The 286686-nt window shown below is 50.0% G+C and overlaps 2 protein-coding genes across 20 annotated transcripts in view; one reads left to right on the top strand and one right to left on the bottom strand.

Moving 5' to 3' along the window:
• Window positions 1–137836, top strand: part of ARHGAP22 (Rho GTPase activating protein 22) — a 191336-nt gene extending 53500 nt beyond the window's left edge. For 5 of the 16 annotated variants that reach the window (XM_051837514.2, XM_051837512.2, XM_051837515.2 and 2 more), the window contains 9 exons: window positions 23037–23236; window positions 42030–42117; window positions 110298–110474; window positions 128875–129082; window positions 131833–131965; window positions 132840–132913; window positions 133289–133410; window positions 134597–135431; window positions 137423–137836. In XM_051837514.2, the coding sequence (XP_051693474.1) occupies window positions 23037–23236; window positions 42030–42117; window positions 110298–110474; window positions 128875–129082; window positions 131833–131965; window positions 132840–132913; window positions 133289–133410; window positions 134597–135431; window positions 137423–137645 (2060 nt within the window). In that variant the 3' untranslated portion in view covers window positions 137646–137836. The other 11 variants (XR_011382574.1, XR_007916083.2, XM_051837519.2 and 8 more) reach the window with 11 other exon arrangements.
• A 5742-nt stretch (window positions 137837–143578) lies between these two features.
• Window positions 143579–271003, bottom strand: MAPK8 (mitogen-activated protein kinase 8). Of its 4 annotated transcripts, none has more exons than XM_051837528.2 (12): window positions 270803–271003; window positions 200351–200521; window positions 193708–193837; window positions 187653–187711; window positions 187423–187561; window positions 166167–166332; window positions 162713–162784; window positions 161225–161407; window positions 160807–160931; window positions 160218–160281; window positions 157464–157541; window positions 143579–147962 (listed from the first exon to the last, which is right to left on the bottom strand). In XM_051837528.2, exons 2-12 carry the CDS (start codon window positions 200470–200472, stop codon window positions 147817–147819), a joined length of 1284 nt encoding a protein of 427 aa, XP_051693488.1. In that variant the 5' UTR covers window positions 200473–200521; window positions 270803–271003; the 3' UTR covers window positions 143579–147816. The 4 variants fall into 4 exon arrangements, with proteins under 4 accessions (XP_051693488.1, XP_051693489.1, XP_069914205.1 ...); XM_051837529.2 differs by lacking the exon at window positions 162713–162784 and adding an exon at window positions 163138–163209 and having other exon boundaries at window positions 270803–270968; XM_070058104.1 differs by lacking the exon at window positions 162713–162784 and adding an exon at window positions 163138–163209 and having other exon boundaries at window positions 143579–147967; window positions 270803–270967.
• Between the last annotated feature and the right edge of the window lie 15683 nt (window positions 271004–286686).

Below are 286686 nucleotides of genomic sequence, written 5' to 3'. Positions count from 1 at the left end.
AGGAAATGGGTCTTATTGAAAAAAATGCAGGAATTTCAAAAGTTTTGCACCAAAATAAGCATCTTTAAAAAAAAGATTTATTTATTTATTTGAAGACAGAGTTACAGACAGGCAGAGACAGAGAAAGAGAGAGAGAGGTCTTCCATCCGCTGGTTCTCTCCCCAGATGGCTGCAACAGCTGGAGCTGGGCCAATCTGAAGCCAGGAGCCAGGAGCTTCTTCTGGGTCTCTCATGCCACTGCAGGGACTCAAGGACTTGGGCCATCTTCCACTGCTTTCCCAGGCCATAGCAGAGAGCTGGATTGGAAGAGGAGCAGCCAAGACTCAAACTGGCACCTGTATGGGATGCCACCACTGCAGGCAGCTGCTTTACCCACTATGCCACAGCACTGGCCCCCAAAATCAGCATCTTATAATTACATTTTTACACAAATTTTTGGAAGTACTTTCATATTATTAGTTTAAACCAGCTCTCTCCTTTTTTTAAATATTTATTTATTTATTTGAGTGGCAATTATAGATGGAGAGAGGAAGAGACAGAGAAAAGTCTTCCATCCACTGGTTCACTCCCCAAATGGCCGCAAGGGCCGGAGGTGGGCCAATCCGAAGTCAGGAGCCAGGAGCTTCTTCTGGGTCTCCCAGGTGGGTGCAGGGGCCCAAACACTTGGGCCATCTTCTCCTGCTTTCCTAGGCCATTAGCAGAGAGCTGGATGGGAAGTGGAGCAGCCAGGACACAAACCTGTGCCTATATGGCATGTTGGTGTAGCAGGTGGAGGCTTATCCTGCCATGTCACAGCACCAGCTCCTCGAACCCGTCTCTTAACTGCACGTGGTTCCAGTTTGCCTTTCAGGCTCCTCAGGCACTCCTCAGTGGGATCATTTGGTGACTGTCACGTGCCCTGGACTGTGAGCGCCCAGGAGGGCAGGGGCCATTTCGATTTTTCCACGTCCTCAGAGTATTTCAAAAAATTTCTGGGGAAATGAAATTGAAAAACCCATTTGTTTTTGTGCAAAAATATCTTTAAATCCATATGCAGTTTTTTCAAAATATGTGTTTCCATGAACTTTTGAAGACCCCTCATTTGCACCAAAATAACCCCGTCTATTAATTCAATTTTTCATGAACTTTTTGACAGGCCCTCGTATATCCCCAGTGCTAGGCACTCACCACACGTTTTTTGAATGAATGAGTGAATGAATGAATCAGTGAAATAGTTGAATAGTGGAAACAGCAGTAGCCTGGGAGGCTGTGATGTTGTCTCTGCCCTCACCGGCTGCGTTCTTAGGAAAGGCAGCCACTCCCTTAACCAGCTTACTTGGTCCCCAATATTTTGCTTTCCCTTTATGCTCATATTGGAGGGATTTTTTTCCTCCAAATACATCTACATTTTTCATTTTTAGGTCACCAGTATCTCAACATTTTCTTTCAGAGTTTCTGCCTTTGTTTGGAATATTTCGAAGTGAAATTGATTTTTCTGTTAAGGAGGCTCCTTCTAGAGGCAATCATAGACTGACAGGCAGAGCTACGGCAGGAGTGTGAGGGACCAGGAGGGTGAGGGACCCGCCGCCCCCCGCCAGTACTGTGTTGGGGGGAGGGGGAGAAAGTGCACACTTGTGGCGAAGCACAGTTGCCCCTCAGTGTCTGTGGGAGACTGGTCCGAGCTCCCTGCGGAAGCCACCCTGCACTTGTTCGAGTCCCATCTATAACCTATACAACATCGTCCCACATGCTTTAAATCATCTCTAGATCACCTACAATATATCATACAGTGGGAATGCCATATAAATGGTTGTCAAGCTGTGTTGTTTAGGGAATAAGGATGAGGAAAAAGCCTCATACATGTTCCATACAAGTGCAACTTTTTCTGAAATTTTTTTCTTGATATTTACTTTTTTATTTGGAAGGCAGAGTGACAGAGAGAGAGGAGAGACAGACAGAGAAAGAGATTTTCCATCCACTGGTTTACTGCCTGAATGGCTTCAACAGCCAGGGCTGGGCTAGGTGGAAGCCAGGAGCCTGGAACTCCATCCAGGTCTCCCATGTGAGTGCAGGGACCCCAGCACTGGGGCCATCTTTTGCTGCTTTCCCAGGTGCATCCCCAGGGATCTGGGTCAGAAGCAGAGAAGCCGGACTCAAACCAGGGCTCCAACACAGGTTCCTGCATCACAGGCAGCGGCTTAACCCATGTGCCACAATGCCGGCCCTTAGATTCTTTGAGAAATAAAGTGGAATGATAATTTTAAGAAGGGGCCCACTGCATCTGAACACCTGGATCTTAAATTTAGATGGCTAGTGGAATGTTTAAGGTTGAATGATGATACCTAATAGAAAACTAAGCAAATGAAAACACAAAGCTTTCATGAACTCCAGGAAAACAAAAACTGATGCATGAAAGGAAAAATTATTTGGCTGAAATGGGATTAGCACTTAACACAGTACTGACAGTGGAAATTCTGTGTATGGATCTAACCAAAATTACAATATGACCCCATATAAGGATGGAGTGGAGGCAGGGCAGTGAAAGAAGTAAAATCTCCCTTTATCATGAGAAGTCAATAGATGACTCTTCAAAGAATCAGGAAGTGAGATAAATGAATACTGCTGAGGTCCGCACAGAAGGAGGACTACAAAGGCCAATGTGGTTGCCTCCAGGGAATGGCTGATGAAAGCTAAAGGAGAGGAGACTGCTGGGCTCTGCCCCAGGCCTTGCAGCCTTACTTGAGCTGTGTGTGGGAAATGCTAGCCCAGAAGTCACCTGACCTCAGACCAGCTCAGACTCAGGGAATTGTTCTGCTCCTAAGGGGAGGTCATGGCATTCACAGGTCTCCTCTGATTGCTTACTTCTGAATCTTGTAGCTTCCCCAGCTATGCCCAGGGTGACCTCATGTTGCCTCCTGCCCAGGCTTAGGGTGGAGATCCCTGAGAGCCCCCTAAAGAGATCACTCATGGAGTGGAGCTGGGAAGGGGTAGTAACTGAACTAAGTGACACGGCGTCTGGGTTTTCCTGAGAGTCAGAATGAGCACCTAGGACTAGCAGAGGGGTCAGGAAGTTATGCCAAGGAGCAGGTATATGAGAACTGGTCATGGAGGCACAGAACCAGGGTTCCGGCCAGAGCTCAGCCCGGACGCAGAGGTCTCGTGGACAGGAGAGAGAGGGCTGCAGCCCCTTCACTTCCAGATCAGGCCCTAGCACCACTGAGCTTCTGCCCGCCCCGGTGGCTGAGATGCCCAAGCCTGGATGCTCTCCACTTGGCCAGGTCCTAGATGCAGACTTCAAACTCCCACCTGCCTTCCCCCACCTTCCAAGAGTTTGCTCAGAACTGAAAGAACATTGCAGAGACCCTCGGATCAGCAAGGGCCAAGACAGGTCCCAGGAACCCGATAGGAGAACATTAAAATTCCTGATTTGGGGATCTTTGAACAATAGCAGCCTCAAAGCACATTGTGGCTTGATTTTTTTTTTTTTTTGAACACTGTTTGTTCTAGGATTTTTTAAAGATTCTTTTGATCTGTGTCTATTGACTCATAATTTCCATATAGTGGTCTCGCCCTATTCACAGTTTGGATTTCCATAGTTTTGCTTACCCCCACAGTCAACAGCAGTCCAAAATTATTCAATGGAAAATTCCAGAAAGAAACAGTTCACAAATTAGTTTTTAAAGATTTATTTATTTATTTGAAAGGCAGAGTTACAGAGAGAGAGGGAAAGATACACACACACACACAGAAATTTCTTTCCTCTTCTGAATCACTCCCCAAATGTCCACAACAGCCAGGGCTGGGCCAGGCCTAAGCTAGCAGCCAGGAGCTCCATCCGGGTCTCCCATGCGGATGCAGGAGCCCAAAAGCTTGGGCCATCCTCTGCTGCCTTCCCAGGCACATTAGCAGGGAGCTGGATTGGAAGCAGAGCATCCAGGACACAAACCAGTGCCCACGTGGGAAGTATCACACTAACTGCCACAGGACCACAGTGCGTGCAGTCCATGACCCCTTATTTTACTTAATAATGGCCCCAAAGTGCAAGAGAGTTGATGCTGGCAACTCAGATTCACCAAAGAGAAGCTGAAAAGCACTTCCTTGAAGTGAAAAGGTGAGTGTTTCTTGCTTTATGAGAGCTGTGTGTGTAGGAAAATGCCTACTTCTGCAGGGTTGTTACTCTCTGTGATCTCCGGCATCCACTGGGGAATCTTAGAACGTATTCTCTGTGGGGGAAGGAGCACTGTTGCACAGTAAAATGCATGAATCTGAAGTGCCGATCGTTTCCCTTAACCCCAGAAAGCTCCCACCCGTGTCTGCGCAGGGTGACACTCTTCTGGTCTCTCTCACCATAGAAAGGTTTGCCCTGTTCTTCACTTCATCTAAGTGGCATCACAGACATCAGTCTCTCCCTATCTCTTTTCATTCAGTTGAGAGGCAAAGAGGCAGATACAGACAGACAGACAGATATCCACTAATTCGCTTCTCCAAATGACTGCAACAGCCAGGGCTGGGCCAGGCTGAAGCCAGGAGGCAGGAGCTCCATCCAGGTCTCCCATGTGGGTAGTAGAGACCCACTGTTTGAACCATGGCTACCTGTGTTCCAGTGTGCCCTTTAGCAAGAAGCAAGGATTGGGACCCAGAGCCAGGAACTGGTGTGGGATGTGGGTGTCTCAGCAAGCATCGTAAGCACTGTGCCAATGCCCCCTCTTCTCTCACTGTGCGTGCATCACGTCATGCACTGGGTCAGGATGTAGCAACAGCGACACCCACCGCCGATGTCCCCCAGACTTGGATAACCATGAGCTGTGGAGCGAGCACAGCTCATGCAGTGACGTCACTGTGCCCTCTACCACCCCGGAATCCAGGCCTCCCCCCGTCCCTGCCTGGCAGGCCCCATGTCAGTACTGCACACTCTTGCAAATGAAGTGGCTTAGAAGACCCGGCCAGCATTCCCACGTCCATCCCGGGACTGCCTAGCTGACCTTGACCTACGTCTCCAGGAGCATGCTCCTTGGTGTGGCCCTCACTGGCAGATGTCACGTCTTGTGTCTCGTGGTGCTGTGTTGGAACTTCCATCCTGAAGTCCTGTTACACCTGCCATGTGCGGGCACTGTACATAACCACTTTCCATCCTCAGAGACCCCTACTGAGAAAAAGGGCACCACGGCCCCATTTTTCAGATGAGAAAACTGAGTCCCAGCAAGGATACTGGACATGCCAGATGGGAAAGCCTTCCAGTCTGGAAGCGGGAATGCCGGGATTCAACCCCTGGGCGCATGAATGTCATGTGTGGGCTCACATCCTTACACACTGGTCCCAGATCCAGGCATCACGAAAGGAAAGCTGTCCCTGGCAGAGAAAATCTCACGTGCTGAGGCCCAGAGGCCTGGGTCCGGCTCAAGCTGTGGGCGGCTGCCTTGCAGGAGGGCAGTAGGGGCAAGGTGATGCCACCGGGCACTGGACCCATCCCACATTTAAACAGGTGAGGGATGTGGCAGGCTGCAGTGTAAACAGGGGTCTACAGGGGGTGGCCCAGAGGACAGGGAGAGGGGACATCCAGCTGTGGGAGCAGTGGTGTTTCCATGGGCCACCTGCAGTGGCTGTTGGAGCAGAGGGACTGAGAGTCTCCTCTGCTTCCTGACACTCTCCCCCAGGTAGCAGGGGCAGGGCTGAGTGGTGGAGGCACCACCTGCCATCCCCCAGTAATTTGTAAGAACCAGGAGTATGGGGCCGGCACTGTGGTGTAGCAGGTAAAGCCGCCACCTGCATTGCTGGCATCTAGTATGGACACCAGTTCAAGTCCCAGCTATTCTACTTCCAATCCTGCTCTCTGCCATGGCCTGGGAAAGCAGTAGAAGATGACCCAAGTGCTTGGGCCCCTGCACCCACGTGGGAGACCCGGAAGAAGCTCCTGGCTCCTGGCTTCAGATTGGCACAGCTCTGGCCGTTGCAGCCATCTGGGGATTGAACCAGTGAATGGAAGATCTTTTCTCTATCTCTTCCTCTCTCTGTCTATAACTCTGCCTCTCAAATAAATAACTCTTTTTAAAAAAGAAGAAGAAGTACCAGGGAGTCAAGAATTCACGCTGAGAACAGATGCTCCCAGCCACTACCCCCACCCCGCCCAGCCACCCAAAGCCCACATGCCCAGAGATGAAGGCGGCTTTGGCGCCCAGGGGAGCGGACATCTCAAGCTGCAGCCTCCTTCCTACTCCTGCCTTTTCTTCCCAGAGACCTCCTGCTAGCTGACAGGGAAACCCAGCTCCTCTGTCCCCAGAGAAGCCCCACTAAGGGAGCCACCCCAGCAGTGTTCTTATATGCTCAGGACAGGAGGTGCCGCCAGGGGCCGGGCTGGAGGAGCTCAGGCTGGCCTTGCCGCCCCCGACAGCTGAAACCTTGGCCGTGACCTTGCTGTCTGAAGATGGCCTGAGCTGGGTTAGACCTTAGCTGGGAGGCCACCTTGAACTCCCCAACCTGCCCTGGGACCCTGCCCTGGCCCTGCTGGAATCCCGGCAGCCTCCGTGATGACTTAGCTCAGAGTGGGGATGCGACGCTCTAAGCAGACAGCTCCTAGGTGGGCACAGAGCGAGATTTATAATTGAGTGAATGACATGGGCTCACCCACCCCAGGCTCCTGGTGAATGCCTGTCTAGTCTGAACAGGAGAGGAAGCAGCAAAGACTGGGAGGTCCCAGGCCAGTGGCTCCCAGATGGGGTCCAGAAGAAGGGGAGAGAGGCGCCGAGAGGCTTGGACTGTGTTCGCAAGAAGCAGTGCCAACCCCCATTCACAAAGCACTTCCACAGGGTTCACCCGGCTCATCCCCACCACAGTCCAGGAAGTGTGTCTGTCCTCATTTTCTAAGTGGACACCTGGGGGCTCCGAGAGGACCCCAGGCCTCAGGACTCCAAACCCTGTGCCCCTTCTCCATGCTTACATGGCCTCTCCACACCCATCACCCCGAGGGGAGATGGAGGAAAAGTGCAGCTCCCCGTTGCAGTGTCTTGTTTGCCACACTGAGTGGAAACAGGCCATGGGCGGGGAAACCAATCCCAGACTAGATACAGGAACATGAGGTCTCTGGGATTTTATTTCTTTTTTACTTATTTATTTATTTTATTTGAAAGGCAGAGTAACAGAGAGGGAGAGATGGAGATCTTTCATCTGTGGGTTCACTCCCCAAAATCCCCCCTGCCAACAGCCAGGGCTATGCCAGGCTGAAGCCAGGAACTCCATCCAGGTCTCCCATGTGGGTGGCAGGGGCCCAAGTATTTGGGCGGCTGCTGCTTTCCCAGGCACAATTAAACAGGAAACCGGATTGGAAGTGGAGGAGCAGGGACTCGAACAGGCAGTCTGATAGGTAGGGATGTGGGCGTCCCAAGCTTAATCTGCTGCACCACAATGTCCACTCCTCTGGGGTTTCATCTCTTTCTCCTCTTCTTGAGAGGTTTTCCTGTCATGGGGAGCAACTGCCCTGATGCCTCAAGAGTGAGTCAGGGAGCAGGCTGGTTAGCCTAGTGGTTAAGACCCCCTAGCCTGACATCAGGGTATCCAGGTTTGAGTCCAGGCTCCAGTTCCCTGCTGATGCAGACCATGGGAGGCAGTGATGATGGCTCAAATAACTGAGTCCCTGCCACCGTTGTGGGAGACCTGGATGGAGTTCCTGGCTCCTGGCTGTGACTCCGCCCAGTGCTAGCTCTTGTGGGCATTTGGGGAGTGAACCAGAGGACAGGAGCTCTGTCTATCTATGCCCATCTCTCTCCATCTCTGTGCCTCTCAAATAAATTGGTTAATTTAAAAAACAACGAAGAGTGAGTGAGGGTTCATCAGGCCATCAAGCAGAGTGAGGCAGGCCAGGTGCAGACACAGTTGTATGAATGAAGTGGCCCACGTGGGACTGCTGGTTGGTTTGGAGAGGCTGAGCGGAGCACCACCGGGGGCCTTGAACGCCCTACCAACGTCATACCCATGTCATTGGTGGCCGAGGAGGTGGTGAAGCTGTCCCCCTCCCGAGAAAGGGATATAGCCACAGCGAGGGGGCCCCAGAGGCTGCCCGCTGTGTCTCGAGGAGGGGCTGTCGGGAGTCTGCCGGGTCTCAGGCTGTGAGGATGTAGGTCCTGAGAGACCTGGAGCCAAGCCAGACTTCCTGAGTAGGACCCCACACCCTCTGTGTCTTCCTGTTCCCCTGCTGTATGCACACCCTTGCCCCCCAGCACCCCAGCCTTCCATACGAGGCTCACCCTTTCATCTGCCCAGCGTCAGCCTCACCTCCTCCCACACCTTCCTCCCCGCCTGACCTCCTCGCCACGTCTTCACGTCCCCTCCCTGCTTTAGACTCCTGTGTGCCGTGATGACAGTGAGACCTGGAGTTTGGGTGTCTGTTCCCCCTTTAGCTCTGCCAAGGCGGGCGTGCGTCCTTTCACTTCCGTGCCCCAGGAGCTCCCGCAGCAGGCGGACAGGCGGGAGGCCCCGTAAACTCAAGGGACAGGTGAAAGAGTGCTGGATCCAGCTGAACTTGGGGGTGAGCCCTGAGTGCAAGTGAAGAACAGGCAGTCCAGGTGTCCCAGCCCTCCCCACTGTGTTGTCAAAAAGCAGCCCAGCCAGGTCAGAGGAACAGCCAATAAGAATAACGTTCAAGGGCATCCCACATGAGCGCCGGCTGGGGTCCTGGCAGCTCCCTTTCCGATCCGGTTTCCTGTTAATGCACCTGGGAAAGCACTGGAAGATGGGTCAAGGACTTGGGCCCCTGCCACCCATGTGGGAGACCTGGAGGAAGTTCCTGACTGCTGGCTTTGGCCTGGCCTAGATCTGGCTATTGTGGCCATTTGAGGAGTGAATCAGTGGTTGGAAAAGATCTCTGTCCCTCTCTCCTCTCTCTGTAACTCTGCCTTTCAGATAAACAAGTAAATCCTAAAAATAAAATGAAAGAAAAACCTTTAAGGGGGTAAGTGTTGTGGTACAGAGGGTTAAGCCACCACTTGCAACACCATCATCCCATATCAGAGAGTATGTTCAAATCCTGACTGCTCTGCTTCTGAGTCAGATCCCTACAAATGCATCCTGGGAGGCAGCAAATGATGGCTCAAGTGCTTGGGTCCCTGCTACCCAGGTGGGAGGTCCAGATGGAGTTCTGAGCTCCTGGCTTCGGCCCGACCGTGCCCTGGCTACTGTGGGTATTTGGGAAGTGAGCTAGCAGATGGAAGATTCATTCTCTCTCTCTCTCTCTCTCTCTACCTCCCTTCCTCCCTCCCTCCCCCTCATTGCTCTGGCTTTCAAGTTCATGAATAAACATTTTTTTTTAAAAAAGAGTGACTTTGAAGAGTGTGATCTTGTATATTGATTTTTTGAAATCATTAAAATGCTCATTATGAACAATTTGCAAACTTCCTCAGCCACCTCACAGCTCTTTTAAAAAATCAGTGCTTTCGTTCATGGAAGTGGTGGCTGGGGAGGGGTGGGAGGAGTGAGGTCTGTGCCCCCTCCCTGTCTGTAGTCCTACAGGCTCTGAAGCAAGGCCCATTAGGAGAACCCCTCAGGCTCTCTGGAGCCCTCAGTGGGGGCACCTAGGGAGGAGCAGATGGCCATACAGAGCCCAGGAAGAAAGCTAAGTAAACAAGTTAAAAAAAAAAAAAAAAAAAAAAAGTAGGGCACTCAGGAGCCACAGGGTAATAAATCATCAGAAGCCGGTGCTGTATTCCCAGGGCAGCATGGGACCCCCACGGAGGCCCTCGCCCCTGGCTGCAGATTGCATTAACTTTGCGAGGCTATCTCATCTGGGCCCTTCCAGAGGGGCCCGTCCATTACCTCACTCCCCTCTCCTCCATCAATCTCTCAGCCTCGATACTCTCCCTGGCCATCAATTCAGCTGAGATCCATCTCGCTGTGTGCTAGCTCGGCTTTCAGATCCCATCGACATGTGTAAATCAATTGTGCTTCAGCTCCTGCAGCCGCTTCTCACTGCTCCACGTGCAGAGCTATAGGCACAGGAACACCCCTGCGGGCCCCCATGCAAGTCGCCTCCCACGCCTCTCTGCGGGCCCTCCAGGGCCAAGAGGTCCCAGCAGCTGCCCAAGGCCAAGGCTGCCATAAACCTCCCCCAAAAGGTCCTGAAAATCAGTCGGGTCTCCAAAGTAGACCCTAAGAGGAGGAATCACCCGCGGTAATTTATGAACGAGGTGCCCTCTTGGAGCTGGGGGGCCACTGAGAGGTAGGGAGCAGGACAGGGAAAAGGAGGGGCACCGCTCCACACAGGGAGGTCTGAGCAGAGCCCCAGGGGCGCTCCGAGGGTGAAGTGCACCAAAAGGCAGAGTGATGGAGGTGAGGGGAGAGAGAGAGATCTCTCATCTGCTGGTTCACTCCCCAAATGGTCACAGCAGGCAGGGCTGGGCCAGACTGAAGCCAGGAGCCAGGAACTCCATCCTGGTCTCTTATGTGGATGGCAGGGGCCCAAGTACTTGAGCCATCTTCTGCTGCCTCCTTAGGTGCATTTGTAGGGAGCCGGATTGGAAGCCGAGTGCCTGGGACTCTAGCCACTTTTCCTGATGTGGGATGCTGGTTGCGTTGCGAGCAGCGGCGTAACCTGCTGTGCCACAGTGCCTGCCCTGTAATGCACCTCTTTACCCAGCAAGAAACAGGTTTCCAGCGCTTTCAGATTCACGCACTGAGAAGTCCTCGGCCAACAGCTGTCCTTGGAAGATGAGAGCTTCCTAGGTTCTCAGTTCCCAGTTCTCTCGGGGCTGGACAAACAGGCTCCAGTAGCCCAGGGGCAATCTTCCCGAGCAAGCCACATCCTGAGAAACCGGCTCCCCAGGGCAGTCCACTAGAAAGGATGCATGAGGCTGGGGAGGGGCTTAAGCATAGGGAAAAGGATCGAAGAGGGTTTGGGCCAAACTCTGATGTGAGCCACTGTGAAGGTATGCTGGATGCGCTCTCAGAACAATGTCTACCCACCAGCTCTTGTTGCTGCAGTGCTGGGGGTGTGAGTGAGCTGCTGGGGGTCCGAGAGATCCAGTGAGGGGGTGTGAGTGATCCAGGGGGAGAGGGAGAGATCCACTAGGGGGTGTGTGATCTGCTGGGGGGTTATCTGAGAGATCCAGTGGGGTATGGGAGATCCAGTGGGGGTGTGAGTGAGCTTCTGGAGGTCCTAGAGTCCCCTTGGGGGTGTGAGTGATCCAATGAGGGTGTGAGTACCCTGCTGAGGGTCTGAGAGACCCAGTGGGGTGTGAGTAATCCACTGGATTACTTAGAGCATGTGAGATCCACTTGGGGTAGGAGAGATCTGGGGGTGTGACTGATCCAGTGGGGATCTGAGAGATCCACTGAAGGTGTGAGAGATCCACTGGTAGTCTGAGCAGTGCTCACCTTCACTGAGCCCTGATTACTTAGTGTGAGAGGAGATGGAGGAAGCAGAGTGGAGCTGGCCCAGGTGCGCCAGAGCAGTGCCCCTGCGGAGTGGAACAGGTGTGCCCACCTGCAGCCACCCCCACCCCCTAACTGTGGACCCGCTGAAGGGCTTCCTCCCGAGCATTGTCCATCCCTTCTGTCCTGGTTCGTTGGGTCCCTCACCTGGGAACCCCACAGGCAGAGGCTTGTTGTGGTGGTCAAGATCCTGGTGTGATTCTGGTCGCAGCTAATAATCACGAACACTGGTCGTATTGATGATCATTTTCATAGCCAGTTTGGGTGGACCAAGGGGATCCAGCTCCATTGCAAAAGAGCTCTTTCATTTAACAGTGTTCATGGTCATTTACGTGAGCCACACACAAATGCATTCCCTGTATGAAATGTGCAGCGTTACAGCTCTGTGCTGTCTTTCAGTCGGCTGAGGCTCCTTCCCAAGACCCTACACTGTGTAGATACCTGCACCCGACCGAAACACGTCGCCATGTCTTTGGCTTGGAGTCAGGGTTTTTCTCCCCTTTTTATCGAGCATTATGTACCATGCATTGCCCTACAACTTGGCTTTCCTCCAGGTCTGTAACAGCATTGACGTCCCTGTTAAGGCAGAAGAAGGGAGCTGGAAGGAGAGGGGGATCCATTTTTTAAAGGGTGGTCAGGAAAGGCAGTATTGGGGAAATGGTGTTAGGACAGAGAGGAGGCGCTACAGGGATCGGGTACAGAGCCAGAGGCTGGGCACGTGTCTGGCCAGGAGCAGCAGGGGCCAGTGTGGCCATGGCAGGAGAGGCCAGGGTGGGGCTGAGAGGTTACGTGACTGAGTCCCCAGGTCTCTTGTGGGAGACAGTGGTGGCTGTTAATTTTTACTCTGTGTGATCTTGAGGATCCTTCAGGGTCTTCATAGGCAGCCACTTGATTTGCTGCTGTCTGCAAACCCTCTCAGGAGGACGGTGGAGCAGAGAGGCTGTGGCAGTAACTCCGGAGACTGGGGACAAGGCAGGCCCAGGGATGGGGACACTGTGGGAGGGGCAGGTTCCAGGGCAGGGGAAGACCGGAAGTTCAGCTTTGGGCTTGCAAAGTGGGAGGCGTCAGAAAGGCAGTGTGACTCATGGTCTCGAGTCCAGGGCGGGGCCGCCCAGAGGGCTTCTGCACGTTTAAATCCATGAGACTGTGCCTGCGGATGGACATGGGGCCCAAGGCCTAGCCGCTGGGCACTCAAACTGAGAGGTGGGGGAGGTGAGACAGTGTCGTAGCCACTGCAGTAGGGAAAAGGCGGGAGAGTGTGATGCTGGAATCCAATGGCAGGACGTGGCTGGAAAGGGGGTGGGGGGTGTCAGTGGGGCCAGGGGCTGTGTGCAGCCCAGGAGTGAGAGGACTGGGCAATGAGAGGGTCCTTGGTGACCTTGATGAGCGTGGTCTGGGTGGCACAGAGGTAGGGGAAACCCAGCTACAGTGAGTTCAAAAGGGAACAGGGCAGGTATTGGAGACAGGAGAGAAGTCACTTCTAAGGAGTTGATTAAAAGGGGAAGCTAACCGTGTTCACTTACAAAGCTGACCATTGCTAAACAGGAAATCTGAAAGGCTCCAAAGTCAGAAACTTTTTGAGTGCTGGCCAAGGTGATAGCACAAGTGTAAAATCCCATGCCGTGAAACTTCATTGCATGATCAGCCTTATTTTTAAAATGCCATATAACATTGCATTCAGACCAGGTACATAAGGTCTGTGTGAAACATACACCTGAATTTCAAGTTTAGACTTGGGTCTCACCCCCACGATACCTCATTTCGTGTGTACCAATATTCCATGATCTAAAAAAGGAAAAATTCTAAATCTAAAACGCTGGTCACAAGCATTTTGGATAAGGGTTATTCAACCTTCATAACCTGCATACTTCATCTCATTCTCGTAAACGTCTGTAGAACCTTCTGTAACGGGAATTTAGTGCAATTTATCTGGCTATTTTCCTACCGGTGGACATTCACATTTTGGCATGCTTATTATTTTTTGGTTATTTAGTTACTTATGAGAGAGAGAGAGCTCACTACTGATTGATTCCCCAAATGCCCTCAGTGTCCAGGAATGGGGGGAAGCTAGGAGCTGAGAGCTCACTCTGGATCTCTGTGTGGTGGCGGGGTTGGTTACTTGAGCTGTCCATTCCCAGCATCCGCATTAGCAGGAAGCTGGAGTCAGGAGCTGGAGCCAGGAATCAAACACAGAGCCTGGGATGTGGGAGTTTCCTAAACAGCAACTTAACCATTAGGCCAAACATCCATGCTCCCCCCACCCACACACACTTTAAAAAAATATATTTATTTATTTATTTGAAAGGCAAAATTACAAAGAGGTAGAGGCAGAGAGAGAGAGGTCTTCCATCCACTGTTCACTCCACAAATGGCCGCAACAGCCAGGGCTGTGCTGATCTGAAGCCAGGAGCCAGGAGCTTCTTCCAGGTCTCCCATGCAGGTGCAGGGGCCCAAGGACTTGGGCCATCTTCTACTGCTTTCTCAGGCCACAGCAGAGAGATGGATTGGAAGTGGAGCAGCCGGGACTCAAACCAGCGCCCATATGGGTTGCCAGTGCTGGAGGTGGCGCTTTACCCACTGTAACACAGCACTGGTCCCACAGACTTTTTATTTTTTTATTTGACAGCAGGAGTGGGGGTTGCATTTCTAGATCAACCCCTGGATTTCTAGATCATCCTTGGATGATCCTGGGATGTTGACCACCTGTGCCTCTGTGCTTCTGTCTGGAGGACAGAGGTGAGAAGCAGAATTGCCGGGTCACAGAATATAGATCTTTAATGCTAATGAATACAGCCCAATTGCCCCCATGCAGTGACGTGCAGATTACTCCTAACCTCCCCAGCGTGTTGTCACCAAGCCTGTACTACTGCCCCTTGCTGCAGCACTCACAGGAGCTGCAGTCTGCGTTTCCCCATCACTCCTAAGGCTCACACCCTTACACACCTCTCTTGGGCACTCAGCCTTCCTCTTCTGCGCCCGCCTTGTCTCTTCCTTTCTTTCTTCTACGCTGGTGGGCGACAGAGCCCCCACTGCCTTGGTAGGACAGGGCAGGAGACTGTACCTGAGCTGCTGGCCCTGCCCCTGGTGTTGCCATAGCAACGCCCTGGCCGCCCAGCCCTTGTGCCCTCCTCTCCTAATGGACCCACCCCTGGTACTTGAATTCCATTTGCCTACACCCCAGGTTTTGACCCCTTGAGTTTGAGTGACGTGTGGTCTCATCCGGCGCAGTCCTTGGCCGAGGGGACACAGCCGTCCTGTCCCTGTTGCGACTCTTAAGACCTTGCCTTTCAGACTCCCTTTTCCCCCTCTTTTCCTCGGATCTGGAGCACACAGGGGCTGCTCTGGCTCCGTCCTACTTGGGAAGAATCGCAGCATCCCTGGAGACCAGGCCCCAGCTTGGACTCCTGGCTCAGCCACAGCAGAACAGCGTTGTCAGCCATTCCTCTCCTCTGAGTCCCAGAGCAATCAGTGACCCTGGAATGAGTGAAATGACTCACGTCAGCCACCACCAGCCCCAGCCCTGTCCATTCATTCCAGGCCCAGGGAGGAAACCCTACTCGCTCTGTCCAGCTTTTCCAGGAAGGCCAGGCCAGAGCTACTGCAGTGAGAGCTGACCTGCTAACAGCCCGTGACTGGGAAAGCTCATGGCCCGTGCCCTTGCTGATCAGCACATTCTGAGCCGGGTGCAGCTCCAGGCGGCCGCAATATAGAGGGGCTGGGGAGTGGGTGTGGAGGGCTGCCGTCAGCTCTAGCGCAGACAGCGCCGTGGAACACGGGGGGCTTGCCCAGGTGGGCCCTCCCATCCATCTCGCTGCTGTGGGACCCCTGCCCCCATCTGCGCATGTCTCCCAGCCTCCTGCCATGGCCCACGATGGCATCTTGCTGTCCCGGGCTGCTCCCTCCGTCTGACTCCAGGCTGCACGTCCCGGTGTCTCCCGGGAAGCTCCCTCCCTGACTTGTCTTCATAAAATGGCTCTTGCAGGGCCATAGCCTTCACTCCATCCCTTCCTCTGGCATGCAGTATCCCCTGTTGATGGCCCTCTTGGGGTCTTCTATGGTGGTCTCACCCTGGCGGTCCTCCTGAGCCTCTGGCTACTCCTCTTCCAAGCTGCTCATCCTATCCTCTGTGCCAAGTGCTTCAGGGTTCTCCTCCCAGTCCCCCTCTTTGCAGGCCTCCTGGGTGCCTGTGGCAGTTCCATAATGAAGCTAAGTGTGCAAACCCTGAAGTCAGCTAAACTCAACCCCACACACAAGTAGTGCCCCCTGCCAGCGGCCTGGCCTTGAGAACTGTCCCCAGCTCTGCAAATCTCAGCTTGCACGTCTGTAAAATGGAAGTAGTACCACTTGTCAGGAGCAGGTGAAATCATTCCCATAGAGCACTTGGGCCCGTGCATCGAGTGTGTGTCTGAGCACTCAGGGATAGCAGCTGTTGTCACCATGGTAATTATCATTCAGCACACGTTAGCTGAGTGCCTCCTGCCTTTACACCCTGGCCTGCAGCTGCCACCCTTGAGCCCCACTCCCTGGCACACTCAAGGTCACCTCTGACTTCCTACTGGACACATCTTGGAAAATGAATGCCTAATTGTTCCAGTGGAAGTCATTACTGCCCTGCCCTCTACCTTCTCTGTCCCAGCCCCTCATCCTGTGCATACCACGGTCACCAGCCCCTCCACAGGTGTCAGGGCTGTCACCTGGGGGTTCCCTCCTTGGGAACTGACCACCTGGATGGAGACCCCAGACGTCCAACCAGGTGCACACACACGCACATACATACTCATATATCCATGCATGCACACACATTCACCCAAGGCATGCGTGAACGTGCATGGTTACGTTGCCTGGTGCTGTGCTAGCAAAGGGTGCTGCCAGCCTGGGGGTGGGGTTTGCTGCGTGCATAGGAAATACTATTTTCACCTTTCAGAAAATGGGCAAGATGCTTAAACCTGTTTTTGGAAACCAAGGCAATTCCATAAAGAGGTTAAATGAGCAGGCTCTGAAAGTTAGGCAGACTCGGGTTCCAAAAACAGGTGGTGCCACCTGCTACATGGTATGGTCTCAGGCAACTGTGTCAACCTCCAAAAGCCTCCACTTGCACATCTGGAAGGCAGAGGTAACAGCACCTGTTGTCCTGATAGACAAGGGTCTCACATAGAGCCCTTCCTTGGCAGGTGCACTGGCAGGTGCATATGTGCTTTGGAGACTCCTGTGGAGGGCATGAGGAGGTAGACCAACAAGGGACGGTTGTGTTTGCACTGACACAGTAAGAGGAGTGGAAACAGAGGAGAGAGCAGAGAAGGTGACTTCTGACTTGGAGACAGATTGACAGCAGGGCTGGAAGGGAGGGGTTTGCTGTCAGGGCTGGTTGGTGGTGGGGCCCTGGATAAGAAGGGGAGGAGGAGCAGGTCTGGGAGAGACAGGCACCTGTTGAGTTAGCATGCGGTCCCTGCAGAGCCTCCCACACGTGGTGAGTCTGAGGTTCCCACGTGAGCTCCCAGGGATGCATGATGGAACAGTGGGCAGCTGGGACAGCTCTGGGCATGGGTGGGACTTTCAGGGAGAACCAAGGTGCATGCAGTCGGGGACTTGGGCATAGATGTGCGTGGTTAGGACCTGCAGGACTGGAGGAAGGAAGAGCTTCCTGCTTCCAGCAGCATCTGAGCCATGAAGGGGTCTGGAGTCTGCGGACAGGAACGGGCTGTTGGATTTGGCCTGAGCAGTGCCAGAGAGAGCCCAGTCTCCAGATGCAAGGGGATGATAGGAGAGACGCAGGTGTGGGCCGCCTCCCACAGCATGCCTGTCGGAGAGAGGAGGGAAGGACAGCCTCCAGCCACTCGCGGGGGTGAGGCACAGGGGTAGGTAGTGCCACGTTAGTGCTCAGCCCCACCTCTCCCGAGGTCAGCCCACATCCGGTCCTCCTCCACTGCCCAGCCAGGTGCTCCCACCTCCTGGGGCTCTGCAGGGCTCTGGGTTTGGAAAGTCCACAGCTTCGTCTCAGCAGCTGCTGCCTTTGCCATCCCACAGGTACCCTGTGACTCTCATCCCCGGGGTGGTGCTGTTTGCCACAGACTTGGCATGAATGAATGAATGAATGAATGAACGAACGAATGACCATGCTGGTGACCATGCTGGTGAGATCCAGTGTTGAGGAGGGCAAAGGTCACCCTCCTGCCCTCCAGGTCACAGCCCACCTGGGGCCTTTGAATGTCCGCGATGTTCAACTTGAAATCTGGCTCAAGTATTTACAGAACCAAATCAGTGGATTCAAAGAAGTGCTGGAGACAGGAACAGTGGTGATGAATAAATCATAATCCTTGTTTTCCTTTGCAGAAGCTCAATCAGCCTTATCAGTAATAACGGCGTTGAGGGATCAGCTGGGCGGGTTTGGCAGCTTAGGATGCATCTGCAGGAAGTGGCTCCCTGATGAACCTGGGACTTGGCCAGCCTTTCCAGCAGACCTGGGGACAGCGGGGGTGGGGTGGACAGGGCATAGAGCAGGTGCAGCCCTCAGCATCTGCAGAAATGGAGACAAGGAGGTCAGCTCCAGCCTCCTGCCTGCAGGCGCGTGGGCCCCCTTGCCCAGGTGACTGCAGCTCCCTGTGCCTGTTCTCTCTGTCTACCTAAGTCCTCAGGAGAGCAGGTGCCCAGGGCGTGGGGTTCGTGGCACAGACCACTCCCCCTCTTTCTGTGTCTTGTCATATTGCAGAAACCGTGGGCCAGCCCTGGGGTCAGCCACACAGTCAGGTTTTGCACAACTTGCTGGACTCTTGATCCACAGTGCCCAGAAAGCTCAGCCCTGGATCGAGGACGCCCCCCTCAGACACTGCTCACTCAGCTTGGGCAGAGGCTCAGCACAGCTCCAGGGAGTGGAGCGCTACTGTCACCAAGATTATTGAGCTCCTGCTACGTGCTGGCCCTGCACAAGGTGCCGCGGGGATGTGGAAGGAAGGGCAGGTGCACTCAGGGTTGTAACAGCGTGTGGTCTCGTGGCACGAGCCCTGTTGTAATAGAAGATGAGATACAGAACCAGGGAGGAGGCCCTAAAATATTCTGAGGATTTCAGTCTCCATTGAAGACCCCAGAGAGCACTCTGAAGAAACCTGGAGGCGGACGGAGGGCACCAAGCGGCCCTGCAGGCTCCCCCAAGAAGGGGGAAAGGAGAAAGGGAGAGCAGAGCGCTGCACCCACATTTCGGCTCCAGAAAATCCACACCCAGAGGCAGCACGGTCTGCCAGGTGTCCAGTTAGAAATCCCTGGCCATTAAAAGACAAAAGGCTGGGTGCTGGCGACTTGATCTCACCAGTGATTCTTGACCTATTGGAGGAACTCGAGACCCAGAGAAGAAAACTCATAACCAGAGGTGCACACCTGTCCATGCTCCCTCTGTGGTCCGCTGTGAGACCCGCCGGGACACTGGGGCCATGGTAACCCTTGCCCCGCACATGCATCCTTTGCACATGCCCCTGGTCTTGGAGAAGGATCTGCAAGTGTCTGCCAAATCCCGCCTGCTCCAGCCCCTTGCAGCCTTGTGATGGGAGGAGGCACAGAGAGGCAGGTGAGGTGCAGCCTAGGAAGCAGGAAGGCCCCACAGCTGCCAGCTGCCTGTCCGTGGCTCAGCCCAGCCTCACAGGCCAGGGTGTTTCCTCTGAGTCTGGCTGCCCCACGGCCTGGCTGCTGGGCTTGCAGAGCCGCCAGGGCTGTGCATCGCACACACTGGGCTGGGCAAAGTGTTGTGGATGCCTAGAAGCAGAAGTCCAGCCTTCCCAGGGCTGCTGAAGACTTGTGGGCGAGGGCGGAGGCTCATGCGGCGAGCAGCAGAGGGCCCAGTGAGTGTGGACCTTGGGGAGCCCAGCAGCTCCTCCTCCGGGGGCCACTGGCTAAGTGAGCAAAGGGGTGGGCACAGGTTTCTTGTGGTGAGTAGCGGGCTGCGCCAAGGGGTCTCACTTGACAATTCAAACAGAGTGGGCCGGGACAATAACCATGTGTCATCTGATACCTGCTAAGTTATACAGAGCAGAACTCCTTTTTTTTTTTTTTTTAAGATTCATTTATTTATTTGAAAGTCTGAGTTACAGAGAGACGGATAGAGATAGGTCTTCCACCTACTGCTTTGCTTCCCAGATGACCACAATGGCCAGTGCTGACCCAGTCTGAAGCCAGGAGCCAGGAGCTTCTTCCAGGTCTCCCATGTGGGTACAGGGGCCCAAGTACTTGGGCCATCTTCCACTGCTTTTCTAGGCCATAGCAGAGAGCTGGATCGGAAGTGGGGCAGCCGGGACTCAAACCAGCACTCATATGGGATGCGGGTGTTGCAGGTGGTGGCTTTGCCCACTCTGTCCCTGGAGCAGAACTCTTTAAATTAGGCTTACTCTGGGTGGTTATGGAGAAAGTGCTCCACTGTCTATCTGTGTGGTGCGTTATAAAGTCTTCCAAAAGTTCACAGAAAATGTGTGGTATCAAAAAGCTATGCATGGACTTCAAAATTTTTGTACCAAAATAAACTTATCTTTTAATTCCACTTTTCCATAAACTCATTGACATTCCCTCATATATCCACACACCATTTTTAGAAGGCAGTGGGTCACAGCACCTAAACAGCCAGAAGCCAGGGGCTGGCGCTGTGGTGCAAAAGGTTAACTCACCACTTATGACGCCAGCATCCCATATTTGAGCCATGGCTGCCCTGCTTCTGATCCAAGTCCCTGCTGATGCTCCTGGGAAGGCAGTGGAAGATAACCCAAGTGCTTCGATCCCTGCCTCCCTTTTGGGAGACCTGCATGGAGCTCCTGGCTCCTGGCTTCAGCCTGGCCCAGCCCTAGCTGTTGCAGGCATCTGGGGAATGAACCAACAGATCGAAGATCTCCTTCTCTGTCTCTCTCTGTCTCTGTCTCTCTGTGTCTGTCACCCTGCTTTTCAAATAAATAAATCTTGTCTTTAAAAAAGATCCACAATCTTCTGCTCAGGAGCCCACTGCTATAAGCCCAGCTTCAGGAAAGCCAGTTCTGCATGAATCCATCCACTGCACCGTTTCCATCAGCATCATTGTTGCCATGGTAACCAGTTACTGGGCCCTTTACTCTCCCCTCCTCCAACTCCAACCCTGGCCATCCCACCATGGGCCCAGTTTGCCAATCAGCAGACAGAGGCACAGAGAGCTCACAGAACCGACCTCTGCCCAGAGCCTGTGTTTCTTCTGCTGAGCCTCACTGTCTCCTTAATTAAGAAACCAGTTTTGGAGAGAATGCCAGCGCTGGGCGACGTGGGAATCTGTAGGTAACATATGATGGTACAGCTGTGCCCGTGCATGGACAGGACACAGCTGCCAGAACTGAAGGGGGCACCACACGCGAGTTCACCATCTGCAGGCCAGCAGAGAGCTGGAGCCCCGGTGCACATCCCATCACTCCAAATGCACACAGCGAAGCTCAACCACAGGTGCAGGGTGCCGCCTGGCTTGAGAGCTGGGGGCTGTTTCCCCAGGAGGAGCTGGGCCAAGCAGTCCACCCTTGAGCCCCCTGCTTTCTCTTCCCTGTCATCTCTGGACAAAACCCACCGCCCGCCAGAAATCACCCATCCCCTCCAGCATGGAAACAGCTCCCTTTTCTCTGGGGGCTAAAATGCAGCCAAAGCAATGCTGGCACATTCAACAGCACCCTCAGCAACAGCCGAGGGATGGCAGTGGGGAGTCCCGGCGGGGTGGGCCAGGGCCTGAGCGGCCCGCCCTGCAGATCTGTGCGTCTCAGAGCTGAGTTGCTCCTGCTGCGCTCAGTGAGCCGGCCCCGCGGGGAGCAGGTGCCCACTGCGCTTTGCTTATATTCAAGTAATAGATTCAGGATTCTCTGTGTGACTCAGGACAAGGCTGGGACCACCAGGCTGCATGTTGTCTCCAGACACCAGCTCTCACGTTGCGTTGACTGGTTTCGTTAAAATGCAGACCTAGCAATAGGAAACTCTGAGTGTCCTGAGATGTTTGACCACCGTGACTCGCGTCCAGGCCCTGCCCTGCACAATGATGGGGGCCACAGGTGCAGAACTGGGGAAGGCTTCAGGGCCTCCCCCTCCACCACCCAGTCTAGAGGGGCAGAAAGGCAACTACACGCGTGATTACCAGCCACGGAGCGCGTGCCCCGGCCGGGGAGACAAGGACTGTCTGGAGGAGATTTGGAAGGAAGATTCCTTGGAGGAGGAATCGCCTGAACGGATCTTGAAGAATGAGAAAGAACAGTCAGCTTAGGGAATCGCAGTCACTCATGTGGCAGAAGGAGCTTAGATGTGTGCTCACACACACACACACACACACACACACACACACACACACGGAGGTACAGTGCGAGAACAGGGAGCCACAGGGGTTGTGTGTTGGTCTAGTCAGTGGTGAGGATCCCTGGGCTCACACTCGCAAGTGCAATTACACGCAGACTCGGAATTGTGCCTCCGAAGTCCAGGACAGCTCCTGCACTGACCACTGCAGCAGTATCCCCGATCCTGGCCACAGAGAGGAGCTTCCCCTGCAGACAGAGGCAAGAGCAGGAGCGAGAGCTGACAGGGTGGGGATGGAGGGGATGAGAACTCAGTCAGCACTGTGAAGGGGGCACTGACCCTGGCAGAGCACTGGCCACTGATGTCACCTGCAGGGCTCCAGGCATGCAGAAGCCCCTGAGTTAGGCATGATGGCCCCTTTGTCCAGCTGGGAGGCCCCCAGTGAGTCACACAAACAGCTAAAGCAAGGAACCTCACCGTGCAGGCCCACCCGGCAGGATTACCAGCCATGGACCCACCCAGGAAGCAGCAGGGTCGCTGTGGGAGGTTCTGGGTGCTGGGGCTCAGGCATGACTCTCCCAGAGGCAGGCAGCCAGGCAGAAAGCAGAGGCAGGTGCAAGTGGGGCCAGATCTCTCCAGGCCTCGGTAACAAGAGCCCGACTAAAATGTGATCTGCTTTATCACCAGTAATTGCAACAGTTCCTGGCACATAGTAGGCATTCAATAAATAGTGACTGGATGCATACGTGAATGCATTGTTGGATGAATCGGTGGGAGATTGAGTACATGGATGGATGGATGGATGGATGGTGTGTGGATAGATGCGTGGGTGAAGGAATGCAAGTAGGATGGATGGATGCATGCATGGATGGATGGATGCGTAGATGGATGGATGCGTGGATGGACGGACAGATGCATGGATGGGTGGATGCGTGGGTGGACGGACAGATGCATGAATGGATGCATGCATGCATGGGTGGACGGACAGATGCATGGATGGATGGATGTGTGGATGGATGGATGTGTGGATGGGTAGATGCAAACACAGATGGATGGATGGATGGATGGATGGATGGATGGATGGATGGATGGGTGGATGAGCAAACCTGGAGAAATAGAGAAGCTAGGAACCCAGTGGGGAAGAGAAACTGATTAGGCAGGCTGGCTACACCTGCCACAGGGGAGAACCTTGGGCAGCTGCTGCTGAGTTGCTCCAGCACATGTGCTATGGAACCCAATGGGAAGTAGGGCCCAGCAAGCTCAGGCCTGCTGGCCTTGGCTCCCATGCCAGGGGACAGGGCAGCTGGGGTGCTGGGGTAGGGCAGGGACTGACCTTAGGTGTGCCAGTCCTCATGCTCCCTGTGTGTGTTCTCGGCTTGCAGCCCGCTCCAAAAGCCTGGTGATGGGGGAGCAGAGCCGGAGCCCCGGGCGCCCGCCGTGCCCCCACAAGTCGGGCCCTGTGCTGAAGGCGGGCTGGCTGAAGAAGCAGAGGAGCATCATGAAGAACTGGCAGCAGCGCTGGTTTGTGCTGCGCGGGGACCAGCTTTTCTACTACAAGGACAAAGATGAGACCAAGCCCCAGGTGAGAAGCACGTGTCCCCTGTCCTGGGGGTGTCATGGCACGGTGAACTGCACCCAGGACGGGGAGGGTCAGAGACCCTCCCTCCGGACCACTGCCCACCAGCACTGAGCCGCTCATGGTGATGTCTGGCCCCACCCCTGTTCCTGGCCTCATAGCCTGCTTTGCACACCCACAGCTTCTGTAACAAAAACGATTCCTTCAGGTGCTGGTGGAGAGCCCACCTTAGTCGCTTAGATGCAACTAACCTCAGATGCAATTTATTCTTAAAAAAAAAAAAAAGGAAGAAGAAGAGCATCAATATTGAACAAACACTTTTCCCTTTGTAAACCACTGCTTAGTCCCTAAACGGATGCAGCGTAACAACTATTTGCCTGACACCTACACTGCATCACATGGTATAAGTTGTCTAGCGATGGTTTAAATCATACTGGGGGATGTGCACGGGTTATATGCCAGCGCTACGCTGTTCTGCTGTTCCGTGAAGGGATTTGCTCGGCCGTGGTTTCTGCTGTCTGTGGGACTCCTAGAACTAAATCTAGGACGCTGGGGGAGGACAGGGTCTCCTTGGGGAAACCGTGGATGGGATCTGGGAAGGTTTGTCCCAAAGGATGCTCCTCGTTGGGAGTCACAGAGCCTCAGCATGGGGGGGGGGGTCTGCAGCCCCCGTGATGTGGGGGCAGAGAGGGGGCCTCCGTGGCAGGAAGACGTGGGGAGGCGCCTGTTCTGCCTCCCTCAGGCCCTCTAAGTAGGTCGAGGTGCAGTATCGGGGCAGCGTGCGTCTGGGCTGAGCGCTTCTCCCCCACTTGCTTTCCTCCCTCTGTGGGGATGGGGGAGGGGTGGAGAGGGGTGGACAGCCGACTGCCTCGCCAGCTGCTGCTCCCACAGGAGCTGGCTGCCAGTGTTGTGTTTATCCTAAAGGTCACCTCTGTTTACACAAAGTACGTCTGTTCCGTTCCTGACGGTGACGTCAAGCTCGCCTTTACAGGATGGATCCAGGAGGCCGACGCTTGGCCTAGCAGTTAAGAGTCCAGTTCAGACAAACGTCCCGTATCAGAAAGCTGGAGTTCCAGTCCTGGCTGGCTCCTGACTCCAGCTCCCGACCAGTGCAGACCCCGGGAGGCAGTGGTCATAGCTCAAGGGTACGCAGGTCCCTGCCACCCACAGGAGAGACCTAGATTGAGCGCCCGGCTCTTGGCTTCAGACCAGCCCAGCCCCAGTCATTGCAGGCATTTGGGGAATGAACCAGCAGATGGACACCTCTCTCTCTCTCTGCTTCTCAAATACGATTTTTAAATAATAATAAAATAAGCTGGCGCCGCGGCTCACTAGGCTAATCCTCCGCCTAGCAGCGCTGGCACACCGGGTTCTAGTCCCGGTCGGGGCGCCGGATTCTGTCCCGGTGGCCCCTCTTCCAGGCCAGCTCTCTGCTGTGGCCAGGGAGTGCAGTGGAGGATGGCCCAAGTGCTTGGGCCCTGCACCCCATGGGAGACCAGGATAAGTACCTGGCTCCTGCCATCGGATCAGTGCAGTGTGCCGGCCGCAGCGCGCCGGCCGCGGCGGCCATTGGAGGGTGAACCAACGGCAAAGGAAGACCTTTCTCTCTGTTTCTCTCTCTCACTGTCCACTCTGCCTGTCAAAAATAATAATAATAATAATAATAAATAAGACATATCCAAGTGAAAACCAAAAAGCGCTTCACAGCAATGGGAGCTAACTGAACTTAAATATGCCGAAAACTGGTGAAAATGGTGAACTCTATGCTCCGTAGAATTTGCCACAATAAAAAATAGAGAAGCGAGAAGGGAAAGTGCTGCAGGGAAACCTTCGCAAGCGAAGGCGGGCAGGGCAGACACCGTGAGGGCGGCCCTGATCTGAGATCCAGAGCCAGGGAGGACGGATCCGCAGCACGGGGCCCTGAGGAAGGAAAGGGCACCCAGAGCAGCTCCGAGAGCAGAGCAGACAGGGACTTGGGGGTCAGCCACGGCCGCCTTCACGCCCGCACGCAGCGGCCTGAGTCCCTGCACCCACTGAACCGCTTTTCACTTCAAATTTTGTCATTTTTAAGATGAGACAGAATCGGTCTTGGAAAATACGCATGACCTTTCACCCCAGTTTCGACGAACTTCTTTTATTTTATTTTATTTTATTTTATTTTATTTGACAGGCAGAGTTAAGAGAGAAAGGTCTTCCTTCCGTTGGTTCACCCCCCAAATGGCCACTATGGCCGGCGCGCTGCGCTGATCCGAAGCCAGGAGCCAGGTGCTTCTCCTGGTCTCCCATGGGGTGCAGGGCCCAAGCACTTGGGCCATCCTCCACTGCACTCCCTGGCCACAGCAGAGAGCTGGCCTGGAAGAGGGGCAACCGGGACAGAATCCGGCGCCCCAACCGGGACTAGAACCCGGTGTGCCGGTGCCGCAGGCGGAGGATTAGCCTAGTGAGCGGCGGCGCCAGCTTCGACAAGTTTCTTAAAAGTCCCCCTTTCTGACCACTCCTTACAAGGGTGTACCAGGGACTGAACCGGGTATCGTTTGTGTAACTGAGGGCAAATCCTAGTACCTGGGCACTTAGATCTGAGCCCGTGTGTTCCCCCCAGCCCTGCCCCTCCCTTTGATGCCTCTCCCCCTCGGCCCTACCTCTGAGCCCAGCTCCCCAGGCCAGGCACCACCAATTTCCTTCCGGCCTCTGTGTGCTGTGTTAAAGACCAGCCTCGACCCCTCCATGGTGTGTTGGCTTTCCTGGCTGACCAGCTGGTGGCCAGTCACTCTGATGACTGTGACCAAAGGTGCCAGGGAGCCCTGCTGTAGTCCCCACTCCTGGCCCAGCCCACAGCATCATCACGCTGTGTGAGACCAGGAGCTAATGACCCTGAGGGTACGCAGGCTGCATCCCCATCAGCTGGCGCCATAAGGATCTTCCGTCCCCCTGAATTCCTGACCTGGACACTCGTCTCCCTCCCTTGTTGCTTTTCCTAGACCTCAACAGCTTCTTCTGGAAGCAGCCAATAGAGTAGAGGCATTGGCACTCACCAGAACATTCCCCACGATGGGCACATTGGATCTGTGCAAGAAGCCAGCTGACGCCAGCTTCTGCCCAGGGCTCCTGTGGCCTCCTGTGCTGGCTGGCACTCCCAAAGCCTCATGGGATGTTACTACTGTCCCCATTCCCCTCCCCAACAAAGCCTGCCTCCTGTATGCAGCCCCACTGCACGGGTGCCTGTGGATCCAGTGACTCAGTTGGCCCATGCTGTGCGGTAGCAAAGGGGCTCCATGCGCTTGTGTTTAATTGCATGAACTGCGGGTAATGGGCTAATTCTCAGGATCTGGTTCCTGGAAAAGCACGCCCTGCTCGCTGTCTGCCGTGATGGGCGCCCTTCCCGTCAGTGATGTAACCGTCAGGAAGAGGGCTGTCCGCCGTCCCCGGACTGCCCAGAGCTCACAACGCAGGCCAAGCCTCGCCCTGGGTCACCTCCTTGTGCCCTCACCTCTTCCCTGCTCCCCTCCCCACAGGCAGGAGGGTTGCGAGCAGAGAGAACACGGTGCTGAGGAGGGCTCAAGTTGGAGAGGGAGGGAGTGGCTTGCACGAGCTCAGCTGGAAAGACAGGGCACAGGCACTTGGCGCCGGGACTTGAGAGTGCGCCCAAGCTTCCCCTTAGTGTTGCTTGAGCCATGGGAACTCTGCCAGGTGCTTTGCTGACCAGCCTGTCCATCTCCGCAGTCTGAGGACTCACAGAGGTCTGGTTTTCCTCCATCCCTTACCTGTGAGTTTCTCAGCTTTCAGTGCAAGTGGAATGGGATGGAAATGCAAAGAATAATTTCCAAAATGCCATGGCCACATAAGAAAATGTAACAGATTAAATGTGACCAATCAACAAACGGGGAGAAGATGAGGGTAAAAGAACAGAAGGAGGTGGCTCACCATGGCTCACTAGGCTAATCCTCCACCTACGGCACCGGTACCCCGGGTTCTAGTCCCGGTTGGGGTGCCAGGTTCTAGTCCCTGTTGCTCCTCTTCCAGTCCAGCTCTCTGCTGTGGCCAGGGAGTGCAGTAGAGGATGGCCCAAGTACTTGGGCCCTGCACCCACATGGGAGACCAGGAGAAGCACCTGGCTCCTGCCATCGGATCAGCGCGGTGCACCGGCCACAGCGGCCATTGGAGGGTGAACCAACGGCAAAGGAAGACCCTTCTCTCTGTCTCTCTCTCTCACTGTCCACTCTGCCTGTCAAAAAAAAAAAATAAATAAAGCAGGTGGGCGAGAGGCAGCTGATTCGTGGAGCCGACCCACGGGCTAACCTCTGGACCAGCGTGAAGGAAGCCACAGAGTCTGTCCCCTTTGCAAGGCAGAACTTCCCGAAGGCTCTAGGGCTGGGAGGCCCGGACGTCTCTGGAAATGAGGGCAAAAGAAGAGCCCAAAGTAGAAGCACTGATTGCAGAGGGGTGGAGAGTCGACGCTGTGGTGTATGGGCTAAGCCTCCACCTGAGGCGCCGGCATCCCACACTGAGCACCAGTCCACTGTGGGGGCCATCTGGGGAGTGAACCAGCAGGTGGATCTCTGTCTCCCTCTCTCTGTCTGTAACTCTGCCTCTCAAATCAATCAATAAGTAAAATCTCTCTAAAAAAAAAAAAGCATTTGGAGGGCAGACATTTGGCCTGATGGTTAAGACGCTGGTTAAGGCCTGGCATTGTGGCATAGAGCTTAAGCCCCTGCTTGCAATGTCAGCATCCCGCTATTGGAGCGCCCGGTCCAGTCCCAGCTGCTCTGCTTCCCCCAATGCACTGGGAAAGCAGCAGAAGATGGCCCAGTACTTGGGCCCCTGCACCCACGTGGGAGACCAGGATGGAGTCCTGGGCCTGGCCCAGCCCCTGTTGCAGCCATTGGGAATGTAATCCAGTGGCTCTCTCTCTCTCTCTCTCTCTCTCTCTCTCTCTGTGTGTGTGTGTGTGTGTGTGTCCACACCTCTGTCTGTCTCTCTCTCTTTTACCCACATACATAAATCTTCAGAAGGATGCTGGTTAAGATGCTCATATCCGTCTCCGAGTGCCTGTTTCTGATGCCTGAGTGGCTCCTGACTACAGCTTCCTACTAATGCAGACCCCTGGGCGGTGCCGATGATGGTTCAAGTAGTTGGGTTCCTGCCTTCCATGGGAGATATATGTGTGAAAAGGGAAAGGGAGAGAGAGAGAGAGAGAGAGAGAGAGAGAGAGAGAGAGAGAAAGTGCTCCCAACCTCTGACTAACTCCCCAGTTGTCTTCACTGGCTGGGGAGGCAGGAACTCAATCCTGCCTCCCCAGCCAGTGAAGACAACTGGGGAGTTAGTCAGAGGTTGGGAGCACTTTCTCTCTCTCTCTCTCTCTCTCTCTCTCTCTCTCTCTCCCTTTCCCTTTTCACATATATAAACAGTTCTTTTTTTAACAAAAGATTTATCTATTTATGTATTTATTTACTTGAGAGGCAGTTATAGAGAGAGAGAAAGAGAAAGAGAGAGGTCTTTCATCCTCTGGTTCACTCCCCAAATGGCTGCAATGACCAGAGCTGGGCCAATCTGAAACAAGGAGCCAGGAGCTTCTTCCAGATCTCCCATGTGGGTGTAGGGGCCCAAGGACTTGGGCCATCCTCTGTTGCACATCAGCAGAGAGCTGGATCAGAAGAGGAGCAGCCAAGACATGCACTGGTGCCCATATAGGATGCCGGCGCCACAGGTGGAGGCTTAGCCTACTATGCCACAGCACCGGCCCCCTAAATAGTTATTTCTCTAAAGGCAGTTAGATCTCAGATCTCCTGAGCAGCCCACGCCGACAGGCAGCTGCCGTCCCTGCTCAGACGTGAACAGTGGAGTCTTGTGCTCTAGGAAGGAGCACAGAGAGGCGTTTCACACCAGGGAGCCTGGCCCGGGTCTTGGTGGGAGACCCCCACTGCAAACAGGAAGGTGAGGTCTAAGTTGGTGTGTGGACCATTTACGTAGCCTCCTCGGTCTGTGTCCACGTTTGCTCCCTGGCCCTAGCAGTCCAGCGTAGACTCTGGGGGGGGGGCAGGGAGGCACTCAATGTACACCTCGAAAGAAGATGGACAAGCTGATACTTCCGGGAGGAGAAAAACAGCCCAGAGTGAAACAACCCAGTGTCTGAATAGCAGGAGTTCTAGAAAGAGGAAACAGAGAAATGAAGGGGAAGGGGTCCTTAGAGAAATCCTCCGACTGCATTTCCCAGAATGGGTACTGACTGATATAACCACAGTTACCAGGGAGGTTCAGGAAGGCGTCTGTATTCATTTAAGTGCATATTTCAGATTAGTTTTGAAGTTTCAACAGCAAAGGAAAAGCTAAAATCACAAACAGAATATGACCGAGCCACACCATAAAGCCTTCTTCCAAGAACCAGAAAAGGGATGGAATGGACTCTAATGAAAGCTCCCTCTTCTGAGCAGGGCTGCTGGGCCTCTGCAGGGCAGACCTTGGCATGGTGGACGTGCTTAGGAAATGGGTTTGAGAGGAACCCAGGGATGCAGCGGGACGTCCATAGAGAGTGTCTGGCAGCCGACAAGGAGGAGCCCGTGTCTCTGAAGTATAGGGCGAGGCTCATCCGTAGGCAGTAGTGGACGTGGAGGATCTTGGGTCCTTATTCAAATGGCAGTGTTGGGGCAGTGGGGCGTCTGTGAAGGTTGGGGTGCTGAAGACTTGGCCATCAGAGCTCTGAGAGGGAAGTCACTGCAATAGCACAGGCGGGAGTGGGAGACAGAAAGAGTGTTTGGATGGGCTCTTGTCCTGACATCAGATGAGGCCAAGAGAATGCCTGCCGAGCTGGGGCAAGGGGGTGGAGACCTTGGAGAGCGCCTGGGGGGTGGAGTCTTGCGATCGGACTCCCTGCCCCGCTGGCTGGTGCAGCCGCAGGTGATAGCAGAGGGCATTGGAACATCACGTTGAGAGCAGGCTGGGCTTCTGTTGTTTATCATTTTTGCCTCCCGAGATAATGAGTGATGGGAAGCCCGGCTCTGAGAAGCAATGGGGAATTGATTTAAAGTTTGATTTAATTTAGAGTAAAAGCTTGGGACTGGGAGGAGGGGATGAGATGGATGGGAAAGCAGATGCACTTCTGGGAGGGAACATGAATGCTGGGCAACCAGAAATCAGAGATCTTGAAAAAGAGCTCAGCCCAGGGAGAGAAGGGAGGCCGTTTGACCCCACAGCGTGAAGGTCCCAGAGAATGTTCCAGATCAACCAATTCTGTTTTCCTGGGCCTGGTGTTCATCAGACCAGCATGCCCACAAAGGCCCTGTGGTGCTATCCCTTGGGTCCTTGCTATGGTGGAGACGCCTGGATTGTCCCCTGTTTTCGGATGAGGGAACTAGGTAAGGGGCTACCTGCTGTCAGGCCGCAGCTAATGGGTTCCCTCTGATAGCACAGACGCCGAGTCCAGTGGGCCTGCCAGGAAGCAGCTGTGTGCCGGGACGCGGCCTGTCCTGGCGTTCGCCGTGCTGGGCTCTATCCCCCACGGCCCTCGCTGCGCTCGCTAGCGTGCAGTTCTGACACTGTCATCCCGGGCTCACAGCTCCCATTCAGGCTCACAGCTTCATTCAGGCGGGGCTGCTGTCTATCTCCTCACTGCTCTTCTCCCTTCTCCCTTCTGCCCGACACAGGCAGATGCCCAGTGGTGTCTGATGCTTACATGAATAACTGAATGAGTGAAGAAGTCATTGAACAGGATGAATGAGTGGGTGCCCTGAGCCAGCCTTGTGCTGGATCCTTGGGAGAAAAGCATTTGACTGTGTGTGTTAGGTGCCTGAGGGCTCCTTCCTCATCACAGTGTAAGCGCATCAAGGTCAGGATTTTGTCTGTCTGGTTTATCTCTGTGTCTCGGTGTCCGGGACAGCGCCTGACTTGTCACAGATGCTCAACAAACACTTGTTGAATGAACATGTGCGATCACCTTTGAGCCTCATAGCTCCCCCACAAAGGCAGGTGCAATGAATTCCCATTGTACAGGTGGGGAAAATGAGGCCCAGAAAGGTGTACAGACAGACTGCAGGCTGCCGTGGGGAGAATCGGAGCGCCTGGGCTGAGTCCTGTCTGTCCCCGTTTGGATCTACAGGCTGTAGACGCGGGCAGTGAGCTCTGTGATGCTCTGGCGCTCCAGCCACGCTAAGCATCAGACTCATGGGAGTTGCTGTGGTCGGTGGTGTTGTCAGCGCCACCTAAGCACTCAGAGACAAGATTCCTGCGACCCTGAGGACAGGCTTTGAAATGAAGACCTCCAAGAAGCAAGAGAAAGCTTCTGCCACGAAACCTGCGAAGCCCTGAGGCCAGCCCCGCAGAGCGTCCCCCATTGCTTTTTCTCATTAGAACCCCAGACCTAGGCCGGTGCCACGGCTCAATAAGCTAATCCTCCACCTGCGGTGCCGGCACACCGGGTTCCAGTCCCGGTCGGGGCGCCGGATTCTGTCCCGGTTGTCCCTCTTCCAGGCCAGCTCTCTGCTGTGGCCAGGGAGTGCAGTGGAGGATGGCCCAAGTGCTTGGGCCCTGCACCCACATGGGAGACCAGGAGAAGCACCTGGCTCCTGGCTTCAGATCAGCGTGGTGCGCTGGCTGCAGTGCGCTGGCCACAGCAGCCATTGGAGGGTGAACCAACGGTAAAGGAAGACCTTTCCCTCTGTCTCTGTCTCTCTCACTGTCTACTCTGCCTGTCAACAACAACAACAAAAAAAGACCTAATCAAATCCGGGGGGCCAGCCTGGTGCCTGAACCTCCACAAGACGTTTTGCAGAGTCCTGCATGATGTGAAAAACCTGGCAGATTTCTGGACTCTGGCCTCTGCCTGCTTGCTAGCTAACCGTCAGAGAAGGTGTTTCACGCTCTGAGCCACATTCCCTTCTTGCAAGATGAGAACTGCGCCCAGTGAATACTGAGCAAGTGCATCTGAGAAGTCTAGTGCAGGCAGCGTGGCTCTGACCTTGCCTTCGTGGGTTTGATTGACAGCTTGAATAAACTTGAAAGTTACCCACTGTGCGTTAGGAGGCAGGCTCTGTTCTAAGTGCTTTGCACGCATTAATTTGTTTTCATTCTCGCAGCAGTACGTGGTAGATGGTCTCCAAAGAGGAGCGCCACCCAGTCCTCCCTCTCGGCGCACGCAGTCCTTCTCCCGACAAGTGGAGTCTGTTTTCCCTCCTCTTGAGTCTGAGCCGCGCTTCTGAGTGCTAGAATGAGACAGCAGTTGTACAAGTTCCATCAGCTCCTGAGAGATGGAGCAGCAGCTCTGGACAGCTACTGCTGGGCTACCAGGATGCTTGCACGAGCCACAGAGTGATAAGGAAGCATGCAAAGGTGGGGGTAGGGAAGCAGAAAGACCACGTGTCCCAGACACACGACTTAGGCCTTCTTGGACCTCCCAGCCCAGCCCAGCCCAGCCGCCGACTGAATGCAGCTGTGTGAGTGACAGCTGTGTGGAGCGGACCTGCCCGCTGAGCCCTGCTGCAGAATCCCTGAGAGCTAACAGCTCACTGCTTTGCAAGCGCTGAGTCCTGGGCCTCGTCATGCAGTGGTGGCTGACAGAGACAGTTCAGCAGTACGTGTGATCACCACCTTCCAGTTAGGAGACCGAGGCACAGAGAGGGCAAGTGACTTGCCTGAGATCACCAGGAGCTGATAAGTGCGAGGGCCAGAATCCAAAAAGGCAGAGTGACAGAGCGGGAGCAAGAGAGAGAGATTCCACCCGTGGTTCACTCCCCAAATGGCTGCATCAGCCAGAGCTGGGCCAGGCCAAGGCCAGGAGCCACCAACTCCATCCTTGGTCTCCCACGTAGGTGGCAGGGGCCAAGCATGTTGAGCCATCCTCCACTGCTTTCCCAGGTGCATTAGCAGGGGGCTGGATCGGAAGTGGAACAGCCAGGATTTGATCCGGGGCTCAGATACCAGATGCCTGCGTTGCAGATGTTGGCTTTAACCTGCAGCACCACAATGCTGACCCCGCCGCCTGAATTCTCTTGCACTCACCCAGAGCGTACTGCCACCAAGTAGTTCACGGCTACCTTCTAAAAACGACTTCTGAGCTTCCTGCATTGTCTCCGGTTGTTTGTGCAAATGTCATGAGCTTCTCTCTGGGTCTGCTCATTTAAGTCAGATCTGATATTAGCTTACAGGACTTAAGTGCCTCCCACTTACTATCAATCAACCCTGCAGCTTTCAGTCAAGCCCAGTTAATATTCAGTGCTAGCTGGTGGACTGACTGGTAAATTACGAGTTTTGTCTATTACTAGGCAGAAAAATGAATCAGATGACATGAAGGCAGCATAGGAAACATATTTTATTCATTGTTGAGAAGAGCATAGCTTACTTTTCATTATGTTCTGGGCATGCATTTTGGATCCTTAATGCACTGGTAGAATATGAGTGACAGTTGATCAGCATAATGAAACTCACTCGGATGGCCTGCTGCAGGACTGCTGCCTGGCCAGGGCCCCCAGGGCGATGGGGACATTTCCTGAATGGACGGCAGCCTTTGGAAAAGACGGGGACGGAGATGTGCATCCTCGGCAAATGTAGCAGGTGCACGGCGGGTCAGCCTGGCGCAGCCATTTTTGCAAAAGCATCTGTTTCATGTCTCCCAGCCTTGCCCTTTCTCAACTCAAATAGCACAACAGCCTTCCCCAGAGGCACCATGAACCCCTGGGCGTTGCAGGGTCTCACAGAAATGACAGAACCAGGCTGCTTTCAGCCAAGGGAAGCCTTCTCCAAAGGTACAAGGGTATTACAAAAAGTTTGTGAGAAAATGGCGTGCAAAGTATGAGTTTTCGTTTTTCATGCAAAAAATTTTTTCAGAATACATGGAAAATGCTTATAAAAATAATGCATGGATTTCAGATTTTTTAAACTATTTATTTATTTATTTATTTAAGATGGGGAGAGAGAGAGAGAGAGAGAGCGAGCTCCCATTCACTGCTTCACAACCCAAATGCCTGCAATGGCCGGGGATGGGCCAGGGCTGAAGCTGGAAGCCAAAAACTCAATCCAGGTCCCCTACCAGGGTGGCAGGAAGCAGTCACTTGAGCCGTCACCGCTGCCTCCCAGGGTCTGCATTAACAGGAAGCTGGAATCAGGAATGAGAGCTGGAGGTCAAACCCAGGCAGTTCGATGTGGGATGCAGGCGTCTTGCACCAAAATAAGCTCATTCGTTTCATTCCATGGTCATGGAGTTTTCCAAGTGTCTTGCTCTATGCTGAGCAAAAAGAAACCTTCTGGGTCGGCACAGGCTGCTCTGCCCCCAGGCCAGAACATTCTCAGCTGGAGGCGGGTGGCTGGAAACACTGGCAGCCCAGAAAACATGGCAGGGACCACAACACGGAAGAGCAGGCCCGGTGCTCTAGCCCAGGGCAGTGGAGAGACCTTGTGTCCCCGCTGACATCTCATGGTGTGGGGCTGGATCCGAGCAGCCCCTGCCAAGGGCTCCCAGTTCTGAAGGAGCTGCAGATGGTTCCAAACCCGTCAGGCAGGCTCTGAAGCGCCGAGGGCAGGGTGAGCACCGAGGCGGGGCAGAAATCCACACCAACGTCCATTCAAGTCCTGGATCAGAGAAAATGCCAGAAGGGGCCATTTCTTTCCAGGGAAGCTTGGGGCAGCCCTCTAATGGCTACTTCCCTCCTGGTTCCCACATCAGCCTCAACTGCAGGGTTGGCTGCAGCCACCGAATATCAGAGGGGTTAGGTTCATCTGTGTCTCCCCTTTAACCCCTCCACATGGAACACCAGGCAATTGGCTCACCCCCTGGACCAGGGAGCCACGGAGGCAGGGGTAACTTTCACTCTCCCAAGACCTCACACTGCACAGGGCAGGTCCTTTGCAGTAAAGGCCAGAACCAGTCCCCCGGCCAGGCTACTTGGTACCTCTGCCCCTCAGAGCCAGACAGCATCCCTCCCGTCAGCCCAGGTCCCCACGTGCTTGTGGTAGGTAGGTGGCTGACCCCTGGTGGCCGTTGCTTCCTAGCGTCCAGTCAGAGGAACAGGGGAATGATCATGACTGAACTTTCCCTTCGTCTACATTGGCAAGACCCCCACTGGACGCCTGAAGCCACAGACTGCATTTCACTCCTATGCACACATACTGATGATAAAGTTTAATTTACAAATTAGGCACCACAAGAATTTAACAACAGCTAATGATCAAATAGAACAAGTATAACTGAAAGTTAGCAGTTTGGGACCATTACCTCTAAAATAAGGGTTTCTTGGATATAAGCCTCATGATTTGGTGACAGCCAGTGTGATAAGTGAGATGGCTCCCGAGTGACTAATGGGCTGGTAGTGTATACAGCGTGGATACACTGCATACAGAGATGACTGACATCCTAGGTAGCACAGAGCGGGATGGCATGAGATCTCATCATGCTACCCACACAGTGGTATACAATTTAAAACATATGGATTGTTATTTCTGGAATTTTCCATTTCATATTTTCAGGGTATACTTGAATTCTGGTGGCTGAAGCTACAAAAAGCTAAACTTCGGACAAGAGAAGATGGATGTATTATTAAATGGCTTTGCCAATATAATAACATGTAATAGTTATATGATTTTAAAACTTAAAAAAATTATGTTATTTATTTGAAAGGCAGAGTGGCAGAGAGAGAGAGAGATAGAGAGAGAGAGAGAGCTTCCAACTGCTGGGTCACTCCCCAAATGGCCACAACAGCCAAGACGGGGCCAGGCCAAGGCCAGGAGCCAGGACTCCATCCAGGTCTCCCACATGGGCGGTAGCGACTCAAGCACTTGAGCCATCATCCGCTGCCTCCAGGCGCCTTCGCAGAGAGCTGGCCCAGAAGCACAGAGCAGCCAGGGCGCCAGCCAGCACTCTGAACCGGGGTGTGGACATTGCAAGAGGCAGCCTAACCTGCTGGCCACATGCCTGCCCTGCCACGTGGTGTTGATGTGGTGAAGTTTACACATCACCATCTTCCTACTCGTTTTCCATTTTCCCCACATGTTACCTTTCTCCTCTTATTTTTTTGCCTTATTTTGGATCAGTTGAAAACTTTTATGATTCAATTTTATCACATTTGCTTTACCTTCAGGTTTGGTATTTTGTTATTTTAGTGGTTGTTTTATAGTATACAACTTTAATTTCTTATGGTCTATCATCAAATGATATTATGCTAGCTCCTGTATGGCGTAAGGAACTTATAACAATTTTCTTTTCATTTTAGTGTTCCTTTGTGCTATTGTTATCAAATATATTGCTTTTATCTGCACTTTAGGCCTCACTCTAGCCTCCTGTCCTTTTCAATTAGTTATTTTTGAAGACTTAAATAACTTAAAAACCTTATATTATATTCATATAGTTACCATTTCCTATAACCTTTATTCCTTTGGATAGACCCTCAATTTCATCCAACATCATCTTTCCTTTTTTTAAAGATTTATTATATTTATTTGAAAGGCAGAGTTACAGAGAGGCAGAGGCAGAGAGAGAGAGAGGTCTTCCATCTGCTGGTTCACTCCCCAAGTTGGCTGCAATGGCCAGAGCTTCTGCCCGTCTGAAGCCAGATGCCAGGAGCTTCTTCTGCATCTCCCACGCAGGTGCAGGGGCCAAAGGACTTGGGCCATCTTCTACTGCTTTCCTAGGCCATAGTAGAGAGCTGGATTAGAAGTGGAGCAGCCTGCACTGGAACCAGCACCCATATGGGATGCCGGCACTGCAGGCGGTGGCTTTACGCGCTACGCCACAGCGTCAGCCCCCTCATCTTTCCTTCGGACTGGTTATCTCTCTCTTTTTTTTTTTTTTTTTTTTTTTTTGACAGGCAGAGTGGACAGTGAGAGAGAGAGAGACAGAGAGAAAGGGCTTCCTTTGCCGTTGGTTCACCCTCCAATGGCCGCTGTGGCCGGTGCACCGCGCTGACCTAATGGCAGGAGCCAGGTGCTTCTCCTGGTCTCCCATGGGGTGCAGGGCCCAAGCACTTGGGCCATCCTCCACTGCACTCCCTGGCCACAGCAGAGAGCTGGCCTGGAAGAGGGGCAACCAGGACAGAATCCGGCGCCCTGACCGGGACTAGAACCCGGTGTGCCGGCGCCACAAGGCGGAGGATTAGCCTAGTGAGCTGCGGCGCCGGCCTCACTACTAATATATATATGACACACTGTTCCTGCAGCTCCTCTTCGGGGTATTCCTGCTACGGCTTGGATATGGCTGGGTACGATTTGACCCCAAAGGGTCACGTACTGGAAGCCGGGTCCCTGGTGTGATGATGCTGGGGTGGTGGGAGTTTCAGAGGTGCAGCCTCCCAGGAGCTTAGTGCATCACTGGACGCTGCTCTAGGAGGCGTTGATGCTGCGCTTGCGGAGTTCGTTCGCGTGAAAGCCAGTGGTTACAGAGTGTGACCACCCCCGAGTGCCCCGGCTTCCTACCCCTACCTGCGATCTCTCCTTCTTGTCTGTGTTCCCGCTGTGGTGCCATCTGCCACGCTGTGATGTAACCAAGGGCAGGAAGGTCTCTTAACAGAGCAGGTGGATGCTGGGGCCGTGAACTTGAATCTGCAGAACTGCAGGCTACGTAGACCTCTTTTCTTGATAAAGTGCCCAGCCTCAGGCATTTTGTTATAGCAACAGAAAGTCGACCCAGGCAGTGTCCCACCTATTCCCAGGAGATTGGTTCTCTGAGCAAAGGATTTTATGGAGCTTGTGGCCCAGGGTTCTACCTACTGCCCACAGGTCTCCTTGGGGAGCTCAGATGGGCACGTTCACAAAAATTGGGCAGAGAGTTATGGTGGAGACTGCAGCATCCCAGAGAGTGAGCCCTGCTGGGCACAGACAGGCACGTGCTCTGCCTATTAGTCACTGACACCGATGAGTTGCATCGGTTCAGAGCCGGAGATGAATTAAGTCAGCTACAGCCATTTCCGAAAAGCTTAGCTATGCAGCACTGAGCAAATCCCCAACCAGGGCAAATGTGCAGGAACTCAGTTGCATGAGGCGGGGGAAGGGACCTGGCCTCTGTGAGAACCTGTGGGGGCCTGAAGTCTACAGACCCTTTCTGTTCACGGGTACCTGTTGGCCAGCTGTGTGCCTGGTCCCTTCCCAGGTTGCAGACCCTCGAGCCCTGGACTGGCACCACAGTGAGAAGGCCGGCCCCCTCCAAGGTGCAGACACTCAGTTTGGTATCGCCAGGGAAATCCCAGGATCCCTATGGCCAAGGCACTGGCATTTTTTTTAATAAAAATTATCTATTTATTTATTTGGAAGGTAGAGTTACAAAGAGAGAGAGAGAGAGAGAGAGAGCGCTTAGGAGAGATAGAGATCTAGCCTCAATGGCTGGGGCTGGGCCAGACTAAAGCCAGAAGCCAAGAACTTCTTCCGGGTCTCCTACGTGGGTGACTTGGGCCATCATCTGCTGCTTTCCCAGGTGCATTAGCAGGGCGCCGGATCAGAAGTAGAGCGGCGGGGGCTCGAACCGCTGCTCATGTGGAATGCCAGCTTTGTCACAATGCTGGCCCCCCGCCAAGGCACCATTTGAGGAGCTAGAAGCAGGCACTCAATGCCCTGTGACCTGCCTTTGTCCAAAACACAGAATCTCAGCCAAGACCCCGAGGCCACTGGGGCAGATGTCAACTGATTTCACACTCATGGTTGGCTCGTGGAGTAGCTCCCCCATTTTACAGATGAGAAAACTGAGGTTGTAGGTTCATGAAAAAGGTACCTCCCTGGGCTGCCTCCTCTCAGTGCCCCCAGACCAGTGTCTTCCTTTGGGCCTGCAGCATCAGGAAACTGGCTAGAAATCTGATACTCCAGGACAAGGCTCGGCAGGAGCCTCTGGGATCAAAGCCATACCCTTGACCTGTGAGGGGGGAGGGGACCCAGGCAGCTGAGGACCAGTACCAGAAACCCCTTGGCAGTGGTGGGGAGCCACATGGGATTCACCCGAGAGGTGGGCAGAGGCTGCAAAGCCACAGCCTGACTCTGGACTGGAGCTCTTTGCAAACACTGTTAGCTGGTGGCTGCCGTCACCGATGTGGGGACACACAGGGGCAGCAGAGGGCTCCAGCATCAGATTCCTGGGCCCACACCCCAGCCAGCCCTCGCCAGCCATGCGGCCCAGGAGCCACTCGTCTCCATCAGCTGTTCCAGGAAGATGGGAGTAGCAGTGCTCGCCCTGGGTGACCTCTGGATTGATTCCAGACGAGGCTAAGAGCCAGGAATACAGTACCAGGTCGGCAAGCAGGAACTTTCCCGGGTAGCTGGAGTAGAAAGCAATGTCCATGCCAATGCTATTACTCCCACTGTATGGAAGACAGACCTTGAGGCCCAGGAGGAAGCAAAGTGGCCACAATTAAAGAGACTCGGCTCCTGAGACAGCAAGCCCCTGCAACTATCCCCGTAGCCAGGGATGGACCCCACCCACATGCTCCCACCTCCGAGGGCTGCAGGCCTAATTCATGCCTGGGAACTGCAGGTTCCCTAGCAAGAAAGTGCCCGCTAATCCAGTACGACAGTTAGCAGCTGGCTGTCTGCTTTGTGGATGTCGTTTCTCGTAAAGCCGGCATCGGAGGGTAAGCATGCTCTCCGGCCTTCACGTTGCTCCAGTGGACAAAGGCATCTTGGCGTGGCTCTGGTGGCAGCCCCCGTGGAGTGTGAGGAGAGGAGCACGGCTGTGAGTGCACACAGGAGGGGGCTGGAGGCAACCTGGCTGGAGCAGGTGCCTGGGCCCTCACCTGGGTAAATGCAGACACAGATGTGCGCCTCCCTGGGTGGAGCCCTGACACAGTCATCGCAGAGGGGTGCTTAGCACACATAGTTCTCTCTTTGTCCCAAGCCCTGCTCTCGCTGTTTCTCAAGCACTAATTCTTTTTCCTTTTTTTTTTTAAAGAGGTATTTATTTGAAAGTCAGAGTTACAGAGAGAGAGAAAGAGACCAATAGGGAGAGAGAGAGAGAGAGATCTTCCAGGCCTCCCACCTTCCACTGTTTTTTTTTTTTTTTTTTTTTTTTTTTTTTTGGTCAGGCACATTAGCAGGGAGAGCAGGGAGCTGGATTGGAAATGGAGCAGCGGGGACTTGAACTGGCACACACATGGGCTGCTAGCAATTCAGGCAGCAGCTTTATCCACTTTGCCACAGTGCCAGCCCCCCAAGTACCAATTTTTATAGTGCTTGTAAAAGCCCCACGGAGGGCTGGCGCTGTGGCTCACTTGGCTAATCCTCTGCCTGTGGCGCCGGCACCCCGGGGTTCTAGTCCCGGTTGCGGTTGCTCCTCTTCCAGTCCAGATCTTTGCTGTGGCCCCGGAAGGGCAGTGGAGGATGGCCCAGGTGCTTGGGTCCCTGCACCCACATGGGAGGAAGCACCCAACTCCTGGCTTCGGATCAGCGAAGCGCTGGCCGTAGCAGCTATTAGGAGAGTGAACCAATGGAAGGAAGACCTTTGTCTCTGTCTCTCTCTCACTGTCTATAACTCTACCTATCAAATAAAAAAAAAAGCCCCACAGAATACTATTATTCTTTCTGTTTCACAGATAAGGAAATGGAATATTGAAAATTAAGTGATTTATCTATAGCTGAACCGGAATTTGAACGCAGGCCGTTGGCTGCTGGGATGGAGTTGATGACAGGCTTCCTAGGGTAGGCACTGCGGTGCAGTGGGTTAAGCTGCTCATGATGGAGCACTGGTTCTGGTCCTAGCTGCTCCACTTCCAATTCAGTTCCCTGCTAATGAGCCTGGGAGGCAGCAGATGATGGCTCAAGGGTGGGTCCCTGGCACCCATGTGGGCGACTCGAATAGAGCTCCTGGCTCCTGGCTTCAGCCTGGCCCAGCCCCCACTGTTGCAGCCATTTGTGGAGTGAACCAGAGGATAGAAGATCTCTCTCTCTCCTGCTCTCTCTCTCTCTCTCTTTCCTGCTCTCTCTCACTCTCTGTCACTCTGGTCTTCAAATAAATAAACCTTTTTAAAAAATAACGGGCTTCCTTTGGCGGGAACCGAAATGAGTAGTCAAGCCATCCGCAGTTTGAGTTGAGTAAAGCTGAGCCTGAAGGGATTGGAGCAAGGCCAAGCAGAGGTCAGAGTCAGGACTGCAGACGGAGGAGGGGACAGAGGAAGTCCTGCCTGGCCTATGGGTCAGCAAGGCAGTCGTGAGTAACACCGGCTGGGAGCCAGGCTCGTGGCCCTCCCGGGAAGCGAGAGTTACTGTCCCCTTGTACGGCCATAGCAACTGGGGTCCCCAAAGTGCAGGCTGGGGACTCAGGCCCATCCACACCCCCACACTCTTCATTGCACAGACCTGGGCGGACATTTTTCTTGTCATTACTCCCTAAACAACATGGTTAACTGTTCGCATTGTATCAAGTATTGCAAGTAGCCTGGAGGTGATTTAAAGCCTACGGGAGATGTGCTTAGGTTACCTGCAAATACCCCAGCAGTTTGTAGAAGAGAATGGAGCACCCTTGGATTTTGTATCCTCGGGGCCTGGGGTGTGGGGCTGGGGTCCTGGGATCCACCCCTGAGTGGTGACTGTCCCCGTGTGTATCGCTGTCTAGGCTGGCACCTCATGCATGGCAGCTGACTCCATCTAGAAGAGCTAGACTCACATGTCTGTGACACACAGGGCCCCATGTCACCCCTCTGTCCCCCTGACACTCGAAAGCCCACCTGGCCAGAGGGAAGGCAGGTGGACACCCCAGACCGGGCAGGACTTGCCTTCCGTGCCTTATGCCAGACAGTCCTGGCCTGCTGTATGCCTACCCCACTGCACCTGGGAGCCTGCCCCTCTGCCGTGCAGGGGTCCTTCCCCAGCCGTCTCATGCCCTCTGTGTTTATGTCTACTTCCATTTCAGGGATTTATTTCCCTACAAGGGACCCAGGTGACGGAACTTCTTCCTGGCCCCGAGGACCCAGGAAAACACCTCTTCGAGATCAGCCCAGGTAGGAGTGAGCACCTTTGAGCTCTGTGCTGGGGGGTGGAGGTTGGAGGGGGGGGGCCGGTGGGCGGGTCACTGTCTTCCATCCTGCAGGAGTGCCAGTGCTGGCTCCAAGCACAACCCAGAAACGGGGGCCAAGCTTGGCGGATACGAAAAATTGGGAGATGGGGGTGCTTTTAAAAACTGGTCACCTGGATAATTCACTTGTGTTTGCAAGGAAAATCTGGATTTTCTAAAATCACAGTAAGCACAGGAGGAAAGCAGTCACCGCAGACATCATAACCAAACAGCACCTGGATGCACTCCCAAGTCCCGAGAAAAACGCCAGTGCCGATGCAGAACGCTGAAGCGGGCGGACGGCGAGTCCCAGACAGAGTTAGGATGTAGGGGAAGGAAGGGAAGTCATTTAGCCCAGAGAAGTGCGACCCTGTTGGCAGCTCGGAAGCACTTCTTTAAAGTTCCGAGCTCCCCCGTGGTGGCTGCTGAACTGGAGTTAAAGTGCCCGGCGGGTGAGCCCACCCACCTACAGCACAGCAGGGCCCCACCCCGCAGCCAGACAGGTGTCATTTAGCTTGGTGGCCCCAGAAGCGGAGCCTGAGGCAGGCATCTAGGCTGCTTAGTGGGAGATCTGGAAACCATGGGGAAGGGCACAGGGTGGGGGCCCGCCAGCAGCGGGTGCTAGCGAGCAGACGGCAGCGTGGATGCCCAGGTTCAGGTTCAAGGGGTGCTGCTGAGGCAGTGCAGGCCTCCGTGGTCTCAGCCGAGGAGTTGGGGGGCCTGGGAATAGACTCCTCAACCGCCCACCAGCCAGCCACTGAAAGCCACTCCCTGGAGAAGTAACTCTGGCATGTCTGGCCTGCCTGGCACACGGACCAAACTCCCCGAGGGCAGAGAAGGCCTTCAGGGACGGCTGAAGATGCCAGAGAGGAGGTTTGGCAGCCAGTGGCCAGAGCGTCCGGGCAGGGTGGGTGCAGCGGCTGGGAACCACGTGTGCTAGGTAGGGCCTTCCCGGACAGAGCAGTGTGGCCACTACAACCGTGCTGACCACCAAAGCATGGGGCAGCCCAGGCTCAGGCCAGCAAGCCAGGCTGTTGGGAGCAGCAGCGAGAGAATCCAGGCCTGGGGCGGGGCCTCGCCCGCCTTGCCCTGTCTGTGCCCTGTCTGTGATGGACATTGCAGAAGGCACAGGCTGAAGGGGACGCAGGAGCACACTGCCCAGCTGCGTGTCTCTGGGATTCCACTCTGGTCTTCCTTTATATCTGTTGCATGCTGAAAGTGCATATTTGACTGTGGAAACAGAGGGATGTGGAGAGGACAGTCTGCAGTGTCAGCATCCCATATGGGCATGGGTTCAAGACCAGACTGCTCCACTTCTTTTATTTTTTTGGTTAAGATTTATTACTTATTTGAAGAGTTACAGAGAGAGAGAGAGATCTTCCATTTGTTTGTTTACTCCCCAGATAGGCCAGGCCAAAGCCAGGAGCCAGGAGCTTCATCCAGGTCTCCCATGTGGTTGCAGGGGCCCAAGGACTTGGGCCATCTTCTGCTGCTTTCCCAGGATGTTAGCAGGGAGCTGGATTGGAAGTGGAGCAGCCGGGACTCGAACCAATGCCCACGTGGGATGCTGGCGTTGCAGGCAGCACCTTTACCCGCTACGCCACAGCACTGGCCCTGGGCTGGCTCCACTTTCAATCTAGTTCCCTGTTAATGTGTCTCAAAAGGCAGCAGAAGATGGCCCAAGTGCCTGGGCCTGTGCCACCCGTGTAGGAGACACAGCTGGAGTTCCAGGTGCCTGGTTCCAGCCTGGCCCAGCCCTGGCTATTGCAGCTATTTGGGGAGTGAACCAGATGGACGATTCTCTCTCTCTCTCTCTTTCTCATCCTCTCTCTTTGTCACTCTGCCTTTCAAATAAATAAATTTCGGATGTGAGGGCGATCTGGCTGCGACATCTGTCACCCCATTGATCGCCAGGGTTGATTCGGCTGATCTGGCTGGCTAGGCGGGTGTCCCCTTCCTCCCTCACCGCTCCATGTGCGTCCCTCCCGAAGCTGCGCGCTCGGTCGAAGAGGACGACCATCCCCGCTAGAGGAGGACCGGTCTTCGGTCAAGGGTATACGAGTAGCTGCGCTCCCCTGCTAGAACCTCCAAACAAGCTCTCAAATAAATAAATTTCTATGAAACAAAAAGAAATGAAGGGCAGCAGGGTGGGCAGGGCCCTTGTGGTCTGCAGGAGGAGGGGGCGGGGCATGTGGGGAGGGGATGGTGAGGCCAGGTTGGAACCGGAAGATGGAGGCCACCAGGCACCCAGCCATAGGTACCGCAGCGTAGTGAGCCTGTGCCCCAAGGACAGGACCGTCACCCTGCACATGCTCAGTACCTGGAGCAGCACCTTCTACAGGCGTTGTCTCTGACTCTGGGGCCGGGGAAGGGGAGACGTAGCCGTAACATGTTCATAGGTTCCCGGATGCTGTTGGGGACACCCTTGTGGCCACCACGTGCCTGCCCCGTGCTCCAACATCCCTCTAAGGTAGGCTGTATGTTCTCACCCGTTTTACAAGCACAGACACTGGGGATTCAGAATAAGCTCCTTGCCCGGGAACAAACAGCTGCATGGGGATGGCGCTCCCTCCTTGTCTTAGTCCGCCTTCCGTCGCGGTCACCGAATCCCACTGTTGGACGTTTTATTCGGCTGGCCAAATCGGAGGCTCGGAAGGCCAAGGCTGGGGGACTGCGTCCGGGGAGGGCCTTCTTGCAGGCGGGGACTCTGTCCTGCAGGGCGCCACACAGTGAGAGGGGCACAGCCAGGAGACAGCCGGCCTTGCTTTGGGAACAGACCCACCACCCTTGGGATGACCCATGAACCCAAAAGGCTCCAAAAGCGGAGCCTTCAAGGCCCGCTCACCTCCGAGTACCTCGCCATGAGGGTGGCGTTTCACGCTGAGTCTTGACGGGGACCACAGCAGGTGCAACCCAGCAGCCCCCAGGCCTGAGCCCATTCTAGCATCTTTCCCACCCTGCTGGGGTGGTCCCCGGGCTTGGCTCCTGGAAGGAAAGCTCTCAAGGCCCCGCCTCGCCCCAAACACAGCACCCGTGGCCTGGCGAAGTGCCAGGTTCCTGCAAAGCCCCGGGGCTGCCCACCTCTGCCCTCCTGCTTCCCATACGAAGCCGCCCCTGAGGGTCATGGGCAGGGCCTGCAGCTGCCCAGGGAGAGCAGGCCGGCGGTGGTCAGGGAGGAGTCTGGCCGCCTCCGAGGAGCGCAGGGCCAACTCTATCCCCTCCCTCCAGGGGCTCCAGATTCTAGATGCTTCCTATCAGCCCAGTCAAGGGCACCTGAGGCTAATGTCTGGTTCTGGCTGCAGCTGGTGCAGCTGCCCTCCCCTTCTGGCCCAGGAGGCAGTGGCCGGCCCAGAGAGGTCAAGGTGACTCTCCCAAAGTCAGGACAGTGGCTTTCGGTTAGAGCAGTTTGTGACAAACCCCAGCCGTGGGCCTCACTGAGGCTGAGGTGGGTCCCACCGTAAATCCCAGCAACATTCAATCGTAGGAAGTCAAGGGAGCCTTCTCACCAGCAACGCAGTAAACCGCAAGCACGTCACGGCGAGCTGCCTTGAGGGACCCTGAGGCCAGCAGGGCAGGGCTCTGCCCGTAAGGAGTCAGGGAACGTTTGCCTTGCTCCAGACGAGGCCAAAAGCTGGGTCCTAGCTTGAGGACAACGACCTGGGGTGTGGGGCCGGGCCTTGTGGCACAGCAGAATAAGCTGTCCCTTGGGACACTCACATCCCATACGGAGGCACTGGCCTGAGTCCCGGCTGTTCTACTTCTATCCAGCTCCCTGCTCATGCTCCAGGGAAGGCAGCAGACGGTGGCCCAAGTGCCTGGGTCCCTGCCACCCATGTGGGAGACCCCGACAGAGTTCCTGGCTCTTGGCTTCAGCCTGGCACAGACCCAGGTGTTGTGGCCATCTGGGGGGAGTGAACCAGCAGATGGAAGATTCTCTCTCTCTCTCTCTCTCTGCCTTTCAAATAAATCTCTTTTTAAATGACCCAGGACAGGAGTAAGAAAGACACCGAGGGGCCATGTGGGTATCTCCCTGCACCGGGCAAGGCCCGCCCCTGGGGAGATGTGCACAGGCCAAGCTGATCCAGGAGCTGGGTGGGGGAGAGGTGTGCCATGCAGCCGGGGGACCTGAGGGGCTCCTCCTCCAGTCCCAAGGCTCCTTGAGTGAGAGGCACCAGGAGCAGGGAGCTAAAGGAACAGAAGGAAACCTGACAGCCGAAGCCCAGGGTGCAGGCCTGGGGCCCCGGGAGTCAGCAGGAGGACAGGAGGGAGGGGGAGGTCTTACCGCCTCGGTGGGATGCAGGGTTCAGGCCTGCGGGGAGGCCAGGCGGGGCACACCCCACCACTGCAGCAGGTCCCTCTCTCCCCCTACCCAGCACGACCCCCAAGGGGGAGGCAACTTGGCAGCTCCTACAAATGCCACAGGACTCAGGTAGGACCTTCGTACACTTGACATCGCGGTGTGAAAAGTGGCAAGCTTTCAAGACGGAAAAACGATGCCGTGGGTGCCACCTAGTGGAGAGAGCTGCGCATTCCACCCTTTCCATGACAGACCAGGCCAGGTGGACCCTGGGACCACCCCCACCCTTCCAGCCAGGCATCTGAGCTGTGTTACATTGGGCATTAGTGCGGTGGTCTTCCCCCTGTGTCCTGAGGCTGTGGCCGGTGGCTCCCCTACCTCACACAGTCAATACATGGAGAGTGGGGGATGGGGGGGAGTAACTGCTTTGTGTTCCTGCAAACAACACGCATTGCTTGCTGAGCAGCTGGTTGGGGTAGAGGTGCCTTTTGTGTAGAGATGAGCAGGGTGCTTGGAACACTCAAGGGGGGAGGAAGAGGGGTTCGTGGGGGAGGGGGTGGGGAGGTCTGGGTGAAGCAGGGGCAGGCAAGGCCATGGCCAGTGTTTGGATAACAACACTGATTATCAGAGGAGAAGGGCAGGACAGCTCCTCTGCTGGCTTGTGCTGTGTCCCAGGGTAACACACGGAGAGGCTGGCTTGTGCTCCGTGTCACAGCCCTGTCTCACCTCAATGCTGGAAGCCGGCAGCCAAGCCCCTCCCTCGGCTCAGTGATGGCCCAGGTGCAGAAGCCGAAATAACCTCGCTGCCGCCCCATCCCCCAGTGCCCCAGGAAGGACAAAGCCCAGGACTCCAGCCATGTGCCGTGGGAAGCTGGCCCAGGGCAGCAGGGTCCGTGACCCTGCAGACACTCCGTGGAGAGACCAAGACCCCAGCCCCCAGTGACTGAGGTGGAGGGACAGCGAGTGGCCGTGAGGGACCAAGAATATCCCACTGTCCTCAGACCACAGAAAAGGGGAGCCCTTCCTTGTCCCCTCCCAGTAGTGCTTGGGACTAGACTCATGCCAGCCTGGGAGCTGAGGGCACAGAGATCTCTTGACACGAAAGGGGACATTTGTCGACTTCCCTTGGAGGTAAACCAGCAGGTGCGTGGGTGTCAGGGCTGAGCGTTTGTTGAGTGACCTCCAAGGACCCAGGCTGTGCCGCCACATCCCCCTCACTGGGCTCCTCCCCATTTCACGGATGGGCACCTCACCAAGAGGGGCAGAGCTGCCCTTCAGCCAGCAGTCACCGCAGGGCTGTTCCTCCTTGGTGCTCTGAGGCTGGGCCCCTGGTCAGGCCCCAGGCTGCACCCTCGCCGAGGTGCTGGTTTGGCAAACCCTGCTCCTCCCGGCCCTTTGAAAGCTGTCTTACCCCGGGTGAGCTTGAACCTGTGGGCCTCTCAGGCCCGTGCACTTCCTGGCAGTGTGGACATCCCACCGCTGGCCAGTTTTAGGCCTCCTTTCAAATCGGGGGCACGGAGTGGGGACACCGGCTTTGGCCTCCTGCTGAGAATGCAGACCAGACCAGTCCCCACGAGACTCCCACACCCCCCATCAGAGGGCCTGGGTTTGAGTCCCAGCCCCACCTCCTGACTCCAGCTTCCTGCGAATGTAGACCCTCAGAGGCAGTGGTGATGGTCTTCTTGGGTGGCTGCCACCCGGGTGGGAGACCTGGATTGAATTCCTGGCTCCTGGCTGCAGGCTGGCCCAGCCCTGATTGTGGCAGGCATTGGGGGGTGAACCGGCAGATAGGAGCTCCCTCTCAATCATTCTCTCACTCTTGCTCTCTCTGTCGTTGAAGTGAATAACCTTTTAAAAATAAAGCACCTTGGGGCCGGCACTGTGGCATAGTAGACTAAGCTTCCGCCTGCAGTGCTGCCATCCCATATGGGCGCTGGTTCGAGTCCTGGCTGCTGCACTTCTGATCCAGCTCTCTGCTATGGCCTGGGAAAGCAGAAGATGGCCCAGGTCCTTGGGCCCCTGCACCCACGTGGGAGACCCGGAAGAAGCTCCTGGTTTCAGACTGGCCCAGCTCCAGTCATTGCACCCATTTGGGGAGTGAACCAGTGGTTGGAAGACTTCTCTCTCTTTCTGTCTCTCCCTCCCTCTGTCTGTAACTCTCCCTCTCAAATAAGTAAATAAATAAAATCTTTTAAAAAGCACCCAAACTGCTAGCCAGTGTCCCTCTTGCAGCGTCAGCTCAATGCCTCCAAAGGGAGGCAGGTGGGTTGATGGCACGACTCAGACCAGAGCTCCAAGTCTTTCTAATTCTGGGCAGTCGCGTCTGCTCCCTGCTGGTCATGCCTCACAAGGGCCCCCCATGGCAGGTAGCAGAATCCAGCTCTGGTGTGCTCCAGCCAAGAGGGCATTGAACTGAAGGCCACAGGGCTGCACGGGATAAACAGGAAGCCGGGAGCTGCGTGGGGAAGGGACAGGCTCAGGGCTGCTCAGAGCCATGCTCAGCTGGGAGCTGTGTGCTGGGGAGTTGGAATCTGCAGACTCTCAGCCCTCCCCTTGGAGCTCTGAGCTTGCAGCTGCCTGTCCTTATCCAGCCTGCAGCCCGAGCAGATAAGAGGACATCGGCTGGCTGCCGGCTCTCCCTAAGGCGTGACCTTGAAAGCGAGCCGGTGAAGTAGACAGATGCTGTGTGCCTGATGTGCCCAGAGCATCCCTGATCATGGTAGCCGCAGCCCGAAGGGAGAGATGCCGATACGGGCCTAACTCAGCACCTGGTACCAGCCAGCCTGCGTCTCGGCGCCCCCAGAGTCTTCTGCCGGGTGCCAGGCGCCAGGTAATGACCTAGAGCGAAACGAGCAGGGGCCTTCCCAAACAACCCCCACTCCTGAGACAGGGAGGATCAGCGGATCTCAGAGTGGCTGCGTCCGCTCCCCAGGCTGGCCGTGCGCGCCCCTCCTCTAAACACAGGACCAGGTGTGGGCAACTCCCAGTCCTTGGAAAAGACGTCCTTGGGAAGGAGCCTGCAGCCAACGCCTTTGGCCAGTCATGTTCTAGAGCGGCTCTCGAGGGACTCCGAGTGCAAGCTGCACGTGTACTTGCAAAGGGCCAGGGAAGTAGTCACGGTGAAAGGGGGCTGAAGACCAGGAGCACTGGGCGTGGCAGTGAGGACGGCGGGGAGACGCCCGCGCCACGGAGCAGGGTGCCCGGCTCCCAGTCCCAGCTCCAGTTCCCACTCCAGCTTCCTGCTACTGCTCACCTTGGGAGGCAGCCACCAGGGTTCAGGTAGCTGGGTTTCTGCCCCCACGTGGGAGACCTGAATCTAATTCTCAGCTCTGGTTGTTGTGGGCATTCGGAGAGTGAACCAGCAGATGGGAGCTCGATCAATTTCTCTCTCTCTCTCTCTCTCTCTCTCTCTCCCCAGCCTCCCCCTCCCTTTCAAATAAAATTATTTTTAAAAGAAAACAGGCCAGGTGGGGGAGTAATGGTGTTGTGACAAAAGTAGCCTACAACACCAGCATCCCATATCCAGGTTCTAGTTCAAGTCCCAGGTGCTCCACTTCCAACCCTGCTGTCTGCTAATGAGCCTAGGAAAGCAGTAGAAGATGGCCCAAGGACCTGGTTCCCTGCAGGCCAGATGGAGTCCCTGGCTCCTAGCTCCTGGCTCCAGCCCTGGTGCTGCCCACCCTCTCTGTCACTCTGCCTTTCAAATAAACAAATCAAATCTTAAAAAAAAGAAAGAAAGAAAGAAAGAAAGAAAGAAAGAAAGAAAGAGGTGAAATTAATTAATCTTTAATTACTAGATACAATATATATCATTTGAACATGAAATGATGATAAACATTAGTGAAATATTTTGCATTCATTTTCTGCTTCCAATCCCTGATGAATCTTCTACACTTAGAGGATGCTTTGTCTCAGACACTCAGTTTCCAATGGAATAATGTAGTCTGTATTAGATGAGAAAAGTGTGTATCGGTTTCAAACTTTTTTTTAAGATTTTATTTATTAAGCCGGCGCCGCAGCTCACTAGGCTAATCCTCCACCTTGCGGCGCCAGCACACTGGGTTCTAGTCCCGGTTGGGGCGCCAGATTCTGTCCCGGTGGCCCCTCTTCCAGGCCAGCTCTCTGCTGTGGCCAGGGAGTGCAGTGGAGGATGGCCCAAGTGCTTGGGCCCTGCACCCCATGGGAGACCAGGATAAGTACCTGGCTCCTACCATCGGATCAGCGCAGGGCGCCGGCCGCAGCACGCTGGCCGCGGCGGCCATTGGAGGGTGAACTAACGGCAAAAGGAAGACCTTTCTCTCTGTCTCTCTCTCGCCTCTCACTGTCCACTCTGCCTGTCCAAAAAAAATTTTTTTTATTTATTTATCTGAGAGGTAGAGTTACAGACAGAGGGAGAAACAGAGAGAAAGGTCTTCCATCTGCTGGTTCACTCCCCAAATGGCCACAACAGCCAGAGCTGAGCTGATCTAAAGCCAGGAGCCTCCTCTGGGTCTCCCACGTGGGTGCAGGGACCCAAGGACTTGGGCCATCTTCTGCTGCTTTCCCAGATCATAGCAAAGAGCGGGATTGGAAGTGGAGCAGCCGGGACTTGAACTGGTGCCCATAAGTGATTAAACTGCTGTGCCAGGATGCTGACCCTGACCATCATGTCTTAACCACTGGGTCAAATGCCTGCCCCCAAGTTGTTGACTTATTTTATTTGCTAGTTGCAGACTTTGGGGTCCTCGTGGGCAGAGTCCACATCTGATTCATATCTGGGACTTCAGCCCGAAGCTTATTGGCTGGCCAGAATAAGGAACACAGGAAGAGATGCCCAGGGATGTGCAAATATCCTGGGGCATGAACCCAGAACCTTCTGGTGTGGTGCTGGACTTGAAGTGTCAGGTGGAAGGTGAATATGTCTGGGGTGGCTGGAAGGGTCAGCCAGGGTCAGATCCCCACGGGCCTTATGTCAGACTCAGGCATTGGTTGTCAGAGACAGTGAGGAACCCTTGAGACTCCTGTACTGGGGAAAGGCATGAGCAGGTTGAGCAAGAAGGAGAAGGCAGGATTGGATGTGGGGCCATGAGGGGCCCCCAGGAACCACGTGGAGGCCCACACTAACAGAGAGCCAGCCACAGGGTGGTGACAGGGACGGGAGGTCGGATCTGGGGAGGTGAGCTCCAGGGTGACTGCCAGGTTGCTGGACAAAACGCAGAGCAAGGCCACCTGGAGATAAAGACAGCAGGATTGCCGTGAGGTCACGGAAGCCAGGTGGCAGCTGGGGTGGTCTGGACTCACTTCTGTGGGGCAACCCTCTTTCCTGCCCCAGGCCAAGGTCCCTTCAAGGCCAAGTTCAATGATCAGTTACTCCAGGAGGCTTTCTGGACTTGACCCCCACCTTCTTACTTATCTATTTATTTGCTTATTTGAAAGGCGGAGTGAATGAGAGACAGAGAAAGATCTTCCTTCCACTGGTTCACTCCCCAAGTGGGCACTGCCACTGGAATGGTCCAGGAGTGGCAGGGGCTCAAGCACTTGGGCCACCCTCTGCAGCCTTCCCAGGCCCATTAGCAGGGAGCTGGATCAGAAGTGGAAGTGGAGCAGCCAGGACTCGAACCGGCACTCCCAACATGGGATGCTGGCGCTGCAGACGGCGGCTTAGCTCACTGGGCCACAGTGCCGGCCCCTAAACTTGCTCTTAAAGAATATGCTCAGTGTGCGTCTCTTCAAGCACTGACCACCTTCTCAGATGCAACGCCTCTGCCTTCTAAGCGAGGGATCCAGTTGTTTAGCATGATATCCTGCTTGCGAATTTCGTGACTTTTTAGAAAACTCTTCCGTGCATTTCTCCATTGACGCCTGGGGTCTGTTGTTTCTTAGAGGAGCTCACCTGAAAACACAGGGAGCTAGCGTTGGAGAATTTGGCAGGTGCGCTGTGTTTATTTTACATAAGCTGACTCTGCAGACACCACCTGTTTGTCTGGCCCCCCGCCATGCACCCACCAGGACGGGATCTGGCCGTATGCTCACAGATGACAAAGTGAAAGGCGGCCTGCTAGCCAGCACAGCTGGTGCTGCCACTGGGGGCAGTGAGTTCCCTGGATTGCAGTCTTAAAGTACCCCATCTCTGGCCAGGGAGAAGGGAGTGCCCTGTGGCGTGTGGGGTACCACACCCCTGCCTGTTCTGTGAATGTGGAAACTGGGGCACGCAGACGTCACGTGCCCAAAGACACCCAAGCAGCCTGAGGTAGGGTCCTCGTGTGACCCCAAGAGTGTCACTGCAGAAGCTCACCTCTTAGCAAGCAGCCAACAGAAGCCTGGGCTGGCACTGGGCACGGTGACTCTGAGACCTGGGAAGGAGGGGGCGGAGCTACAGACAGAAAGCCCTGGCAGTGAGAGTGCCAGACGGCACAGAGGGGTGTGCGGGAGGAGGCAAAGCTGGGGCCCAGCTCAGAACAAAGATGCAGATAAAATTCTTTACGTGTGATCTCAGCGAGACCAAATCCCGAGATAAATTAGGATGCGGGGAGGAATGTGGCAGGGGATTAGTAGGTGGGGGTGGAATGACCAAGCGCACGTCTGGGAAACCCAGCCCAAGTCCAGAGGCCCCTGCATCAGAGAACCTGAACTCCCTTAGTCACAGGGATCTTTCTATGCCCTGGTGTGGTCCCCGGGGCGGCCGCATCAGCATCCCCTGTGGCGGTGGCGGCGGTGGCAGTGGGGGTTGTTGGGGATGCCAGCCCCAGGGTACCCCCTCCCCCAGAGCACCTGAGACAGAATCTGGGCTGCAGCCATGATGTGTGTGCACAGGAGACCTTGAGAAGCAATGCCTCCCTGGGAGCAGAGCGACATCCAGGCGCCCCATGCCTGGACGCGGGGCTCCCGAAAGGGGGAACGGCGTTTGTGTACTCGCAGCCTGGTGCCTGGCCCTCCCAGTGGGCTTGGCAGGTGCAGCCAGCCAGGAGTGCTGAGAGTGAGTGTGGTGGCAAGGAGAGGCGTCTACTGCTCAGGCTGCAAGCTGGGCGGCAAACCCGGGCCGACCGTCCCTGGGGGGTTCCGGCCCACAAATATATTTTGTTTGGCTGTGATCTATTTTTAAAAGCAAAAGATTTTACACACACACACCCAGAAAAAGGGCAGATTTCTGGATGGTAAATTTGGGCCTGCTTTCTCCATACAATTAATCGGCAGGAGCTAAATTACCGCTGCCCTCTGCAAACAGAACTTGAGAGCTCTCCAGTTGGTCAGCATCCCTGTCACTCCTGATTGCCCTCCCCTCTCCTCCTGCTCTCTCTCTTCCTCTTAGCCACCTGCTCTCTATAGGGTCCTCATATGAGTCGTTTTTAAAACCCCTCAAAGACCAAGGTGCCCAGGAAAGGATGGCCGCTGTGTGTTTGCCACATCTTGTCATACACACACACACACACACACACACCCTGTCATCTGACACGCAGGGTCACGGTCAAGGGTGAGGCGCTTGGCTCTGGCCCAGCCTCTTCCCAGGTGCGGGGTCCAGAGTGATCACACAGCCCCTTAAACCTCAGCCTCCTCCTCTGTAAAAGGGGCACAGCGCAGCCGGTTCAGCACAGTACCTGGCTCTGTGAGCATTCCCTCTAGTGACAGTGTGGCATCCGCAGATGCAGCACACCCAAGCACAATACCGTGTAAGAGGGCGGGTGTTGGGGCTGGCGCTGTGGCACAGCGGGTAGAGCTGCCGCCTGCAGTGCCGGCATCTCATGTGGGTTCAAGTCCTGGCTGCTCCACTTCCGACCCAGCTCTCTGCTATGGCCTGGGAAAGCAGTAGAAAATGGCCCAAGTCCTTGAGCCCCTGCACTGGATGGGAGGCCCAGAAGAGGCTCCTGGCTTCCGGCTTCAGATCAGCCCAGCTCTGGCCATTGTAGCCATTTGAGGAGTGAACCAGCTGGTGGGAAATCTCTCCCTCTCTCTCTCTCTCTCTCTCTCTCTCTGCTTCTGCGTCTCTGTAACTCTGTCTTTCAAATAAATAAATAATCTTAAAAAAAAAAACAAAAATAGAGCAGGTATTTATTCCCTACATTTCTATTTTTTAAAAAACATTTATTGATTTATCTGAAACACAGAGTTACAGAAAGAGGGAGAGATGGAGAGAGACATTCCATCCATTTGTTCACTCCCCAGGTGGCTGCAATGGTCAGGGCTGGGCCAGTCCAAAGCCAGGAGCCAGGAGCTTCACCCAGGTCTCTCACGTGGGTGCACAGGCCCAACCACCTGGGCCTTCTTCTGTTGCTCTCCTGGGTGCGTTGGCAGGGCGCCAGCAGCACAGGCAGTAGCTTAACCCGCTGCGCCACATCGCCGGCCAGGTGACTGTCCCAGCTGCTCCACTTCTGATCCAGCTTGAGGGTCTGGCCTTGGACTCCAAGGTCAGGTCAGTGCGAGTGGGGCCACCAGTGATACCAGAGTCTGAACTCCGGGACGGGTGTGGGTTTGCCAGAGCTGCCGGCACAAACTCCCACCCACCGAGTGGCTTCCTACCAAGGAAGCTGTTGCTTCTCCCGGATTTGGGGGATTTGGGCGAGCTGCTCTGCTCAGTCTCCTGGGGAGCTCGGCCTTTCCCGCCGGGCTTGGGGCGGAGCAGAAATGTGGGGAACAGGGGAAACTTCCTCACGTGGGAACGACCAGCCCTCTGCACGCGCTCACAGCTCTGTGCAGGGCAGGGGGCTGCCGGGCAGGGGGCTCTTGCCCATTTCCCATGCCACGCATGGGGAGGGAAAGTGCACAGGTGATTGTTGAAGGCATCACAATGCCCCGGGGGGGGGGGGAGGGGCAGAGAAAGCCCCGCCCACTGTGTGCCAGGGCTGTGAGACCAGCCCCCACCACAGCCGCCAGCAAGCCTGGCGCTGAAGGAATGCGGAGACCAGAGTTCTCCAGGGACAGAAGCTGATCTTTGTCCCGTGAAGGGCCACTTAAGTGGCTGTCTTGGATATGCAAATGCATGCCTGGGGAGCAGCCGGAGGCCTGGGGTTAGTGCAGAACAGGGCCTTTTGTGGCCCGGGGGTGGTGGGCTTTATTTCTGTGTTTTTGAGTGGTTTGGCTAAGATTGCACGCTCTTGGGGCTTACTGAAGAGAGGCGATGGGCTGGGAAGTTGGGGGAGGAGGAGAGGGTGGATTTAGGAGGGAGACTCAAGTGTTGCAGAGGAGGTGAGAGGGCTCCATGGATGCAGTGTGATAAGAAATTAACATTGTGCTGCGTGGGGGGCCCAGGCGCAAGCTGTAGCAAGGCTTCCCTGAAACAGTGCTGTCCCTTCTGGCGTGTTCATGCGGTTCCACCCCTGCCTTTACCATACGGCCGAGGCCCACAGAACTGATTTCCAGGGCCCTCCCTGGGTTGCGAGAGTCCACAGCCTTGGGACTTTGAGCTCAGCAGTCTGTTGGCCTGACCACGCCTGGCTGCAGGAAGCACAGCGGCCTCAGGGGGCTGAGGGAGTGCCCGTGGCAGCGGGAGGGGGCCCTGGCAGTCTCAGAAGCTATGCAGCATTAGAACTGCACCTGACCCGGCCATCTGCGGCCAACTCAGCCCTGGAGATGGGGGTGTGGGAGGCTTAGGAGCTGGCAGACTTGCCCCCCAGCACAAGGGATCTTGTGGCTGAGGACCTGGGGAGCCGTGGCAGCCCTCTCCCTCCCCGGGGAGGCGCTCTGCTTGTGGTGCGGCAGGTTAAGCTGCCACTTGCAAAGCCAGCATCCCATACTGGAGTGCCAGGTCAGATCCCAGCTACGATGACCCAGGTTCCTGCTGATGTGCCTGGCTGCTGGCCTCGGCACACCTGGCTGTTGCAAGGTACTGTGGCGTGAACCTGCAGATGGGCTCTCTCTCTCTCTCCATTAAAATTAAAAAGAAATTTAAAAGTCTTTATAAAAAGCTGGCTTGTTGGGGGGAGCCATCCCATGCCCGCCATCCTTACAGATAAGGACATCGGGAGGGAATGGCTTTCACCGGGACACCTGCACCGGGCTGTCGTGCGTCTTTCTCCCTGCGCCGCTAGGTGGCAGCAGCGAGCGCAGGCGCGCCGGTCCCTCCCGCAGTGGACCCCTCCAGCCCCCGACATGCCTGGCTGTGGCTCTGCTAAGAAAGGCGAAGGCATCACATCCCCTGCTCCTTCCTCCTGCATCTCAGCCGATGCCGAGGAGCCAGAGGAGCACGCCGAGGTGCTAGGAGGAGCCCGGGCCCGGAGGGACCGCACGAGCAGCCCCCCCACCCCCCCTTCCATGCTGGCCTGTACTGGACGGCCGCCTAAGGAAGCATCCCTACAGGGCACAGCCACTGAGATCCGAGGCGGGGGGCGGGGGGGAGGTGGTTTGTTAGAGCAGCAGGCGTCAGTTTGCTAACTCTCACGTGCCGTCTCACCAGTCTCAGGGTTGTCCCTGTCAGCAACGCGTCCTGTGGGTCACACACCACCACTCGGGGCCTGGCACACTGCAAAGGCTGGCTGGGCGGCTGGCAGTGCGGGCAGCTCCTGGGGCAGCTCCTGGAGCGCCAGTGGGCCCCCAGTTCGCAGGGCCGCGTCCTCAGCTCAGCAGACAAAGCAGCAGGTGGGCCTGGCTGGAGGGAAACGGGCTCCTCTCCTGCGGTGATGGGCTCACTGGGAGCTGTCACAGGTGCGCAGAGCGAAATTTGCTGTAACCACAGAGCAATGGCACCACGGCAAATCTCCCCGAACAAGATGCTGAGCCGACAGGAGCACATGGACTGAAGATGAGAGGCACCCTGGACCAATCCCGTCCAAGCCTGTGGCTGCCACTTCCCCATGATGGCTCACCAGCAATGTCACCGAACCACTCAGCGCCTTAGTCTTCCCGATCTGTACAATGGGATTATGTTAGGGTTCTTGGAGGGATTCTGAGCTTGTATATGTAGAATGCTCAGCACATAGTAGGTGCTCAGTGTGTGTTACTGTCTTCACCAGGTGACTCCCTCAGGCAGCCAGGACCCCGCCCACTCCTCACCCCTGTAGCAAGTGCCCTGCCTCCTCGTGGAGCTGGTCCTCCTGTTCCTTCCCAGGCTGCACTTCTCCTGGGGGTGGGGAGGAAAGAGAAAGAAAGAAAGAGAGAGAGAGAGAGAGAGAGAGAGAGAGAGAGAGAGAAAGGAAGCAAGGAAGGAAGGAAGGAAGGAGAGAAAGAAAGAGAGAAAGAAAGAGAGAAAGAAAGAAAGGCAGAGAGAGCAGGTGGGGGTAGGGATGGGGCGGCCTGGGGGGGGTAGACAATGGACTCTGTAAAGTCCTCCCCCGGCAGTCTGGCCAAGTTCAATGGCTTCAGGCCACATGAACGGTCAGAAAAATGTGGCCCAGGAATTTCTCTGCAACGATTCCCCTTGTCTCCCTCTGTGGGAATTTGGAGCTACAGACACATTCCTGCCCTGACCAGCATCCACTGAAGCTGAGGGGCCCTGGGCCCAGGCCGGGCAGCCCTGGGGCCCTGCCCCCCGCCCCTCCCTGAGGAGTGGGCACTGCCCTCCCAGCCTGCTCCCACGGGAGGGTCACACTGCCCAGCTCACACAGCTGCTGGCCGCCCAGGCTGTCACCCAGACATCTCGCACAGAATTCCCACCTCCTGTTTCTCTGAGCCAAGTGCTTCTCCACTGCCGAGGAAACAATTTGCCAGACGCTCTGGGGTTCTTGGGAGACACTGCACGTGTGGTCTGTAGGCCACGTCTGCTTGTGCACAGAAGGTTTTGTTGGGCCGGCGCCGCGGCTCACTAGGCTAATCCTCCGCCTAGCGGCGCCGGCACACCGGGTTCTAGTCCCGGTCAGGGCGCCGGATTCTGTCCCGGTTGCCCCTCTTCCAGGCCAGCTCTCTGCTGTGGCCTGGGAGTGCAGTGGAGGATGGCCCAAGTGCTTGGGCCCTGCACCCCCTGGGAGACCAGGAGAAGTACCTGGCTCCTGCCTTCGGATCAGCGCAGTGTGCCGGCTGCGGCGGCCATTGGAGGGTGAACCAATGGCAAAGGAAGACCTTTCTCTCTGTCTCTCTCTCTCACTGTCCACTCTGCCTGTCAAAAAAAAAAAAAAAAAAAAAAAAACCAAAAACAAAAACAAGAAGGTTTTGTTGGAACAGAACCACGCCCAGTCGTTTGTGCCTTGGTGGACTGGGCTCAGCAGGGGCAGCTCCTCTCCGCTCCATGTCATCACATCACCTTCCTCCATGCACTTGCTGACCTGGCCCTCTGTCTCCCCGTGGCTCCTGCAGGGTGGTTACACCATTCACAAGGGAGTGGCTTCCGCCGAAGGCAGACACAGAAGCTGCCTGCCTTTCTGGGCCTCAGAGCTGGCCCAGGGTCACTCCTGCCACTTGATGTGGGGGAAGCATGTCACAGGGCAGCCAGCTTCATAGCCCCTTGGGCGCTCTCATCTCAAAGTCCCGACATCCACAGAGCTCTCCTTTTCACTCTCAACAGACTGGGTCTCCGTCTGCCCTCAGCTCCCAGGGCACCCTCCCAGTCTCCCCAGAGCTCGGCCCCTGGACCGTGGGTGTTTGGTTGTGTTCCGTCATTGTCTGTACACGATGAGTAGATAAATGAAGGCAGGCATGACTAGCTCGCCGAGGCTACACCTGTGGCTAAGGTGGGAAGGCCCATTTTCTGAGCTACCCAGGGCTGAGTTCACGCCTTGAGATCACAATCCAGACTCCTGCGGAGGGGCTCTGTAGATCAGACCCGGAGTCTCCTACGAAAATCCGGCCATCCCTCTACCTACCCAACTGTTCAACCACCTACCCTGCGGTCCTGTATTCACCTATCCACACGTCCATCCATCCATCCATCCATCCATCCACACATCCATCCATCCATTCATTCATCCATCCATCCATCCACTTCTCCATATGTCCACCCACCCATCCATTTGTCCAACTACCTCAGTTCACTTCTCCATACACCGGCCCATCTATCCATCCTTCAATCCATTTGTTCGTCCATCTGTCTAGCCAATTGTTATAGGAATATGCTTCCTGGATTTTATTCCAAGTTCTTGCCCTCAAGTGAGGTAAGAATTCAAAGCAGAGACAGGAGTAAGGTGCATGCGTAAGAGCAGTATTTATTTAAAGAGACAGAGCGACATTTAAGTGTGAGTGCAGGTAACCCCACCTGGAGAAAAGCTCCCTGTGAGAGGGCCAGAAAGTTGCCCACAAGGAGATGGAGCCTGGGAGAAAGCAAGATAAGAGGCCAAATGGGGCAATAAAAGGCTATTCCCACATGCAGCGATCCCGGATCGGGCATGGGGTCGGGATACTATCCTAACTGAATATACAGAGGGGTGGAATTCGCGAGGGTCTAGTGTGCCTGCGGTTTCATGGGAGGTTGATGGCATCTCCATGTGGATGGAGTTTAGTTTCCATGCGTCCATCATGGTGTCTCCTCCTTCCCAGTCCTGGGAGAGATGCAGGTGCATCATGGGAATGTGGGAGCACTAGATTGACATGCAAGGGGGTGGAGTTGAGACAGAAATTTTGGGGAAATCTCTGAGCTCACTTAGTCCTACTGAACTCCCCACCTAGGTCCCCTGTATCACAGCTACTTATGCACCCATGCGCCCATCCTCCCACCTGTCTGTCCATCCACCCACCCACCCCTCTTGGGCTCTGCTTTCGCCTCATTGGTGTTGGGCAAGTCTCTCTACATCCCTGAACTGGATTCTCCCTCTGTGGATGAAGTCCAATGGCATCTCTCCCCAGGCTTGCCCTGTGAGTAACTGGGGTAATACCCAGTGAGTAGCCCAGCTGCTGGTGGGAAGCACCTAGCCAGTGTCATCTTCCTCCCTCTCTGAGGACGAAACCCACCGCTGGAACCCTCCAAGAGGACAGCGTGTCATCAGGAATTAAAAGTGTGCAGAGCCCAAGGCGACTGCACCAGCAGCTCTTGCCTTCCCATTTGTCTGCTGAGCTGCCCCGGGAGTTGACATTTACAGCGACTTTGAAAAGTCGAGTATCCCAAAAATATGTTTGAACGGTTCAATGGGGACACTGACCCTCTATAATAGGCTCGTTTGAAACCGTCCTGCCTTGCTACTTCCTCTTAGCAAGATAAACAAGCGCCCACAATGGCCGCTGCGCTGCTTTCTTTTAAATCTTGCTTTCCAAATGTAGGACTTGGCTGTTGGACAATCCCCCGGGGGCTCGCTCCCCGCTCCCCGGCCGGCCGATGCTCTCCCTGAATGCAGCTGAGCTCCAGCCTGGAATTCCTGGGGCCTCATTAAGCCTGCTGTGACGGAGTGGCCTTGCCTGGTGCTAACGCTGTTTACAATGACTTGGCAGCAGGCAGAAGTCAGGTCTCCCTGGCTCCTCTCTCTCCGTGTCTCTCTCTCTCTCTCTCTCTCATCAGAAAGTGAAAACATCTTTTACCCGTCGGCAGTGGCTGCTGGACAGCCCGTCTCTCCCGGAGGAGGAGCCTCACTCTGGTCTGTCTGGGGAGTTAAAGGAGAGAGAGGCAAAAAAAAAAAAAAAAAAAAAAAAAAAAAGCTGCCCGGCTGTTGTTAATCTCTTCTTTGAACGAAGACTTAACTCCTGGGAAAACCTCTTCCCGGCTCTGAGCCATTCTTTCCTAACCCCTCTCCCTGCGCCCCCCCCCCCCCCACCCCGGGTTTAGCTCCTCTCTGGAGCTCAGCCCCAAGGAGCCTGGGGCAGCCTCTGCCTTCCCGCCTTGGCCCCTCTGTTCCCCAACAGTGGTGAGGGGTGGTGCTGGGGACTGGGACAAGGGGAGAAAAACCCAGCCAAGCCAAGGCAGTCAGAGGTTGCCCACCGTCCTGCTTGGGAGCCGGAACAGATCCTAGGAACCGCAGGGAAGGGAAAGAACCTTGCATTAAGAACCCTACTGTGTGCCAGACGCTTCCGAATCCAATTGCTCTCATTTGATTGCTCCCTTCAGTTACACAATAGTAACTCCCATATGCCTTCCTATGTGCCAAGAGACTCGACTCCATTCTTCACACATGCACATGCGTGTGCACACACACGAACATGCCTACGTGAACCTATCCTCCCCAGAGGCGATCACAGATCACACCTGGTTTCCTAGCTCCCGCCTTTTCTGTCTCCCTTCTTTGGAGGGCACAGAGGTCCGATATTTGGTGAGCATTCCGGGGTGGGGGGTGGGAGGCGGGTTCCAGCGGTTGGCAGATGCAAGCTGGGAAACGGATTGGGGTGCACACCCCAACAGGGAATCCCCAGGGTTTAGCAGTTCTAGTTTGCATCAGGCAGCTCTCCTGGGACCTTCCAAAGCCAGAGTGCTCCATACACCCTCAGGCTGAGAGCGCGCTTCACCCCGATCGCCCCAGCACCTGACACAGGTGATGCTGATGGTAACGATACCCACCTGCAGAACCCTTAGCAACACACACCAGCTGCTTTTCGCTGCCTTCCACTCACAAGGAGCCAATTAAGCGGATTCTATCACTCTGTAGCGTGCATGGGGAAACTGAGGCAGGAGGTCCCCATAACTTCACAGCCCCAAAACCGTCCATGTGTACTGGGTGTCATCAGACATGGCGCCACTGCCCTCACTTCTGGAGAGTTCAAACAGCTCCCCTGAGGGGGATAAGCGATTCCCCGCCAAAGTCCCAGCCAGGTTTGGGGGGCCTCCCAGTAAGCACCCTCTTTTCCTGCTCCTGTATGGCTCAGAGCCGCGCCGGCTGGGCAGCCAGGAGGGGACGGCTTCTGCGGTGCCCCGGCGGCGGGAGCGCAGCGCTCTCTCCGCAAGGCCGGGGGGGCCCCCTCGGCTTCCCTGCGCGCACCCGCACCCCGCGGCGGGCCCCCGGGGCGAGGAGCCGGCAGCTCCGGTCCGCGCAGCGCCCCCTGGCGGGCACCCGGGCAAGCGCGCGCCTCGGCGCCCCGAGGCTAACGGGCCGCGGGGAGGGCGCCCGTGAGGGCAGGGAGCCGGCGCGGGGCCGCCCCGGCGCGCCGAGATAAAAGCGGGCAGGCGGCGCGGCCGGCGCGATCTGCGCGTTCTCCTATTGATTAGCAGGGTCTGCCCGGAGGCCGCGATGTCCGCGGCGCGGGGCGGCGGCGGCTGCGGAGCGTGAGTGCCGGGGAGCGCGGCGGTCCCGCGCCCGGCCGGGCATTGCCCGCGGGCGGGACCCCGGGTGCGGAGCCGCGCGCGGCTGCCATGGGGCTGTGCTGCTGCAAGGGCTGGAGGGGACACCTGCGAGCGCCCAAAGGTAACTCGGACGCGCACGTGCGCCGCGGCTCGGGAGCGCTCGCCGGGCTCCGCGGGCTGCCCGCCAGCCCCGCCGCACCTGCGTCCGCGTGGGCAGCGCTCAGGTGTGGCTGCGGCTCCCGGGAGTCCCCCACCTCCCAACTTTGGAGGGGTGGCGTTTCCCGGGCGCTGGGCGCGGGGGCTAGCTGGCCTTGGGGCGGCAGGGACGGAGGCGCGAGGGCAGCACCCGCCCTATGGGGCCGGGAGTGGATGTGGGGGCGGCGTGGGGGGAGACGCGGCTGCAGGTCCGCCAGGTCCACGGCTGGGGCGGGGGAGCCCCGCGCCGGCGCCCGCGGGTCCCGTGCCGCCTCTGCGGCTTAACCGTTCGGAGAGAGGCCGTTCATTCACCTCTGCCGCCTCTGGCACGGGCTTGGACGGAGGGGCCCTGACTCAAGAGTTTTCCAAAACTCCGCGCGCGGAGCTGCTGTGGAATGCAGTAGGCTTGGAGAGGGCCCAAAGCCCGGCAGCACGCTCTGGACGTGGGCGGCCGCCTGCGGTCCGGCCTCCCTCCGGGCTGGGGCCGGCCCCACTTAACCCCTGACGCACCGTGCGGAGCCTTGCGGAGCGCCAGCAGCTTGCAGCGCGCTCCCAATGCTCTGCTGCCCGCCAGGCTTGGGGCTGCGCGCCGACCTGCTCCGGCGTCGGTCCGTCTTCCCAGAATCTATTCTGGAATGTGCCGAGAGGCTGGGCGGAGTCTTGTGCAGGTGTGAGTGATGGGCAGGTTCATTTCACATAGGGTTCCAGGTAGCGTTCCACCTGCGGAATAATTAAATGGCGCTAACCAGGAGCCTGGGGAGCTGAGACAAAAGATGCCCGGTTCATCTGTTCATCTGTGGTCCAGCCGCTTTGCAGCCAAAACCCAGAGTGGGGTGCGAAGGGTTGCAGGGTTCTTAGTTGCTTCATTTTAAAGAGGGGGGAAAAATTAACCCTCCACGTGGAGGTTCAGGCTTGGAGGGGCAGGGCTGGGAGCCAGCCTGTGGCTGCAGCAGCCAGGGCTACAGTGCAAGCTTGCTCCCCCGCCCCCACCAGGCAGCTAGAGCCCACAGCTGGAGGGATGTCACCGGAGGCTTTGGTCTTTCCTGACCCCTGGGCAGTAAACAAGGCAGGGAGTGTAACCTTTGTCCCAGAAGCAAAAGCCTATGAGACCTTGACTAGGGAAGTTAAGCAGCTCCCAGGAGGGAGCCAGAGACATCTTCCCCCAGGGGGAGGGCTGTCGCCTGGGGCCCACTGCTGGCTACACCCAGCAGGTGAGCAACAGGCCTGGTCTGGGGCGGGTGTCCCCCAGGGGACAGCGGGCCACCCCGCCTGGAAGCCGGGTCCAGTCTGATGTGCCAATAGGATTCCTCAAGCCCTTGGAAATGAGGGAAGCTGGCCAGGTCTGGGGCAGAGGGAGGGGCGGACCCAGCAGGCCGTAGAGTCTCCCTTCCAAGGAAGGCAGGTGTATACAAGCTGAGATTGCAGGCTCGATCCCGGGAGCTGTCGGGCTGGGTGGCAGACGCTCGGGGACCTCTGCCCACCGCAAGCCCTGTGATGCTTTGGTTGTCAAACTTAGAGAGCGGTCACTGCAGGGCTTTTCATGCGGGGGCAGTTCTGGAATCTTGTCCAGCAACCGGCTTCACAGAGCATCCGCAGCACGCGTCACACAAGGGCGCTTTGAAAAGCTCCTGGAAAGCAGAATCGGAGGACAAGTTCATGTTGACACAAAAAGTTTGAAATCTGTGTCTAGGAGGAGGTTTCCAAGAGTTCACGGAAAATGCCTCTCATGAAAGAGCCAGGCATGGGGGCTCCTGCCAGGACACTGGTATCCCATATCGGCGCACCAGTTCGAGTCCCCGCTGTCCCATTCTGCTTCCAGTCCAGCTCCCTGCTAATGCTCCTGGGAAAGCAGCAGATGGCCCAAGAACTAGGGCCCCTGCCATCTACGGGGGAGACCTGGGTGGAGTTCTGGGCTCCTGGCTTCAGCCTGGCCCAGCCCTGGCTGTTACAGCCACTGGGGGAGTGAACTCGCAGATGGAAGATCTCTTTCTCCATATCTGTGCCACTCTGCCTTATTAATAAATAAAGATCAACTCTGGGCATTTGCAGCAAGATAAACTTAGCTTTTAATTCCGCATTTCCAGGAGCTTTTGGAAGTACTTGTATAGGTTTAGACACCGCTTGCGACTTGCTGTTTTACACAGGAGGTGATTCAGGCGTCACAGCTACAGTGACGTTGTGGTGTGGCTGTTCCCAGGGGTTCTGTGTGTCACGCATTGAGCCGAGGCTCGCCTGACTCTCCAAACCAGAAGAGGGTCCTTGGTCACGGATGTCATTTGGGTTAAAGGCCACAGCCATTCTCGTTGGTTTCATTCTTGGGTGTTTCCTAATCCAAAGTGTGATGACACCATACTTTGGCATGTTGTCCTTGGTGAGGCGGAAAAGCTCCAATCACGTGTGGGCTCACGAAGGCGGCACCGGAATCGCGTTCGTGCGTGTCCTCACCCTGCCTGTGAAATGCAGGGCCTGGCTCTTCATCCAGGTGCCACCTGCTTTCCTGCCGGCTGGGAAGCTGCAACCAGGTGTGGGCGTGGCGAGCCTGGGAGCAGGGCTGGGGCCCTTGGTGAGGGTGTGCTTGATGGTGAGCCACGCGCAGCGTTCTGTGCAGGGCGGAGCTTTGCGAGTAGCACATTCGTGGGTTCCAGGAACTCCCTGAGAAGCCGGAAGGCTGATGAGCAGCAAGGGGTTTGGAGAACAGAGTCCAGCTCCCCTAAAAGCAGAGGGCCCCATCCTCACTGGGTAGCGTGTTTCATTGCCTCCACGTTGTTGTCCAGGGTCGGGCTGTGGTGCTGGAGCCCAGCACGGAGACAGCTGTGGTTCCAGGCCAAGGAGGGGGCGAGGGCAGCCTGGGGGCCCCCCAGACCCTGAGGCACGCTCATCCCACGATGCCACTTGCTCTTGTGCCTCTGGGTCTCTCGGCTCCGCACCCTAACTGCGGGATAAGGACCCATCCTGCCCCGCGTCATGTCCCCTTCTCCCCCCATGCTCACACCCTCCTTTCTGCTCCCTGGGGCACCTCCTGCTGGCCTAGACACCTGTGGGAATCACTCCTTAGACTTTGTATTTTTTTTTCCCTCCCTCCCTCCTAGACTTTGTATTTTAAAAACCAAATGGCCAGCTTGTGGTGGAGCAGGTTAAGTTGCCACTTGCAACACTGGCCTCCCATATTGGAGTGCCAGTTCAAGCCCCGGCTGCTCCGCTTCCGATCCAGCTCCCTGCTAATGCACCTGGGGAGGCAGCAGAAAATGGCCCAGGTACTTGGGCCCCTGCCACCCACATAAGAGACCTGGGTGGAGTTCCTGGCTCCTGCTTTGGCCTGGCCCTTATCTGCTCTTGCTGCCATTTGGGGAGTGAACCAGCAGATGGAAGCACTCAATCGCTCGCTTGCTCCCTCTCTCTGTCTCTTCACCTTTTAAACAAACAAATCTTTCCCTGTGTGCTCCACAAGCCCTGCCCCTCGAGTTCCCCCACCCCAGCACCCCAGGAGCCATCCATCTGGTCCTTCCCCACTCAGCCCTAGCACCCTCTTCAGCTTCGGCTGTGCAGAGGCCGCCTGTGCTGGGGCAGGTGCGCAGTCCTGGCACTCTGAGCTCCGCCTCCTGGGCTGACCCTGCGCAGCCTGGGTCTGCTGGACCTGCTCTTCTTCCCTTTATGCTGTGAAATCGGCTTTGCTCTGCCCCAGGGGTCTGATGGCTAAGTTTTGAGTCCTGGCTCCCACGGTCCTGCCCTGCCCTGCCCCACTCCCAGGCCATTGTCCCCTACTACCACACCGCGCCCTCTGGCATCATGCTGTCATCTCTGCTGGTTTCCCAGCTGGTCAGTGCAGGTTCACCCTGGCCCCTTCTCAGTCTGCTGCACACTCCGCCTCCAGGCCTCTCCCCGGGTCAGGCCTCCCTCTGGCCCACTGGATGGCTCTGAGAGTGGCCTGGGCTTCACACTGACCCAGGCTAAGTCCCAGCTCTCGCTCTTTCCCTCCCATTTGCCATCACCAGGTCCTGCCAGTTCGGTTTCCTGGATACCCATGAGTCCCTCTGCTCCGTGCCAACACTCTGGTCTCAGCCCCGCCGCGCCCTGTCCCTGCTCACCGCAGCGGCCTCCTGGGAGGTCCTCCCACAGGGACCCCTCCTGCTGGGTCGGTCCTCCAGCAGCCAGAGCAGTGTGTTTGCGTCACCCGCTCCCCTGCGTCCTCCTGCGACCTTGACAGTGAACCCCTGGTGCTGTCCGCAGGTGGCTGTGTGTGGTCTCCAGCTTCCCCTCACTCCTCATCTTCACGCCGGCATGGGCTGGTTTTATTTCCTTTCATCCTCCTGGGTTCCCTCCACCTTGAAGTCGCCTTGCCCCTTCTCTGGCCCTGGCGCCCCAGGCTGGGAAGCCCCAGACCAGGGTGTGAGAACATTGGGCGTCTGGCGAGTGCCTGTTCTCATGGCCAGTGCCTCCTGTGTGTCCTTGCATGGTGGCCAGGCAGCCCAGCTGCCTTCAGCCTCCCTCCGAGGGCACTGAGATCCATGTGGGGGCACAAGGCCAGAAGATTAGGTAGGAGAAGGGGGGCTGCCAGCCCTGCATTGCAGCTCCAGCCCCTCACCTGTCAATCCAGTACACCCACTTTCCCAGGAGGCACCTGGGCCTCGTCTGGGACCAGGAAGGAGGGGACGTCGTGGTGGCCATGTGGAAGTTAAACCCCATGTGGAGGCGCAGCCATGAAGCTCCCACAAAGCCCCAGGCATATCTAATTAGGACACCACCCCTAGCTCCTAAAAGACTGGTAAGGGGGGGGTCCTTCTTCTGCCCTTGGCTTCTTCAAGCACCTCCCCCGCCTCCCTCCTTAAAGGCAACTCTGTCGCCCACACAGGTACCTCGCTGTCTCTCTCTCTCTCTCTCTCAAATCTGCTCTCATGCACTGTGTGTGTATGCCTCTGCTTTGCACTCTTATCTCCATGAGGGCAAGAACCTGGGATAAAGACTAAACTGTTAGTGAAATGGGCAGTCTTACCTATGGTGATCTACACCCTGGACACCGTCCTAGGCTCTAGCACCCGCCGCCATTGCTGGAAGCCAGGTGGCCCCAAGGCCCAACCGCCCATGTCAGCTCCGCCCCTATCCTAATGGGATTCGCTGCTCCTACTTCCCTGCCCCCACCCCACAAAGGTCTAACAGGACCTGCTCCTGAACATGAACACGTGGCTCGCTCACTCACTCGCTCTCTTGATCGCTCTCTTACACTCTCTTCTCCCTCTTTTTCCTTCTTTGCCCCTTCTCTCCAGTCTGTCGGGTTTCCCCCGATAAACCCTTCCTCTGGTGTTTGGTGTGTTTTGTGGCGGCCTTACATAAGCGACACAGGCCCATAGCGCAGCCATCGGTGGGGCCAGAACCCCAGAGACGTCATCACCCGCTCACGGCATCACCCTAGAGAGGAAGTTCAGTGTAGGAATTTGGAGGGGGAGACCGGCATTCAGACCACAGCCCGCCCCGCTGGGTCCCCAGCCTGCGTTTTTCCTGTGAATACTTCCTGCCGTGGGTCAGCGCGCAGGCGCATCGTTTTTGCAGACTCCGAGCCCTCACCGGCTGAGCCGGGAGCTCCCTGAAGGCAGTGATGGGCTCAGTGTTCTGCTGGCTGTGAAGCTGGTGCCGGCCCGGCAATGTGGCAGCACTTGTCTGACCTGGCCCTGAAGGCCGTGGACTGTGGTGGACAGGCGTGAGTGTGGGTGTGGGAATGTCAGGGCCGTGGAGCCCCAAGGCTGCCTGCTGGTGGCTCGGTGTTGGCCCGAGTCCCCCTGCACTTCTGAGAAGTGTCCCTCTTTGTCACCTCTTCCCCATTCAAGTGTCCTGGGAAGCAGTCCTGTGGGTTCTTCTAAAAGGGAACCGGGGCTTTGTGGCGCAGGAGGTTAAGCCACCGCTTGGATGCCCTCATCCCATGTTGGAACGCCAGTTCGAGTCCCGGTTCCTCTGCTTCCGATACAGCTACAGCTCACATGCCTGGGAAGGCAGCAGATGATGGCCCAGGAGTTTGAGTCCCTGACATCCACGTGGGAGACCCGGATGGAGTTCCAGGCTCTTGGCTTTAGTTCTGACCCAGCTTTGGCTGTTGCAGGCATTTTAGGAACAGACCACTGGATGGAAGACCCCTCTCTCTGTCTCTCTGTGCCACTCTGCCTTTTAAATGATTTTTTTTTTTTTTCCTAAAAAAGGGACCCGGCCTCAGAGGATTTGGTCCCATCTCCGAGCCAGGCTGCGTTGTCACCTGTCCAAGCCTCTGCATTCTTGCCTGTAATTAGGGGCGGGCATGCCATCCCCAAGCATTCTCAGAAAGCCCAGGGTGGCCTTAGCTCCTCTCCTTACTGTCTGCTGGAACATCAGTGACTTCCAGGGAGGAGGAAATGGGTGAGACTGCATGGTGTTTAGGGTCCCTGGCAGCTTGGGCCTCACATCGCTCTCTGAGGAAGCTCAGAACCGCTCAGCGCTCCAGCAAGGGGTGTTAGAAGACCTCAGCGCCTTCTCCCACCTGCGTGGAGACATGCAGCGGGGGTGGGGAGTTGCCAGGGGAGCTGAGAGCGGGGCTTGGAGCACAAGGAGAGGTCAGCACACAGCCAAGGTTAACACCACTGGCCCAGGAATGGGGGTTGGGGGTAGGGCAGGCTCTTAAGGCCCGGAGCACCAGTCCTGGGGAAGCCCAGCGTCCCTGACCTTGGCCCTGAAGGCAGTGAGACTGAGTTTCAGAGGGAAGGGGGAAAGAAGAGACCTGTGGTGTATTTTCTCTTGTTTGTGGGTCCTTGCAACTGTAGGGGACCTGGGTGGGGGGGCTTCAGGGAGCCTGGGACCAAAATAGGGAGCATCCAAGCCCGGGGACCCCAGCTGTGCAGGTGGCTCAGGCACACCTGCTGGGCCCTTCTCCCAGACAGCCCCGGTGAGGTGGCGCCCGGCCATTTGGGGCATTCGTGTCCCTACCCTCCTTGTCCTGCAGGCCCAGGCAGCCCCTGGGTGCTGCTGTCTTCCCAGTGTGGCCTTCTGTGAGTGACTCAGCGGTGTTGGGAGGTCCGCCCCACATCCTGGTTGGTCCTTTTATGACAGCACCGCTCCATCATTTGCTTATACGTTGTGTTTATCTGTTTGTCAGGTGAGGAGTATGTGGCTTTTTGTGCATTTTTGTAGGGATGTCCGCCAGCTGCATACAGGGGCTCAGAACTTTCTCATCGCTAGCTTTTACTTTTTTGGGAATAGTTTAAGAACACTAGGCATTGATTCTTTCAGTGTCTTGTAAGAGTTCACCAATGAAGCCTCTGGCCCTGTATTTCCCATTTTGAGACTGTCGAAGTTGATAATTTTTGTTTTGATTTTCCATTTCTTCCTGAGGCAGCTGTGGTAGTTTTGTGTCTTTGCAGGAATTTGTTTCATACAGACGTACAGTTGTTCACATTATTCCCATGTAATTCTTTTCATTTTGGTAGGTTCTAGAAAGTTCTCCCGATGTTAGTCATTTGAGTCTTTTTCCTTTTCTTTCTTGGTCTAGCTAAAGTTTGTCGAATGTGAACTTTATAAAGAACCCACGTTTGTTGTTGATTTCCGCTGCTTTTCTCATCTTTACTTGCACGCTAGTTGTAGTAACCTTTTTTCTGTTTGCTTAGATCTGGTTTCCTCCTTGCCTGGTTTCTCAAGTGTCAGGTTATGGATCTGAGATCTTTCCTCTTTGACGGCTACAAGCTTCCGTCCGAGTGAGCTGTCACTCCATCCCAGAAGTTTCAACATGTTGTCATTTTGTTCCGTAGTCTCTCCAATTATTTTTGTTAATTTTTTTTTTTGACAGGCAGAGTGGACAGTGAGAAACAGAGAAAGGTCTTCCTTTTGCATTGGTTCACCCCCCAATGGCCGCCGTGGCCGGCGCGCTGTGGCCAGCACACCGCGCTGATCCGAAGCCAGGAGTCAGGTGCTTCTCCTGGTCTCCCATGGGGTGCAGGGCCCAAGCACTTGGGCCATCCTCCACTGCACTCCCTGGCCACAGCAGAGAGCTGGACTGGAAGAGGGGCAACCGGGACTAGAACCCGGGGTGCTGGCACCGCAGGCGGAGGATTAGCCTATTGAGCTGCGGCACTGGCCTATTTTTGTTAATTTTTGCTGTGACTTCTTCTTTGGCCATTTAGCAGTAAGCTAACTTCCACATGCTTGTGACTGTCCCAAATTTCTTTTTTCTTTTTTTTTAAATTGATTGCGGTCTTATTGCTCCTAGTTGGCTAACATACCTGCATAGCCTGTTTCAGCCTCCCTTTCTCATTTTGAAAGCTTGCTTTGGGCCCAGCCAGGAGCCGTCCTGTAACGTGGTCCATGTGCACTGGAGGAAAAGTGTGCCCTGCACAAGAGTGTGCGTGGTTACTTGTGTGTGCGAGTTTTGTTTCCGTGTTGAGTCCCTGCCTAGTTCTGTTGCTGAAGTCTCAGTATTGGAGTCTCCAGTGATGATTGCTGAGTCTTCCTGCAGTTCTGTCCATGTTTACTTCATGAGTTATGGTGCTGTGTTGTTAAGGGCACACACACACACATACATATAATTGTATAATACATATATATCTACATATACGTATATGACACATACGATTGTTATCTCTCCCTCCTGACTTGATGCTTTGTGACTACAGTTCTTCCTCTGGGCCTCAAGGATCCTTGTCTTACAGTCTCTTCCATCTGACATTCTTGTTTCTGGTCTAGCTCTCTCTTTTGGATATTGTTTGCATGGTATATCTTTTTCCATCATTTCAATCATTTCACATTCCACCTACTTCTGTTTTTTTTTTTTTTAATTTTTTTTATTTAAATGTGTCTCTTTTGTCTGGGTAGCTTCCGCATTTTAAAAATCCCTTCGCCAATCTTTGTCTTTCTGTTGAGGTTTTTGAATCATTTATACTTAATGTAATTGCTGATAAGGGACGTGATTTTGCCCTCCTCTTTCTGTACACCTTGCAGTTTGTGTCTGCCATTGCCGCCTCCTTTTCGTGATGACCCGTCTTTCCTAGCACACCACTTACGTTTCCTTGTTATTTCTTCCCATTTTTCCTGGGGCATTGTCATTTTCTCAGTGGTTCTTCTGGGGGTTACAATTAGCCTCTTGATGGCAACCAGCGTAGCTCAGAGCAATACTACCGTCACGTCACTGGTGTGCAGAACTTCTCTCCAGTGTAGCTCCTCCTTGTGCTGTTACCATGCTGGCCACCTCCTTAGCACCATCCTGCTGTAAGAGTATTGCTTTATGCCCTTAGCTTTGAAATAGAAAAAACTGTGAAACGCATGTGTATGTACCCTCGGTCGAGTCTCGCTGTACGGTGCTCATTATTTCTCCCGGTGGATCCGAGTGCCACCTACTGCTGTTGGCTCCTCCCAGGGGACGCCCTTGGGATCTTTGTAGGATAACGACTGTTTTGCTTATTGGCGAATGTCTTCATTTATTCTTGATTGTTGAAGGCTGGATTTTCTGGTTCTGTAGTCTTTATTTAATAGTCTTCCCCACCACGTTCAGTATTTTAAAATTGTCATCTTACTGCCCTCCTGCTTCCATGGCTTTTTGACTACAAATCAACCGTTAGCTTTACTGAGACGTCCTTGTATGTGATGATTTTTTTTTTTTTTTTTGCATCTCCAGATTCTTTGTCTTTTGCTGTGTGTAGGTGTGACTGTCTTTAAGGGTGTGCTCATTGAGATTCTTTCATGTTTTTGAACAGATTTGGGAAGTTTTCAGGCATCATTCCCTTATATAACTGTCCCACCCCTTCTGCCTGTCCTCTTCTTTTGGGACTCCTGTTATGTGTGTATTGGCCTTGGATAGAACCCGCCAGTCTCTGAGGCTGTGTTTACTCCCCTCCTCCATCCTGATCCTTAGACTGGGTAGCCTGCCTTCCCTTCCACCAGCTCAAGTTGCCATTGAGCCTGTAGAGTGAATCATTCATTTCAGTTATCATACTTTCAAAGTCTAGAAGTTCTGTTTGGTTCTTCTTATAATTTCTGTCTTTCTGATATTCTCCAATTGGTACAATGTCATTGTCATACTTTAATTCTTTTTTTACATGATAAATATATTCAATTTTATTTGTCATCTTAAGATATACAAGTTATGTATGATGTAAGTAAGATAACAGGAAAGCACAGATGAATTATGAAGGTATGCAGAGATACGTCATCGTGATGATGTGGGTGAGGGTTTTTTAAAAAATATTTATTTATTTGAAAGTCAGTTACACATAGAAGGAGAGGCAGAGAGAGAGAGAGAGAGGGGTCTTCCATCCGCTGGCTCACTCCCTAGTTGGCCACAACGGACAGAGCTACACTGATTCAAAGCCAGGAACTTCTTCCAGGTCTCTCATGTGGGTGCAGGGCCCCCAAGGACTTGGGCCATCTTCTACTGCTTTCCCAGGCCATTGCAGAGAACTGAATCGGAAGTGGAGCAGCCAGGACACGAACTGGCACCCATAGGGGATGCCGGCGCTACAGGTGGAGGCTTTACCTGCTACGCCACAGCGCTGGCCCCAGAGGGGGATATTAATTTTCACTCCAGGCTCTTGTCATGCACAGATAAGCACCCTCAGTGCTGACATATGTCAAGTAAATTCCATCCAAAAGTTGAGGAAGTGAACACGCACACCTGAGCGTGGGTTCCCCACACAGAGAAATGGCTGTCATGTGTGGGCAGTGGGTTGAAAGGTTGGCCCAGAAGGGAAAGGAGGTGTGAGAGGGGAAGCAGAGAGGGCCCCTGACATCCCTTTGCACCTGCGTTTCCGAGGAAGAGCGGCTCTCCCCCTGGTTGGCCTCTTTTTTTTTCTTTTTAAGATTTATTTATTTGAAAGGCAGAGTTAGAGAGACAGGTCTTCCATACACTGGTGCACCCCCTAAATGGCCACAATGGCCAGGGCTGTGCCAGGCTGATACCCAGAGCCAGGAGCTTCTTCTGGGTCTCCCACGTAAGTGTAGGGGCCCAGGGACTTGGGCCATCTTCTGCTGCTTTCCCAGGCGCATTAATAGGGAGCTGGATCAGAAGTGGAGCAGCCGGGACTCGAACCAGCACCCATATGGGATGCTGGTGCTGTGGACCATGGCTTAACCTGCTGCACCACAGCACCAGCCCCTGTTGGTCTCTTTTATGAGGTGTGTGTGGGGGGGTGGTGCCTCTACATGCATGAAGCCGCCTGGGAATTTTATGATCCCTCCATAAATCCCATGTGGAGCTCAATATCTGTATTTTCATGGCGTCTTCCCCTCAGGTCCCAGATGAAGCAAGTGAATCCTGGGAAAGAGGGTGTTTTGATTGGCAACGAGGAAGGCAGAATGACATGGGGGCTTGTGACTTCAGCCCAGCAATCCTCAGCTAACTTCCTGCCTATCTATCTCTTATCAATAACACGAATCCAAAGAAACCTGGAGTAGCTACAGCCTAATGGAGCTTTAGGTTAGGGGCCTTGAATCCTTGGGCCCTAGTTTTCTTTAGTTTTTGAGCAAATTTACAGTAACTGCCTTAAAGTCTTTGACTAGTAAGTCTAACATATAAGTCAAGGTCAGCTCTGTTTTCTGGCTTCTTCCCATGTGTGGGCCACAATTTCCTGTTTGTATTGTAATCTTTGTTGAAAACGGGACATCGTGCATGATGTACAACTCTGCAAATCAGCTTCACCTCTCCAGCTTTTGTTGTTGCAGCTGTGTGTTCGGTAATTCCTCCAGACCGACTGTATAGAATCAGTGTTCCTGTAGGACAGCAGCCGCTGAAGTCTCTCCTTGTTCATTTAGGGCGAGCTGAGGATTTGTGTAAGTGCTTTGAACCAGTAAGTGTTGTACCCTCTGTGAGAGAGGGAAGGAAGGACACACACACACACATACACATGTACACACAAACGTACACCCACACACATCTTCCTTGTTTAGGGAGTTTGTGACTCTGCCTTAGTCTTCGCTTCCTTCTTGGACAGGAATTCAGTATTAGCCAGAGCTGAGGGACTGCAGACTCCTTAGCCGTGTCCTGTGTGTGGGCCTAGCCCTGCACACCTGTGTGGCCTCTCAGGTCTCCAGGAACACCTCAGAGCCTTTGGAAGCTCCCTGTGGACCTCTCCCCCCACCACATACACACACACAACTTCCCTGCGTGCTTTGCCCCAGTTGGTGTCATAGCTTTGGGTAATGTTAAAGCATTGCTGAGTATCTGTGACCGAGGGCCTGCAAACAGGGCCCTCCTTGCAGAGTGAGCTCAGGGCTGGACCAGATGATGTCAGAGCTCTGTAACAGGGACTTTTCCAGGGAGTTGAGGGTCTTGCAGGGTTGGGATTTTTTTTTTTTTTTTTTTTTTGAGAAGCTGATTCATACCAAGGCATGCAAGCAAGTGTTCAGGTTTTCTCTAGGTGGGGAACTGGTCCCTGTTGCCTAAGTGTACCTGGATGCTAAGTGGTGACTCGGAGGTGAGCTAAGGGTGCCCAAGGGCCTGAGCTCCAGGGTGCAGTGTGAAATGTCAGGACCTCAAGGAGCTTGGAGGTGAGCACACCGGGCCCTGGGTTCTGGCTCTGCCACCCCCTGCCTGTGCAGCCCCCGCCAGTGACAGGTCATATCTCTGAACCAACAGGGGATCGCTTTGTCTAAACTGTGATACCAGCCCCCTCATCACGTTGTGTCAAGGGCAGAATTGAACTGGCCTCTGTGGGGAGGGCGTTGCATCCCACACCCCATAGGGAGTACCTGGTCTGAGTCCCAGCTACTCCACGCGTCCCATCCAGCTTCCTGCCAGTGCGCCTGAGAGGCAGCAGGTGATGGCCCAGGCCTTTGGGTTCCTGCCACCTGCATGGGAGGCCTGGATGGTGTCCTGGTCTCCTGCCTTCTGCCTGGCCCAGTCCCAACAGTTGTGGGTATTCAGGGAGAGAACAAGCAGATGGAAGATCTCCCTCTCCCTCCCTCTCCCTCCCTCTCCCTCCCTCTCCCTCCCTCTCCCTCCCTCTCCCTCCCTCTCCCTCCCTCTCCCTCCCTCTCCCTCCCTCTCCCTCCCTCTCCCTCCCTCTCCCTCCCTCTCCCCCTCCCTCCCCCTCCCTCCCTCCCCCTCCCCCTCCCTCCCTCCCCCTCCCTCCCCCTCCCTCCCCCTCTCTCCCCTGCTCTTTCTAATAAATAGGCCTCTGTGCTTGAGGTTGCTCACACAGAGAAAATGCCCAACAATGGGAATGGTTATTTGGCTCTGGTGGGCCCAGTTGTGTGTGTTTGAATAAGAGCACATGCAAGCCTTCCCGTGTGTCACGCCCTGTCCTAGTCACTGTAGGGTAGAGAAGTCCTTGCATCCTCTAGTGGATCCTGTTAGCAGTCTCCCCTTGATGAGGACATGGAGGGGCAGAGCGGGATGCCCTCCCAGGCCTGCTGCCCCCAGAGCCCGCTCTCCTCATCCACACTCACGTGCAAGGTTGTTCCATAGGCATCCACTTTGGCCGGTAGCCACGGAGACTCCCAGAGCGAGCTGAGGGGAACAGCCTGCGCCCTGTGCTCATGACCCTGCGAGCAGAAGGACCAGGTGGTACCCCCTTGTTCACGTCCAATGTGGAAGGAGCCGGAGGACAGGCGCTGACTGGCAGCCCCTCCCTGTGGCCTCAGCCAGGTCGGGTTCCTGTCTGAGGACCGGTCACGCATGGGGCCTGCCCTCGGTCCGAGTTCCTCCTCGAGCTGGGGTGCAGCCTGTCCTGGGAGCCGCCTCCTGTTTGCCCCCCCCCCCCCAGATGTCTTCAGGGCTCAGTAGTAGCAGCAGCAGCAGCAGGAGAGGATGTGATGATGAGCCAGGGCCATGAGGGAGCAGGTGCCCCCCACCCCCACCCCTGGCTCAGCTCTGGCTTTTGTGACTTGATCCCGCCAGGCCACGGTCAGTGATGTCACAGTGGCTGCTACTGTGTGAGAGTACACAGCCTGAGGTGCCCATCAGGGGCTGCTTGGGCCCCCTGCACCTGCTCCCCGGTCACCCCAACCCTGCCACCTTAGGGAGCTCTGTGCATGGCCAAGGTTTGGGCACGCTCACTGGAACAGCGAGGGGGTTTGCAAGCTGCAGAAATACTTCCAGGCCAGTTAGTACAGCGGCAGTGCCCCTGGTCCTTCTTGGTCCCCCCCATCCCTCACAAGCCTCTCCACCATCTGGTACCCTCAGCGCACCTGGCTGGCCCAGCAGAGCCCCTAGCACCAGCTGGGGCTTGTGGCCCACTTCCTTCGGATGGTGTCCTGGGCCCACAGAGCTGTCACGGAGGCTCTGGGACAGCACCGCCTGCATCGGCAGCTCGTGGAGGCACAGAGCCCCCAGGACTGCAGCTTCGTCTGTGTTTGGAGGAGGAGGGGGCTCGTGATCACTGTCCACAGGGAGCCTCAGCTCCTTGGGAGTGCAGGCAGCAGGATGGGGGCATCAGCTTGAACGGCCTGGGGTTCGGGGCTCTGTTTCAGACTCTGTCACTCGCACCTGCTGGGCCCTGGGATCTCCTGGCATGAGTGCGCGCATCTGCCAGGATGCCATGCTGCGGCAGCAAGGGCCTGGAACACAAGGGTTCATGCGGGACAGGCGTCCCCAGGAGAGCGGGTGACCAGGGTCCCTGGCACACGCCAGCACCTTCCACTGGAGCTGGGCCCTGCTGCCGTGTCCAGTCGCCTGCCTCGCTCCCTTTCTCCTTGCAGTGGGAGGAACAGGCAGGGCCCCTCCTCCGCGAAGAGCCCCAGACAAGGGCTGGGGACACAGCTGGTTCACCCTCCAGACTGCACTCCCTCGCCCAGCCATGGGCTCTGGCTGCCTTTAGCCCTTACAGCAGGCTGAGCAGGCTGCCCGCTCCTCGGAGACCCCCTAGCCCAGCTCTCTTTGTCCAGATGAGTTTTTAGTTAGAGAGGGAGGGAGGGAGAGGGAGAAACAGCCTGCCTCAGACCCCACAGCAGCCCCACCAGGACTCCACCTGCAGCCCCGAGTCCAGGTTCTTGGCTGTGCACAAGGCAGCCTAACTCCATTCTGCTTACTGAGTGAGAACCCCACTGTCCTTCCTCGTAAACAGGGTGGGCGTGGGGGTGTATACACGGGATAGTCACGGCAAGGATGAGAGTTGGGGGAGCCCCCCTTCCACACCAGCTCTGAGACAGCCGGGTGGGCACAAGCAGCCCCCAGCCGTGGCCCTCGCTCAGCTCGGGGTGCGCTGGGGGATCCCGGCACCTGCTCCTTGGGGTGGTCCTTCCTCTGTTGCTTCCATGCGTTTCCAACTCTCTGAGAGACCAGCTCCTGCATACTGACCTCTCTACTTTGCCCCAGACCTCACCCCTCCCTGTAGCCTCCCTGATGAGGGAGTGCAACCCTGGGGGTGCTGGAGGTTTCTCTGCTGGAAAGCCGAGGGTAGCTTCCTTCCCGTGCCCCCGCCTCCACGCTTGCGGGACATCCACACAAGGAGCAGGTGCTGGAAATGCTGCCACATGCCCCCCTCTCCTTATTCAGAGGCCAGGGATCTGCCCCTCCCCAGGAAACTCCTGGGGACGGGGCACTGATGAGCGTGGGGCTGGCTGGGCAGGGGCCCCGGAGAGCCTGGGAGAGGAAGAGGCCGGGGGCACCCCACATCCTGCCCTGCCTCCCTGTGAGGCCCCATTGTCCTGGCCCGCGCTGCAGCCCTCATGAGCTTGGCTCCGAGGCCCATCCTGCCTTCATGCTATTTGTGGCCTCTTCCTAAAATACCACAACAGGGCCATTCACAGAGCGTCAGCACAGCCGTCGCCGGCGCAGGCCGGGACAAAGCCCCGCTGTGCCTGCCACCCATTCCGGCCTGCGCCCGAGGGTCCGGCTCGCAGACAGGGTGCTGGGAGCTCCTGACTGAGACCCCACGGGGTGCAGCAGAGACTCCAGCCCCTAATGCGGGCCTGGAGCGTGGCTGAGCCAGCCAGGCTGTCTGAGGCCGGTGCCCTTCCTCATCCTGGCAGCAGCCTCACTCAGGGCTCAGTGCCAGATGGATGGACAGGCAAGGGCAATAAATCTTTATTTATTGGAGAGATAGTGAGGTCTTCCATCCACTGGTTCACACCCCCAAATGGCCACAATGGCCGAGCTGAGCTGGGCGGAAGCCAGGAGCTTCTCCCACATGGGTGCAGGGGCCCAAGCACTAGGGCCATCTTGCACTGCTTTCCCAGGCCGTTAACAGGGAGCTGGACTGGAAGAGGAATAGCCGGGACTCAAACCAGTGCCCATATGGGATGCCGGCACTGCAGACCAGGGCTTAGCCCACTACGTCTTAGCGCTGGCCCCTCTCACAGGTCTTAACCTGTTTAGTATCCAGAATCAGAAGCTTCGGTCTGGCTGTCCCCCTCCCCCTGCCCGGTATTTGCAGGTGCTCATTGAATGGACAACGGGGTCCTTGCCAACTGCACCTGTCCCGCCCACCTCCACAATACCCACAGGGCATGCTCAAGTGTCCCTGCACCTGCTCGTGGGATGTGAGTGGGTAGGCATCTGCGTGCCGTGGTCCCTGGGAAGAGGCAGGCAGAGCGGCAGCCATGAGGGTCTTCTGTGCCCGTGGGACCACTCAGAGCTTTTCACATGCTAACGGGTCATAGGCTGGGCCGCGACCCCCATACCCCGGGGCCCTGCCTCACGCAGCTGCCTGGCTGAGCGGCATGCTTCTCTCTTTAGAGGGTTGGATGCCTCCCCAGTTTTGGTCTCCAGCCTTCTCCCTCCCACCCCCTGCCATGTTGGTTGTGGGGAGACAGCCTGCCCACGAGCTAGAAGGTAGAAAGGCATTCCACCCAAAGGAGGTGGCTTAGCAGGTCCCGGCCGTGGCTCAGGCCAGGGACTGCCTGGCGGGGTGTGCAGCAGTGGCTGGGCGGCCAGGACCTGTCGGCCTCAGCAGGCCCCTGCCACGTCCTTAGTAGTGGCTGGTTACAAAGGACAAGGAGGGCCACCCCTGACCAGTGCTGGGCCCGATACCCACAGCGGCAGCAAGGCTCAGTGGGCCCTTGGTGGGGGGCTGTCTGGCTGCCTTGGGGGCAGGGCTGGGTGAGAGACCAACATCCCAGGGATATTTCGGGGCTTCCCAAAGTGTCTCTGCTTAAGACAGCAAAACCTGCCTCGGCGCGGAGCCCCGAGCATTGGAGCCCTAGTCATCAGGGTGTGATTGCCTTGGGAAGCGGGTTCCCTGCTGAACGGGCAGGCCCACGTCGCTTGTTCAGGACATGCACTTGACGTTTCCATGCCTCGATTTTCCGTCAGCCAAATGGGAACCCTGGGGATCCACTGTCAGAGGGCTGCATAGAGGACCGGAAGAGCTGGCATTGTTAACCGTGCTCGGCCGAGGGGGGACCCCCTTCTGGTGCCGTCAGAGTGAGCTCGGGACAAATGCTCCCGTGGTCTCTTTAGCCTGCACACATCCCCATGGGAGGCTGTGAGTGCCCCACGTGGACCCTGGTCACCCTGCTGTCCCAGCACTCCCCCACGTGCTTGGATGACTCCCTGAGGACTTGCAAGGAGCTGCTGTGTTGTGGGCACCTGGGGTGGGAGGGAGACTTGGGTGTTTGGCAGCTAAGTGGTTTTTTTTTTGTTTGCTTTTAAAATTTATTTATTGGAAAGGCAGAGTTGCGGAGAGAGAGGTCTTCCATCTGCTGGTTCACTCCCCAAATGGCCACAACAGCCAGGGCTGGGCCAGGCTGAAGCCAGGAGCCTAGAATTCTCTCCAGGTCTCCCACATGGGTGGCAGGGGCCCAAGCACTTGGGCCATCCTCTGCTGCCTTCCCAGCCCCGTTAGCAGGGAGCGGGATGGGAGGTGGAGCAGCCAGGACAGGAACAGGCACTCGTGTGGGATGCAGGCGTCGCAGGCGGCCACTGAACCCAGTGCCACGCAACGCCGGCCCTCAGCCGAGTCTTTCGGCAGGTGGTGCTAACAAGCGATCTCTCTGTGTTCTTGTGTCTTTTGCCATGAGCCGTCACTTCCCGATGCTGTTGCCGCAGCTGCCCCTGGGGTCTTCCCATTCTTTCTGGAACTGTCGGCCGCTGCTCTGCCATGCACCATGGCATCAGTGAGCCACACGTGGTCGCGATGCACATAAAATGGGAGCGAGCTGGGTGGAGTCCCAGGGGTTGTCTGGCCAGGTTCCTCGGGCAGCTCGTGTCCAAGTTCCTGGCTGTGGTCAGGGAGTGTTTATGATGGCCAAGTGAGCCTCCGTGCATGGGGGGCTGCATGCAGGTGGTAATTACTTCCCGCCCGGACCTGGAAACCCCCTAAGCGAAACCCCTGGAGACAGCTGGCCACTGAGGTGTCATCTGGTGCGGAGGCAGAAGAGCTCAGGAGCCCGGGGGTTAGCTTGCTGTACGGCCGCTGTGACACACCACCCGCGGTTCAGGAGCTCTAGAGGCCTCGAGCGTCTGTGTTCAGGGCCTGTTGTGGGGACTTGGTTTCACCTGCACCTTCCCTGGGGGAGGTGGCCAGGTGAGCGATTTCTTAGCAACTCCACCAGGTATTGCTGGAGTGCCCTGTGGTGGGAGGGTCAGGCTGTCAGCCTGCGCCTGGCAGCTCTTCTGTGTCTGCGAGGTAGGCGTCTTCGAGTGAGAACGGCTAAGGTCAGGGCCGAGCCCCACTTCCCAGGTGGGGACCCCCGAGAGGCTGCAGGAGTTCGGGTTCTGCTCCCCAGCTGTGAACTCTGCTGAGGGAGCAGCCTGGGGTGAAGTCAGGTAGACCAGGCTGAAAGCTCGGCCCAGGCCTTCTTGCTGGGAGACCCCTACGATGGACTAGCTGTGACCTTTCTCCTCTTGGTCACCTCTGGACGAACTCCAGGGGCTACCGTTCACAGAAGCCACAAGGGGAAGTGTTTGCCCCCAAAGGGTGCCGTTCGTTTAGGCTAAAGTGAGGCTGGCTGCCCGGAAGGGGCGGTCCCGGAGCTGTGCCAGGAGGTGATGCAGGAGCAGTGTCTGGTTCCGCTGGGGACGGGGGGGGGGGGGGGGGGGGGAGTAGCCCAGGTGGAAGGCTCCTAAGGAGAGCAGCGTGCCAGTCTCGGCGGCAGCCCAGATGAGATTTTACACTACAAAGCCCTGCCCACAGCCCTAGTCACTTCACAGGTGCCCCCCCCCAAAGCTCCCAGAAGAACCCTCTCTGCCCCTGCGCCAGTGCAGGTGACACCCCCGGAGGAATTTCACACCCAGGAAACCCTGTCTGGGAGAAGAGGGTCACGGGAGGGAGGAGCCGGACCCCTTACCCTATCAAAGCGCACCCTCTGCTCTCTGCAGACTAGTGAGGCAGGCGGATTCTCTCCATTACCCACAGTCAGGACTGCTGGTCACCCTCTCTCAGGACCTGGATTCCCTCCTTCCGCTGGGACAGGATCCTCGCTCTCTGTTCCAGCCGTCTCCACCAACAGCTCTGCAGTTGGCTTCCAGGAAGGAGCCAGTCGTTTTCTTAACTACCCCAAGAGCTGGGGTGAATGATAGAGTGTGGGAGGGGTAGAGGGGAGGGACGGGGCGGGAGGAGGGACATGCATTAAAGCCCCGCCTGCGCGCGCACCTGCTGATGGCGCTGGCGGGCCCACTTTCTGTACGCACTTCCCCACAGAGCCCACTGTCCAGGGGGAAGGAGCTAATTATTGGAGCCGGACCGGGAGGGCGGCCTGGGACCCAGGTCCTCGGCTTTGCTTCAAGGAGGAATTCCGAGGGGTGCATGCGACTGCGCATGCGCTGTGTCCTGTCGCCGGGATGCAAGGCGTGCCAGTTTGGGGTGCTAAATGAGCACCTACTAAGCTAACAGGCCAACAGGGTCTGCTTGGGCCCCCTAATCTGGCGTGGGCCGGTCCACTCTCTGGCCTCCCTGCCTCAATATGAAACTAAGATTTTTTTTCCTTCCCGGGCCCCCAGTTTTTCCTTTGTAAATTTCTGTTTATTCGAGAGGCAGAGAGACTGGAGACAAGAGAACGCCCAGCCCCGCCCCGCCCCGCCCGTCCTCTGTTCACTCCCCAAATGGTCCCCAGCGGCCAGGGCTGGGCCACTTGGAAGCCGGGAGCCAGGAACTCGATTTGAGTCTCCCGAGCAGGGGTGGTGGACACGCACCCCCGGGAGGCTGCCAGGCAGGCTGTGCATTGGCAGGGAGCTGGGCTAGAGAGCAGAGCCTGGGGCTGTGTCCCGGGCAGCTCCGTGAGCGCTAGGCCCAGCCCTGACCCCCAGTGCAGGTTTTGTGGCCCCAGGAACGTCTGCACGCCCAAACTGGGGCCATGTGGTGGGTGTGCCGTGTCTGGTGGCTGCCCACAGCCCCTGCCACACGGTTCTGTGCCAGACACTTTCCTTGGTGTCTCAGCTCAGTGCTTCTTGTCAGCACTCCTTACAGGCCTTAGGCTGTATTTTGGGCTGCCTCCTCCAGGCAGCCCTCCTGGCCCACCCCTTCTCCACCCTGGGCTAGGGGGTAGGGGGCCAGACTTGCCTCTGAGGGAGGCATCAACCCTGTTTACCCTGGGAAATCCCCCTCCTCAGAGGGCGCCGGGCGGGGGGTGTAGTTCGGCTCTGGGGGCTTTGTGGTGCTGAACAGGGCTGAGGGGCCAAGAGCTCTCAGTCCAGGCTGAGCTTCTAGGGCAGGGGTGGGCCTCCGAGCTCCCCATCCCTGTCCTGGGGGACCCCAGAGTGAAGCAGAAGTGTATGTTGTTGATTTCACTCCAGGTGGCTGCTCCCAGGTCAGCAGGTAACCCCCACCCCCACCCCGGGCTCCCTGGGGGCCAGGCCCCGGTCTGCACCTGCCTCACTTTGGCGCCCTCCATTCCAAGCTGGGCCAGGCAGGTCAAAGAGAGGGTGCAGTGCTAGGACCCAGAAGGCCCCCCCCGGGGGCGGTGGCCCTCAAACCCCTGCCCCAGGGGGCTGCAGCAGTCACCCAGGGGTGACCCCGACTCCCGGGAGGTGATGGGAGAAACAGAGGCACAGGCCGTGCCTTCAGCCTGGCTTCCGGGGTGGGGTGGGGTGGGGTGGGGGGGATTCGGCCCCTGCTACAGCTCAGTGTCCCGGCTGAGGCCAGGCGGGGGCGATCCTCAGGACATCGGGGTTGGGATCCCCCGCATCTGCTTTTTCAAACTCCCTGGGCGTGGCCCAGAGGTGAGGACCGATCCGGAGTGGGGGATGGGGTGAGGAGGTAGGGCTCGCCACCAGCATTCTGAAAATTTGGTGCTTAGAGTTTCTGGGTGATTTTTATTACATTTAGTTTCAAATGTACACTTTCTCTCTTCCTTATTATTTATTTGAAGGGGGGAGCAGAGCGCTCATCTGCTGGTTCACTCCCTAAACGCTTGCAACAGCCCAGGCTGGGCCAGCCCGTCCCTGAACTCCTCCTGGGTCTCTCAGAGTAGCCGGCCGGGCTCTAGTGCCTGAGCCAGCCGCGCTGAGCAGGAAGCTGGAGCCAGAGATGGAACTGGGCTCTCTGATGTGGGAAGACGCTGCTTGGGCTGCCGCGTAAGCTCTACACCAGACACAACCAGCTGTTAAAGGTGCTTCCTGGAGACAGAAGCAGCAGGGGGTGGAACTTGGGATGCCCCCTCCTGCCACCAGCTGGGGGAGGGGGTTCTGCCTGCCTTCCCCCACCTCCCTCCTGCTCACTCGCCACGCCCTTTCTAGCGTCCCCCTCTGATGCACCAGTGAGTCCTGCTGAGTCCATCATCCGGACAGGTCCTGGGTCCGGGCGCCTGTCTGGACCTTCCCGGCACAGCTGCCAGAACCTCCCGTCTGCCTCCTGAGCCCCTCGTGCCCTTGTCGGCCACCAAGCCACGCGCAGGACACTAGGACTCTACCCGGCCAGAGGCCTTCGCCGGTCTGCCCCCACCAGATCCGCGCCAGAAACCACACCCTGCTTGTCCCGATCTTGTCGCAGCCTGGCTGGCCTGGCTTCCCCACAGCTCACCTTGTCTGCGCCCTGTCCTTGTCCCTGTCCCCCCTGCAAGGGGGAGCTCCGAGGGGGCGGCACCTTGCCCGCCTTCCTCCCCCATGCACTTCTGTGTGCCCAGCAAAGTGCCAGGTGCACAGAGGGTCTCAGGCAGGATTAGTGGCCCCCCACCTCCACCCCTGCCATCCACCCAGCCTGGCCGGCTCGGGGCCAGCCTTCCATGGAGGGAGCAGGTAGAGCGCCCAGCCCGCCCTCAGCCAGGGAATGACAGGAGCCCTGGAAACCTGCCCTCCCTTCATCCCAGGGTTGGCAGCTCTGACATGCTTAGCACAGGGCAGGCCCGGAACCCAGGCCAGCTCCATCCAGCGCCCCTGTGGCTCAGAGGGGTAGGGGGCGGGTCTCATGCCAGTAGCACCAGTTACCTGCACTTCCCAGCAGCTTCCTGTCTGGTTGTCATTTAACAGAGAGCCGCAAAGGGGAGGCGCAGGGGCCCCGGATGGAAAACGCGGCTCCATCCGCCCCTCACCCCCTGCGCTGGGCTGGGGCAGCCGACCCACTGCCCTCCGCTTCTGCCGCCCACTCGCTGTGGGACAGCAGGGCCGACAGCAGGATAACAGTGTCTGTTTCCTTAGAGCTGCTGGCAGCCGGCTGGCTTTGCCCTGGCCTTATCAGTGTGGCACTGGTGACCTGGTCGTCATAGCAACGGCAGCTGTCGCCGGGGCCCGCATTAATCTCCCTGACGCTGACATCTTTGTGTCGGCAGCACAGGGCATGGGGCCCGGCACGTGGTAGCTCTTGCCGTAAATATCTGTGGAAGGGAAACTGGGTGACGGGGTGGGGGCAGTTGGGGAAGGTGAGGGAGAAGTGGGGGAGGGGAGCATATGGGAGCTGGGTCTTGAGGAGCAAGTAGGAGTTCACCAGGTGGCCAGGTGGGAAAGGCATGGCCTGTGTGAGGACAGGGAGATGGGCTGTGCACGGTGCAGCCTGGGAACAAGAAAGCAGACAGGGCACCTGCCATGTCAGGTGAGGCAGGGGGCTCACAGCCCCCACGGGCAGCAGTGAACCAGGGCAGATGCTGAGGACGGGGGAGGCCCCGGTATGAGGCGCACTCTGGGGAAGAGAAGATCCCACCGGCCTTCCAGAAACAGCCCTCCTCCTCCGGCAGCCCCCCGGGCATTCCCCGGCTGGCCCCAGGCTGTTTCTCACTTCTGCAATTGTCCTGGGAGAAGATCAGGGTCCCAGCTCTCCCACGGGTGCTGCCCCCAGGGCGAGGCGAGGTCACGCAGAGAGTCCCTGAAAACCCAGCCAGGCCCGGGCCTCGGCCCCACATTGCCACGGCGCAGCTCTGGGACCAGGTGCTGCCTGAGATGGGAACTGGGAGCTGAGAGCCTCCCCCCACCCCGCCCCTGGAATGAGAAGGACTCCCAGGTGCAGGGCATGGAGACCCCAGCTCCCTGAATGAAAAACGGCACAGGAAGCTCTTTAGAGTTCTTCCTGCCGGCCCGAAGCCCACCCCCCCCACCCCGACTCCAAGTCCAACCCCCTCCCGCCCCACCCTGACCCCAAGTCCACCCCCTCTCCCGCCCCACCCTGACCCCAAGTCCACCCCCCCCCCCGCCTCACCCCGACCCCAGCTCATGGAGTAAGCCCCGGTCCTCGGGTCAGCCTCGTCCTCTCAGGATCTGGCGTGCAGAGCCGTGCATCTGTGTGCAAAGCGGCTTCATGCCTCCCGATCTGCGGTTTCACTTTTGGGGGGTCCCGTTGGCCACAGCCAGCTGCAGTCTGGGAAGATATCCAATGGAAAAGCCCAGAAACAAAACAGTTTGTGAGTTGTAAACCGTGCAGCCCGCCCCACGCCCCCAGCCCGGGACTGCGCCGCAGGTTGGTTTCCTCTGTCTCTCTGCATGGACTCCCATATTCATTTAGCTTGCAAGATTGGCAACGGGACGGTGCCAGGGTCACAAGGCGGAAAGCCGGGCTGCCTGCACCCTCGCCTTCCTGCCCAGGGCACCTGCTCGTCCGCGCATTTCCTTTCCCTGTCCAGAGGCCACTGTGCTCTCCCTCCTGCCCCGCCCTTCCTTTGCAAGACTGACAGCCTGGCGTTCCCCCACCCCCCTCACTTAGAGGCTCGCAGCTGAGGGTGTTTGCTATCTGCAGAGTGCACCCCCCCCACACCTGGGCGCCCTCCCTCCTTTTGCCTTTTGTCTTTTCACTTTCTTTTCTTTGCTAGGCAAATCTTTTTAACTTTCATGTAGTCACTTGTAGTTTTTTTTGGGTTTTTTTGTTATTGCTTTTTTTGTGGTCTCGGATTTTTGAGTCATACCAAGAAAGACCTTCTCCCCTTAAGATCAAAATTTTTCTCATGGTTGAGTCTGGTATTTTTATGTTTTTTTTTTTTAATGTTATTTATTCTCATCTACTTGAAAGGCTGAGAGAGAGAGAGAATTTACTCTTTGCCATCCAGTGGTTCACTCCCCAGATGCAGGGCTGGGTCTGGCTGGATCCAGGTGGATGAAACCATAATTCCATCTGCTTCTCCCGCGAACCCAACCAAGCACGTGAGCCGCCATCTGCTGCTTCCCGGGACACAGGAGCAGGAAGTTGGATTGGAAGCATGGTAGCCGGGACTCAAACTGGATGTGGGCGTCCCAAGTGGCGACTTAACCCACTGTACCACAATGCCTGCCCCTGGTTTTGATTTTTAATCTTTAAATCGGATCCATCGTGAATTTCAATTTTGTTATAAGGTGTGACGTGAAGATCCACCTTGTGGGCTGGGTGTTGTGGCACTGGGGGTTAAGCCACCATCAGTCTGAGTCCCAGTTACTCCACTCAGCTCCCTGTTAATGTTGTTTGTTTATCTGAGAGAGTTACAGCGAGAGAGGGAGAGACAGAGGGAGAGGTCTTTCATCCGCTGGTTTGCCCCCCACATGGTCACAACAACCAGAGCTGATCCCAAGCCAGGAGACAGGAGCTTCTTCCAGGTCTCCCACGTGGGTGCAGGGGCCCAAGCACTTTACTCATCTTCTACTGCTTCCCCAGGTCATAAACAGAGCTGGACTGGAAGTGGAGCAGCCGGGACTTGGACTGGTGCCCATATGGGATGCTGGTACTGCAGACGGAGGCTTAGCCTACTATGCCACAGCGCTGGCCCCCGTGAGCTTATCTTTTAAGCGACCGTTTTGAAGTGCCTGTTCGTCCTCCCTGGCCCTTGACTGCGGGCACACCCGTGTAGGGTGAGGGCCCATCTGCTTCCATTTCACGGGGAATTGTTATCAAAGTGGTGTAAATCGTGTCCTATGCCTCCCCAGAGGGCGCCTCCCACGCGGCAGGTGCAGGACTTAAACATGGCTCCTGGCCTGCGTGTGGCCGTGCGTCCAGCTGCAGGAGGCAGGAAAGCCCGCCCGGCCAGCTTCCACCAAAGCAATGTTCCCACCTCCCAAGCATACCAAGGCAGGCGGTTCTGGGATCAGAGATTCAGGGGCCCAACAACGTCAGACCCTGGGGCTCCCCTTCGGCCCCCTCTGCCCTCCAAGGCTTGTTGGCTCTGCTTGGTGCCCAGCACGTGTCCTGTAGGGGGGATGTGACCCACCACATGCACACTGATGACATGGGAGCTCTTCTTGGTGGTGACCCTCCAGGGGCCTCCCCTTGGGGCTCAGTGGCCCCAGTCTCTAGCCTGCAGTGTAGAATGAGTTGCCATGTCCTGCAAAGCCTTTGTTCTGTGCTGAGTGTTCTCTGCTTTCTGTGGCTACACGGGATCCCGTCACCTGTCATAGCCCAGTGTGCCGCCCAGGCCCTGGCAACCAGCCTGTGTGAGAGGGGTCCCAGGGCACTGTCTCCCAGGGAGGGAAGGCCAGCGAGGGCCTCCATGGGGAGCACGCAGGGGCGCACCCAGCATGCTTCTGTTCAGGGCCTTCGTTGCTTGTCTCAAGGTCAAGGAGATTTCAGCCGGGGCCTCCCAAGGAGGCAGGGGCCAGCAAGGTTCCCATGAGGCTGCACCGTGCCTGGTAGGGTCTGGCCTGGTGGCCACTGCAGGGCCCTGCATGTCCCCACCTGCTGTGGCCAGTGCCCTCCTCCTCCTCAGGGTTTCAGCTTCCTTCTCAGAGTGCAGGCCGGGATAACTGTCAGTGACACGGGGCTCTGTGACCTCTGGGGACCTGCCTGGGAGTTGCATCTCCTTACCTGGGGTGTATATCCAGTAACCCTAAGGGACCCGAGGCTTCCAACGCGTCTGCTCCTGATATTCTGCGCTCTAGCTGTCCTAGCCCTGCAGGGAGGGACCATGAGGAAGCCGGCCTCTCCTCCCCAGGGACAGATGGGACAGAGCTGCAGGCAGCCCTGGGTGTGGGGCATGGTGTGTGTTGTTTGTGGGGGTGGGTACTTACTGAGACCCGGGCCCTGCACTTGCCACGAGAGGCAGAAGCTGCACTTGTGAGTTACAGTTCCCCGGGGAGACCCTACAGGCAGGTGGGGGGGCGTGGCCAGGTCCTGGGCGTCTTAGACTTCACTCCAAAGCCCCTAGTCATTCTCAGCCTCTGCCTTCTGGATCCACTTCTCCAGAGGGGATCCCTCCGTCCCTCCCCGCTCAGACAAACCTTGTGGAGATGCTTAGCCCGCAAGGCGCCCTCGCCCCGTGTCGTCTTCCGCCAGCCCCGAGTTGCTGCCCCGCACCAGGAGAGAGGGCCCCTCACATGGCACCGCCGGCTCTGCCGTGCACGTGGCCTTCCCCAGGGTCCGTGGGTGTCTTCTTGCAAAGATCCTGCCAGATACCAGGAAGGCGGGTAGGGTACCTGTGAGACCATGGGGACAGCGGTCAGGTCCCAGAAGCTCGGGCAGAGACGGTGACCTGCACAGGGAGCACCTGACTGTGGGCAAAGGTGTCCCTGAAGCCACATTTCTCTCCCTGTAAGACGAGGTTCAGAGCACCGATCTCATGAGACACGAGGCCACGGTGTGTGCACTGCTCTGGCTCGGAGCTGGCAGGTGCAGCCACCTGCCTGTCGCCTAAGTTCGCGGGCACACAGGGAAGGAGGGCTGTGCTTGGGTGGGCTCCCTCATGTCTTCCTGCAGAACGGATTGCCCCACAATGTGGGAACTTAGTGCTGTGGCCCAGGCATCGGGGCCTGACCCGAGGTTGCGCCTCAGGGTCTCTCAGGTTGCTGCAGGTGTTGGCCAAGATCGTGGTCTCGGGCTCCACCAAGGGCAGATGGGCGTGGAGCTCAGCCGTGTGGCTCTGTGTGCGGGGCAGTTCCACGGGGCCTGTGGAACCGAGTGGCATAGCCCTTAGCTGGCTGTCGACCGTGGGTGTCTCTGGGTTCCTTGCTACGTGGGACTCCGTGTGGGGCAGCTCATAGCGATGCTGTGACTTCCCCCAGAGCCAGTGAGACAGCAAGAGAGGGGCTGTAGGGTGGAAGCCACAGCGTCTTTGTAACCCACCCTGAGTGACGTGCTGTCACTTTTGGCCGAAGTCCACTCACTAAAAACGAGTTCTTAGATCCAGCTCACGGTCCAGAGTGACGGTGATACCAGAGTGTGAGCACCAAGGGGCGGGGCCACTGGGGCCACCTCAGAGGCTGCCAACCACAGGCGCCGAGCCGGGAGCACCACTCCTGCAGCCAGGGGGTTGCAGATCCTCGGTCCTCAACTGTTGGCGAGTAATTTCATGTGGCATCAGAGATTATGCGGCCTCTCTTTGCTCATCTGTAAAATGGATATCATCGTTGTACCAGCATATTGAGCTAAAATAGGCAAAGGCCTTAGCATGGCGGCCAGCATATGGGAAGCGCTCAGCGTTGGGTATCTAAGGAGCAGGTGTTGGCCTTGTAGTTAAGCTGCTGGTCGGGTTGCCCACACCCCCTGTTGGAGTGCCTGGGTTTGATATCCAGCTCTGGCTCCTCATGCCGGCTTCCTGCCAATGCAGAAACTGGGAGGCAGTGGTGATGGTGCAAATAGTTGGGTCCCTCCCACCTGTGTGAGAGGCCTGGGCTGAGTTCCCCTCTCCCAGCTCTGTCCCCAGCCTCAGCGGATGGAGACCTCTCCATCTCCATGTCTCTGCCTGTCGAGTAAATAAAGCGCAGAGTTGGGCACTTCCGTTGACAGAGATTGGCTGTCAGTCCACAGGGCCGTTTAGGGCCCTGGCGTGATCCCTGCTGCTCACTGGCTCCCAGCCTCTTCCTGGCATGGGACCAGTCCCTGAGAGACCACGGACGCCCAAGGAGGCAGAGTCGGCTTTTGTGAGATGTGATTGGACAAGCAAGCTGCTTTCCTGGGATAGGCTTTACGGAGAATGCAGCGTGGGGATACTCGGGCGGGCGGGGGCAGGTCCCTGACAGCGGTTGTCACACAGGTGAGGTTTTGGGAACTGACATCCGAGCTGAGGCCCGAAGGTGGGTGGAGTTTGGAGGAAGCTGGAGGTGTCCACTCAGACAGCTGGAGAACCATATTGGGATCCCCCGAGAGTGCAGAGGTGCTGGGTGGGACAGGGAGAGATGCAGAGGACAGGACCTCAAGGGACCTACAGGTACAGCCTCACTGGCCCGGGGTAGGGCTTTATTCCGTGAACAGTGGCCCTTGAAGAGTTAAACAGATATGCCTTGCTGTTAGCTGGCTGCTTTTCCTTTTGAAGGGATGGGTGGATAGACACGTGGATGGATGGATAGATGGGTGGGTGGGTGGGTGGGTGGATGGATGGACCAATGAGGGAGATAGGCAGGTGCCATCCACCCAGGCAGAACTTCTTGTCGTGTACTCGCTACCCAGAGCCTGGTGCTCTCTGCCTGCCCCTGCCCTGCGGAGCTGTGCCAGGGTATGTGGCCTCCTGACACCAAGTCCCCGCTGAGGTGAGGAGGCCAGGTGGGGCCAGGGAGCCAACTCCTGCCCCTTTGTCCCAGTGGAGAGGAAAGCAGCCGATTTCACAGAAGGAACCCAGAACAGCTAAGTTCACATCCCAGTTGTGGGGGCCGGGATTCGGCCTCGTGGCGCGGATGCCAGTGAAGACGCCCGCATCCCGTGGCTCCCGCCTCCGGCCTCCTGTAGCGCAGACCCTGGAAACAGCAGTGGCGATTCCAGTGCTTGCGTTCTGGCTCCTGCCTTCGACCCCCGGCACCTGGGGAGAAAGTCAGTGGATGGGAGCTCTTTCTCTCTCTGCCTTTCAAATAAATGAATATAGGGCTTTTTTTTGCTTTTTTTTTTCAAGATTTATTTTATTTATTTGAAAGGAAGCATTGCAGAAGGGAGGAGGAGGAGGAGAGTCCCCGCGCTAGAGCTTGCTTCCATCTGCTGGTTCACTCCCCATATGGCCATAACGGCTGGGGCTGGGCCAGGTTGAAGCGACGAGCCTAGAACCCATCTGGGCCTCCCACGTTGGGGCAGGGGCCCAGGCACTCGGGCCATCCTCGGCAGCTTTCCTAGGCGCATCAGCAGGGAGCTGGATCAGAAGTGGAGCGGCCGGGACTGGAACCTGCCTCATGTGGACTGGAGAATGCAGCAAGGGCAATGTGCCCTCAGCTGCAGGGTGCATGATGATTTGCAGGCTGTCCCCTCCCCTGCTAGCTGGAGTGTCCTGGGTTGGGGGGGGGGCATTCCACTAGGTCCCCGCCCCGCCCTGGGGCAGTCCCAACCTTGGGCGCTGAGAAAAGCAGAAGTTCCCCAGGGCAGACCCGGCCACCCAGGCATAGCCCACAGGCAGCCGCACCTCCGCCCAGAGCGCCGCTGAGCCCAGCCTCACTGAGCGGTCCCTGCACCATGCCCTTCTGCCCTGCCAGGTATCTGAAGAGGAGCAAGCATGTGCCCAGGGGTGAGTGGGCAGCCAGAGCCACAGGCAGGCGGTGGGGAAACCAGGGCAGGAGACCAGAGTAACCCTTGGAGGGTTGGTGGTGTGTGCTGGCTCCAAGCTAGAAAAGAAAATGAAGGAAGACGATGGGGAGGCACTGCGCTGGGTCACCTGCCGTGACCGGATCGGGTCCCCGCTCCCCCTGCCGCTCCCTCACTGGCTCATGGCCCAGGGCTGGAAGCTGGCTCTGGAGCTCTGTCGGTGCCAGGTCTGGCCTGTCTCTTGGGGATACGGTAAGCAGAATAAACATCCTTCCCCAGTCTATGCCACTTAAAAGCTGTCGGATAATGTAGCCGCCAGACCCTTGGGACTGTGAGCGCAGGATGTGTGGCTGAGCCGGCAGAATCATGCCAAAGAGATTTGGCACGGAAATGTTTGAAATATCTCAATAACTGTTCATTAGTACAGCGTGTTGAAATTAATGGTTGTGGTTTGGATCTATTGGGATACATTATTAAAAATAGATACACCTGTTTCGTTTTAAAGGCAGGCACCAAAAACTGTTTAAAGCTGTCCATGTGGCTCGCGTTGTATGTCCTTCAGCCTGTGCCGTCCTAAGTGGCTGTGTCCGCAGCACCTGGGCCTCAGGCCTGGGTCCTTTAGCAGCTGAGCCCGGGCTGGGCCGCTGCTCCCTGGGCAGCTAGGGGCATGGCAGCGGGCCCTGTGCAAGGACACATTGTCGCTGCTGCTGCGTTATGTATGTTTCACAGGTAGATAGGTTATTCTGCAGCTTTGGCCATTTGGAAGGCAGTCATGTCCTGGGCTGTGGCATCAGCAGGGCTGGGCCGAGTTCCAGGTCAGCCGCTGGCACGTGGGAAAGCTGTCTAACCTAAATTTTAAATTCCTTTTCTTTTCTTTTTTTCATAGATACAACTTTAGGAATATAGTGATTCTTCCCACTGTACGCCCTCCCACCCCTCCTCCTCCTCCCTCCCCTATTCCCACTCTTATTTTTTCTAAGATCGATTTCAATTAAATTTATATATTATACATTTATAATTAACTCTATACTAAGTAAAGTTCCACAAATTGTATGAAAAAAAAAAAAAAACCTGTTCCTCAACAGTTGAGACAAGGGCTGTTCAAAGTCACTGCATCTGAAGTGTTAATTTCGCCTCTGTAGATTGCCTGTGGGTGCTCTGTGAGTTATCACAGGTCAGAGAGAACATATGGTATTTGTCCCTCTGGGACTAGCTTACTTCACTAAGTATGATGTTGTCTAGTTTCATCCATCTTGTTGCAAATGACAGATTTCATTTTTTTTACTGCTGTGTAGTATTCTATGGTGTACGTATCCTATAAATTATCCAGTCTTCAGGTGGTGGGCATTTGGGTTGATTCCATGTCTTTGCTATTGTGAATTGAGCTGCAGTAAACATGGAGGTACAGATCACTCTTTGATATGCGGATTCCATTTCCCTTGGGTGAACTCCCAGGAGTGGGATGGCTGGGTCATATGGTAGGTCTACGTTCAGATTTCTGAGATCTCCATGCTGTCCGTCCTAGTGGCTGAAGAGCCTGTCCGTGCTCCAGGGATGGATTTTAGCTCCTTTGTCAATGATAAGTTGGTTGTAGGTGCGTGGGTTGATTTCTGGCGTTTCTATTCTGTTCCATTGGTCTACCCATCTGTTTTTGTGCCAGTACCAGGCAGTTTTGAGTATAACTGCCTTGTAGTATGTCTTGAAATCTCGTATTGTGATGCCTCCAGCTTTGTTTGTGTTGTACAAAATTGCTTTAGCTGTTCCAGGTCTCCTGTGTCTTCTATATCTGAGAAGAATTTCCTTGGTATTACATTGAATCTGTGAATTGCTTTTGGAAGTATGGATATTTTGATGATACTGATTCTTCCAATCCATGAACATGGAAGATTTTTTTCATTTTTTTTGTGTGTGTCTTCTTCTGTTTCTTTCTTTACTGTTTTATAATTCTCATCATGGAGATCTCTGACGTCCTTGGTCAAATTTATTTCAAGGTATTTGATTGTTTTTGTAGCTGTTGTGAATGGGATTGGTCTTAGAAGTTCTTTCTCAGCCGTGACATTGCCTGTGTATACAAAGGCTGTTGATTTTATATCCTGCCACTTTACCAAAATTCTTCTATGAGTACCAGTAGTCTCTTAGTGGAGTCTTTTGGCTCCCCTATATATCATGACATCTGCAAATGGAAATAGTTTGACTTCCCCCTTCCCAATTTGTATCCCTTAATTTCTTTTTCTTTCCTAATGGCTCTGGTTAAAACTTCCAGGACTATATTGAATAGCAGTGGTGAGAGTGGGCATCCCTGTCTGGTACCAGATCTCAGTGGGAATGCTTCTAACTTTTCCCCTTTCAAAAGGTCACTGGCTGTGGGTTGGTCATAAATTGCCTTTATTGTGTTGAGAAAAGTCCCTTCTATACTCAATTTGCTTAAAGTTTTCATCATGAAAAGGTGTTGTATTTTATCAGATGCTTTCTCTGCATCTATTGAGATAATCATATGGTTTTTGTTCTTTAATTTGTTAATGTGATGTATCACATTGATTGATTTGTGAATGTTGAACTATCCTTGAATACTAGGGATAAATTCCACTTGGTCCAGGTAAATGATCTTTTTGATGTGATGTTGGATTTGATTGGCTAGTATTTGTTGAGGATTTTTGCATCTATGTTCATCAGGGGAATTGGTCTATAGTTCTCTTTCTCTGTTGTATCTTTGTCAGGTTTATGAATTAAGGTGATGCTGGCTTGATAGAAGGAGTTTGGGAAGATTCCTTCCTTTTCGATTATTTTGAATAGCTTATACCTCGAGAAAAGTTAGAGTTAATTCTTCCTTCAATGTCTGGTAGAATTCAGCAGTGAATCCATTCAGCCCTGGGCTTTTCTTTATTAGGAGGATCTTTATTACTGATTGAATTTCTGTCTTGGTTATGGGTCTGTTTAGGTTTTCTATATCTTCATCACTCAATTTAGGTAGGTTGTATTTGTCCAGGAATCTATCAATTTCTTCTAGATTTCCTGGTTTATTGACATACAGCTCTTTGAAGTAATTAATGATGATTATTTTTATTTCTCTGGTGTCTGTTATTACATTTTATTTTCCATCTCTAATTTTATTGATTTGAGTCTTTTTTTTTTTTTTTTTTAGTTGGGCCAGTGGTGTGTCAATTTTGTTAATTTTTCAAAAAAACTTTTCATTTTGTTGATCTTTTGTATTTTTTTGGTTTCAATTTTGTTTATTCTCTAATTTTAACTCTTTTTCTCCTAGTTTTGGGTTTGGTTTGCTGCTGTTTTTCTACTTCCTTGAGATGCATTGATAGCTCTTTATTTGGTGCATTTCTGATTTTTTTGATGTAGGCACCAATTGGTATAAACTTTCCTCTTAACACTGCTTTTGCTGTATCCCATAAGTTTTGGTATGTTGTGTTGTCATCTTCATTTGTTTCCAGAAATTTTTGATACATCTTTTGATTTCCTCTGTGGCCCACTGTTCATTCAGGAGCATGTTGTTCAGTCTCCATGTGTTTGCATATGCTCTAGGGATTCCCGAGTTTCCAGCTTCATTCCACTGTGTTCAGAAGCTGCATGATCTTGATTCTTCTGAATTTGCTGAGACTTGCTTTATGGCCTAGCATGTGGTCAACCCCAGAGAAAGCTCCATGCACTGCTGAGAAGAATGTGTATTCTGCACCTGTAGGATGAAACGTTCTGTAGATATCGTTAGGTCCATTTGCTCTGTAGTGTCGATTAAATCTGCTGTTTCTGTGCTGATTTTCTCTCTGGTTGTTCTGTCCATTGCTGCAAGTGGGGTATTGAAATCCCTCATTACTATTGTATTAGAGTCTAAGTCTCCTTATCAATCCATTAACATTTATTTTAAATAGCCAGGCGCCCTGTAATTAGGTGCATATTCATTTATAATAGTCACATCTTGGGGCCAGCATTGTGGCACAGGTTAATCCTCTGCCTCTGGCACCGGCATCCCATATGGACACCAGTTCTAGTCCTGGCTGCTTCTCTTCTGATCCAGCTCTCTGTTTTGGCCTGGGAAAGCAGTGGAGGATGGCCCAAGTGCTCAAGCCCCTGTACCCATATGGAAGACATGGAAGAAGCTCCTGGCTACTGGCTTCAGATTGGCCCAGCTCTGGCTGTTGTGGCCATTTGGGGAGTGAAGTAGCTGATGAAAGATTCTCTCTCTTTCGCTCTCTCACTCTTTAACTCTACCTCTTAAATGAATAAAATCTTAAAAAAAGTCACATCTTCCTGTTGAATGGATCCCTGAATGATTACATAGTGCCTTTCTTTGTCTCTTTTAACAGTTTTTGTGTTAAAAATCTATTTTATCTGATATTAGGGTGGCTACCCCAGTTCTTTTATGGTTTCTGGTGGCATGGAACTTCTTTATCCTTTCACTTTCAGTCTGCATGCATCTTTGTTGGTGAGATTTTTTAACTTTTTTTTTTTTTTTTTTTACAGATTTCTTTATTTGAAAGTCAGAGTTACAGAGAGGCATAGACAGAGAGATAGAGAGGTCTTCTATCCACTGGTTTATACATTTGGACACAATGGCTGGAGATGGGCCAATCCAAAGCTTCCTCCAGGTCTCCCACATGGGTGCAGGGTCCCAAGCACCTGGGCCATCTTCCGCTGCCTTCCCAGGCCACAGCAGAGAGCTGGATCAGAAGTAGAGCAGCCGGGACTTAAACTGGTGCCCATATGGGATGCAGGCACTGCAGGCGGTAGCTATACCCGCTATGCCACAGCATTGGCCCCTAGATTTACTTTTTAAATGGCTTAGCTAAAATATAATTCACAGGTCGTACTGTTCTCAGATTCACGGTGTCCAGTCCAGTAGTTGTTGGTACAATCAGAGTGGTGCAGCCGTCGCCACGGTCAGTGCCCAGACACTGTCATCCCAGGAACACCTTCCATCGGGAGGCCTTTTCCACTGCCCCCTGCCCCCAGCAGTCACCCTCCCACTTCCTGTCTCCACACAACAGGCCAATTCTGGACATGTCCTCCTTGGGACAGGCACCGCGGTGTGGCTGGCTGAGCTGCCTCTTGGGTGCCCACATCCCGTATGGGAATGCCAGTTCCGGTCCCACCTACTCTGCTTCCTGTCCCGCTTTGTGCTAATACACCTGGGAAGACAGCAGATGACCGTCTGAGTATTTGGGTCCCTGCCACCCAAGTGACACCCTTGCTGTTTTGGGCATTTGGGGAGTGAACCAGCCGATGGAAGATATTCTCCCTCCCTCCCTCCCTCCCTCCCTCTCCTCCCTCCTTCCCTCCTTCCCTCCTTCCCTGCCTCCCTTCTGAAGAAAGCCTTCAAAGAAAACATTCCTCCTAGCCAACGGTAACTGCATATCCTTTATTTTAAAAGCAAAAAGATTTGAAAGTCAGAGTTACACAGAGAGAGAAGGACAGGTGGGGAGAGGTCTTCTATCTGTGGGTTCATTCCCCAAATGGCCGCAATGGCCGGAGCTGTGCCGATCTGGAGCCAGGAGCTTCTTCCAGGTCTCCCACGCAGGTCCAGGGGCCCAAGGACTTGGGCCATCATCCACTGCCTTCCCATGCCGTAGCACAGAGCTGGATCAGAAGTGGAGCAGCTGAAACTCGATCCTGCGCCCATATGAGATGCTGGCACTGCAGGCGGCGGCTTTACCCACTATGCCTCAGTGTCAGCCCCTACATATCCTTTATTTTTTTAATATTTTTTATTTTTGACAGGCAGAGTGGACAGTGAGAGAGAGAGAAAGGTCTTCCTTTTTGCCGTTGGTTCACCCTCCAATGGCCACCGCGGCCGGCACACCGCGCTGATCCGATGGCAGGTGCTTCTCCTGGTCTCCCATGGGGTGCAGGGCCCAAGCACTTGGTCCATCCTCTACTGCACTCCCGGGCTACAGCAGAGAGCTGGCCTGGAAGAGGGGCAACCGGGACAGAATCCGGCGCCCCGACCGGGACTAGAACCCGGTGTGCCGGCGCCGCAGGCGGAGGATTAGCCTAGTGAGCCGTGGCGCCGGCCCCTACATATCCTTTAACCAACACCGCTCCAACCCCAGTGCCCCTCACCACTGCAGGCTCTGTCTCTACTTCAGTGTTTGACATTTTTAGCTTGCACACATGAGCGAGGTCATGCGGTGCTCGTCTCTGTGTGCCTGGCTTATTTCCCTGAATACCGCGTCCTCCACGTTCATCCGTGTTGTCGCTTGTGATCAGGTTTTCCCCTTTGGTTTTGTGGCTGGGCAGTAACCCATCACGGGTATCCATATTCTCTTTGTCTTTTCATCTGTGGGTGGACACCGAGGTTGGTTCTGTATGTCGGCTCCTGTCATGGTGCTGTGGTGAGCACGGGAGGGCAGATGTCTGCTCGACAGAGCGATTTCAGGCCCTCTGGGTGTGTTCTCGGGAGTGGGATTGCTGCATCGTAGGACAGTTCTGTTTTTAATATCTTGAGGGACCTCCGTACTGTTATCCATAGTGCTTGTATGCTATCACTTTTAAATGGTGCGCTTAAAAAAAAAAAAAAAAAAACTTTATTTATTTGAAAGGCAGAGTTAGAGACAGAGAGAGAGAGAGGAAGTCTTCCATCCACTGGTTCACTCTCTAAATGGTCACAGCAGCTAGGACTGGGCCAGGCCAAAGCCAGGAGCTTCTTCCGGGTCTCCCATGTGCATGGCAGGGGCACAAGAACTTGGGCCATCTTCCACTGCTTTCCCAGGCCATAGCAGAGAACTGGATGGGAAGTGGAGCAGTCGGGACTTGAACCAGTGCCCATATGGGATGCCGGCAGTGCAGGTGGTGGCTTTACCTGCTATGCCACAATGCTGGCCCCAAACAGTGCTTTTCTTTAACCTTTTCTATGAACTTCAGTAGAAAAGGACTAGGTCAGAAGTATAATTTGATTAATTCCACCAAGATGACAGCTTTGTCACCTAAAAGACATGGAACAGGTTGCATGGCTTTCAAAAGTGCTCCTGTATGCCCTATTTGCTCTCTTTTTTTTAAAAAGCAATTTTCATATAGAAAAGCTGAAAGCCAGTGTGTCCCGGGCCCCCTTCCAGGGTCTGGTGCACTTTGGAGCTGCCCCTCCTTCCCGGGAGCCCTTTGATGGGTGGAGAGAGGGGTTTAAGTCCTTAATCTGGAGCCAGCACTGCTGGGCTGAGCTCTCGGCTCACTCCTCTGCTCCCCTCGGGGTTGGCGCCTGGAACAAGCCGTAAGCCGATGCTGTGGGCGCAGCGTGGAGTCGGGGTGGGAGCCACCTGCCTGAGCACCTGGTTCCAGCTGCACCTTGCGTGTGACTCTGAGCGCTGCTGGGTCCCCGTCTCCTGTCCTTTGCAGTGGGGACAGTGGCACCGCTGCCCTCCAGGCCCTTTGAGTGTTCACTGCCACCATGTCGCCTCGTAGTGGCGCTGCGTGTGTGTCAGGCACCGCGTTCCATGCCTGGTCTTGTTAGGGGTCATGTCTTGTGTCTGCCCCAGCCTCTGTGTGGGCCGTTCTTGTGCCAGGCGCTGCCTGCTGTGCTGCAGAGACCCCCAAAACAGACAAAGAGGGGGTTGGCTTAAAACGATCGGAATCCGCGTGAACACGTATAGTACTGACAGACTCACCGTGGGAGGAGGTGTGGCGGGTGACACGTGTGGCGGCATTTACCTAGCGTGGTTAGGAAAGATTTGCCAGGAAAGTGACCCTCAAGGGAAGACCTGAGGCAGTGAGGGAGCAAGTGGCGCCGACACCCTGGAGAGCATCTTTGTTCCAGCCACAGCCGGGGGAGCAGCAGGTGCAGACACCCAGAATGACAGCGCGGGGGAGCCCAGTGAGAGGTGAAGTCGCAGCAGGAGAGGGCAGGGGTACCCGGAAGGTGCTGTGGGGTCGGGGGGTGAGCTGGTGTCACTGTCTCTGCCCTGTTGAGACCCGTGGGGGTGGAGAAGGAACCCACAGGTCATGCCAGGACCGGATAGGGTGGAACAGTGCGGGTGACCTGGTGTTGAGTGTGTCTCGAAGGAGGAGCTGGAGGATTCGCTGGTAGGAGTGGATATGCGCTGGAGAGAGTGGAAGCTGACCACGCGTGTGTCAGATTTCCACATGAGTTCGCTCTTGTCCGAGAGGGAGAGTGTGGGTGGCTCTGGAGCTCTGGGGAGCAGTGCTTTGGAAGGAGCCTTTAAACCCTGAGAGAGGACGAGCCCCCAGGTGGGGCTGCAGACTGCAGGTCAGTGCACGGGCAGGGGGCAGCGGGAGCCCGGGTGACCCCCAGCCCTCTCTGCCTTGGGCATTGGTTGCCTGGTGCTGAGATGGGAATGCAGGAGGGAGGGAACCAGTCTGAGAGAGAAGTAGGGATTAGGTTTTGGCAATGGCTGCGCTGTGCTGTGGGATGTCTCACACGTGGAGAATTGTAGAAATCACTTAGACGTACAGACCTGCTCGCTCCTTACTGGTGCTTTGCAACAAGGAGCAGTCCCTGCCCTGCCCCTACCAAGGGCCATTTGGCAACGAGTGGAGACGTCTCTGGTTGTCATAACCTGGGAGGAAGGCAGAGGTTGCTCCTGGCACCTAGCAGGTAGATGCCAGGGACACTGCTCGGCCTCCTACTGTGTGCAAGGCAGCCTCCTGCCCTCCCATGAACGTCGTGGGGCTGGGACAGGGAGAGCTTGCCCTGTGTCATATTTACTGGAGTGTAATGGTAACGGGGACCACTTGGAGGGTGCCTGGGAACTCCCAGGTGCTGTGCTAAGGGAGTAACCCCAGTCCATCCTCTGGGGAAGGCAGCTGCCCTCGTCTTGTCCGTGCACGTGGCTCTGGTCAGCAGTGAGTTGCTGTGTCGCACGTCATGGGGCCGAGGGCTGTTTAAGAAGAGACTCAGTTGCAGCTCTGGGCTCCTGGCTTTGGCCTGGCCCCGCTGCAAACGTAGAGTGAACCAGCAGATGGAAGACCTCTCTCTGCCTCTCTCTCTCTCTGCTTTTCAAATAAAGAAATAAATCTTTAACAGAAAAGAAAAATAACAGGACTAATAACAACAGACTCTCATCTTTCATGAAGAATTCTCGCTGATGTATTTTTTCCTTTAACTAAAGCTAATCCTAACCTTCTCTAATAGAGAAAAAGATGGACATAAGCAATTGAATGTTTTAGAAAATCCCAACGTTTGTTTTAATGATCCAGTTCATCTTCTTAAAATTTATTTCATTTATCTGAAAGGCAATGTTAGAGAGAGAGAGAGAGAGTGTTTCCATCTGCTGGTTCACTCCACAAATGGCTGCAACGGCTGGAGCTAGGCTAGTCTAAAGCCAGGAGCCAGGAGGTTCTTCCCGGTCTTGGGTTTTGGGTGCAGGGGCCCAGACACTTGAGCCATCCTCCATTGCTTTCCCAGGTGCATTAGCAGGGAGCTGGATCGGAAGTGGAGCAGCCGGAACTTGAACCACCACCAATAGGGATGCTGGGCCCAACCTACTTCATCTTCCTAGCGTTCCCCTCCATTGCCTTCGAGGATGTTTTTGGTTGAGGAAGGAGAGTGAGTTTATGGGTGAGCAAGCTTGGGCCTGAGTGAGTGCTTACCTTCCCCGAGTCTCAGTTTCCTCATCTGTAAAATGGGCCAGTGGTGATCCCTCCTAGGGTGCCGGTGAGGACTAACAGTGACGGCTTGTTGTGTGCCTTGCACAGCAATTCACATATAGCGGGTCCTCAAATGTGGCCGTGGGGCGTTCACTTCTGGAGAAGATGAAGCCATAGGGCATAGTTCACCTTCTGTCCTGAAACAACCGAAATACAAAGAAAGAGGGCAAAGCATGTAACACAGTGCTGTCAGGCTGCTGGGCGTCAGGTAGGGAAACGTGGTGACCCCCGAGAGCTGGGAACCAAACGAGGAGAGCCCTGCCCGGGGGACGTTTTCAGGCTGGGCTGCAGGAAGGGGATGCCCAGCTGGAGCCCACGGACTCCACCAGCTGAGGCAACAGAGCTGGGAGTCCAGGGAGACCAACGCATAGAGCTCCCAGGCTGGCATGGCAAAGACCAAAGAGCTGCAGGGAGAGGAAGCTCCTTTGAGAAGTCAGCCGCGTCCCCATTGCCACGTGCATGAGACACCACTGCACAAGGCCAGAGAACCACCAGGGAGGAATTGAGGCAGCGGCGTTCGTCTTGACGCAGCTCAGGGAGTAGCACCTGGTCCTAGCTGCCAGACCGGAAAGTTCCCTACTCACGGGTCACAGGGTAGGAGCACAGACATGAATCATGAGCTCCATGCTGAGGCTCTGGGTCTACGTAACAGGTCTCTCTCTCTCTCTCTTTTTTTTTTTTTTTTTTTGACAGGCAGAGTGGACAGAAAGAGAGACAGAGAGAAAGGTCTTCCTTTGCCGTTGGTTCACCCTCCAATGGCCGCCGCAGCTGGTGTGCTGAGGCTGGCGCACTGTGCTGATCCGATGGCAGGAGCCAGGTGCTTCTCCTGGTCTCCCAGGAGTGCAGGGCCCAAGCACTTGGGCCATCCTCCACTGTACTCCCTGGCCACAGCAGAGAGCTGGCCTGGAAGAGGAGCAACCGGGACAGAATCCGGTGCCTTGACTGGGACTGGAACCCTGTGTGCCGGCGCCGCTAGGCGGAGGATTAGCCTAGTGAGCTGCAGTGCTGGCCAACAGGTCTCATTTTTGAGAGTTACATAGAGGGAGATCACCATCCTCTGGCTCCTGCCCCAAGTGGCTGCAACAACTAAGATTGGGCCAGGCCAAAGACAGGAGCCAGGGGCTCCATCCAGGTCTCCCACAAGGTAGCTGGGGCCCAAGCAGTCAGGCCCTCTTCTGCTGCTTTCCCAGGCACGTGAGCGGGAAGCTGGCTCAGAAGTGGAGCAGCTGGGACTTGAACTGGCTCTCAATTGAGATTCCAGTGTTACAGGCAGAGGCCTAACCCACTGTGCCACAACACTGACTCCTTCCCCCCACCCCCCAATAGGTCTTAAGAGCAAAACCTCTAAGCAGCAAACAGTTGCCAGGAACCTAACTTCATCCCAGGAAAGGTCTAAAGAATCTTTATAGGTATACAGAGAGCATCCAGCACCCAACCATTTAAAATCACAATGACTGACACTTCATCAACAATACTAAGAATGCAAAGAAGCAGCAAATATAATCCATGATGATGGGGAAAAATCAATTGAAACCAACCCAGACATGACACAGATTATAAAATTAGCAAAAACATTAAAAGAATTTTTAAATGTGTTCCATATGTTCCAAAAGACAATGAAAGGCATACATTTTTTTTTAAAGACCCACATCAGATTCCTAGAGATCAAGCCTACAATGTATGAGATGATAAACACACCGGATGGGGTTAATGTTGGATTAACAAGGATGGAAAGTTAGGGAGCTTGGAGACAGTAGACACGGTCTGCATTAGTTCTCTGTCGGTGCTGTGACTGGGTACCATAAATCCAAGGGCTTCAACAACACAAATCTATCCTCTGGTTCTGTCGGGCAGAAGTCAGCCACAAGTCCCACTGGTGTTGCATAACAGTGTCAGTGGAGCCGAGTTCCTGTCTGTGCTCCTGAACTTTCCAGCTCCTGGCCCCTTCCCTCAGACGCATCAATGACAGGTCAAGTTCTCCTGCATCGTCTCCCCTTCTCTTGTCACGTTCCTCCTGGGCTGTCCTCATTTGCTTGCCTCTCCTGCTTTTAAAGACCTTTGTGACGCCATTGAGCCCCTCCTGGGTCATCCCAAGACCAGCTGATGCACAACTTGGGTTCCATCTGCAACCTCTTCACAGGTTCTGGGGACCAGGATGTGGGTGTTGTTAGGGGTCCAGGATTCTCCCATCCAAAAATGAAACAGAGAAAAGAGAACTTGACAGAAAGTTAGCAGAGCATCTGTAAGTTGTGGGCGACCTTCATATTGCGTAAAAGACAAGTAATCAGAATCCCGAAGAGGGGGAAGAAGAGATGGTTGAAGACATAATGGCCAAATGTGTTCCGAATTTTGTGAAAACTGCTAACTCTAAATCTACAAAGTTCAGTGAGTCCCAAGTGCGGGAAACATGAAGAACTTCACTGAGAACATCATCATCAACGCACCAGGAACAAAGGAGACTGAAAAAAAAAAAAAAAAAAAAGACACAGACATGTCCCCTCCACAAGCGAAGATGTTCGCAGATTTCTCATGAGAAACAATGAGAGTGGGAAGACAATGGAGCAGCAGTGAGAGAGAGAAGCATTTTCACCCTGGAAGAACTTATCCTGTGAGAATACCGTTCAGAAAGGAAGACGAAGTCACGCACACGCCCAAAGAATTCACCAACCATCGCCTGCCACGAGACATGTTTGAGGAAGACCTTCAAGCAGAAGCAGAGCAAGACCACAGTAAAACAAGGCCGCACAGGAATTGGGACCAGCGACTGCGGGGCAACCGCATGGCGCTTTCTTACCATTTAAGTCTTTCCCCGAGATAGTATCCATTTAACTTAAAACAATGACTACCTCTTTTGAGATGGATAGCAGCGTGTAACAGTAAAATGTATCACAACCACAGCACGAGAGGCCAGGAAACAGGAAAGGGAAGTATATACTCTTCAGAGGTCTTTATGCTGAGCACGAAAGGGTGTAACGTCAGCTATAGTGGATTGTGAGAAGTTAAAGACGGATACTGTAGATGCTAAAGCAGTCACTACATCATGGAGAGAGGAGGTGCGCATGTGTGTGTGTGCGCGCACACACACACACACACACAGAAGCTTGTCAGATTGCACAGAAGACAAGACCCGCTGTGTGCCCGACAAGGAATGCATGTGAAATACAGAGTTAGGAGGGTGGTAAAAGACACACCCTCCTGACATGAGTGAGCAGAAAGCAGAGTGGTTGCCCGTCGGATTTCACAGCCTAGAGAGGGTCATTTCGTAATGAAAAGGGTCACCGAGAGAATATGAGTCTTCAGTATTTGCACTCCTGACACCCAGACCCTCAGATAACGGGGAGCAGAGACGATCGGAGGGCAAGGAGAAATAGACAAGTCTGAATTATCGTTGCGGGTTTTCATAACCCTGTCTCAATCATTGATAGAACAAGTAGTCACGGAACCAGTAAGGATATTGAAGATTTGTTCAAATTTGTCAGCCAAGCGGACCTAATTCACGTTTCTAGAAGACCCTGCCCGACCACGGCAGAGTAGTTCTCAATGCAGAGGTGTTTGGGCCCACACCAAGTTTTAGCACATTTGAAAGGATCAAGTCTTACGGCCTGTGTTTCCCGCACATAGTTGGAAATCCGTACTAGAAAGATTTCTGGAAAATGCTTTAGATATGGACACCAGGGCTCCAGGGGACAATGAGAAGGTGTTTTGAGGTAAAATATTGTGAAAACACACCCAGATTTGGACGCCTGTGTAGCACTGAACACTGAGAAACCAGGGATGGGCGTGTGGGACAGCGGGTGAAGTCATCACCTGAGACGCCCACATCCCACACTGGGGTCCTTGGGCTGGAATCCCTGCTCTGCTTCCACTCCAGCTTCCTGCTGGTGCACGCCCTGAGAGGCAGCAGGGGGTGGCCCAAGTGCTTGGCTCCCTGCCACCCTCATGGGAGACCCAGGGTGAGTTCCTGGCTCCTGGTTTCAGCTTGGCCCAGCTCTCCTGGCTGTTATGGGCATATGAGCTTGCAGACTAGTAGATGGAAGCTCTCTATTTCTCTCTCTCTCCATTAGAATTTTTTTTTGTAAAGAAAAAGACCAAATTATACCCAAAATAAGCTGAGGAAAGAAAGGAATAATACACACGCATGGAAGCCAGCAGGAACCCAGGTTGGCAAGCCACAGCCTCTGGACTGGCCACCTGCCTTCTACATAAGGTATTATGCCAACAGCCCTGCCCTCCCACTGACATCTGAGTACTGCCCGTGGCTGTTTTTATGCTGTAACTGCAGACCAGACAACGTTGTCGTGACAGGGCACGCTCTTGGTGCAGTGGCTTTTGTTGCCCTGTAGGATGTCTGCATCCCATAGCAGAGTGCCTGGTTCAAGTCCTGGCTTCGCTGCTTCTGATCCAGCCTTCTGCTCACTTGCATCCTGGAAGGGACAGATGATGGATCAAGCACTTGAGCACCTGCCGTCCACATGGGAGGCCCAGATGGCAACCAGGCTGTAGGCTGCCCCAGCCTTGGCTGATGCAGTGTTTAGGGAGTGAATCAGCAGATGGAAGATATTCATTCATTCATTCTCCCTCCCTCCCTCCCTCCCTCTCTCCCTCCCTCTCTCCCTCTCTCTGTCTCTCTCTCTCTGTCTCTCTGTCTCTCTCTGTGTGTGTATCTCTGTCTTTCAAATCCAATGAAAATAAGTAAATAAATATTTTGAAATATCTTTTTAAAAAAATCAAAGTAGTTGTGACAGAGACCATATAGCCCAAACTCCTAAAATATTTACCATCTAATCCTTTAAAAAAATGTTTGCTAGGGGCCAATGTTGTGGCACAGTGGATTAGGCCTGTGACACTGGCATCCCATGTTGGAGCACAGGTTTGAGCCCTGGGTGCTCCACTTCTGATCCAGCTCCTTGCTAAGGCACCTGGGAGAGCCGTAGAAGATGGCCCAAGTGCTTGGGCCTTGCACCCATGTGGGAGACATAGACTGAGTTCCTACCTCCTGGCTTCCATGTGGCTCAGCCTCAGCAGTTATGGGCATTTGTGGAGTGAACCAGCAGATGGAAGATCTCTTTCTCTCTCTCTCTCTCTCTGCCTTTTAAATACAACAAAAATTAAAATAACCCTCAGCAAACTAGGACTAGAAGGGAATTTCTTCCACCTGACCATGGGCATCTACCAAAACCCCCACAGCAGATAGACCCAGTAAAGAACGGATGCTTTGGCCCTAGCATCAGGAGTGAGACAAGGATGTTCGCACTCGCCACTTCCGTTCGGCATCGCAGTGGAGGCCCTGGTCAGTGCAGTGAGATGGAGAAAAGGCGTGCAAGGTGCTCAGGTTGAAAAGGAAGAAGCCACGCTGTCTCTCTTTGCAGCTAGCAGGTGCGCCAGCAAGCCCATGGCGAGAGAGAAAGTACTTAACAAAGGGTGTGGGAGGGCCGGCGCCGCGGCTCACTAGGCTAATCCTCTGCCTAGCGGCGCCGGCACACCAGGTTCTAGTCCTGGTCGGGGCGCCGGATTCTGTCCCGGTTGCCCCTCTTCCAGGCCAGCCCTCTGCTGTGGCCAGGGAGCGCAGTGGAGGATGGCCCAGGTGCTTGGGCCCTGCACCCCATGGGAGACCAGGAAAAGCACCTGGCTCCTGGCTCCTGCCATCGGATCAGCGCGGTGTGCTGGCCACAGCGCGCCGGCCGCGGCGGCCATTGGAGGGTGAACCAACGGCAAAAGGAAGACCTTTCTCTCTGTCTCTCTCTCTCACTATCCACTCTGCCTGTCAAAAAAAAAAAAAAAAAAAAAAAAAAAAGTGTGGAGCAGCCACGGGCACAAGAATTAACTTCAGTTCAGCCCTTGTCAACATAGACTCCTGAACTCGTGGGCCCACGTGTAAATCCTAAAACCACGAAGCTTCTGAAATAAAGCCTAGGAGAAAGCGTTTACCAGCTGGGGTTTAGCTCAGGTTTCCTTGGCACAACACCGGAAGCATGCTTCAACCAAGGGAATGACACATCGGAGTCTGGAAAATTAAATTCTCCGCAAGATGCACTGTTTGTAGAGTGAAGAACAGAAGGCACAGCTGGAGAGACACATTGACGGAGCAGGTAACTGAGAAGGAACTCAAATGCAGAAACCCTCAATAATGGAAAACGGGACACAGTGCAAACCTCGAGCAAATCCCGGGAAGATACCCAGAGGGCAGTTAAGTGCAGGAAGAGATGCCCCATGTCGTGAGTGACCTGGAAAGTGCAAATGTATGCGGCACGTTCTACCCCGACAGTCCCGCGAGAACGGCTGGAGGTTTAAAAGTCTTTCCAACCTCGGGCTTCAAGCATGGGTGAGGATGTGGGGGACCCAGAACCCCAGCCACTCTGGGAAACGATCTGTGGTCCCTCCTGAAAGGTTATGCCTGCACGAAAATACACACGAGTAGCAGGGCTACGTACAGAAGTCTGTGCGAAGTTAAACGCATGGGCCCGGAGCACCATGGGACAGGGCCCTGGGCATGGGGGCGTCTCTGTGCGTCTGAGCAGGGTGGCTCGAGCTTACATGACTTACCTGGTGGAAAAGGAATTTCATGCCGAGGAATGCAGATGAGGAAGCTTAGGGGGGACAAGGGAGCAGGTGCTGCCCGGCTCTCCTCCAAGCCGTCCGCGGTGCTTTCCCAGAAATGCGTCTGTACAAAAGCCGGCCCGGGGCGGGCGGGGGGGGGCTTCAGCCCGCAAGGCCCAGGTGCTGTGCAGGGTCACTGTCCCCACGGCTGAGCTGCTCCTTGGGGGGTAGCAGCCGTGTCCCCTCCTCCCCATAAATGACCACCGCAGCCACTGGAGCGGCTGGGGGCTGCCCAGGGCCGTGCGAGCCAAGTGGTCAGGGCTTGTCTGTATCCCGGGGGCCTGGGAGGTCCACACGCCCACCCCACCCCTAGGCTTTGGGCCCGGGGTCTGCAGCCCACTGTCCCCGCTGCCCAGAGTCCCGGCCTTGCCCTTGGCGCTGCAGGACGTCACACCCCTCCCCGTGCTCCAACCCTCGGGGCAGCCTCCTGTCTCCCCAGTGGTGTGGCCCTGGCCCACCGGGCTGTCTCACTTCTAGGGGAGGGGGCAGGGGCCCCTAGTGTGTGTGTGTGTGGGAGGGTAGAGCATCCTGTTCTACCACGCCTTACCTGTGGTCTCCTTGCCTACTCTGGGCCTCCGCTTCCCGGTCTGGTGGCCGAGTGCTGGTGAACGTGAGAGGCCCTCGCAGAAGAGCACGGGGTGTGTGCCTGGCTCCCGGCCAACACCAGCCCCTCCTGTCTGCTGTCTCTGCCCCCGGGCTCAGGAGCCAACACGGAGTAGCCGGGGTCCTGCTGCCGTCCCTCACTGCCAGCCCACACCCCCTTGGGAACTGGGGTCTCCGCGGGCGCCGGCGGCAGGTGGTCCTGGTTGGGTGTGGGCGGTGGGGCTTCAGTTACGTGTTGTGGGGTATGGGTGCCTCAGGACGGGTCTTGTGCTTCTGCATCCCTGACGTTCTGTGTAAACAGCTTCGTTGGCATCCCAGAGATGACTTCCGTGCACCTGGGCTGCCGCAGGGGCCGAGTGCAGTTCAGCTGGGGGGGGCGGAGGTGGGGGTGGGGGGCTCTGAGCCTTTCCATCCTTCCGCCTGTAGCTGCTGCTCCAGGGCCGGCTGTGGGTGGGGACCTGGAGCCCTGAGCCCTGGCCTGGCCCGGTTGGATATATCCAGCGGCCGTGATGTTAATGCACACACGGAGAATCTGGTGTCAGGCAGGGCAGAGCAGGCCCTGATGCGACACAGCCTGCCCACATCCCACATGTGGGAGCGCCTGGGTTCAGCTCCCGGCTCCACTCCTGACCCCAGCTTCCTGCTCAGGCGCACCCTGGGAGGCAGCAGGTGCCAGTGCAAGGAGTTGGGTCCCTGCCACCCACATGGGAGGCCTGGATGGGGATCCTGGGGCCAGGCTGTTGTAGGCATTTGGGTGCCTCTCTGTGTCTTTCTCACATTGTTTTGTGGGGGTAGGGGCAGGACGTAGCGATGATGAATTGTGCACGTCAGGTGCAGGAAGTTGACTGAAAACCCAACATGGTGAGGCTGCTCTGGGACTACTGCACTTCTCTGAACTCCCCCTAGCGTCTGAGTCTTGTGGTCTGACTCTGCTCTGGGCACGCTTTCCACGGCTTCTATCTTGATACGGAAAAATAACAGTGCAAGACTAAAGGCGAAAAGAGGATAGTGGGAGGGGTCGCCAAGGGTGTGAAAGAGGTCGGCTGCGAGCCAGCACCGGGAACAGGGCTGTCGCTGGAAGGAGGTTCCAGCCTGGGGAGTGACGCCCACCGGTGGTGTCGGGGGCGGGCCCCCACATAAGCCTGTGTCTCCCTATCTTGCAGGTGGCACCGGCGAGCGGGAGAAGGTGCCGGCCAACCCCGAGGCGCTGCTGCTCATGGCCAGCTCGCAGCGGGACATGGAGGACTGGGTGCAGGCCATCCGCCGGGTCATCTGGGCCCCGCTGGGCGGAGGTACTGCCCGTAGCTCGCGTGCCCACCCTCTAGCACCCTTGTCTCCAGGTAATCACGGCCCTGCCCCCTGAGCCCACAGGGGCCCTGTGCCCTCCGGCCACCCCCCTGGGGCTGCACGGAGCTCACCCAGCCAGGAAGTCAGATCAGCTTCTCAGAAACCGGCCATCCTGCGGCCTGGAGGGGCGGGGCTCCTGCTTCCCTCCCCTAGCCCAGCCGCGGGGCAGCCACATGGAGACTCCGTCTGCCCTCCAAACCCCCTCCCTGTGCCTGACCGGAACTCAGTGGTTGCCGCTGACTGGCTGCTTCCTTGATCCAGAATCACGCGTTGGGTGCCTGGCACGTGCTGGGTTCTGACCCAGGCCCCCCAAACTCAGCAAGTCGTGCCTTTACTTCCCCTTACCTCCACTGTCTGTGGGAGGGGAGGGCAGGTGAGCTGGAGTGGGGTGATGGGGGTGACGGGTCTTGTGCCGTGCAGTGGTGAGAAATGCAGTGAGGCAGAGAGAGGCAGAGGAGGGGTGTGGATAGAGGGGGCAGCCCAGGGGAGAGTGCTCCAGCTGTGGGCCTGGCAGGTGCAAAGGTCCTGAGGTAGGAGCGTGCTGTGGGAACCCAGGTGCATCAGGAAGGCCTGAGGGAGTGGGGGGGCCCTGAGCTGCAAGAGGCCCTGGTGGGGGATTTCGGAGTCTCCTCTAGAGGCAGTGGGGTGCCAGGAAGGGCCCCCAGCAGCACACGTGCAGGGCCTGGCTTGGCTTGTCAAAGAGCTGCCCCGTGAAAAGTGCACTGTGGGCCACATGAGCCAGGACGCTCAGGGCACCAGGGGCCATGGGGCCTCCCTCTGCTGGCGTGGGAGTGGAGGAGACGAGCTATGGGGGTGCAGCTGCCAGGTTGTGCCCACAGGATGAACACAGGTGCGGGAGCCAGGAGGGGCAGCCCCCAGCTGTGTGCCGTCTTGGCAGGGTGGTGTGCGTGTACAGACTTTGCCTGATGGGATCATTCTGCTAAGGGGCGAGGCGGGGTGGGGGGCAGGGGGCAGAGGCCAGACCACCAGCTCCCTTGCTGAACGGTGAGAGTGGAAGCCATCAGGCTGGCTGGGCCCCAAGCGCGTGGTCCAGGCAGGGACAGACCCTTTCACCTTTGACAGAGCCCCTTCTTTCGTCTGCTCCGCACCTGCCCAGCTGTCCTCTCCTGTCCCTGGCTGTGGCTACCTGGCCACCTTGCATCCAAGAGAGAAGGGTTACTACAATGTGGCAAGTCCTATTAACCACGGCACCCATAGGTGGCATCCCACTCTTGGCCGCAACTTCCCTGGCCCGGACGACAGCAGCAAACTTGACTTCCAGCCCGGATGTAATGGCCGGGTAAGAGGCTGCTGCAGCCTCCCGGTCTGTGGCAGGGTTGTTGGGTGAGACCCAGCGGAACAGGAGACGGCCTGGGAGCACACCCCACACAACCAGACTTGGATTTGTCACAGGTGGCCCCTGGGAGCGCCATATGATCATGACCCTGGGTTCCTAAAGGGTTCTGGAGGAAGTTCCAGAAGCATCGGTATTTTAGGAGAAGAGCTGGAATGTGCACCTGCTGCTTAAGAGGTAGATGAAGAGTCAAAGGATGTGCCACAGGTGGAGAAGATGTGGGTGTGTTGTAAAAAACCACGCGTGGATTTCAGACACTGTGTGCAACAAAATAAACCTGTTAACTCCATGTTGCCATGAACACGTGGAAGTTCTCCTCGTATGTCTCACACATCTGACACCCAAATGACTTCTCCCCGAACTCCTGCAGACCAGTGAGGCCAAGACAGGCCAGCGGGCAAGAGACTTGAACAGGCACTTCGCAAAGGAAGCAACAGGGCCGCCTTGTTTGTGGTGGCCTGACACCACCCCAGAGACAGTGCCATGCCTGAAAAACTGCGAGCCATTCTTTTTTTAAAGATTTGAAAGAGTTTCAGAGGAAGAGGGAGAGACAGAGAGAGAGAGAGACACAGAGAGCTTCTATCCCCAGATGGCCACAACGGCCAGGAGCCAGGAGCTTCTTCCAGGTCTCCCCACACAGGGAGCAGGGGCCCAAGGCCTTGGGCCATCTCCCACTGCTTTTCCCAGGCACGAGCAGGGAGCTGGATCGGAAGTGGAGCAGCTGGCATACGGGATGCCAACATTGTGGACTGTGGCTTCACCCGCTAAGCCGCAGCGCGGGCCCCCGTGATCCATTCTTAGAGCGGGAAATTCGACAGCCATGAGAAGGCATCAAGTTCAGCTTCCCCCAACAAGTGTGAAGTGTTAAAACGGTGTGCGAGAGAAGAAGCCCGACAGAAAAATCGCCTGCTTTGTGATTCCCTGGCTGTAAAGTTGAGGCATAGGGCGGAAGTAAACTCCTATTGTTTATGGCTAGGTAGGCAGCAGAAATGTAAAGAAATGCAGAGAGATGAATGCCACAGCAGTCAGGATAGCAGGGGGCGTGGGGGAGGGCCATGAGGCTCTGGAATGTTCTCTGGCTCGGCTTGGGTCACGGCTCCGCAGGCATGCATTTTGCGGTAACGTGTAGACCTGCACGTTTCTACCTAGAGTGAGTTCCTGGGGCGTGCGTGTTTCACCAGGGCGGAGATCAGAAATCGCACAGCACAGATCCAGGAAAGTTTGCATCCGAGAGGCGGCGTGATTTGCCTCTGGGAGCAGAGCAGCGTGGGTGTTCTGACCCCAGAGTGGCCCCGCCGGGGGCAGCCCCGAACAGGGCGCGCTCACTGGGTGCTGCTTGCGCCAAGCCGGCCTGGCTGTCCGGCCCACACATGCTCGCTCGCTCGCTCGCTCTCCCTCTATCTCTGTTCAGAATGGGGACCTTCAGCAGGCTCCCACGTGTGCCCAGACCTGCCCCTGCCCTAGTCCACGCCCTGGCCTTTAACCCCCTTCTCTGCGTGCCGTGTGGGTGTGAACCAGGAACTGTCCCCTAGGGCGCATCTCTCCAGTCTCCCACGGCTCCCGAGGAAACGCAGAAATCCCAGAGGGAGCCCCATCCGACATGCCCGGGCAGGCAGGCAGCCCTCGCTGGTGGGGGCGGGGGCTCCCACAGCCCCTGAAGCTTTCCTGGCAAAGCAGCCGCGGTCCCTGGAGAGGAGGCTTAGCGGATCGGTCCCCCCACCCCACCCCACCCCCACCAAGAGCCCAGCCTCTGGGGCATGTCGCTTCTGGCAATGACAGCCTCCCGCTACGGCCTACATACCCAGAGATGGCGGCAGGCCAGTAGTCCGGAGTGCCCGTCTGCCCTTCCCTCGGACTGTGTTCTGAGGGCTGGGGAGGTGGCAGGGGGCCACACAGACCAGGGCCCTGGCCTTGCAGAGTCCACGTTCAAGTAGAGGAGGCGGTGGCCCAGGAGCTGGGAAAAGCCACCTGGGCCAGATGACGGCAAGCACGTGGGAGATGGGTGTGTGTGTGTGTGGCATAGGGACAGTTTGGTGGCTTCAGAAAGCAAATGACGGTGCAGGCAGAGGCCGGGGGTGCCCCTGCACGAGGGCAGAGGGGGTGAGGGGGCGAGGGGCAAGGACCTGTTAGCATGGAGGCGACGCTTTGCACAGAGAAGTGGCTGCGCCTGGCCCCGACTCTTTGCAGGGTCCAGTGGCTGCTGTGCTGAGCGGATGGAGGCGAGGGGCCAGCTAGCAGCTCCTCAGCCAGCCATGCAGGAGAGAGGCGAAGGCAGTGGCCCAGGGTGCAGGTGTCCGTCTCCTTGGGAACAGCTGCAGGGTGAAGATACTTTGAAAACTGTGTCGGCAGTGAACATGTGAAGATGTTTTCCTTATTGCCACTCTCCAAACAATGGAGTGTAGAACTGTTTCTGCAGCATTTATGTTGCCTTAGATATTCTAAGGGATTGGGAGATGATTCAAAGTATATGGGAAAATGTGCATTGTTAAAGACTTATTTTTATTTGAAAGTCAGATTTACATACACAGAGATCTTCCATCTGTTGGTTCACTCCCCAATTGGCCTCAATGGCTGGAGCTGTGCCAATCTGAAGCCAACAGCTTATTCCAGGTCTCCTACGCAGGTGCAGGGTCCCAAGGACTTGGGCCATCTTCTACTGCTTTCCCAGGCTATGGCAGAGAGTGGGATCGGAAGTGGAGCAGCCAGGTCTTGAACCGGTGCCCATATGGGATGCTGGCACTGGAGGCGGCAGTTTTACCTGCTATGCCATAGTGCTGGCCCCAGAATATGCATAGTTCAAAGGCAGATAATACACTATTTTCATAGAAAGGACTGAGCATTCTTGAATTTTGATAGCCCAAGGGTCCTGGAACCCCTCCCCTGTGGATACAAGGGGATGACTGTCATTGAATTCTTTTTGCTTTTCAAAGATTTATTTGGTTATTTGAAAATCAGAGTTACATAGAGGCGGGGGGAGAGAGAGAGAGAGAGATCTTCCATTCTCTGGTTCACTCCCCAGATGGCTACCGAGGCCAGGGCTGGGCCAAGCCAAAGTCAGGAGCCAGGAGCTTCATCCGGGTCTCCCACGTGAGTGAAGGTGCCCAGACACTTGGGCTGTCCTCCGCTACTTTTCGCTGGCCATTAGCAGGGAGCTGGATTGGAAGTGGAGCAGCTGGGACTCGATGCCAGGGTAGCAGGAGACGGCTTTACCTGCTGTGCCACAACACCACTCCCGAATTCTTGATCTATTTAGGAAGTAGAACCAGTGGTATTCCCCCGCTGGGATAGGTGAAAGGGGTAAGATGGTAAATGAGAGACGTCAGGTAGATGGGCACTTGGTTTGAGATACCTGGGGGATGCTTCACTTTACACATCAAGTGGGCAGTGAGCTGTCTTAGTCCAGAGGTCAGGAAAGACGACCGAGCTGGAGAGAGGTCCTCGGCACCTAGAAGGGGCTTCGAGCCACGAGGCTGGGTGAGCACCACCGAGCAAGTGTAGGGCTAAGCCCTGTGTGCCCCCAAGAAGCCAGGGACCAGGGCTGGCACTGTGGTGCAGCAGGTTAAGCCATCGCTTGGGGGCGCCCAGTTCAAGTCTCCACTCCTCTGCTTCTGACCCCGCTTCCTGCTCATGGCCCTGAGAGGCAGCCGACGGTGATGCAAGTGCTTGGGCCCCTGCTGCCCACACAGGAGACCGAGGTGGCGTGCCTGGCTCCTGGAGCTGGCCTGGTTCAGCCCTGGCTGTTGTAGGCATCAAGGGAGTGAATCAGTGGGTGAAATACCTGGTGGTTCTATCTGTTCTCTCTGCCTTTCAAGTAGGTGAAAGTAAATAAGTGACCGTTAAGAAAAACCCAGGGAGTAGTGGAGGAGCCAGCAGGGAGGGAGCTGAGAAGGGGAGCTGGGTTTGGCGGGGCGGGAGGGAGGGAAGACAGCAGTGGGCGGGGTCCCTGAGCGGAGTGGAGAAAGGAGGCGCAGCGGAGGCCGGTGCTGCTGATCTGTCAGCCGGAGGAGGGCTCCGGTAGCTGCACTCCCTCGGGACTTGAGCAAGGATGCCTTTGGTGGGGTGCTGGGAGCACAGCCCGCGGGTAGGGGGAATGGGGTGTGAGCACAGCCACCTCTTGCAGGAAGTCCGCAGTGAAGGGAAGGAGAAATGGGACAGTAGCTGGGGGGAAGTCGAGTCAAGAGGGAGTTCTGTGTTTTTTAGGTCGTTGAGACAAAAGAGTATTGTAAAAGATGGATGGTGCAGCAGAGAGAGAATGATGACCTGGGCACTGAGCTCTGTCTGTTACAAGCAGAAATAACACAAACGTCATCCATGACAGATTAACGCATGGAGTCCAGTAATGATATAAAACAATAGTATCTTGGGGCTGGCACTGTCGCACAGCGGGTTAAAGCCCCAGCCTGCAATGCTGGCATCCCATATGGGTGCCGGTTCAAATCCTAGCTGCTCCTCTTGCTACCCAGCTCTCTGCTGTGGCCTGGGAAGGCAGTGGAGGATGGCCCAAGTCCTTGGGCCCCTGCGCCCGCATGGGAGACCAGGAGAAGCACCTGGCTTCTGGTTTCAGATCAGTTCAACTCTGGTCGTTGCGGCTGTTTGGGGAGTGAACCAGCAGATGGAAGACCTCTCTCTCTGGCTCTGTCTCTCTCTGTAACCCTGTCTTTCAAGTAAATAAACTAATTCTTTAAAAAAAAAAATTAGTATGCCACAGCCTGACGAGGCTGGTCCCAGGAATGCAAGGATGGCTGGCACCTGAGAATCGGTGAATGTCAGCCGGCAACAGCATGAAAGACAAAACCCCACGATTATCTCAGCAGGCTCAGAACAACGTCTGAGAAAATCCAGCCTCCTTAAGTGGTAACGATGAACTGTGCTTCATAAAGGCATCGGCAGAAACCCCACAGAACCCGTCGCCACTCTGCCTCCGAGACTGGGGACGAGACAGGGACCTCCGCCCTCACTCCGATGCAGCGTTGCGCCAGGGAGTCCAGCTGCACGATTGGGCTTAGAAAAGAAACCAAACACACGCAGAAGCATCTCTCTCTGCAGAGGCTGTGAGGTCTTATACAGAGAAAAACCCCAGTAAGTCCACTAGACAACTGTCGGAACGAATAACCCTCAGCGAGGTGGCAGGTACAGGAGTCGCTGAACCTTAAATGTAGAATGGAGAAGAGCCTATTCACAGTAGCCTTCAAAGGAATACAGCACCTAGCGTCACACTTAACAGAGGAAGCTCCAAACGTACACCCTGGTCACTGATGGAGCTACGCAGGAAAGCGTTCCGGTTGAGGACTTGGTGCTGTGTAGAAGACAGCACCCCAGGAAGTCGTCCCTGCACCCCTGTGTTTGGTTCGAGGAAGACAGGCCTAGGTGGGGGGATGTGCCTGGCAGTCCCGTCTTGCCAGCTTCCAAGCAAGGAGAGAGGGAAGGTGATGACCGGCAACGTTGTCCCCGGGGCTGCTTGGGCATCCTGGTTATCTGGAGAGCGCGCGTGAGCCCCTTGGAACCTGGGGCTGGGGGGCCTGTGGAAGGCGCTTAGCAGAGGCGGGGCAGAGTGAGCAGAGGCTGTGACGTCAGCCTCCCTTCGGGATGTGATCCAGCTCGGCCGTGTGCTTGCCGGGCGATTCTGGACGCACCACGCAGCCCTCTCGGTGTCTGGCAGAATAGCGTCTTTGCAGCAGTGATGTGAGAATTCCGAGAACGGACCCAGTGTGCTCAGCCCTCTGGCTAAAGCAGGGGTGGGGTGCGCCAGGCATAGTGGCCCGCGGAATCATTAGGTCTGGTCCCGCTGAGGCACCTGCAGGTGCTCAGTACATCTCAAGCAGGCTGATTTGTCCTCGGACAGCTGTGTGCGGCCTGCGAATGGCCCTTGGCAGGAGAAAGCTGCCGCACCCCTGCCAGAAATAGCCTTGCTCGTTCAGGAAGCACTAGCTGGGCACGTGGGGAGGTGTCCACTCTGCTCCCGAGTGGGCAGCGAGCAGAGCAAGGCAGAGCCGTGCTTCTCAAGGGCTAGCGAGCTTGGACAAACCCGCTGGCTCCAGAAGGTTCTGCCGGCCCTTGAACCTGCATTCCTAACTAGGGCCTGGGGAGGCGGCTCTGGGGAGCACTGTGCTGGGAGGCGGGGAGGCAGGCCCAGCGAGAGACTGGCATCTGAACAGAAGTGGCCGTTTCTGAACTTGGCTTTTTGTGTCTCTTTTCTCGGAGCACTTGAAACGCTCCACAGAGATGTGGAGCTCAAAGGAGAGTTTATTTTGGGGGCAAAAAAGCCTTCTAAGTCCCATGCATGGTTTTTTTCCTCCCACAATGCACATTTTTTTTGGTGCACATTTTAAAGACTTTGCGGTTTTCTTTATTGTGGTAAAATACACAGTATATGGATGTGCCAGCTGCAGCAGGCAGTGTACTGAGCGCGCTCATAGCCCCGTGCAGCCGTAACCACGGTCAGTCTCCAGGTCTCGTGCGTCTTCCCTAACGGCAGATCTGTGCAGTTCCTCGTGTGTCCCTCCCTCCCACCTGGGCAGCTGCCGCGGGCTCCTGGGGGGCTCTGGGCTCCACTGCTCCGGGTCCCTGCTGGCGGCGGAATCCTACAAGATTTGTCCTTTTGAGCCTGGGTCGTTTCCCTCCGCACGATGCCCTCAGACAGAATTCCCTTCCTTTTCGAGGCTGGCCGGTTGCCCAGTATGCACCCCTCGTTTTGTGTCTGGCTGAGGTTGCTTCTGCTTTGGCACCACTGTGACAAGTGGTGCTCTCGCCCCGCCCACAGTGCCAAGGCCGCCTGTTTCTCCGGGTCCTCGCCAGTGCTGCTGCTGGTTTTTCTAACGGCCTCCGTGATGGGTGCAAAGTGCTATCTCCTTGCTCTGAGCAGGTTGTTGGTCTACAGATCTCTCATGGGAATCTCTGCTTAACATTCTCCTGGGTGCACACCCAGAAGTGGGATTGCTGGGGCAGATGGTGGTCCTTTGTTTATTTTTAGGAATATATTTAATTTTTTATTTATTTGAGAGGCAGGGAGACAAAGATCTTGCATCCTCTGGTTTGCTCCCCAGATTACCCATGGCAGCAAGGACTGGGCCAGGCAGAAGCCAGGAGGCCAGAGCTCCATCTGGGACTCCCACACGGGTAGCAGGGACCCACTTGTGGGTCTTCCAGGCTGCACCCGAGCAGGAAGCTGGATTGGAAGCTGAGGGGGGCACTTGAACCCTGGTATGGCATGTGGGCGTCCCAAGTGGCGCCTTAGCCACGGTGCCCAGTGCCCGCCCTGCGCTTGGCTTTATGTGGAGTCGCCACCCCTGTATGCACCGTGGCTCCGCCCACAGTGCCAAGGCCGCCCGTTTCTCCGGGTCCTCGCCAGTGTTGCTTCTGGTTTTTCTAACGGCCTCTGTGATGGGTGCACAGTGCTATCTCCTTGCTCAGAGCAGGTTGTTGGAAGCTGGCAGCCAGGGAGCCGGGCCTGGGCCGTGTTCTCCAAGCTATGGCAGAAGCAGGAGAACGCGTGAGGCGCGGCAGACGGCAGGTGGACTTGGGCTTCCACCCTGGAGTGAGATGGGGAGGGAGCCTGGGAGGGCGCTGAGCCTGGGGCGCCGTGACCGCCGGCGTGATCTAGGGAGACCCGAGCGGCGCTGCTGGCAGGGACCCAGGCAGGAGCAGGGGGCTCTCCCCACCGTGGCTGCTGGGGAAAGGGATCAGATTCTGAAAGCCGGGCTGGAGCTCCCGGCGGGGGGTGTGAGAACGGGAGCCTGGAAGGTGGACTCGGAGGAGGAGGAGGAGGTGGCGGCTGTCGGAGCAGCTGGAAGGACCAGCTCACCCACAATAAAAGAGGCAGACGGGGCGGGGAGCGGGTGTGGGAGACTCTGGGGCGGGACGCGGCTGTGTCTGGACACGTTTTGAGTTTGAGATGCGGATGAGTCGTCACACGCGCGGGCAGAGACGCTGAGCTGGCAGCCGGATGCAGGAGTCCACGGCTGGTGCTCGGTAACCAGCAGCGTGGTACCTGCCTCCCCTCACGTCCCCTCCCCACCCCCACGGGGCCAGCAGGCACCTGCAGGCAAAGCCCTCAGCTGTGCGGCAGACCTCACGGGGGGCATCTGGGGAAGGTGACCGTGCCCAGAGTGACCGCGCCGTGCCGCAGAGGGGCCTGCGGTGGTCACTCGGGCCGCCCCGCCCAGTTCCGCCCCAGCCCGCCCGCGTGGCTCAGTCTCTGCAGACTGCCCTCAGCACCCCAGGAGCCAGCGTGGCAGGAAGGAAGCGGGGGACTCGGGCATCTCCCAGAGGCCACAGGGCAGGACTCAGGCATGGCTAAAGTCTCAGCCTTGGGACGTCTTGGCACGACACGAAGCAGGCTTGCGAGCAGTCCTGGTTGGCTGCATCGGCACGTTCAGACGGCAGCCCCAGAGGCACCACTGGGCTCAGAGTGAATGGACCCAGGCCCCAGGCCCCAGGCCCCAGGCCGGGCCGCCCGAGGTCACGCCTGAGCGCCTGACGGACCCTGTGCCTCTGGCTCGGTCGTGCAGATGGCGCCCCGTTTGATTCCTGCACATGTCACCCCGCCAGGCCCCTGGGCAGCCTCCTTTCCCAAAGGGGAGAGGAAAGACTCGCCCACCCAGCCAGCAGGAGGGACCCTGGAGCCTGATGCTGTGGCCCAGGAGGGGGTGCCCGAGCCGGGTGGAGGTGATACTTTCCCAGGCCTCAGACCCCACCCAGGCTCTCACAGGCCAGGTCTGGCCTCTTCTGGGTGCAGCTGTTGGTGCAAAGCATCCTGGGTCCCCTCCCCCTGAAGGCCACTAATCTGTGGCTCCTGGGCCCCTCACCAGGGCAGCTGCCGGCCCTGTTACGGGGGCTGCGGCGGGGGCCCAGGGCACTGACTGTGAACTACCTTGCTGCTTCCGTGTTACGTTGGCCTCCGGCCACGGCAGCCGTGAGTGCAGGCTCCAGTTCTTGCCCAGTGCTTAGCTCAGGACGCAGGGCAGAGTGGGGGCTTGGCTATGGCCAGGCCCCGCCTCCGCTGCCAGTGGCCCTTGCGCAGTCGGTCCTGTTGTGTCCCGGCTCCACGGAGGAGGGGGCCTCAACAGCCTCTGCTGACTCAGCGCAGAGTAAGTGGGCGGCTGGCATTGCAGCCGGGCGCTCGCTCGGGGCGGCCCCAGGGCCCTGTGGTTGGGATCTCTGGCTCTCAGCCCATCGCAGGCCCTGAGGGAAGAGGGGAGGAGCTCCTGCTTGCCACGGGGCTGCCCTCGCTGGGCTCTGGTGGAATCTGGAGAGGCAGCGAGGCAGAGAGAGGCTCAGCCACTTGCCTGGCAGCACACAGCGAGGCTGGGAGTGGGTCAAGCCTGTGTGGGGACACAGATGCCAGGCAGCTTGGAGCGCTGTAGCTGCCTGAGCTGGGCTGTCTTCATGGAGGGGAGGGGACATTGAGACTGAAGGCAGAGGTGGTCCCTGAGTTCCCGGACCCCAGCCTCAGCCTGGGCCCTGTCACACTCACAGACAAGGCCATCGGAGCAGAACGGTCGCCTGTGAGAGAGGACAGACCCTTAGGGTCTCAGCTCCCTGGGCACCCACCTCCAACAGGCCCCACAGCTAAAAACCACCCCCCAAGATGGGCGTGGTGGTGGCGGCTGGCGTTGGCAGGGCCTGGGCTTAGCCTGGGCTCACTGGCAGTGGTCATCAGAGCCTCAGAGCCTGGGGGTGGTGTGAGAGATGGCCTGGGGCCTGCAGGTCTAACAGAGAGCACATAGGTAGGGAAACTGAGGCTTAGAGGGCCGGCCCTAGCTGCCCCAGGGAGGTCAGATCCTCTCTAGGTCAGACACCTCTCTCTTCTCTGTCTTCTTTTCCCTCCCTCCCTCTTCTCTCTCTTTAAAGATTTATTTATTTGAAAGGAGAGTTGCAGTGAGAGACAGGTCTTCCATCTGCTGGTTCACTCCCCAAATGACCACACAGCTGTGGCTGGGCCAGGCCAAAGCCAGGAGCCAGGAGCTCCTTCTGGGTCTCCCACCTGAGTGCAGGGTTCCAAGCACTTGGGCCATCCTCTGCTGCTTTCCCAGGTGCATTAGCAGGGAGCTGGATTGGAAGCAGAGCAGCTGGGACTTGAACCAGTTCCCATGTGGGATGCTGGTGCCACAGGTGGTGGCTTAACCTGGCCCCTGCGGAAACAAATTGCTACAAATTTAGGGGTTTAAAGCAGCACACAGCTGTGCAGTGTGGACAGGGCAGGTTTTTCTGCGGGTCCCTTGTCTCCTCCGGGGTTCCCTGGCTGTGGCCCCATTGCCCCAGTCCGTTGTCCTTTCTGCTGCTGCTCTGCTGTGGCTCTGTTTCCCTCTGCTGTCATCTTTTTAAGGGACCCTTGTGGCTGTGCCGTGTGCCCGCTCCATCCTTAGCCCTCTTACTGGGTCAGGTAATGGCGATGAGGCCGCGGCCACCTTTTGGGTGGTGGGGGTGGGGGGCTTTGTTCAGCTGAAGGTGCCCAGGAGAAACAAAACCTCAATGTGTGGGACCGGGGCGGGGGGCGTATGAGTGGGGTTAGGGCCCGGGGTGGGGTAGGGGGTTCTGTGCAGACACACGGGCAGGGCTGTTCTTTGTGAACACGAGATATTATGCTCATCACGGTTGTTCTGGTGTTCACTTCGAGTCTTGAAAAATTCTGCAGCGTTGAGCTTGGCTGCCAAGGTTGGGCACCCCTTATGTTGTGCGCCTGTGGGGAGTGCCCCACCCTTGGCCAAGGTGTGACCCTGCCCTGCCTACACACCCAGCCTGAGACGTGTGCCCACCTCCTCCCCACTCCCAGCCCTCCATCTCTGAATTCTGACCACAGATACCCCATACCCAGGGGCCTTTATCTCAGCCCTGGCCGGTGTAGCACAGCCCCTACTTGAAAAACCATTTATTTGGGGCCGGCGCTGTGGCATAGCGGGTAAAGCTGCCGCCTGCAGTGCTGGCATCCCATATGGGCACTGGTTCAAGTCCCGGCTGCTCCACTTCTGATCCAGCTCTCTGCTGTGGCCTGGGAAAGCAGTAGAACACAGCCCAAGTGCTTGAGCCCCTGCTCCTGTGTGGGAGACCCGGAAGAAGCTCCTGGCTTCAGATTGGCTCAGCTCTGGCCATTGTGGCCACTTGGGGAGTGAACCAGCAGATGGAAGACCTGTCTCTCTGCCTCTCCTTCTCTCTCTGTGTAACTCTTTCAAATAAGTAAATAAATCTTAAACAAAACAAAACATTTATTTGAAAGGCAAAGCAACACAGAGACAGAGATCTTCCATCTGCTGGTTCAATCCCCACCTGCCCCCAAATGGTCATAGTGGCCAGGACTGGGCCAGGCTGAAACTAGGAGTCAGGACCTCCAGTTGGGCCCCCCACATGGGTGGCAGGGACCCAAGCATTTGGGTCGTTGCCCGCTGCTTTCCCAGGTGCATTAGCAGGGAGCTGGATGGGGAGTGGTGCAGCTGGGTCTTGAACCGGTGCTCCCGCAGCGAGTGCCAGTTCCCCAAGCAGCGGCTTAACCAGCTGTGTCTCAGGGCCAGCCCCTCACTTGCCTCCTGATGTGTGTCCAGTGCCGTGTGCGCCTCCCACTCCTCGCTGTCCCCTGGTGTGGGGTTGTGGGTGCTGAAGAGTCTCCTCCCAAGGGAAGAGACGCTTTGCAGAAAGATGATTCAGAGCTGTGTGGCTCCAGGCAAATCGGGCAGCGTCTCAGCCTCCGTTCTCCCACACCACCGCCCCCCAGCTTGCAGGCCCGGGAGCCCAGGGCACCCATGCTGAGGCCCGCAGCCGGCTGGGTGACTCAGCCCCGGGGACCTCACCTGAAACACCTGCCCTGGCCCAGGCTAGCGCGGAGCCGCCCCTGGGCGCTGCCGGGTGCCCACCGGCCTCCGAGCAGAGGCTCCCGCTGGCTCCCTAGCCGACCCCGCCTGCCACCGGCCTCCTTCGCCGCAGGGTCCGGGACCCGGGGCGGCGCTGGCCGCGGAGGGCGGGCGGGCGGCGGGCGGGCAAGACGCTACCTGCGCGCGTGCCGGGCATTCCAGCCGCCGCCGCCGCGCCCGGGCGCGCCATGGGCCTGATGCCGGCCGCGTGGGCCTTCTCCGGCTGCTGCGCCTGCCCACGGCAGCCCTGCCGCCTGCCCGCCTGCTGTGTGCCCGCCGCCCCAGGTAGGGGCGGGTCGGGGTGCGGGCGCCCCCCACCGAGGGCGCCGTGCATGCGTGTCTCGGGGGAGCTGGGGAGTCGCACAGAGAGGCGCCACGGGGCAGGGGGTGGGGGGTGTGCGTGTCCGAGGGAGGAGGCCGAGGCTCTGGCGCCCCCGCCATTGTCCTGCTGGGAGGGGGTGGCTCTTGTGCAGCGATGGGAAACTGAGTCTGGGGGTGGGGGTGGCGGGAACGCAGGGGATCGCCTCCCAGCCCCCACTGCTGAGAGAGGCAGGCAGGCTGAGTGCAGGCCTGTGCCGGGCAGGGACCCCTCCAGAGTTAGGTTAGCTTCTGTCTGCTGGTTTCTCCGGATCTTATGGGTGAGAGTTTGCAACCTGGGATTCCTGTCTGTAGGGTCTCTGGGTGGATAGTCGCGGGGAGGGTGGGGAGTGGGGGCATGGGCACTGGGAGGGCAGGGGACCAGAGAGTAAGGAGTGTAAGAGCACAGCCGGGAATTTGTGGATGACCCCAAGCTGGTGACTGGAGGAGTTTTGGAGTTCTTCCTCCCGGAGCCTCTCCGCTGAATGAGGCCAGAGCCCGCCACCGGGCTCAGCTCCGAGAGGGAATCCCGAGGCCTCCCTCTCCTGCTGGGGGCCCTGCAGAGCCAGCTCCCAAGGCCACGGGGAGGAAAGCCGGGTGTGCTCCTGCACCTGCCCCCGTGTGCCCCGCCCGGAATATGCTCCCCCTGTGCTCGCAGCCCCGGGAATGGCAGGGACTGGACCGAGGAGCCTGTGAGTGCCCCGCCTGGGATTCCCTGGAGATCCTGGGAGAGACAGCAGCTGTCAAGGCGAGGCCAGCCCAGCAGGTTCACAGGCACGCAGGAGAGCCTGCCAGCCGCCCCCGGTGGCGGTGGCGGAGCCGGCGCGGGGCCTGGAGGAAGCCGCACACTGGCTGGTTGGCTGGCTGGCTGGGTTTCCAGATCTGACAGATCTACTGGAACTAGTTCCTGGCAAGGCTCCCCCTTGAGACTTGCCAGGAGGGCTAGGGAGTTGGGCGTGCAGGGCCAGGCCCCGCCAGGCTCTGCCGGAGAGACCCTGGCGAGGAGGGGAGGGGTGGGCAGGGCTCGGGAAGGAGGCCAGGCTTGGCCGGCAGCAGCTGGGTGGGAAAGGAGGCTGTGGGGGAGGGGCAGCCCACACCTGAAGTCCAAACTAGCCCCTGGCTGGGAGCCAGGCGGTCCTGCCTCCCGCCTCCGCTCCTGGAGACAGGTGACCATCCCATTTTACAGATGGTGAGACCAAAGGCCAGAGAGGGGCCACTCCGTTCCTCCATGGAGCCCGAATGTGTGCCTAGCGCAAGTGCAGCCTCCTAATCTTTTTTAAAAAGTACTTATTTGTTTATTTGAAAATCAGAGTTAGAGAGATCGCTCTCCCATCCGCTGGTTCACTCCCCAAATGGCCCCCAATAACCAGGGCTGGGGCAGGCTGAAGCCAGGAGCCAGGAGCTTTTTCTGGGTCTCCCACACGGGTGCAGGGGTCCAAGCACTTGGGCCGTCCTCCACTGCTTTCCCAGACCATAGCAGAGAGCTGGATCGGAAGTGGAGCAGCCAGGACTCTACTGGTGCCCATGTGGGATGCTGACGCCGCAGGTGGTGGCCTAAGCCCCCTACGCCATAGCCATAGCACCAGCCCCAGCCTCCTAATCTTGATCTCTGTGGCCTTTGGCCTTTGAACATCACCTGCCTGCCTGTGTCCCCTCCCCCGCTCCTGGCCCCTCCCCCATGCCAGACAGAAGCCCAGCACTTGAAAGGTCTCTGAGTATTTGAGGGATGAGTGGCACCTGTAGCCCTGGCCAGGGCAGGCTGCTGGCCAGCTCTCAGCCTCTCCCGCCACCCCCCAGTCCCAGGGGTCCCCCTGCAGGCACCCCCTCTCCTGTTTAGAGGGGCCAGGGCCCTGTGGACAACCTTCTCCTGGCTGGCAGCCCTGTCTTGGACTGGTCAGGAGGGTTGCCTGAAAGAGGCGGCATTAATACTGGGGTTGGGAAGGGCCTTTTGGAGACCCGGGAGCTAGGGGGGCCTGGTGCTGTGTGAACAGTGGGCGTGGCCCAGGTTCTGCACTCACCCTGCAGACTGGTGGAGGAAGCTAGGGCAGGACATTGCCCGCCTGCCATGCTTAGATTCTGTCCCAGGCACAAGGCTGGGCAACAAAGGGGCTTCAGCGCAGGAGGCCCAGGGGAGAGTTACAGGACGGGACTTCAAAAGGTTCTTGGAAAATGAAATTAAAAAAATCTTAGTGCACCAGTTCCATCCGTTGGTTCACTCCCCAGATGTCCACAACAGCCCAGCGCTGGGCCAGGCCAAAGCCAGGAGCCTGGGACTCCATCCGGGTCTCCCACGTGGGTGGCAGGGGCCCATCTTGCACTGCCTTCCTGGGGTGTTAGCAAAGGAGCAGCTCTGATACGGGATGCTGGTATCCCAGGCAACGGTTAACCTGCTGTGCCATGATGCCGGCCCTTTGGTTTGATTTTTCTAAAAAGGTTGACTGATTTCAGAGGCAGAGAAGTCGTCCATTCACTGGCTCACTCCCCAGATGCCCAGAAGCTCCGTCCACATCCCCAGGTGGGCGGCAGGGACCCTAGTACCCCCGGGCTGTCACCTGCCACCTTCCCAGGTGCATTAGCAGGAAGCCAGATTGGAGACAGGGAGCAGCCGGGAGTTGAACCCCGCACTGCAGTGTGGGATGGGGGCAGCCCGGCGGGGGCTTACCTCGCTGCACCACGACGCCCACTCCCTGTCTTTGGATACTCGAGAATTCATTGTAAAGCGCCTCCAGCGTCACATGAGCTAAACAAGCACGTCTGGACCTGTGTGGTCTCTTGTCAAGCATGGGGATGGAGCCTGGGGTGGGGGGAGAGGCAGCAGGGTCCCTGTATCCCCAGGAGCAGCCCAGGCCACTCTGGGCCTTGTCAGTGGTGGGCCTGGGGCCTCCTTGGCCTGGCTTCTTCCAGCACTGCCCCAGGCAAGCTGCGGGCTGGGGTCGTAGCAGCGTCAAACCCCCCTGTGTTCAGTGCTGTGTGCTGGGGCGGCCGAGTCCCTCAGTGGCTCAGCCCCTGCTGGTGAGACAAGATCGGCTGACAGGGCAGAGAGCCTGGGCGTGTCGAGGCCCCAGCGTGGGCAGCCAGGAACATTGCCTCTGGAGCCAGACTGCCTGGGTTTGAACCTTGCCCCTGCCACTTGCTGGGTGAACTTGAACTTGGCAGGGCCTTAAACCCCTCTCTCAGTGTGCTGCTCTGGAAAGCTAAGGTAATGATGATGATGACAGTCCCTGAATTATCAAGTTGTGCAGGGCTGAATGCTGTGTGTGACGGGCTCAGAACACCTGTCACCGTAGCCTTGAGTGTCTGCTACTCCACGCCGTCCTCCTGTGCACAAGACTCCCCTCGCGTGCATGTGTGCACGTATGTGGTCACAGACCTGTGCACGTCGCTGGCATCCGCCAGGCCCACCCACTGTGGGTGTGTTTTTGGGAAGGGAGCCGTCTTCCTCCCCCACATCTGCCCGCCTTGTCTTGCTGTGTGGCCGGCTCCGTGTCTCAGAGCTGCGTGGGGTGGGGATGGGGATACGGCAGGCATCAGGGGACGAATTGGCCCCCTGTCCCCATGTAGCTCCATCCCAGTCCCTGAGAAGCCATGTGCCTGGTAGTTTGTTGCCACGGAGCCGTGCTGCTGGGAGGGGCTCTCACCAGGGCCAGGTTTCCTGTGTTACCCTGCCGTGGGACACGGGGTCTGTGGGTTGCAACTCCTTCCCCTCTGCCTGGGTTGCCAGGAACCTCGAAGCCCAGTGGTGTATTTCATTGCCACGTGTTTCCTGAGTCACAAGTTCTCTGCCTTCTTGCCCTCCCTCTGTGCCTGTCTCCCTCATTTGCTATTTCGTTCTATAGGAAATGTTTTTCCTCTCTGATTTTTTTCATGCTTGTCCCTGCCTTTTTTGCAAATGTTACTGAACTGTGGCACCGAGGAGTATGTACCACCAGTGAATTTCCTTTTTTATTTCTTTAAGATTGATTTATTTGAAGACAGAGAGAAGGAGAGAGAGGTCTTCCATCCATTGGTTCACTCGCCAAGTGGCCGCAAGTGACCAGGGCTGGGCCAGGACGAAGCCAGGAGCTTCTTCCAGGTCTCCCACGTGGGTGCAGGGGCCCAAGCACTTGGGCCATCCTTTGCTGGCTTCCCAGGTGCATTAGCAGGGAGCTGGATCAGAAGTGGAGCAGCCGGGGCTCCATCATTGCTCTGCCGATGTGCGACGCCAGCATCGCAGGTGGCAGCTTAAGCCACTGCACCAGGCCCCGGCCCCCGTTTCTGCTGGTTCGGTTTGAGGAGCTGCCCTACCGTTTTCCACCCTGGGCTGCTGTCCCAGGCTGTATTCCTCCCCGCCATGTGCCAGGGTTCCCAGGTCTCATCCTCGCCCACGCTCCTGGTTTTCTGTGTGTGTGACCTTAGCCAGCCTAGCAGGGGTGAGGCGGCGTCTGCCTGTGGTTTGGGTTTGCACAGGCTTCCGTAGCATCGCATGTCTAGTCCGGTGAGCCGTGCCTCCTCAAGGCCCCTTGCTGTGTCGTGCGCAGTGGGAGCAAACAACGGGCATCTGTTTGCTCATAACTTCTGGTGGTGGCCACGGGGTGGTTTCCTGTTTGCAACCATCCATCAGGTGTACCGTGCATGCTCCCCGAGGGCCATTTGCTCCTGCTGGGACGATCTCCCAGGCCAGCTCAGGCCACTGGCCCCGCGGTTCCCTCCTGCTCTCCGTCATCTCTGTCTGCCCAGGGCCCAGCCTCCTGGGGTGCACTCCTCCGGTTTCTGCGTTGCTTCCTCAATCTGTGGTCCCGCACACCCTGCACCCACCTATGAGCTGGGTGGCAGAGGGCATGACCAGCTCCTCTCTGTGCCCAGGGATCTTCGGGCAGCGCCTGGAGGACACGGTCCACCACGAGCGGAAGTATGGCCCCCGCCTGGCCCCCTTGCTGGTGGAGCAGTGTGTGGACTTCATCCGGGAGCGCGGGCTCTCCGAGGAGGGCCTCTTCCGCATGCCTGGCCAGGCCAACCTGGTGAGGGACCTGCAGGACTCCTTCGACTGCGGGGAGAAGCCGCTGTTTGACAGGTGAGCTGCAGCGGGGCGGGGCGCAGGGCCCTGGGGTCTCGTCCCGGGATGGATGCCTGCCGTGGATGGGCTGCTTCCTGGAGGGGCCTTCACCCTGGGCTGGTGGACCGAAGGCAGGCAGGGCCGCTGCTGGTTGCTGGGCCAGGGTAGCTGTGTCCAGGCTGCGTCTGGGACTCCTGGCTTTCTGCAGGGCTGGCTCGGGCTGGCTGGGCCTCAGGCTCCATCGGTGGCTCTGCCCCGCCTCTTCTCAGGTATCCTAGACTGGGGGGGGGGGTGTCCCCTCCGCCTGCCCAGCTTAAACCACCCCTGGGCTGCCCTATCCGCCTCCTCGCTCTCTGGCCACCCCTACTGCTCCCCCCAGGACGGCATCCAAAGGCCTCTGGACTTGGACTTGCCCGTCCCCTGCAGCCCTGAGCTCTGGCTGCCTCTGGCCCTGCAGCTGCCCCCGGGGGCCGGGGACCTCGCTCTGGCCTGCCCATGGTGTCGGCGTTTCCTCTTGGCCCCGTCCAGCACAGGGTCCCCTTCTCCTCCCCTCCAGACCCGGGGCCTAGGCCGCACCCCCTTAGTAAGTCCCACCCAGCCGGAGGCCTCTGCCCTCCCATCAGGCTGCCCCTGGGTCCTGGGCCCCGTGTCCTTGTTGCTGAGGCTTGAGGAGGGGTCTCTTCCCATGCTGGACCCTCAGGGCCCCCGCCCCCAGCACAGCATACCCCACCCCTTTGCAGAGGAAGCACCTTGAGGAAGGCAGAGGTGGCCTGGGGGGCACCGGCGGCAGCAGCAGTGCTAAGGGGACGGCGAGCGCTGGCACAGTGGGGGTGTTGGGGCGCCAGTCCTTACCCTGACTGGGAGGAGCCCAGTGGGGCCCCGGGGTGGGGGTGGGGGTGGGGGTGAAGCACCCTCAGGAAAGACTGCGCAGGGTGCAGGGAGGTCCTGGGAAGGCCACCATGTTTGAGGGTGTGTTGGGGGGGGCAGGGAGGTGTGGGCCAGGCCCCCAGGTGCAGGCAGAGAGGGGTGGGGGATGGGCACTGAGGCAGACCTGGCCAAGGGGTCCCTCCCAGGAGTGCAGAGATGGGGAGGGCGGTGCAGGTGGAGGACACACGGCTCCCACTGACCCACCTCGCTGCCCTGGGCAGGGGGCAGCTGATTGGTCCTGCGGTGCCCGCTCTGCCCTGCTCTGCAGGCTGGGAGATCCTGAGGTGCTGCCCTAGGGCCTGGAGGAATGGGATTCATGGTGGGGGGGTGCACTTGGCTGGGAGGAGAGTTCAGGAATAAGTCCCAAGCAAAACCAGCAGGGCCCCTGCAGTGACGGTGACAGTGGGGCAGGAGGACCCCAGGGGAGTTGGTGCTGGGTTGGGGTGAGGGCCAGGCATAGCTGAGCGGCAGGGGTGCGGCTGGTGAGGTGGAGGGGTTGCTCACCTTGCTTGGCACAGCAGCGGCCCTGTGCCCCCAACAGGAAAAGGGGGAGCCCTCGGGGCTGGCCCTTGCCACGCTTCTTTGCTTTTACTGCCTGGTGACCCTCCCCGCCCCCCCACCCCCACCCAGGGGTCCACAGTGGAGGACATGGACATGGACGGGGAAGCTGGGGGCAGGGGTGGGGCACTATCTGGCCCCACCAGACCAAGAGCTGTCAGGCCGGAGGCAGGGAGGGGCCCTGGGTGTGTGGATTTGGGGTGCAGAGGGGCACATGGAACCCCAGTGTGTGTGTGCAAGTGTGGGAATGGTGGGGCTGGGGCTTAAGTGATTACAGGGAGAGACTGGCCTCGTGGTGCTGGGGTAAGAGCACCCACGATGCTGGCGTCCATGTCGGAGCACCAGTTCTCACGCTGGAGTCGCCACTGCTCCAATTCCTTTCCAGCTCCCTGCTCGTGCAGCTGGGGAGGCAGCGGACAAGGGCCCGAGTGCTTGGGTCGGGCCCCTCGTGTGGGAGACCCAGGTGGAGTTCTTGGCTCCTGGGCTTCAGCCTGGCTCAGACCTGGCTGCTGCAAGACCTCGGTCTCTCCCTCTAGCGTGATGGAGGCACGACTGTGTTTCTCTGGCTCACTCCCCAAATAGCAACAGTCAGGGCTGGGCTAGGCTGGGCTGAAACTGGGAACTCCACCCGGGTCTCCCTCCCCCGGGGGCAGCAGGAACCCTTACCCTGCTCATTAGCAGGAAGCTAGAGTGGGGAACAGAGCTGGGCTGCAGCTCCGGGCGGCCAAGCGCCTGCTCTGGGTCCAGGCATTAAATCTGGGCCCTTGAAAAGCAGAGGGATTGTCTGAGGGCCGGGCCTGGCTTGGAATGAGGGCTTGGCCAGGGCACACGCGGGACCCAGGGTGAGAGTGGGACCAGGACACTGCGGCCTGAGTGGACATTGAAAATGCTGGAGAAAGGTGGTGACCAGAGGAGCCCAGGGCCTCTGACCTGCCCAGGCCCTGGTGGCCAGGGCACAGGACTCCTGGTGGAGGAACCCAGCAGGTACCTAACCCAGCTCATCCCCTTCTGGTCAAGGGCAAGTTCAGGGCTGGGCAGCCTCGGGGAGCCCCGTGGGATGGCCCCTGCCGCCGCCTCTGTGGGAGCTGGCCCTGGTCACGTGCGATACCCCTGATTTCTCCAAGGTGGCCCCTTGAGTCCCACGCAGTTGATGCGGAAGAGACAGCCATTGCTAAAGGTCTGCACAGGCGTGAGACAACAGGCGGCCCCGCGGAGATGGGGGCGGGGGTGAGCTGGTCACCCCCACAGCTCACAGGGCCCTCCTCCTCCCCCGCCCCCTCCAGCACGACGGACGTGCACACGGTGGCCTCCCTGCTGAAACTCTACCTGCGGGAGCTCCCCGAGCCCGTGGTCCCCTTCGCCAGGTACGAGGACTTCCTCAGCTGCGCCCAGCTGCTCACCAAGGATGAGGGGGAGGTTAGTGGCTCCGGGGTCCCGGCCTGGGGGGGTGGTGGTGGCTGGGCGGAGGGCACGTGGAGTCAGGACCCCAACTCAAGCTCGTGGCAGGGGCCTCCTGGGGTGTGCTGTTCGTGGTGGGTGCAGGAGTACCCTGCTCTGTGTATGGGGGCTCCACCCCTCGTGCAGGTCTCTGGGAGGGCCAGAGACTAGAGCAGACCCCGTCTGGGCCGCGGCTCAGTGGTACAGTGGGTTACACTGCCACCTGCCCTGCTGGCAGCCTGTACCGGAGCTCTGGTTTGCGTCCTGGCTGCTCCACTTCCCATCCAGCTCCCTGCTAATGCGCCTGGGAAAGCAGTGGGAGATGGCCCAAGGGCTTGGACCCCTGCCACCCCTGTGGGAGACCTGGATGGAGTTCCTAGCTCCTGGTTTCTGCTTGGCCTGGTCCCAGCTGTTGCAGCCCCTTGGGGAGTGAACCAGCCCATGGAAGACCTGTCATTCTGCACATGGTGTCTGGCCAGGGCGCCCAGCCTTGGCTGCCATGCTGTGGGTGGTCCTGGGCCACAGCCATCTCCCACCCTGGGCTGCCAGGAGGCTCAGGACCAGGGAGACCTGTCTCCCTAGTTCTGCCCTACTTTTCTCCTAAAAGATTCTGAGTTGGCTCTGGGGACACAGGGCACAGCCCGCCCCTTCCCTCCCCCAGCCCCGCAGGTGCCGGCTGCAGCCCTAGGTCGGTGGGGGAGATTCAGGCTGTTATCTGGCAAATATTTGTGCCTTGATAAGTGAGCTGAGCCATTCCTCGTCGCCCCACAGCTGCTCACCCCTCCCACCTCCATGCTCCTTGTCCCCTGGGTTCAAAACCCTGTGTTTTTGTGTTTTTCTCCTTATTCCCAAGGGGACTCTGGAGCTGGCTAAACAAGTGAGCAGCCTTCCGCAGGCCAACTACAACCTGCTCAGATACATCTGCAGGTAAGTGCACAGCCCTGTGCAGGCCACACCCCCAGGCCCGCCTCTCTGCAGGCCCATGGGAGCAGGGACGCACCTCTGTCCCCGGGGCACCTTTGCTGCCGTGTCTGCCCCTCGGCCACAACCCCTCCCAGGTCCTCCCCCAGGCAAGGTGGTCCTCTCCCAGAGCACCTGTCTCTGCCTGCTTTTCCTTCCAGGAAGACGGCGGGCTCCTGTCCCTTGGCCGTGACTTCTCATGGCCGTCTTGCGCCCCCTAGGGGCAGCTCTGCCCTCCCACAAGCCTGGCCGGGCAGCTGGCCGTGCCCAGCCGCCATGACCACCCCAGGGCAGCATGGATGGCTGTGGGGGTCCCATTCTTCCGCTGTGGCTCCCCCGCAGGTTTCTGGATGAGGTACAGGCCCACTCCGATGTCAACAAGATGAGCGTCCAGAACCTGGCCACTGTCTTTGGACCCAACATCCTGCGGCCACAGGTGGAAGACCCAGTGACCATCATGGAAGGTAATGGGGGGGGGGGCACCGGGGGCTTCCAAGGCGTGGGCTCGCTTGGGTGCAGGACAAATCCTCACGAGCAGCCCAGCCAAGTGCCAGGCCCTCTCGCTGGTGGCAGCCGGTCACTGGGTGCAGTTAGCATGGCCAGGCGAGGTGAGGAGCCCGTGGCCTGCCCTTGGACACACACAGACGTGTTCTGCTCACCTTTCACAATTAAATGATTGTCATGGGGTCCTGGGCGCCAGGCCCTGGGGAATTTCTCTTCTGTGATAAATCATTAAAATGTGAACAATCCAAAGTCCCAGCAGCCCCCAACCAGCCTCGCTCCCAGCCCGTGCCGTGGGAGTGGTCTTGTTCTACAGACGTGAGTAGCCGTGAGGCCACTGGCACGCGGGTGCAGGTGTAGGCTGGCGTGGGGATGGAGTCAGTGCAGCTCAGGGGCCAGAGCCCCACACCCTGGCCAGAGCCACGCCACTGAGGGCTGTGGCCCTTGCTCCCTGGGGGAGAGGCAGTGGCTTGAGAGGGTGCCGCTGTCCTGCCTCTCCCATGCCCAGAGTGAAGCCGGCCTTCTGAGGCCAGGAAAACCAAGTCCCCACCTGCCAGCTTACTTCCCCCTCACTTGATTCTTCCCAGGATTCCCAGGGGGAGGGGACAAAAGCCCCTCCCCGCATGGGAGTCTCCCTGGTCACCTAGCCCACCTCCCTGGACCCTGCTCTGTGGCTGTGGGTTCCAGGAGGCAGCGAGGGGCCAGTTCCACAGCAGGGTGCCCCCGGCACTGGCACAGGATTGGAGCCTGCATCTCGGGGAGTGTGCGTGCGTGATTCTGGGTGTGCATGCCCATGGGACTGCGTGCACGCACGTGTGAAGAACTGCTCTGTTCCCCGTCCCAGAAGCCTGTGCCCTGCAGAGTGGCCCAGCCCCCACCAGCGGTACAGGGGGTGAAGGCTCTGGTCTCCAGCCCCAGACTGCCACCTGCTCATCCGGCAGCCTTGATGGCCCCAGGCCTGCTTTTGCCTGCCCGCCTGGCCAGCTGGTGGAGTAGGCGTGGGCACAGTGCTTCCACCATCTGTGGGCTCTAGGTCTGAGGACCTGGTTCTGCCCAGGCCTGGGGGACTTGGCGGGCGTGTGGCCAGGGGCCCTGGGTCCTGGCTGTGGCTCCGTGCACCACCATGACCCCCTCCCCTGTGTCTGGCAGGCACGTCCCTGGTCCAGCACCTCATGACTGTCCTCATCCGCAAGCACAGCCAGCTCTTCGCCGCCAAGGCCCCGGAAGGGCCCACCTCCCCGCGCGGCGGCTCCCAGTGCACTGTGGGCTGGGGCTCTGAGGAGGCCCCACGGGCCAGCCAGGGGGAGCCCAGCGGCCCCAGCCCGCCAGCGCACAGGACCTCCTCCCTGGACGGGCCCGCGGCTGCTGCGCTGGCCAGGACGTCCGCTGCGGGCGCCGGCGGCCCAGGGAGCCGGCTGCAGGCTCTGCCCGGCTGGAAGGCTTCCCTGCGGCCCGGAAGCTCATCTCCGGAGGTGCCCATCGTGTCCTCGGGCGGGGGCTGGCTCAGGAACGGGCTGTCCTCCCTGCGTGGCCACCGCCGGGCCTCCTCGGGGGACCGGCTCAAGGACGCGGGCTCCGCGCAGAGACTGTCCACCTATGACAACGTGCCGGCGCCCAGCCCCCTGCCCGGCACAGCCAGCGAGGCCAGCACCGCCTGGTCCGCGGCCTCGTCCTCCCGCGAGGCTTCGCTCAGCAGCTGCACGGCCTGCAGGGCCAGCGACTCATCCGCCTGCAGCTCCCTGCACACCGAGTGGGCCCTCGAGCCGTCCCCGCTGCCCAGCAGCAGTGACGAACGCAGGTCCCCAGAGCCGGGCCGCGGCCTGGACGAGGTGGGCACGGGCGGCGTCTCCGGCAGCGAGCCCAGCGACCCGGGCAGCCCCTCCCAGGCCCACGGCCGCCGCGGCCGGGCTCTTCAGGACCTGGTCTCCGAGCTCAGGGCAGAGCTGTGCCGGCAGAGGACTGAGTATGAGAGCAGCCTGCACAGGTAACGGGGAGCGCCGCAGGACCCCCACTGCAGGTGGGGGGAGTGGCCCTGTCGCTGGGAAAGCGCCACGAGCTGGCAGGCACTGCATACAGTCGGTGCTCCCTAAGTGCCTGCTGCAGGCACAGCGAGCGAGGGCCGGCCCCGCCAGCCGGCGTGCCTGGGCCTGGCCACTTTACAAAGCTGTGGAAAGCGGACCAAGAAGGTAAGTTGAGGCAGGAGTGTGGCACAGCGGGACACCCCCATGCCGGAGCAGAGTCCCTGCCTGCTCCTGGCTCCCACGGGTGCACGCCCGGGAGGAGGCCGGCGCTCAGCCACACAGAATCATCTTTCGAATCCTTTCCCGGGACCTTTCGGACGGGCCCAGGGTCCGCCCCGCCACAGAGCCCTGCAGCGCCGCGCTGAGTTCTGCAGCCCAGGTTGCAGGCCGAGGGCTGCCCCACGCAGCGCCCCGGCCCCGTCAGCTGTCACCCTCGCAGGGCCTGTGGCGGGTTGTGGGCGCTTCCTTTACCGGGAGGCATTCCTGTGGTTTCCAGCGGGGGCTGGAAGGAGGGGGCAGCCGTGCCTGAGCCAGGACTTGAACAGGGAGCTTCGAAATGTTCATAGAAAATGCGAATTAAAAAAAAGGCATGGATCTAAAAAAAATTTCTTTTGCACCAAATTGCATTTTCCACGAACATTCTGCAGATCCTGCCTAGGATCAGGCTGGGAGGAGGAGACCGCCCCAGGTGTACAGCGCAGGGCAAACCCCCAGCCGGAAGCCAAAGGTGGCCCTGCAGGTCCCGTCCTGACACACAGGGGTGGAGGGTGACTGCAGCCCATGAGCTCACGGATAAGAACCGCAGGCCCGGGCCAGGGAGTCAGAGCCGGGTGCTCCTGCATCCGCTGTGAGCCACCTCCTACCTCCCTAGAGGTGCACCTTGAGCAGTCCTGGCCTGCTGGGGATGGGCTCAGTGCCCGCACAGGCGCTCTGGGCACAAGCTCGCTCGCCTATCGCCTGGCACACCCAGGATGCCTGGGCGCCTCCTGCATCCATGCGAACTGCGGCCCGGTGGGCTGAGCTGGACGAGGCTCCCAGAGGCAGCGGGCCTGCAGCCGCCAGCCCCGTAGCGTACTCACGGCACACGGCCCGGCCGTGCTGTCCTGGTTGGAGGCAGGGACGCGAGCGAGGAGGAGGTTTTCTGTGCCTGGGACGGCCCTGGGGGTTAGCCCCTCGCCCGGTGCCGCGTGCTGTGGGGGAGCGTGCCCCTGCTCTGTGCCTCAACAACAGGGGCAGTGGGAGTGGTACTGTGTGGCCTGAGGGGGCCGGGCTGCCTTCCGTCACCCCCAGAACAGACTGGGATGTCCTGCAGGCCAGCCCGGGTTCTTAGAGGCAGATTCTGTGAGCTCCAGGCTGTGCCCAGTGGGTGAGGGATGTGGCTGTTGTGCCCCACGCCTATCGGCCAGGCGCTGTGCGGGCACACGTGGTGACTGGTTTCAGAAGCGGATGCTGGGTGTCACTGCACGGTGTCCAGTGTCCCCGGGCTGGCGCTCAGTCCCGGTGTACGGGGTCCCATGGGATAGAAGGAGCGGACAGGCCGACAGGTGTCTCGGCCTACTCAGTGGGGGCGGTGCTATGTGGGCTCTGGTGGGGGCAGCAAAGGGCATGGTTGTGACCACAGGAAGTGTCACCAAGGCGGGGGTGGGGGGCACCTGAGCCTGAGGAGACACCTGGGCCCTGATCCAGCTCCCCTGCACCGTTCCCGCAGGGCCTGTGCTATTGCGTGGGGTGAGTGGCCTTGGGGCTCAGGAGTTGGGGGCGGGGCTTCCAGCCTCCAGCGCTAACGCAGCGGTGTTGTTTGGCTGGCGGGCTCACGGGGAGGGGCCTCTCCCTTGGCGGCCGGTGTGACAGCTCCCACTGGGAGACCCCCAGGGCCACCCCGGCGCGTGGCGCGTGCTTGGCGAAGCCAGCGAGCCAAAGCCTAAAGCTGAGCCTGTGTGTCTTGATGCCTCAGGATTGAAGAGGGCAGCGCCGACCTGAGGCGGCAGCTGGCGCGCCTGGAGGAGGAGCTGGCCCAGGAGAAGCAGCGGCGCAGCATGCTGGAGATCAAGCTGCGCAACTCGGAGCGCGCCCGCGAGGACGCCGAGCGCCGCAACCGGCTGCTGCAGCGCGAGATGGAGGAGTTCTTCTCCACCCTGGGGAGCCTGACCGGGGCCCCCGCGCCCAAGCAGGAGTGACGGCGAGCGCCCCGCTGGGCCGGGCCGGGCGAGGAGCCAGGAACGCAGCAGCTCACTCGCAGGCTGGGGGCTGCGGCGCCCACTCATCCAGGCAGGGCCTGGTGGGTGGCGGAGGGGCCGCTGCCAAGAGCACCCTAGGCCCCTCCCCCAGGAAGCCCTCCGCAAGTGTATTAAATTTGCCCTGGAAGCACGATGCCGCGTGATGGACTCATTCCTCCTGTGTGTCTGGAAGGCAGGGAGACGGCTCTCCCAGCCACTGGCTCACGCCCCAGGTTTCCACGGCGCTGCGCCAGGCTGAAGCCAGGAGCCTGGAACTCAGCCTGGGTCTCTCCCCCATGGGTGGCGGGGGCCCAAGCCCTTGAGCCATCACCTGCTGCCTCCCAGGGTGCACACGAGCAGGGAGCTGGATTGGAAGTGGAGCCAGGATTAGCACACAGGTGCTCTGGTACAGGATGTGGGGTCCTCAGTGGTGCCTTACCCACAGTGCTGAGCGCCTGCCCCAGTGAGTCATTTGGTTTTACCAAGTGCTCTCTGTTCCCTCAGTGGTGAGGCGCCCCCTGCAGGGTGCGTTCAGAAGCGGGATGTGGGGCACCCGTATTGCTGGCACAGACACAGGCCTGGGTCTTGCCTCTGGCACCTCTCCCCCCCAACCCCCCTGGTCTCTGCCTCTGCACTGGACTCGGGCTGGGGCCGGGGCTGTGGGCAGAACTCAGTGTGGAAGCTGCGTGCCCGTGCCCCTGCCCCCCAGCAGCTGGGGTCGGGGGAGCGGGAGAGCTGGGCCAAGGCTGTGCGCCTCCTGAGCCCCAGGCTCCCTGTAAGCAAGCGTCAGCCCCGCACCTTCTGTGCCACCTGCTCTCCTCCAGGTCCTACGCAGCCTCCAACTCCACCAGGGCACCTCCTCACACCCCACAGTGCCAGGCCAGGCCCTCCACTGTGCACTAGGGGGAGGGGGCACAGCAGTGCCAGCGCCGCCATCCTGCCCCTGGCTCGGTGTCCCTACGCACAGCCTCTCGCTGCCGCAGAGCAGTAAGCTGTGGGGGGCTTGGTGAGGGACAGGTGGTCCCCACACACCCCGATTTCTGACCCGTGTCTGCCTGAGTCATCAGGAAGTCGGGTATAATCCACTGGCACACCTGGCCGGTTAGAATGGGCCAGCCAGCTGTGGACTGGGTGGGTGCCTGCGCAGGCCCTCAACAGTGCCGGCTGCTGCTGCGGCGTTCCCAGGAGCCACCTCTGCTCCTCTCCGCCACGGCAAGCTCAGGGTCAGGGAACTGGATGCCGCCTTCCCTCTATTCAAGGAGAAAGAGTGGGGGACGACTCTGGTTTGGTGAGAGTGCTGGGTGCCGCTCTCCCTGTGCAGGGGAACAGGCTTGGGGAAGCTGCTGGGAGGGCCAGTGTACCTGCAGGGTCCTGCTGAGAGCCTCGCGCAGTCCTGGAGTCCGGCCACGCACACTTGCAGAGAAGAGCTGGGGGCTTCAACACGATGACATGGTCCTGGCCTCCAGTGCCAGCGAGCTTCACGCCAAGTCCTTACTAGGGAATGGCAGCTCGCGAGTCATGGCCGCCATCTGCTGGCAAAACTAGGATCTGCAAGTGAAAATTAATAGGCAACGTTCAGTACCGCATCGCTCTCCATCCGGTGAAGCCTCTGTACTTCTGTCTGCGGGGCTTGGGCGGGGCTGCCGCTGCTGAGACCTGGGAACAGGAAGCGCCATGGTCTCATTTCAGCAGACGTTTGGATTGCAGGTGCAATCCTTTGCAGCGGTTCTAAGTGCCTTGCGTGCCTCTCATGTACTCTCCAGGGTCTCGCTGGCACTTTTCAGCTGAGGTCATGGAGGCAGACGTTTCCAGCTCCCAGCCAGCACAAGGCAGTGAGGAGTCGGGCTTCCAGCGCAGGCAGGTTGGTCTTAGGGCCTCATTTTTAACCACCAGCCCACCCCGGAGAGATGCAGGCTGGATGCTGAAAGCATGAGGGTCAAAGTGGGTGCTGGAACACAGACGTCCAGGTCAGGACGAGGGCAGGAAGCACGACACCCGGGCTGGGTTCTGTAATACAGACAGGAACCTCCGGGTAAAGCAAGTAGGATGGAAAGGGGGCCAGAAGGAGCCAAGGGGCCGGGGTGCTGCGGGCAGTGGGAGACACTTGAGGACAGGAGGTCCACACTGCCTGAGGCTCCCCGTCCATGTGGGGATAAAGGCGACAAGCCCGAAGGCCAGGGCGTTTGTGACTTCCGTTCTAGTGGAGAGCCCATAGAGAAGCAGCCAGACATGGGGCGGTGTGGTGGTGCAGCGGGTTAATCCACCGCGCATCCCACACGGACATCAGCTTGAGTCCCAGCTGCTCCACTTCCCACCCAGCTCCCTGCTGAGGTGCCTGGGAAAGCAGTAAAGAGGGCCCAAGTGCTGGTGTCCCTGTACACAAGCGGGAGACCTAGAAGAAGCTCCTGGCTCCTGCCCAGCCATTGGGGCCAGCTGGGGAGTGAACCAGAGGATGGAAGATGTGGGTCACCTTCTCTGTAACTCTTTCAAATAACTCCTACACATAGGTGCCAAAGTTGTTTCTTTAAAAAAGTAGCAAGACATAAGCTCCGCTCCAACACAGCATGTCCCCTGGAAGCCGACCCCCAGGCTGATCACAAGGTCCTCTCTGGGGGTGACTCTCAGCGGGGACCTGCAGGACGGGGGGCAGGCAGGAGAGGAGCTGGAGAAGTGGGTGCTGGCACCCTCGGATGGGACACTGAGAGCTTCCCTTCATGCTAAAGGAGACAGGAACGCATCGGAGCTTCCAGTGCGCTTCGGCCCCTGGGTGGAGGGTAGGTGGCTTCAGTGGGGGCAGAAGTGCATACAGGGAGACTGGTCAGGGAGCTGTCGCCATGTGCAGGCCAAATGTGACACAGAGCTGCAGAGGAGTGGAGGGAACCAGGGGCTGGGGAGGGACCTGGCCCTGGGGGTTGGAGAAGACCTGGGTTCTCTGGCTTTGCTGCACTTTGGGGAGGGGTTGGGGCAGCTCCAGAGGCCAAAATCTCTCTTAGCACATTTAATGGCGGGGGTGGAGGGGGTGCACTTTGTCCCCAGACATAGCTGCCAGATTTGAGACAGCTGTCAGGTTTTAAAAGCAGGATTTACAGAACTCCTGCGGCCAGACTGGCTCGCTGGGGGCAGCAGCAGCGTCATGCCGGGAGCAGCCAGCGCCTGAGATGCTAACTAGATCCTGCTCCACACGGGCTAATGCGCACTCCTCATGGCTTCACACTGCAGACCCCCGGCCAGCATGAGGCTAGGGTCATGGGCGCAGGCTGAGCCCACGCTGTCGCTGCTACAGTGCTGTAATGCCGGCGTGCTGCGTGCGGCTTCCACGCTGCCGGCCGCAAATACCGCAGGTGGGAGTCGCTGGCTCCCCCAGCCCCGCCCTGTTTTGAACGTGGACTTCCTGGGCGCACACGGCGGTCTTGGATCTCCTGTACAGAGTGGCGTGTGTGCCGCAGGCGCCCGAAAGCACAGTGATCACAGGGCTCACGGAGGAGGGACGGCCTCAGCTGGGCCTTTGGCAGGGAGGACTTTTAAGAAGATACTCATTTTTGTTTTTCTGAAGGACTGAGCGAGTGAGAAAGATCAAGAGGGATCTTCCATTGGCTGGTTCACTCCCCAAATGGTCACAAAAGTGGGGCTGGGCCAGGCTGAAGCCAGGAGCCCAGAATTCCAAGGTCTCCCATGTGGGTGGCCGGGACCCGAGTACTTGGCCCATGGTCTGCTGCCTCCCAGGGTGCACATCGGCAGGGAGCTGGCATCGGGAGCAGAGCGGGGACTTGAACCCAGGCACTGTGAGCTGGGATGCGGCGTTGGCCCTGAGGCTGGCTGGCAGCCTGACGTGCAGACACCAGCAGGGGTATGCACACACCACGGGGATGCCTTGGAGGAGGTTCGCTGGGGTAGGGAGTGACTCGTGAGGTGTTTCAAACAGCCTCACCAACACCACGGGCTCTGCCACTCCTGGGGCCTGAGCATGGCTGTGCTGACGTCAGACCAAAGGTGCTTGCCCTTCTCTCCGGCATCCCAGGGTATCCCAGTTCACTTCCATTCCTTTCTGAGGCTGAGATCACTAGGCTGAGGCCTGTCCACAGCTCTGCATCGCAGCTCCGGCTCCCCCAGGCCCAGTCTCGCAGCACGGTCTCTGCAGTTTCCTCCTTTTAGCTTGTTCTGATCCCCCAGCCCACCCCTCCTCTCAAGGCACTCCTTTCCATTTCCTGCCCAGTTTCCCAACACACATTCCAGTGCTGGCTTCAGCCCTCACCCAAATCCCCACGCAGCCAGGGCCTCGCAGTGTCTCACGTGTTACAGCCCACAGCAGCGTCTCCCCCATCTCTGCTCCCGACTGCAAAATGACAGCAAGGAAAGCCGTGCAGACACGAGGGGAGACTTCGGACAGGGCTCCGGGCAGGGCTCGGTCCCTCTCCTCCTACCTGATGCAGGTGGCGAGTTGATACGTGGCTGATGCATCTTCCGTGGGATGGGGCTGGACAGACTGGGACATGCTCCATGCGCCTCCCTGGCAGCCTCTGGCGCTGCCCCGTCAGCAGGGTTCAAGCTCCAGGTGCTGCCTTCAGGAACTGCCCCTGTGTGAGGCAGGGCAGCTGAGAGCCCTCCCTGTCCCGCCCACCCATCTCTGCAGCCTCTCTGGGCGGGCTCCAGCTGTGAGGGCCTCCTGAAACCTCGGCCTGTCACATTCCCGCTCTCAGACTATCCCGAGCGCCCAGCACCAGGGATGCAGCCCTCAGCTCAGACCCTCCCGGTCTCACTGTCCCGATTCTGCCCTCAACTTTTTGGCCCCGTTCCACCTGCCCACACCCAGGCTGGGCCGTTCCACATTCCTGTCCCATGCACCTGCTTTGGAAGCCACTGTCTCTCCCGTCACCCAGAAACCCTCCCTCTCCCTCCCTCCCTCCCAGCAAAGCTCAGAACGGTCCTTGCCTGTCTACACACCACCACCTCAGTATCGGGCTGCCTCTGGCACACTCTCTGCTCCTCGCCCGCTTCAGTGGTCTTCACCAACCATGCATCCATGGACTGATGACGTCAAGTGAAATACGTGTTAGACACAAACCTAACATTCACAAAGCACAGCTGAGGTGTCTTGTAGTTCCAAATGAAGCCCAGAAATGAACTAGTGTACCGACTGTAACGATTAAGTTTTTAAATGGCCAGTCACGCTAAATCAGTCTTCATTCACATGAAGTTAATGGACTTTTAAGGAATAATCCTAAGAAACGCAGTGTCTAAGTTAACAAGGACGAATGATGTTATTTTATATTATGATGGGATAGAAATTTTAAAAATCATTAAAGTAAAAAGTTGACTTCCACATTCTGCTGTCTGCTTCCGTGGCCCCGTCTCTCACCGGAGGGTGCTCCAGCAATGTGACAAAACACAGCGCACCAGGTCAGCAGCCCTGGATCACCAAGCGGCGTGCTCTGGGAAGAGACTGGTCCCAATGCTGTCCTCTCCCCACCACGGCAGGCATGCAGGGGTCGCTGTGGATCGACACAGAGCGGTGTACAGGCTGGATGGCACACACGGAGAGCCCTGCGTGCCCCCACAGCAGGCCACCCGACCTGGGCCGAGAGGAGGCACTCAGAGTTGGGACCCTCCGCTTGCTCCAAGGCAGACCCCAGCCTTCAATGCTTGTCTCTGTGACAGGCCATGACGGCTCGCTCTTACTTGGTTAAGTTCTTTTTAAATTATCCCTCCAGCAAATAACAGAGAAATCGATCAACCAGTTAAGCTCTTTACGATGTGTGCAAAATCACCTGCTCTCTTAATGCCCCCTTTCTCCCAATCCACAGGAGATGCTAAAATTAAAAAAAAAAAAAAAAAAAAAAAAGAAAACCACTTCCCACCACAAATTTATATTCTGGTTTCAATGAAAAAACTCTTCATTTTGTCATTTTCATACCACTTTTTTCTTTTTTATTTAAAATATTATACCCAATTGACATACTAGATAACATTGTTTACATTCCAGTGGTGCATGTTTAATGACTAGGGCATGAATGATCAAAACCACAATGATGATCTCAGCATTCCCTACAAAGTGCCCCATCTGCTTGTCTAGAGGAGGAGAATGGAACACGGGAAGGGGAGGAATGAGGAAGGAATGGCATCCAACAGGAGAAAGCAAATGTCAGTCTTCATCCGCAGGTTTCCAGGTCTGAAAACCTTCGCGACAGGGTACTCGAATGAGAAAACAGATGTCACAGTCCAGGTAGACAGCTACTTCAGTTAACTTCATCATTCAGCTAAAAGATTAACAGCTTCTCAAAAATATACCAAATATTGGGCCTACAAAAGTAATTTATTTCTTCGTAAAATTTACTAAGATTTACTCCTTTTGTAAAATGTAAAGAATGGACTGATATCACGAGCAGGTTTCTACTTACAAAAACATACAGTAATAAGGTCAACAAGCACAGCTAACACAATTTCCAAGATACACAGTGAAAGATTGTACATGTGAGTGTCTCTTACTGATGTTGTACATACTTAACTGGGCTTGTGTCAACACTGGCTATAAGGTATTTCACGCACATCTATAGTTCACACTCAGGAAAGATCTAACAGTAAGGGCAACAGCTTCCTTGGGAAAGCATAGAAAATCAGTGTGAGGTAGTTCAATAAAAACCTAGTTTAATTTGTAAGTCATTGTGAGACTCGAACATTGTGCAAAACTAATCCACAGGTAATATTTCTCATAAGTTTCAGTAATGAAGAGAATCTAAACCAGAAATGGCCAGAAAGTGTTACTCTTACTAGACTCTCCTTAAGAGCACTTAACTAAGAGCAGTTAGTTTGAAATTAATTAGGACTTTTGTTTTCCTCATGAATTTTCCAATCTTACCCCAAACTATACATTTCTGCTTCAATGCCCTTTACCTCTTCCCCTTTTCTCGCTATTAAGGAAAAATTCGTTTCCTTTGATTGAAGAAAAACCTAAGGGAGATCAGTAGAAACACAACGCACACTAAAATGCAACAGGGGGAGGAGAGGCGACATTTAAGAGGGCCGCTAATGACAGAATGTGGCCCTGGTAAGAGAAGTTTACTGGGGGCACGGGGCTCCATGCATCCACTCCACAGCTAATGCGTGACTAATGAACAACACTCACAAACAAACTACAACAGCATTGTTGAAAACAGACTATGTTTTTACCTCAACACGTTGTGCAGGCCAGTGCCTGGGCAACACCGAAGAGTTACGTCTTCATGGCGTACACCAAGTCCTAACTGTCACCAAGGAGACCACCTGGCTTCCTGCTGCTGCTTGCACTACCAAGACACGGACGTCCTCTTCACCTTCAGCTCCCGACAGCCCAGCAGGACCAGCACAGAGCAGAGGAACGGAGAGCCTGATGACAGAGTGCTGCCCGACACGCTCCAGCGCCTCCAGCACGGGGCTGCACCAGGAGCTGGGCCTCGCTCTCGGCAAGTCCGGCGTGAACACGCTGTGCCTTTAGCAGCTCGGAAACGTGCACACCAGGACCGGTCGGCAGCTGAAGGTGCCTAACAGAGCGAGAAGTGTTCAGCACGCAGCACAGAGTCGAGACGCTCTGCGTGCAACCCCAACACCACAGTCGGTTAACAAACGGTCAGTATGCATTGCAAGGTAAGAGACTGGCACCCGGGAAGACACATGTACAAAGAGTTAGTGTCTCTTTCCTAACCTACAAAGTTGAATAAATCTTGGTCAAAATAATTTTGACAGTAAGACAACTGGTTATTAAGCGTATAAAACTGAAAAACCAAAACTACAAGAAAGGTGGCTTCACACAGGGACTTGACAGCAATGTTGTCATTTAAAAGAAAAAAACCACAAACATTTAAGACGCTTTAAATGTTCTAAAATAAAAAGTACCAATACATATTTAGCTTAATGGATTGAAGAGGAGAAGCTATATTTAGAGAATGCATTTTAAAAACCTAGGGCGTGCAACATTTAACAAACAGACCTTGCTTTTTAGGATATAATTTAAGTATTTTCACTTACATTAAGTGACAAGAGTTCATTTTCTTTGAATTTCACTGAAACACGACGCTTGGCAAGTGGGAGCTGGCATTTACAACCAATGATACAGTCACAACACTTGGTTTTCTGAAATCTGTATCGACAGAGATGACTTACCAGCAAGGAAATAGAAACTAAGGGAATCTTCTGAAAGCATGTCAGCTGTTAAAGTGCAATAGTGACATCATCTACCCAAGACAAAACAAAGTGAAACAACTGGGAAACTAACATGAAGTAAGAACACACTCATGCTAAATCTCTGCCGTAATCGTGACTCTACTCTGTTTCTGTAATTCCAGAGGTGTTCCAGTCTCAAAATCCTAATGCGCCCAATGGAATCAATGCACCATGTCCCATGAGTACAAGAGGCTGCTGAAAAGGCTGTGAGGCAGGAAATCACGACTTTAAATCATCGAGCTAGCTACTTCAAAGTACACAAAGAGGCTAGTGTATTTCAACCTTAAATATTGCACATAAACAATGACCTAAAATACCTTGCTCAGAAGGAATTTGGTACTAAATATACAAATAAATACCAAGCAAACGTTCAGCCACTACATGCTGAGCTCGCTCGCACCTGTTCTCGCTCCTGTTGGTCATGAATTCCAATGTGCTTTCTGCCTAGAACCTCGCCATTCACTTCAGTATGCGTTTCCCTGTTCATTACAAGACATCCCTCTTGTTCCAGAGAGATCAAAGATGCCTGGGGCCATCACAAAATATTTCAGAAATCATGAAACGTCAATGACATTTTACTTAGGAAAAATTCAGTTATAGAGAAATAATTCTGCAGATATAAAATGTAAACAGTTACCATACACTTGTCAGGAGCAGCACCATTCTTGAACTACTCAACATCCACCTTGTGTGTGAGAGTGAAAATCAGATACAAAACAAGACTCAGACTCAACACCACCACTTACGCCTGCTCTGCTCAGTGTGAAGAAACAGTCCTTAGAAAATGATATCCTATATATGGCTGTGTGCTACTATTTTCAGATGAACGGTATATTGCTCATTTGATACATCACCTACGCAAGTCTAAGTAGGTTTTGGAACCTCCCGACAGCTAGTTTAAACATGATTAGGCTACAGGTAGAATCAAATGGCCAGAAACACCAAGAGAACTGGTGTTCAACTGACTGACACTCCATGTAACAGGAAACCAGAAAGGTCCCAGGGCCCGAGGCTGCAGGCAGAGGAAAGACCAGACTTTAGACCACTGCTGGGACCTGCAGCCTGAGGTTTAAGTCAGTGTAGACAAACACAGGCTCATAGCTTGTAGAAGTGAACCATCTGTTTATTTGCATTGAAATGTAGTATTCATGAAGTATCCTCTTGATTTTATGTGATAGGTTTAAGTGTTGAGCATGCCACAGATACACCAGATTCTCTTTAGTTGACTTCTGCTGGGTGTGGTAGGGAGACAGGAAGGTGGTGGGCCTGGCATCTTCAAAGACATGCTCTGAGTTATCCTGCCATTTAGACGATGGGGCTTTTGCCAAAACTTTGGTAGGACTACCTACCAATGGTTGCGACTAAATTAGGATTGGCAAGTAGTAAATATCGGAGGTCTCTCAACACGTTCATCATGTACAGTAGTTATTCCTGAATATAACTGGCTACAGGTTATTTTCCCTCACTCCTCTGGGGTTATTTCATTGATAAGCACATAACCCTGAAGGATAGTATCATGAACAAAACATCTGAAATAAATTCTAATAAAAAAACTATAAAAATCTTAAATAATTCATGATATAGGCAAGTCACCACATAATAGTTGCTTTGATAAACAAAATCTTACAAATTCAGTAAAAAAAAATCAGCAGCATAAGATAAAGCAAATATGCAAAAAATTTAAACCATGATAAAATAATTAGGTTTACATTATACAGTTAATTACAGCAAAAAATACAATACAGTTTTGTTGCTGTTTTAAAACTTAGGTTTTAAATTACATCACTTGAAATTAAAAAAAATAAACTACTTTACTACAAAATGAGTTCTACATTTTTGAAAAAAATCACTCAAAAATAAGACCACTGAATTGTTTCAGAGTAGTTCTATGAATGACTAGCCGACGCCCCACCCGTCCCACCCCCCAAGGCCCAAGTAGTCATCTACAGCAGCCCAGAGGCCCAGCTGGGGCTTCCAGACTGCTGTCTGTATCCGAGGCCAAAGTCGGGTCTGTTGACATTGAAGACACATCATTGACAGACGACGATGACGATGGATGCTGAGAGCCACTGATCACTGCTGCACCTGTGCTATGAGAAACAAAACAGCAAATCAGTTGCAGAGAGAGTTGCAGAAGCGCTACTTGCACTGTACTAGCCAGTGAACGCTCACTAAACAGAAGCACAAGTGAGAGTCAACACAACGCAAACTTCGAAACATTATCAGGAAGTGAGAATACTGAAAACCCCTGGACAGGACTCCAGACTTGGAGGCCCATTCTTTCCACTTTTACAGTTCAAGAAATAACTGTACAATTTTTAGAAACGGTCCTGGGGTCAGCACTGTGACACAGAAGTCACCACCTACAACACCAGCATCCCATATGGTCATTAGTTTGAGTCCCAGCTGCTCCCTGCTAATATGTGCTTGGGAAAGCTGCAGGACATGGGCTAAGTGCTGGGGTCCCAGATGGAGTTCCAGCCTCCTGGCTTCAGCCTGGCTCAGCCCTGGCCATTGCAGTCGTTTGGGGAGTGAAGTAGCATGTGAAAGATTGAGATCTCTCTCTCTCTCTTTCCTCTAACTATACCTTTCAAATAAATATTTTAAAAGGACCAAAGCAGGATCCATGGATTGGTTTCAGGGTGTCTGTGAATAATACTGATAATACATGCAAAACTGTATGGTACTTTGTTGGGAAAAACCTCAATAAGCCATATGACTAAAAAAGTTACTAACTACTGCACTATAAAAAAATTGGGGGAGGGCTGGCATTGTGGCCCAGCAGGTAAAGCCACTGCTTGCAATGCCAGAACCCTGGATCAAAGTTCTGGCTTGGGTCCCACCTTGCTCTGCTTCTGATCCAACTTCCTGCTAAGGCGCCTGGGAAAGCACTTGGGCCTCTGGCACCCACACTGGAGACCCAGATGGAATTCCTGGCTCCTGGTTATAGCCCAGCTCAGCCCTGGCTGTTGCAGCCAGCTGGGGCATGAACCAATGGAGGCAGATCTCTCTTTCTCCATCTCTGACGCTCTGCCTTTCAGATAAATAAAAAAACTTTTTTAAAAGTTGCTGTTTTCTCACTAAAGAAGAAAAGTCAAAACAACACTTTGGTATTTAGAGCTAAAGCCAAGACAAAGAATCAAATCATTTCAATCTGGGAGGGACCTCAGTTCAACTGCTTCCGTTTACATGAGGTTTCCTGACTTCACGGGGCCACTCAAATAGGCTAGCTGGGTAAACTCAGGTCTTACTTTTAATAAATACTGGATTCGTACCTATGTAGATTTACTAAACAGTTAAATAGGGGAAAACCCTTTAACCAAAGTATTAACTGAATGAGCAATTCTCAGATTTTAAAAACTAACAGGCCGGCACCGTGGCTCACTGGACTAATGCTCTGCCTATGGCACTGGCACCCTGGGTTCTAGTCCCAGTCGGGGCTCCGAATTCTGTCCCGGTTGCTCCTCTTCCAGTCCAGCTCTCTGCTGTGGCCCGGGAAGGCAGTGGAGGATGACCCAAGTGCTTGGGCCCTGCACCCCATGGGAGACCAGGAGAAGCACCTGGCTCCTGGCTTCAGATCAGTGTGGTGCACCGGCCGCAGCGGCCATTGGAGGGTGAACCAATGGAAAAAGGAAGACCTTTCTGTCTCTCTCTCTCTTACTGTCCACTCTGCCTGTCAAAAAACAAAAACAAAAACAAACAAACAAACAAAAAAACAGGAATACTTGACCTAAACAGAGAAACTGTCTCAAGGGGACTGGGCGAGGAAGGGGCAGGGATGTCTTACGCTTCGGGCAGGAGTATGTTCAAGGCCATTCTCATTCTTCTAAGTATTTCTGAACTGCATGATCACCACACAAGGGTCGTTCCAAGTGTGAAGAATTCAAGTTACACAAAGCTCTCAAGAACACATTTATGGAATAAAAATAATGGTGTTCAAACTGAATACTAGCAGAAATGTTCAGGCTGAGGCTGAAATCAAACAAACTGAAAACACCACTCCCCAATCAGCACCTCAGATTTGAGATTCTCCTTCCACTGTCTAATGATGAGCAATAAACGCTTAAGATACTAAAGGTCTTCTGAAAGCTGCCCTCGAACACAAGGAGCAAAGAGGCAGACAGGCAAACAGGCAAATCTTTAGGGGAGTGGGGAATGGGAGACTGAAAGGAATGGAACCACGAAGTAGACAGCATGTGGTAGAAGCTGAACCGCAAAGGAAAGCAGACTGAGTATCTCACGCTTGACAGAGAAGAGGGTGCTGTACCTAGCACCAGGCCCAGGAAAGGCCACTGGGCAAGGTGAGACAGTACACTGTCCTCATCTTACTCAACTGATGAAGCTCTGCAAAACGTGCCTCTATAACTGAATGTAGCTTACACACCATCTACAGTGAACCATGAAACCTTCTCAGACTCACACTGAAATAATCAAACTAGCAAAGAACCGGCTCTAAGCTGCCTAACCTGATCAAATGCACTTTTCAATGCATCATAATTCACTTTTCCATGTGAGGATCAAGTCCCTAAGAGAGATCCTTGTTTTCTCTGAACTGTGCATCACTACAGGAGATTTTCAGACACCTGAATGGTACCCCATAGACAATCTTTAACCTCAGGGATCTGGGTCGTTTTCCTCTCAGATGACTCCCCATACTCATTTCCTATAGTAGTTTTGCTGTTGAAGATTTTATTTTTTTGAAAGGCAGAGTGACAGAAAGGGAGAGACAAGGCCGGCGCCGCGGCTCACTAGGCTAATCCTCCGCCTAGCGGCGCCGGCACACCGGGTTCTAGTCCCGGTCGGGGCACCGGATTCTGTCCCGGTTGCCCCTCTTCCAGGCCAGCCCTCTGCTGTGGCCAGGGAGTGCAGTGGAGGATGGCCCAGGTTCTTGGGCCCTGCACCCCATGGGAGACCAGGAAAAGCACCTGGCTCCTGGCTCCTGCCATCGGATCAGTGCGGTGCGCCGGCCGCAGCGCGCTGGCCGCGGCGGCCACTGGAGGGTGAATCAACGGCAAAGGAAGACCTTTCTCTCTGTCTCTCTCTCTCTCACTGTCCACTCTGCCTGTCAAAAAAAAAAAAAAAAAAAAAAAAAAAAAAAAAAGAAAGGGAGAGACAGAGTGATCTTCTATCCACTGGCTTCCTCCCAGATGTCCACGACAGCTGGAGGTAGCCAGGTCAAAGCCAGGCACCAGGAACTCCACCTGGTCTCCCACCGGGCGGGCAGGAACCCAAAGATGTGGGCCATGTGCTGCCTCAGGTGCATTCTGAGGAAGCTGGACTGGAAGCATGGAGAAGCCAGAATTCCAACGAGGCACTACACCAGGGATGTGGGGATCCTGAGTGGTGGCTTAACCCACGGTGACAAGGCCCTCCCAGAAAGCTCATTTTAGTATTAGCCAAACCAAAATAAAGATAGGAAAACAATCCACTGGGAAAAAATTGTTTTTAAAATCAAGTGAAAAGAGCACTGTGATTATCTGACACTTTGCTTTATTAAAGATTATTCCTTGTTATCAGACATAATCAAGAGCTAACTATTTGCATTTTTTAAATTATTATTTTGACAGGCAGAGTGGACAGTAAGAGAGAGAGAGACAGAGAGAAAGGTCTTCCTTTGCCGTTGGTTCACCCTCCAATGGCCGCCGCGGCTGGCGCGCTGATCCGATGGCAGGAGCCAGGTACTTATCCTGGTCTCCCATGAGGTGCAGGGCCCAAGCACTTGGGCCATCCTCCACTGCACTCCCTGGCCACAGCAGAGAGCTGGCCTGGAAGAGGGGCAACCAGGACAGAATCTGGCGCCCCGACTGGGACTAGAACCCAGTGTGCCGGCGCCGCAAGGCGGAGGATTAGCTCAGTGAGTCGCGGCACCGGCTTTGCATTTATTTTTAAAAGATGTTTATTTTCATCTACTTGAAAGGCAGAGACACACATACAGACATATCTTCCATCTCAGGTTCACTCTCTATATGTCTGCAAAAGCCAGGGCTGGACCAGGCCAAGCCAAGAGATCAGAACTCAATCCAAGTCTCCCACATTGGTGCAGGGAAGACAGACAGGAAGTGGAAGTGCTGGACTTAAACCAGCACCTTGATAGGAGATGTGGGCATGCCATCTAGCAGCTTAACCTGCGATGCCTGCCCCAAGAGCAACCTAATTCACTAATACTCTTCTTTGTAAGTTGTTACTGAGAATCTAGAAAATGTCCAGAAACCTAAAGTAACCGTAAGCAAGTACTGTCTAGGATCCAAATTATTCAGTTATAAATTAAGGACAAAAACAACTGCTCAAACTATTTCATGAGATTGTTCTATTCACTAACATTTGGCCCTGAGTCACGTGCTACTCACCAGGAGAGTATGCTAAGGTATACAGCTGTCCCAAATAACGGACTGTCCTAACCCCACCTGAGCCTCGGCCATGCATAGTTCAATCATGCTGCTACTGTGCAGTCACTGTAGTAGAGCTTTCACTTGTTACCAGCAAACTGTCGAGGAAAAGCCATTTCCAAAATCAGTAGAAGCTGCTGAATCTGATTAATATTTTCAAAAAGATCTGCATTGCAATTTTGGAGACTGCATTCCTAACCTAGGATCTAAAATGAACAACTGCAAAATATAATAAAAAAGCATGGGAAATTACAAAAATTATTTAAACTATGTTTACAGTATATCACATCCATCTGAAAATATAAAAATATTTTGCTCAAAAACAAGATGATAGATGTGACTGCCATTATTTTATCAAAACGTAGAAGAGTTTTAGAGGGATTAAAATGGCATCTTTTTAATCAAAAACATATTTTACTGGGGCTGGTCTGGTGTGTAGCAGGTTAAGATGCAGCTTACAAGCCTGGCATCCCATACATGAGCACCAATGAGTCCCAGCTGCTCTGTTTCCAATCCAGCACCCTGCCAACGCACCTGGGAAAGCACTAGATGATGGCTCCAGTACCTTGGTTCCTGCCACCCATCTGGGAGACCCAGATAGTTCCAGGGTTCTAGCTTTGGCTTGACCCAGCCTGGACACTGCACCCATTGGGGAGAGAACCAGTGGATAGAAGATCTATCACTTGCCTTTAAAATAAAAATATTTATCTTAAAATGTTTTACGAACACGTAGTAATTGTTCTTATGTATGGGTTGCAGTGTGATGATACAAATATACAATGTATAATGATCAAATCAGGCTAACAAGCGCCTCCAGCTCCTTAAACATCATTTCTCTGTGAAGGGAACCTTCACACTCCTCTCTTAGTTTTTTATATTTATGTGAAATGTAGTTACTCTACTGTGCTACAGAGTATCAGAACTTACTCCTCCTATGTAACTATACATATATATATTTTTTAAAAAGATTTACTTATTTATCTGAAAGGCAGAGTTACAGAGAGGCAGAAGCAGAGAGTGAGTGAGCGAGAGAGAGAGAGGTCCTCCATTCACTGGTTCACTCTCCAGATGGCCACAACGGCCAGAGCTGCACTGATCTGAAGCCAGGAACCAGGAGCTTCTTCCGGGTCTCCCACATGGCTGCAGGGGCCCAAGAACTTGGGCCATCTTCCAGTGCTTTCCCAGGCCATAGAAGAGAACTGGATTGGAAGAGGAGCAGCTGGGACTTGAACTGATGCCCACATGAGATGCTTTACCTGCTATGCCAGCCCCTTTAAGTATATTCTTATACAACTTATCAATGCGCCCTCTATCTCTCCTTCATCCTACACTTCCTAACCTCTAGTGACCCTTAGTTGAATGAAAAAAAAGGTTTCAGCTTCCACAAACGAATGAGAACAAGTTGTACTTGTCCTTCTGTGGCCGGCTTATTACACTTAACACTAGGTCCTAAAAATCTATCCACATTGCTGCAAATGCTAGGATTTCATTTTCCTTGATGTATGATTATTACAGCATGTATATAGCATTTTCTATACCCGTTCATCTGTTCATGGACATCTCTGTAAATTCCGTATCTTGGTTACTGTGAATAGTACTGCAGTAAACAGGCAGTGCACCGATTAAATTTCATGTAGGGTAAATTTCAGTAGGGTAGTAGGATCATACAGCACTTCTTTGTTTTCTGAAATCTCTCCACACTGCTATACTAAATTTTATATCCACCAGTGTGTTCATGAGTTCCCCTTTCTCCATATCCTCACCAACAACTGCTGCATCTTTTTGATAACAGCCATTCTAACTGGGGTAGATATTTTATTGTGGTTTTGACTCATATTCCCCTGAATTATCAGTGATGTCCAGTATCTTTCCACACTGGTTGACCGTGTCTGGATGATTTGCTCTTTTTAAATTGGATTTTAAAATTTTTGCTGTTTAGCTCATTGTATTATGAGTATTTTAGATGTTAACTCCTTACCAGATGAGTATTTTGCAAATATGTTCTTCCATTTGTCTGGCTGTCTCTGCACCCTGCTGATGTGCAGGAGCTTCTTTGGTGGATAAAATACTATTTGTTTAGTTTTGCTTTTTTATTTTTACCCGTGCATTTGGGATTTTACCCAAAAGAGTCACGGCTTATACTGGTATCTTGAGGCATTGTCTACCTATGTTTTCTCCTAGTAGTTTCACAGTTTTGGGTTTTAGTTTAGGCCTTTAATCATTAGCAGCTGATTTCTGTATACTGTGAGGTAAGATCATTGTGTCATTCTCCTGCAAATTCCACTTTCCCAGCACCATTTACTGAAGGGTGTCCCGTCTGCAATGTATGGTTCTGGCAGCCTTGTGGAAGGTGTGCTGGCTGTAAAGGCATGGATTCATTTCGGGGTTCACACCAGCTTAGTGACTCTAGCTTTGTGATAAGTTCTGCCTGAGACGGAGGGATTGAGATGCCGTGCCCCGTCATTCTGTTTGCTCAAGACCACCTGTGCTACTGTGGTTATTCTGTAGTTCTAAATGAATTCTGGCATTTGTTTTTCTATTTCTGTGAAGAATGCCGTTTGATAGGGATTACACCCCATCTATACATTGTTTTGAACAGTATTGACATTTTAACTCCCAATCTACGATTACTTGATTTTTTTCACCAGTATTTTGTAATTTTCATTGTAGAGGCCATCTACTTCCTTGGATAAATTTATTCCTAAGGCTCTTTTCATTTCTTTGTTTGGCAGTTACTATGAATGAAATTTCTGACTTCTTTTTCTGCAAGTTCATTACTAGTGTTTAAAAATGCTGTTCATTGTACGTTGGTTTCATAGTTCACAATCTAACTGAATTTGTTAGTTCTACCAGTTATTGGTGGAGTTATTAGATTTTTCTACATATAAATTCATATCATCTGCAAACAGGGGTAACTTGAGTTCCTCCTTCCCCATGTGGTAGCTGCCCTTTCTTTCTTTTGCCTTCTTCGCTAAGACTTCCAATGTCTCCCCTCAGTTTTGCTTGCCTTGAAAGGTTTTGTTTCTTCCTCATTTATGAGGATAGCTTTACTGGGTATATTATTCATGGCTGACAACTGTTTTACTTTCAGGACTCTGAATCTATCTCATTCCTTCTTGGCCTGTAAGGTTTCTGCTGAGAAGACTACTGTCAGTCTAATGTCAGCCTTATATATGCCTTATGCCTTGATGTTGTTTTTTGCCTTCTGAAAAACTTATTTACTATTATGAAAACTCTAACAGTTTTTCTATGTAAAACATTTGTTATTCTATGTTCCATTTTCTGAACTTAAACTTCCTCATCTGTAAAATGTGAATGATCTCCGACCAGGGACTGCAGAGGATGAGTGAAATAAAGAACATAAATCACTAGTTTTATGTACTTAATATGTATATGTTACCTACCATTTCCTCAATTCTTTATACTTTCACATATACTAAATCAAATATAAAATCAGTTTATGATCAAAGAAAATGTCTTTTAATTCCTGAAAGCCAGTTTTCTTCTTAGAAAATGAACACATTCTTGTAATGGTTTTTATGTTATTGACTTAGTTCAACAAATTAAAGAACATGAAAGGCAAGCACGGTAACTTGGTGTTGTGCATACCTAATCCTGCAGGGGAGGTTTTATTTACCTAAAGTAAAAAACCGTTAAAAGGTAGTCAGTGTTGTGGTGCAGTGGGTAAGGCCGCTGCCTGTGATGCAAGCATCCCATATGGGTGCCACATTGTGTCCTGTGTACTCCACTTCTGATCCAGCTCTCTGCTCATGGCCTGAGAAAGCACAGGGAAATGGCATAGTGTTTGGACCCCTACCATCCATATGGGAGAACTGGATGAAGGTCGGGGCTCCTGGTATTGGCCTAGCCCAGTGTTGGCCATTGCAGCCATCAGTGGATCAAAGATCTCTGTCTCTCCCTAACTTTTTTTTTTTTTGACAGGCAGAGTGGACAGTGAGAGAGAGAGTGAGAGAGAGAGAGAGAGAGAGACAAAGGCCTTCCTTTTCTGTTGGTTCACCCTCCAATGGCTGCTGTAGCCGGCGAACCGCACTGATCTGAGGCCAGGAGCCAGGTGCTTCTGCCTGTCTCCCATGTGGGTGCAGGACCCAAGGGCCTGGGCCATCCTCCACTGCCCTCCTGGGCCACAGCAGAGAGCTGGCCTGGAAGAAGAGCAACTGGGACAGAATCTGGCGCCCCGACTAGGACTAGAACCCGCTGCACCGGCCCCTAACTCTAACTTTCAAAATGAATAAATATATCTTTTTAAAAAGCTGTTAAAACCATAAAAGGTAAATGTTGAAATTTTAGAAATTTCTTTTTTTAAAAAAATATTTATTTATTAGAGAGAGAGAGAAGACAGAAAGAGAGAGATCTTCGATCTATTAGTTCCCAGCAACAGCTGTGTGGAAGCCAGGAGCTTCTTCCGGGTCTCCCCCGTGGGTGCAGGAGCCCAAGTACATGGGCCACCTTCCACTGCTTTCCCAGGCCTTAGCAGAGAGCTGGATCGGAAGAGGAGCAGCCGGGTCTCGAACCAGCGCTCACAGGAGAGGTGGTTGTCACAGGCAGCAGCTTTACTTATTATGCTACAATGCCAGCCCCAAGATAAAAAATGGTTTTTAATCTGTTTTTCAATGGAATATCAGAAAAAGATACACATTTTATGAAGTCAGTTACTAATATATTAGTACTATGCATTGGTACAACTGTACCAATGCTTTCAAATTCAACATCCTAAATTTATTCCTTATACTTTCTCAAAATTTGAAAATGGTATTCAATAAGGACAGAACTGCAGGTTTCAGACCACTGAAAATTATAACACAAGAAGTAAACTTTAGGGGCCGGTGCTGTGGTGTAGTGGGTTAACACCCTGGCCCGAAGCAATGGCATCCCATGTGGGTGCCAGTTCAAGACCTGCCTGCTCGACCTCCCATCCAGCTCTTTGCTATGGCCTGGGAGAGCAGTGGAGGATGGCCCAAGTCCTTGGGCCCCTGCACCCGCACAGGAGACTGGGAAGAAGCTCCTGGCTCCCGATCGGCACAGCTCCAGCCGTTGCAGCCAATTGTGGAGTGAACCATTGGATGAAGACACCCCCCCCCCCCCGCCTCTCCTCTCTCTGTGTAACTCTTTCAAATAAATAAATAAATCTTTTTTAAAAAAAGTAAACTTTAAACTTAGCCAATCTTATATTGTAACCAACCTAAAGGAGAGGGCTGCCCTCGTATAACTCCATTCTTGGTTCTTTCTTCCAAATCCATCACTTCCTTGTATATCAATTCTGAAAAAGAGGTGGACAAAAATGAATTTTTTAGTCTGAGAGCCAATGTCAAGACTGCAAGTCAAATTATTTGTACGTATTAAGTACTTCAAACAATGTCCCTCCAATGACAGAGGGTCTATAAGTGTCGGTCTAAGATTCACAGATTATAACAATTCCATGATTCTCAACCATAAATTATATGAAGGAAACTTAAAAATCTCCACTTAAATGTGTCTTGAGTTGGTTCAAGGACAGAGCTACGTTAGACTGAACTACACTGTACACATATTGTACACGTTACTCCGCCATTATAAAAGCTTATTTAACTCTGTCTCAGGGAGGGCTTAAACTACATTCATCTCCTAAACTAAATTCACTTTCCTCATCCCTGGCACAGTGCTTAAGCACACAGTAGGTGCTCAACCAAATATCTTTTAAAAAGCATTAAATCAAACAGCAGGTGGAAGCCTCTTCAGTCAGGATGGAATATAAACGTATTTTATTAAGGAAAAGCAGCAGGTAGCTTCAATCACTTCTGAGAAAGCAGTCAAGAGTGACAGGAACCCTTGTTTTCTCAGTAGACTTGAGGACAGAAGGCAGACTGCGCTGAGGACTGTTCTGAGACACACTGGGTGCTCCTGCGGTGCTGAGGACTGTCCTCACCGAGAGGGACACCCGATGCTGTCTGTCGGGTGCAGGCCTCCTGCACTAAATCCCTCTGATCCTCACTGATGCTAAGTGTGGTGTGCCTTGTGAGCCTGGTAGATGCCAATTATTCCTCATCCTTGGGTCATGGGTTCTTTTGGATACAGCATCAAACAAACATGCTTAGAATTAGAATTTCAAGGAGTCTGTGTAATTCCCAAAGATTAAAGTCACAATACAGAATTTGTGACTACAGAGTATGGTTTTTCTGTTGATAATAAGGTAAAATTAGTGGATACACTGGAATGAACCAGAATTTGCTTGCTACTATAATTGTAGACTTAGCAGGAAAAAAACAGTCTTGATAAAAGAAAAAAATAGGAGATGCTTTTCTTTAAAGAAACAAAAATGAGTGATAAACACTCCAGAGTAAATGACTTTTTAAAAAGAGAAAACAGTGTCCCTTTGTGAAAAGAGATTCACACAGAAGAAACAAAGTTATTTAGTAATACTGACTAGGAAAGCAACTGAAACTAATAGCTGTGGCAAGACACTTCTTTTTTTCCTGCTTGAGAGCTAAAACTCTTGAGCTAATCTTGAGAAAGGTGGTTTATAGATGGTTACTGAAATGCACCCAGATTCAGGAGAACAAGATGCAGAATAAAGGTGACCATTTCTAAAGTAATCAAAACTCCCAAATATATCCTTTTAAATGAAAAACTATTTCCTTGATTTTAAGATGTAGTTTTCTAGTTCATTACCTCTGAAATTGGCTACATCTGGTAAGCAATGATGCAGCATAACTGGTAGTGTTTCCCATTACAATTCTATGAAATACTGGACATGTCTGTTCTAAGCTAATGGGACATAAAAAATATCAAGCTAATATTTTAATAATGTTCTTGCCAGAGTTACATCCTTCACACTATTATTACAGATTCAGATGCAGCAGGCTGTCCCCAAATCATTCTGCTGGTCTCTGCTAACCCTGCTTACTCAAAGAACACTAATGTCTGGTTTTTCCTAAGAAGAAAGAATCAAATTCATTCTTCCCAAAGTAAATTTACAGATGGGTTACCTGTTCAGGTTTACACCTCCCAGTCCCTTCTGCTTTCCCAGCATTCGATAATCATTTCCTAATAATAGGCCTACTGCCTTCACTGAAGATAAGGTGGAAAACAGTGATTTGCCCTAAGTTGCACAATTAGAAAAGCAGTTAAAACACCAAATGACAAACAATATAAACGCGGTAAATGGGATCTAAAAATTAGCTAGCCCAAATGTTCCAAATCTTTAGAAGAATTAATATTTGCATGACTATCAACTACAGTCATACAACAGAAAAGATTACTATACTATTAATTTCTTAATCTGTTAGCATTCTGTTGAAAAGGGAGGGGGAACCACTGACTGACACTTAGCTATATGATACAACTAAAATTTTTGTGGGGATTAGTTAGAAATAACTGAAAAATATCCTTTGACACAGCACATTTCCTGGAATGTTTCTTAAAGGCCTATTCTCGCATGTGCACAGGAATACTGTAGAGTTGTCTATCAATGTAATAGACTAGACTCAATGAAAATGCTCTTCAAGAGGCAGCTGGATATAGAAATTGTGATACATCACAGAGCAGAACCAAATGGGGCAGTCACATGAACCGAGAAACACCTTCAAGATGTATGATTATTGCAACAAGGCAAGTGTGCATAGTACACATAGTGTAGAACAATCTGTGACTTACAAACGGTAGGAGAAGGGAGAGGGCATACACCAAATACAGCTGCATTTTTACAGACTAAGGAAAAATTCAAGAGAAACACTAATGTGTATTTGTGTTTGGGTAGAGAACTTGGAAAATTAAAATTTGGTCAGTGAGAGAAAGGGACATACTTTCCACTGTTGTAAAAACATTAGGTATCATATTATCAATAAATACCAGTTATGAATAATGGAAAAATATCATTAATTTCCCTAACATGATGAACAAATCACATTTCAAAGAGGCAGAAGCTCTTTCAATTTTCTAAGAATCTGATAAATGTTACCTTTCCATTCTTCTATCGTGTGTTCCCTTTCGTCTAACTGTTTGTCAGGAATCTTTGGTGGTGGCTGGAAAACACAAAGCAACAATAATGGAGACAGTTTATTGGGAGTATTATCAATCAGACAGGAGACTTGTAAAAATGCACCATTAGACCAAGACTGATCAATCGTCAACAACCTTCTTATATATATAGACAGACCAGTTTTGGAAGATTCCTTCACTGCAGAAAGAATGATGCTTATCTTTTGCTCCAGCTTTTGACTTTGTTGCACATTTATATCACAGAACTTTGCAAGGCTTTGGATAAGATAATTTTTTTCTAAGGTAAGACGTTTCCCAGAGCATTCAATATCCTAGCCTCTCTGTCCCTCTGATCAGGTATCAAGGCAAGAAATACTAGGGGGTGACTTGATTTTGTATAGGTGTGGCTTGGACATGACCTTAGCTTAAGGCGCTCTTCATGTAAAAATAGAAAACACCATTATAACATTCCTATTTTTTTACTTAAAAGTACAAGGTCTCCTGCAAATGTAACTTAATGCCAACTCTAAAAATGCAGCATATTCTTCAAACATTAAGAAAGAACTTACGGCTTCTGCTTCAGAGGGATCGTACCAGACATTGATGTATGGGTGCTGGAGAGCTTCGTCTACAGAGATCCTCTTAGATGCATCTATCACCAGCATTTTAGAGAGCAAATCCCTTGCCTGACTGGCTGTAAACATAATGATGTTACCATGCTTGTACTCAGAAAGGTTCTCAATTTATCAATAAATTTTCAGAAACCTGATATTATCTTTTATTTTAAAAGCCTATGTTTTAAAAACAATAAATTTTACTATAGCATCAGGTCATACATAGGATTAGAAATATAAAATTAAAGATAAAAATAACTAAAACCTCACTTCATCCCACCATCCACAGATAACCTTGGGTTTATGTCCCATAAGAATATGAATACGCACACACCCCACACATGAAATGGGACGACATGTTTGTAAAAAGTACCTTTAAGCTTGTTGTGTTCCGAGTCAGCTGGGAAAAGCACATCGGGGAAGAGCCTCTCAAAGCTATATCCGGCATACTTAGGTCTGTTTTCCACGTAAGTCCTTACTGTTGGTTGTAGTTTCTTCATGAACTCAGGACATGGTGTTCCCAGCTGTTCAATAACTTTATTCCACTGATCAATATCTAATATCAAGTAGCTAAGAAAAATACTCTGTATCTAATGTTCGACACATTAGTTATATCCACATTAAAATACAAGAAAATGGAAATTTCTAAAATCCCAAGAAAGAATGTGGCGGTTATAAATTTTGTATCTCACAGCCACCTTGCAAAAGGCACTGACGGTAGGTGACAGAAACGATCAGTGAATGAGCTCTGCCGACCCTGTTGACTGTGTGTGTGTCTGTGTGTGTACAGACTGATTTCACCATAAAAGCAGAAGCTGAACCTGACCACACTGTAAACATTAATTATAAGTAACTCAAACAAAAAACTCATGGTTATTACTATCCACTGGGATTCTAAATGTAAACTATACATAATTTTAACATACAAAATTGCCATTTTCTTCTAAATTATCAGAAAATTTGAATGCATTTCCTAGAGAATAAGAAATATTTCTACAATCTGTTTTGCCTTTGAGTTTTCCACACCAAGAGAGAATAATCAGTAGCAAGAAAAATTGTGGCTTTGATAAAAGCGGCATTTTCCTTTGCCATTCTTTATTTATCCGATGTTAATTTTCTGTAAAGTTCTGAAACTTATGAAACAGATCCGCAACTTCAATAAATTTTAAGGTTAGGATTCCCTGTTTTCCTTTTTCCTAGCTTTTACAGAATTCCAAGACCCTGAAGTCCTCATTCTAAAACTCAAAGTGACCTTTCTCATTCTTCCTCCCTAAAGAATTCTAAGCATTACCAGTTAACAAAAACTTAAGAGATCAGTGTTAATATGAATATGGAAAGCAGTCAGATGAACAAAAAGCATGAACCAAAATTTAACCACCACCACATAAAACTACTGCTGCTGAAATTCTCAGATGAAAGAATCAGTATGTTGAGTGATGAGACAACAATCAAAAAACACAAATACACACAGTAACAAAAAGTGTGGGGGGGAACAGACAAAACAGAAGGATGGCCAGATGCAACAGATAATTCCAAAATTCATATTAAGTTGTAGGTGTTTTTAGACTTACTCAAGTGTATTATTAGAAATTTTTAATGCAAGCCATGACTTTTGATTTAGTTCAATAAATCAACTCAAAGCCAGCCAGTAATTATGGGTGATTACACTTGAGCAGGTTTCAGTATTAACTTATGAAACAATCAATGAGGGAAAGGAGAAGTCTATGCCAATAGCAGGTGGTATTTTGAAAGAATAATTTAACAATGCTTATATTAGGGAGAGACAGATGCATTATACCTGACCCAGCTGTCATACATTTTGACCTTTAGAAACTACACTTTAGGCCAAAGATAAGGATACGATCTGTACCTGGGAACAAAACACCACCTTTGATCATTTCTCCCATGATGCACCCAACTGACCAAATGTCAACTGAAAACAAAATGCAATGACATTAACATAAAGATTTTGGTTAAAATAAAAAAAAATAAACATTAAAAAAAAGTCACGCACACCATGTATACTTTCAAATTATAAAAAGCAGTATAAAATAAAAATGAGTGACAGTGAATGTGCTCTGACTACCAGCAGAGACTGTATGTCCTGCTGCCAGATGCAGCCTATGAATATTTCAGTTTCTTATCAACAATTTTTGAACTATAACAGCCACAAACTTTACGTCTGTTTTTTAAAAAATGGTATGTATGAATGTAGCATCTTATTTTCATTGGAGAACAGAAGGAAGTCCATCACCTAACTAAACTGCTGCAGCAGCACAAGGATACAGTCCCTTCCTGGAAAGAGGATTTTGTGGCAAACCATTTCTCCCATAATGCACCCCACAGACCATAAATCCACTATATGTTTGCAGCACAAAAGAAGGAAAAGCAAAGCAAAAGGTCATTAAAATCAAAGAAGCATAATATGACTGCATCATATAAAAACTGCAACACATCACAAAAAAGAAAAAAGTGATTTTAATTTTAGCTAATGGAATAATTTAAAACAAAGTATTTTTCAAAAGGCTTTCGTTCATAAAAGAAAACAAAGTGTGGCATTTTAACTACATTATCTAATTTTAAAGTGAGAGATATGCACAGAAATTGCATAAACAAAAAAAAAACCCTGCCATTTTGTGATTAAGAATTTGTTTATCAAATATAAAATAGAACCAAACACAAGCTTTATAAATAAAGCTAAAGCTAAAAATATACACAAGGTAGTAAAACTATAAAAATAAACATGCTAATTTAAAGTTCAACTGTGCATTATACTCTCTCTTTAAGTTAAATGAAAGAAAAAAGCATGAGCAGAAATAATTCAGCAGATTAAAATACTTAACAGAAAGAATGTCTCTATGAATAACTAGTTAATCTAGAAGTCTTCAGAAAATTTTAAACTGGATTTCACAAATTTATTTAATGAGAACAGGAGAAGAGCTATGTTTAATTCTGAATCAAAAGACAATTATTTTCTCGTCAACAATACACTATATTTACTATGTCAAAAGGAACAAGTGCATGGAGAATGAACAATCTAATTAATTAAGAAAACCTAGTAACAGAAGTGTATTTTATATATTTCCTACCTAAAGGTTTTTTTTTTTTTTTTTTAATCCAAGCTGCTTTTGGTTTAAGGTTAAGCCTTGGCTGGACAGAGTATGACAGTTTCACAGATTTATAAACTCCAGAGTCTCCTTGCAGACACACTGACCCTCACCAACTTTACAGGGCAGTCCTTATCAATGCCATACAGAAGAGGCAATTTGGGAATCTCCACCTAGGTATCAAAACCAATCACAGACCCTGGGTTTAAATATCTGATCAAAAAGGAGAGTAGGTGCTTGTAGTTGAATAGGAAAGGGGGGAGGATGAGTGATTTGAAAGGAGAGTCTCAGAGACCTGCATCTGGTTTTAAAGCATGAAGGCCCAAGTGCTGAAGAGGGAAGCAGTGGGATGCGCTGGAGGGAGACCCCCCGCTGCTGCACTCGGAGAGGCAGTGTGTACCATTATTAAACTCCTACACCGAGCAGTCCCTGCACTCAACAGTCTTAGCAGCAAAACTGGGAGGAACTTCTGGAAATCCTGCGGAACTAAAGTTTCCCTGAAATTTCCTTTTAAAATGTCTATGAATCTTTTTATATTTATAATACAACTCAGCTTTCAAGGCTAAAATTTTGGAGGAACAGTTAATATTCACAAATCAGCCTATCAAAGAATGGAACTTTTTTCTAGTTTTTATTTTGGGCAAGACTTAGAATAAATCTTTCCTAAGTGTTTCATAGAAAATGGCAAACTTTGGTTAAATAGCCAGAACACAACTATTTCAGTAACCTTTGCCAACATATTATGTTTAAAACCTATTTTTCAACAAAAAGAAGGTATTCTATGGGCCAGTGAAGACTAAGACCACGGTTAAGACTGATTCATGCACAAAACTCGCCTGAAAGGGATGAACTACTTAGTCTATTGACAGTTTAAAATATAACCCCTTATCCCACACTTCCAAATGCCCTGAGCTAGCTTACAATGAAACAGGTAAAACAAGGTTACTGAAACAGCTGGGTGTGGGTAGGAGATGTCACTGAAGAACATCTGGCTAATATGGGTTATACTGAGTAAGTGCGCCATCTGACTCAGTTTCCTGGGGTAGGGCAGCAGTAAGATGATCTTTTATACTTCTTAGCTAGGAGTATGTGTCAGTTCTTTTTGAGTTTCTCTTGGCGCTACCTTCTGGTAGAAGGCTATCCCAAGATCACATTTATAGGATACTGACATGTTACACAATCTGTGATAATCAACAGTTCACAACAAATGCAAAAGCAATTTCTGTATTAGTCACACACACACACACACAAACCCTCTAAACATTAGGCAGAGAATAGGAAAATAGAATAGCAAGTTTACTTAAGAAGAAAAAATTGGCAATGAATGTTTGAAGTAATTGTTTTTAATTAGCTCGGAAAAGAAAAGGAAATTAAGCTAAAATCTTAAATTCAATGGTATCTTTCAAAAAAAAAGTTTTAAAGTTTGGCTTGATACAGTTTGATTCAGTGAACTCCTGATTTAGTTTCCTTTCTAAAAAAAGTCTAGGTCTGATTTTAGGGAATATTTTGAATTAAGTCACTATGTTACAGATTAATTCAATAGAATCCCATGCAGACTTAGCCATCTCCTAAATTTTCAAGGCTCAACAAAATTTTACCCCTAAATATAGGTATAAGAATTGTTTAAATTCACTATCTGTATCCCAGATAATATTCTTCAACCTTGATGTTAAGGTTGATAAATAATACTGTATGCCATTTCCTTACGGCTGGATACAAGGCTTTGATGAAACATCATGGCTTCCTACAAAAGGTCACTTTAGTTTTATTCATCGGCTTTGCAGAATGGCCTGATGACACTAAGTGCTACCGCTATTAACTCTGACTTCAAGGGAGCTAGAAATATGGGCAAATATCACTAATGCACATAGATTACTACTAAGAGGAAACCATAAGAACACTATATACTGCCCTGCATACAGAAGTCAATGCTCATTTTCAAGTTTAGGCAAGCACAGGACAAGGGCTATGGCAACGAATCCTCCATCCAATGGCAGTACTGATGGGATGAATCTGTCTTAAATAAACAAGGCCCTCACACCATCTCCCAATTTTATGACAAAATTTATAGTTACTTTCAAATGTGATACACATTTCAAACAGTAACACACATTTAACTACATGCACTTCAGTGAAAGTATTTAAATAAGAAATCTGATGAATCAAAGAAACTTAGCAGAGTATTTCAAATAAAAACAGAGTGCTGACCGTTCTCCTTGTAGCCCATGCCCAGGATGACCTCAGGCGCTCTGTAGTAGCGAGTCACCACATAAGGCGTCATCATAAAGCTTGTTCCTGCAGTCCTGGCCAGTCCAAAGTCAAGGATTTTCAAAGTGCAGTCTGATTTTACTACTATATTACTGGGCTTTAAGTCCTTCAGAAAATAAAAATAAGAAATGACCACTAGATGACATACACAGATTTTTCAGTTCATAAAGTTATCCTGTCACTTGTTTAATAACTTATATTAATCATGTTCCTCACTGTAATAATACGGTACAGACTCATCATGAAAAAGCAAAGCCAGTAAGTCAGCTTAAAGGCATATTTTATTTAAGAATATATACCATTATTAGAGAAATTAGTAATGTCTTATTCATAAGAAACTATAACTAGCTAGAAACTTTTGGTCCAACAGAACAGAAAAGGCCTCTCAAAGCTCATGTAAGAGCCACTATGCTAAGTCACAGGTGAGTCACTTGCATACTAAGTACACATTTTTAAATGTTGTAAAATAACAACAAGCTTTACACAGACATCACAGATTCACAATAGGTCATGCCTTCAATCCTAGTCAATGCTACTTGACCTTTCAGACTGGCAGACACTCAGTTTTAATGGTCTACGGAAGTCCCTATCAAAAAACTCATACAACTTCTGCCTGCCTGTAGATAGAGGACATTATTGTCTTAGTGTCACTAATCCATAATTTACATGTTACTGGTACTCCTAAATATTGTGAGAGGAATTTCCCACCTGACCCCAATCAGAAGGAATTTTGTGCTATCCCCATTCAAAAGGCAGGCAGTGTCCTAAACATTTATGGTTTCATGTTCAACACTCTTTGCCCACTAGCTTTGATGAATTCTATCAAGAAGGCATATATCCACAACATGAATAACGGCATCACACACACTGATGAGCAGTACATATTAAACATCAGGCACTAAAGGGAAACAGACCTGGGCTGAAAGACAAGGAACACTTCTATAATGTCTATGTCTACTACAGCATGTATGAGTGGCCTTCAAAAAGTTCATGGAAAATGCACCCTCTACAAAAATTAAGCATGGAATTTAAAAATTTTCTACTCAAAAATAAATTTACCTTTCAATTCCATTTTCCCACTGACTTCCTGAAGTACCCTACTATTGTTGTCTTTAGCATATATTTTTTTAAAGATTTATTTATTTATTGAAAGGCAGAGTTACAGAGAGGCAGAAGCAGATATAGAGAGAGGTCTTCCATCTGCTGGTTCACTCCCCAAGTGACCGCCACGGCCGGAGCTGCGCCAATCTGAAGCCAGGAGCTTCTTCCAGGTCTCCCACGCGGGTGCAGTGGCCCAAGCACTTTAGCTATCTTCTGCTCTCCCAGGCCATAGCAGAGAGCTGGATCAGAAGTGGAGCAGCCGGGGCTTTACCAGCTACGCCACAGCGTCGGCCCCACCTTTATTATATTTTGATGTACTCATAGGTGGGTTTAGAAAGCATATAATTCAATGACTTTATGAAATAACTACACAAAGATATCAATGAGCATAGTGAAACAGAAGATAAAATTTTCATTATTGCTATTCTGTGAACAAAAAATATTGCTAGTATTTCTAAAATATAACACCTCAGCAAAGTAACACTACATGTTAAAGAATAAATACTATAAGCTTTGACACTATTTCAATGTCTACTGTGATAGCTGAAGGCTACTGGTTCTCTACACTAGTGCATTCCAGCCTAGAAATAAGATTCCAACCATAAACATTTTATCTTAGGAAGATTAAGAGCAAAATATATTTTTTGAGAAATACATTTTTTTGTTAAAAAATCATTAATAAGTCTCAAAAATAGTAATTGCAACTTGCCCTTGTACAAGTTGATCAACATGTACCTTCTACAGATGTTAGTAACATTTCTAACTACATGTAAGTGGCATTTACTAATGATACGTAAGTGGCAGAGGCACTGGAAGCACCTACCATGCCTCTCTGCCAGTTCCTCCGTCAGGAGAGCCCACGGGAGGAGATCTGGTCAGCGAGACGAGAGGGGAGGAGGTCCAGCACAGCCTCCTGCAGCATCGAACCTTGCTCTGGAGAGCAGGGATGCTGCAGAGCGCAGATGTGCTAGCAACCTGGGTTGCTGAGCATCTGTGTAAAGCAGAATCTCCAACCCACCATGGTCTGCCTGGAAACGCAGTGTGCGAAAGAAACCTAAGTCACGTTAAGTCACCGAGAGGTCAGTATGGCCCAGTCTATTCGAACACTGAAACTGGTGCCAGGAACAGGGTGTTACTATTACGGAAACGCAGGATCATGGCTTAGCAGCTGAACAGCAGGGAAACTAGTATCAAAGGTAAAACAGTGATCCAGATTACACGGCAGCAAAACATTTCAGGAGGCTCTCATCTCCACAGCACTTGCATAATGAAACTGAGGCTATGGAAGAAGAGTTGGCAAATCAAGGCCTGCCTGCTTTTATTTGAAGACTTTGCCTGGAATACAGTCACACTCACTCATAACATTTGTCTACGCTGCTCTGTTTTATACTGGCAGAGTTCAACAGCTGTGACACAGACTGCACCATCTGCAGAGCATAATGTATTGGCCATCTGACTCTGTCACAGAAAAGGTCTGCTGGCTCCTGTGCCACAGAAGAAGAAACTAGAACGCAGAGCTTTCAACAGCATGTATTGGTGGCTACTAGCTGCAGTCGAAAGGAATGGCCACTTTTAAAAGTAGAAATAAAAGGAAAAACAGACTGGAATTTCAGAGCTTTGCCATTCTGGAAAAGCTGAATGCTATTAGATCCCTCGATAAAAGTACGGCAGATTGTTCAGTATATATCCCTACCTGCCCCAGGGTGGCTGTCACTCACCCTACTGATAGGCACAGTTGTGTGACCTGTTTCAGCTGATGAAGTGTGAGAGAAAATAAGGCTCCCAGACTGGAGAGAAGTTTTTAATGTGCACGATTTAGCTTGGCTCTTGCTTTCTGTCTCTCATCATGAGAAAATCACATCCCTGGGATGCTGAAACCTGAACATGGGGCAAACCTAAACCTGAACCTGACCCATGATCTGGAGCAGAGCCACACAGCCAACCTTCCAGATCTCTGAGCAAACAATAAATGTTCGACGCTACTGGTATCTTGAGTTTCCTTCTATACATCATTTTTCATAAAACAATTCTAAAGGGTTCTATGTGAAAAAGATCAGTAAAATCTTTCAATTAACAAACTACTTCAGCCTGACAACAGAAGCCTGAAAGCTTAAAGGCAGACTCAAGACAACCTCCATTAGTTCTAAGAATATAGGGACTTTAAGTTAACAAATATACTTGGAAAAGAGTTGTTAACAGAAAAGATAAGAAGCCTCCTAAGCTTCTGAGACTGAGAGCGGTATTACCAAAACACTGCCGATTCTGTGACATTCTACACTTAAAACAGTGGTTCTCAGTTCACAGCGATTTTGCCTTCCAGTGAACAGCTGGGACTATCAGGAGACATTTTTGGTTGTCACAACTGGGGAGTGCCACTGGCATTTACTGGGGAGAAGCCAAGAATGCTGCAGACCATTTCATCAGTGACCAGGGCAGCCCCTCCAAAGAGTTGTCTGGTCCAAAACATCAGTAGTGGCCAGGATGAGGAAGAGAGCATTATAATGAAACTTGGGGCCCTGCTATTTTACAAATAGGAAGCAGGCTGAGAAGGCTGAGCAGCCCTCAAGTACGCATTTCCAAGACTCACTTCACGTGCATTCAAGGAGGGTAGCGGGTACCACAGAGGACAGCATCTCACAGAGGGCAGACTGAGGGCCTAATCAAGGAAGATCTCTCACCCCATCAATCAGGGACACTCACAGTGACTGCCCAGTACAATTTCAGCACACTAACAACTAACCAATCAGTGTGTGTATGTGTGTGTGTGGGTGTGTGTTCTTTAGTTTTCCAAATGAGATTGTTTCTGTGGTTACACTGACCCTGTCTGGCCATTCTATCTATGGTATTTGGGAGAGAGGAGTATGGAATGGACAGATAATTTGGTCGTTCCCAAATCCACTTCCTATGGTCCTGGATCAAAAGCAGCAATGTCTAGACCTAATGTGAACTCCACTGTGTATAGCTGGGAACTAAATGCCTTGGTGAACAAGGACTCTGGCTCTTCTCTCTTAAGGAGCTACGGAATGAAGAGCAGGCTGATAACCAGAGGGAACAACGTATCAACGCCTGGTGCTCACCGCTATTCTCATCTGCCGCCCCACATTTCTTGGTTCCTTCACAATCAGGCAGGCACTTACGGCCAGTTCTGCCAACGGACCCCACGCAAAAGTGAAGTGTGCTACTTTCAGGCCCAAGCTTAGGGGAGCCAGTGTACACCACTCAGCTTTCTCCCACACGGAGATCAGCAACTATCTGCACGGCGCAGCGTGATTCAGTCACCATGGGGAAAGTCACCCCGGGGAGCCCCTACAAGATGGAAGTCACTCAGTGAGCCCCTACAAGATGAAAGGCCAGCTTATTTTACAAAGTAAACAATCTCAGACCAGAAGAGGTACTAGCTAAGAGTGAGGTGAAACTAAGACTAGTAGAGCAGAGAAAATGCCAACTGTGGCCTCAAAACCAGCAGCAAACGTGGGGATAACTTCTTATTGTTCCCTTTGTTTTCTATCTTCTGCCATTTGTTCTACCTTTCTGGTCTAGCTGCCTGCTATCCTCACTAATTTGGAAGCTTTCCATTTGATAGATTTTAGATCACTAAAATCAAACAATCTTCCATGGTGGCAGATCACTATCCTGGTTTACAGGACAAAGGAAACAAACAAAATCAAAACATTTAACTCACTTGCTTTACCTCACACAGTATATGAATATGGGATCAGGAAGATAAAATAATTATAACTTTCCTGTTTAAATAAATTTGTATTATGTTGTTTAAAGACTACATTAGGGGGCCGGCACGGTGGTGTAGCAGGTAAAGCTGCTGCCTGCAGTGCCAGCATCCCATATGGGCGCCAGTTTGAATCCCGGCTGCTCCACTTCTGATCCAGCTCTCTCCTATGGCCTGGGAAAGCAGTAGAAGATGACCCAAGTCCTTGAGCCCCTGCACCCTAGTGGGAGACCTGGAAGAAGCTCCTGGCTCCTGGCTTTGGATGGGCACAGCTCCGGCCATTGTGGCCAACTGGGGAGTGAACCAGCGGATGAAAGAACTCTCTCTCTCTCTGCCTCTCCTACTCTGTGTAACTCTTTCAAATAAATAAATCTTTTTCAAAAAGACTATATTAGGGCCGGCGCCACGGCTCACTAGGCTAATCCTCCACCTTGCGGCGCCAGCACACCGGGTTCTAGTCCCGGTCGGGGCGCTGGATTCTGTCCTGGTTGCCCCTCTTCCAGGCCAGCCCTCTGCTGTGGCCAGGGAGTGCAGTGGAGGATGGCCCAAGTGCTTGGGCCCTGCACCCCATGGGAGACCAGGAGAAGTACCTGGCTCCTGCCATTGAATCAGCGTGGTGTGCCAGCCGCAGCGCGCTGGCCGCGGTGGCCATTGGAGGGTGAACCAACAGCAAAGGAAGACCTTTCTCTCTGTCTCTGTCTCTCTCACTGTCCACTCTGTCAAAAAAAAAAAAAAAAAAAGACTATATTAGACATAAAACTAGAGCACTGCATTTGTAATATACAAAGGAATTCACTTAGATGATAATTAACGGTGAGCCTGAACAGCTCAGGGACATAACTGCCCTATACTTTGAACACAAAGCTATGTATCTTATTAAATAAGACAGGTTATTTGACACAATGTGGCTCAGAAGGAAGATAACAATCCACTCAACCAAATAATTTTTTCAAAAAATTACTCTTAAATTAGATGCAGCAGTATTCAGAACCATTTATTTTTATTTATTTGAAAGGCAGAACATGAGAGAGACAGACAGGGAGGGAGGGATTGATCTTCCATCCACTGGTTCTCTCTCCAAATGCTTACAACAAATGGAGCTGGGCCAGGCCAAAACCAGGAGCCCAAAATGCTGGCAAGCGCCCAAGCATTTGAACAATCATCTCCCACCTGACAGGTGCATTAGCAGGAAGCTAGACTGAAAGTGCAGAGTAGCCTGAACTAGAACAAACACTCTGAAATGGGACATGGTTGTCCCAAGAGGCAGCTTAACCTGCTGCAACACAACGCTTGCTGCAATGCAATACTTTTCAAAGAACAATAAGCCATAACTAAGACTAAAATGCAAAAACATACATCCAAACAATTTTACAGAAATGTTCAGGTCAGTATGCATATTACTTAAATAGTATAAAAATTTTAACTCAAATGTTTATAAAACGACAAATGTATAAAAAATGACACATCCATAAGTGAAATACTTAGCAAGAATAACAAAGCACATTGGGGCTGGCGCTGTGGCGCAGTAGGTTAATCCTCCACCTGCAGTGCCAGCATCCCATATGGGCGCCGGTTCTAGTCCTGGCTGCTCCTCTTCCAATCTGGCTCTCTGCTGTGGCCTGGGAAACAGTAGAAGATGGCCCAAGTGCTTGGGCCCCTACACCCATGTGGGGAGACCAGGAAGAAGCTCCTGGCTCTTGGCTTCAGATCAGCACAGCCCTGGCCATTTGGGGAGTGAACCAATGGAAGGAAGACCTTTCTCTCTGTCTCTCCCTCTCTCTGTCTGTAACTCTACCTCTCAAATAAATAAATAAAAATCTTTAAAAAACATAACAAAGCACTGATACATACTTAACTGAACTTTGAGAACACATTCTAGGTAAAAAAAAAAAAAAAGCCAACCACAAACAGCCATATATTATATTAATTCCATTTGTGTGCAATGTTCAGAACAGGCAAACATACAGAGGCAGGAAGAGTTAGGGCTGGAGATGAGAATGAGAAACAGAATGGGTGTGGAGTTTCTTTCAGAGAGATGAATGTTCTAAAATTATGGTGATGGACAGGCAGCCACTGAATTGTACATTTTAAGTGGGCAAGTTGTACGGTATATGAATATTTCAATAAAGCAGTTAAAAAATGCAAAATGTAAAATGTTTATGAATATACACACGTAGTCTTCATGTGTATTACAAAAAACTCCACATGAATTTCAAAAGTATTTTGCACCAAAAGAAACTCTACTAACTTGTTACAGCATGTCTGAGCAGGATGCAGTCTGAAGCATTAGGAAGCATATCAACTTGGAAAGAGTCTCAATGAGAGCACCATGAATTTGCTGAAATTGACATAAGAATAAACATCAAGCTGATGGTGAAAGCATGGGTAGAGAAATGGTGAAAATACTAATTTTGTTTTAAAGATTTTTTTATTGATTATTAATTTGAAATTTGAGTTTGCAGGAGAGTTATCTTCCATCCACTGGTTCACTCCCCAAATGGCCGCAGCTGGGGCTGGGCCGATCCTAAGCTAGGAGCTAGGAGCTTGTTCCAGGTCTCCCACGTGGGCAGAGGGGCCTTAACACTTGGGCCATCTTCCACTGCTTTCCCAGGTTCATTAGCAGAGTTGGATCAGAATCTCAAACCCATATGGTGCGCATATGGAATGCCGGCACACAGTTGACGGCTTTCCGTGCTATGCCACAGCACCAGCCTCGAAAATACTCATCTTTACAAAAAGTTTACAGGGACAATGCCCCAAAGAAATCAGCAATTTGCACATGGATAACTTATTTTAAGAAGGCACAAGACAAGGCAGGCATGTAGTATACTGGGGAAAGCCCGTACCTGCGATGCCAACATGCCATATGGGGGCTGGTTCAAGTCCCAGTGTGGGGAACAGGGTCCATCTCCCGCAACATGGTGGGGTGCCCGGGAGACAAGTAAGTACTGAGACTGTGGACTGAAACTAACTCTATGTGTCTGATCTCCCACCATATGGCGTTGAGAGGGAGTAAACAAATCTTACACAGCTGCTTCGTCAATTAGCTGATTCCTGATCCAACATCTGATTGGAAGAAAGCAGCGTGCTCAGCATGCGGACAGCAGAGCACGGATTGGTGGGAGATGACTATAAAAGGGGGAGAGAGACAACATGCGGGGCCCCTGAGAGAGCCGGTCGGAGAGCTCGCTGGTGCCGCTCCTCCAGGAAGGACCGGGGAAAGAAAACAGCATCTGGTGTCGTTCCTCCGCGAGTGGGGGAGCGACATCCCAGCTGCTCTACTTCTGATCCAGCTCCCTGTTAATGGTCTGGGAAAAGCAGTGGAAGATGGTACAAGTGGTTAGGCACCTGCTACCCACATGGCCAATCTGGAGGAGGCTTGTGGCTTTGACCTGGCCCAATCCTGGCAGTTGTGGCCACCTGAGGAGTGGACCAGATGATCTCTGTCTCTCCCTTTCTTTCTGTAAGTCTTTCAAATAAATCTTAGGGAAAAAAAAGAAGATGATGATGATGATGAAGGCTGCAGTAGAAGACCACCCAGATCAATTTGTGAGGAAAAAGTATTCTTTTTCATGGCCTAATAGGACCCACAATTATCAGCAGAAACAATGGCCAACACCACAGACGTCTCAGATGGTTCAAGTCACACAATTCTGACTAAAAATTGAAGTACAGCAATCTTTCTGCTTGAGGGGTGCCCAAACTGCTGTACACAGATCAACTGCAGACAACAGCTGAGCTTTCAATGGAAAATGTTTAACAACTGAGATCAACTTCCTGGAGCATTTTTTCAAAGAATTTTAACAGATGAACAAGGATTGACCAGAGGAGCAGGAAGACAAAAGCACAATCAAAGCAATGGCTACCAAGAGGTAGAACTGGTTCAGTCAAAGCACAAGCAGGTCAACCAGTCAGGAGTAAAGGTCATGGCAACAGGTTTTTGGGATGTGCAAAAGCATTTTGCTTTTGGACTTTCTGGAGAGCTAAAGACTGCTAACACTTGCTTATTATGACAGTATTTGAAGAATGTTAAAGCTTTAGCAAAAAAATCACTTGAGAACATGTCACTTAGGGTCCTCAAACCAGGACGATGCACCTTCACCAGAGAATACATTCTGTCAGGTCGATGTTCCTGCTCACTGCTCTTATCAAACAAGCACGATTTTGCAAGAGTTTCAATGGGAAATCGTTAGGCATTCCTCTATATAGTCCCAATTTGGTTTTTTGATTTTTTTAAAGATTTATTTATTTATTTGAAAGTCAAAGTTACAGAGAGAGAAAGAGAGACAGAAAAACACCTTCCACCCACTGGTTCACTCCCCAGATGGCTGCAATGGCCAGAGCTAGGCAAGGCTGAAGCCAGGACCTTCATCCAGGTCTCTCATGTAGGTGGCAAGAGCCCAAATACTTGGGCCACCTTCCACTGCTTTTCCCAGACCATTAGCAGGCAGATGGACTGGAAATAAAATTGTTAGGACTGGCACCCATATTGATGCCAGCAACTTTACCCACTACATGCCACCATAATGGCCCCTACAGTCCTATTTGGTTCCTTGTTTTTTAATCTTAAAGAAATTTTAGATAATACTCATTTTACCTCAGTTAAAAAGGTAAAAAGTAATGCATTGACATGAACTCCTAGAACCATGTGTTTTTTAGGGATGGACTAAATGGCTGGTACCTTCATTTACAAAATGCTAAACTTGACAGAGAAATGTTAAGAAATAGTTTATAATTTTGATTTTTTAAAAGATGTATTTATTTATTTCAAACACAGAGAGACAGAGAAAGAGGGATTTTCCATCTGCTGGTTCATTCTCCAAATGGCTACAATGACTGAGAGTAGGCCTGGCTGAAGCCAAGCCAGAAGCCATCTGGATTTCCCACATGGGTGGCAGGAGCCCAAGTACTTGGACTATCATCCAATACTTTCTTGCATGCAGTGGCAGGGAGCTGAGTTGAAGGCAGAACTGCCAGGACTCAAACCGGCACTCTAATGTTGGATGCCAACACTGCATGTGGTACCTTAATCCACCATGCCACAACACTGGCCCCTGTAATCTTATCTTGTAATTTCACTTTCCCTGAGTTTTTAAAAGTCTTCTCATATAGGGAACACAACTCTGGTGACTACTCAGTTTTATGACTGTAACAATAACAGGATATATTTATATACCCATGTTCATAGCAAGATTATTCACACCAACTAAAATGTGAAAGCCAAGTATCTACTGTCAGAGGAATGAAAAAACAAAATGTGGCTTACGCATCATTTCTGACACATATGCTACAAAATGTATAAAACTTGTATACATTCTGTTAATAAGCCAGTCACTTACATGAGACAATCAAAACCATAGACAGAAAACAGAAAGATGGCTGCAAGAGATTAGGGGGAGGGAGGAATGGGAGTTACTGTTTCATGGCCATAGAGCATCTGGAAGCTGATGGTGCTGATGGCTGCACAACATTAGGAATGTATTTAACAGCACTGAACTGCACACTTATTCATGACGGTGGGAAATTTTACATTATGTGTATTTTACCACAATTTAAAAAGCTGGGGGTAAGTACGAATACTGTGACATTTTATACAGTCCTTTCCCCAGCTCTCTTTTTGGCTGGGCCAGAGTCTTACAGAAAGCAGTGGCATTCTCTGTGTGGGGCCCTAGGCTAGACAGAGTGCATACTTTAAAACATGTAAGGCAAATGAGCAACTCATGCTTTCTAGGACAAAGCATTAAACAAACTAAAAACACACAGCACACTATCAGGCATACTAACCTTGGATAATAAGAGTTGCAGAAGGAAAAGAAAAGGCAGAGGAGAATATTTGAAAAAATAACAAAATTTCCTAAATTTGATGAGAAACAAATCTACACATTTAATTTGCTCAATGAATTTTAAGTAGGATTAACACAAAGATTATCTGCATCAAGACGTATTATAATCAAATTGGTAAAAGATAAAGACCAAAAAAGAATCTCAAAAGCAGTCAGGGAGAAGTAACTTGTTTCAAGGGACAAGGGATTTCTGTAAGTTTAATAGATGATTTCTCACTAGAAACCATAGAAGCTAACTGGCAACAGAACAACACATATCAAGTGCGGATAAAGTGCGATAAAGCTAAAGAAGTCTACTGCTAGTATACTTCCCCACAAAAATGGCAACAGGAGTCCTTACAGCAGAAATAAAAGGACAGCCAGTAGTAACTCAAATTCATATTTAGAAGTCGAAGTACTGCTAAGGTAACTATTTGGTAATTACAAAGGCCAACAATATTATGTTTTGGGGTTTTAGTCTTATTTTTTTCTGATACGAGTTAATCCAAATGCATTGAATACTGATTATAAATCTATCTTAATGGGCTCATGGTATATAAAACTATGTAACCTGCGACAATAACAATGTAAAGCGGGAAAGGCAGACTACCAAGAAGTAGAGTTTGGAATACTGTTGAAGCTAAGGTAGTAAGTAGTAAGTCAAAATAGACTGCTATAAGTTTGAGAGGTTAAATGTAATCCCCAAGATTACAGCTAAAAAAAGAAAATGAGTAAAGAATAAAATGGTACACTACTACAAAAAAATCAATTAAACATAAAAGAAAGCAAGGGGTAATTGAGAAACAAAAAGATATATTTAGGAAACAAACAAGTGACTTCTTCCTTATCAATAATTACTCTAAATGTAGATAGATGGATTAAACTCTCCAAGAAAAGGTGGAGAGTGTAAAATACGTATAAAAGAAACATGATCCAACTGTAGGCTATCTACAAGAGGCTCACTTTACATTCAAAGGCACAAACAGGCTGAAAGTGAAAGAATGGGAAAGATATTTCATGCAAACAGAATCAACAGATAGGTGAAGTACACAGTATGTAACAAAACTGAACATAAGTAAAAACCTATTACAGCAGCAAGGAGGACATTATATACTGAAGAGTCAACCGTCAAGAAGAGACACAATCACAAACATACATGTACTTAAAAACACACTCACAAAACACATGAAGCAAAACTGACAGAACTAAAGGGATAAACATGCAGCTGCATTACAGCAGTGGAAGAGTTCTAGGCCTTACTTTCCATGATGGACAGAAGAGTTAGAGAATCACTAAGGAGACACAAAACACGAATACTATAAAACAATTAGACAGCAGAGTACTTGTTTTTCTCAAGCACCCAAGGAACAGTCTCCAGGATAAGACTGTATTTTAGGCCACAGTAAAAGTCTTCATAAATTTTACAAGATGGAAATCATACTACATGATATCCTCTGTGACCATGATGGAAAGAAGCTGGAAGTCAAGAAAAATGAAAACACTCACGTTTGTGGACTTTAAAAACAATACCCTAAAGCAACCACTGAGTCAAAGAATCAATCACACAAATCAGTAAATTTGCAACAATGAAAATGAACATATAACATACAGAAATTTAGAGAACACAGAGAAAGCAGAAAATAATTTTTACAGCTGTAAAAGCTTACATTAAAAATGAACAAGACCTCAAATATTCATCCTAAGAAACTAGAAAGAATAAACTACTCCCAGAGTAAGATGGAAATAACAGAAATTCAAGCATAGACGAAAGGCCCCCGAGATTTCTGCCTGACAGGATGGTCTATGCTCGGGGGCTCTGGCAACACAGTCCAACACTGTGATTTATGGTCGGGGCTTTAAGAGAGGTATCAGTTCCAACCTCTGAAAGAACCAAAGGCTACAGGTGTTAGCATGAACCTCAGCAAGGGTTAGAGACAAAAAGTTCAGCCAGGGCAGCAGTATGCCATTAAGTCCCAGTAAAAACTCTGGACACCAAAGATTTGGGTGACATTCCCTGGCTGGTAATACTCTGTGTGCAGTCCTATATTATAGGCTCCATGTTTGGACTTCCCTTGCATTTTGCCCTTTGAGTCTCTTCCTTTGGCTCATTCCAATGTATATCCTTTTGCGATTTTAAGCACAGTCCTTTCAGATATAATGAATACTGAATCTTAGAGGTTGGCGGGAGCCCCTGAATTTGTAGTCAGCTGGTCTGAAGTGAGGGATGTCCTGAGAACTCCTTCATTTGTATGGCTGGAATCGAGGGGTCATCTGGGGTCTATGCCCTCTGACAATAAAATGTGACTCACTCTAGGGCAAACAACTTCTACAATCAGAAAAAGAGCACTTACGCAAACCCCACACCTGATACCATGTTTAATGGTGAAAGACCAAAGCAGTCTTCTCTTAAAGGTCAGCAATGAGAACAAAGATTACCAGCCTGCTTTAAGGAAGAAATAAGATCAGAGATCACATACAGAAGTCCTTGTAAAAATGTATTTGAAAGAATCTGTTAGTGCTAATGACGGCATCCCATATGGGTGCCAGTTCAAGTCTCAGCTGCTCCACTTCCCATCCAGCTCTCTGCCATGGCCTGGGAAAGCAGTGGAAGATGGCCAAGCGCTTGGCCCCTGCACCCACATGGGAGACACAGAAGCAGCCTCTGAATCCTGGCTCCGGATTAGCCCAGCTCTGGCTGTTGTGGCCATTTGGGGAGTGAACCAGTGGATGGAAGACCTTTCTCTCCGTTTCTCCTTCTCACTGTCTCTCAAATAAATAAAATCTCTACCTCTCAAATAACTATTTTTTAAAAAAAGATAATATTTAGTAAATCAAATGAGTAAAGATATATACATATATATGTATGTATTTGATGATGGAATTAAATAATCTAACTATAGGCAAGAACTAATTATGTGTTTATGTCCTATCTCATATAATAGAAGGGCTGAAATTCTGAAAATGATTACATATGCTTCCTTTAATATAAATATTATAATGGAAGTTACAGTTTGTTCACTCTATTCCAAGCCCAAGAATTAGGCTAATTATCATGTACCTTATGCCACTGACATCTCAAGGAAACTCTATGCAGTGCCACTATTATCCCCAATTTTCAGATGACAAACTGTGAAAGAAGAAAAGTGCAAACTGTCTCAGTACTTCCTTCTCTGCTTTTCTTCTGGAGACAGAAGATGCATGGCTATGCACAAGGGTATTTTGGGCTCCCATTTCCATGGAAATTTTTATGGCTGGACATTTGTCTCCACCTGGATCAGAATCATTCCCATGGGTTCTCTGGCTTGAGTTTGTGGAAAATGATTTACCCTCTATTTCACATTGCAATTTTTTTTTTTTAAGATTTATTTTATTTATTTGAAAGACAGAGTTACAGAGAGGTAGTAGGTCTTCCATCTGCTGGTTCACTCCCCGGATGGCCGCAAAAGCCAGAGCTGCACTGATCCAAAGCCAGGAACCAAGAGCTTCTTCTGGGTCTCCCATGTGGGTGCAGGGGCCCAAGGACTAGGGCCATCTTCTAATGCTTTTTCCCAGGACATAGTAGAGAGCTGGATCGGAAGAGGAGCAGCCGGGACTAGAACCAGTGCCCGCATGGGATGATGGCGCTTCAGGCCAGGTCTTTAACCACTATGCCACAGCGCCAGCCCCTGCAAATTCTATATTGGTACAACTGAAATGATTCACAGCATGTTTCTTCTTCCTTGCAAAAGCTTATCTGCGGTCAAAGGAAGGCAGAGAAAGAAAGAGAAAGAGAAAGAGAGAAAGACAGAGGAAGAGAGAGAGAGAGAGAGAGAGAGAAATCTGGAGCTTTGGATCATGCCATTCCTAATTTCAGCTTTATCTCTTCTTTTTTAGTGATTTTGTTGTGTCATCTTCATTTTTTCCTTCTTTTTAAAAATAATTCAACTGGGAATCTGGCTTGCAATTGAAAGAATTCCTCATATTTAAATCAAGGTGGCTAAGCCTATTGTCTTTATTATATGGCTAGTTCATTGTAGAGGCAAGAATCCGCCAATTTCAGTGCCAAAACCCATTCCTTGTCTGCAGGAAACTCAATCATAAGTTGATAAAGAAAATATTCAGCAATCATTTCTAAACTGTACTATTTCTTGATACTGAGTTGTTAGAATTTCTTACACATTTTGAACACTAATGCCTTATCACACATGTGGTTTGCAAATGTTTTCTCCTAATCTTGCAATTAACTGTCTCCTCAACTTGTTAATTCTATCTTATGTTGTATGCAATCTTTTAAATTTGATGCAATCCTGGTACTGGTACAGAAACAGATGGATAGACCAATGGAACAGAATAGAAACACCCGAAATCAATCCAAACATCTACAGCCAACTTATATTTGATCAAGGATCTAAAACCAATTCCTGGAGCAAGGACATTCTATTCAATAAATGGTGCTGGGAAAACTGGATTTCCACATGCAGAAGCATGAAACAAGACCCCTACCTACACCTTACACAAAAATCCGCTCAACGTGGATTAAAGACCTAAATCTACGACCCAACACCATCAAATTATTAGAGAACATTGGAGAAACCCTGCAAGATACTGGCACCGGCAAAGACTTCCTGGAAAAGACCCTGGAGGTGCAGGTAGTCAAAGCCAAAATTAACTATTGCATTAAATTGAGAAGTTTCTGTACTGCAAAAGAAACAGAAGAGTGAACAGGCAACCGACAGAATGGGAAAAAATATTCGCAAACTATGCAACAGATAAACTGTTAATAACCAGAATCTACAAAGAGATCAAGAAACTCTACAACAACAAAACAAACAACCCACTTAAGAGATGGGCCAAGGACCTCAATAGACATTTTTCAAAAGAGGAAATCCAAATGGCCAACAGGCACATGAAAAAATGTTCAAGATCACTAGCAATCAGGGAAATGCAAATCAAAACCACAATGAGGTTTCACCTCACCCCGGTTAGAATGGCTCACATACAGAAATCTACCAACAACAGATGCTGGCGAGGATGTGGGGAAAAAGGGACACTAACCCACTGTTGGTGGGAATGCAAACTGGTCAAGCCACTATGGAAGTCTGTCTGGAGATTCCTCAGAAACCTGAAGATAACCCTACTGTTCAACCCAGCCATCCCACTCCTTGGAATTTACCCAAAGGAAATTAAATTGGGAAACAAAAAAATGGTCTGCACCTTAATGTTTATTGCAGCTCAATTCACAATAGCTAAGACCTGGAATCAACTTAAATGCCCATCAACAGTAGACTGGATAAAGAAATTATGGGATATGTACTCTATAGAATACTACACAGCAGTCAAAAAACAATGAAATCCGGCCATTTGCAACAAAATGGAGGAATCTGGAAAACATCCATGCTGAGTGAAATAAGCCAGTCCCAAAGGGACAAATACCATATGTTCTCCCTGATCGGTGATAACTAACTGAGCACCAAAAAGGAAACCTGTTAAAGTGAAATGGACACTATGAGAAACAGTGACTTGATCAGCCCTTGCCCTGACTGCTGATGAACAACTTAATACGTTATCCCTCTTAGTATTTTTTTTTTGTCTGTTCTACGTAATACTATTGGTTGAATTCCGTAATTAATACACAGTTATTCTTAAGTGTTGAAACTTAACTGAAATGTGATCCCTGTTAAACATAAGAGTGGGAATAAGAGAGGGAAGAGATGTACAATTTGGGACATGCTCAAGCTGACTTGCCCCAAACGGTAGAGTTAGAAACATACCAGGGGATTCCAATTCAATCCCATCAAGGTGGCATGTACCAGTGCCATCTCACTAGTCCCAGTGATCAATTTCTGTTCACAATTGATCATAATGATAGGACTAAGAGTCAAAGGGATCACATAAACAAGACTAGTGTCTGCAAATACTAACCGACAGAATAAAAAAGGGAGAGAACGCTCCAACATGGGAAGCGAGATACACAGCAGACTCATAGAATGCCAGATGTCCTAAAATGCACTCTGGCCTCAGAATCAGCCCTTAAGGCATGTGGATCTGGCTGAAAAGCCCATGAGAGTATTTCAGGCATGGAAAGCCAAGACACTCTGGCAAAAAAAAAAACAAAAACAAAAACAAAAACAAACCAACCAACCTAAATGAAAGATTTCCACGAGTGAGTTCCAGTAGAAAGAACAGGTCATCAGAGAAGGAGGTACCTTTCTCTGAAGGGAGGAGAGAACTTCCACTTTGACTATGACCTTGTCTAAATATGATCAGAGTCGGTGAACTCAAAAGGCTTCCATATCCTTGGAAACTCATAACAAGAGCCTAGGATGGGCCAGCGCCACGGCTCACTAGGCTAATCCTCCACCTAGCGGCACCGGCACACCGGGTTCTAGTCCCGGTCGGGGCGCCGGATTCTGTCCCGGTTGCCCCTCTTCTAGGCCAGCTCTCTGCTGTGGCCAGGGAGTACAGTGGAGGATGGCCCAAGTGCTTGGGCCCTGCACCCCATGGGAGACCAGGAAAAGCACTTGGCTCCTGGCTCCTGCCATTGGATCAGCGCGGTGCGCCGGCCGCAGCGCGCTGGCCGCGGTGGCCATTGGAGGGTGAACCAACGGCAAAGGAAGACCTTTCTCTCTGTCTCTCTCTCTCACTATCCACTCTGCCTGTCAAAAAAAAAAAAAAAAAAAAAAAAAAACAAACCTAGGATGATTACTGATGCCATAAACAAGAGTGTCAATTTGTAAAGTCAACAACAGGAGTCACTGTGCACTTACTCCTCATGTAGGATCTCTGTCCTTAATGTGCTGTACATTGTCATTTAATGCTACAACGAGTACTCAAACAGTATTTTTCACTTTGTGTTGCTATGTGGGTGCAAACTGTTGAAATCTTTACTTAATATATGCTAAACTGATCTTCTGTATATAAAGAGAATTGAAAAATGAAATCTTGATGTGAATGGAAGGGGAGAGGGAGCGGGAAAGGGGAGGGTTGCGGGGGGGAGGGAAGTCATGGGGAAGGGAGCCATTGTAATCCATAAGCTGTACTTTGGAAATTTATATTCAATAAATAAAAGTTAAAAAAAAAAAAAAAAGGCAGGCGCCGCGGCTCATTAGGCTAATCCTCCACCTTGCGGCGCCGGCACACCGAGTTCTAGTCCCGGTCAGGGTGCCAGATCCTGTCCCGGTTGCCCCTCTTCCAGGCCAGCTCTCTGCTGTGGCCAGGGAGTGCAGTGGAGGATGGCCCAAGTGCTTGGGCCCTGCACCCCATGGGAGACCAGGAGAAGTACCTGGCTTCTGCCATCGGATCAGCGTGGTGCACTGGCCGCAGTGCGCTGGCCGCGGCGGCCATTGGAGGGTGAACCAACGGCAAAGGAAGACCTTTCTCTCTGTCTCTCTCACTGTCCACTATGCCTGTCAAAAAATAAAATAAAAAGTTAAAAAAAAAAAAGAAAGTATATTTGACAGAGACAATAAACAGATACTGAGAGTCCAAAAAAAAAAAAATAAAAAAATAAATTTGATGCAATCCCCTATGGCTATTTTTGCTTTTGTTGACTATGCTTTTGTGGTTAGATAAAATTTTTTTAAAAATGTTCAAAAAATATTGTGGAGTTTTTCTTCCATAGTTTTTTATTTGGTAGGCTTAGAGTTTCAGGTTATATGACTAAGCATTTAATTTTGAATTGAGTTATATATATGGTGTAACAGGAGAGTCAGATCATTCTTCTGTGTGTGGATATCTAGCGTACCAAACACCTTTTGTTGAACAATCTGTCCATTTTTTTGTGTGTTTTATTTGTAACTTTGTTGAAAATCAATTGATTATAAATGTGTAGGTTAATTTCAAAAAAAAAAAATTTTTTTTTTAAAAAAAGAATATAGTTCCATGTATAACAATTTCCAAAAGAATGAAACATCCAGAAATAAGAAGGTGAAAGAAAAAAATGAAATAATATATCAAAGACTAGACTAACTTGTGTCTCCCCCAAATTCCAGTGTGGAAGTCTTAAAATCCATTGAGTGCATTTGGAAACAGGGCCTTTGTGGAAGTAAGATTAAAATGAGGTCATCAAAGTGGGGCTCTAATCCAATGGAACTGGCATCCTGGTAGAGAACAGATACACAGATGGACACACTGAGAAAGAAAAGCCACTCAGGACACAGCAGGAGGGTGGCCATCTGCAGCTCTCTCAGAGAGGCCACACCAGAAACCGAATTTGCCAGCTCCTTAATCACGGGCTTCCAGGCTCCAGCACTGTGAGAAATGTCTGCTGTTTATGCTGCCCAATCTGTAGGATTTTGTTATGGCAGCCTCAGCACACTAATATGAAGGATCTTCAAGAAGTTGGTAGAAAATAGGTAGAAAAATGTGACTAAAATAAATGCTTATTTTGATGCAAAATCTTTTAAAATTCATAGTTTTTCACTGTATTCATTTTCCATTAACTTTTTGAAGACTTCTCACACAACCTAATAGAATCCCATGTTCACAAACTGGAACACTAAACACTGTTACAATGGCAAAACTACCAAAACAATCAACAGATTCAGTTAGATCTATACTAATTGTGTTTCTGCAGAAATGGAAAAGCTGGTCTTCAAATTCAAATGGAATCACAGGGAGACCCCAACAGTGAGAACAGTAAGAGAAAAGAATAATGTTAGAGGGTTCACAACTCCCCATTTCAAAGCTGACTGTAAAGTTACAGTGATCAAGATAAAGGTGACAGTTACACAGACAGACACACTAACTAATGGAATAAAATTCACAGTCTAGAAACAAAACCACATATTTATGCCAACTAATTTTCTGCAAGGGTGTCAAGACCATTCAATGGTAAAAGAACAGTCTCTTTAACAAATGGTGCTGGAACTATTGGATTTCCACATACAAAAGAATAATCTGGACCCTCCTCTCATACCACATACAAAAATAAATCAAAATGGATCAAAGACCTATATAAAAGAGCTAAAACTGTAAAAATTTTAGAAAAAAACATAAGATTTAATCTTCAGGACCGTGGATCTGACAACAAATTTTTACATATAGCACAAAAAGCACAAGCAGGAGGCTGGTGCTGTGGCATAGTGGGCTGGGCCTCTGCCTGTAGCGCTGGCATCCTGTATGGGCACCAGTTTGAGTCCCGGCTGCTCCTCTTCAGATCCAGCACCCTGCTACAGCCTGGGGGTGGTGGTGTAGGATGGTCCAAGTATCTGGGCCCCCTACACTCATGTGGGGGACCCAAAGGGAGTTCCTTACTTCAGGTCAGCCAGAACCAATGCTGTCATTTGGGGAGTGAACCAGCGGATGGAAGGCCTTTCTCTCTCTCTCTGTAACTCTACCTCTTAAAAAAAAAAAAAAAAAAATTTTAAAAAAAGCACAAGCAGAAAAAAAAATCCTGACAAACTAGATTTCATAAAAATTAAAAACTTCTGTGTATTAAAGATTAATATCATCAACAAAGTTAAGACAACCTACAGAATGAGGAAACTGCTTACAAATTATGTACAGTCCTGTATCATTTAACAATGGGAATATGTTCTGAAAAAATGTACTGTTAGGTAGTTTTACTGTCATGCAAACATCAGAGGTACTTGCACAAACTAAGATGGCTATGACATCACTAAGTGATACGATCTTATGCAACCCCCTTTGTATGTGTGCTCTTTTGTTGACTAAAATGTTGTTACGTGGCATGAGTGTCCCTGGTAAGGGTCTAATATATGGAATATATAAACAACTCTTACAACTTCAAAAACAAAAAGATAACATAATTTAAAAATGGGCAAAAAGCTTAAACAGTTTTCTAAAGAAAACATACAAATGGCAAACACACACATGAAAATACGCTTGATATTAGTCTTCAGAAATACAAATCAAACCCACAATGAAAATACCATTTCATATCTACTAAGATGGCTAGAATCAAAAGGTCAGATAAAAGGTATTGGCAAAGATGTGGAGAAATTAGAACCCTTATACACTACTACTGGGTATGTAAAATAGTGCAGCTGTTGTGAAAAAGAGTTTGATGGTTTTTCAAAAAATCACCATAAAATTACCACATTTACCAGTTACCTATTATGTAAAAATATCCAGAAGAACTGAAACAGACTATCTGTAACAGCTGAAAGGTAGCAATTACCCAAATGTCCATGTATGGGTCAATGTATAAACTAAATGTACTATATAGAATATAAAAATATGCATATAAATAGAAATGAGCTACTAATGCATGCTATATGGACAAAACTTGAAACTATTAAGTGAAATAAGGTAGACATAAAAGGTCACATAGGATTCCATTTACATGAAATATCTGAAACAGATAAATCCACAGACACAGAAAAGTAGACTGGTAGGGATACCAGGCACAGGGGAGAAAGCAGAATGAGGACATGGATTTTTCTTTTTGGGAATGACAACAACATAGGATTTTATATGAGTAGTACACAGCACTGTGAATGTACTTAAGTTTTACTGATCTGTACACTTTGAAATGGTTCATTCTGTTTCTGTTGAATGAATTTCATCTCAATGATTTAAAAAAAGGATAGCTTTTTGTACTAACCCGATGAATAATTCCAGCGGAGTGAAGGTGCTTGATTCCACACAGCATCTGATAGAGAAGGTAGGACATTCTTTCATGATCTAGTTCCATCTGAATCACTTGGCAAAGATTCGCATCCATGAGCTCCATGACTATGTAACTTCATGGGTGGAAAAAGATGACAGCTAAAGTGTACAAATCAATCTAAGAATAATGTACTAACATAATACAATTTTAATTGACACACTTACACATCTTGAAATTCTTCTAGAGATTTCTGTGGTGTAAAAACATTCAAAAGGCCAATTATCTGTGGAGAAAACAAACAGAAAAATTAGAAACCACTTCATAACATTTTCATTTGCAAACTGCAAATACAGTTTTATAAAAAGCCACCACTATAATCACTAAAATTTTATAAGCTCAAGTAACCTTTTATTTTTAAATACCTATTTATTTTTATTGATTTGAAAGGCAGAGAGAGTGCTATATTTGATCCCCTAGTTCACTCCCACAATGTCAGGCTGAAGACAGGAGCTACCAGGCTCCCATGTGAGTGGCTGGGACTCAACGACTTGGGGTTGTGAATTAGCAGGGAGCCAGATTAGAAGAAGAGTGACAGAGTAGCCAAGACTCAAACCATGCACTCTGGTATGGGATGTGGGTGTCTCGTGTGGCAGTTTAATCTGCTGTACCACAACACCCACCCTTCTTTTATTTTATACACTAAAACATTCACGGCTAGGGGAGGGGAGTGGGGAAGGAAGAAATGAAAAAGCAGACAATACCATAGAGGTGAATACCTCATTTTATGTTGGTTCAAATCATAAAATATGCCCCATCAAGAATGAACCCTAGCATGAGCTGCAGACTCTGATACAGTGTCAGGGAGGATCAGCTGTAACACACACACCACTCTGGTGGGGGGTGCCGATTCTTTGGGAGACTGTGCATGCTGGGGAGCAGGGGAGACACGGACACTCTCTGTATGTTCCTCTCAATTTTGTTGTGAAGCTAAAACTGCTCTAAAATGCTTTTTAAAAAACCTTATCAACATCATAATTTCATATAACCCATTCCATTTATAAACACACAAGTGTCAAGCACTTACATTACACAAACCTCTACACAGTTTTCAGTAAATCTTAAAAACCCGCTGCAGCTCTTCAACCAGCAGATCTGTGTCCTCGGTGTATGTCTGAAACCACAGACGGTGTGGAACCCTATACTATTCTTTTTCCTATCTATACATGTCTATCATGAAGCTTAACTTGCAAATTAGACACACTAAGAGCCTAAAACAATAACTATTAATAAAACGGAACCATGAATTTAATAAAGTATATTAAAACACTTATGTCAGTGTGGTTCCTTAAAATATTTATTGTATTACACTCGTCTTTTTCTTTTCAAAGATTTATTATTAATTGGGACCAGCACTGTGGCACAGTAGGTTAAGACTCTGCCTGCGGTGCTGGCATCCCATATGGGCACCAGTTTGTGTCCTGGCTGCTTCTTTTCCAATCCAGCTCCCTGCCTATAGCCTGGGAAAGCAGTGGAAGATGGCTCAAGTGTTTGGGCCCCTTCACTCACGTGGAGAATCCGGAGGCAGTTTCTGGCTTCTGGCTATGGATCGGCCCAGCTCTGGCTGTTTATGGCCATTTGGGAAGTGAACCAGTGAATGAAGACCTGTCTCTTTCTCCCTCTGTTTGTAACTCTCTCAAATAAAATGAATAAATCTTAAAAAAAAAAAATTTTGTTCATTTGAGACACAGAGTGACACAGAGAGAGGGAGAGACAAAGAAAGAGGGAGATCTTCCATCTACTAGCTCACTTCCAAATGGCTGCAATGGCTGGGTCTGGGCTGAGCCAAAACCAGGAGTCAGGAACTTCACCCTGGTCTTCCACGTGGGTGGCAGGTGTCTAAGGACTTGGGCCGTCTTCCACTGCTTTCCCAGGCATATTGGCAAGGAGCTGGATCAGAAGTAGAGCAGCCGGGACTGGAACCAGTGCTCATATGGGTTGGTATTCCACACAGCAGCTTAACTTTCTGAGCCACAGTGCCGGCCCCTCACCTTCCTGTTTGTGATGTGAAACAGTACGATGTCCATGTGATGAGATGAGATGAGGAAACTGACAAAGGCACTGTGACACTGTATTAGGCTACTACCTAGTGAACAGAAACACTGTGACACGATGACAGTGAACGGACAACTGAAATGGCTACTTAAGGACTAAGAGGCATACGGCATAGTCACAATGCACAAAGGGAGGATTCATGTCTGGTATCAAACACACCAGGACAGTGCGAGATTTCATAACTGTTCTTAGAATAGCACACAATTTAAAACTTGCAAATTTTTATTTCTGAAATTTTCCACATAATATTCTTGGGCCACAAGGACTGTTGAGTACCTGAAATTGTGAAAAGCAAAACCACAGATGGAGGGAACTACTGTAATCTTGGCATTTTCCTCCCCTTGCTCTTCATAATACTGTTCCTGTTCCATTTTCTTTGTTCCAAGGTCTATTTCCCTGGTTCATCCTCACGCATACTCTCTCCCACTACTGTCTTTAATCCTGTTCTGGCTGGGCCCTTTCCCTGCACATCTTTTTCTCCAAACATCTCCATATGGATAATTCCCGAATATGCATCTGGAGTCTTTGCTTAGCTGCTGCTTCTTTGTTTTTTAAAGATTTATTTATTTATTTGAAAGGCAGAGTTAGAGAGGCAGAGGCAGAGGGGTGTGTCTTCCATCCGCTGTTTCACTCCCCAAATGGCTGCAACAGCTGGAGCTGGGCCGACCAGAAGCCTGGCGCTTCTTTCAGGTCTTCCACGGGGGTACAGGAGCCTGAGCATTTGGGCCACCTTCCGCTGCTTTCTCAGGCACATTAGCAGGGAGCTGGATCAGAAGTGGAGCAGCTGGGATTTGCACCAAGGCCCATATGGGATGCGGGCACTGCAGGTGGTGGCTTTACCTGCTACATTACAGTGCCTGCCCCTTTGCTTAGCTTCTGAGTGCCAGATATACATTGCTAGTTTACATGGATGTCTCACAAAATACATAATTTACTCATTCATTCCTATTCAAACCCTTCACTATTCCAGTGTGTCCTCTCTTTTATAATAGAAGGCTTGGTGATTTTTAACTCCTTTTTCAGTATCCTGCACCATAACAAATATTCCAAGGAATGCTATTTACTCTACCATCAGCCTCAATTTCAATCTCTGTTTTCTAATGCCTAGGCTACCATACAGGCCGAGGATTCTAACATCTCCTTTACACTGTTCATACTATAATTGCTCTAACACCAGTGTCAGATTGAAGGGTTATCTTCCCCCAGATTCCTACACTGAGGTCCTATCTCCCAGCATAACAATGACTGGAGATGGGGCCTCTGACAGATGATTGTTCGGATGAATTTATGGAAGTAGGCCCTCTAAGTGGGATTAGTGGCCTTCTGAGAGAGATCTTTCTTTTTTTCTATAAGCACTCAGCAAGCAAAGGCCACATGAGCACAAAGTGAGAAGATGGCCGCTGCAAGTCAGAGAGAGAGCTTTTACTAGGAAGCTTCATGCTGAACAGCCCCAAAACTGAGAACTCAATCTCTGCTGTTTAAACCACCCAGTCCAGTCAGAGTCAAGGACTGACCGACGGGTTATGACCACCACGTCAAGTAAGAATTCCTGAAAGTATGTAAGAATTGAGATACACTGCTCTTTCTGTGAATAAAAACAATAAAGAGTAACAGCAATAAATCAGAGAAATACTCCCAAATAAAACATGTGAAGTCTTCAAAAAGGCATTTTAAAAAAGGGAAGAGAGTGCTGGGTAATCCCAAAAGACACATTAATTTTGCAATCTGCTGAAGGGCTGCTAATCAACTACTCCACTATTATGAAGACTTTCTAACAAAACTGGGAAATGAAGTCAACAAATAAAGTCAGGACAAAGAAGCAAAAAAGTGATCTCTGATAGGAAGAGTAACAAAATTTCAGCTTTGAAATTCAATAGGAAGAAATAAAAAGAACTGTAACTTAATTCTCCAAAACTGAAAGGAAAGATTAAGACTCTAACTATGACCTGTTAGTAGCCTGTGATGAGGAGTAACTTGCTTAGACAACATGAGTCAGACTTCTGAACATCTGAATGCCCACAGTTAGAGGAGACGCCTTGCCTTGGCTCCTGACAGAGAATTCTGTCAGACACAGTACCCTACACAAGGTGACTTGGCAATGTGTACAGATAAGCAACCACACTGAACAAAGAAACCCAAAACCATCTATGAAGACTGTGGGAAAAACCAGAGCTGTTTAGACCAATAAAGAGATGATCCAGGGGCCAGCACTGCAAAACAGTAAGCTAAGCCTCTACCTACAGCGCCGTCATCCCTTATGGGTGCCAGTTCTTGTTTCAGCTGCTCCTCTTCCAATCCAGCTCTCTGCTTATGGCCTGGGAAAGCAGTGGAAGATGGCCCCAGTGCTTGGGCCCCGCACCCAAGTGGGAGACCTGGAAGAAGCTCCTGGCTTCAGATCGGCTCAGCTCCAGTCACTGCAGCCACTTGGAGTGAATCAGTGGATGGAAGACCCGGAAGACCTTTCTCTCTGTCTCTCTGTCTAACTCTACCTCTCAAACAGATAAATAAAAATCCTTAAAAAGAGGGGGTGAGGGGTATGATCTAGGCAGAACATGAAACTGCTCAAAAGGCAATACATTACAAAAACATTCATCCATCAGAAGTGGAAAATGTTCAGTCAACATTCCTAGTTTCCTCATACTCAGTTTTATATTCTTTCAGTGAACAAATGTTTTGAGCACCTGGTGCTCTCCCAGGTGTTGCGGGGTACTCCTAGATGATCTGCACCAGCCCTGCTGGAGGGCTAATCGTGTGACACGAGCACCCCACAGGCTCCACTTAGTCATCTTTCTTTGCAGTCAACTATGCTTGGGAGGTAGGAACAACTGGACACCTCTCCCAAAGGAGAAACGAAGCAATGCCACCACAGCCATCGGAAGACACTAGGTCCACGGTTACCAGGAGCAGGAGCGACTCTGCCAAGGGCAGGATGCCTGCAGCAAAACTCGGACGAGCAGCATAGCTGCCTCCTGCCTGGAACAAGAATGGCTTCCACAAAGTCTTCACTTCACTGACTGACGTTCGCCTCCATCTCTGGCCTTGGGTATGCCATTCTTCCTTTCTGGGGATACGCTTTATGTTGAACAAACCAATTTGAACACACTCTTCCCAAAGTCTTCCCACTTTATTAAAAAGTTCATAAAAATCTCTCTGAAGAAACCTAGCCACTATTATTTGCCAATTAACTTCTAACCCTTTGTGATGTTTGATATTTAACTCTGTTTTTGACTTAAAACATTTTAAGGCCCCTTCCTTTACCTTCTTAAGCCCCTACTCCTTAACTTTGATGAATTTTTCCCTTAGTGTCAATGTTAGTAACTAGTACACAAAGGCTGACACATAGTTAGTTCTCAAAATGCAGTAAACTGTACTATCTGCAACCAGAAGGCACTCAGCTCATTATACTTATAAACTCCTTTGGACAAATAACACAAAATCTCTCCAGATGCTTTCAGCTTAGTACTTCATATAACTGTCCCTGGCACAATTCACTCTTAAGTTTTATTTTCTCTCAGCCTGCAGAAATCACCCCACTAATGTAACCATGAAAGTATCAATATACTTAATGCTAAGTTGGAAAAAAAAAACCTATCTTGAAAAAGAATAAAAGTTCTATGTAAGGTCTTTATAATCATTAAGAAATGTAATTAGAAATATTTTCCCAATTCCCTTCAAGTATTTTCAAAAACTTTATTCTATACTGCTTTACAAGCACTGGACGAGTACTGTCATCATTTAAAGAGGGCGTGGGAAAGGAGAAATGACTTGAATTTCGTGTTCCCTATGATTAAACAAAGTCCCTATATCAAAGTAAAATGGCCTTCGTTAGGCTTCATGCTAAGGTTACAGTATTTCTGAACTGTCAGTCTGATGAACAGAAGGTGAAATCCAGCCTCAATAAAATCATTTCTCAAACTTACCTCTTTAAAACTCTTCTTGTAAATTAAATGTCAGAAAATTGCACAACCTACATTTCAGAAACTATTTTTCTTTTAATACCATTTAATAAAGTTGAAACAAAAAGCAGTCATAGATATATTTATATGCCTTTTAAACTGCTTCAATCCAGAAAAAAAATTTTGAAGCCCTATTATTTAAAGTCTTTCACAGTCATGAATAAATCTTGATACCTAGATCACCTGTACTTAATGTAAAATGCTCACTTACATTTTTGTGATTAACACATTTCATAAGAACCAGCTCTCTGTAGGCCCTCTTAGCATGCGTTTGATTCTGAAACGGCCGGCTTAGCTTCTTGATGGCAACATTTCTTTCAAGAATGGCATCATAAGCTGCACTATAATAAGAAATTCAAAAACAACAACAAAAAAGTGAGCAAACATCTGCAAAAACCAAATTAAACATTTCAAGCGGATTCCCCACTTCTCCCAAGACAAATGTAAACAGACTGCTTTCCAGATGCTCACCATGTGACTTCTAATCCTATTACAGCATATTCCAACAACATACAGCAACTATCTCTGAAAACGATGACGCAATGTGAAGACAGAGCCCCAGCTTGTTTACCATGTGTTCACAAGACCCACCTGACACGTGGTGACCATTCAATGCACAAATACTTAATGAGTATTTAGGTCTACTAGATAGTACAAATGAATCCTTTATCCTGCACCTACATCAAGGAAAGGCAATATAAGAATGGTCATGAACTCTACTCAAAATGTTTACTGAAGGATTCTGCCTGAACACATTGCTTATATCCTATATCCTTCAGATTTAAGATAAATACAGAAAGAGGAAGGTACAATAACAGGTATGAATAAAAGACTTTAGAATTCCTAAAAAGTCCTTAAAAATCTATTTTGGATAATAAATCCAAGGTATTTATTACAAACATGAATGCTAAAGTGAAATGAACACTATGAGAAACAGTGACTTGATCAGCCCTTGCCCTGACTGCTGATGAACAACTTAATACGTTATCCCTCTTAGTATTTTTTTTGTCTGTTCTACTTAATACTATTGGTTGAATTCTGTAATTAATACACAGTTATTCTTAAGTGTTGAAACTTAACTGAAAAGTGATCCCTGTTAAATATAAGAGTGGGAATAAGAGAGGGAAGAGATGTACAATTTGGGACATGCTCAAGCTGACTTGCCCCAAACGGTAGAGTTAGAAACATACCAGGGGATTCCAATTCAATCCCATCAAGGTGGCATGTACCAATGGCATCTCACTAGTCCCAGTGATCAATTTCTGTTTGCAATTGATCATAATGATAGAACTAAGAGTCAAAGGGATCACATAAACAAGACTAGTGTCTGCAAATACTAACCGACAGAATAAAAAAGGGAGAGAACGCTCCAACATGGGAAGCGAGATACACAGCAGACTCATAGAATGCCAGATGTCCTAAAATGCACTCTGGCCTCAGAATCAGCCCTTAAGGCATGTGGATCCGGCTGAAAAGCCCATGAGAGTATTTCAGGCATGGAAAGCCAAGACACTCTGGCAAAAAAAAAACAACAACAACAACAACAACAACAAACCAAAACCAAAACCAAAAAAAAAACCAAAACCAAAAACAAAACTAAATGAAAGATCTCCGCATGTGAGAGCACAGTGGAAAGAACAGGTCATCAGAGAAGGAGGTACCTTTCTCTGAAGGGAGGAGAGAACTTCCACTTTGACTACGACCTTGTCTAAATATGATCAGAGTCGGTGAACTCAAAAGGCTTCCATAGCTATGGCAACTCATGACAAGAGCCTAGGGTGATTACTGATGCCATAAACAAGAGTGTCAATTTGTAAAGTCAACAACAGGAGTCACTGTGCACTTACTCCTCATGTAGGATCTCTGTCCTTAATGTGCTGTACATTGTCATTTAATGCTACAACGAGTACTCAAACAGTATTTTTCACTTTGTGTTGCTATGTGGGTGCAAACTGTTGAAATCTTTACTTAATATATGCTAAACTGATCTTCTGTATATAAAGAGAATTGAAAATGAATCTTGATGTGAATGGAAGGGGAGAGGGAGCGGGAAAGGGGAGGGTTGCAGGGCGGGGGGGGGGGGGGAAGCCATTGTAATCCATAAGCTGTACTTTGGAAATTTATATTCAATAAATAAAAGTTAAAAAAAAAGAAAGAAAAAAAACACACAAACATGAATGCTAGATTTGAAGACATCAGAAGCTGCTCCATAACTGGGACATATAACACCACACTTACTAGTCTTCATATCTTCCTCTACCCTATAACACTGACCAGATGGCACCATTCACATGTAACAGGTCAGAGAAAATGAAACACAAATAAAGTAGCATGTCTTTAGATTACTGAACTTTATGACTGAAATAGCTTAACAATCACTCAGGGGCCGGCGCTGTAGCATAGCAGGTAAAACTGCTGCCTGCCGTGCCGGCATCCCATATGGGTGCTGGTTCTAGTCCCAGCTGCTCCACTTCTGATCCAGCTCTCTGCTGTGGCCAGGGAAAGCAGTAGAAGATGGCCCAAGTCCTTGGGCCCCTGCACCTACATGGGAGACCTGGAAGAAGCTTCTGACTTCTGGCTTCACATGGGTGCAGCTACAGTCATTGTGGTCAGTTGGGGAGTGAACCAGCAAATGGAAGACCTCTCTTTCTCTCTGGCTCTCCTCTCTCTGACTTTCATATAAATAAATAAACCAACCAACCAACCAACCAAACAAAAAATAATTGCTCAGATTCACCACTGCCTAATACATGGCCAATGGTTGAGTAATTTGCCTAATTTAGCCAGAAAATTAAAAGCAAAGATGAGACTGGAAGATTGAGACATGACACCATGCTTTTCATACTGAACAATTAAATGACTGTTCCTATTTATGTAATATTTGCAAAGCCATCTCATTACTTCTAGTATTTTCTCATCTTTCCAAAAACTTTAACTTGTTTTGTAGCTTTCCCATCACACCAAATATAGTGTACAACAAAAAACTCAAACTGCATAAATGGACATATCTATGTATTCTATATACCTACTGCCAATATAAACACAAGAATGCACATGCATAAAATATGCATATATATCATAATCCTTATTTTAAAATGCCACACTAACAAATTAAAAAAAAAAGAAAACATTAGTGGTCATGCAAAAACAATCAGAAGTTTTGACTGTCTTCAGATAAAGCAAGTTTTGTTTTTAGCCATTAAATTCATTCTTATTAATTATTTGCCTAATCCAAGGAAAATTTCACTCTGAAAGTTCAAAAGTATTTGACTAGATTCTACTATGCTGTCCAAGGAAATTAGATTTCTAATTCTTAAATGTGCACAAATCAGAAATACCTCAGTGTTGAGGCCCCAACACTGTTTGATGGCAATAGCAACACAACACTGAGTTTCAAATTTTTTGCATTAAATACTTCTCTAATAATCTTTTATGGAAATGACTACTTTTTAGGGAAAATATGAAAATATTTGGGGCTGGTGCCGTGGCTCACTTGGTTAATCCTCCGCCTGTGGCGCCGGCATCCCATATGGTTGCCGGGTTCTAGTCCCGGTTGCTCCTCTTCCAGTCCAGCTCTCTGCTAAGGCAGAGGAGGGCAATCGAGGATTGCCCAGTTCCTTGGGCCCCTGCACCCGCATGGGAGACTGGGAGGAAGCACCTGGATCCTGGCTTCAGACTGGCACAGCACGCTGGCATTAGCGGCCATTTGGGGAGTGAACAAATGGAAAGAAAACCTTTCTCTCTGTCTCTCTCACTGTCTAACTCTACCTGTCAAATAAAAATATTTATATATATATATATATATTTACTCTTTAGAACAGGGGCTTCTTATTTTTTAAGATTTATTTATTTATATAAGAGGCAGAGTTAGAGAGAGAGAGAGAGATCACTCTTTCATCTGCTGGTTCACTCCCCAAATGGTCAAAAATCCAGAGCTGGAACAATCAGAAGCCAGGAGCTTCTTCTAGGTCTCCCACATGGGTGCAAGGGCCCAAGTAATTCAGCCATCTTCCACTGCTTTCCCAGGCCATAGCAAAGAGCTGGACTGGAAGTGGAGCAACTGGGACTAGAACCGGCATCCATATGGGATGCTAGCACTGCAGGTGGAAATTTAACCTAATACACCACAGCACTGGCCCTGACAGGAGCTTCTTAAAAGGAGTTAAGGGCCTTCTACATACAGCAATTAAAAAAAATTGTACAAAACTTACGAAGTGGGGCTGGTGTTGTATAAACAACACCAGCATCCTACAAAGGAGCATGAGTTCAAGTCCTGGCTCTTCTACTTCTAATCCAGCTCCCTGCTAATGTGCTTGGGAAAGCAGCAGAGCATGGCCCAAGTGCGCAGGCCCCTGCCACCACATGGGAGACCTGGATGGAGTTCTTGGCTCCTAGTTTCAATCTGGTCCAGCCCAGCTATTGTGGCCATCTGGGAGTGAACCAGTGGATAGAAGGTCTCTTTCTGCCTCTCCCCCTCTCTCACTCTGGCATTCTGCTTTTCAAATAAATCTTTAAAAAAGGAAATGGTAGGGCACTCTCTCTCAGGTTCTATCAGGAGAGGTGCCCATCCATTCTTACAGATGCCCTATCCCCAATAAACCTTGCTACCTTGCTTACCAATAGGGAAAAAAAGAAAGAAAGAAAACAGGGCCGACGCTGCAGCTCAATAGGCTAATCCTCCGCCTTGCGGCGCCGGCACACCAGGTTCTAGTCCCGGTTGGGGCACCAGATTCTGTCCCGGTTGCCCCTCTTCCAGGCCAGCTCTCTGCTATGGCCCGGGAGTGCAGTGGAGGATGGCCCAAGTGCTTGGGCCCTGCACCCCATGGGAAACCAGGAGAAGCACCTGGCTCCTGCCTTCGGATCAGTGCGGTGTGCCGGCCACGGCAGCCATTGGAGGGTGAACCAATGGCAAAGGAAGACCTTTCTCTCTCTCTCTCTCTCTCTCCCTGTTAAAAAAAAAAGAAGAAGAAAACAAACTTTCAAGGAGCATGTGCCGGAAGATAAATGATGACACAGAAACAGTAATGTATTTTTAACTCATTGTTTATTAAATAATGTAGCATAATCCTTAGAACGTTGTAAATTAAGTGAGCAAATGGCCTTAGAAGTCACAAAGTTAGTAAATCACAGTTAAAATCTAAACTAAGAGGCTTTCAGAACCCTAGTACCAACAATAATAAACTCTTTAAAATTATACTTGTGGTGGGTTAAGTGTGTTTAGCTAGAATGATAAGCAGTCAATCAACAGTTTATAAAATTACTTTCATTTTGTAGTTTTAAATATAAATTACTTCAAGAACACAGAAAAGGCAACACCAGTAGTTGTTATACAAATTTGTTAGATCTTAATATTCTACCATAATTACTATGAATTTTTTTTTTTTTTTTTTTTTTTTGACAGGCAGAGTGGACAGTGAGAGAGAGAGACAGAGAGAAAGGTCTTCCTTTGCCGTTGGTTCACCCTCCAATGGCCGCCGCAGCCGGCGCGCTGCGGCCGGCGCACCGCGCTGATCCGATGGCAGGAGCCAGGAGCCAGGTGCTTCTCCTGGTCTCCCATTGGGGTGCAGGGCCCAAGCACCTGGGCCATCCTCCACTGCACTCCCTGGCCACAGCAGAGAGCTGGCCTGGAAGAGGGGCAACCGGGACAGAATCCGGCGCCCCGACCGGGACTAGAACCCGGTGTGCCGGCGCCGCTAGGCGGAGGATTAGCCTAGTGAGCCGCGGCGCCGGCCTATGAATTTTTAAAAATAGGCAAAGCCTTCTTCCATTTCTCTAGCAGAAGTAAGCAATACCCTCAGTTGGTTTGCATGCCTGTTTTCATCTTTTTTTTCTTATGTATGCATCCAGAAATATATGGCATTGCTTGGCAAGTTTTAAACCACCTATAAATGGTATATTTATGTGTGTATGTATACATTAAATCTGCAGCTTGCTTTTAAACTCGACTGTACATCTCTGCAATTAGCCCTTGCTGATATCTATAGCTCCAGTTCATTTTAAATGGTACATAGTATATCACTGTATTACTACATCACAAAATTTTATTCTGTTGATGGATCTGGTACTGCTTCCAGTTTTTGCTATTATAAACAAATAGTGCAGCAAAAAATAGCTCTATGCATGATTCTTGGTGCACATGTGCTAGTTTTTTAGAACCTGGCAAATGCACTAGATCATAAACACTCATGATTTTCTAAATAGATCCTGAAACAAACATGGTCAAGAGGAGCTAATAAAGATGTAATTATGCTTGTGTGTGCGGCTTAAATTCCTCCACAAACACTCGCTTATTTTCTAACTTAATGACTCAGAATCATTAGAACTCTCCCAAGAAGTGTTCCACATTTCATTTTATAAGGAATTATACTGATATATAAAGCTTGGGCCTTTTGTAGAAATCAGCTTATAAATCATTTTTAAAGATACTTGTGAGTTTTGAAACACATTCAGAGAGATGATATTAGCTGAGCACATTCTCCAGGAGGAGGAAATTTCAGTTTCATTACAGCAGGACAGTGATGATGAAGTGAGACTTCTTATTAAACAGTTAGCTATGCGAATAGATGTATTATGGAATTAACAAGCATGCCATTCTTTCTTGATGCATAGATTTGTCTCTACATAGTGTATGACCAAGTATTTTACCACAGTTTACACTTAAAGATGTCAGTGCTAATTTATAGTTATATTTTATGAATAATAAAAAAGAATATTAATCCTTGAAGAAAACAACTTACCATGTTATAGCTTTCATTTAATTTTTATAGTTTTAATTTAATGTGCTGAGGCAAGTTACTTATCTACCAAGGTATCTACAGGAGGAGAAAAGCCTAATTTTGCAAGTGAAAACTTACCAGACTATTCCTTGAGCTCCAGAACCTATAGGTTTTAGATTCTGATATCGCTTCAGGACTGTGAATGTAGAATCTCCGATCTCTACACTATAAAAATTGTTGTCACGCTTGCTTCTGCTCATGATGGCAAGCAATTAATTTAATGGCTTCATCCAAATATCCACCAAGAAGCTGCAAAATGGAAGAAAATGTGACATTAACAAAAAGAATTTGATCTTAAAATTTAAGTCTTTACTTTCTGTTTACTGATAGTAACAAAGACAGCTGAGATGTTAAAAGAGCTGTTTCATTGAAAATCACAGTGAGAAAGAACACTACTGAACCTTGCTTAGCATACACCATACTTAAATGACTGTTTTTTTAAAGCTTTAATTAACATGAACAGTTTCCTCAACATAGAAGCCCATTGGCATTATTAAAATAATCTTAACTCACCTAAAGATTAGAAAAGAAAGCAAATAATTACAATTAAATGTTGTAAAAGTCGCCTCCACAGTTTAAAACTGAAAACCCGTCCTTTCTATATGTTCGCTAGAGAGTACTGGAACCTTAATAGCTGCGACAAGCTGACAAACTTTCCTTCCTCAGGAATAACACTCTGCCTTAGTGTCCAGTGGGAAGAACAGCAAACGCCAGGCTCCTAGGTTGGTGAGCATGCCTTCATCTTGCCTGACAGACGGGGACACCAAGGTGCTTCCACTGTGAGACAATCTGACCTCCAAAACAACTTCCTGTGTAATGCCTATGTTGAGGCTGTGACAGTTGAAGGGATAAGAAGCAGGATCGAAAATACAAGATCAAGAAGAGAGAAAGGAGGGCTCGGTGCACCAGTACTTCAAAAAGCATGGAAAATTGAAGTAAATGATAAATATATTTGGGTGCAAAAAACTGAAATTCACGCATAGTTTTCTTGATATGCATTTTTATGAACTTTTTGAACTATCTTTTAGTTTCTTACCTTGCTGGAAACCAAAGAAAAGGGTGAGTAAATCAAGAGCATGTTTAGGATACACTTCTCTTTCTGCTCAAAGAACCATGGCAAAGAAAGGCTTCTCTCTACTCTCAAACAGAGCGGCAACGTCCACACAAAGTCTGAACAGAACAATGGCGGGCAGCTGAGCATGGATTGTCACAACTCCCCAGGAGCAGTACAGAGATGCCCAGGGTTAAGCAGGCTGCTCTAAACACAGGGCTCAGAGAACCTGACCAGCTTACACTCAGTCGCACAACATTTACTCGAATACCTCACCCAGCTTAAGCCAGGTACTGTGAACTTAGCAGTAATCAGCACTCGGCTCCTGCAGAGCTTGTAGTTAGGACAGAGAAAGTGACCTTAGGATCATTAATACTTGCCCAACTGCAATTAACGCTGTGGCAAGGGTGACGAAGGAAGGGCACAAGAAGCCAGAGAAGCTTTATGCTAGTCTGGGCTCACAAACTGATTCCCCTGACATGGTGTTTACCCAAGATCTGAACCCTGAATATGAGTTAACCAGGCAGGGACAGAAGGGAGTTTCCTAGGCAGCAGAAACAACCTTACAACTTGATAAGTTTTGATACATGTATACAATCCTGCAATCAATACCAAAATCATGAGAAAGAACATTTCCACCACTTCAAAATGTTTCCAACATAGTCCATCTCTGAACACCCCCCCCACCACTTGTAGCCTTCAAATACTTAACTTTCTCAACCTGCATATAAATTAATCCGTACAGCATGTCATTTAGCACAGTGGGTTAAGTCACTGCCCACAGCAACAGCACCGCACGTGTGCACTAGTTTGAGTACGGCTGCTCCACTTCCAATTCAGCTCCCTTAATGCATCTGAGAAAGCAGCGAAAGGTGGCCCACATGGAAGACATGGATGGAGTCCAGCTTCTCTCTTCCTCTGTCTCTGCAACTGTGCCTTTCAAACCAATAAATCTTTGGAGGCCTGTGCAGTGGGGCAGAGGATTAAGCCAATGCCTGCAGTGCCAGCATTCCATATGGGAACCAGTTTGAGTGCCGGATGCTCCATTTCCAATCCAGCTCCTTGCTAATTAGCCTGAGAAAGCAGCAGACAGTCCAAGTACTTGGGCCCCAGCACCCACGTGAGAGACCCGAAAGAAGCTCCTGGCTCTGATCTGGCCACCATCTGTAATTCTGCCTTTGAAGCAAACAAATAAATAAATAAACAAATAAATAAATCTTAAAATTTTTTTTTTAGTTTGGCTTCCTTCACTACCCTTAATGTTTTTGAGACACATTCATACTACACTCTTTTTTTACCGAGGAGTAGTATTCTACAATGTGCATGTATCACTTGAACATTGTGTTGCTTCCAGTTTGGCGGTTACTATCATGAATGATGCTGAAATCGGACAAGTCCCCCTAAAATTTACCCTGAAATGTGGCCCTTTAAAGTTCCATAGAAATGTTATCCGGGGTGCCACATGCGCTACCGGAATTTGGGGTGCCTTACTATTTCACCACGGGCTTATTACTAAATCCCCGATATTAGTAAGCCCGAGAGGGTTCTTGCCTAATATTTAGAGAAGAATTCTAAATACCGGCACAGATAAACGAAGCAGCATGGTATGTTTCAAGCTTTTATTTAGTAAGAAAGGTGCGTAAGAGAGTGAGAGCTTTATTTAGGAGAGAGAAGTGAATAGGGGTTCATACCGAGCACCGGGAACCAGCCACGTGGATGAGCATCTAGGCCAGGAAGCCTAGAGCACATGGCCCAAAGGCCATGCGCCCTGGAGGCACAGGGCTACAGCAAGCCCTGTCCTGGCAAGAGGCCAGGGAAGAAGAGCAGGTGAAAAGCACCGAGCACACTATGCCCCAGGCTTTTAACCCACTCCAAAGGGGAGTGGTTAATTAACCTGATTGGCTGGTGGGCACCCTGGTGTGGCCAGGTAGGGGAGTGAGGCCACACAGGGACGTGACAAAGGCATCAGGTAGGAGCATGAGGGCACACAGGGGCGTGGTCTTCCAGTTCACAAATCTGACCAATTTTAACCTGTATGCCTGCCTACTTCAATGCTAGTATAAATATTCAGTTATTTTTTTTCCATTCATCTTGGGTAAATACCTCGGATTAGGATTGTTGAGTCTCTTATTTAACTTTAGAAAAAATTGCTAAACCGTCCATTTAATTTTTCATCTACACCAACATCTAGATGCTCCACATTCTAGTGACTGTCACTTAATCTTATCTGTACTAGTGGGTGTACAGAGGTATTTCACTGTGTTTTGCATTTCCCAATAACATGTTTCTGAGAACCTTGTCATGCGTTTATCTGACACTCATGTATCTTTCTGGTGAAGTAACTATTTGATTCTTTTACTTACAAAAATGGTTACTGCTACTGACTTATAATATTTATATATTCTGGATATACATCTTTTATGAGAAATTTTGCAATTATTTTCTGCTACTCTGTGACTTGTCTATCTTCTTACCAGTATCTTTTTTAGAAGACCATTTTATCTTGAAATAATTTTGAACTCACAAAGAATCAGAAGTTAGAAATCTAACCCATGTACTACTCTGTGAACCTGATGTGAGATACAGGGGCCTTCACTGGTAGGCTACACACCTGTCCCTAAAATTGACTTGTATAGGGGCCGGTGCTGTGGATTAGTAGGTAAAGCAGCTGTCTGTGGCACTGGCACCCCATATAGGTTCCGGTTTAAGTATCAGCTGTTCTGCTTCCAATCCAGCTCCTTGCTAATGTGCCTTGGAGAACAACAGAGGATGGCCCAAGTTCTTGGGTCCCTGCACCCACATGGGAGACCAGAAAGAAGCTCCTGGCTCCTGGCTTCAAATTGGCCCAGCTCTGGCCATTGCAGCCACGTGGGAAGTAAACTAGCATATAGAAGACCTCTTCTTTCTCTCTCTGACTCTGCCTTTCAAATAAATATAAATCTTTAAAAAAACTGATTGTGTATACTGTCTTTATACTAAGCTTATGTATGTCTTAGCCTTTTCTGTGGATCTTTGAGATTTTCTACACTAACAAGCTGCTCTACTCCCATTCCAATCTGGATGCTTTTGAATTCCTTTTCTTGCCCTACTGCTCTAAACAGAATTCCCACACAATGCTGAGTAACAATGACGAAACATCATCCTCTCGCTCCTGATCTCACAGAGAAAGCATTTGGCCCTCAACTGTCAGTATAATGTGTATCACAGCATTTCATCAGCTGTTCTTTAACAGGCTGACAAAGTTCCCTTCAAATTTTATTTTACTGACAGTTTTAAAAATCATTAGCAGATACTGACACTAAATTCTGTTAAAATTTTCTACCTACTGAGATAATTACATAGTTTTCTCTCTTAGTTGGTTTATAAGATTAATTACATTGATTTTCAAATGTTAAACCAATTTTGCATTCCTAGGATGAATTCCACTTGGTCAAAAAGTATAATTCTCTTTCAACATTGATTCATCAGGTTAAAATCTAAATGAAGGTTCTTTATCATTTTCATGGAAGACATTGGTCTGCAGTTTTCTATCATATTATGATAATACTGACTTAATAAGAGTATTAACAACTCATTTTATGATTTTCTGAAAGACCTGTATGGAGCTGATACTGTTTTATCCTTAAATGTTTTATAAAAAACCTCAGGGAAACTTTTTACCATGAGGATTTTTTTTTGAGGGAAGATTTTTAACTGTAGGCATAACTTCTTTTATAAATATAGAACTCTTCAGGTTACTTAATTCTTCTTAATTGAGCTTTGGTAGTCTGTTTTCCAAGGAAAGTGCTCATTTCCTCCCAGTTGTCCAGTTTAATGTCTACATGATCTGTGGTGTCTGGTAAGCTTACAAACAAGTTAAACGAAATAATAATGGGCTTAAAGAGAAAAGAATGAGTTCAGTATAGTCATATAAACATTACAGACACTGGAAAGTAATTCAGGCAATGCTACAAGGTTCAGAATTAAAGATGGCAGTAAGTCAAGGTGACTTAGAGCTCATCTTGCTTTAAATGTTTATTTTCATCAATTGAAAGGATGGAACGGAGCTGGTGCTGCGGCACAGTAGTTTAAGCCTCTGCCTGTAGCGCGGGCATCCCATATGGGGGCCAATTCAAGTCCTGGCTGCTCTTCTTCCAATTTAGTGCTCTGCTAATGGCCTGAGAAAACAGTAGAAGACAGCACAAGGGCTTGGGCCCCTGCAGTGGCATGGGAGATCAGGAAGAAGCTCCTGCCTCCTGGTTCAGATCGACCTGGCTCTGGCTGTTGCAGCCATTTGGGAAGTGAACCATAAGATGAAAGACCTTATTCTCAGGGCTGGTGCCGTGGCACAGGAGGTTAATCTTGCGCCGGCAGTGCCAGCATCCCATATGGGTGCTGGTTCTAGTCCCGGCTGCTTTTCCAATCCAGCTCTCTGCTGCGGCCTGGGAAAGCAGCAGCAGGTGGCCCAAGTCCTTGGATCCCTGAAACTGTTTGGGAGACCAGAAAGAAGCTCCTGGCTTTGGATCGCCACAGCTCCGGCTGTTGCGGCCATTTGGGGAGTGAACCACTGGACAGAAGACCTTTCTCTCTGCCTCTCCCTCTCACCATCTGTAACTCTACCTCTCAAATAAATAAATAAAATCTTTAAAAAAAAAAAAAGACTGTACTGTCTCTCCATCTCTCTGTAATTAAATAAGATCTTCAAAGGAAAAAAAAAGGCGAAGGGAAGGAGAAGGGGAGGGGAAAGGAGAAGGGGAGGGGGAAGGAGAAGGAGAAGGGGAGGGGAAAGGAGAAGGGGAGGGGGAAGGAGAAAGGGAGGGGGAGGGGGAGGGGGAAGGAGAAGGGGAAGGAGAGGGAGAGGGAGAGACAGCAATCTTCTATTCGCTGATTCACTCTTCCAAAAGTCCCCAGGAGCCACAGTCGGGCCAGGCAGAAACCAGGAGCCCAGAACTCCATTCAGATCAACTCCATACAGGCCTCCCACGTAGGTGGCATGAACCCAAGTACTTGGGCTATAACTCTCTGCCTCCCATGAACATTACCTAGAAGCTGGATTGGAAGCATGGCGTACACAGGATTTGAATCACATATTCTGATACAGGATGTAGTTTATCCTGTTCCTGTGGCTACTAACAAATGCTATCTGTGATGGTTACTTTTGTGAGTTAACTTGTCTAGTACATTTTGTGTCCAGATATTTGATCAGACATTATTTTGGGTGTTTTTGTGAAGGTGTTTTTGGATGACTTTTTTTTTCAAAAGATGTATTTATTTAATTTGAAAGTTAGAGTTACACAGAGAGAGGAGAAGCAGAGACAGAGTCTTCCACACTGTGGTTCACTCCAATTTCCTGCAATGGTCAGAGCTGTGCCGATCTGAAGCCAGGAGCCAGGAGCTTCTTCCTGGTCTCCCACGCGGACGCAGGGGCCCAAGGACTTGGGCCATCTTCTACTGCTTTCCCAGGCCATAGTAGAGAGCTGGGTCAGAAGTAGAGCAGCTGGGACTCAAACTGGTGCCCAATATGGGATGCCGGCACTGCAGGTGGCGTCTTTACCCACAACACCACAGTGCCCCCGCCCTTTATACAGATGACTTTTTTTAAGATTTATTTATTGGAGGGGCAGAGCTACAGAGAGAGGGAGAGACAGAGACAGAGACAGAGACAGAGAGAGAGAGGTTTTCCATCCACTGGTTGGTTCACTTGCCAAACGCCGCAATCACCAGAGCAGGGCCAATCCGAAGCCAGAAGCTTTTTCCGGGTCTCCCACGTGAAGGGGCCAAGCACTTGGGCCATCCTCCACTGTTTCCCCAGGCCATAAGCATAAAGCTGGATTGCAAGTGGAGCAGCCAGGACTAGAACCAGCAACAATATGGGATGCCAGCACCACAGGCAGAGGCTTAACCTACTACGCCACAGTGCCGGCCCCTTTGGATGACTTTACCAATGAAACTGATAAACTGAGTCAAGCAGACTGCCCTGCATAATGTGGCTGACCTCATCCACTCAGTTGAAGGCTGGAAGAGAGTAAAAAGACTGAGGGGCAAGTGTCTGGTACAGTGGTTATCCTCACTCGGAATGCCTGCATCCCATTTCAGAATGCCTGGTTTGAGTACCAGCTGTCCTGCTTCCAAACCAGTTTCCTCTAACGTGCAGCCCAAGAAGCAGCAGATGATGGCTCACAAGTACTACGCCATTTGCTCTCCCAATTCTCAGGGCTCTGGACTCAAACTACAACTACACCATCAACTCTGCTGGGTCTACAGCTTGCCAAGTGCAGATCTTGGAACCTATCAGTCTCCATAACCACGTGAGCCAATTCTTAATGACAAATCTCTCTGCAGAGCTACAGTCACTGACATAATATATATGCATACAGTGTATACATAATAAGTAGCCTATCTAAAATGGTACCCTGCAATTACTCTCTCTCTCCCCTTACTGTACTTCATTGTTTTCATAGCATTTATCATTTCTGACATCCTATTACATGCTTATTACTTGCTCTATTCAAAGTTCCATGAAAACATGAGCTCTGCTGTTTTCAAGAATGAATCACCAGAGCCTAAAATAGTAGCTGGCAAACAGGCATTCAAATAGGTGTGGACTGAATAAAAGAACAAACTAACAAACTAACTTTAAGTTCCCATTATGAACTGCCTGCCATTCTCCTCCTTTCCAGGAGTAATTTATAGGAAAGAGAAACAAAATGATTAATCTCCATGACTTGTTTCTGTAGTGTTCATGTTGGCCACTTTTCATGCCATTAGTCTTGGGTCAGAGGCCTGCCCCAGTCTCATCAGTTATGCGCAGGAGGTAGAACCACATGCTGCTGGACCTATCCAGGGTATGGAATTGCTACTTCCTCCGCAGTCAGATAACAACCTTTGAAATGACAGCTCTGTATACCGAGGACAGATACCATGAAGTTAGGCCCAACTAATGTAGTCTGACCAGACTCTTACAAAAAACACTGAGTTTCTTGGCCTCACACATAAACCAGGTTATTGTTTCACTGCCAGTGTATTATGCTTAAGTTTAGCATCATTCCTTCTAAGTCCTCAACTGGTCTCCAGATCACTAAGTACATCTATTTCAGTTCCATGCATTTTTCAAAGCTTAATTTTCAATGTTATTTATAATCTTACCCTTTCTCCTTTCCGAAACATGTTATAGCCATTTAAGTCTCTCATAACATATGCTAGTCTTCCTTCCCTACCCTAGGAGACTGACTTCTCAGGGATGTGACAGCAATGCCCAATCTTGGGCTTTGTGGTTCTGTGGCAAAGTACTGGAGGTGTACTGCAGCCAGCCCAGGCCTGAGCACACTAGGGGCCCACAGGGAGACTGCCTTTATGTTTCATTCACTGCTTCGTTGAGCAACCAAGACTGTTCCCCCACTCTTACTCAGTGCATATTATTAAAAGGAAATTATTTAATAACCTTGTAATTGAACAGATGATGAAGTGAGGGTTAAGACAGAAAAGAGCTCTAGAAAGAAAATGTCTAGTTGATAAGGTCCCAGTTGCTTCCTCCATTTTTATTCTCTCAGTGATGTTTCTCACTGCTCAGACACCCAGAAGAGTATATTGCTTTGATTTCTTCCCTCACTAGTTCAATTAAGAAGCTGACGTGAAATCTCTTCCTTTGCACCTTTTAACAGAGATGAGGCTTCTCAAAATGACGTAATTAAAGCACCAAAGCACAGGGCTAGCATTTTGGCACAAGTTAAGCCACCTCTTGGGATGACTGCATCCCATATCAGAGGGCTGGCTGGTAATGCACTCAGGAAGCAGCAGAGAAAGGCTCAAGGACTTACGTTCTTGCCACCCCTGTGGGAGACCAGGGTAGAGTTCCTGGCTTCTGGTTTCCTCCTGGCTCAGCCCTAGCTGTTGCAGTCATTTAGGAAGTGAACCAGATGAACGATTTCTCTGTTCCTCTCTCTCTCTCACCCTGCCTTTTAAAAACATAAATAAACCTTAAAATAAATAACAAAGTGAAATCAAAGGAAATGAAAACTAATAAAATACCAAGTTGCAACATCCAACCACGTTGGATAACCTTAGAATTTAACCAACTGACTTCAGAAGCTCTCTCACAAACGTGAGACCCAACAAGCTCCCATAATCCCCACAACAAATATAAACTATGAACAAGTACTAAGGTTTTAGAAACTTATGAAAACAAAATTATATAAAACCAGTAGGCAGGAATAAACCTTTTAGAATACTTATCTACCATCTCTGAAGTTGAATGAACGTAGTACAAATATTTATTTACTGTCTTTTGGCCTTTTATTTTTTTCATATGTGCATTATATATGTATATGTGTATGCATGTGTGTATATACACACATATATATATGGAATATATACATATATTACTTCAAAGACAGAAAGACACAGAGCTCACATCCTCTGATTCACTCCCAAAATGCCTGCATCAGTGGAATTGGGCCGGGCCAAAGCCATGGTGCGGTAGGTTGGGGCAAAGGGGTAGAAGGTGCGCAGAACTCAGAATCCAATCCAGGTCTCCATGTGGGTGGCAGGGACCCAATCACTTGAGTCATCACCACTGACTCCCAGGGACTGCATGAGCTGGAAGCTGGAATCAGGGATGCAGCTGGAGCTGGAGCTGGACTCAAACCATTTGTTGATACGGGATACAGGTGACCCAAGCAACTTCTCAACTGCATTAGATTTACTGTGTTAAATGCCTGCCCTGTATTTTTCATCTACCTTAGTGATGATCCAATTTAAATATCCGTAAGGATTAGTGTTCAGAAGTTTGTGTTTGTGTAAACAAAACATTTTATACTGACTTTTGTGAGGTAAGGAAACTCCAACCATTCTAAGTGTGCCATTATACACTTTCTTTCATTTTTAAAAATGATTTTTTAAAAGATTTATTCATTTGAAAGGCAGAATTACAGACAGAGAGACAGACACCTGCTGGTTCATTCCCCAAATGGCTGCAATGGCAGGGGATAGCCCAAATCAAAACCAAGAGCCCAGAGATTCTTCCAGGTCTCCCATGTGGGTACAGGGGCCCAAGCGTTTTAGCCACCTCCTGCTGCTTTCCCAGGCACATTAGCAGGGAGCTGGATTGAAGTGGAGCATGAGGGACTCAATTGGTGCCCATATGGGATGACAGTGCTGCAGGCAGTGATTTAACCTGCTTTGCCACATCACTGGCCCTTAAAAAGATTTTTTTTTAAGATTTATTTATTTGAAAGTCAGAGTTACACAGAGAGAGGAGGCAGAGGCAGAGGCAGAGAGAGGTCTTCCATCCACTGGTTCACCTTCCAATTGACTGCAATGACCAGAGCTGTGCTGATCTGAAGCCAGGGGCCAGGAGCTACCTCTAGGTCTCCTGCGCAGGTGGCAGGGGCCCAAAGACTTGGGCCATCTTCCACTGCTTTCCCAGGCCACAGCAGAGAGCTGGATCAGAAATGGGGCAGCCGGTACTCAAACCAGCGCCCATATGGGATGCTGGCACTGTAGGTGGCGGCTTTACCTGCTACATCACAGCACTGGCCACAAAAGATTTTTTTAATTAATTAATTAATTTAAGGGGGAGGAGGGTGAGGGAAGAGAGAGAAGGAGAGAGAGAGGGAGAGAGAGAGAGAAAGCATCTATTCCCTGGTTCATTCTCCAAATGCTCAGAACAGTTGGCACTGGGCCAGGCAAAAGTCAGGAGCCAGAAACTCCATCCAGGTCTCCCTAGGTAGGGGGCAGGAACCTAAATACTAGGGCCATCACCTGCTGCCTTCCCAGGTGCATTAGCAGGAAGTTAAATCAGATGTGGAGGAGCCAGCACTCTGATGTGGGACACTGGTGACCGAAACAGCAGTTTAATCCACAGTGACAGAACACCTGCCCCACAATGACTCTGGACTCTAACCCGGTATATACTCTTCCATTCAATCAAAAAAACCGGCATATCCAAAATACCCCTAACATTTTCTGGCATACAATAATTTATGGTAACATTTAGGCACATGTTTTATTTAAACTAGAGACACTCTAAATGGGACATTTACCATATGGAAAACACGTAGAAACTAAGAGAAAACAGTAGATTCCTATCTGCAAGGGCATAAACTCACTGGGATGGGCAGAATTAGCTGTACTATTTTAAATATTAATTATCTGTAAGACATGAATAGCTAGATATTCAAAAGTTAAATTCATGTATGTGACATTAATACAGTAAGCATTTAAATAATAAGGCTTCTAGAAAAAGATTAGGATTTTATGGGGCCGGCGCCATGGCTCACTTGGTTAATACTCTGCCTGCGGCGCTGGCATCCCATATGGGCACCGGTTTCTAGTCCCGGTTGCTCCTCTTCCAGTCCAGCTCTCTGCTGTGACCTGAGAGGGCAGTGGAGGATGGCCCAAGTGCTTGAGCCCTGCACCCGCATGGGAGACCAGGATGAAGCACCTAGCTCCTGGCTTCAGATCGGTGCAGTGCCGGCTGTGGCGGCCATTTGAAGAGTGAACCAACGGAAGGAAGACCTTTGTCTCTGTCTCTCTGTCTCTAACTACTTGTCAAATAAAAATTAAAAAGAAAAAAGAAAAAGGTTAGGATTTTATAAAAATTAAATCATCTGAGCTCTTTCCTGACAATGCCCTGTAAAGTTTTTTTTAAGATTTTATTTATTTATTTGAGAGGCAGAGTTACAGACAGAGGGAGAGACAGAAAGAAAGGTCTTTCATCTGCTGGTTCACTCTCCAGATGGCTGCAATGGCCAGAGCTGGGCTGATTTGAAGCCAGGAGCTTCTTTCGGGTCTTCCAAGTGGGTGCGGGAACCCAAGCACTTAGGCCACGTTCCACTGTTTCTCCAACCCATCAGCAGAGAGCTGGAATGGAAGAGGAGCAGCCAGGACAGGAACCACCGCTGCAGGCAGAGGCTTGCTACTACACCGCAGCACCAGCCCCATGCCCCTGTTAATTTGAGACTCTAGTTTTTGGTTTTTTAAAGATTTATTTTATTTATTTGAAAGATAAGGTTACAGGGAGGGGTAGAGCCAGAAAGAGAGGTCTTCCATCTACTGGTTCACTCGCCAGATGACCACAATGGCCAAAGCTGAGCTGATCTAAAGCCAGGAGCTTCTTCCAGGTCTGCCACGTGGGTAGAGGGGCCCAAGGACTTGGGCCACCTTCTACTGCTTTCCCAGGCCATAGCAGAGAGCTGGATTGGAAGTGGAGCAGCTGGGACTGGAACCAGCGCCCATATGGGATGCCGGTACTACAGGCTTAGGCTTTAACCTGCTGCGCTACAGCTCAGGCCCTGAAATTCTGCTTTCGCCTTTCTCCCTTCTCTACACTACACTCTAATGAAGAGGTTGGGGTCCTACACCCGCAGATCCTTTAAGAAAACAGAGGCTAAGTCCTTTAGACATCAGTATAATTAGCAGGTTTCATTAGTTGCCCCAGAGTGCAGAAAGAAATTATTGCAGCCAAGAAATGACCTGCCCCCATCCCCCACTCACCTACTCCCTCAGGTTCCTTTTACTAAAGCACACCAATTGTATCTAGTTTGCCCTCCTTTCTAGGAAAATCTGACCCCACCCACAAAGGGGAAGAAGGCAGCCTGACTGTACTTCTGCAATTGGGTTTTATAAAATCTGGTCATAAAACAGATTTAATTCTTAACTGAGTTTACAGGTTTACTACATTCCAACCACAAAATGATTCTTGACAATTTCTGTATTTTGAAGATAACAGATTTAACTAACTGGTAACATTTACATAAAATTACTAAGCCTCAGAGCACATTTTGAGACCTCATTCAGATATTCATGTTATTTATTAAACATCTCAATACTTCACAGCTACTTTTTATTCTAATTTGTAATATTACTCAACTTTCCAAATATTCAAGATATTTTCATTTTAAATATAAGAAAAACTCACACTCATACATTTCTACAAAGATTTTTACGAGTTTTCCACAGCAAAGATTGCCTCACTTTAAGGCAACTTTCGGGGCCTAGTGGTTAAGATGCCAGTCAAGATGCCTGCATCTCATACGGAAATACCTGGGGTTTGACACCTGGCTCTCGCCCCTAACTCCAGCTTCCTGGGACACAGCCATGATGGCTCAAGTAACTGGGTTCCTGCCGCTCACATGGAGCCCTGAATGGAGGTCCCAGTGTCCATGTGGGTCCTGGCCCAGCTCCAGCAGCTGCAGGCATCTGGGGAGTGAACCACTGGATGAGAGTTAGATAAAAATAGTAAATAAATAAAAGTACCTTTGTACAATGTACTACACATTAAACTAAATCATCACCTATCCAAAAACTGACCACACAAAATAATTCAGTCCTTAAGCAAAATTCAAATGCTTAACATGCTCTAACAATTTAACTTTTGTAAATTCTTTTACTAATAAGTTTCTCAGAATCACATTCAACCACCATCAGACACCGCCTACAGCCACAAATTAGGAACAGCAAATGAGAAATGTCCCAGATGTATCTTACAAAGAATTTTATTCATATGAATTAACTCCACATATAATTACTTCTACTTTATCTTGCCAGCAATGTAATTATGATCATAATTTTTAAAAACTGCTAGGTAGGTGTTAGAAAAAATGATTTTGTGACAAACAGTTTTAGGTAATTAACTGTGTCTGTTCCCAGCAGAGGAAAAAAAAAATCACCAAATTTTAGAGTAAATTACATTGTTTCACAATCTGAATGCTCAGCAAGTCGGGGAGAAAAACAGCATTTCCATTTGATTGTGATAACCAGATATGACAAATCTAAGTTGAAGACTTGGAAAATAAGTAAGTTGAATTATCCAGCTACAACCTATACCAACCACTCAGATTCAATATTATATTCTATGTCTTCTTCAAGTTGTCCTCCTCAGGATAAAACCTGAGTCACAAAAATCTTTTTTCCACTACCAAGAAAGTAACAAAGACCAAAAACTAAAAGCATAAGATTTTTAAAAAATACATGAATCCTGGGTCCAGCACTGTGGCATGGCAGGTAAAGCTGTTGCATGCAGTGCCAGCATCCCATATGAGAGCTGGTTCAGGTCCCGGCTGCTCCACTTCTGATCCAGCTCTCTGCTGTGGCCTGGGAAAGCAGTGGAAGACGGCTCAAGTCCTTGGGACCTTGCACCCACACTGGAGACCCGGAACAAGCTCCTGGCTTTGGATCGGCGCAGCTCCAGCTGTTGTGACCAACTGGGGAGTACACCAGCGGATAGAAGACCTCTCTCTCTCTGCCTCTCCTTGTGTAAGTCTGACTTTCAAGTAAATAAACAAATCTTTGGGGCCGGCGTGATACAGCAGGTTAAAGCCCTGGCCTGAAACACTGGCATCGCATATGGGCGCCAGTTCTAGTCCCAGCTGCTCCTCTTCCAATCCAGCTCTCTGCTATAGCCTGGGAAAGCAGAAGAAGATGGCCCAAGGCCTTGGGTCCCTGCCACCCATGTGGGAGGCCCAGAAGAAACTCCTGGCTCCTGGCTTTGGATTGGCACAGCTCCGGCTGTTGCAGCCATCTGGGGAGTGAACCAGCAGATGGAAGACCTCTCTCTCTCTCTGCCTCTCCTCTGTGTAACTCTTTCTTTCAAGTAAAATAAATAAATCTTAAAAAAAATAATAAAATGGCCTTGAAAGCACTCAAAAAAGGCCCTGAATACAACAGCCATGATTCTCCCTGAGACATTAAGAAACTGAATGACCAGAGTACTGTAGTTCAGAAATCAAGAACATAGCTACTAATTTTTTATAAAGAGGGTTAAAAAAGTTATTTTTTTTTTTTTTGACAGGGAGAGTAGACAGTGAGAGAGAGAGACAGAGAGAAAGGTCTTCCTTTGCCATTGGTTCACCCTCCAATGGCCGCCGCGGCCGGCGCACCGCGCTGATCCCATGGCAGGAGCCAGGTGCTTCTCCTGGTCTCCCATGGGGTGCAGGGCCCAAGGACTTGGGCCATCCTCCACTGCCCTCCCGGGCCACAGCAGAGAGCTGGCCTGGAAGAGGGGCAACCGGGACAGAATCCGGTGCCCCAACCGGGACTAGAACCCGGTGTGCCGGCGCCGCAAGGTGGAAGATTAGCCTAGTGAGCCGCGGCGCTGGCCCCAAAAAAGTTATTTTTAAAGTTAATATATTGGGATTAATAAAACACACGTCACACATGTTATTTCTTTGAACAAACATACTGCCAAATAACCAGCCACTCTTCAACCCTTACAATCGTCTTCATCCTCCACTATCTCCTGAGCCCTCTAGAGTCACTCACAAGTCCCCCAATTCAGGATCCTGCTTGGCCAATTCTTCAAATTCTTTCAATTCTTTCAAATTCACAAATTGTTCAAACCTTGTCAACACCTCTTCTCTGTTTACCAATCTGCTTTCCACTCCTTGTATGTATCTACGACAATCTTATCACTTTATATTGTTTGGTAAAATTATGGCTTTGATGACAAGCTCCCAATTCTGTTTCCAGCTTTAACTCCTCTCCCATATTTTCACATCTTTGGTCATTTCACTACAAATGTTCCACAGGTACACAAACTCAAAACAGTAAAAATCCAACTTTTCTTCCCTCCAAACTAACTTGTTCTTCTATTTCTACTTCCTTTATCGGCAACATCATTCTTCCAGTAACGCAGGCTGGAAATCTCCAGAAGTTACTTATTCATCATTCTCCTTTAGTGTCACACATGTTTTAGGATCAGTCTCTCATACTGAGTTAGTCTCACCCGTTCTCTGCACATAAGGACTGCAGGACTCTTAACACTCACCCTCCCCTGAATCTTGTCTTGCCTTACTTCTTCAGCTTATATTCCATGTTCATTAGTTAGACCGTCATCATGCCAACATCCCTGCCCCACTCTTGCCTGATGGTGCCAACCTGAAACAGAACAGTATGGCCCAAACTAGTTGATCTTCCTTTTGAGGTTAAAAGTAGACTGCAAACAAAACAAACAGAATGGCGCATCCTGAGGCTGCTTTTTAAGCTCAAGGTCTTGGAGCCAAGCCAAGCCAAGCCAAGCCCCTCCCCCAAAATCCTACACTTCCTTGTTGCTGTGGATTTGTTCTGAGAGGAGGAGCATGGTGGGGGCAAGAGGCACGGAGTCACCACACAGATCCCAGGAGTTGGGTGAAAGCAGGCCAGAAGCGAGCAACCTGCAGACTCATTTATTTCAGTTGCTACAGCAGCTTATATAGCCAAGGCAGCCAATCCAGTCAAGGGGTGGTCTATGCCCTAACCAATCACAGCCTGTTGCCAGGCAGGCTCCGCTGTCATGTGGTTTCTGAAATCATCCAATCACAGCCTGCTGCCAGGCAGTTTCTTTGCCAGCAGCCATCTTGGCATGGCCTTCTCATTCCACATTTCCCCCTTTCCATTTATTTTTGAGCAACGGGAGGCATGATTCTTGGTCATACCATTGTTGACCCCGTTTCCATGTGGTCTCCGTACGCGGCTGTGCCTGTCTTAGGTTGTCCCCCAGGGGATCTTACCGGTCATTGACCAGCGCTCAAAACGGGAGACCACAGGAGTGCTTGCTCAGATGGGGGTAGGAATGAGGAACAGTGGTAATCAGGAATAGCATGACCACACGCAGGCTGTGGGTCATTTGAGTGACTGACCAGAGCTAGTGGGTATAAAACAGTAATGGATGTGGCTATGGGCAGTTTCTCAGGGCAGGATGATAGGGTAGATGTGTCTGCTAACAAGGCGGACTCTCAGTCTTGTTCCGCTGGTTCTGGTTGACTGTCAGTTGCAGGCTTGATGTTTCTGGCTGGTACCCAAATGGGCTGTCCCGCATTCTCTGGAAAGACACAAGCATATCCTTGGCCCTGGGTTAGCAGAAACCTTTTAACAGGCATTGGAATCCAGGGCCTGAATTCTGCGTCCACTTTGACATTAACAGCAAACATGCGGGTGGGATGGGGTCTAGCGGCTGTCCTGAGAGCCTGGGGTGCCTGGAGACTGCCACAAACGTGGGGATCCTCACTGGGTGCGGATGGGATGACCTTGCATGGGTTATCATCTTGAGGTCGTCTAAGTTCATCCCACAGGTATTTAGGGGGTGGCTGATTAGGCATTGCTGCATTGTCTGCTGTCATGTCATTTTCACTGTCAAGAGCTCTCTCTCCCTAAGTCATCAACTACTGCCTATGAGGCAGAGACCTGGAGTGACAGGCTCTTATCACTCACAGATTCATTATGTTTGGTAATCTGTGTGGGCTTCTGAGAGGGGCGTATCTTTCCCATGTTTGAATATTTAAGAGCAGCGCGCCATGCCAACTCTAGCCAAAAGAAAGACATGTACAGCACTGCTGCCATAACAAAGCAAATTCCTAGCGCATCAGCAGCTAATGGCATTATGGAGGGGGTTCCCTACGTTAAATGAACAGACAGTGGTATATCAGATCGTACGTATGTCCTCTGCTTAGTGGGGGATTTCCTTGATTCATTAGGTCAAGGCCGTATGCACACACGGTGTCCAGCGTGTCACAGCTCTTGAGTGAGGGAAGATGACTTGGTTCCGAATTCTGGGATGATCAGTCCCTGTGTGACTTCGTCGGGCAAACCGAAAGTAAAAGGAGGAGCTGAGAAGCGGCGTTACACTTCTGGGCAGTGTGTGCCTAACCTGGGGTCGCATAGACTGAGGACAAAGACTAGAAAAGGGGTGTAGGAGGGGGTTCTGCACTCACCCTCACAGAACCAAACAGCACACAAAACACCAAGGGGCCTACTTGCCGAAAGCAAAGGGGGACCTCGCCGAGTCTGACACGCTCTCTCTCTGTCAGGTTGGCACCCCAGATGTTGAGGCTGATGCGTTGTGAGAGGAGGAGCGTGGTGGGAACAAGAGGCATGGAGTCACCACACAGAGCTCAGGAGTCAGGTGAAAGCAGGTCTGAGGCAAGCAGCCTGCAGACTCATTTATTTCAGTTGCTACAGCTGCTTATATAGCCAAGGCAGCCAATCGGGTAAAGCGGCAGTCTATGCCCTAACGAATCACATCCTGTTGCCAGGCAGTTTCCGAAGCCATCCAATCACAGCCTGTTGCCAGTCAGGCTCCACTGTCATGTGGTTTCCAAAACCATCCAATCACAGCCTGTTGTCAGGCAGTTTCTGTTGTCAGAGGCCATCTTGGCATGGCCTTTTCATTCCACCACACTTCCTCATCATCTATTTTCTCTAATTTCAACAATATCTATTTCAAATTGTTCCTCTCCTCTTTAAATCTTCAACCCCACCTTATCTGTAGAGCAGGGGCAGGGAACCATTTCCCACCAAGGGCCATATGTATATCTGTAGCATCATTCATGGGCCCTACAACATTATCAACTTAAAGATCAGCCTACTGTAGATTTATTGAATTTCGAGCCCTGCCTGAGGCTACCTTGGAAGGGCCAGACCAAATGGTTTTGTTGGGCTTTGTATGGCCTGGACATTCTCCATCCTGTATAGATAACTTCAACCAATTCTTAGAGAAAATAAGTCAGGAAATATCTCACCTTTGAGTCATTAAACCGGCCACCCCATATATACTTCTGTTTTATTCTTCGCCATTTCAATGCTATGAAACTCTCCTAATCTTGCTCAACTGATTATTATACTTTCTCCTAGCACTCAAATACAGTCAAGACCCCACAGTTTTAAAAAATACATACCCACACTTACTAAGCTTACTTCACTGCACAACCACTTCTAGTTGCAGGTTCCTCTGTCTCCTCCTCATGGCCAAATTGCTTAAGTATTGCTAATATTTGGATCTCTTCACCTCCCAGAGTCCTCAATTCTGTTTCTATTTTCACCAGTCCCATTAAATTCACTCAACAAGGTTATCCACAAGCTCACTGTTCTGAAACTCAATAGAATTTTACTTTTTCTTTCTGCCCAGCAGCACCTGATCATGCTGACCACATTCTCCTTCCTGAAACATTTCTAATTTTTCTTGACCTTTGCCATTCCTTCCACGTCTCCCTTGTAAGGTCCCCTAACCCCCTAAACTAGCTCTCCTATGAGATTCTCTTCAAGGCTATCTTGGCCTCTTCTCTTGTTACATGTTCCCAGGGCAATCTGATACCCTCTCATAGTTTCAGTTATAACCTATAAAGAATTCCTAAACTGTGGAGTTTTTCCTCTGCTGTAAATGAATAAATTTGAATATCTACTAGTTATCTCCACTTAGATGTCACAACGCTACCTAAAACTGTGCATGTGCAGAAAAGAACCCTCCAGCCCTCTCAAAACCCACCAAATTTGCTTCCCTGTGTTCTTTCCAGCTCAGGGATTACTATCATCATTCATGCAGTATTCAAGTCAGAAACAGAGATGCTTTTGACTCTCATCCTCCCACATCCAACACACCACGAAACTCTGGAGGTGTAACCCTGAAGCTACCACAAATCTGTTTTCTTCTTAGCACCCTAACACAGGCCAACATTATCTACTGCCTGGATTTTGTATCTAAAGGGGCTCCCTACCTCTAATTCCCTGGCCCCCAATTTTTCACTCTGCAGAGTTGCTTCCTTCTGAGAATCTATCCAGCCCAGGACTCACAGAACCACCTTAACTGTGAGAAGAGTGAGCTCTGAAGCAGTAACCTTTGTGTTACACGACCCTGCTCTTCTAGCCACAGCTAATTAGACATGAGACTTAAGGAACCAATTAAACTCTGGGAAAGAAACTCAGAGTATTAGCTTTGTAATCAGAGAAACAAAGAAACCAACATACATAGAACAATGAAGCAGATGTGAGAAAGAGAAAAGTGGAGACAAGACACCAGGCAGTGTGAGAGGACGTGGTCACACTTGATATTAGCTGACAACCACTACTGACGCCCAACCCTTGTGTGCTCCAGCTTGCACTTCCTCCCCTACACATGCTTAACTTCTCTGGAGCACTGTCTTTTGCTAAGTTTGTCACAGACATCTTAACTGAAAGACTCATTCTAACATGCAAATTAGTCCCTTGCTTAGAAGCAAAACCCAGTTCCCTTCTGCTCTCCTTCACTAGGATCCCAGAGCTCTGGGTCATTTGGCCCTGATCTCTTACTAGATCCTTCCCTCTCTAATCCCAGTTTCTCGCCACAAGCACTGCTTGAGAAGTACCAGAGTCTCACCTCTAAGCCAACACAGGCATTTCTCTTGTTTTGTCTGCAATTCACTGTGCTTGGTCAAGTACTCATCTGTGAGGCCTCAAGTTCTGTTTCAGTGCCGACTCCTACAGCACGCTTGGCTGTCCTCCAGGGCAGCACATGCACTGCCCTGAATTGAAGTGTATGAGTTCCCCACTGAATTGAAAGTTCTGTGAGGGCAAAGAACATGTTTCATCCACAGTTGTGTTCTGAAAACTGCATGGCAAAAAGCTGTATACTTTTGAATAAATTAATGCTGATCAGGGGCCAAATGTCAATTTTACTCTAAAGTCTTGGCTAATCACCTTTTCTATTTCCATAGATACTGTCATACTTCAAGCTCATTTCTTCTCTATTTTAATGATTTCTTATTCACCTATTTTCATCCCATTCAAATACATACTACTATCATCTGTAACTGCAAGAGATGTTAGTTCTCTACTCCAAAACTGTCTCTGGAAAAAGTGCATCCAACTGGGCTTTTATTTCTTCAACATAGCAAACTTTTCTGCTTTCATATATCTGTTTCTCTTATGTGAAATGCCCTTTTCTAGTATTTCCAAGTGTTCAAATACAAGCCATTATGTGAGGCCTGGTAATGGTATCTTTCATTGATTATTTTAAATTTTTTTCATTTCTCATGATATGTAATATTTTTATGGGGTATTACTTTTGTATCAATCAAGAACTGTCAAGTTTCTTGGTTATGCAAAAATAAAATGTATAAAGCAACTTAACATAAATGAAGTAATTGAGCTACAATATCTCAATATTAAATTTTCATTTGTCAAAGTTTGTAGCCTACATTCTTGGTTCAATACCTTCTAATCAATTAAATTTTCAAGTCTGGAAAACAAAAGCTAAATAACATTTGGTTACCCTCCTAGCAGGGAGGATTCAAGAAAGCAATGGTTTTTTTGGTTTGCATTTCTTTTTTTTAGTTCTTGTTTTCTTTTTTTTTTTCTTTTTAGCCAGCTACTAAACTACATTAGAGCGTTTCAATACACGAACTCCTTCAAAATAGTCAACTTGATAACATAAGGTAAAATTTTTACTTTTCAATCCTATATACAAGTGTTTTCCAAACTACTACGGCCTATGAGTACCAACCCACTGACAGATCATGAAATCAATTTGGTGGATCAGAATTTTTTTTAATAAAAGACAATAGAGAGTATCAGAATGCAGTTCATGTGGCAATGATAAACATTTGTGAAACTTATGTTTACTTAATACACATTCACAACTATGTACTGCATCACAACAAAGGTTCTTTTTCCTTACAGATCACAGTAAAAGCCAAAACAGCAAACTACTGGTATCTAAAAGACACAGGCAATTAAGTTATTTATACACACACACACACACACACACACACACAATGCATTTTCTAAAAACCTGCCTTATTTCCAATTAGAAAAAGTTACAGACTAAATATCTAATAAACCTGTGATTCTCTTCTTACTGCATAACTGCATAAGACATTTAAAGAAGAAAAAAGCTAGGTAAATTGAATTGTAAAAAATTTTAATTTTTTTTGTGGCTGGCACTATGGTGCAGTGGGTTAAGCTGCTGCCTGCAATGCTGGCATCCCATATGGGCAGAAGTTCCAGTCCTGGCTGCTCCACTTCCCATCCAGCTCCCTGCTAATGCACCTAGGAAAGCAGCAGAGGATGGCCCAAGTTCTTGGGCCCCTGCACCCATGTGGGAGACCCAGAGGAAGCTCATGGCCCCTGGGTTTGGGTCGGCCCAGCTCTGGCCATTGTGGTCATTTGGGAAGTGAACCAGTAGATGGAGGCTATCACGCTCTCTCTCTCTCTGTTACTCTGCCTTTCAAATAAATAAATCTTTACAAAATTTCTTTTTTCATTTGTCTTCAATTTCTTGTGGATAGTACTTTATTCACCAAGGACATTCTACAAGTTGTCATGTCTAACATGCTGCTATGAAACTACTACATACTGTGACTTCAATTTATTGAATCAATAATGCCAAAATGGGGCCGGCACTTTGGCATGGTGAGTTAAGCTGGTACATGAAGCACCAACATCCCACATGGGCGCCTGTTTGAGTCCTGGCTACTCTGCTTCTAATCCGGCTCCCTGCTAATGTGCCTGGAAAAGCAGTGGAGGATGGCCCAAGTGCTTGGGCCCCTGACACCCATGTGGGAAGCCAGATGGAGTTCCAGGCTCCTCACCTAGGCCTGACCCAGCCATTCTCTCCCACCTTTTCCCTCCCTGTTTACAGCCATCTGGGGATGGAACCAATGAACAGAAGATCTCTCACCGTCATTTTGCCTTTGAAGTAAATGTTTTCTTAAAACTGGCATGTAATAAGCATTCAACTAATTCTAGTTCCCTTTCCTTTGTATTTAACAACTCAAACAGCCATAAATGTATTTCTGAAGAATAGTTTTTAAAAGTTTTTATTTACAGACAATATCAACAGGGATAATGTCAAAAAGAAATGAAACTCCAGATTTATTACAAAACTAATCTTTATCAACCATTTCATTCTACTCATTATTTGGATTCAAACTCAAGGAAAGAAAAATAGAGCAGCTTCCTTCCTGAGAAACATGTCACGTTTATTCACCCAGGTATGCTGCCTAGCCTAGCACGGTGTCAGGCACATCAATACTCAATACTCACATTAGTACTGAACTAATGCCAACAGCTCTTGGAGCCTCAAACATACCAAAGCTATCACCATACCCTGGAAAATGTCTCAAGATGACTATGAGCCTGAAGAAAAGGATGAGTTATTAACTGTATGTCTAGTATGAGCAAACCTATGTTTGTAGGATCAACCACTGAACTCAAGTCACTTTTCAATTCCATCCCAAAGAGCTCTTGAAAATTGGGGGGGGGGGGTGGACACAAAACTGTGAAATACTGTGCTGTCTTTACTTGTGATTAGGAAAAGCACTTCTGTTCCTTTTAGGTGGTGTGTAAATAATCAGAAATATGAAGAAGTCTACCATCACAGAAGTGTAAAACAATAGAAGAACAGGTTCAGAGAAGGTCAATCCAGACAACTGAAAAGTAAGCAGTACTTGCAAAGCCGAAATCACAGGCAAAGCAGGCAAACTGTCAATCTGAGCTGCCTAAGTGGTATCCTGGAGCCATCTAGTGGATGAGGGGACAAAGCGTAATACTGTAAGAGAAATGTTCCAGCACTCTGATTCATTCTCCTGTGTAAACAGTAAAACGAAATATGTTCTTGGGAGTAGTGAATTACAATCCATAAAAGATGGTAGAGAACTTAGCAGTAGGCATTGGGAAAGATCAAGGATAAAGTGACATATCTGAGTAGAATTAGGACTTTATGGAAAGCTAAAGATGAAAACGAAAGATCAAAGCTTTTTTTTTTTTTTTTTTTTTTTTTTTTTTAAGATTTATTTGTAGGGCTGGTGCTGTGGTATAGCAGGTAAGGCTACCGCCTGCAGCGGCGGCATCCCATATGGGCGGCAGTTCTAGTCCGGACTGCTCTACTTCCGATCCAGCTCTCTGCTGTGGCCTGGGAAGGAAGTACAAGATGGCCCAAGTCCTTGGGCCCCTGCACCCATGTGGGAGATCCGGAGGAAGCTCCTGGCTCGCGATGGGCTCAGCTCCGGCCATTGTGGCCAGTTGAGGAGTGAACCAGCAGATGGAAGACACTACTCTCCCCTCCCCCTGGCCTCTCCTCCTCTCTCTGTGTAACTCAGACTTTCAAATAAATAAATAAATCTTAAAAAAAAATACCTCCTCCAAAAATTGCTTATAAAAAAGATTTAATATGTGTTTATTTGAGAGGCAGACTTAGAGGGAAAGACAGAGATCTTCCATCCACTGATTCACTCTCCCACTGGCCTCAATGGCCAAGCTGAAGTCAGGAGCTTCCTCTGGTCTCCCATGTGGGTACAGGGACCCAACTACTTGGACCATCCTCTGCTGCTGTCCCAGGTGCATTAGTAGGGAGCTGGACCAGAAGTGGAGCAGCCAAGGCTGGAACCAGTGCTGATATGGGATGCCAGTGTCGCAGGTGGCAGCTTAACCCATTATGCCACAACGTTGGCCCCAAGGTATTTTTCTTAAAATCATATAGCCATCAGATAATATGGAGGTTTGTAAAAGACATTACAGAAATTGCCTAAGATTTTCTACTAGCTACAGAGATCTGAAGTAGGGGGTGCAGTCAGTTAAACAAAACAAGAGAGCAGCCTCTGGTAAGAAGAAAAACAGAATGGAAACAGAGTAACTATTGAAAAGGAGGCTGCTTCTCTTCTTGGGGACTGGAAAGTCATCCAGTCAGGGCTGGGACCACCCCAGTTCTCCTCTATAAGGCTGAAGGCAATCTGTGGAGACTGGAGGACTGACAGAATGAAGCCCACTTGAACTCTTAAATAAAACCCTCTAAAGAGGACCAAAACTCTTCTGAGTACCAACCACTGCATTACTTATAAAAGTCAGAAAACGACACATTTACAATGTTCAGAAACCATACATATAACACGTAAGCTACTATGTCATAGACATTTTTCTCTAATCCAAAAACCTATGGCCCTAAAATGAATCAGTAGTAAGATTACTCTTAATGGTTTTAGGCACACTCCTCTCAATAAAACTAGAGAGGCCAATAAAAACAAAGTGTGGGTTTGGTAGTTTTCCCCATGAATTCACATAAAAAGACTGTGTTGAGTGTTCTAAAAGAGGACATAAAGACGAATCCCTAATCCCAAGGAACAAAGAAAACTAAGGTAAAATAAGGTACACTCAGGGTCCAAAAAGATACAAATGCAAGGAGACAGAAGTATTTCTGGCTAGGAATTCAGACTATAAAAGATACCTTACTTATGTATCTTTCTTTGTGGGATTCACTGGTAAGAGAGGGCCAGGACACAGAGGGGATAGGGAATGTGAGTGAAGGGAATGAAAGTGAGCGGAGAGGACCAGAGGCAAAACATCAACTGCCAAGAAGAGCCGGAGCCCATTCTGCTGGGCATGGTTTTCATGAATGATCCAACAGCAAGGTAGGATGGATTTATTTATTGTAACACACATCATCAAGAACCATCTGAGGACTTCCAATTTTTATTTTTTACACATTGTTATTTAACTTGAAAGGCAGAGAAAAAGAGATCATCTTCTATCTGCTGGTTCACTCCCAAATGCCTGCAACAACCAGGGCTGGGGCCAGGCTGAAATCAGCAGGACAGAACTCAACCCAAGTCTCCCACATTGGAGTGGCAGGGATCCAATTGCATTAGCAAGAAGCTGGAATCACAGCGAAGCCAGGACCTAAACCCAGGTACTCTGATAAGGGATGCAGGTGTCCCCTTTTAACCTGTATCTTTACCTCTCGCCAAACACTTTGCCCTCATCTGAGGACCTTAAGCAATGCAAAGGAACCTAGTTATCAAGGAGAGACTTGAGAAGTATTAGAAAAAATGAACAGGATCTGCTAACCAACTGGATATACAGGCAATGAGGAAGACGCTAAAATTCAAGAAATTCTAGTATGTGTGCCAAGAAAGAGAGTGATATCATTAACCCAAACAGGAAACATATCATGTCATATATATTTCATTTTACATATAAAGTGCTAGGAGGAAAGATGCTGGCAGGTTAAGGAGAGTATCTTAGCTAAGAGCTACATGTAAGCTTTTCTGTGTGTTTTTGCTTTGTCTTGTTTTTAAGAGGAGAACCAGGGAGAGAGAGAGGGAAGCAGAAAGAAATGCCATGAGGGCAAGAAATAAAACTTAGAGAAGTGTAACACTCCAAGAAAGAGCAACTGTGGTGGGGTAAAAGCTATACTGGCTTGAAAATTGGAAGATATAAGAGTGATGATATTCAAAATACATCTCCTGTTTTTAAATAAGCACTGTTCTATAAAGGAACAGGGAAATTCTTCAGCCTGGGAGGGAAATGTAAATTGGAGGAGTCTATGTTCAGTGGCTTCTGTTTTTGTACAAAAAGACACAAGGTCCTTTGGAGCAACACGAGACTGAGGGAAGAGAGAAGGGAAGAGAGCTGGAAACATCAGGAAAATGAAAACATCATAAAGTAAATGCAGTGGGTGTCACAAACCAACTAAGGGAAACCAACCAAGAACAGAGACTGTCAGGCAACAAAAGAAAAGCAGAGGGATGAAAACCCTGCTTCAGAACTGTTCATTTTGAGATCTTGGTGACGTGATCAGGTGGTGGTGTGAACAGTTACAGAAATGCAGCTCTAAAAAGTGAGGAGGTTCCTAGACAGATTTACTGATAAAAGCAGCTGTCCTGACACCATTTCCATAATACTGACCAATCTAGATTTTTCCTTTAGATGCCATTTGGGTTACTTTTTTTTTTTTTCTTGGTTAAAAATCAAAACAATCCCCAACCCCCAAGGGTTACAGATAACTGGAAATAAGCTGATGATGTGGCACAGCAGGTTAAGCTACTGATGGCAACGCTGGCATTCCTGGCACCCCGTATCAGAGTGCAGCTGCTCTGGTCCCAGTCCAGCTTCCTAATGTGCCTAGGAAGGCACAAGAGGATGGCTCAAGTACTTGGGCCTCTGCCACCCACGTGAGAGACCTACATGGAGTTCCTGGTTCTGGCCTTGGCCCAGCCCCAGCTATTGCAGTCACTGGGTGAGTGAACCAGTGCACAGATCTCCTTTTCTCTCCGTCTCTCTCTTTCCCTATAGCTCTGTCTTTCAAGCAAATGAAAATAAATTAAAGGGAAAGGAAAAAAGAATTCACCCTGTGACAATCATCACGGAAAAAGTGTATTAAGTACATACACTTTGGTTCCTGCCTCACCCACAGAGGAAGCCACTTATTCTCAAGTTTGTGAGAACCATTCCCATGCTTGTCTTTGTAGCTTACAATCTAGGCATTTATCCCAGTCTTATTTTTCAGTTTTGCTTCTCATTGTACTTCAAATCAAAGAAATCAGCAATGGGGCCAGTGCTCTGGCACAGCGGGTAAAGCCACCGCCTGAGACGCCAGCAGTTCGATTCCTGGCTGCTTCGCTTCCGATCCAGCTTTCTGATGATGGTGTGGGAAAAGCAGCAGGAGAAGGCCAAGTGCTTGGCCCCAGACAGACATGTGGGAGACCCGGATGAAGCTCCTAGCTCCTGGCTTCAGCCTGGCCAAGCCCAGGTGGTTGCGACCATTTGGAGAGGGAACCAACAGATGGAAGACCTCTAACTCTGGCTTTCAGCACATATGTTCTTCTGTGGTTTGCTTATCTCCCTTGATTTTCTAAGTGGAGCTGTTAATTCATGAACTGTTCCTGTGGACCGCTATCCCACTATTTGACTATATCACAGTTCACACAACCTAGTGATGAGGCATATCTAGAGGTTGTTTCCACTTATGGGGCTATGATGGAAAATGCTACAATGAATATTCAGCTAGATGTTTCCCATAAACATCTGCTTATGCTTTTCTAAGTTCTTTACTCTATTTTCTAGGGTATCCAGGAATTGATCATAGGATAAGTATACATTCAGTGTTACTAGGTAATACAAAATTAGTTTCTAAAATAGATGCATTTGTTAAAGCAGCATCAACTCTTGGGACTGACAGACTTTTAACGCAAACTAGTAATATTTCATTTTAATTTGCACTTCTCTAAATACTAATTAAACTGAACATCTTTTCTGTTTTACAAATCTTTCAGTTTTCCTTTTTTTTGGAAGTCAAAGTTCCTACATAGGGGCTTTCTCAGTTATGTTGCAAATATTGTAACCATAGCTGGAGTGAACACATTTTCTTGTCCATTTTCACATTTTGCTTAAGAAAAGCTAATTGCTGATCTTGTAACTAATCAAGTCTATGTTTATTTCAACAAATAATGCTTGCTTAAGAATTCCAGGAACTGACTGCAAGGAAATGGCTAGGATCACAAGACCTCAGACAAAGAAGGAATTTGGAACTATCAAGCAAATGCCAAAGCAGCCACCACTTGACTGGAACTATGACCACCCACTGAACAGTTAAGCCTTAAAGAAGCACAGCTCCCTAACAATCAACTGAGCCCACTATCCCCCCCTAAACCAACTCCCCATTTCTCCTTTATTAATTTTTTTTTTAAGTTATAGACAGTGAGAGAGACAGACAGAAAGGTCCTCACTCCATTTGTTCACTCCCCAAGCAGCCACCATGGCCAGCGCTGCGCCAATCCAAAGCCAGGAGGTAGGTGCTTCTTCCTGATCTCCCATGTGGGTGCAGGGGCCCAAGCACTTGGGGCATCCTCCACTGCCCTCCCGGTCCACAGCAGAGAGCTGGACTGGAAGAACAACAACCGGGACTAGAACCCGGCACCCATATGGGATGCCAGCGCCACAGGCGGAGGATTAACCAAGTGAGCCACAGCACCCCCCCCCCCCCGACTCCTCCTTTCAAATGTGCTCTTGCTAACTGGCCAAGTGGGAAAAGCACCTTGGAGATTAAAGATACCCTCTTGAATAAACCTCTTTCCCTGCATCAGATTTCGGCTCTGGTGACTGCTTGTCTTTTCACATCCTTATGAAGTTTTCTGACGCATTTTCAGAAACAGTGTAGTTAATCTGACCATGCTCTCATCATTCTAAGTGTTTTCTGTGTATTAAGAATCTTCACCAAATCATGGCAGATAAGCTCTTGTATCTTTAAAGCTTTACTGTTGCTTTTACACAAAGGTCTTTATTCAATTTGGAACTGATTTTTGTACAGCGTGAAGGTATCTAACTTAGTGTTGAAAAAAAAAAAAAACGTGTTTTTACTTAACATAGAGTTAGTCATATGTGTATAAAGTCAATTGAAAATAAAAAAAAAATATGCTTAAGTGTTGTATTATCCCAGCGCCATGAAGTGAAGTGGTGTGCAGCAGCTGGGTCAAGTAGCAAGTGCTCATACATGCAGGGGATGGATGGCTCTGTCTACTCTTGTCCTTTCCACCCATAGTGTTATAATTATTTCCATTTTATGACATGTCTTGGTATCTGACAGGCAAGCTCTGTAACTACCAGGCAACTGGACACAGAAATGGGTATCTGCAAGGAACTAAAAAACACTGGAATGATCAAACTTTACAAAAATCATGTGGAATATTTTTTAAAAATGACAAAACTATCTGAATTGAAACAGCAAACTATAAAAATTATAAAAGTGGCAGCCGGGGGGCTGGTGTTGTGGAACAGCGGGTTAAAGCCCTGGCCTGAAGCACCGGCATCCCATATCGGTGCCAGTTCTAGTCCCGGCTGCCCCTCTTCCAATCCAGCTCTCTGCTATGGCCTGGGATAGCAGTGGAAGATGGCCCAAAGCCCTTGGGCCCCTGCACCCCCGTGGGAGACCCAGAAGAAACTGCTGGCTCCTGGTTTCAGATCGGCACAGAACGGGCCGTTGAGGCCATCTGGAGAGTGAACCAGCAGAATGGAAGACTTTTCTGTCTACCTCTCTCTGTAACTCTTTCAAATAATAATAATAATAATAAATGGCAGCTTGAATTAAAGTAAGAGTTAAAGTACTGAAACTTGTGGGAGCCAGTTATGTTAGGCCATCACAGAACACACCAAACACCATAGTAAGGGAAAAGGTTTATTGGGGAAAACCCAGCAGGCTAGAGAAAAGGGGCAAAGAAGGAAAAAGAGAAGGAAGGTATAAGAGAGAGAGACAGAGAGGAGAGGAGCTAGCGAGCAGAGCGCACAGAGAGCAAGCGAGCCATGTGTTCAGGAACAGGTCCTTCTGAAATTTTGCTGGAGGGTGGGCAGGGAAGCAGGAGCAGCGATGGGATGTGGGTGGAGCTTGACAACAGCGGTTGGGCCACATGGCCACCTGGCTTCCAGCAATGGTGGCGAGGGCTAGAGCCTAGGATGGTGTCAGGGTATAGATCGTGCCACTGATAAAACTGCACCATTTTCCTAACAAGTTATGCAGTATAATGAAGGAAACATCCTTAAAATGCATATTTTTAAAATAAGGTAAAAATTAATGCACTAAATGTAAAGTTAGAAAAGGAGCCATAAAATTAACTAATACAGTAAAAGAGGAAATAATGGAAAAAACTGAAGCAAATCAATGAAACAAAGTAAAGAGTCAGAGGATCAGTAAAACCAAAAGTTGAGGTCTTTAAAAGATTAAGTTGGAGGTCCCACACTTTGATTCCAAAACTTACTATGCAGAGCAATCAAATCCACATGGCACTGGCTCAAGGAAAGACAGAGATCAATGGAAGAAACCTGTTATCACAAATAAACTTGTACAGCAATGGTCAACTGATTTTTAGGCAAGGGTGCTGAGACAACTCAACTGAAAAATCCTGACTCCGGATTTGGCAATGGTTTTCTAGATAGGATCCCTTGAAGAAAAAACAGATGAGTTGGGCTTCACCAAAATTAAAAACTGTTGTACATCAAAGGAAATTATCAACAAACTGTAAAATCCACAGGCGAAAATACTTGTATTTGCTACACATACACCAAATATAGGTCTTATATCTAAAATATAAAAATTTTTACAATTCAACAAAAAGACAAGCTAATTTTAAAATGGGCAAAAACATTTTTCCAAGAAGATACAAATGGCCATGTACATGAAAGTACATAAAAGATATTCAGCATCATTATCATAGGAAAATCAAAATCAAAATCACAATACAACTTCTTATCCACTTGAATGGTTATAATAAGACAGACAAACCTAAGCAGCATTAGACAGAATGTGAAGAAGGTAGAATCCTTGTACATCACTGCAGGAATATAAAATGACATAACTGCTATTGACAACAGTTTGGCAAGTGTTTCAATATATTAAACACAGAATTAACACATAACCCAGCAATTCTAATCTTGCATATACAACCCTCCTTTCCCACAAACAAAAATTCTCAAACAAAACCTATAGGAATGTTCACAGCAGCACTATCCACAAAATCCCAAAGGTAAAAACAACAATGGATAAACCAAATATTTATACATACAACAGAATGTTAGTCAGCCATAAAAATGAATGAAGCACTGACATATGCTACATGGATGAACCTTGAGGGCACTATACTAACTGAAGTCACACACATTGCTTGAGTACATTTATATGACACACCCAGACAGTTAAATTCATTAAGACAAACGGTAGATTAGTGACTTCCAGGGGCTGGGGTAGACAAAACGAGGACTGACTACTCAGTGGGTGAAGGGTTTCCATTGCAGGTGATGAACATGTTCTGGAACTGGAGACCGTGCTATGGCACAGTTTAAGGCTCCACCTGCAGTGTTGGCATCCCACGGGCGCTGGTTCAAGTCGTGGCTGCTGCACTTCTGATCCAGCTCCCTGCTAATGCACCTGGGAAAGCAGAAGATGGCCCAAGTTCTTGGGCCCTTGAACCCACATGGGAGTCATGGAAGAAGCTCTTGGGTCCTAGCTTTGGCCTGGCCCACCCCTGGCTGTTTTAGCCATTTGGGGAGTGAACCAGCAGATTGAAGCAATCAGTATCTCTTTCTCTCTGCCTTACAGATAAATACATAGATCCTTTAAAAAAAAAAAAGAACATGTTCTGGAACTGTAATACATGTTGTGATAGATGCAAAATGCTATAAATATACCAAATGGTAAATCTTTTTGTATTTTATCAATAAAAATTTTTAAAAATAAGACTGATGGGCCGGCGCCACGGCTCACTAGGCTAATCCTCCACCTGTGGCACCGGCACTCTGGGTTCTATTCCAGTTGGGGTGCCGGTTCTGTCTCAGTTGCACCTCTTCCAGTACAGCTCCCTGCTGTGGCCTGGGAAGGCAGCAGAGGATGGCCCAAGTGCTTGGGCCCTGCACCTGCATGGGAGACCAGGAGGAAGCACCTGGCTCCTGGCTTCAGATCAGCGCAGCTTGCCGGCCATGGCGGCCATTTAGGGGGTAAACCAACAAAAGGAAGACCTTTCTAAGTCTGCCTGTCAAAAAAAAAAAAAAAAAGACTGATGATCCTCTGATATGTTTATCAATGATTCTCAACATACTAAAAAGACATCAGCACTTCATACTGACCATCTGGTGCTCATGAGACTAAACAAAAATAAAGGAGGAACACACAAAAAACAGAAACATGACTACAGATGCTGCAGATGTGAAACAAAATGTTTTGTTTGCTTGTTCTGTCAGTTACTGAATCATGCCTGAAAACTGTCAAGTGTGACTGCGGATCTGTCATCTCCTCCTTTTATTATTGTCTTAAATGTTTTGGAGTCATATTATTAGATATGTGCCATTTATTAATGTTTTATTTTCCAATTGAAGTTCTTTTTTTAATCAGTGTGAAACAATGCAATTTACCTCTAACAGAATTTTTTGCCTTTAAAAAAATTTAAAAACCTACACTATTGGGGTGGAAGGCAGGCATTTAGCCTAGTGGTTCAAGTACCACTTAGGATCCCTGCCTCCCACATTAGACATCTTGGGTAGATACCTGGCTCTTCTAGCTCCTGACTCTGTCTCTGTCTCTGTCACTCAGCTTTTCAAATAAGTAAATACTCTAGAAAAATACATAAAATGGACTAAACCCTAACAAATTTGAGAGTGACATTTTTAAAAAACCCAACTATTTGATTTACACCCCTCCCACTCCCCAAGATAAAGGTTGAAAGGTTGAAAGTTAAAGAATGGAAAGAAGGGGGCTAGTGCTGTGGCGTAGTGGGTAAAGTCGCTGCCTGCAGTGCTAGAATTCCACATAGGTCCTGGCTGATTCACTTCCAATCCAACTCTCTGCTATGGCCTGGGAAAGCAGCAGAAGGTGGCCCAAGTCTTTGGGGCTCCTGCATCGGCGTGGGAGACCCAGAAGAAAGCTCCTGGCTCCAGACCTGCGCAGCTCCGGCCATTGCGGCGTGAACCAGCAGATGAAGACCTCTCTCTCTGTCTCTCCTTCTCTATGTAACTCTTTCAAATAAATAAATCAATCTTAAAAAGAAAAAAAAGAATGGAAAGAAGGTACTTCATGCAAATAGTAATACCAGGTTTCTAAAATTTTTTTAAAGATTATTTCGGGGGGGAGAGGGTAGGTGGTGGTGGTGGTGAGAATGCTTCAACTGCCCTGGCTGAGACTGAAGCTGGGAGCAAGGAACTCAATTCAGAACTCACACGTGGGTGACAGAAACCAAACTACTTGAGCCATTGCAACTGCCTCTTAGAGTCTGCCATCAGCAGGAAGCCAGATTGGAAGCAGAGGAGCTGGCCTGAACTGGTACTCAGATACAGAATGCAGATGTCCCAGGAGACACTGTAATCTGCTACTCCACGATGTCCACCCTCAACTTCTATATTTAATGTAGCTATTGATATATCTGGATTTATAGCCATCATTTTATTTATTTTCTACTTATTCTGTGAATTCTTTTGTTTGTTTCTTCTTCTGGATTTTACAATTTATTTCATTCTCTATACTACTCACAAATAATTCTTTCTTTCATTTGCTATTCCTTATTAACATACATGCTGATTGACTTTAGACTCTGAAATGTTACCTACTGTTACTTTACTCACCAACAAGTACTAATTTTATGCTTCTCATTCCTTCTAACTGAGGCCATCAATCCACCTAAGAGCCATTTTATGCTTGCCTACAGTATGTACTTTGTTAAGCCACTGCCTGCAATGCTGGCATCCCCTATGAGTCTGGAGTCCCAGCTGCTCCCCTTCTGATCCAACACCCTGCTGATGTGCCTGGATCCCTGCCACCCACATGGGAGACCCAGAACCAGTTCTAGGCTACTGGCTTCTATCTGGCCATTGGAGCCATTTGGGGAGTGAACCAGAATGGAAGGTCTACCCTTCACTCTCTTCCCCCTCTCTGAACTCTGCCTTTCAAATAAATTTCAGTTAGAGAAATCTTGCAAATGTTTAGTTTTTGTCAGTATGAGATGTATGAATTTCTCCTGATTTTTTCCCTTAGGATGTAACTTTAAATTGTCTCTTCTATTCACTTAACATTCCAGCGTTTTCCAGGTGTAACAACACTTGTTTTCTACATGGGACAAAGATCTTTCAAACTTTGTCTTTGGTGTTCTGTTTTAAGAGGCTAAGTGAGGATTTCTTGGATGTGTAGGTTAGTGTTTTCATGAGCTGTAGAAAAAAAAATCTTTCAAAAGAGTGGAGAGACAGAGACAGACTGAGAACCTCTATTTACTGGTTTATGTCCCACATGCTTGCAACAGCCAGGGCCAGGCCAGATCAATACAGGAGCCAAGAACTCAATCATGGTCTCCCACATGGATGGCAGGGACCCAAGTATGGAAGTCATCTTTACCCCCAGCAGGAAACTGGATCTGAAACTATTCCTTCTCTATTATGGAGGCAATTAGATATTCTCAAATACAAGGGTTTTCAAAAAGTTCATGGGAGATTACATTAAAAGATAAATTGTTCTGGCATACAAAAATATTGAAATCTGTGCATATTTTTTTCCTGATACACATTTTCCATGAAATTTTTAAGACCCTGCATATGCATCTTAATTTCTCTATCCTAGTTTTCACCTGCTTCTCTTCAGTGCATGCTGGATTTTAAAATTCATTATTTCCTTCTTCAAGTTTATATAAAGTCTGTAGTTAAATTCACACATTTAATTCAACTAGAATAATTTTCAATTCTGTAAGTTCTAGCTAGCTTCTCAAAAAGTCTTTTTGGACTCAACAGTTTTTGAACTTTGGAACAAATTTTCAACCTGTCTTTATTACTTCTGTTTACTCCTATTTTCTAGCAGGTCTACAGCTGACTTCAGCTCATGATATTTGGTTTCCTTGTGTTTTTATTTTTGACTGGCAGTTCTTCTATTTTGTTAGAATTTTACTTCTGGGGAAGCATTCAGCCCTGGGATGGAGATGAACTTCTCCAGAGACAAATCTATGTGTTTCTATAAGCCTGGAAATACTCACTGACAGCCTATGATTACTACTGTAATGGGGGGGGGGAGGGGTTCAAATTAAATTATCATAGGGAATTTGGAGGATGCAGGGACCACCTACATGACATTAAATTCAAACTACAGAAAGGTCTGCTGGTTGCATAAAATTCTCAGTAGTCATCTTGCCCCACAGTCACTCCAACAAGGTTTTTATCTACACTCGCGGCTTTCACAAAGCATAGCTCCCAATCAATGAAACCAGCATCCCTAGGAACTCATTAGAACAGTTCATTTTAAGGCCCCACCTCTTACCTCCTGAATCTTAACCTGTGGGGTGTGGTCCAGCTATTTTTGATTTCACAGGTCAATTCTGAGGCACGGATGGATGAAGGATGAAGGATGGTGAGGCTGGTGGTGGTTTCCAGTGAAACCTTAGAGGCTCAGCTTTAAAAGGAAGAGAAGACCTATCATGCGCAACCCCTCAAAAAGACCTCATTTGCTCAGGTTCTTCATCGTTCCCTGAAGCTGAGGAAAGGAAACTCAAGTTTACCAAGTGTTAGCAAATGCCCTCTGGATAAACGTTTAAGTGTTAAAAACTTGCTCCTGTGCTCTCACCAAGTTTTTGTCTCAGAATTTTTTTTACTCAGTTTTAGGTAGGATTAAAAATAGGTTGTCAGGCTGGCACTGTGGCATAGCAGGTAATGCCACTGCCTGCAGTGCTGGCATCCCACATGGGTGCCAGTTCAAGTCCTGGTTACTCCACTTCCAATCCAGCTCCCTGCTATGGCCTGGAAAAGCAGAGGAGGATGGCCCAAGTGCTTTGGCCCCTGCACCCACATGGTAGAGGTACAGATGGAGTGCCTGGCTTCAGCCTGACCATTGCGGCCATTTGGGGAGTGAACCAGAGGGCAGGAGATATCTCTCTCTCTCTCTGCCTCTCCTTCTCCGTAATTCTTTCAAATAAATAAATAAGTCTTTAAAAATACACATTTTTTTTTAATCTTGAAAAAAGTAGAGTCAAAAGAAGTAAAATCTTACAAAGACTCCTAGTTTCCCTAAGAGTTACAGGTTACTGAACTATAATATAAAATCCAAAGCAGGAAAGTTAACCTTAGTATAATGTGTATGACTCTACATCACTTCCTGACATGTACAGATAGATCTATGTGTCTACCACCACCACCATCAGGATGTAGAACTATTCCATCAACAAAGAGTCACATCGTCTTCCCTAATCCCTGTCAAGAAGTGATCAGTTTTTTCCATCTCTAATTTCGCTATTTCAAGAATATTATCTAAATGGGAATATACACTATGTGACTTTCTGAGATGGGCTCTTTCAACTCAGTCTGTCCTTAACAGCTTGATTTTAATTGTTGCATATATCACACTTATTTTTTATTGCTAAGTAGGATTGCATGGTACGGGTATACCACAGATGTCTTGAAGAGATTTTCTCCAGCATTATCTTTTAAGTTTTATCACTGCAGGATTTACACTTACATCTGTGACCCCTGTTGGGTGAATTTTTGTATGAAGTATGAGGTTTAGGTCAGGGTGCATTTTATTGCCCATGAATATCCAACTGTGCTGGTATCCTTGGTTGTGAAGGCCATCCTTCTTCCATGAAGTCTCTTCATGCACCTCTGTCAAAAATCAATTGATATGTAAGAGTATAAAAACTGTGTAGATGCTATATCACTGGTATTTAGTTAAAACATTGCTTCACTGAGTCATACCATAATAAGTGACAATATATTCTTCTTTCCCCATGTCATGAATCCCTCACTGAGATATTAATATCTTTGTTTTCAAGGAAAAAAAAAAGTGTATGCATATAATGTCTACATTTGAAGTTTTAAAAAATGTAAATTAAAAAAATTACATACCTTTTAAAAAAAATCAACTGACTGGCCTTACTTGTGATGGAGCTATTTCTGAGTTTCTAGACTGTTCTACTGACAAATAGGTCTGTCCACCAATACTCCACTCCACTGTCTTGAGTAATTCCTACTTTCTTTTCCTGCTTTTCAAAATTATTTTAGCTACTCTAGTTCCCTTGATTTTTCTTTTCTTTTTCTTTTCAGGATTTATTTATTAATTTGAAAGAAAGAGTTACAGAGAGGCAGAGGCAGAGAGAGAGGTCTTCCATCTGATGGTTCACTCCCCAAATGGCAGCAAAGGCCAGAGCTGGAACAATCCAAAGTCTGGAGCCAGGAGATTCTTCCAGGTCTCCTATATGAGTGCAGAGGCCCAAGAACTTGGGCCATCTTCTGCTGCTTCCCCAGGCCATAGTAGAGAGCTGAATTGAAGAGGAGCAGAGGAGCAGCTGGGACAAGAAGCTGTGTCAATACTGGATGCTGGTGCTATAGGTGGAAGCTTAGCCCACTACGCCACAGTGCCAGCCCACCCTTGATTTTTCATATAAATTTTTGTCTAACTTGCTGGAATTCTAGTAGGGACTTTGAGTAGTATATACATTTTTGGAAAATAAACAACTATACTGAGTCTTCTAATCTATGAACAGAGAGTATAAGGATGCTTCAAAAGTTCATGGAAAACTGAAAAGTTGCCTATTTTTGGTGCAAAAAATTTGAGATCCATGCTTTTTTTTTTTTTAAGAGTAATTTATTTATTTTAAAGTCAGTGTTACAAAGAGAGAGAGGAGAGGCAGGGAGAGGTAGGGAGAGGCAGGGGAGGGGGAGTGGAGGAGTGGGGGAGTGGGGGAGTGGGGGAGAGGGGGAGAGGGGGAGAGGGGGAGAGGGGGAGAGGTGTCTTCCATCCGATGATTCACTCTCCAATTGACCACAACGGCCAGAGCTGCGCCGATCTGAGGCCAGGAGCCAGGAGCCTCCTCTGGGTCTTCCATGCAAGTGCAGGGGCCCAAGGACTTGGGCCATCTTCTACTGCTTTCCCAGGCCATAGCAGAGAGCTGGATTGGAAGTGGAGCAGCTGGGTCTCGAACCAGCGCTCATATGGGATGCCGGTACTTCAGGCCAGGGTGTTAACCCACTGCACCACAGGGCCGGCCCCCATGCAGTTTTTCCATAAAATAATTTCCATGAACTTTCTGAAGTCCCTTCAAATGCCTCTCCATTTATTTAGGTCTTTGATTTCCTTCATTAGCATTGTAGTTTTCAGTACATAAGTCCTACATATGTTTTGCTATATTCGGATGTAATTCCCTTTTGGTTTTTTTAAAAGCAATTTTGAATACAATTATATTTTTAGTTTCTGTTTCCATATATTCATTGCTGTGTCAAGAAATACCAATGATTTTTGTACACCTGTCTTATATCCTGTGATCTTACTGAATTCACTTATTCATTCTACAAGCTTTTACTTTACAGATGTGGAATTTTCTATATGGGTGATCATATACAGATAAAGGAACAGTTTTATTTCTCCCTTTCCAATGGGCATGCCTTCATTCCCCCTTCTGTTATGCTGGCTGTAATTTCCAACACTGAGAATGGATACCCTTGCCACATTGTTTCCAACCACAGAGGGATGGCAATTAATGTTTCTTCATGTCTGATGCTAACTGTAGATTTTCTGGAGCTACTCTCCATTCAGTTGAGGAAGTTCCCTTCTATTCCACCTTTCTAAGACTTTTCATAATAAATGGTATAGAACTTTGTCAAATGATACACTCATGTGATTTTTTTTCTTCACTTTCTATGATAATCTGGTTACACTAACAGATTACTTTGATAAATTTTCAAATACTCAATCAACCTTGTATCCCTGGAATAAAGGTCTACTTGGTCACAGTGTATAGTTTTATTTATATACTGCTAGACTATATTAATATTTTGTTAAGGATTTTTTTACATGCATACTTAGGAAATATACTGGTCTATAATTTTCTTCTGTAGTGTCTCATTTTGGTGGCAGGACAATTTTGGTTTCATAAAATCAATTAGGAAGATTAGATTTTCTGACAGAAACTGCAGAAATACTGTTAAGTCTTTTATAAGCATTTGGTAGAATTCTCCAGTGAACCCCCTCTCCATGTTCCATTCCTGGCCTATTTTTAAATTACAGATTGAATTTTTTAAAATAATTATATAGCACTATACAGGTTATCTATGTCATGTTGGGAGAGTTCTGATAGCTTGTGCTTTCTGAGCAATTAGTTCATTTCATCAACACTGTCAAATTTATTTGTGTAAAGTTGTTTATGGGGGCTGGAGCTGTGGCACAGCTGGTTTGCAGTGCTGGCATTTCATATGGGCGCTGGTTTGAGTCCTAGCTGTTCCACTTCCTACCGAGCTCCCTGCTAATGCTCCTGGGAAAGCAGCAGAAGATGGCCCAAGTCCTTGGACCCCTTCATCCACATGGGAGACCCAGAAGTTCCTTGTTCCTGGCTTCAGATCAGCTCAGCTCTGGCCACTGTGGCCATCTGGGGACTGAACCAGCAGATAGAAGACCTTTCTCTTTCTTTGCTCTACTTAACTCTTTCAAATAAATAAATATTTTTTTTAAAAGTTTACAACATTCCATTATTTTCCTTCTGATGTCTCTATCAATTCTGATGCTGGTAATCTGTGTAGCCTCATTTCTTCTTTGTCATTTTTGTTACAGTTTTGTCCACTAGGTTTTTTATTTGGTTATTGTGTTTTCAGTTCTAAAATTTCCATATGGCTCTTCTTTTTTTATTTTATATTTATTTGCCGAGATTGGAGAATTTCCATTTTTCCATCTGTTTCAAATTACGTTCATAACTACCTGTTGAAACATTGTCTTGATGGTGGCTTTAAAATCTTTGTCATAATTCTAACATCTGTGCTATTTGAACATCAGAATGTATTCACTATCTTTTCCATTCAAATTGAAACTTTTCTGGTTTCTTAGTATGAGATTTAGTATTGAAACTTGGATATCTGGGGTGTTACTTTAGGAATCTCTGGATCTTATTTAAATATTCTATCACAGCAGGTATCTTCTGACACTGCTCTGGTCCAAGAGCTGCCTAATAGAGGTGGAAGTGCAGGTTCCTCACTAGGAATGGGAAGGGACAGGGAGGAATTCACAGTGGGTCACGGTGGCTCCCTGCCCACACTGCCTCCACTGACTACAGTGACAAGGGCTGCCTGGTACAGCTTGAAAACTCAGAGCTAGGTGGGTCCCCAACTAACATGTCATTTTTTTTAGCATTTGATTTTTTGTGTGTTGTTTGGCTGAGGGGAGTGGTTTTTCTTTCTAGGCTACCCCTTTCCTAGTCCTTGGCTAAGTAAACAGAATTGATTTCTATTGAGGTTGTTGTCTGCAGCCCCACATTTCTGGCTTCTCCATACCCATTCTGGAATACATGAAACAAAAAGAAAACTCAGGACTTTTTTTTTTTTTGACAGGCAGAGTTAGACAGTGAGAGAGTGAGAGTGAGAGTGAGAGAGAGAGGTCTTCCTTCTGTTGGTTCACTCTTTTTTTTTTTTGGACAGGCAGAGTGGACAGTGAGAGAGAGAGACAGAGAGAAAGGTCTTCCTTTTGCCGTTGGTTCACCCTCCAATGGCTGCCGCGGCTGGCACATCATGCTGATCTGAAGCCAGGAGCCAGGTGCTTCTCCTGGTCTCCCATGAGGGTGCAGGGCCCAAGCACTTGGGCCATCCTCCACTGCCTTCCTGGGCCACAGTAGAGAGCTGGACTGGAAGAGAAGCAACGGGGACAGAATCTGGCGCCCCAACCAGGACTAGAACCTGGGGTACCGGCACCGCAGGCAGGGGATTAGCCAAGTGAGCGGCAGTGCCAGCCACTCAGGTCTCTTACCATCACATTATTTGAGTCCTGCACTGACCCACCTACTATCTTCTCATGGTTATTTTATACATAATGCCCAGGGTTTCTAGCTGTACTTAGCAGAAATAGTAGAGAAAAGTATGTCTACTCCACCGTGAAAACAGTACCAGCCATGCATCACTTTCAGGCTTACGTATATTTTCTTCATAGGTAGGCTTGGCAGGAAGAGGCTTGTGCAGGGCATGTTTGACAGTGGTGTGTATGTCTCCTATGACTCAAGTACTTGGTAACACATACTCACAAAATATTCAGGATTGGCTTTCTAGCAAACAATAACAAAGAATCCAAGAACTATATACAGGCTGACACAAATTCCTGTCTAGCTGGGAAGGCATCCAGCAGTTAAGATAGTCAACCGTAAAACAACAAAGTTGAGAATTCACAGAATTCACAGAAATACTAGTTCAAGCCTTTAAATGAGAAGTTCCTGATAAGTTATCTAGATCTCCAATATTTCCTATGGTCTTGTTTGCTCTCTGCAAACTTTACTCTCAGAGACAAGTATGTTAAGTCTCCCATGATAATCAATTTAGCTTAATGTTCTATCTATACAATTTTTAAAAATATTTATTTATTTATTTGAAAGAGTTACACACAGAGAGAGGAGGAGAGGGAGAGAGGGGGAGAGAGGGGAAGAGAGGGGGAGGGGGAGAGAGAGAGAGAGAGAGAGAAAGAGAGAGAAAGAGAGGTCCTCCATCTGCTGTTCACTTCCTAATTGGCTGCAACAGCCAGAGCTGCGTTGATCCAAAGCCAGGAGCCAGGAGCTTCTTCTGGGTCTCCCACATGGGTGCAGGGGCCCAAGGACTTGGGCCATCTTCCACTGCTTTCCCATGCTATAGCAGAGAGCTGGATCAGAAGTAGAGGAGGGGCCGGCGCTGTGGCGTAGCAGGTAAAGCCACCACTTGCAGTGCCAGCATCCCATATGGGAGCCAATTCCAGTCCTGGCTGCTCCACTTTCGAACCCGTGTCCATATGGAATGCCAGCAATGCAGGTGGCAGCTTTACCTACTATGCCACAGTGCAGGCCCCTATCCATACAATTTTAATTCTTGGTTTCCTTTCCTTTGCAATTTCACAATCTTTTCTTCCAAATATTCATGAATTTAAAAACAAAAACTTTTAATCTTTCTGTTTCACTCTGCTTCACTTTTTTAAAACTCTATCTAGATTTCAACAGGCATAGAGGAAGACAGAGTGAGAGTCATATACAGTCATAGCACAACTTTACCCTGAACAACTACAGCATTTTAACTTTACTCATCTTGTAGTGATTATAACCATATGACTTTAGCATAATCAAATGCGATCTCCTCATAGACTGTAGGTATTTGAAAGCTGGAAATTTTTGATTGATTTTTTTTAAAAAGTATTTATTTAAAAGTCAGAGTTACACAGAGAGAGGAGGAGAGGCAGAGAGAGAGAAAGAGAGAGGGAGAGATATCCTCCGTCTGCTGGTTCACTCCGCAATTGGCCGCAACAGCTGGAGCTGTGCTAATCTGAAGCCAGGCACTTCCTCCAGGTCTTCCCACACGGGTGCAGGGGCTCAATCGCTAGGGCATCTTCTACTGCTTTCCCAGGCCACGGCAGAGAGCTGGATTGGAAGTGGAGCAGCCAGGACTTAAACTGGCACCCACATGGGACTCCAGCACTGCAGGTGGCGGCTATACCCTCTATGTCACAGCGCTTGCCCTTGACTGATTTTTAAGTTTCCCAAGGTACTTAACATGGTGCCTTGCTTATATATTCAAAAATATATTTTGAATTTAATTAATCAGGATGATTAATCTTTCGGCATTATGAGGTAAGAGAGTGTATCAACAGTGAGATCCCAGTAAGCAAACAGTTTGCAAGTTTAGAAATATATCCTGAATATGGCTACCACCAAGATATTCAATCAGTTTCCATACAGTGGCCTTATGTGAAACTACCCAAAGCAGGAGTGATCAGAAGAAATGCTCTGGTTAAATACAAGATGAAAAACTAATGACTACTGGAAAACAACAGCAGACGGCCAATCTGGCAACAATCTTACACAGGGTTAGCTCTTTAGGAATAAAGGCAGTAAGGAGTGATACACAGTATCAGAATCTGTAAACCCAAAAGCAGCTCACAAAATCTGTGCAGTTTAGAAACGTGTATAGAAGACGACAATCTGTTATCCTAAACTTCATCCAAACCATATTTATTTATAACAATTTTCAAAGTTGACGAACTATATGAAGGCACTTCAAAAAGTTCATGGAAAAATAGAAATGTAGCATAAAAACATTTTGAAAGTCATGCATATTTTCCTAATACGCATTTTCATGAAACTCTGAAGGGCCCTCATACTTGTTTCTGTGGTCACAGAAGGGACAATTAGAGTCAAAATCATGTAATCTTTCTTTACTTTGACACTGCTCTATTTTATCAGCTATTTAATTTGCATTTCGTAAGTACCATCTTAAATGGGAACTATTCAATGAATAATAAATCTAGGATTCAAAGAACTGGAAATCCACATAGCAAATAACCCAGTTTTGTAACGGATTACTCTGGAGCATGTATTCCCATATACTTTCATGTAAAGTACCACTGTGTTTTCTGTTTCCTACTTCTGGCCCTTTCTTGAAAACAGTACAAACACAAAGCCTCTAGCTACACTACTAGCCTTTTGAGGCAAGTCAGCTGAAATTGTCACTTACCCAAGTGAGCCAAACAGTCTGGCCCCTGGAACTAGTGCCCAGCCTGCCACAGACATGAGTGCCCAACACACGGAAGTACTCTCCTGTGTTACTCAGCTCCCACTTCCAGCTGCTCTCCTGTTCTCTGCTGTACCTACCAGACAGGGAGGTAGTTGGGGAATGATTGGAGTGGACAGGGTGTTTGGTAGGTAGACCTTCTAAGATTTCTTTTTAAAAAAATTCTACTTTGTTTATTTGAAAGGCAGAGAGAGGGAGAAGGAGAGGGGGAGAGGGAGAGAAACAGAAAGAGGGAGAGGGAGAGAGGGACAGGGAGAGGGACTGGGAGAGGGAACGGGAGAGAGGGACAGGGAGAGGGACTGGGAGAGGGAGAGAGGGACAGGGAGAGGGAGAGAGGGAAAGGGACAGGGAGAGGGAGAGAGGGAAAGGGACAGGGAGAGGGAGAGAGACTGAATGATTTTCCAGCTGTTGGTCCACTCCCCATGTGCCCAGAACAGTTGGGATTGGGGCAGGCCAAAGACAGGAGCTAGGAGTTCAAGCCTGGTTTCCCAGGTGGGTGACCAACAACTTGAGCCTTTACCTGCTGCCTCACAGGACACACATTAACAGGAAGCCAGAATTGAGCATAGCTGGAACACAACCCATGTACTCTGGTATGAGATGTGGACACCCCAAGTACTGTCTTAATTAAACCAAACACCCAACCCTACAAGACTTTCATTCCTTTTCTTCTGTAAAGAGAAAGGAATGATGGGGATTTTTTCTAAGTTTGAAAAAAATAGAGAAATTTTGAAAGAATGTTGTAGAGAATGGAAAAGAATTGTAACAGAAAAGGGTACTGTATACTCACTAACGTTGACCATGAAATGACAGTTGTATTACTCTGTCCTTCTGTGTTACTTTTTCCATTTGTACTTGCAGGTAGGTATGGAGAAAGCAGATGCCTGTGTTCATCTGGGGTTGGTATTTTGAAAGAGGAATCCAAGGATTTTAGGATGTTGATAAAAGTATTTTTAATAGGGTAAAACATGGAACTTAAGCTGCTTAAAGAATTCAAAAGAAGGAAGAGATAGATGGAGAGAAGGTAGAAAGTCAAGATACTAAAGTTCATCTGAGGTCAAACAGTGTTCATTTTGTTGGTGGTAAAACAAACTATCAGGAGAAAAGACTAGTTAGAGTGAGTTGCCTCAACTATGGTTTCTACAAGTGTATCAATTTTTGATGATGACTAGGTCCAGATAGTGTGCGCAGGACTAGGTTAGGGGTATGTGGAAGGGTAGATTATTGCAGATGAATACGTCAAAGAGCTGAAAGTTTGTGATTCTGGTCTCAGGTATGTGGGTATCACTCAGGATGGTGGCAAAGTCTTGAGTCATGAGGGGGTGGTCAGGAGGCGGGTAGGTACAGCAGAGAACAGGAGAGCAGCTGGAAGTGGGAGCTGAGTAACACAGGAGAGTACTTCCGTGTGTTGGGCACTCATGTCTGTGGCAGGCTGGGCACTAGTTCCAGGGGCCAGACTGTTTGGCTTCACTTGGGTAAATGACAATTTCAACTGACTTGCTTCAAAAGGCACAGTACTTGAGGTTCTGTGTTTGTACTGTTTTCAAGAAAGGCCCAACAGGTCTCCCTGAAGCTAGCAATCGGACATTTTTTCAATATATACTTAACTCGATCTTTCAGAAGCACCTGACACTGCTGATAGAATGAATCCCTGAAGTATTCTCTTCCCTTCTGTGGCAGGCTGAAAATGCTGCCCCAAAGATGATCAGGCCCTCATCCCTGGAACCTGTGAATCTTATCTTGTCAAGTTCTGACATATGAGATTGTCCCTGGACCATTCACTGGGTCCCAGATGCCTTCACAAATGTCTTGTAACATGGAGGCAGACGGAGATTAGACACAAAGAAAAGGGGGAGGCAATGTGACCACAGAGCGGAGTGGTGAGCATGATCAGGAATGCTGGTAGACACCAGACGCCAGGAGGAGTAGGGTAGGTTCTCCCTGGAGCCTCTGGGGAAGCATAGCCCCAGTGACACTTTTCATGAAGGCCCCAGTAATCCTCATTAAGACTTTTGGTCATCATGCCAGTAACTCTGGTGGCTTGTTAAAGCAGCCATAGGAAACAGACAGACACACAGTAACTTTTTAAGTAACCCATTGTCCTAGGTTTGCTGAAACCAGTTCAAAGTCACTATATAGTCTACCTTGGGTCATCTTCTACTGCTTTCCCAGGCCACAGCAGAGAGCTGGATAGGAAGTGGAGCAGCCGGGACATGAACCTGCGCCCATATGGAATGCTGGCACTGCAGGTGGTGCTTTACCCACAGTGCTGGCCCCTTAAATAGGATTCTGTCCTTTTAAAACAATTATACTTGAGGTAACTTTAAAAATTAACTTGACTTTGACCTCTGGCATGGTAGAGCACCTAGGAGTAGAGTTACTCTCTTACAGTAACAGTTAGGAAATAGACAAAAAGTAGAAAACTGCTGTCAGACACTGGACAGCAGAGATTAGGACTGCAACCTGGAATAAAAGACAACAAATTGTTGGTGACGTCCTATAACTGCCCTGCCCTTCTGGCTGGGAGCTCTTTTCAGGACACTGTGCAGAGAGGGCTGCACACACCAGCACGGCAGCCTCAATGAGCTAAGACGACGATCAGAATCAGAAAAGTGGAAAGAACTAGAATTTGTAGGGCAATGTGAAGAGAAGATGGTGACTCCGAGCAGAAAGAACTCCAGAAAGCAGCACAGTGATCTTCCTGTGGAATTGGCCGACTACTAATTTAATTTGCACGTGCTTGAGGCATAACGCTCCCAAGTCTGAAGCAAAGGACCAACGTCAGGGTCCTAAGAGGAACAATCCCCAGAACTTGCTCAGAAACAAGGATAAGAAGTACCTCAGTCTGCTCATCTGAAATGACACTGTCAGAGACCAGGACACTGCACCTTTGAAGTGCTGAAAGTCCAAGTGTCCATCTAGAAACGCTCATCACTGGACTTTTTTACTGCCACTCTCTCACAAGCGTGCAGGAGAGCTCCCAGAGACCAAATGACCTGCAGCATCATCAGCGGCAATGTTTGTGTGTTCTGGAAAACAGTTACGATCTATTTACTTATTTGGAAGGCAGATATCCTTTCTATGCTGGTTCACCCCTCAAATGGCCATAATGGCCAGGCTGGACCATTCCAAAGCTAGGAGCCAGGAACTTTATCCAGGTCTCCCACATGGGTGCAGGGGACCAAGCACTTGGGCCATCTTCTGCTGTTCTGCTTTCCCAGGTACATTAGCAGGGAGCTGGATCAGAAATGGAATAAACAGTGCCCATGCGTGTCACAGGTGGCAGCTTTACTGCTGCACCACAACGCCAGCCTCTTACTACAAAGTGTAACTTGTTAAACTTTGATGCAGTATAAAAATTATCCATATTATCTGTGTGATAAAATAGGAAGTACTCATAAGTACTTTGGCAGTATGCTGAAGTACAATGACTAAAGAAAAATACTTCTAAGCTGCTTTTTTATAGAAAATGATTTTTACTTGAAAGAATGATTGGCACACAAACTACAGTTATTCAGACTACAGAATGTGGAAGGTTATTTTCTTGAAAATGAAAACAAGCCTACTGTTTCAAAGAAAACAAATGACAGTTGTCACAGCCAATGACAAATTCAAATCTTCAAGTAAAAATTAGAATTTTGGAAAATACATTTATTCATCCCTGTGAAGGATCCAAATATTTTGTTAATGGGACAGGTAGTGATATTTAGAAATAACCTTTTGATAGTATATAATGTATAAGATCTCAAACTTTTTGGTGTATCCCTCTATACCTTTAAAAACACAAAGGATCAAAATCTCAACAGAAAACTTTGTCAAAAGAATGTTTATGATGATTATATCAATCCACAAATACTATATTGAACATTAGAACTCAACATTGAAGTTTTTAAAAGTATTTATAAAAATAATATTAACAATGCTATTACATGTTATTGTAATCAGTATTTGATAGAACCACCAAATGAAAATATTGCCACTGTTTTACATTTTTGCAAATCCCTTTGTTATCTGGCTTAATTTCAGACAGCTGGATTCTCTTATTTGCATCTGCACTCAGTCTGTTACCACATCACAGGTCAGATCAAATGGTCCTTAGAAAACTCCCAAGGGCCGGCGCCGCGGCTCACTAGGCTAATCCTCCGCCTTGCGGCGCCGGCACACCGGGTTCTAGTCCCCGTCGGGGCACCGGATTCTGTCCCGGTTGCCCCTCTTCCAGGCCAGCTCTCTGCTGTGGCCAGGGAGTGCAGTGGAGGATGGCCTAAGTCCTTGGGCCATGCACCCCATGGGAGACCAGGAGAAGCACCTGGCTCCTGCCATCGGATCAGCGCGCTGCGCCGGCCTTGGCGGCCATTGGAGGGTGAATCAACGGCAAAGGAAGACCTTTCTCTCTGTCTCTCTCTCTCACTGTCCACTCTGCCTGTCAAAAAAAAAAAAAAAAAAAAGAAAAGAAAAGAAAAGAAAACTCCCAAGAACAGAGGCTGGCACTGTAGTACAACAGGTTAAAGCCCTGGCCTGCAGCACCAGTTTGAGTCCTGGCTGCTCCACTTCCCATCCAGCTCTCTGCTATGGCCTGGGAAAGCAGTGGAGGATGGCCCAAGTGCTTGGGCCCCTGAACCCATGTGGGGGACCCGGAAGAAGCTCCTGGCTCCTGGCTTCAGCCTGCCCCAGCCCTGGTTGTTGGGGGCCATTTGGGAACAAACCAGTGGATGGAATACTTCTCTCTCCCTCTCCCTCTCCCTCCCTAACTCTGCCTTTCAAATAAATAAAATAAATCTTAAAAAAAAAGAAAACCTAAGTCGTCAGAACAGATGAAAAAGGCGATGACATTTTAGTACTACTGTGAAATCAATTTTGACTTCACAAAACCTGTAAGCTCCTTCCAGTATTTTCTACTGTTAAAGTTAGAGATAATAATAAGCCTTAGTACACTAAGATACAAAAACCAACAGCACAAATCTCTTAGTTTATACAACTTCTTACTGGGTTAAGTATGCATTTCTTTTAAACAAAATATTTCCTTTTTGGAGCTGTTATCACTACTCTTATCCCTAATGTACACTAATAACAATTTTTGAAACCTTTACAAACATGTATTTCTAAGTGCACACCCATCTGTATAAATATATTATTCTTGCTCACAAAATAAATGACAAGAAATACATCAAAATATTACTAGCTAGAATATGAATACGTTTGATCTTTTTTGTGTTCAATATTTTATATGTGTTTGCTTTTAGTTTTCATGTTTCCTGCTGCTCTTCTCATCAGCACCAGTTAATATCCTTTTCAAAAAGCATGTGCTTGACCCAAGGGAACCTCAGGCACTAGTAACTAAGAGGCAGCAGAAAAGAGGACAAAAATAAACCAGGAAAGACTTGTAGGAGAGTGGGCTCCATGTTAACCTGTCAGAGACCTGAGATTTAGAATTCTAATAAAAAAATCTAAGATTTCCAGTGAAATGTGTTCTTCCCATAAATAACAATCCTTCTTTTACACCTCTAATTGTAACTATGTATACCAATAAACTGATTACATTCAGCACTCTATAAAGTGCCTTCCTTTACTCTCATTTGATCTTGTATGTCACAGAATACTCCAAAATGCAGACTCTAAAAGGACTTAATATACTTTTAAAAAAAGAGAGATCTCAATCTTTTTGGATATTATCATTATTCATGGAAATATCTGTGTCTTAATCAAAGAGAACTGCATCAAAGGGCCAACTAATTCAAAGCAATGGAATGCAAAGTTCTGAATTCAGTTGGGGATTTCAAAATTCTACTGTTTAAATAACTGGTGCCTGCAATGCCACACCAAGGCATTATGGTAATACAGGTGACACCATAATTAACATGAAGGGGAGCGGAGAACCACAAACAACTTTTCCACTTAAACAGCACAGGAGCAGGGGAGCAGGAAGCTGTAGTTGGCAGCTGAGTCGGGAGCAGATAATTTCACATTCAGACTCCGGGCCCACCACCTGTTAGGTCAGGAGCTTGGGCAGGTAACCTAACTCTACCCTGCCAGTTTTCCCATCTAGAAAATAGAAGAGAGGAGCAAATAGCAGTGTCTATGTAAAAGATTGTTAGGATTAAATTAGTTATTATTGGTAAAGCGCTGGCTCATGGTATTTGTTAACAAAAAGAAAAAACCCGGAAGCTCAAGTCCAAACACTTTTTAAAAATGATGAAATAACTGTAGAAATGCAGAAAAGCCAAATCAGATAATTCAGAACTTTCAAACTTCTTAAAAAGGTACAGTAGTGTGGTGTCCAACTATCTCTTAACATACATCTAAATTGCTTAAGTACAAACCACTTGCAAGGGCTCACAAGAGTTTGGATAGATGTAATTAAAGTGTCTTTCTGCCACAGAAACTGAACAGGAAAATGTTTTTTAAACATGGAACACTAGCATGGACAGAAAGCCTCAGTCACTCCTGTGGAGCCCCTCCACCCCCAAAAAAGGGCTAAATGCGTATCCTATATGGTAAATCAGTTTCAATGAAAGAAAACAACAATTATGTAAAATTACAACTGAAGTCAAGTTTCTAAAGAAATGGGATTATTCCTGGTTAAGCACAAGTTGAGACACAGATAACTTACTCTGCAGAAAGCAAGGAAGTACTCTAGGATCAACCAGGTCAGATCAAAATGACTGAGCAACCATCTCAAAAAAGATCTCCCACTGGCCAAATCTGGGGCAATCTGAGCATTTAAAAGAATAACAACACCTAAAATAAGTGGGGGTGGGGGTGGGGGGAGAGTGTGTGAAGAACTGGAGCAGAAATCAGTCAAATTAAAATCAGGAAAATAGGGGGAAAAAAAATCTGGCTCTTTGAAAAGGTAATATCGATAAACTTCTAGCCAGATTAATCAAGAGACAAAACAGAGAAGATACAAATTACTAATTAAAAAAAAAAATCAAAGAGAAGCCATCATTACTGAGTCAAAGTTATACTGAAAGTATGATAAAGGAGGCCAGCATTGTGAAACAGTGGGTTAAGCCCCCGTGTATAAAGTCAACATCCCATATGAGTGCTGGTTAAAGTCCTGGCTGTTCCATTTTCAACCTAGCTCCTTGCTAATATGTGCCTGGGAAAGCTGCAGATGGTGGCCCAAGTGCTTGGCAAGCTGCCATCCATGTGGGAGACCCGGATGGAGTTCCTAGCTCCTGGCTTTGGCCAGGCCCAACCCTGGTCTTTGGGGCTTTCTGGGGAGTGAATCAGCAGATGAGAAGATCTCTTTCCCTATGACTATGGCTTTCAAATAAATAAATCAATCTTTGTTAAAGTATGATTAAAACGAGTATTATGAAGAACTGAACAGCACAAATTTGACAATCAAGATGAAATAGGCTAATTCTGTGAAATATGCAATCTATCAAAACCTTCACAAAACAGATCATCTGACTAGAACTCTATCCAAGAAACTGAATTATTATTGACCTTCCAAAACAGAAAGCACCAGGCCCAAATAGTGTCACTGGTGAATTCTATCAAACATTTACAGGAAAAATTAATTTTCTATAATCTTTTCCAGAAGAGAGAAATAAAGGCAATGCTTCCTAACTTAAATTCTAACAGGAAACCCCTCCAAGTCTATTCATCAGGAAGTCCTAAATATTACAACTCAACAAAAGAAAATAAATGGCATACAAATTGAAAGGCAAGAAACAGAGCTGTTTTTGTTGAAGGCTGACATAACTATACGTAAAAACAAAGAATTCACAAAGTCCTAGTTGACACAGTTGTTGCCACTGGGGTGTAGATCAACAACTGACACTGCTACATATCTATACTGGAAATACCAATTAGGGAAGTGGAGGGTACCCCTGAGGAAAATGTACTGGTCAGTAAAGGGAGGACCTGAGACTGATCCATGTAACAAAAGATAAGAATCAGAGATATTTAAGAATTCTTCTATAGCTTAATTTGGATATAGAAGGCTACATACAGAAGTGTTTGAGACTGCTTTGAAAGATTCATCAAAAATGGAACTAAAAGGTAAGTTTATTTTGATGCAACCAATTTTCAAAATCCATGCATACAAGATCTTCAAAAACTTCATGGAAAATGCATACTACCAAAAACCTCTACATAGATTTTAACATTTTTTGAACAAAGTTTATCTCTTAATTCTACATTGCACAAACTTTTAGAAGCACTTTTATATATTTATATGTTAAATATTTATGTCTATATATGTATCTAAGTCTGTTATAGAGGAGATGGATGGAATAGGTTCTTGTCTTTGCACGAGAGACTTCAGATGGGAGGCAGCAGTGGTGAGCGAGGCAGCATGGTGTGACGGGGTAGGGCATCCGTCAGAACAGACGGGCACCTCTCCAGAACAGGACTGCCTAGCAACTCAGACTGGGAAAGCAGGGTCACATGGCTTACTGGAACGACTGCGCCTGACAGGCCACGGGCAGCTCAGGAAGAGCTGAGACTGAGCTCCACTCAGCCCGGGCTTAGCAGGGAGAAGGGTCTGGCTCTTCCTGCTTCTCCTTCCCTTCCTCTTGCTCCAGCACAGAGGGTGTGCCGAGTGTGCACTGTGAAACCCCTCCCCAGGTTTCACTACTCAGTGCTTCAGACTGGGGAGCCCACCTGGGGCTGGGCAGAGGCCCCTCCCCGAGGCTGCCTTCCTGGGGGGGAGGCTGTGAAGGCTTTACTGCCCACTGTTACCAGGCCAGGTCACTCATCCGGTGCTGAGGAGAGAGGATTCTCCAGGGGCACTTTCCTTGGGGGGAAGGCTGAGACCACCTGGAAAGGTATGGGGTACAGGTGGGACTTTGTAGTGTAAAATACTGGGTTGCTTCCAAGGTGAGCTTCTGCAGGTGCTTTCTTTTCCTTTAGGCCCCTCTCACAAACATAGGCAAATTTCTAACTTCCTACATTTTTATATATATATATATATATATATATATATGGAGAGAGAGAGAGAAGAGAGAGAAGGGAGAGAAGATAGAGATTTTTCATACATACACATGTGTTTCTTTGCTTTTTCTGTTGAGAGTATCTAAAAGAAACAATACCCCCAGTAGGAAGGAGCATTATTTAGTACGCAGATCTTGGTTAACACAATTCTCCAATGAAAAGAAACAGGACTCCCTGGAGAAATGGCTGATTCTATAACTGGTGCAGAAAATATGTAAGCTAAGTATGCTAACATACTACATCCATAAGGATGTAATATGTTAAAGGGGCACATGAACAATTAAAAGATCTCTCAGTGGGCAAAACTGGAACCATCTGAGCAACAAAATAAAGCAGTATCAGATTACAACCCAAAGTATAAAATAAATATCCCTGAGCCCACAGTCATAAATGACTGAATAAATGGGAGAAAAGAAAGAACTCCAACACAGAGGTTAGCAAATAATTTAGAGATAATCTACTCTCAAGGCAGGAGTCGTAACTCTCAATTATTAAATGTGGGCTGTGGAAAAGAGTAGCTATAGAGTGGAAAAATGTTACAATCCTCAGCCAAGTGATGAAGGCCAATATCAACAGTTACAAATCGTGTTAACAGTATGTGACCTGGATCCTCTGTGATAGAAACAGCACTTTACCCCTGTGCTCCTCATTCCAAAACCCCTTAACCCACATTTAAAAATGAGAAAAACATGTCATACATTCCAACAAAAGGACATACTACAAAACACCTGAAAGGTACTCTTCAAAACTGTTACAGTCATCAAATAGCAGGAATATCTGAGAAACGAATTCACAGCTAAAAATTCTGAGGCATGACAAATGACGTTTTGGATAGGATTCTGTAACAGAAAAAGGACATAAGGGACCAACATCACGGTGTACCAGGTTGGGTGACCTCCTTGGATGCCAGCATCCTATATGGGTCCTGGTTCCAGTCCCGGCTGCTCCACGCTAATGTGCCTGGGAAGGCAGCAGAGTATGGTCAGGATGCTTGAGTCCCTGCAGCCACGTAAGAGACGTGGAGGAAACTCCTGGCTCTGGCCTGGCTCAGCCCTGGCCAATGTGGCCATTTGGGGAGTGAACCAGCAGAGAAAGGGTATCTCTCTCTGTGGATCTACCTTCCAAGTAAATAAATAAATATTTTTAAAAAGAAAAAGAACACTAAGCAATAACTAAGGAAAGATAAATAAACTATGGACTTTGGTTAACAACAGTGTATCAATAACTTCAATAACTGTAGCAAATCTACCATACTAAGAAACTGACAATAGGAGAAAGGTGGGTGTAGGGTATACAGGAACTCTAATGTTTCCAATTTTTGTGTAAATCTACAACTTCTAAAAATAACATCTATTTTAAAGAAAGAATAATGGCTGAAACAATCATAGAACAATGAAAAAGCAAAAACCTGTGATACTGGAAGAAAGTTATTTGCCCCTGTCAACCAATTTCCAGAATAAAGACTAGAAATACTTATCTCCTAAGTATCTACCTCATCTTGTTAGAAGAACGTAGTTCAATCCTTGTGGAGAAGGGGAAGGTGTTCTTAACTTTGAAAAGTTGGTTAATGTATCTGGGAAGATGGTAGGGTTAGAAAAAGCACCACTTTAAGCCCAAATGAAATCAACAGATTCAGACAGAGCTCATCCACAGATGCTAAGAACATGATGTAAAAGGCTGCTGGGAAACAGAACAAGCCATTATTGTAGGAAATAAAAGCACACAAACACAAAATTGTAGCATGTTAAAAGCAACTAAAGCAGGGGCTAGTGTTGTGGTGCAATGTTGCCTGCAGTGCTGGCATCCCAGAGGGGGGCCAGTTCAAGTCCTGGCTGCTCCTCTTCGATCCAGCTCCCTGTTAAATGATCCTGGGAAAGCAGTGGAAAATGACCCAAGTGCTTGGGTCCCTGCACCCACATGGGAGACAGGATGAAGCTCCTGGCTCCTGGCTATGGATTGGCCCAGCTCAGGCTGTTGCAACCATTTGGGAAGTGAATCAGTGGATGAAAGATCCCTCTCTGTCTCTACCTCTAACTCTGCCTTTCAAATAAAAACAAATCTAAAAAAAAGAAAAAAAAAAGTGACTAAAGCAACAACAATCACTTTCAATCCTGGTTCCAGAAAACCAGTTACAAATTGATGGACCTTTGGGAGGACAGGGACAGAACAAGATGGCAAAATAGTACCCTCCAATGATCATCCCTTCCATTATCCCCACTCCCACACATAAAAATATCAATTTGAACTATAAGACATGCAGGAAAATACTTTCACAGGAACTAAGGAAAACAGATGAGAATTCACAGTACCTGAGTACAACATAAAGTGACCTTCTGAGAAGACAATAAGCCAAATTTCAATATAGACTACAAAAAAAAAAAAAAAAAAAAAAAAAAAAAAAAAAAAAAAGACCTACAGAGGATCCAGATAAAGGGAGTTATCAAACACAGCTATGCTTAAAATATTCAAAGAAACTTCTTTTAAAAATTGAGAATCAAGAAAGATGGGCCCAGTACAAAACCCAGCTAATTTTGAAATTTAAAATCATACTGCACTCCATAATCCTTACATTCATCTGTGAGGCTTGAAGGATTCCTTAAGCTGGTTTTTTTTGTTGTTTTTGTTTGTTTGTTTGTTTGTTTTGTTTTGGACAGGCAGAGTTAGTGAGAGAGAGAAACAGAGAGAAAGGTCTTCCTTCCGTTGGTTCACCCCTCAAATGGCCGCCATGGCCGGAGCCAGGTGCTTCCTCCTGGTCTCCCATGCAGGTGCAGGGCCCAAGCACTTGGGCCATCCTCCACTGCCCTCCCGGGCCACAGCAGAGAGCTGGACTGGAAGAGGAGCAACTGGGACAGAATCCAGTGCCCCAACCGGGTTTAGAACCTGGAGTATCGGCGCCACACGCGGAGGATTAGCCTAGTGAGCAGTGGCGCCAGCTTGACTTAAGCTGTTCTAAACCCTCCTTACTACACTTAAATACACATGCAACCAAAAAGAACACTTTACCCACTAATTTAAGAAAAATCAACTACCCAATTTAAAAGGAATTCATACACCCACGTATAGGCCCTCTATCCTGCCTTTTCTGTATGTTTTATGAAAGGGAACATACTCCAATAAGTTGCCACAAAAGAATGAGGTTCTCAAACATTTTATATCATAACCCACTACATACATACCTCTGTGTATATCTATATAAAAGTATACTTACATGGGGCCGGTGCTGTGGTGCAGTGGGCTAACGCCCTGGCCTAAAGCACGGGCATCCCATATGGGTGCTGGTTCAAGACCTGGTTGCTCCACTTCCAATCCAGCTCTCTGCTATGGCCTGGGAAAGCAGTGGAGGATGGTCCGAGTCCTTTGGCCCCTGCACTCACGTTGGGGACCCGGAGGAAGCTCCTGGCTCCTGGCTTTGGATCAGCCCAGCTCTGGCCGTTGCGGCCAGTTGGGGAGTGAACCACTGGATGGAAGATATCTCTCTCTCTCTCTCTCTCTCTCTGCTTCTCCTCTCTGAGTAACTCTCACTTTTAAATAAATAAATAAATCTTTTAAAAAAAGTATATTCACAAATTTAATTGAAACACAACTTTCAAAAAATAATTCTGAGCTGCAATAATCAAGATAGTGTTGCTAGAATAAGAATATCTAGATCAACGGAACAGAATCAAGAATCCAGATACAGGCTTTTTTTTTTTTTTTAAACAAGATTGTGAAGACAGGGCTGGTTTTTAGGTACAGTAGTTTAAGCTGCAGCTTGAGACAACAGTTCAAGTTCTGGCTGCTCCACTTCTGATCAGCTCCCTGCTAACGTACCTGGTAAAGCTGCAAATGATGGCCCAAATGTATGAGTCTGGGCCATCCACATGGGAGACCCGGGAGAGGGGAGGGAGGAGGGGGGGAGGAGAGGAGGGGAGGGGAGGAGAGGAGGAGAGGGGAGGAGGAGGGGGAGGGAGGAGGAGGAGGAGAGGGGGGAGGAGGAGGGGAGGGGGGAGGAGGAGGAGATGAGAAGGAAGGGAAGGAGGGGAGAAGGAGGGGAGAAGGAGGGGAGGAGGAGGGGAGGAGGGGGGGAGGAGGGGAGGAGGGGAGGAGGAGGGGAGGAGGAGGGGGGAGGGAGGGAGGAGGAGGAGAGGAGGAGGGAAAGAGGAGGGGAGGAGGGAGGGAAAGAGGAGGGGAGGAGGGAGGGAAAGATCTTCCTTCTGCTGGTTCACTCCCCAGATGGATGCAACAGCCAGGGCTGGGCCAGGTGGATGCCAGGAGTTTCATATGGGTCTCCCACATGGGTGCAGGGGCCCAAAAACTTGAGCTATCCTCTGCTGCCTTCCCAGGCAAATTAGCAGGGAGCCAGATCAGAGGTAAAGGAGCCAAGACTCCCAACCGGTGCCCATCAAGGATGCCGGTGCTGATGATAGCGGCTTAACCCACTGGGCCACAGCACCAAACTCAACAAACACATTCTAAAGTTAGGTATGGTGTGGCTGCATTATTTATGAATAAACTAAAAAAAAAAAAAAAAAAAAAAAACTTTAAAATACTTTAACAGATAAATTACAATGGCATGTGAGTTATATCTCAGTAAAATTGTTAAAAAAAAGTTAGTCCCTTACTGTAACACACTCTGGTATCTTCTATTTCCCTTAAAACTGTAACTCAAATGGTGATCTCCTAAATTCATTCCACAGCCCACTAATGCAATTTGAAAAGCGCTGCCACGGAGCCCTGTAATACCAGAACTGACACCCAGCATCTCCTATTATAAACACTAATCTCACCATGCCTCACATCCATGCTTATCTCAGTTACCAAACAAGGGAACTGTCTTCTTGGCCATCCAGTTTACCCTCAGTTCACAACGTCATCCTTCCAATTTGCCCAATTCCTCATCTTTCCCAATTGCTTTCCTTAGCCTGAGATTCCTAACTTGTGACAAGTATATTTAGTCAACGACACTGTCTTTTCCCTTCCTGTCTACTCTCCCTCATTCACTGAGGACATCAGCAACTGGTTCATACCATGTATCCTTACTCCCCACCATCTGCGGACTTCACCATCACTCAGACTGACCTTTTAATACTCCGGCCTCTATAATTCATTGGCCTCCTCCTTTCTACAGACCTGTTCCTCAATCCCACCTCAGCAACCCACACTCAGGGTCATCCTGGGTTGTCAGCACCAGCACTTACTGCACCTGTGAAATCTTTCAGGCATTCCATTCTGACCATGAGTCAGTCCTTCCAGTTCATTCAACCATTCTAGCCTTGTCCCTGCAATAAAATTCTAAATGAAATTTCCCACACAATGACACCATTTCTTATTTATCGTGACTTCATCTTCTTTTCCACCCATGTTAGATTTCATGATTCGTCACCACTCCTGCAAGCACTCCCTTGAAAAGGCCTCATTTCCCTCATCCCCTTTTCCTTCCTTTATACTGCTGATCAGTTTTATGTGTCAACTTGGCTAGGCTATAGCACCCAGTTGTCCATCAAACATCAGTATCTGTGTTGCTATGAAGGTATTCTGTGGATGTGGATAAATCTAAGTACAGGACAGTACCCGACTCAGGGTGGGTCTCAACCACAATCACCTAGAAGACTTTAACAGCAAAAATGGGTTTCTCCAAGGAAGATGAAATTCCATCTCAAGACTGGCATTAGCTCCTGTCCAAGAAATTTCCTATCTTGCCAGCCTTACCTATGTCAGCCTTAAAAAGTCTCACAACTAAGTTCCTGGAATTCTCAGACTGACTGGCTCTCCTTTTTCATTCTGCTTCTTGGGAGAACTGATACACAGGCAAACCCTGAATAAATTTAACTATATCTTATCTGTGCTTCTATCTAATCAGTTACACAATAGTGCTGAGGTGGGGGGTAAAAAAAATCACAAAACCTGACTAATATCACTTTAATTTCAAGATTTCAAAGATCCATCAATATCCATCAATATTTCTGGGCAAACTGCTTCAAATTTCCCCTACTGACTGCTTCCTGCCCATATGAATCTCATGCTTCACTGAAAAAACAGAAGCAAGTGAAGATGAGAGGAGGCTAAGCCTTCATCTTCCAACCAAGCCTTCTGCATTCCCTCCTGACAGCTGTCTTCTCTAACAAGGGCCAGGTTCTCTAGCTGGATTCTGCACCCTTCCCTGCAGATTTCAGTTCACTCGCTCACTCTCTAGGCCCCCACATTTCCTTTATCAACCCATTTCTTTGTTCCATGACCCAGCATCCCATTTGGGTGTCAGTTTGAGATCCGGCTGCTCCACTTCTGATCCACTTCCCTGCTAATGTACCTGGGAAAGCTGCAGAAGGTAGCTCAAGTGCTTGGGCCCCTGGACCCATGTAGGAGAGTGGGAAAAAGCTCCAGACCCCTGGCTTTGCCTTGGCCCAGCCCCAGCCATAGCAGCCATTTGGGCAATGAACCAGTGGATACAGATCTAATTCTGCCTTAAAAAAAAAAAAAAAAAAAAAAAACACTTAAGGCCGGCGCCACAGCTCACTAGGCTAATCCTCCGCTTGCGGCGCCAGCACACGTGGTTCTAGCCCCGGTCGGGGCACCGGATTCTGTCCCAGTTGCTCCTCTTCCAGTCCAGCTCTCTGCTGTGGCCCGGGAGGGCAGTGGAGGATGGCCCAAATGCTTGGGCCCTGCACCTGCATGGGAGATGAGGAGAAGCACCTGGCTCCTGGCTTCGGATCAGCGCGGTGCGCCATTGGAGGGCCGCGCTGGCCGCGGCGGCCATTGGAGGGTGAACCAAAGGTTAAGGAAGACCTTTCTCTCTCTCACTGTCCACTCTACCTGTCCAAAAAAAAAAAAAAAAACCTCAAAGTAAAAATTCTTTAAAAAAAAAAAATCACCAAAAATTTCCCACCTAACCCGAGCCCAATTCCTCGTCTATAAAAGGAGAGTAAAGCTGCATACCTTGCAGGGTCCTCGTGTGATGTTTACACAACTGAACACACGATGTAAAGCACCGACGCAGTGCCTGATGATACTGGTAAGCACTGAGAATTAGCTTTTCTATCACTAGGATACTTTGAACTCTTGTTTTCCTGGGATTCTGATTTTTTGTTCCTAGCATACTCGACAACACACAGGTCCCTGAGTAGTGAGCTGCTTCAGCTGTTCTGGTGGGCAGAGAGAGGTAGGAAGTCAGAAAATGAACTAAGTGATCTCCATTAAACAGTGAAATCTGCACTGATCTCAAACACCTGCAATCAACTAGCACATAATTTCTTAAGAATGAGCTACCTCCAACCCAATTAGACCAAATCAAACTCTATCCCTCCATCCCTTCATCTTCCTCAAGCTTTCCTCACTTGCTGAATTTTTTTTGTCAAAATCATTTTTCTAAGCATAACACTATCCTGTGATATTCACTTTCTTCTCACTTCTATGTATCTTGTCTGTATGCTCTCCAAAAGGAGGCTAAGTAGTATTTTTGGAAATTGCCTCTGGGTGCTCTGTACACAGAAAGGCATCTGTATGTACCACCAAGAGACAAGGAAGTTAATTACAAATCTTGCAGTCGCTATCAAATGGTGACCAACTTGTGTTTTTTAACATTTTGAAAACCAAAGTTTGGGGCCAGTATTGTGGGGTAGTGGGTAAAGCTGCCACCTCTAATGCCAGCATCCCATATGAGGGCCGGTTCCAGTCCCAGTTGCTCCACTTCTGATTTGACTCCTTGCTAACAGCCTGGGAAAAGCAGCAGAAGATGGCCCACGTGCTTGGTCCCCTGCACCCATGAAGGAGACCCAGATAAAGCTCCTGGCTTCGTCCTGGCCCAGCCCCAGCCATTGTGGCCATCCAGAGAGTGAACCAGCAGATGAAGATCTCTCAAATAACTCTTTCAAATAAACAAATATTTAAAAAATTCATTTCAAATGCATTTACTTTAGAGAGAAAATTCAAACATCATTCTAATCACCTTCATAATCCCTCCCCAAATTCACCATTATCCACAGCCTTTAAATATTTAGCAGGTGGGTCTTGTTTTACACATTATGGAGAAAAACTATAATCTTTTAAAATCATTGCTACCAATGCAACAACAACAACAAAAAACCAGGTATATATAAAAATTGGGGAGAGAAAATAAAACTCAAAGGAAATAAAAGCCTAGCATGATTCATATCTGAAAAATAATAAATTCAACCACAAAGCTATTAGAAATACCTAAAAAGATAACTTATTAATACACAAAATAGTCTTCTTATATACAAGATAAAGAATAAAAATAGAAGAAAAATGTCATTTTTAGCCACAAGAAAAATAACAGAAAAACCTAAGTATACAAAACTACTAGTAAAAATGTTTTTAAATGCTATTAGGACTCAAAAAGAGACTTGGACAAGTGATAAGATTGTTTTCCATATTCTTGGACAAAAAGACATAACAAAGCTGTCAATTCTCCTATAAATACAAAGAAATCCTATGGGAGTCTGAATCTATGTAATAAAAGTTAATCATAGCTGTAGGGTGGGGAGAAAGCAATTTGAAAGGGTTTGAGAAATTTTTTTGGGTAAAGGACATGTTCTGTATCTTAACCCAGGGTTACACTTGTAATGTTTATGCATATTACTATATACAAATTTTACCCTACTAAGATAAAAAATAAAATGATCCCAAAAGAAATGGCAACAAGATTGGCAGAGAAGGAGTAGAAACAGGCTCATTCTAAAAACATATAAAATGAATCTGATACAAACCAGGAAAAGAAACTCAAGAAGAAAAGAGATTTAGATCTATCAGAAAACAGTATAAACTACTGTAATTAAAACAATGGGGGCCGGACGGTGTGGTGTAACAGGTAAAGCCGCAGCCTGCAGTCCCAGCATCCCATATGCACACCAGTTCCAGTCCTGGCTACTCCACTTTGGATCCAGCTCTCTGCGATGGTCTGGGAAAGCAGCGAAAGATGGCCCAAGTGCATGGGCCCCTGCACCTGAGTAGACCTGGAAGAAGCTCCTGGCTTCGGATCAGCACAGCTCTGGCCACTGAGGCCATCTGGGGAGTGAACCAGCAGATGGAAGGTATTGATCTCTCTCTCTCTGCCTCTGCCTCTCTGTAGTTCTTTCAAATAAATAAAGCTTGCAAGGGGGAGGGGAGGGCAGAATGGACTGGTTTCCAAATGGGCAAATGGGTCAATGAACACAGATGGTCCCAAATACACATGGAAATTCAGTAAATGATAACGGAGGCATTTTAAAATCAGCTAGACAGATTATTTAACAAATGATGTTGGGTAACTGGACAGCTATGTGGTGAAAAAAAAATAAAGTCTGCACATAATTTCCTACTCTAGAAAGGCAAACAGGGGGCCAGTGCTGCGGCTCACTAAGCTAATACTCCGCCTGCGGCGCTGGCACCCCAGGTTCTAGTACTGGTCGGGGTGTCGGATTCTGTCCTGGTTGCTCCTCTTCCAGTCCAGCTCTCTGCTGTGGTCTGAGAGTGCAGTGGAGGATGGCCCAAGTGCTTGAGCCCTGCACCCGCATGGGAGACCAGGAGGAAGCACCTGGCTCCTGGCTTCGGATGGGTGCAGAGCACCAGCCCTGGCAGCCATTTGGGGGGTGAACCAACGGAAGGAAGACCTTTCTCTCTGTCTCTCTCTCTCTCACTGTTTAACTCTGCCTGAAGAAGGAAGGAAGGGAGGGAGGGAGGAAGGAAGGAAGGAAGGAAGGCAGGCAGGCAGGCAGGCAGGCAGGCAGGCAAACAGGGGCCCCGGTGCTGTGGCATAGTGGGTAAAGCTGCTGCCTGCAGTGCCAGCATCCCATATGGGCACCGGTTTGAGTCCCGACTGCTCCTCTTCCAAACCAGCTCTCTGCTATGGCCTGAGAAAGCAGTAGAAGATGGCCCAAGTTCACGGGCCCCTACACCCACGTGGAAGACCCGGAAGAAGCTCCTGGCTTCGGATCAGCGCAGTTATGGCCATTGCAACCATCTAGGGAGTGAACCAGCGGATGGAAGACCTCTCTCTTGCTGCCTTTGCCTCTGTAATTCTGCCTTTCAAATAAATGAATGTATTTTTTTTAAAAAAAGCAAACAGCAAATCAGAAAAATTACTTCCAAAAAAATAGCACGGGGCTAATGTAAAAATAAATCCTGCAAATCTAAAATGAACAACAATGTGACAGAAAAATAGACAAGGACAGTTGAGAAGAAAGAAAACACAAACAGGCCTTAAAAGATAAAAAACGTTTAACCTCCTTATTAATATTGAGAAAAGCAGCAGGCAGCTGGATAACCTACAGAAGCTGCACATCAGCAAAATACATCAACATTACAAATGCATACTTATGAATTCCATCTCTGGACATTTATTCTATACATTTCTATAAGAATGAAATGCTGCTCTATGCAAATGAGAATCCATGGATTATCATGTCATGGATTTTGATGGCAAGAAGACAAAATATAAAAGGAGCTGGTTAAATAAATGGAGTATCTGTATAATGGTGTTCTGGAATAAATGTGTGTATCCCCAAATTCATAAGCTGAAACCCCAACTTCCAATGTGGTGGTATTTAGGAGGTAGTCATGAGGGTAGGGTTCTCACGATGGGATCAGACTCCTTGAAAGAGGAGGAGAAATCAGGACTGTCTCCCGTCCTGTGAGGATACAGCAGGGCAGCCTAGCCTCTATATCCCAGAAAGAATCTTCTCACCAAGCAACCAATTCAGTCAGCACCGTTGTCAACTTCTCAGCCTCTAGGAAAATGACAAATAAATTTCTGTTGTCCAAGCCACCCAATCTGTGATATTTTGTCACAGCAGCCCAAACTAAGACAAATGGAATACTACAAAGCTGTATAAAAAAAAAGTCAGCATGCAATTCATGTAATGGTGATAGTTAAGAAATAACCTCAGGGCCAGCACTGTGGCTCGGAAGGTTAAAGCCCTGGCCTGCAGCGCCTGCATCCCACATAGGTGCTGGTTTGAGTCCTGGCTGCTCCACTCCCCATCCAGCTCCCTGCTCCTGTGCCTGAGAAAGAAGAGGCCCAAGTGCTTGGGCCCCTGCACCCATATGCAAGACTTGGAAGAAGCTCCGGGCTCCTGGCTTCAGCCTGGCTCTGTTCTGGTTGCTGTGGCTGTTTGGGAAGTGAACCAGCAGATGGAAGATCTCTTTGTCTCCTCCTTCTTCTCTAACTCTGCCTTTAAAACAAATAAATCTTTAAAAAAAAAAAAAAAGGAAAAGGAAATCATCTGTAAAACTATATTAGCTTAAAAAAGAAGCAGAGGATATATATTACATAAGGCTACTTCAAAAATTCCATGGAAAATGGAGTCAAAAGAAAACTTCATTTCAGCACCCCCCCCAAAAAAAAAACCCTCAAAATCCACTCATGAGAAAACTATGCCCAGATTTCAAAACGTTACACCAAAATATATTCATCTTTTACCTTCATTTTCCCACAAACTGTCTTAAGTACCCTGGTACTATATATTTAAGGCACAGAATCGCTCAGTGGCAAGGCAGAAATCCATAAAGCTGTGAAAAATCCAGTTTATAAGTTTAGTACATACTTATTTAGGAGAGAACATAACAAGAACTGGCACTAGACTTTATAATCTTTATTCATTCCATTGACTGCACTATCTGTGCTTTCAATACATATTGAAATATTCACGTTTGATTGTGGGATGCTATCTGCTACCAGGGCTTCCGGATAACATGGCAGATGTACCATACAGTATTGTGTTTCTACAATTCTAAAAAAAGAAACCTTAACTTTGAAATACATCTGGACCAAGGGTTTTGGACAAGGGATCACATATCCATATTTACTTGTGCATACATAAACTATCTTTGGAAGGATTCACAGGAAACTTAACACTGTTTGCTAGGAGAAGAACTGGGTAGCTGGCACAGACTGGAAAGCAGACTTCTGATTTTTTAAACCTTTGGAATTCTGAATTAAAGTGAATGTCCCACTACTCTGTCCACACAAAAATAAAGCAGATCACCAAACCTGACTCTCAAGTCACAAGGAAGTCTACATGGTTGGCAGCTTTTCTTTATCTCATTTTCGGCTGACCCACTGCAGAGACTGATCCTCTGTGCAACAAGTTAGGAAATGGTTGAGTTTCTACCCAATTAATAGCTTCTGAGAAACAGTAATTCCCCATTGTTTTTGATGTCGGATGTCTCCTGCCAAGCAAAACAGGTGTGTGGCTGTTTTCCCTTCCTGGTAGCCCCAGAAATATGCTGAGTGCCACTCTTGGATCTTTCAGCACCAGGAAGCTGGTAAGTCCTTACTTCTCAATACTGGAGAAAACTTAACAAAGTACTCCTAGGCGCAGGCGTTGTGGCTCAATGGATTAAGAGCCTTCACTTGGGATGCCCACATGCCATACTGGAGGGCCAAGTACTCCACTTCCAGTCCAGCTTCCTGCTAATGCACCTGGGAGGCCCAAGTGCTTGGACCCTTGCCGCCCACGTGGCAGGATGAAGCTCTGGGCTCCAGGCTTTCGTCTGGCCTAGCCCTGGCTGTCTTCAGGCATTTGGGGAAAGGATGGAAAACCAATCAGCCTGTGTGTGTGTGTGTGTGTGAGTGTGTGTGTGTGTGTTAGTCTCTTTCAAGTAGATAGAAACTTTTTTTTTTTTCCTAAACACAGATCTGGCCTTACGTCTTCAGTCTCAATACAAAAGATTTGAGCATTGCAGTTAGTATGTGAATAGTATCTTTTCTACTATCTGCTTTCTACATACTTATCTGAACATTCTGTTGTATTTCAAAGTGAATTGAGGTAACTACAAGGTTTATTCTTATGATCTGGATTTTGACTAATCTACACCACACTCTCAATTTTAACCTGAGATTAGAAAATATATTTTAAAATGCAGAGCAAAAGACGTCCTCAAACGCCCTATGGCAAAATAGTCTCAGTGAAATGACTAACAGGATTTGATCCCTCATGCTGTAACATAAACATACTTATGTTTACCCTTATCTACCACCAAATTATACTCAGATCACTAAAGGTAAACACAACCTTCCATCATCTGGCTCCCACATCACTTAATATCTGGTTTCTAAGTAAATACTGCCATGTAAAGCCACTATTATTTCACAGTTACTGTCCTCAAGGAAGGACAAAAAAAGGTATCATTATAACCATAGAAACGCTACACAGAAACTCAGAACAAAAAGATAATCTTTCTAGTGCTACTAACAAATAATCTCCCTTGTTTTTCTAGAGGGGTCTAGAAAATGCTTAGTGAACTGTTGTGGTTACCAAGTCTCTGACACATCTGTAATCTTTATGGGGTCAAATATCCCAATAAGATTAAATTAAGATGTCTTTGGGCCGGTGCTGTGGCTCAGTGGGTTAATGCCCTGGCCTGAAGCACCAGCATCCCATATGGGTGCCGGTTCTAGTCCGGGCTGCTCTGCTTCTGATCCAGCTCTCTGCTATGGCCTGGGATAGCAGTAGAAGATGGCCCAAGTCCTTGGGCTCCTGTACCCAAGTGGGAGACCTGGAAGAAGCTCCTGGCTCCTGGCTTCGGATTGGTGCAGCTCTGGCCGTTGCGGCCATCTGGGGAGTGAACCATCAGATGGAAGACCTCTCTGTCTCTACCTCTCTCTCTAACTCTGCTTGTCAAATTAAAAAAAAAAAAAGTAAGCTGTCTTGGCATTCCACTTTCTTCAAATGTGTTACATGATATAGCTATTCTCAGCTCCTGGATTGCCATTCCTTGGAATATCTGGAAAATAAACCAAGGAAAGTTTAGGCAATTCTCTGCTATTGGAAAGGCCAACAACTGTGTATTAGAGGTCATGGCAAATACGTTCCCTTCAATCTCTGCTTTTGGAACATTTCTGTATTTTAAAGCAGGGAGGACTGCAGGCCCAAATATTAACATAATTCATCTCAGACAATGCAGATTAGATGAGATGATCAAACTGTAAATAAACCTCCCAGAGCTGCAAAGGGAAACAACTGGCATGCTCTTCTGTAGGATTACGATGTACACTGAGAGTCAAGTTGGTTTTAAATTTACTTGACATTTTGCATTTGTTCAAAGTTAAAAATACTAAGTGATAACAATAGTTAAAAATGTCCTGAACACTTAACATCTACCATGTAGGCCTGGCATCGGCGCCAGGCACCTGCAAATGCAACACCTTATTTAAAACTCACAGCCCTATGATAATTCAACAGGTCCAAATGTGCTAATTAATCTAAACCAGCCACACCACTGGGATCATGGACTGGAACTTGGGAATGGCCCTAGTCCATATGAGCGATCACTGTGAGGTTTGGGTCCCTCAACTTCTTCAAGAATTGGCCAGTTTTAGCCCAATCTGGTGTACAAGTAAAAGCTAACAGTAGACACAGACATATGTCACATGTATGACATAACCCAATACCTTGAAAAATAGTAGCTAGTAAGATTTTCAAAAGTATCAGATACAATTTTGAAAACCTGGGTTTCAGTGAAATCTGGCCTGCCTAGAGATTTGTAGTGGGTTCTCTGCTTGAGGGAAGCCTCACACATCTTTTCAGAGCACAAGTCCACTGCTTAGATATGGCTCATATTCCATCCTTGATCATAAGCTTCTTACGGCTAGTGAACCTCCATTTTCATTTCTTTCACAAAGTCTCTGAGAGCAGCAAGTCTCCTTAGAAAGCATGGTGTTGTAGGATGAACAGAATCTACCATTAAAACAATAACAATCTTGAGCTTATGGTTATGCTTTTCTTTTCTAGTCTGGCTAACTCAACAATGTTCTCTGCTAACAACTAACAGAAGCCTAACTTTCACTGCTGTTCTGGACCCCAGCTTCTTTCTGAAGAAACACCTAATTGGGAACAAACTTCTATTTAAAAAAAAAAAAAAAAAAAGGCATTCCGACAGCCTCAGTTTATAGTTGTAGAACCACCTTGCTTAAGACTCCAAAGTCAGCTAAGTAACAAGTGAACCTAGGTCTGCTCCCAGACCATATTATTTCAATACTCTTGTCAACTTTCAGGTAGTAAAATCTCTTGAATCAGAACTCATTTCTGAAATCAAATTCAAGTTAACCTGCATTAGCGTAAGAATGCAAAGCTTCTAAATATTCAGGTAAAGAGTTCATGACTAAGACAATAAGCATCACAGCTCACTAAAATAGGCAAATGATTCATATCTAAAGTTACACGGTTATAATGACTTCCTTGCATTACATGAATCAGAAAGGCTACTGCCCGTACCAAGGACTTGACCAGAGACCTCGAGAGAGCCGGCATCCTAAAGCCAGACACTATTTCATTCTTCCACACGTGCAACAAAGCATCTCAACCACGCAGATGACTCAAATATGTCAAAACTCAGCGTGATGGCAAAGCCCCAACCGAGGCAGGCGCCTACTCAACAACCTTAATTACCACCAGGATAGTTTGTGACTAGTCATTTAATAACAAATTACTTCAAGTTGTTTCACTAAACACCGTGGATCACCACAGGTCATTTCCGTAATATAAAGTAAGGGTATACTGAAGATTCTAGGTGAATTAATTTTGATACAATTTACTCTTCCTCTGAGTCCTTTTCCAATGTGAAGAGGTATGAAGGACAGTTTCCTGTTCCTCCAGGACACTCAAAGGTGCCCTTTGCAAAGTCATTAAAGGCATGGATTTAGTTAACAGAAGCAGCGCCATCTCTCCCTTTAAAACATTTTTCAAATGCTGAGTGATTGCTAATAGGCATGGGGTTTCTTCCCTGGCTGATGACAATACTCTGGAATTTAAAAGCAGTGATCAATATATAACTTTGTGAACATACTAAAAAAACACTGAAATGGAACACTCTAAAAGGATGAATTTTATGATATGTGAATTAAATGTAAAGAATGCTATTAAAAAAAAATTTAGGGAAAAAAAAGCAGCCACAACTCTAGTTCTTTAAATTGCCTGACCAAAGGGTTTTTATCAGTAAGCCCTACTGGATCCTGACATCTGACTAACTTGGTAAAGCAATTAAAATTTGGTATCTCAAGATTATCATTCCGTATTTTAATAAAGTATCACTTTATTATTTCTTCATTTCTACTAGACATCAAACAGTAAGTTCACCTCAACTTCTTTCATATCAAAACAAATGTGAAAATGTACTTAGCAGTGAGTGGGAAACAGCTATAACTTGAATAATTAGGTATTATTTTGAGTTTTAGTCCCACATGCGTCATGAAGTGTTAATATAAGGAGTTAAACATTTCCAATTAATGCTTCTAAAATCCTATTAGAAGTTACATATTTCTAATAAAACATTTACACAGTCTATATCCTTTTTTCTAGCTTTTCTACTGAAAGAAGTAGTCAAAAACCTCTCAATACTTACAAGAAGATAAACGCAATCATTTCAGCCTCCTACTAAAATACCACTCTGTGTGTGTGTACACGTACACGACACGCCTTGGCCCCTACAATCCAACTTACTTTATGAATCACCAGAAAACACTTAGACAAGGTTTTATTTTAGGATAGTGGATGGCCTAGAAGTGACGGGGGGTGGGGGGGGATGGGGGGGAATGACACCAAAGTGACTCAAAAGCCCATAACCCATCTCCTATTATATGAAACCGATCGTTTGGCTATGTGGAAGAGAATCGCAGGAACCTTCCGCAAACCATATGAACGTTAATAAAAGTTGTATTGAGCACTTACTATTTCCCCGGCTAGAAAAAGAGAAACAGATGGAAGACAGGCCTGCTCTCCAGGAAGTCCCAGGCTTTAGTCAGACTCAGCACCACAGCCTCGGACCTCCTGGGTTTCACGTTAACCGCGGCGGCCGGGTCTGAGGTAGCCATCCCAAATGACCACAGGGCTCGAAGACTGGGCAAAAAAAATAAAAAATTTTTTGAAAGTAAAAACTATTGTGGATTTAGATCAAAGATAACTATCTCCTCGTATAACATTTTACTTGAACTTCCAGAGATTCTGTTAAAAACTAGTAAAATGACCCAGCGCACAACTCTACCTCCACACACGCATCGCTTATATAACCATCTCATTTAAAGGCACATCTGCTACACTGCAACCAAGGCTTCCTCCTCCACTGAGGGCCGTCTTCCCTTTACATGCAAACCTCTCCCCTGTGGGCGCAGTAGGGAGCAGCTGCCGAATGAATGAATGAATGAATGAATGGAACACACGCGCGCGCGCACACACACACACACACACACACACGGATGTTCTCGCTTCAAGCAGGCACTGGATGCTTAGCTGACAGACCAGAATTCCACCGGAAAGACCACCGCATCTACAAACAGCGACCACCGGACATTGTCTCCTACCGCGCGGTCAACACGGCGATCCACGCACAGTACAGACGCGAGGGGGAACTTGAAGACGCCACAGTGTCCAAGGCGGCCTCGCTTCCACCACCCGCCGGGGGTCGGGAACGCCAGCGCAGACAAAGCGACGGCACGGTGGGGAGAAGCAGCCCAGAGGTCACCACCGAAGTGACCCGCAGCGGGGACACGCGCGCTGGCCACGCAGGCTCGGGGCCGGGATCGAGGGGCACCCTCCACGCACGGGCCGCGGGGCCTGGCCTCCCCCAGGCCGCCTTCGACTAGGAAGCCCGCGCACAAAGGAACCTCGCCGAGCGACACGCGCACACACACACGGTCCCCGTGGGCGCCGGGGCGGGCGCGCGGACCCTGTCGCCAGCGCGCCGGCCCCCGGCGCCGGGGAGTCGGCTGCGCGCCGCGGGCCGCCCGGGCCCCCTTCGCCCAAGTGCTTCCCAAGTTGCCGCCCACCCCCATCTTCTCCTCCCGACGCGCAAGCGGGACCCCCGCGAGGAGGGCGTGCAACGACAGCGACGCGCGCGCGCGGGCCGGGCCGGGCCGGGCCGGGCCGAGCCGACCCGGGGCGCCGAGCCGGGGCGCGCGTCCGGCGCCCGCGGCCCCACGCCCCCCGCGGCCGCCCCCGCCTCCGGGGCCGCTATTGTTCCCGCGCCGCCCCCGCCCGCCGCGCGCGCCCGCCCCCACGCCCGGGGAGGGGTTCACGGCTGAGGAGAAGGCGGCGGCGGCCGCACAATAACATAAACACGGCGGGGCCGCCGGCAGCCGCGGCGCCCGCCACACTCACCCGGCAGCGCGGCGAACAGCGACGGGGAAGCCCGCCGGCGGGCACGGGCGCCGTCCGGGCGGTCGCCGCGGCCGTTACCCAGCGCAGCTCGCGGCTCCGCGCTCCAGGCTGCGTCGTCCGGCCTCGGCCGCTCCGCTGAGTAACAGGGACGCGCGGGCCGTCACCGCGCACGCCCGCCCACGTCATCGCGCAGAGCCCCGCCCCCCGCGCCTCCGAGCGGCCCGCGGGGCGGGGCGCCCCGGGGCCCGGATTGCGGGGGCGGGGCCGCGGCCCGGGGGCGGGGCTACCCGCCGCGGAGGTCGCCAGGAGGAGGAGCCCCCGGAGCGCCGCCCGACAGCCGCGTGCGAGGGGCGTGGCCGCGGGCCGGTGCGGGCGGGGTCCCGGTGGCGGCACGTGGCGGCGCGTGGCCCGGGCGGGTGGCGGCTGCCCCGCGGCGGTCCGCTGATGCGCGCCTGCACCTGCAGGGCTCCTCGCCCCGGGCGTGGAAGGTCATACCAACCCGGCGAGCAGGTGCACCCACTTGGGCGCACACCTGGGAGACCGGAGCCGGTTACCGTGACCGACTGGACTCTGCATACTGAGGACACCCGCCTGGGGCCCGGCGTCCGGAGGCAAATCCAAGGCCTTTATTAGCCTCCTGTTTGTTTTCTGAAAACGCACCTAGTCCGGATTCCTTGCATTGCCGGGTTTACAGCTGAAGCTCCTCAGAGAAATTGACAGGTCCTTAAAGACCCAACAACAGGAGGAAGGCACCTGCGTTACTGTCAGGCGTGCTATAGAGCACGTTTTAGGAATGTGTTCGAGGAAGTGTTACCAAATTGGGAAAGACAAAGAAGCAACAAGGACACCCACATACACGGAGTGATCCGTGTCAGTACTGCCTAGTACCTAGGGGGAAAAAACTGGAAAGAAATGTGCCAGGGGCCGGCGCGGTGGCTTAGGCGGTAAAGCTGCTGCCTGCGATGCGGGCATCCCATATGAGCTCCTGTCCGAGTCCTGGCTGCTCCACTTCGCATCCAGCTCCCTGCTAATGGCCTGGGAAAGCAGCAGAGGATGGCCCAAGTGCTTGGGCCCCTGCATGCACATGGGAGACCCAGAAGAAGCTCCGGATCCCTAGGTCCGGACTGGCACAGCTCCACCTCCAGCCATTGCGACCATCTGGGGAGTGAACCAGCAGATGGATCTCTCTCTCTCTCCCTGTAACTCTGCCTTTCAAATAAATAAGTAAATTTTTTAAAAAGAGAAATGTGCCAGATTATTTTAACATCTGTTCATCATTAGACAGAGTGAAGGGTGATTTGGGTCTTTGTTATACTGTGGGTATAACAAACCCCACGCCTAGTACAGCCATACTGGCCCTGCTGAAGGTCTTTCTTTCTGACAGGTTCTGCAGTGGGGGTGGGGGTGGTTGGGGGGAGTGGCATAGTCAGAATGACATCTTTTTTTATTTTTTATTTTTGACAGGCAAAGTTATAGACAGTGAGAGAGACAGAGAGAAAGGTCTTCCTTCCATTGGTTCACTCCCCAAATGGCCGCTACAGCTGGTCTGCGCTGATCCGAAGCCAGGAGCCAGGTGCTTCCTCCTGGTCTCCCCTGTGGGTGCAGGCACCCAAGCACTTGGGCCATCCTCCACTGCCTTCCTGGGCCACAGCAGAGAGCTGGATTGGAAGAGGAGCAACCGGGACTAAAACCCGGTGCCCATATGGGATGCGAGCGTCGCAGGTGGAGGATTAACCAAGTGATCCACAGCTCAGAATGTCCTCAGAATGACATCTTGAAAAGAGTCCTATTAGGGGCCTGTGCTGTGGTGTGCAGGTTAAGCCATAGCCTGCAGCACCAGCATCCCATATGGACACCAGTTCAAGTCTCGGTTGTTCCACTTCTGATCCAGCTCTCAGCTAATGTACCTGGGAAAGCAGTGGAAGATGGCCCAAGTGCTTGGGCCCCTGCACCCATATGGGAGACCTAGATGACGCCTCTGACTCTTGTCTCCTGGCTTCAGCCTGGCCCAACCCCAGCTGTTGCAGCCATTTGGGGAATGAACCAGTGGATAGAAGCTCTATCTTTCTCACTTCATCTCTCCTTCTCTCGCTGTAACGAAAAGAAAGGTCCTATTGGAAGGAAGTCACTTGATTGTAGGAGTGACTTAGATAGCAAAAGGTGGAGACCCAGTCTAGGCTTGTTGTCATGGAAACAGTAAGTAGAAGGACCGGAGGACTGTTGGAACATCCAGTGTGCACAGCTTGCACGTTTTGCAAGTGGTGGGTGAGAGGGGATCATCTTGGGACTCTCGTAGGCTTCTGGCCTGTGGCCAAGGATAGAAGCTGGTGCTGATCCTGCAATGTGGGACTCTTGGAGCAGGCCCAGTGCGGCGGGGGGAAGATCATGAGAGCAGATTCGCTGGTGGTCTGACCACTATTGATATGCCCGAAAGAATTGCCTAGTTGGCAGTTGTACTGACACGGCTGGGGCTTGCTAGGTAAGAGATGAATCACTGACCAAAGGAGTGACCTAAAGCCTAGGGTGTGGACGAGTGAGCCTAGGCCATGGAGAGACAGTGTAGTGTAGTGTGTGAGAAGAGGGCCTAGAGCCAGGCACTGAGCAGCCGTGATAAGGAAGATGAGCCTGTTACAGAACTACCAGGGACATAGAAGAAAAACAGCGAGAGAAAGGGGTGACCAATAATATCAACATGAGGGGTGAGATAAGTTGTGAGCAACCAGGACTCCAACCCCCACCCCCATATGAGAGGGGTTGGAGTTCTGGTTGCTCCACTTGCAATCCAGTTGCCTGCTAATGCTCCTGGGAAAACAGTGGAGGATGGACCAAGTGCTTGGGCCCCTGCCACCCACATGGGAGACCAGCATGGAGATCCAGACTCCTGGCTTTGGTTTATCCCAGCCCTGACTGTTGCAGTCATTTGGGAGTGAACCAAAAAAGGGAAGATTCTCTCTCTCTCTCTCTCTTTCTCCCTCTCTCTCTCCCTTCTAAATAAATTAATAAATCTTTAAAAAAAAAAAACCCACACTGTGCCCCCACAAATATGCACAATGGTCTTGTGATAATTTTTTTAACCTTTAAAGATAATTCGGTGGGAAGTTTCAACAGCTCCTTAGCTCTGTTCCTAAAGCAGATTCCCAGATGACAGCTTCACTTCTGAGGGTAGGTTTATTGCCCCTCTTGCTAAAACCCTGCAGGTTGGCACAGCTGGTCAGCCTGCCCAGTTCAGGGCTTATTATAGGAAGGGGAGGCAAGTGGGAAAGAGTTGCGTTTCAGGACTTGGGAAATAAGAGAGGGAAGAGCTATGACCCTTGTGGGTGTGGCCCTCTGAATCCCGGGACAGCTACACAGGGATGCAGCTCACATTCTAACTGATGCTGGAACGATGGGTAACTGAAGGTGCACAGGGGAGAAGCTCCTTTCCGGGCAGGCTAAGCCACAAAACCTAGGTAAAGTCTCAAATCCAGAGCCCAGTCCACCCTCCCACGGCCTCCTGCAGTAATCTATTTTCTGGAGAAGCCGAAGTGTGATTGGCAGTTGTCTGCCTGTGCAGAGCGGAGCGTAGGACTTGTCTTGGGCATCGGGGGGCATGACGAGGATATCATCAACACCGATTCTCAGAGACAGAGCCGTGCTGTGAGTTTCTTCTCTGTGTCCTCAGGCAATTGAGCTGGGTCTTCCAAGCAAGGCTGTGCCATCGTGGAGATGGAGACCATCCGGGCTGAAGCCCTTTGGGCGGCCATATACCCGTGCACTTAGAGAAGGCGGGACCACACAAACTGACCTTGGAGTCCAACTTTTGGCTCACTCTGGCCTCACGGCAGGTGGAGCATCAGCATCTAGGAGGCAGAGTTCCCCCCAGGGTCCAGAGTTCAGAAGAAGGTACAAGAGGGAGGCTGGATGGGGTTGAAAGAGACAAGTCAGACAGAAAAGCAAACATGAAGAGCTGTGTCTGGGGCACAGATATTAACAGAGAGAGAGAGTGTGCGCAACCAAATTCCCCAGAGGCAGACGAGCTATGACATTAGACTTCCCTTTCAAACAGTCCTACAGTTTATAGATCCAATGTGGGACATTTAAGAGTGCAGAGGTAAATGTCAAGGTCAAGGATTAAAGCCATGCACTCATGATAACATAATTGTGGACATTTTTCTAGGATCCTTGTCATGCCAGGTGGAGAAACAGAAACTACCCTAGAGAGTTGTATTTGGGAGCTGAGGTCTTTGTCCCAGCAGGGTGGGACAAAATGCATACAAGGAACACAGGTTTTGTTTTTTAATTTGAGAGGCAGAGTTATAGACAGTGAGAGGGAGAGACAGAGAGAAGGGTCTTCCGTCCATTAGTTTACTCCCCAATGGCCACAATGGCAGGAGCTGTGCTGATCCAAAACCAGGAGCCAGGTGCTTCTTCCTGGTCTCCCACGCAGGTGCAGGGCCCAAGGACTTGGGCCATCTTCTGCTTTCCCAGCCCACAGCAGGGAGCTGGATTGGAAGAGGAGCAGTCGGGACTAGAACCTGTGCCCATATGGGATTCTGGCACCGCAGGTGGAAGATTAACTTACTGCACCACGGCGCCGGCCCCAAAAACAATTTTTTTTTCTTTTTTTAGTTCTTTAGGACTGAGAAAGGTTGTGAATGCAGATAATGCAAGAGGGAGATGGACAGAGAAGAACCCGATGAGTTCTCCTGGTCTAAGTTTCTGACACGGAGCCCCCACACGGTGTGTTCGCAAATGGGTGTGGTGGAAGGGATGATGGCTCTCGGTGAGTAGTCAAGGAGTGAGCCTTTGCGACCAGACGTTCCATGTTGTCCAGGATGGGCTCAGCTGACACCTGCTGTCCCAGTGTGATTATGAATAGTGTGTCCTATACTTTACAAATTATCAAGGTTTGCGTCTGGCATTGTGGTATAGCAGGCTAAACCAATGCCTGCAATGCCAGGCATCCCAGAGGGTGCCAGTTCAAGTCCTGGCTGCTCCACTTCCAATCCAGCTCCCTGCTAATGCGCCTGGGAAAGCAGCAGAAGATGGCCCCAAGTGCTTGCATCCCTGCCATCCTGGATCCTCAATCCTCTGGATTGAGTTCCTGGCTCCCAGCTTCATCCAGGTCTGGCCTTAGCCACTGGGGAGTAAATCAGACTACGAGAGCTTTCTTTCTGTGTCTTTCTGTCGTTTCTGTCTGCCTCTATAATAATCTTTTTAAAGATCGACTTTTGCTCAAGGTGTGAATGACTAGACTATGTGCCACTTTCCTGATGCAGCAAACCCTTAGGGTATTGGACCTGTGCCTTCTCACAGGGCCCTGCCCTCAGAAGAAATCATGCTTGCTTCAACTCTGCTGGCATCATCTTGAAATTCTTATCATTTCATCTTTGGACTTGAATTTGGTAAGTGAAATCTGTTGGAACACTGCAGCCTGCACTTAGCAAAGATGATATGCGTGCCTCACAACTGGTCTACACACATGCCTGGGGCAGTCTGGGGCACTGCAGGAACTGGAAGGGAGAACTGGGCGCAGGTTGGTGTTGGTTATGGCCTCAGCAACAGTAGAAGCAGTGACTGTGACCCAGGTAGAGGAGGGACCGTGGTGGGACCACAGTGGGAGCTCACGCCCAGCACATCTGCATAAATATTAACTCTTTAGCATGAACTCCAGGGGCAGAAACTGCCCATACTCAGGCAGTAAACCTTGTTAGCTCCAAAATCATAATTTTAAAACAAGTTGTATTTTATTTATTTGAAAGGCAGAGTGATAGAGAAAGGGAGAGCTAGAAAGATCTTCCATCCACTGGTTCACTCCCCTAACTAACTGCATTGGCTGGGGCTGGGTCAGGCCGAAGTCAGTGTGGTCTCCCATGAGGGTGCAGGGGCCCAGACACTTGGAACATTTTCCACTGCTTTCCCAGGTCAGCTGCAGGGACATGAATGAGAGGCGGAGCAGCTGGGACTTGAACTGGTGTTGTCACAGGGGATGCTGGCATTAAAGGCAGTAGCTTAATCCACTGCACCACAATGCTGGTCCCCAAATTGGAATGTTATTCCTGCAGTTAAGTATATCAAGGATTTATTAGAGTTCTCCTAAGAGTTTAGAATAACTTGGTTTTTTGAAAAGTGTGGCAACATTGCAAATAAATATTAATTGGTAGAAATAGAAATTAAGATTGACATACTGTCACATTCAAGGAAAGAGAACCCTGTTTTCATATGAAACTTTAGTTATTACTGAGAAATAAATTTTAAAATGAACTCGTCCTTGTGATGGAAGATGCAATGATGTAATGATAATGTATAAATCAGTGCTTAGAATTATATGCAGGGGACGGCACTGTGGCACAGCAGGTTAAAGCCCTGGTCTGCAGTACTGGCATCCCATATGGGTGCTGGTTCGAGTCCTGGCTGCTCCACTTCCCATCCAGCTCTCTGCTATGGCCTGCGAAAGCAGTAGAAGATAGCTCAAGTCCTTGGGCCCCTGCACCCGTGTGGGAGACCTGGAAGAAGCTCCAGGCTCCTGGCTTTGAATTGGCTCAGCTCCATCCATTGCAGCCATTTGGGGAATGAACCAGCAGATGGAAGACTTCTCTCTCTGTCTCTCCCTCCATTGTCTATAACTCTACCTCTCAAATAAATAATAAATGAAATCTTTTTTAAAAAAAAGAATTGTAGGCCAGTGCCGCGGCTCAATAGGCTAATCCTCCACCTTGCGGCACCAGCACACCGGGTTCTAGTCCCGGTTGGGGCGCCGGATTCTGTCCCAGTTGCCCCTCTTCCAGGCCAGCTCTCTGCTGTGGCCCGGGAAGGCAGTGGAGGATGGCCCAGGCCCTTGGGCCCTGCACCCCATGGGAGACCAGGAGAAGCACCTGGCTCCTGCCTTCGGATCAGCGCGGTGCACTGGCCGCAGCGCACCTGCCGTGGTGGCCATTGGAGGGTGAACCAACAGCAAAGGAAGACCTTTCTCTCTGTCTCTCTCTCTCACTGTCCACTCTGCCTGTCAAAAAAAAAAAAAAAAAAAGAATTATAAGCAAATCATGAAGCCACTTTGTTACTCATTCAACTTCCACATGTCACAGGAAATGTGAAAGGAAACATTAAATTGCCATTTAATAAATTTACATTTAAGATTGCACAATTTACATGGAACCAAGCTATATAATGAGTTACATCTTTTTAGAAAGATAGTGGCTTGAGAATGAGTGGTTCTAAAAGTGCTGAAGTTTATATTTTGAAATAATTTATCAGATGTTTATCCTAATGTTGTCATAGCCTATAAAATACTCTGATTAGTTTCAATAACAGTTGAAGGGGAGATCCTTCTCAACATTTAAAATGATCAAAACTTATTTACCATCTTATACTTGCCATGAGCAAATGATGTTGCTTTTAATCATATCAGTTGGAAACTGTTTTTTTAAAAGTAGCTAAACCTATTAATTTTGATGACCTGCCAAGTGAATTTGCATAGCCTAAAAGACAGAACATTAATAATTGTCTTTATTATATTATTTAAAATTATGACTCCAAAAATAGACTTTGGGAATAACTTGTAGGTTTATGTTGTTACTCACGAATCATTATTAACCATATTATGAATAATAAGATAGATTAAAGAGACAGACATTATATTTTAGTCCTTTGTATGTTACTTTCTCCCTTGCTTTTTAAAAAGGGGTCCCCAATTTCATGTTGGGCTGTGTCTCATGAGTACTATAGCTGGTACTATCTTAGGCATTGAGTTTACCAAGAATGAGTACATGAAGATGTGGGGTAGAAACTTGTACCAAATGCCTTATGACCATCAGGAAGGAATGGAAACCCAGTGAGGAGGCTAGCAAAGAAATAGCGGGCCCTCAAAGCCTGAGGGCCGGGGCCAGCGCTGTGGCATAGCAGGCAAAGCAGCTGCCTGTAATGCTGGCATCCCACGGAGAGCTGAGTCTGTGGAATCTCGGCAGGGGAGGGCGGAAGAGGGGGGTCACTCTTGCTGATTGGCTGGTTTCGGCTTAGTGAGGGTCATTCCCATGAAGACACCCACACAAGGGACTATGGGATTCCTTGGATGTCGCTCCCCGTCTTCGTGGAGGAACGACACAGGACCCTGCGCTGTTCTTTCGTCTGCTCGGCCCTCCCCGGGTTTGCTGCTGGTTCTTCCCGGGTTGGCTACTGTCCCTTCCACCTCCGTGGAAGGGCGGTTCCCCCTGCCACATTCCCCACTTCCGCGGGGGAGCGGCACACCGCCGGCCGGCTCTCTCGGGGGCTGCACAGGTGTTCCCTCAGATGTTCCCCTTAGATGTTCCTGGTGCATGTTGTCTCTCTCCTCCTTTATAGTCCTTCCACCAATCCCAACTCTGCTACCCACACGCCGAGTACGCTGCTCTCCTCCAATCAGGAGCAGTCCTACAGTTTATTGGTTGAACTGGAGGCAGCTGTGTAGAAGCTGTTTCCTCCTCTCCCAGCGCCATATTGTGGGAGAGCAGATGCATAGAATAAGTCTTAATTCCAGTAACTTAGTCTAGTCCGAGTTGCTCCCCACACTTGGATGTGCTCAGCTTCAAGAACAGAATTCTCTTAGGGATGGGGGACGTGGGTCAGCCAATCAGGAAGTTTAGCTTTTTAAGTGTATTAAGGCTCTTACGAGTATTTGCCCCAGCAATACCCCCATAGGAAAGAAGTTGCTTCCCTCAAGGGAGGTAACTAGGAGAGTTTAATCTAGGGCTGCTTCCAAAGGTGTGGAAAGGGTTAAAGGAAACCAGCCAGGTGGTGATGCGATGTCCTGGGCCCCCAAAAACCTGCAAGCATGGGTATTGGAGCCTGCGGTTAGGACACCCATTGGGACACCCACATCCCATAACTGAGCGCCTGGGTTCAGGCCCTGGCTCTGGCTTCTAACTCCAGCTTCCTGCTAATGTGCACCCTGGGAGGCAGCAGGTGACGGCCCAAGTACTTGGGTCCCTGCCAACCATGTGGGAGACCCAGATGGAGTCCTGGGCTCCTGGTCCAGCCCTGGCAATTGCAAGAAATTTGAGGGAGTGAATCAGCCAATGGAAGAACTCTCTTTTTCTCTCTGTCTCTCTTTCTTGTTCTCTCTGTCTTTCAAATAAAGTTAACTAATTTTTTTTTAAAAAATCACGAAAGCATGGAACTTTGAGCAGCCTCAGAGAGGAAAGAGCTGCTTGCTTGGCAGGGGCTGTGGTCTGTGGTAGGACACAGATGATGTAGACGGCCCCACCCATCTTGGCCTCCCGTCCTTCTCTCTTGCCCTTTAACCTTTGCCTCCCATTGGCCAAACACAGCCAGAGGCTGGGCAGAGCGCAGAGAGTGGGTCTGCAGGAGCAAAGAAAGACCAAGCAGCACGTGTGTTTGTATATGAGATGCACTCTGTACAGCGGTGATAGCGGCGATAGTGTGTGCTGCAGTCCTGGCTGGGGTGGAGGCACCTACAGATTACTGTAATCACAAGAGGCCACTCCAAAAGGCTCGTGGAAGCTTGCGTTGGAAGTGGAACCTGGACTTGAACCCAGGCACTCTGATTGTAGTTTGGCACTATGCCAAATGCCTGCCCCCTGTGAATTTTTTTTTTTGAAGATTTATTTATTTATTTAAAAGAGTTGACCGGCACCGTGGCTCAATAGGCTAATCCTCCGCTTTGCGGCGCCGGCACACCGGGTTCTAGTCCTGGTCGGGGCGCCAGATTCTGTCCCAGTTGCCCCTCTTCCAGGCCAGCTCTCTGGGAGTGCAGTGGAGGATGGCCCAAGTGCTTGGGCCCTGCACCCCATGGGAGACCAGGAGAAGCACCTGGCTCCTGGCTTCGGATCAGCGCAGTGCGCCAGCTGCAGCGCGCTGGCCGCGGCGGCCATTGGAGGGTGAACCAACGGCAAAAGGAAGACCTTTATCTCTGTCTCTCTCTCTCTCACTGTCCACTCTGCCTGTCAAAAAAAAAAAAAAAAAAAGAGTTACACACAGAGAGAAGGAGGGGCAGAGAGAGAGAGAGAGAGAGGGGTCTTCCATCCGCTGATTCACTCCCCAGTTGGCTGCAATGGCTGGAGCTATGCCGATCCAAAGCCAGGGGCCAGGAGCTTCTTCTGGGTCTCCCATGCGGGTGCAGGGGCCCAAGGACCTGGGCCATCTTCCACCATTTTCCCAGGCCATAGCAGAGAGCTGGATTGGAAGTGGAGCAGCCAAGACCTGAACCAGCACCCATAGGCGGTGGCTTTACTTGCTACACCACAGCGCTGGCCCCACTCTGTGAATCTTTAAAATACCTCTCACATACATGCAGATACTTTGTGTATACATAATATATATAATTATTGTGAACATACGTATGTATGTATGAGACTACTTTAAAAATCGTAGGAAATGGGATTGGAAAATAACTATTTTGATACAAAAATGTTGAAATGCATGCATACAAAGGAACTTCACAAAGTTCATGTTAACTGTGTAGTATGAAAAAAACTATTGTTGAGTTCAATTGTTTTCACACCAAAATGGTTATCTTTTTAAATTTTATTTTTATTTGAAAGGCAGAATTACAGAGAGGCAGAGAGGGAAATACAGAGAGAGAGAGAGAGAGAGAGATCTTCCATCTGCTGGGTCACTCCCTAGGCTACTGCAACAACCAGGGCTGGGCCAGCCAAAGCCAGGAGCCAGGAGCTTCATCTGGGTCTCCCATGTGGGTGCAGGGGTCCAAGGACTTGGGCCATCTTCCACTGCTTTCCCAGGCACATGAGTAGGGAGCTGGTTGGGAAGTGGAGCAGCCAGGACTGGTGCCACTGAACTGAAGGCACTGCATGCTATGGTTTAATATGCTACGCCACGGCACTGACCCCAGGGGTTATCTTTTTTTTTTTCACAGGTAGAGTTATAGACAGTGAGAGCAAGAGACAGAGAGAGAGGTCTTCCTTCCGTTGGTTCACTTCCCAACTGGCCATTGCGACCGGCGCTGTGCCGATCCGAAGCCAGGAGCCAAGTGCTTCTTCCTGGTCTCCCATGTGGGCACAGGGGCCCAAGCACTTGGGCCATCCTCCACTGCCTTCCAGGGCCACAGCTGAGAGCTGGACTGGAAGAGGAGCAACTGGGACTAGAACCCGGCACCCATATGGGATGCTGGTGCCACAGGAGGAGGACTAACCAAGGGGCCATGGCACCAGCCCCCAGGGGTTATCTTTTAATCCCACCTTTCACAAACTTTTTGAAGTACCTCTTCCGTAAGTATGTAGATAAACATGTGTGTGTGTGTGTGTGTGTGTGTGTGTGTAATCAAGAAACAGCATACTACATTTTGGCAACAGAGAAAAATAACAACTACAAAAAAAAATCACCTGCTACTAATTTCCTTGACATTTCTATTTTTTTTCCTCCAAAACTCTGAATGTAAAGCCAGAGAGAAGGAAGGATGATTCCTAGCTTGCCTAGTTTCATCAGTCTCAGGGCAGGCGGGAACAGCCTTGGAGGGGACGCAATCCCTTCATGTTACATGGGGTGTGTGTGTGTATGTAGTGCGTGTCTACGCACGTGTGTGTGTGTGTGTGCGCGCGTGCACGCGTGCAGTGGAGGTACAGGGCAGAAGTCTGGGTCAGGCACGGGAGATTCAGGATGGGGCCTGATCTGTGCTTTCCCTCTTGCTCCATGTCATTATGTTCGTTTTTGAACTTGACCCTCACTGGTCTGCAGCCCTGGACTAGGGTGCCTGTCACCAGGGGGAAGTGGGCACAGTACCGAAGGCATCAAAGAAAGCGCCAGCACAGCACAGAGGTGGGGTAGAAGTGGGACCTTGCTGCTGTCCTGGGACTTGGAGTCTCTGGTTGGAATCCTTAGGAACCCACTCAGTCCCAGGCCACTGGCCTCCCTCCCGGATCTGAGCCATCCCGCATCTGAAGTGTCAGAAATCTCGTTGCTTCTCTCTGCACTCTGACCCTCTTGAATCTTCTTCTAGCTGAACCCCTCTTAAGGGGGTCTTGATGTGAGAAACCAGCAGACATGGTTGTTCTTGGGTCCCCCCCCCCCCAAGACACTACCTTTCTAAATGTTGAATCCTTACCGGATGATTCTCAGGCCTGCCAAGTGCTATCTCCATGGAACTCACCGGGGGCACAAGGAAGTTTACACCAATAAAATAAAGGCCGGGGGCCACGAGGCCTGGGAAGAGCTCAGCATCTTATCAACTCCTTCTAGAATTCAGGGATCCCAGACCAGAGTCCCCAGGTGTCACTCTAGCCTGTTTATGAGTGGCTGTGCCCCGTGATCTCCCTCACCCTGGCCAAGGATGGAGGACTTTGGAGGCCATGAGGAACTTTGACTTGCTGAACTTGTGGGCTCTCCTGCATAATTGCTAGAGAGAGAGAGAGGAAGAGAGACAGCCCAAAGTAATGCTACCAGAATCCAAGAGACACAGAGATTGCTCTGCCATTTGCCTGCCCCAGAAAGGAACTGCCCCGAGGAAACTCAGACTAGTATCTCTTCTCTGCCCTCCTGGGTGTGGAGGACAACTCCTTCCCAAATTCCCAACTAAGCTTAGATGTTGAACAAGATTTCTTTCTTCTTTTTTTTAAAGATTTATTTATTTATTTGAAAGGTAGAGTTATAGAGAGACAGAGGCAGAGAGAGAGAGAGAGAGAGAGAGAGAGAGAGAGAGAGAGAGAGAATCTTCCACAGGTTCACTCCCCAGATGGTTGCAATGGCCAGAGCTGTGTTGATCTGAAACCAGGAGCCAGTAGCTTCTTCCAGGTCTCCCACATGGTTGCAGGGGCCCAAGGACTAGGTCATCTTGTCTAGGACTTGTCTAGGACTAGGGTCATCTTTTCCTGCTTTCCCAGGCCACAGAAGAGAGCTGGATGGGAAGTGGAGCAGCTGAGACTTGAACTAGCGCCCACATGGGATGTTGGCGCTGTAGGTGGTGGCTTTTACCTGCTACACTATAGAGCCAGCCCCTCCAAGTTCCAATTCTTTGAGAATGGAAGAAGCATGGATCTCGTGGAGCTGCAATGAGAGAAAAGCAAGAGCGGGCCAAAGCGAGCACATCTGGACAGTGGCACTGTGGGTGCTATGTGGGTCGGGCATCGCCACACATCCTAGTCTATTAAACCACAAGGACCCCATCAGCCAATCAGCATGCAGTTGCTGAGCGTCCACTGCGAGCCAGGCTTCGTTCTGGGTGCTGGGTGTGCGGCACAGTAGCAGACATTCTGGACTTTTCACCCAACGGCCACAAATCCCTTTCTTGCTGCGCCTCAGGGCTCACGTTTGTGCACACTGCAAGGAGCACGTGCCCTGGAAATCTGAGCTGCTCCTCCTCGCCAAGGAGGAACATGACTGATCAGTGCCAATCACTGGTCAGTTTTATATCACTTGGGTTTAGGGTGGGCCCTTGACCTCATCTGGGAAACTATGTGAAAAGGAAAATCCTAGGGATTCTAGAAAAGATGATGTGAGAGCATTGTTCTTTCTTTTCCTCTGACGTATGGGAGTCAAGGAGTGAAGCCTGGAGCTGCAGCAGCCCTTCTTCTATTTGAGAGCAGACGGGGCTCTGATGTCGAGCTGCTTGGTGTGCACCTGGCTGCACAGATGCTCTTGGTTGCCCTGGTTTTCCTCGCTGCTTCTGTCACATGCAGCTGCAAACACACAGCCTGTGACAGATGCACGAGCAAGCTGGGTGAGACCCCTACTCTCCTGTAGCTTCTGTCCATCAACGGTGAGGTAGAAAACAAACAAGAAATAGTCACACAGTATTAAAGTAAAAATGATCATTGCTACAAAGAGTATGAAGAAGGCAAGGAGCCCCAGAGGGATGAGGACCTGCTATTTAAGAGACAGCTGTTTTACGAAGGAAACACTTGCACAGAGACCTGCGTGAAGCGAGGAAGTAAGGAAGGGAGGATCCGGGGAGAATGTGTGCAAAGTAGCAGGAACAGCGTGTGCAAAGGCCCATTGGAAGGATGGCAAAAATACCCAAGTGACTGCAGTGGAAAAAATCAATGGGAGGGGCCGGGCCATGGCATGGTAGGCTAAGCCTCTGCCTGCTATGCAGGCATCCCATATGGGTGCCGGTTTGAGTCCCGGCTGCTCATCTTCTGGTCCAGCTCCCTTGGAAAGCAGTGGAAGATGGCCCAAGTGGTTGGGCCCCTGCACCTAGTGAGAGATCCGGAAGAAGCTTCTGGCTCCTGGCTTTGGATCTGCCCAGCCCCAGCCATCCATTGTGGCCATTTGGGAAATAAAACAGAGGACTGTTCTCTGCCACCCTCCCTCTCTCCCTCCCTCCCTCCCTCTCTCTCTCTCTTTCTCTCTCTCTCTGTAACTCTACAAAATAAATAAATAAATAAATAAATAAATAAATAAATAAATAAATAAAATCTTAAAAAAGAGAGAGAGAGAAGTCAAGGGGAGAGTGGTGGAGGCAGGCTTAGAGCTCAGAGAACTTCATGAACCGTGGAAAGGCATTCGGATTTTACACAGTGGGACGGGATCCACAGGAAGACCCGAGCAAGGTCACAACGGGGACAGCTGTGGTTGCTGAACGGGCTGTGTGCAGGCCTTCTACTGGAGCAGCGCTGGCCTGGACACTACTTCAGTGGCTCACCCAGAGGAGGGTGGCTGGGGGATGCTGGTGGGGAGAGACCCAGCGCGATGTGAAGGACTCTTTGATTTCTTGTCCTGGGGCAGCTGGGTGGATGAATGGTGATGGCATTTAGATGATTAGAAATGGGGAGGAAGCAAAGGTTTGTTGGGGGGGGGCGGTGAGATATGCAGATCAACTGGTTTCTTTTCAGATTCGCTCCTTCTTGGTCTTCTGTGTGGGTGGCTACTTGGGACATCACCTGCAGCCTCCCAGGTGCATTAGCTGGAAGTTGGATCTGAAGTGTGGTGTACCTGGGACTCATCCCAGCACCGAGACATGGGGAGTGGGTACCCCCAGCAGCAGCTTCACCCCTGCACCACAGTGCCCTCCCCCTAGAGTTTTTAAGTTTTAGAGTTTTCACACAAAGTTATAAGGAGAGAAATAGAACTCAAAACAGACAATAATCAGTAAGTAAGGCTCGCCACTCTCTTCCCAAAGCATCTGCTGTCATGTGTCTCGTGACTCCTTCCAGATGACAGATATCTGGTTGTCAGTGAACCTATTTGCAATGAAAGAAACCACACCGGGCTGTTCCACACCTTTTGCTTTTCAAAACATTTTCTTGGCAATTGCTAAATGCCAGTGTGCATGCACGCGTGCGCGCGCGCACACACACACACATATATCTGCTCGTCTTCTTTGCCCAGCTGGGTAGCTACTTTCCCACCAGGTGGGAATCCTGATTTTTCCATCTAGCCATTCTTGATGGACACTTCAGTAGTTTTCAGGTTTTTTTTTTTTCCTATTAGAAAAAACACCTGCCATGAGCATCCTCTTCCAGATGTTCTGGTGAACTTTTGCAAGAACGTCCATGGGGTTACATTCTAGCGGTTGGATTTGCAAAGGATGTGCGCCTTTATGCATTTAATTAAATTCCTGCAGAGAGCTTGCACATTCCCACAACTGGCACAGGAGGGGGCGGTGCTCATTTACCATGCCCTCATCAGCGCTGGGTCTCATCAACGTTTACCATTCAGTCCAGCAAAAATGCTTCTTTCCTTTTTTCTTTTTAAGCATACCTCTCAGTTTTGACCCCACTATTGATTCCAAGGACTCAAAAGACCTGTTCATTTGCAGCTACCTCTGCAGAGCTATGATCTATTTCTTGCTGCTCCCTGTCTCTGCTGGTTCCTTTCTGAACCCGAGATCCTGAGACTGCAAGGACTCCTCTTCCCCCTTCTCCAGCCGTAGTCCACTTGCCTTCCCATGGGCAGCTCCAGGCTGTCCGGCCCTGATTACGATCATGGGAGGTTCTCTGTCCCCTTGGGTGCAGCTCCAA

This window comes from Oryctolagus cuniculus, chromosome 15 (assembly GCF_964237555.1).
Source record: "Oryctolagus cuniculus chromosome 15, mOryCun1.1, whole genome shotgun sequence".
Lineage (NCBI taxonomy): Eukaryota > Metazoa > Chordata > Mammalia > Lagomorpha > Leporidae > Oryctolagus > Oryctolagus cuniculus.
The sequence above is the reverse complement of the archived record's forward strand: the minus strand, read 5'-3'. Positions and strand labels throughout refer to the sequence as shown.

Coding starts and splice junctions, on each gene's coding strand:
- MAPK8 (XM_051837528.2), bottom strand. CDS start 200,472: ATGAGCAGAAGCAAGCGTGACAACAATTTTTATAGTGTAGAGATCGGA. Junction 187,562..187,652: donor CTAGAAGAATTTCAAGATGT/GTAAGTGTGTCA, acceptor CCACCCATGAAG/TTACATAGTCATGGAGCTCA. Junction 162,785..166,166: donor CATGGGCTACAAGGAGAACG/GTCAGCACTCTG, acceptor TTTTGTTTTCAG/TTGACATTTGGTCAGTTGGG.